Source organism: Mustela erminea, chromosome 1 (genome assembly GCF_009829155.1).
Source record: "Mustela erminea isolate mMusErm1 chromosome 1, mMusErm1.Pri, whole genome shotgun sequence".
In the NCBI taxonomy this organism is placed as follows: domain Eukaryota; kingdom Metazoa; phylum Chordata; class Mammalia; order Carnivora; family Mustelidae; genus Mustela; species Mustela erminea.
The window spans coordinates 95641584-95857916 of NC_045614.1; the positions used below are offsets into that span (position 1 = coordinate 95641584).

The window sequence follows — 216333 nt, forward strand, 5'->3', positions numbered from 1 at the left end:
TCAAGGTCAGCCATAGCTTCCATCTTGCTAATTCAGTGGCTGGTTCTCAGTTGTTTCGCATTTGATCTTGCAGCTTTGGCACAGATTTTCACTCCTTCTTTCTTGTTCAACTTTTTTCCATTGGCTTCTAGGATGCTGCCATCTCTTTGTTTTTCTCCTTCCTCCTGGTCACTCCCAAAAATCTTTTGCTTGTTCCTCCTCCTCTGTTGGAGCACTCCAGAGCTCAGTCCTTGGTTCTCTACCTGCCATATGATCCAGTAATTCCACTATTGGGTATTTATCTGAAGAAAACAAAACACTAATTCAAGAAGATGTATGCTCTCCTATTTTATTGCAGCATCATTCATGATAGCCAAGATATGGAAGCAACCCAAGTGTCCATCAACAGATGAATAAATAAGGAAAATCACACATACACATACACACGCACACAAATATTATGCAGCCATAAAAAAGGATGAGATTGGGACGCCTGGGTGGCTCAGTTGGTTGGACGACTGCCTTCGGCTCAGGTCATGATCCGGGAGTCTCGGGATCGAGTCCCGCATCGGGCTCCCAGCTCCATGGGGAGTCTGCTTCTCCCTCTGACCTTCTCCTTGCTCATGCTCTCTCTCACTGTCTCTCTCTCAAATAAATAAATAAAATCTTTTTAAAAAAAAAAAGGATGAGATCGTGCTATTTGAGACAACATGGATGACATTAGAGGGTATTATGCTAAGTGAACTAAGACAGAAAAAAAATCATATGATTCATCTCATAAGTAGTGGAATAAACAGCAAGTGAATAAATGAAAAAGCAGAATAAGACCCACAAATAGAGAACAAATTTTTGTTGCCAGAGGGAATGAGGATGGGGATTTGGGCCAAATAGGTGCAGGGTGAGGGCAATCCAGGCTTCCAGTTAGGGAATGAGCAAGTCATGGGAATAAAAGGCACAGAACAAGGAATAGAGTCAGTGATGCTATAATAATGAGGTAAGAGGACAGATGGTAGCTTACACCTATGGTGAACATAGTGTGATGTATAAACTTGTCCAATCACTAAGTTTTTACTTGAAATAATAAAACACTGTGTCAACTGTACTTAAATTTAAAAAAAAAAAATTCCTCCAGGTAATAAAAAAAGCCACCTAGCCCAGTGACCGTCTACACTTACTGTGGTGAGCATGGAGTAAGGTATAGAACTGTGGAGTCACTGTGCTGTACACCTAACATTGTACCTCAACTTTACTCCAATTAAACAAAGTCTCCGTGTCACAGGGGTTCCCAGCTCAATAGGGATGATGAACCATTCTGACCTGTGCATTAAGAGGAATCACTCCACCTGGGGGAGCTGAAAGGGGCTCTCATAAACTTAGCGCCCAGCAGATGAGGAGGTTGTTCGCTGACCAGATGAGATTTTCAGGTGCATATTGGGCCCACTCGTTCCATCACTTGTGAAGATTAAGGGTTGCATTGCCCAGGCTCCCAGGACTCTTTAAAATAAAGTCCACCTCTACCTCCGCTCATGTCTGAAGAGGCAGTGGATAAAAGTTGGCTGGTGTCAGTCATGTTGGCATCGGCATCACCCAGGAGCTTATTGAAAGCACAGACCTTGGGGTCCTGCCCTGACCTGCTCAGTCAGAATCCACATTTTAGCAGATCTGCAGGGGAGTCAGGTGTGCGGCGCAATAGAGTTTAGAACATCAGCCCGGCATCAGACTGCCATCTAGTCTTGCGCTCACTGAGCCCCAGGACCACGTCCAGCTGGAGGAAGCCTCCTTGGCATTCAACTTGGCAGTGACAGTTTGCTCCTCTGCCCATAGCAGCAGCAGATTCTGTCTAGCAAGGCAGTGTGCTCCCAAGGGTCCTCCCGGTCACCATGCAGTGCCCTTAATTATGAAGGAGTTCTACACAAACGGGAGTGAGATCCCAGTTAGCTTCTCAAGCACTCTAGTATTTGCCTGCAAGTGTGGGCAGTTGTGTTGAGTGTAAAGAACAAGAGAACTCCCAGTCTGGGCTAAGAACACCGGAAGGCTCTGGGTTCCTCAGGCACTCTGAAGGAGGAATATTCTGTGCAAGCTGGAAATACTTTTGTTCCCACAGGAACTTTACAAAGCTCCAACAGCATGTCAATAGCTCATTATCATGGTCATGTAAAAATGGAAGCATAAAGAAGAAAGCTGAGTTCACACAGAACCAAGCGCTGATGGATGCTTGCGGTAGAATGGATAGCCTCGCGATGATGCGATAAACCATGAACTCGGACTCGAACCCAGCTCCCTAGTCAGTCCGGCACCCACACCTGGGCTGATGAACAGAAGGAAAGTAATTGTGTAAGTGGTTCTGAAAGTGTAGGCCCCAGACCAGCAGCTTTCAGCAACACCTGGGAACTTACTAGAAATGTAGACGATCTGGCCCGGTCTCAGACCTACTGAGTCAGGAATTCTGAGGGAGTCCCCATAATTGTTTTAACAAGTCCCCCCTTGTTTTAACAAGCCCTCCAGGAGACTTTAGTGTTCTCTCAAGTTCGAAAACCTCTGTGTTAAAACATGTAAGTAAGAATAAAAACCCCCACCATGTGCAGGTAAATGGCAGCTTACTCTGTTCTCATTTGTAAGACAGTAGTGGGCAATCCGGGCAGAGCTGTCCAGGTCCTGCTCCCTCCTTCTGGCATCTGATTAATGAGGATCCTTCAAAGTCTGGAACCCAGGGACCCCAGCGCAGAGGTAGGAAACCTTGCCTCCCTGGGAGGACAATGGGGTCGCTGTCCCTCCCCTACCTTCCCCGAAAACATATATAAAATTATGCATATATGTGCATTCTTCTAGAGACTATCCTACTGTATCAGATTCTTAGCGTACCACTGTGCTTTATCCAACAGAAAACTGAAAGTTGAACCTCTTTTTTCTGACTTCAGGCCATTCTGGCAGTTTCACAGCCACTGAGAGCCGGAAGAGGAAATGAAAGAAGCAAAGATCCATTTTTCTAAGAAGCTCTGACAAAATTCTTCATATGGTTGACACATCCCTGAACCCGCCCCCACAACATCCTGAGGGAGGGGGATGGCCACCCTTCTCCCAGTTCCCCCACATGACTAAGTGTGTGACCCACACATGACTCACTCACCTCCCACCCCCACCGTGATTTGCACCACCTGCTTCTCGGGCCCCAATACCCTGGTCCAGAATTGGTGAAGTGGGGAGGGGATAATCAGGATGCTTGATAGCACTGGGACTGGCTTGCAGCCTGCTGCTGGGGTGGAAGGCTGGCTGGGAAAGGCGGGCAGAGGAAGGATGTGAGGCACGTTGCAAAGGACCTTGACGTCTGAGGTCCCTTCTCGAATTCATAACCACCTGGGCTGCAAAGTGCTGGGTGTTAGCATTAATATCACTTCTGGAGCTTAAGGGGGAAAAAAAAAACAGAGAATCTGGTGCAGTTTGCTTGGGTTCAGTCCCCACGTGATTCAGCTCCACAGTCAGGGCTGAGACCACTGGCTGGTTCCACTTTATTCTGGTCCCTTTTCAGTGAACATCGCTTAATAAAAGAAACAGCTGCCTGGACGTGCCGGTGTCTGAAGTTACCAAAGGACCCTGGTTTCCCAGCCCTTTGTAAACAAACAGTTGACCATAGGGACTCCTCTTTCCATGATGGCAGGTCCTCTTGGAGCCTGGCTTGCCTTGTTATTCATCTGGTCACAAACTACAAGCTCACATCATCCCTTCCATTTTTATATCCCCAGGTCCCAAGGGAAGCCTGCTAGTACAAAGTTGACACTTGATGTTTATTAAATGAATGAATAACTATCAGCTACCAGCAGGGGCCTCCATGCCTTAAGCCTAAGTCAGACTCGTCCCACAGCGTCCCAGCTCTGAAGTTCAGCCCCTGCCTCAGTTTCCACAAGGAAAGCTCGCTCTCAGCAACCATTCCTGAGCTCTGCTGAGGACTTGGGGGTCCCAAGGATGTCCCCTCCGCTGTCAGGGCTTCTCCCTTGTCATGGAAGACCCCCTCCCACCAACACCAGCCACCGAGTCAGCTAAGCAGCCACCCTTCAGACTTCCTCACCGTGCCTGGTTTACTTCCTTTTGCCACAATCCCATAATGCCTTCCAAGGCCGTAATACTATTCTGACAGTTACTAGGGTGACTAAAGTTTCCAGTCTGCTCAGGACTAAGGGTTTTCCTAGCACGTGGGCCTTTCAGGGCTAACAACACAACAATTGGTCACCCTACTAGTAAGAATCAAATTTTTCAGCTTGTTCTATAACAACAATACTAACAACTCTAAACTAGGCGGTGGTTCTCGAACAATTACCAGCCATCCTATGCACCTGGGAGGCTGGTTGAGACACAGGATTTCCCGATTCAGCAGGTCTGGGGCCCGAGGATCTCACAACTGCCCAGGGATGTGAGGTGGCTGGTCTTGTAGCACAGTCCGAGAACCCCGATTAGCTAACACGTATCGTGCCTTCAGTGGAGGGCTTGGCACGGGTACGTGCACGACGGGTCCTGGTGAGGGGAGAATGTTCGGTGAGGTGCTGACGGTAGGCCAGACACTGCTATTTGTATGTATCATCTCATGAATCCTCACAGGCCCTCTGTGAGGTAGGCGATACGATGCTTATTTTCCAGCAAGAGAAATCGAGGTCCGGGGACTGCCTGGTGATGGAGACTGATTTGCACCCGGTTCTCTCTGGCTAAGGCTGGCGTTCGGTTTATATGCCCACCCCCGCTACCCTGAAGACAAGCTGCTCCCAGCTAGCCGCACCACCCTTTTTAATTTTAACTTGTCGGAGGAAAGTCTTGCAGTGAATCTCCCACATCCCCGCCTTCTTTCAGTAAGCGAAATGCAGATCAACTTCCCGTGGGTGACTCAGCAGCAGCATTTTGAACCCAGATCACAGACATTTTCCAGAACTTCTGCACTGGACCTTCCCCCAGAGACAGTCTTTAGTCCTGTCCCTCCTGCCCCTTTCTCCAGCCTCCTCCAAGCCTGGCCAGCCCAGCCCAGCAGTTAGTAAAGTAGGATCCCAGAGGCTTCAAGTCTGGGGTCCTCCGTCCTCCAGCCCAGGGGAGCACCCCATAACTAGGGATCCCATGGGCCTCCACATTGGTCCTACTCCCCTGAAGGCTGCCTGGGGGAGCCCTTGATGCAGGGTCTTATAACTGCCTTTTCTGGGACGATCACAGATCTTCCCCACCACCAGATGAATCCAGACTTCTGTTCCCTATTTGTGGTTGTCAATGCTGAACTTGCCAGTATTACAGGTACCCAGAGGCTGTGTAAGTAGGGGGTAAGAGCACACTGCCCAGGTCTAACCTAGCTATGCTGCTGCTTGAGGATTTGGGGCAAGTTGCCTGACTACTCTGTGCCTTGATTTCCTCATTTGTCAGTTTGGGTGGATGATAATATCTCTACTTCCTAGGGCTATTGGGCTATTATTAGGTGTGAATTAGAAATGCACACTTAGAATAACGGCTGGCATGTAGAATCTGTATTTAAATGTTAGCCAATATCCCAGAATCCCATCAGTAAATGTTTCTGGAGTGCCTCCCAATAACTCCAGCCACCATTTATTGAACACTTTGCAAGCACCTGTCATTGTGCTTTGCGTGGGTCACCTCATGTAAGACTTGGAGGAGCTGGGTGACTTGCCCAAGCACACAACCCTAGTAAGTGAAGATCCCAGTCTAGACCAAGCTGCCCTGCATGGACCCCTCTGCCTCCCTTGCAGGGCAGGCCCTGGGCGGGCCATCAGTGGGAAGGCTCGGCCTCACCCCATTGCCCTCCTTCCCTTGGATGGCCATTCTGGAAGTCTCTGTACTGTTCCCCCATCCTCCAGCCACATCTCCTGCCCTCCTCCTCTCCCCAGCCTGTATCACTCCCCCTGCACCAATGCTCTTCTAAAAGTTGGCCTCCCCAGTCCACTCACTCTGCCTGTCATTGTCTCCTTTCCTGGTCCCAGGGCTACTCTGAACTCTGCTCTGACCAAGCTCCCCTTACCAATCAAAACAGATTTGGCCTTCACGAGAAGCAATTTGGCATCCTGCCCTCAGAGGCTTAAAATCCTCCATCCAAAAAAAGTCCTCTCCAGGGATCCTCTCCTAAAGAAATCATCAAAGATGCAAAGAATTATGAACAAAGATGATCTTTGAATTTATAAGCCAAAAAAATTGGAAATGATCTAAGTGAACAATAATTGGGGAATGATTAAATAAATAATGCTATATCCGCAGAATGGAGAATGACCCAGCTATTAAAGAGATGTGTGACTCAGTGTAAGAAATACATATTTCCTGTCCTTTCGCCTGCCCTGAGAGTTATCATCTTTGTCAAAATCTTTGCTTAGTGGAAACGTGAAGAAGATGGCATCCAATTTCTTTCATTTTCATTATTTTGACTACCAATAAGAATGGTTATTTTTTCAGATTTGTTAATTTTTATTCCTTATGAATTGCCTATTTATGCCCTTTCTTCAGTTTTCTTTGGATATTTCATTTTTCTTAATTTTTAGTTTCTATTAACTTTATTGACCACTTATATGTCATATTTATTGCAAATTTTCCCTAGCATGTAATTTCTTTTCATTTGTTTTTTTTTTACACTGTAGATATTTTACGTTTTATATGTTCAAAACTATCATTTTCTCTTTTATGGTTTTTGTCTTTGATGTGATGCTTACAGGATCTTTTCTCATCCAAATAGTATTTTCTTCTAATACCTTCATACTTAATACCTTTTTTTCCAGGTGATTTCCTGCTCATGAAATAATAAAATGGAAATGTCCATACCTCATACCCTTATAGTGAAGATTAAATGAGCTGATTCACAGCAAGTTCTAGAAACAGCAACTGGCTCATAGTGGTACTTCTGTCACTGTTAGCTATTATTAATTGCAACTAACTCACAGGAAATTTTTTCTGGAGGTAGGTGTGAAATAGGTTTTGGTTTTGTGTTGAGCCAGAGTTGTCCCAATGCTGTGTGTTTGATCATACATTTTGTCATCAAAAAGCCAGTGGCTGGAATGCAATCTTTGTGTTGACCCCAATTTCAGGGGGAATTCCCTTTACAGAGCTATGGGCTGGGGAGGAAGGCTGCTCCAAAGCTCCCTGCTCACCTTCTCATCCTGTACTCTCCCCCATTCCAAGGTCAAGGCCTGCGTCACAACAGGTTTCCTAAGTAGGGTGCAGACCCAGCACATGCTCAGCCTGCCATGTTCTTTCCCAGCTCACGTTCAGCACCACATGGCCTCAGTCTTTCTCCACTTTTCTCTCTCTTCTCTTTGTTCTCTGGGGCCAATGAGACTCAGGTTTTCTCCAGCCGCACTCCCACAGGTCACTGAGTCTCCTCAGCCGAGGTCCCCACAGCCCCTAACCCAGCTGGTGAGCCACATAGGAGCCAAGAAAGGACAGGCCCTTTGTCCCCAAAGGGTGGCAGTGAGGGGGGTGAGGGGGGTGCTCTATCCCCTGGGGGTCACCCAACCAGTCTTTCTGGCCACTGCCAATTCCTGGGTCCCCTAACAGCCAGCTTTCCTCTGTCTGAGGCTCAGTGTTAACCTTCCTTCTTATAATTCACCTCTGCAAGAAAGTGTACAAGTGACATATTTTCTCAGATAAGCATACTATCAAAAGTTGGGGAAGAAGGGTGCCTGGGTGGCTCAGTCGTTAACCATCTGCCTTTGGCCTCGGGTCATGGTCCCCGAGTCCTGGGATCAAGCCCCTTGTTGGACTCCCTGCTCAGCAGGAAGCCTACTTCTCCCTCTCCCACTCCCCTTGCTTGTATTCCTTCTCTTAGTGTCTCTCTGTCAAATAAATGAAAATCTTTTTAAAAAAGGAAAAAAAAAAAGGTTGGGGAAGGAGATGGGATTTTTTTGACAGAGAGGTCTTTATTGATCAGGCAGAGCTGAAATGCCGCTTTTAGAGGGCTCTCTGAGTCCTGGGTGCAACCAGTGGCGTCCTGGGGGAGGGGGTAGGGCACTGCCGACTGGGCATTTGTGTGAAGGGCGCCCTCTGACCTCCCCAGCAGTCCAGGCCTGCGGAGCGAGGGCTTCCACGCCGTCCCTTCCCCCAGGCCGCGGGAGGAAGATGTGGAACTCCTCTCGGGTGAGAAACCGGGCTGCGAAGATGTAAGTCCCGCGGTCCTGCCGCGACTCTGAGCGCGTCCTCCCTGCCAGCCCCTAACTGGGATCGTCCCTCTGACTTTGGCAAGCTATCTTAACTCTATGGGCACAGGTTCTATCGCCCGAAAAACGGAGCTCCCCTGAGAACTTGCTGCAGGGGGTGTCGAGGATTAAATGAGTTGATGCATTCAAAGGGCTTACAGTAGTGTGTGGCACACGCGTAGAAGGTTCTGATATGCGTAGTTGCTGTTTTCAGCATCACTAGCATTAGCCACGGCAGCAGCCGCGATGTTACCCCCATCCGAGGTGCCCCGGGGGCGGCAGCGCGGGAAGCCAGGCGGTGTCCCTCTCGTCCACCAGGGGGCGCCATCGTAGAGCGCATGGGCCGCTCCCCAGGCTCCTCGCAGCGCCGCTGGGCGGGGCCGCCTCCGTCCCAACAAACTTCAGAGCGCGCTAGCGTGGGTCCCTGCTGTCACGCCTGCCTCCGGATACCTGCCCTGCAGGGCTGCTTGAACCCAGACTAGCGTACACCCCAGGGACCCAGGCTCTGGCCTCTGGCCCTTCGTATGAGGTGCCGCGTGGGTCACGCAAGCCGAGAGGCCTGCTCAGGAACTGTTTGCTGATCCCCCGGACCTAAACACCCCCACCAGAGACCCGGCTAGCTCCTTCTGAACACCTGCGGACAGCCAAGTCTAAACCCTGCAGGACTGACCTCAAACACCTTCTAGAAATAGCTTCATCTGCTTCAAGGTTTCCAGGTGGGTACAAGGAAATTGGGGGATGGGGGGCAAAAGGAGTTTCAGGAAGGCTCTTCTTGCCTTGGTTCTCCCAGGGCTCCACACCCATTTATTGCCCTCCCAACCTGCCATCCACTTGGGAGATCCCGAGTCTCTGACCTTTGTCCTTTGGCAACCAGCATCTCACACTGTTGTATGAGGACCTCCTGCCTCAAATCACAGATGGAGCCTATTAACAGGACAGACTCCAAAGCTCCGTGTTGGGCGCGTGGTTCTCAGCGTGCGGTCCCAGGACAGCTGCTACCCGTCACGCTGGCGGGGGTGGGGGAGGGGCTCCAGACCCAGAACTGTGGGGGTGGGGTGAGCGACCCCTACCTTAACAAGCCCTCCAGGAGATTCTCCTGCAGTGGGAAGTTTGTAACTCCCAGGCCCGCACTCTCCTCTCTTCTGTGGCCGCAGGATTGCTCTCCACAAACGTCCCCAGATCTCCCTCCAGAGCCCTGGTGGGTTCTAATTCATCATTTCCAAGGGGCTGCAGGTTTTGTCGGTGGTGTGATTTTGGGGTTGTGAGGTGCGCCCGCGCCCCTGACATGGTTGTGATAGGTGTTAACCCGTTTGACAAGGCTCAAAGCTATTGTGGTTTTCATTTTCATCTTGATGAAAGTGTGTGGTGTTTTCAGTACAGTTGCTTGTGACAGTCAACTTGACAGATGATCAGAAATCGTGATTTGTCTTGTTTCCAACAGCTGTACTGTTTTTCTCCTCTAAGGCAAGGGGAGGTTGCCTGGAGACACTGTGGTGGCCATGTTCTGGAGTGAAAGGAGAGGAGGCACAGCCCTGCTCCCGCCCATCCCCTCCCCCATCCCCGCCACACCCCACCCCCGCTGAGGTGGAGAGCCCTGCCCTGGGGAAGTTCCAGACCTGGGATAGGAGCAGTGTGGTGCCTGGGGGAATACTGGGTACTGGCCCATTCTTTAGGAAGCACACAATCTCAAAGAGACAGATAACCTTTTGGCAGAAGTGTGAAAAATTCATTCCTTTCCCTCCCAGTGACCAGCAAGAGAGAACTCAGCACCACCATCCAAATCCCTCCAAAAACACGCAGTGAGAGAGAAAAGGTAGAATTATTTTCCATGAAAAAGGGGCTGTTGGCGTATGTAAACAAGGCTCTACTAATGATGCTAGAAGACTCCAGAAAATATTTTTATTCTAATTGTAAGTAAACTTGTTTCTCTGAAACTCTCAACACAGTTCTCATGATTTTTTTTTTTAAATAATTGTGTAAATAGAAGTATAGCAGATTGAATAGTGGTCCCTCAGAATATATGCCCAAGTCCTAACCTCCAGTACTTGTGATTGTGACTTTACTTGGAATTAGGGCCTTTGCAGATATAATTAAGTTAAAGATCTTTTGATGAGATTATCCTGAAATTAGAGGAAGTCCCAAAAATCCAATGTCTGTTGTCCTTGAAAGAGAAAGGAGATGAGATCAGGGAACACACAGATGTATAGGCCTTGTGAAGATGAAGACAGAGAGTGGAGGAATGTGTCTAGAAGTCAAGGAACACTCAGGATTGCTGACAGCCACCAAAACCCTGGAGGGAGATGTGGAACAGACTCTGGCTGAGAGCTTCCAGAACAAACTCGTCTTGTCAACACCTTGATTTCAGACTTCTGGCCTCTAAAATAAGGAGAGAAGAAATTTCTCTTGTTGTAAACCACCCAGTTTGTGGTCATCTGTTGCAGCAGCCCTAAGAAACTAACACAAGAACATATGTTTGGGAACCCTGGGTGGCCCAGTCCATTAAGTGTCTGCCTTTGGCTCAACTCATGATCGCAGGGTCCTGGGATTGAACCCATGGGTTTTCTGCTCAATAGGAAGTCTGCTCCTCTCTCTCCCTCTGCCCCTCCCCCTGCTCATGCTCTCTCTCTCTTTCTCTCTCAAATAAATAAATAGAATCTTAAAAAAAAAAAAAAAAGACTCAAGATGAGCAGCTGTAGTTGGAGCTGCCCTAGTCTGGTAGCAGATATAGGTGAGGGTTCACTTTAAGGAAGGCCTGCATTTCTAGCCTCCAACTGCAGCAAAGCCATGTGTGTATTTCCTATGAGTGAGGGGTGGGCCCCTGGAAGGAGGTGGTATTTAGTAGAGACTCCCTATCGTAGGCCAAAGGATAGCCAGAGGGTTAAGGGGAGAAATCCACACTGCCTATTGGAGGAGGCATTAACTGGGTCAAAGGCTCTAAGGAGAGGGAGCCACAGTTTGGCTGAGCCCCCCTCAGTAAGTGTCACACAGTTTGGCTGAGCCCCCTTTACTTACTTACTTGCACTTACTGAGCCCCCCTCAATAAGTGTCACTCAGTGGTGACACTCCAAAGTCACCAACACCAGGTGACAATGCACCAAACTAGCAAGACCTTTCTGTTGCTCATCTCTGCTCTCCTAGAAGGCCCCAATGATTGTTAGTTTTATTTGTCAAGCTGACTGGACCATGCGGTGCCCAGATAGTTGGTTAAATGATACTCTGGGTATGTCTCTTAGAATGTTTCTGGACGAGGTTAGCACTTGAATCTGTGTACTGAGTAAAGAGGGTTGCCCTCCCCAACGTGGATGGGCATCATCCAATCCGGGAGAGCTGAAGGAACAAAAAGGCAGAAGCAGAGAGAACACGCACTCTCTGCAGACTACATGAGCTGCGACAGCAGTTTTCTGCCCTCGGACTGAGACTTACTCCACTGGCGCTGCCGATTCTCAAGCCCTCAGACTTGGACTGAACTACACCCGGCTCTGCTGGGTCTCCCAACTTGCAGACCCATAAGATGGGACTCCTTATTTTGATGTAGCCCAATGGTTTCCACTATCAGTGAACCAATTCCTTATAAAATTGTTGTGGAGAGGCACCTTGTGACTCAGTCAGTTAAGCATCTGCCTTCAGCTCAGCTCATGATCCCCCAGGGGTCCTGGAATCAAGCCCCTCATGGGGCTCCCTGCTCATTGGGAAGTCTGCTTCTCCCTCTCCCTCTGCTCCTACTCCCCCTGCTTGTGCTCTCTCTCTCTGCCAAATAAATAAGTAAAATCTTTTTTAATAAAAGATGCAGATATAAAGACAGAAATATCTCTGAATACAGAGATACAGATATGGTTTTGTGTCTCTGAAGAGCCTGGACCAGTACTTCGGAAAGAGGTGGCATCCCTGTCCCCATGGCAGATGTTCCAGTCTGAGGCAGAGCTAAGGGAGAGGGCAATTTGAATTAGATAAAAGTTTCAAGCTTAAATATTGGATCCAATGGTATGACTAAAACAAAACCGTTCTTAGAGTAAAAATTATGGGAAAAGCTATGCAAGCTGCCCAAGATTTCATCCAGAGTGAGGGAGGGGTCACCTAGACTGTGGGCTTGAAGGACAGTGGGAGGAGGTTGCTTTTCCATTTGTACCTTGTTGCTGAGACATCTGTGCAATCAGCTGTTCCACCAGGTGTGCAAGTGTAGCTCAGGAGGAAGACAACTTAAACATCACATGGTCAAAGCTATGGATGCGGGGAAGACATTTGGTAAAATTCAGTACACATCCCAATAGAAAACACTCGATAAAATAGGAATAGAAAGAAACTCCCTAAAATTTTAGACTATGTGCCTGATACCAGTAACTAATATCCATTTTTTTTAAGATTTTCTTTATTTGAGAGAGAGAGAGAGAGAGCATGAGAGAGGAGAAGGTCAGAGGAAGAAGCAGACTCCCCATGGAGCTGGGAGGAGGATGTGGGACTCGATCCCACATGATCATGACCTGAGCTGGAGGTTGCTTAACCAACTGAGCCACCCAGGTGCCTCCATTTTTATTTTAATATTTCAGAAAAGCACAAAGGAAAACAAATCATTCATATTCCCATCACCTAGAACTTATAAGTGGGCAAATTTGCTTACCGTTTATTTTTAAGAATAATTATTCTGCTGTATAATACATGTTTGTAAAAAAGAATTCAAACAATACAGAAAAGTGCAATAATAAAAGTGCAACAACTAACCAAAAACAGTCATTATTAATATTAGGTAAACATCATTCCAGGTGTCTTGCAGAACACATTTACAGGTAGAAGGTTAGAGATAACGTACACATACACATGGAGGTCTACGGTTTAATTTCACTTACATTTGCATTCATGTTCATGGGAATATTGGTCTGTAGTACTCTTTTCCTGTAATGTCTTCATCTGGTTTTAATGTTAAGGTAATACTGGCCTTGTAAAATGAATTTGGAAATGTTCTATACTCCCCCACCATTTTTTTTTATTAAGCTCTACACCCAATGTGAGGCTTGAACTCATGACCCTAAGATCAAGTGTTGCATGCTCTACTGACTGAGCCAGCCAAGCACCCCCATATTTTCCTCTTTGTAAAAAAACTTTTATGTAGGATTGGTATTTTCTTTTTAAAATGTTTCGTAGGGGCACCTGGGTGGCTCAGTCAGTTAAGCAGCTGCCTTTGGCTCAGGTCATGGTCCCAGGGTCCTGGGATGGAGCCCCACATCGGGCTCCCTGCTCAGCGGGGATCCAGCTTCCCCCTCTTCCTCTGCAGCTCCCCCTGCTTGTGCTCTCTTTCACCACTCTCTCTCAGATAAATACATACATAAATACATAAATAAGTAAAATGTTTCATAAGCTCCATTAGTAAAAGGTGTGGAGTTCTTTTGTGGGAAGTTTTAAATTATAAATTTAATGTTTGAAATTATGATAAGACTATCCAAATTTTCTGTTTCTTCTTAGGCCAGTTTTGGCAGTTTTTGTCTTTGTTCATTTCATCAAGTTTGTTCAACTTACTGGAATAAAGTTTTTCATAATATTCCCTTATTATCCTTTTAATGTCTACAGAGACTATGGTGATGTCCTCTCTTTCATCCCTGATACTAATATTTTATTCCTTCTTTCTTTTTTCCTTGGGCAGTTTAGCTAAAACCTTATCAATCTTATTGGTATTTAATTTAGTTATTTTTGCTAATCACATTTATTTATTTGTTTATTTTATTGAAGTAAAAATAACGTGCAATGTTATACTAGTTTCATGTGTACAATATATTGATTCAACAATCTATACAATACTCAGTGCTCATCAAGACAAATGTAGTCATCATTCAACATTATTGCAATATTATTGACTACAGTTCCATGCTGTACTTTTCTAAAGATTTTATTTATTTATTTGACAGACAGAGATCACAGGTAGGCAGAGAGGGAGGCAGAGAGAGAGGAAGGGAAGCTGGCTCCCCGCCGAGCAGAGAGCCCAGTGCGGGGCTTGATCACAGGACCCTGGGATCTTGACCTGAGCCAAAGGCAGAAGCTTTAACCCACTGAGCCACCCAGGCGCCCCATGCTGTACTTTTCATCTCTGTGAACTATTTGTTTTATAATTAGAAGTTTGTGCCTCCTGATCCCCTTTATGTATTTCACCCATCCCCTCATCGGCCTCCCCTCTGACACCCACCAGTCTGTTCTCTGTATTTAAGAGTCTGTGTTTTTTGTTGTTGTTACTGTTCATTTATTTTTCAGATTCTGCATGTAAGTGAAACCATGTGGTATTTTTCTCTCTCTGCCTGACCTATGTCCTTATATCACTTAACATAACACCCTCAAGTCCATCCAGGCTGTCACAAATGGCAAAATGTCCTTCTTTTCTGTGGCTGAGTAATATTAAGTTGTGTGTATACTCCACATTTTCTTTATCCATTCATCAGTCCATGGCCACTTGGGCTGCTTCCATATTTGGTTATTGTAAATAATGCTGCAATAAATATAGAGGTGCATTAACCTTTTTTAATTACTGTTTTTTTTTCTTTAGGTAAATATCCAACAGTGGAATTACTGGATCATATCGTATTCCTATTTTTCTTCTTTTGAGGAAACTCCATATTGTTTCCACAGTGCTTGCACCAATATACATTCCTACCAACAGTGCACGAGTGTTCATTTTTCTCCACATCCTCACCAGCACTTGTGGGTTCTTGTTTTTTTGATACTAGCCGTTCTGACAGGTGAGAGCTGATATCTCATTTTGGTATTGATTTGCATTATCCTGATGATTAGTGATGTTGAGCACTTTTCCATATACCTGTTGGTCAACTGTATGTCTTCTTTACAAAATATCTCTTCAAAACCTCTGCCTATTTTTTAATCAGGTTGTTTGGCTTTTTGTTTGTTTTTGTTTGGGAGGGTAGTGTTGGGTTGTATAAATTCTTTATATATTTTGGATATTAACCCCTTATTGGGTATGTAGTTGGCAAATATCTTCTGTTCAGTAGGTTGCCTTTTCGTTTTGTTGATAGTTTCCTTCACTATGAAGCTTTTATTTTGATGTAGCCCAATGGTTTATTTTTGCTTTGGTTTCCCTTGCCTGAGGAGACATACCTAGAAAAATGTTGCTATAGCCAATGTCCAAGAGATTACTCACTCTATTTTCTTCCAAGAGTTTTATGGTTTTAGGTCTCACATTTAGTCTTTAATCCATTTTGAGTTTATCTTAGCGTATGATGTAGGAAAGTGATACAGTTTCATTCTTCTGCATGTTGCTATCCAGTTTTCCCGGTATCATTTATTGAAGAGACTGTCTTTTCCCCATTGTATATTTTTGCCACCTTTGTTGCAGATTAATTCACCATATAGGTATGGCTTGTTTCTGGGCTCTCTTACCTGTTCCATTGATTTTGTGCCAGTACCATACTATTTTGATTATTATAGCTTTGCAGTATAGTTTGAAAGCTGAGATTGTAATACCTCCAGCTTCGTTCTTCTTTCTCAAGATTGATATGGCTCTTAGGTCTTTGTGGTTCTAATAAATTTTAGGATTATCTGTTCTAGTCATGTGAAAAATGCTGTTGGTATTTTGATAGGGATTGCACTGAACCTGTAGACTGCTCTGGGTAGTGTGCACGTTTTAACAATGTTAATTATTCCAATCCATGAGTATGGAATGTCTTTCCATTTTTTTGTTTCATCTTCAGTTTCTTTCATCAGTGCCTTATAGTTTTCAGAGTACAGATCTTTCACTACCTTGGTTAAGTTTATTCCTATGTATTTTATTCTTTCTGGTGCAATTGTAAATGGAGTGATTTTTCTAATTTCTCTTTCGGCTACTTCATTATTAGTGTATAGAAATGCAATAGATTTTTCTGCATATTAATTTTGTATCCTGTCACTTTACTGAATTCATTTACCAGTTCTAATAGTTTTTGATGGTCTTTAGGGTTTTTATTTGTTTGTTTGTTTTTAAAAGATTTTATTTATTTATTTGAGAGAGAGCAAATGAATGGGAGGCAGAGACAGAGAGAGAGAGAGAAGCAGGCTCCCCACTGAGCAGAGAGCTCCATGTGGGTCCCCATCTCAGGACCCTGAGATTGTGACCTGAGCCTAAGGCAGATGCTTAACTGGCTGAGCTACCCAGGTGACCCTAGGGCTTTTTAAAAAATATATGTATAGTATCGTATCATCTACAAATATTGACAGCTTTACTTCTTCCTTACTAATTTGGAAACCTTTTATTTCTTTTCCTTATTTGATTGCTGCAACTAGAACTTCCATTACTATATTGAATAAAAGTAGTGAGGGTGGACATCCTTGTCTTTTTCACTGAGAGGAAAGCTGTAGGTTTCTCACCATTGTGTGAAGTTAGCTGTGGGTTTATCAGATATGGCCTTTATTATGTCGAGCTATGCTCCTTCTACACTCTCTTTGTTGAAATTTGTATCATGAACAGCTATTGTATTTTGTCAGATGCTCTTCTGTGTTGATTGAGATGATCATATGGTTTTTAACATTCCTCTTATTAATGTAAAGTATCAAATCAATTGATTTGCAAGTATTGAACTATCCTTGCTTCCTAAATAAATCCCATTTGACTGTGATGAATGGTCCTTTTAATGCATTGCTGAAGTTGGTTTGCTAATATTTTGTTAAGGATTTTTGCATCTGTGCTCAGCAGAGCTATTGGGCTCTAATTTTCTCTTTTTTTGGTAGTGTCTTTCTTTGGCTTTGGTATGAGGGTGATGGTGGCCTTGCAGAATGTATTTGGACGCTTTTATTCCTCTTTTTTTTTTTTTTTTTGAATAGTTTGAGAAAAATAGGTATTAACTCTTCTTTAAATGTTTGGTAGAATTCACCTATGAAGCCATCAGTACTGACTTTTGTTTTTTGGAAATTTTTCATTACTAATTCAATTTCATTGCTAGTAATTAGTCTGTTCAAATTTTCCATTTCTTCCTGAATCAGTCCTCTAATCCTGAAAGATTATATATTTCCAGGAGTTTATCCAGGTTGTCCAATTTGTTGGTATATAATTTTTCAAAATATTCTCTTATAATCCTTTGCATTTATCTGGTGTCAGTTGTTATTTCTCCTCTTTAATTTCTGGTTTTATTTGAGTCCCCTCTCTCAATTTCTTCCTTTATGTCTATTAATGTTTGCTTTTTTTTTTATTTAGGTGCTCCTGTGTTGTGTTCCTAGATATTTATAATTTGTATACAACTTTTGTTGGATATATCCCTTTATCATTTTTGCAATGCCCTTCTTTGCCTCTTGCTATAGTCTTTTTTTAAAAAATTTTATTTATTTATTTGACAGAGATCCCAAGTAGGCAGAGAGGCAGGCAGAGAGAGAGGAAGGGAAGCAGGATCCTTGCCAAGTAGAGAGCCCAATGCCGGGCTCGATCCCAGGACCCAGGGATCATGACCTGAGCCGAAAGCAGAGGCTTTAACTCACTGAGCCATCCAGGTGCCCCTTGCTATAGTCTTTTGTTTTAAAGTGTATTTTATCTGATATAAGTATTGCTACCCTAACTTTTTTATTTTGCTTACATTTGCATGGTAATTTTTAAAAAGATTTTATTTATTTATTTGAGATAGAGCAAGAGAGAGAGAGCACAAGTAGGGCAGAAGGAGAGGGAGAAGCAGGCTCCCTGCTTAGCAGGAAGACTGATGTGGGACTCCATCCCAGGACCCTGGGATCATGACCTGAGCGAAGGCAGATACTTAACTGACTGAGCCAACCAGGCACCCCATGCATGGTAATTTTTTCTATCTCTTTAACTTTTAGTCTGTATGTGACTTTAAGTCTGAAGTGAGTTTCTGTTGGTAGCATATAGATGGATCTCTTTTTTTTAGCCATTCAATCAACTCATGTCTTTTGATTAAAATTTACATTATATATATATATACACATATATATGTATATATATATTTCTTTTTTTTTAAGATTTTATTTATTTATTTGACAGACAGAACTCACAAGTAGGCAGAGAGGCAGGCAGAAAGAGAGGAAGGGAAGCAGGCTCCCCACTGAGCAGCGAGCCCGATGTGGGGCTTGATCCCAGGAACCTGGGATCATGACCCAAGCCAAAGGCAGAGGCTTTAACCCACTGAGCCACCCAAGCACCCCAATATGTATATGTATATTTCTATGTGTAATTATATATATTTGTACACATATATATATCTCACACTTTAAATATAAGAAAGATAAGCTGAAAGTAAAAGGATTGAGAGGGATATACAAGCAGTAAGTACAAGAAAGCTGAAGTGATTATATTCATATGAGACAAATAGACTTTAAGATAAGGACTGTCTGATACAAACAGAGATATTTTATAATAACAAAATGGTGAATTCGTTAGAAATACATAATTATAAATGTGTATATGCCTAATATTAGAGCTTCAAAGTACATGAAACAATATTTGACAGAACTAAAAGAAGAAATAGACAAACCAGCCATTGCAGTTGGAGATTTTAACCCTCCTCTCAGTAACTTATAGAATACCTAGACAAGAAATTAGTGAAGATATGGAAGTTCTTCACAATACCATCTATCTTTTTAGGATTTAATTAATTTATTTATATGAGAGAGAGGGAGAGTAACGAAGGCAGAAGGAGAGAATCTCAAGCAGATTCCATGCTGAGTGCAGAGCTGGACATGGGGCTTGATCTCACAACCCTGAGATCATGACCTGAGCCAAAATCAAGAGTTGGATGCTTAACCGACTGAGCCACCTAGATGCCCCTCAGTCTTCTTGATCTAAATGATATTTATAGAATATGATACCAAACAATTATAGAATATACTTTTTCAAGCATGCATAGAACCCAAATAGACTGTATGCTGGGCCATAAAATAAGACTCAAAACATTGGGCGCCTGGTGGCTCAGTGGGTTAAAGCCTCTGCCTTCAGCTCAGGTCATGATCCCAGCGTCCTGGGATAGAGCCCCGCATCGAGTCCTGCATCGGGCTCTCTGCTCAGCAGGGGGCCTGCTTCCTCCTCTCTCTCTCCCTGCCTTTCTGCCTATTTGTGATCTCTGTCTGTCAAATAAATAAATAAAAAGTCTTTTTTAAAAAAGAACCTCAAAACATTTCTGAGGGTTGAAATCATACAAAGTATATTTTCTAACCACAATGAATTTAAATTAGAAAATAATAACAAACCAACCCCCCCAGCAATTAAAAATTAAACAGGACTTCCAAAGAATCAATGGGTCAAAGAGGAAGTCACAACAGAAAATAGAATAATTTTTTTAACTAAATAAATCAAGAGATTATAATCTATTGAACGTAAACCTGATATAATAAATAAATGTTTGGGGCGCCTGGGTGGCTCAGTGGGTTAAGCCTCTGCCTTCGGCTCAGGTCATGATCTCAGGGTCCTGGGATCGAGTCCCGTGTTGGGCTCTCTGCTCAGCGGGGAGCCCGCTTCCCCCTCTCTCTCTGCCTGTCTCTCTGCCTACTTGTGATCTGTGTCTGTCAAATAAATAAATAAAAACCTTAAAAAAAATAAATAAATGTTTGAATAGTAGTTGATATTAATGAAATTATATCAATAATCAAGAACCTTCCCAGTGAGAATATTATTTCTTTGGTAAACTTTGCCAAACATCAAAAGAAGATAAAATACCAACCATATACAAACTCTTTCAAAGCACAGAGGAAAAAGAAAACTTCATAAATTACTTAAGAGACCAGCATAATCCTGATATCAGAAATTGACAAGAAAAGAAAATTATAAGAACAGAACATTTCAGAACCATATTTTTCATGAACATAGATGTAAAAATTCTAAACAAAATATTAGAAAATCAAATATACAAGTAAATTAAAAGGAGGAATACCTAACAACCAAATGGGTTTTATTCTAGGTATGTGGGGTCAATTATACAACTATAAGCCAATCATCATAATTCACTGCATCAACAGAATAAAGGGGAAAAAGTATATGATTATCACCACTGATTCAGAAAAAGCATTTAATCAAATTCAGGAAACTGATGTAAAAGGGGAAGTTCCTTATTCTGATAAAGAATATCTTTAAAAAGTTACAGCTAAATCATGTATAGTGATAAAAGATTGAACATTTCTCCTCTAAGATCAGGAATAAGACAAAGATTTGCTCTCACTCTTGTTTCATGTTATACCGGAGGTCTTAGCCATTCTAAAATGGTAATGAAAAGAAACAAAAAATATAAAAATCGAAAACAAAGAAGGGAAAAGTCTGTTTTCTGGCAGATAACATGATTATATTTTTTGAGCATTCAAAAGAATCTTCAAACTAATAAGTTAACTTAGTGAATACGAAGCCAATATAGAAAAACTAATTGTTGGCTGGTCTGAGTGCTGTAGTGTTCATCATTAATTGATCACAGCCAGTTACAGATTTCTTTTTTCCTTCTCTACTCCCACTGATTCCCTTGACTAGTCTTAAAAAGAAAAAAAGAAAGAAAAAGAAAAACCAGTTGTATTTCTATATGCTAGCCATAAAGTACTAGAAAATAAAATTTTAAAATCCACCATTTACCATAGCATCAAAAATATTGAAAACCTAAGAATAACTCTTAGAGAAGTTGTTCAAATCCTCTATTCTGAAAGCTACAAACATCCAAAAACAACCAAAAAGCAAAAATACCCCAAATCATAAACTATGGAACTCCTTAATACGTGAATGGATCTAACATGTTCGTGGGTTGGAAAACTCAATATTATTAAGATGTTTTTGTGGGCAAAATTCTAAGATGGCCCCATGATCTCTGCCCTGTGGTATTAAGTCATACTCTCTTGGAGTGTGGGGAGACCAGTGACTTGCTTTTGGTCAACAGAACATAACAAAAGTGATGGGCTGTCACACCTTGATTATTTTATGACATATATACAGGGAGTCCTCACTTTGCACATTAAATGGGACAAGCTGAAACTTAATCAATGGGAAAATGTATGATTGTTCCCAGATCTTTAAAAGTATTTGACAAAGGGGTGCCTAGGTGGCTTAGTTAGTTAAGCATCCAACTCTTAATTTTGGCTCAGGCTATGAACTCAAGGTTGTGAAATCAAGCCAGGCACAGGGCTGCACACTGGGTTAAGATTTTCTTTCTCCCTCTCCCTCTGCCTCTCCCCCACATTAAAAATAAGTGTTTGATGAAACATTAAAAACCCCCTTTGCAAATACCACTAAATTCTACCCCTGAAACTAAAAATACAGTACATATTAACGAAATTGAATTTTTAAAAAGAATTTATTAAAAAATGTTCTTACTGCCAATTATAAATAAACTGGGAAATTAGAGAAATAGTAAAATTAATATTTATATGATATAATCTAAAATATGAAAAGTACTTTCAATAGCTACTACAAGTAAAAATTCACATATCCTATGACAAAGCAAGCAATTCCACATAAGACCAAGAGAGCATAGGTCCACTTAACAATATATGTAAGAATTTTCTTATCAGCTTTATTCATAATAACCAAAAACTAGAAAGAAAATTAAATTTCCATCTTTAGGAGACTGGATCAACAAATTATAGGATATCCATGCAATGTAATATTACATGGCAATTTTAAAAATCTCATACTTGCCATAGCACAGATAAATATTAAAAACTCTAAATTGAGCAACAAGCCCAGATACAGAAATATACTGTTGAATTACTGTTGGATTTAATTCATATGAAGTTGAAGAACGGCACACTAAATCAATGATAACAGAACTCAGACAAGTGGTTACCTCTGGACATGGATGTTACCTGGAGAAGCATGAAGAAAATTTCTGGAGGGATAAAGATGTTCCATATCTGGATCTGGAGACTATACAGATGTATAATTGGTAGAAATTGGTCAAGTTGTACCTTTAAGGTTTGTGTGTTTTACTGTTTGTAAATTATATTTACTAAAAATAAATATATAAATAGAAAGAAAATGCATGTTAAGCTTTTAATACAGTGCTTTGTGCACAGTATGGCCTGAATAAATGCCAGGGTTTTGCTATTTTAAAAACCTGTAGAATGCAGCTATAGCTGTACTTAGAAATTTATAGTTCTAAGTGCATATATTATAAAAGAAAAGAAGTTCAAAAGTAACTATCTTTTTAAAAAGATTTTATTTATTGAGAGAGAGAGAGAGAGCACATGCACATGGGGGGAGGGGGAGAGGGAGAGAGAGAATCTTAAGCAGATGCCCCCCGAGTGCAAAGCCTGATGGGGTGGAGGTCTCACTTGATCCCATGACCCCAAGATTATGACTTGAGCCAAAACCAAGAGTCAGACACTCAACTGACTGAGCCACACACGTGCCCCCCTGCCAAAATTAATTATCTTAACTTCTATCTCAAGAAGTTAGCCAAAGAAAAAGAAATTGCAGCAAAGCAAACCCAAATAAAGTAGAAAAAGGAAATATAGAAGCACAATCATGGAATAAGTAGACATACAATAGAGAAAATAATTGAAGCCAAAAGTGGGTTATTTGAAAAGATTTATAAAGTTGATAAACCCTGGGGCACCTGCATGGCTCAGTCACACAGATGTCTGCCTTTGGCTTGGGTCATGATGCCAAGATTCTGGGATGGGGCCAGATCAGGCTCCCTGCTCAACAGAGAGCTTGCTTTTCCCTCTCCCTCTGCCCCTCCTGCTTCCTTGCTTGTGCTTTCTGTCCCATTCAAATTAATTAATTAATTAAATCATTTAAAAAAAATTGATAAACCCCTATGAAGACTGGTTAAGGAGACAAAAGGAAAAAATATAAAGTATCTATAACAAGAACTTAAGGGGGTGCCTGGGTGGCTCGATTGGTTAAGTGTCCAATTCTTGACCTTACCTCAGATCTTGATGTCAGGGTTGTGAATTCAAGCCCTGTTTAAAAAAGAATTTAAGAAGAAAAGAAGGACACCACTACAGATCCTACAGACTTTAAAAAAAAATAAAAATATTATAAACATCCATATGCCAACATGTTTCAAATTTTAGGCAAAATTGAAAATTTCTTTGAAAACAACTTCACAATTTGTTTCCAAAACACAACTGATCAAGAAAAGAAAGACAATCTTAACAATCTTAGAATTATTAAAACAATGTGATGGAAAATATAGAAGGGTTAGGTTGGAGCTGAAGGGCTGGAGGTAGAAATACTGCCAGCATGGAGATGTGCAATTGGACAGCCTGCTAGTTTTTCAGAAGGACAGTAAGGAAAGAGGACTGTCCATGTCTCACTTAGTCCTTGTCCCTAAAGGGCCAGGCTTGCACCTTGGTCAGCACCAGCATTGATTAGTCAGTGCTGATTGTATCAGGTGGGGTCGAGTTGCAGTGTCAGTGTGGCCTGCCTGAGAGACCTTCCACAGTGGGCATTTCTGTCACTCCTGCATCTGCCAGCTCCAAGAAGATCTGTGGGACACAATCCTGCAACCAAGGGGTCTCCCAGACCGTATCAGTGAAGAGCAATCTTCAGCTGGGTAAATGGATTGGAAGTGACAAAAGACCTCAGGCCAAAGGAAAGCAAACAATTGTGAAACAGTATCTAACATTAGTGTGAAAAGACTCTACATAGAGATCTCTACTGATAAGTAGGACTGCTGTTTGAGGTCAAATGATGGAGTTTACTTCCTTCTACTCATGGGAGGAAGAAGCTCAAGAATTATATCGGATCCCTAAAGAATAGAGTGGAATATGTTAGAAAAAAATATATGTATTAGCTAGCCAGCTAGGCTAGAAAAGCAAAACTAAAACATTAATTTCCCAAGGCAGTTTGTCTTTTTTTTTTTTTTAAGATTTTATTTATTTATTTATTTATTTATTTATTTATTTGACAGAGTCACAGAGAGAGAGGGAACACAAGCAGAGGGAGTGGGAGAGAGAGAAGCCAGCTTCCTGCCGAGCAGGGAGCCTGATGTGGGGCTTGATCTCAGGACCCTGGGATCATGACCTGAGCCAAAGACAGATGCTTAATGACTGAGCCACACAGGTGCCCAGTTTTATCTGTTTTATTCACTGTGACCATCTCCAGTGTTCTAAACAGTGCCTGGTGTGTAAAAGACGCTCCATGAATACTTGTTGAATAAATGAATGAAACAGCCAAAGACAAATGTGGAAATCTGGGAGGAGAATTAAACAGAAAATTGGAGGACATAGACTTCTTTTTTAACAAATAGAAGAATCATTTTTTTTTCCAGAGGATACAGGTAATGGAAAGGATATTGTGCAAAAGTCAAAATCAAATAATTATCAACAGTTTTAGATCTTATTTCCACACTAAAAATCTAATTATTCTAAGTGTGTATAGTCAGAATTTTAATTGCTGACAGATATAAAGCAATTATCCACCCCAACAGGTATAAAAAACTAACATTCCCAGTAACCTACTCTTCCCAATTAAGGAATGATAGTTGCAGTTTTCCTTCATAATACTATGACCTAAAAGAAAATCATCAACACATTTAAGGCTGATCTAATTATAGATTCTAAAATAAAACATTTTGTCTCTTTTCCCTTACAATATATATGTATATAGGCTTTTGGAAAGAAAAAACCATCATGCAAAGAGAAATAAGTCAGTTAGAAAGGGATAAATATTCCACTGATATGAGGTAGCTAAGAATAGTCAAATTCATAGAGGCAGAAAGTATAATAGTGGTTGCCAGTGGTTGGGAGAAGGAGAGTGGGGAGTTACTGTTCTGTGGGTACAGAGTTCCAGTTTGAGATGATGGAAAAGTTCTGGAGATGGATGGTGTGGTGGTTGGACAACAATGTGAACATATTTAATGCTACCGAACCATATACTTAAAATGGTTTAAAATATTACATTTTCTGTTAGTGTGTTTTACCACAGTAAAAAAAAAAAAAAAGACACCTTTGATTTCATTTATTTTTGGTAATCAAAGTACTAGTTTGTAGGTGTCAAGAATGGCAGGAATGGAAATGGAGCCAAAAAGTGGGGAAGTGGGGGAAGGGTGGGAAGATTACTATAGGACAGGGTGAGGCAACATCCCCAGACTTCAGCCTCTAGGACCTGTGTGAGGAGTTCTGGAACCACATCTGTGGGGTAGGAGGCCACAGACCCTGCCCACGGTGAGTGTCTGAGGGAGACCTGGCTGAGACCTTTAACAAAGTGGTCACCTCCATGGCTTTGTCCCCCTCCATGGCCGTGTCCCCCATACCAGGTTGGAGAAAGGGGGGAGCAATTAGAGCCTGACCTTCTGAGATGGCATCAATGGCCATGCTTCTGTGCCCTAATGCATGTGCCCAGGAACTCCATGTTGACCCAGAACAGCGAAGACCCACAGGGCCACTGTGTTCCTGTTTAGGACGTAAGAGCATGTGAGAAGTGAGGGGGCACAGGAAGCACAGACAGGCTGGAGCCGTCAGCGGTGGTCTTGGAGTGGCAGGCAGTGGTCAAATCATGAAGGACATTGCAGGGACATCTTCCACCCTCCCACCCCCAATGATGCCTTCCTGCTGCCACACTTCCTTCACCAGACAGACAGACACACACAACTCTACCACATTTTCGTGATGAAAGTTTGAAATAACTGACTTCTTGGGTATAGCTTGTGCACTTTCCCACCCCCAGCACCCCAAACAGTGCTCTGTAAATGTCAAATTTCAGTGGTTGTGCGGTTTTCAGGCCTGGCTTGGAAAGAGTCCAGGCTAAGGAGCTATGGATTTGCAGCTCCCTCTGTTGCTTTTTATCAGAGGATATGATTAAGAGCCATACTGTTCTTGGCTCAAACACATTCGGGTCTTCATTCTTGTGTGTTCCTTCGCACACATACAGCACCTAGTGCTGGGTACTAAGCTTGGGAACCCAGTGAGTTATCAAGACCCACTGAGAGAATTGACACCCGAGACCTCACAGATGCTCTGGTTAAACCCTTCACATTGGACACAAGGGGTTGCTAAGGTCCAGAGTGGGAATGACATTTGCTTATGGTCACATAGCAAATCATTGCTTAGCGTTCTTAATTTTTTCCAGCTTTATTAAGATATAACTGACACATAACATTGGGTAAGCTTAAGGTATACAATGTAATCATTTGACATATGCATATATTGTGATATGATCACCAAAATAAGGTTAACACATGTACCACCTTCCCTGGTTAGAATTGTGTGTGTGTGTGTGTTGAGAAATTTTAAGATCTATGCTCTTAGCGGCTTTCAAATTTGGAATACTGGGTTTAAAACTATGGTCACCATGGTTATACCTTATATCCCCAGAAGTGTTTCTGTGTTTTTTCAGTGATGATATATAAAGGACCAACAAGCATATGAAAAGGCACTGAGTATTACTAATCACTAGGGAAACGCAAGTCAGAACCACAATGAGATACCTCTATGCCCATTAGGATGATTACTATAAAAAAGAAATGACAACAATGGAAAATAACATGGGCTGGTGGAGAAAGTGGAGGCTTGTGCATTGTTGGTGGGGATGTGAAATGGTAAAACCTGTGGAAAACAGGATGGTGGTTTCTCACAAAATTAAACATAGAATTACCATATGATCCAGCAATTCCACTTCTGGGTTTACACCCCTCAAAATGGAAAGAGAGTCTCAAAGAGATATTTGTATTCCCCATGTTCACAGTGGCGACATGTGGAAGCAACCTAAGCACCAGATGAATGGGTAAGCAAGATGTGGTGTATACACACCATGGAATATCATTCAGCCTTTAAAAGGAAGGGAATTGGGGGCACCTGGGTGGCTCAGTGGGTTAAGCCTCTGCTTTCGGCTCAGGTCATGATCTCAGGGTCCTGGGATCAAGCCCTGCATCGGGCTCTCTGCTCAGCAGGGAGCCTGCTTCCCCCTCTCTCTCTGCCTGCCTCTCTGCCTACCTGTGATCTTTCTCTCTATCAAATAAATAAAAATCTTTAAAAATTTTTTTAAAATTTAAAAAAAAGGAAGGGAATTTTGCCCTATGCCTTTAATATGAATGAACCGGGGCACCTGGGTGGCTCAGTGGGTTAAAACCTCTGCCTTCAGCTCAGGTCATGATCCCAGGGTCCTGGGATCAAGCCCCACGTCGGGCTCTCTGCTCTGTGGGGGGCCTGCTTCTCTTTCTCTCTCTCTGCCTGTCTCTCTGCCTACTTGTGATCTCTCTGTCAAATAAATAAATAAATAAAATATTTAAAAAAATATGAATGAACCTTGAGGACATTATGCTAAGTGAAATAAGTCAGTCATAGAAAGACAATTCCATGTGATGTATATGACTTATATGAGATATCTAGGTTAGTCAAAATCATAGAGACAGAATGGTGGTTGCCAGGGGGAGGAAGGAGGGGACACGGGTTTCAGTTTTGTGAGATGAAGAGCTCTGGTGATGGATGGGGTGATGATTGCACAACATTACTCAATACCATCAAACTGTGCACTCAAAATGGTTAAGATAAAAAATCGTTATATGCATTTTCTCACAATAGAAAACTATAATTATACAGATAGTATTTAAGTACATCCTTGTTGTAAAAAGTCAAACAATATAGACCAAACTAAAGTCTTCCTTGATGGCCTCCCCATCAAAATATATAGCTTTGTACCCATGTGTCTTATTGAGTCCTCACACCCCCGTATGATTTAAGTATTACTGTGATCTCCATTTTCCAGACGAGGAAACAGAACCGCAGAGAATTTAGGGACCTTCCCCAGAGCCAGGAAGTGCTCGAGTCTAGATTTCAACTCAGGCACATGGAGGACAAAAGCCATGCTCTCACCAGAGTGTTCTTTCAGCCTCCTGCATGTCTAACTCTGCTGGACCTACAGGGCATCAGAGTTAGCCACTGCCCTCAAGGCAGTCCCAGTCCAACGGAGTAGGCAGACACAAAGAAAATTATCCTAGCCCCACATGAAAATGCAAAAGCAAAGCTAATGACATCTACACAGCAGAGGCTACTTATCTTTTTGTCCCAAAGGACAGGTGCTTTTATGAGATGTTAAGTTTTTAAAAAAAAAAAATGAAATCGTAGGTACCTCTTTAGCCTTCTTTTTTATTTCGGTCTCAACACAAATGTCTCCCTCTCAGCCCTTTCCAAATCACCCTGGCGAAAAGAGCCCCCCACCCTCCACCAGTCACCCTCACCCCCCTCACTGCATCATCTTCATAGTGTTTTTCCTTACCTGCTATTCTCCTGTTCTTTGTCTTCCTAGAATGTCAGCTCTGTAGGAGCAGGGATCCTGCCTATTCTGTTCACCCTGAGTCTCCTGCACCTAGAACAGTGCCTGGCACATAGCAGTTAGCAGTATTAGTTTCCAAGGGCTGCCATAACAACATACCACAAACTGGAGGGCATAATAGAGACATTTATTTTTTTCACTGTCCTGGAACTAGCAATCTGAAAGCACAGTGTTGGCAGAACCACACTCTCTCTAAAGGTTCTGGGGAAGACTCCTTCCTTGTTTCACCCTTGCTTCCTGGTTTATAGCTGCATCTTTTCAGTTTCTATTATTGTCATCACACGACCTGATTCCTCTGTGTCTGTTTCAAAATCTCTGGTTTACAAGGACCACATATAAATTTAAAGTCCACCCTGATCCAGTGTGATCTCATCTTAACATGATTACATCTACCAAGACCCCATTTGCAAATAAAATAACATTTATAGATACCAGGGATTACGGCTTCAACATATTTGTGGGGGTGGGGACACAATTTGGCCCACAAGAGTAGCTAATAAATATATTGAACAAATGATCTCCTGTTCTCCAAAAAAATGCTATAATATGATAAACTCTCAAATAAATTCAAGCAGAGGCTTTGGAAGGCATCATTCTGCCCAGGTTTTGTGATGATCAAACAGTACATAAAATGTCTTTTGCTGGGGTGCTTGGGTGGCTCAGTGGGTTAAAGCCTCTGCCTTTGGCTCAGGTCATGATCCCAGGGTCCTGGGATCGAGCCCTGCATGGGCGGGGTGGGGGGGTCTCTGAGGGGGGGGGGTCCCTGCTCAGCAGGGAGCCTGCTTCCCCCCCCACCCCCACCTGCCTCTCTGCCTACTTGTGATCTCTGTCTGTCAAATAAATAAAGTCTAAAAGGAAAAAAAATGTCTTTTGCTGACGATAGTAACTGGAGAGTCCAAATCAAGGGAAATAATGGCTTCAATGTTCTAGGCACAGATTCAACCTCAGGTGGGATATGAAGTTTCTAGGTGTCACAATATCAGTGTTCTTACATATTTAATCTATGAGAGCGATTTAAAGGCATTGTAAATAAAGTTTAGACAAGAAAATCAACCATCATCCCACTACCCTAACATATTCTGGGGAAAATTCAGGAGGGGAGCTTTCCAGGCAGTGGAAACACAAGTACAAAAGCCTTGAGGCATCCATGAGCTTGGTGTGTTCAAGGAGCAGAGAAAGCAGTGCAGCAGGGGTTAGCAGTGGTCCACAGGATGATCCGAGTCTCTTGCTGGACATCTCTGTGGGTGTCCATCAGCTCACAAACCAGCAACCTTCCATTATCTGAAGTCCTCCAAACACCTTAACTTCCACACCCCCTCTGCAAGGACACTAACCCACAAAAAGGATGTGGTGTGGACCTGTTGTGTGTGAAGAAGGGGGGATGATGGATACAGTTGGGTCCTCTCTGGGCATTTGGAATTGGGACAGGATAAGAGTCAAACAGTCTCTGGAAAGTTCTGTGACCCCGGAAGCTGTGGGAAAGGTGCTGTGTTCTCCACTTCAGCCAGAGACAAAGGAGGCGGGTCAGTAGGAAGAGCAGCAGGGATTCAGAGCTGAGTTAGTCAACAGTCAGCTTCCTGGTGCACCCATCTTGACAGCCAGCAGGATTCCTGCCTCAGGTTCCAGGGCACTTGCCAACATCCCTATCATACATTCTGAGTTCTTTAGCATGAGCTGATTTGGGTCAACCAAGAAGAGAAGAGTTTTGAGTAAAAGAATTCTGTGGTTTAAAAAAAAGCCTCAAGGCATCGTGGATGCCTTGGATAATTTTATTTAACATTGAGTTAAATAAAATTTATTTTTACTTTAAGATTCTATTTATTTATTTAAGAGAGTGTGAGAGAGAGGACATGAGCAGGGTGAAGGAACAGAGGGGGAGCCCAACACTGGGCTTGATCCCAGAACCCTGGGATCATGACCTGAGCCGAAGGCAGACACTTAACTGACAACGCCACCCAGGCATCCATGAGTTAATTAAAATTTAAAAGCTTTCTATCTGAAGGACTTCTCAGAGGCTTTAATAGGATTGTGTATATCCAAAAAGGAATTCTCAAAAAAAAAAAAAAAACCCAAAACCCAAAACAACAAAACAAAACAAACCCTCATATGAGATGCATTTCCTACATTGCTTTCCCAGGCTACACTGGGAAATAGCTTAGCAGTGTTAAGCTGGAAGGTTTTCAATTTCCATTTTGACTGAGTCCTGTAAGGTTGGGAATGATAGAGGAGAGCCCACCTGTTCCAACCACCTGGAACAAGCCTGTTATTGAAAACACTCATTGCAGGGAGTAATTTTATCCAGTAGGTAAAAAGGATAAGGCCAGAGTGAGAGAGGAATACCTGAAGGGACAGAGAGAAAGAGAATCAAGTGATCTGATTTTTGTCCATTGGGGCCAGGCTTTCAATGAAATTACTGAAAGCTTAGAATCATTTCAGTACATTTGTCAACTCCAAAATCACATTTCAGGAATGGATGTGCTCACTCATGCGACCCGCCTAAAATGTATGCCCCTCCACAAGACGGTTTACTGTCTGAATGTGGAGACTGAGACTCCCCTGCTCAGATAATTCAGAAAAGGATTAGGTAGAAACTATTGGCTTCACAACTGACCCCCAAGCTCCCCAGGGCTTGCCCTTCATCTCTCTTGTACCCACCTGTCACCTGCTGGGTCGGGCACCCCAGAGACTAGCAGGTTGGCCTGGCCACCCGGAAACGCCAGGTCTGATGATGCAGGGAATTAAGATCCAAACTGACACCCGACAGAGAATGGAGAATGCGGGACAGAGGTTGTTGCGGCGGACAAAAGAGACCCTGGGTCTGACTGACTAGGTTTTGCTGGGGGCCAGGTCTAAGCTTTATGAGATGCCAGAGGAGGGCAGCGATGCCGGGCTCTAGGGGCCAGTTGGAGGGCTCAGTCAGGCCCACGCTTGGGTGGGGAGGCCCGGCGAGCCGGTCCGTGGAGGGCCTCGAACACCCAGCTAACAGCCCATACTAGACTGCTTCTGGTAGACTGGGTGTAGGAAACAGGTTTTCTGTGATGTTTATCCATGACAAGCCATCTGTCCACACGCCTCGATGAGTCATACACCGCCTGCGGCGGCACCTAGTCCAACTAAGGCTCTACCGGGGCGCTGCAACTGGACCCTCCTCTGACCGCGGCGCGCGACGTCGCGGGTCTAAAGGCGCCCCTCAGAACCCAACAGCCGCCTTGCCCACGGCCTGACCCCGCCCCCTTCCCCGGGCCCGCCCCTGGGGGGCGGAGACGTCGGAGCTGTGAGCAGAGCCGAGAGAAGACCGCAGTGGCGCTCGGCGTCGGCACGCCCGGCCCTCGAGCGCGAGGAGCTCTGAGAGCTGAGCGCGAAGACTGCACAGGCGAGTTCCGCAGGGCTAGTGTAGCACGGTGCCCGGGTTCTCGCGTTTGGCCGAGCGATGTGCCCGGGTGTCAGGGCGCGGGAACCTGGGCTCAGGTGAAGCTCTGGGAAAGGACAGCGAGGCGGCGACGAGATGCAAGCGGAGGAGCCCTGCGCCCCCGGCGCTCCTGGTGACCGCGGTACCCAGAGAGACCAGCGCGCACCCAGCCCAGAGCCGCGCCTGTCTAGCCAGCTGCTACCGGAGCTGTACACCTTTGCGGCGCGAGTGCTTTTCTACCTGGCTCCCGTCTACCTAGCCGGCTACGTGGGGCTCAGCATAACCTGGCTGCTGCTCGGCGCTCTGCTGTGGATGTGGTGGCGCAGGAACCGCCGCGGGAAGCTTGGGCGTCTGGCGGCCGCCTTCGAATTCCTGGACAACGAACGCCAGTTCATTAGCCGCGAGCTGAGGGACCAGCACCTGCCGGCCTGGGTGAGCTGGGGGGAGCCGGGCGGAGGTCGGAGGTGCGGCGGATGCTCTTAGAGGTTTGGAAAGAACCTGCGCTCGGTCGGGGAGCTGGGTGGGGGCTGCAGCTGTGCGATCCGCACACCTGTTGCCCCACCAAGCCCGGAGCACAGACACCCTCGCCACGGCCGTCCCTCAGTCTCCTCTCCACCGCCGTTCCCAGAATGGCGGGTTGGGGGGAGATTGTCGTGGGTCGGGGGGAACCTAGGTTTCACTTAAGGGCCCAGAGCCTGGGAGAAAAGTCACGGGCGGGCCACACCCAGGGGGAAAAAAAAAAAGGGCGTCTGGGACTTCGCAAAGTTACTCGGGGCGGGGGAGCAGAAGGCGTTTCTTCCACACGCATGTTGATTCAAAAAAAAAAAAAGCTGGGTGCAAAACTGATCCGCAAATGCAGCAGTGACAAAACTGCAGACTAGCTGCCTCAACAGAGCTCCCAACAGACAGAGGAGGCTAGCCTAGAGATGGGATTGAAGGGATGGGGTGGGAGGCTGGATCACCAGCTTCCCTCCCTTCCTCTACATGGTAGGGATGCTCAGACGTGCCTAGACACATTCAACATTCACATTCCACACTACAGACCCATCTCCTAGTGTGGAATGGCCTGGACTAGGGTTTCTCAAATGCTTCCAGTTCTGAGAAGCACCTGGCCTGCTTAACAAAAACAAGTTCTGAGCCCCACCTCACAACTCCCAGGTGGAACTGAGGCACCTGGATGGATTTGGGAAACACTGGCAACAGGGGCATTGGGCCCAAGCTTTGGTCTGTGGCAAACTACGCTTCTGGGTGCTTCTCTGATTCTCCCAGATACTCTCGGGCCCACAGGAGGAGATGACCAGAAGCCACCAGACCCCACATGTCCTCCGGCCTGATGACCTTATTATAAAATTCAGCCCCACTGTGAGAGTAGCCAACAAAATGAGGTATGCCGAGAACATATTCGAAAGGCCTGTTTATCTTTAAAACGAGAGAAATTAAGCCTTACTACATTAGTTTGCTATGGTTGCTATAACAAAGTAGCACAGACACACAACAAAAATTCATCTAGATCGAGGCATCAGCACTCTTTGCTTCTTCTGAGGCTTCTTTTTGCTTTGTAGGTAGCTATCTCCCCCGTGTCTTCATAGGGTCTTCCCTCTGTACATATCCATGCCCAAATGTCCCCCTCTTACAAGGTCACCAGTCAGATTGGGTTAGGGCCCATCCTAATAATCTCCTTTTAAATTAATCACCTATTTAAAGACACTGTGTCTAAAAAGAGTCACATTCTGGGGTACTGGCAGTTAGGATTTCAACATAAGAATTTGGGGAATATGGCTCACTGCAAAACACTGATATTTAATACACGGACTGAGTACAGTTTTGTAAATTGGTTTACATATACCGAGGACGAGGGGGCCCAAACCTTCTATAAGGGTGCACAATAAAAAAGCACAATGACAACTTTCGTAGGAGAGCAGCCATGGGAATGGTATTTGGGGTCTGTCTCTTGATTATGCTGATTATTCTTTGGGGGGTTGTAATCCTGAAAGATCTGGATCCAGAGAGCAGGCCGGGACCTATCCACGTGCCTTGCTCATTGTTGAGGGAGTTTTGGATGCCTGTCATGTCTCTGTTTGGACCCCATGGTGGCTTCAGTCCATGAGGGTGGGCTCGTGAGGCCTCACCTAGTGACAGGCCTCCCTTTCTGCCCTTCCTTGGATTAGGGAACACCTCCAGACACTCGGTTGTGTACAAAAGGCAATGTTTCTGAAATTGAGGCAAGAATCACATCCTGTAGGGGCATTGATGTGCCCCCCCCCCCAGCGTGCCCCCATGCACATAAACACCAGATGCAACATGAAACTAGCCAATGGGGAGCTCAGCCTGATGTGTAAGGCAACACAAGAAGCTACCTAACCTCATAAACTATACCCCAGGCCTGACCCAGCTGGGCATAGGGACACACAGAGGAAGATAATGGCATCTCTCCTTCCAAGAGGGCAGTCTGGAGCAGGAAGTAGATGCAATATAGATAATTGCCATGGAGGTCTCAGAGAAGCCAGAGGTAGCCTGAATAGGGTCCAGCCAAGGGTTGAAAGCATGGAGTAAAGGACATCCCACTTGATTTCCATAGTAGATTGTCCCCAGACCATAGCCTCCCTCTTCTTTGGCAGAGTCCTGGGAGGGGCCTGACCTCAGTTTATGTTCTCTAGACTCTCCTGGCTGGTGGGCTGGGCCTGGATTGCCTTTTGGATTGAAGCAGTGGTGCTATGAAGGGGATTCCAAGCTGGGGGAAGCTTTCGAGCACAGCACAGAAGCACACCGTGGCCAGTGTATGAGAGAGTACTGTGTGGTTTGGTTTGGTTTGGTTTGGCTGAAGTGTGTAGTAGGGGCTGACAGACAGGGGCCCCACTGAGGTGGGCTTAATAGAGGTTGGGCCTGATTCTGAAGGTCACAAGGAGCCTGTGGAAGGCTTTGGAAAGGCCCTGTAAAAAGCAGCACAAAGGGAGGAATAAACCTGGAGAAGAGAGACCAGATGAGAAAGCCTTGGCTCTGGGTATGGCGGAGGCAGTGTGCTCCTTGCCCATGATTTTAGAGCATGGGAATCCTTATCCTATACATGGGCCTTTCAGTGTGCCGTTTCCGTTTGGAGAACTGATTGCCTTGCACGGAAGCAGGGTCGATGACTTACCACCTCCTTTGGTCTCAAGAAATATATATTTTTTTAAGATTTTATTTATTTATTTGACAGAGAGAAATCACAAGTAGATGGAGAGGCAGGCAGAGAGAGAGAGGGAAACAGGCTCCCTGCTGAGCAGAGAGCCCGATGCGGGACTCGATCCCAGGACCCTGAGATCATGACCTGAGCCGAAGGCAGCGGCTTAACCCACTGAGCAACCCAGGCGCCCCTCAAGAAATATTTTTACAAAACAACAGATGACAAGCCCATAGTTGGCAGGGAAGAGCAGGGGTTGATGAGGAGTGAAGGGTCTTGGCTATAGCACTCAGGCACAGCCCTGCGAGTCGTCCCCTGCATGGCATTTCCCAGTGAAGGGATGTGGGGAATCCAGCCCACCTGCTGCTTGGAAAGGGCATCTAGTTCTACTTTGCACCAAGACCCCGTGAGGGGGTGGAGGCCCGGGCCAGGCTGAGCTGGAACAAGACTCTCCTGCCAGGCCCTGGTGGCCATGACTAGTTCTCAGTGAAGTCAAGGCTCCTCCTCAACACGTTGCTCCAAGCTGTTGTCCCCAGGTGATCTTAGTGAGTCCTTTCCCTCCGTGAGCCTCAGTGTCCCCACCTGTGAAAGGGGTTGTTTCTCGGGTCAAACATCACACTGCCCTGCCCCTCCTCTGGTTCCATTCCATGGAAGAGCTAGCTGGAAGGAAGGATTCCTTCGCCTTCAAAGGGGCCACAGGTAAAGAAGCTGTGGATTCTTTTGTGGAGTGCATGTGGCTGGTCCCTTGGAGGGAGCTGCCCTCCACTGCTGGCGCTCTTTACGGAGGAGCAGCTGCCGCTCACTGTTCATGTGTGAGTGTTCTATGTGTCTCTGTGTGTGAATGGTCTGGGATAGATTTTTTTGTAGAGATCTGGCACAGTGTTTAGGTCTGTTTTTTGGGGAATGAAGAGCCTCTTGAGTGAGCCCACCCTGCTAGGGCTGGGGACTAGGGACAGCACAGAGTGGAAAGTGAAGCCCTTGCTGCTGCAGAGCTGGAGAAGGCCCAGCTCGGCCATCCCATCTTACCAAGGCCCTGGGAAGTCGGTTCTGCAGGTGACTGTGGCCTGGCCCGAGAGGCTGTCTGTGGAGAGGAGGCACCAGAGTGTGATCAGTGGGGGGCGGGGGAAGGGGATTCTCAGTCTCCCAGGCCTCCTATGGGACCTTTCCCTGGCCTGACACTCATCAGTGAGTGTGTCTCACCAGCAGACACTTCTATTTGTGATCCCTGCTCCAGCCGGGCCTGCTCTCTCCTGCCAGCTGATAGCAATCAGTTAGTTGGCAGTTTTGCTGGGGACAATTAACTCTGTATCTGCTGAGATGGGGGTGGGGCTGATGTGATGTGGTGGCAGGTACGGGCTCGGAGTCCGATGCTCATTCATGGGTGGGGGTGGGTGGGAAGCTTGAGAAGGCTCCCTGTGTTCTCGGGGTCCCTGATTCCCCTCTGAAAACGGCAAGGCTTTAGGAGATGCTCTGCAGAGTCTTCAGTGGTTGGAGTCTGCCCTCACGACTAAAAGCCCAATTGGCCTTTCTGTCCTGCCGCTGGCCCCCAGGACACTGTTCGGCAGCGTTTCTTGCCTACCCATCATCTAAATTGGTTCACACAAAGCAGGGTACACTCAAGGGCTCCCAGCAAGTGTCCCTGGGATGGTCTCCTCCAGGCTCCTGCCAGCATTCAGGCTGAGGACTAGAGCTGAGTGTGTTGCTTCCCTGGGGCTGAGCATGACATTCCTTCGGAGGGTGGGGCAGCCCTCTGCCCTGGCCCCATCTCTCAGGATCCCTCCTGGTACTGACACTCTGGTTAATTAGAGGAAATAAATGCAGTGGCAGCTCTGAGCTGGGCGGGCCACGCAGATTACTTCAATTCTCGGAGCCCATGCTTGGGGACCTGGTCTTAAACATCCGCTTGGAGCCAGGGGACTTCTTACTTGTGAGGTCCCTGCAGCCCTGCGAGGTCCTGAGTATGGCTGGGAGTCAGTCTTGTCCTTGGGAAGGAAGAGGCACGGCACATTTTAGTCATGACCCTTGGGTCTCTGCCCCACGTCTCTGTGATGCTTCATGGACTTCTCACATCTTGGGCCAGGGTTGGGCAAGAAGAGGGGTAGAATGTGGGCATCCACCCCTCCAGGCCCAACACAGGGATGTTAGGCATCCGCGTATTCATTCCTATATGCAGTCAGCAAGCATCTCTTGAGGACTTACAGTGTGTCAGGCCCATGATGATATGCGTGACACATGGCCCCCGCCTGCAAGGAATCCCTGGTCTGGGTGGGGATTCAGACCTGCTAGAACCGCCTTTCCTGATTTAGTGTGATTGGTCCTCAGAGGTGGCAGGGCAAGGCTCTGAGAAAGCCTCTGGGCAGGTTTGGTCACTTGAGCTCATAAGCTCCTTCTGAGGTGAGCAGATTCTGGGACAGCAATTTGTGATACCCAAACTCACATGGGACGTCCTATTGCTTTAGGTGTAAGGGGCTGAATTTTTCTGCAACAGAAGTGTCCACAGCAACCTTTTCTCCGACCAAGTATCTGAGGACCTTGGTAATGGGAGAGATCATGATGCAGATAAGGCTCAGGGGCAAGGCAGGGGACAGCCATTGTCCTGCTCTTCTGTTGTGGCCCCCTGTCTGGTGGGCAGAAAGTGTGAAGAGCTGGTCACCAGCTTCCTTCGGCCTCCTAGCCTGGTCTTGACAGCAGGTTGAGCTGGTACTTCAGTGGGAATGGCCCCAGTCACTCTGAGGGCACTTCTGGCAGCTGTGTGCTGTCCCCTGGAGGCCACAACCCAGCTACGCAAATGAGCAGGGGACAGGGACCTAGGCTTCCCTGCCCCCTTCGTGACCCTCCCATCCCTCCATTCAGAGTTTCTCCCCCCCGGAGAGTTCCAGGGGTTTTTAATTGAGGGAAACCTGGAGTTTACAGCCCGGACATGTTCACACGTGCTTGAGGAAAGTGCTTTCTCTCTTCCTCCTTCTTTACCGCAAATAGAGAAGAAGAATGAAAATGTTTTCTGTCCCAGTGGGAACTAGTAAAAGGGAAAGCCCCATTCTCTTTCCCCTGCCCTTCAAGCCAAGGGAACGAGAGTTCACCCCCTCAGACCACACGGGGAGTCGGGGCTGGAGCTGGAGTGGCCGCTCCTGCCCTAGAAGCCCCATCCCAGTGTACCAGGAGTCTCCCAGACACTCAGAGTAGAGGGCCAGGGACTTTTCAGGGACACAGGATGTCTCAACCCCAGAGTCACCTACTCCATTCTTTTGCCTGGGTTGTGTTTAGTTTTTTAGTTTACATTGGTTATAAGTTGGTAAAAAATCTGGTTTTTCTGGTTATAAAAGTGAAAGTAGTCCCATTGTAGAACATTTGGAAATGGCCCAAGAGAATTAGGACAAGTGGTTACAGTCCCTCCACCCAGAAACACACCGTTCTATTTGCGTGTACTTCTTTTGTATGGAAGGTGTATAAAACAGTTCTTTAAAAAACTTGTGCCTTTTTTCTTTTTCCTATATTTTTATGTTTGTAATATTATATTACCAACATTCTCCCAAAAAACCTGTTTAAGGATTATGCTATCCTTCACATGAATGTACCCTGCGCTGCTGAACCATTTCACTAGCATTGATGATCTGTTATTTCCCAGCGTGTCCTCCTCTTGTGGGTAGCCGAGGCAGGCAGCTTCTCCTAGATCTGTCTGGATTTTCTCCCCCTGATCTGCCAGTCTGGCTCCCTTGACTTTTCCTTCAAGTCCAAGCTCAGGCCCCCCCACTCTCAGATCCTACTCCTCGGGGCCCCAACAGCATCCGGAGCCTTTCTGCACTTGCACCTGATTTTTGTGTCTGACTTTTCCTCCAGACTGAATGCTCTTCTAGGACAAAGGTGTGTTTCCTGCTCACGTCTGTTTCCTCAGTTCCTTGCTTGGTGCCCAGTACACAGTAGGTGCTCAGGAGAAGTCTGTCCCTCGGGCCCTACAGGGTAGGAATCTTAGTCCATGTTTCCCAAGTTCCTTACCATGGATTCCCACATGTTAAACTCACGTCAATGATTAGGAACACCTGGGATCCCGGGTGGCTCAGTCGGTTAAGCATCTGCCTTTGGCTCAGGATATGATCTCGGGGTCCAGGAAACCTGCTTCTCCCTCTTCCTCTCCCCCTCTCCATGCTCATGCTTGTGCTCTCTCTTTCTCCCAAATAAATAAATAAAATCTTTTTTAAAAAATGCCTAGGAATACCTTAACGATTCTCATTCCCTCTTCACTGTGGCCTCATCAGCATCAGGGATTATACTTTTTGGTATTCTAAGGCATACATCATTTTATTATACTTTGCAGATAATTGCATTTTTTTTTTTTTAACAAATTGAAGGTTTGTGGCAACCCCGCATCAAGCAAGTCTATCAACACACTTTTCCAACAGCATTTGCTCACTTTATGTCCCTGTGTCACATGTTGGTAATCCTTGCAGTATTTCAGAGTTTTTCATCATCATTATATTTGGTGATCTGTGATTAGTGAGTATGACTCCCTGAAAGCTCAGGGGATGGATAGCATTTATAGGAATAAAGTATTTTTTAAATTAAGGTATGTACATTTTTTAACGTAATACTATTGTACACGTAATAGACTACAGTATAGTGTAAACACAGCTTTTATATGGGAAACTGAAAAATTCATTTGACTTATTTTATTGTAATAGTCACTTCACCCCAATGATCTAGAACCAAACCTGCAGTATCTCTGAGGAATGCCTATACTAGTCGATAAGCAAAAAGATACATTTTTTTTTTTTTAACCTTTGGGCATTACCAAACCCAACTGTCTGAGGGAACTCTCTGGTCACCCACAATTACTCTCAGGTCTCCTTGAAGAAAACGCCTCTTTGGATGGCTAAGGGCAGCCCCTCTGTGCAGCAAGCCCTCCTTCCTTAGCAAAGGGGACAGGCTCTTGTCTCCAGGATTCTTGTCTCCAGTGGCTGCCTTTGCAGTCTTACCCACGCGGTGTCCTCCTCCTGGGTCCAGGTGACTCAGGCCGGTCTGCGGGCCAGGTGTGTTGTTAAAGAGCCTGTGGATTTTAGAACAGCATTAGGCAGTATTTCAAGTTGGCAAAAATTTTTCCTTTAAAGCACTTTTAGCCAGGAGATTTAAAGTAGAACAGTGGACATATTTAGAAGCCATTTGTTGTTTTGTTTTTTTTAAAGAATTTATTTATTTATTTGACAGAGATCACAAGCAGGCAGAGAGGCAGGCAGAGAGAGAGATGGAGAAGCAGGCTCCCTGCTGAGCAGAGAGCCTGATGTGGGGCTCGATCCCAGGACCCTGGGATCACGACATGAGCCGAAGGCAGAGGCTTTAATCCACTGAGCCACCCAGGTGCCCTAGAAGCCGTTTTTATGGTTAAATGTTTATCCCTCAAGAACAGAGGGAAAATGGGTCAAAGGCTGTGCTTCACCAGGAAAAAAGTGTGTGAAATAAGGGACCATTTTCCAGCAGAGGCGGAACCACCAAATAGGAACAACGGGGCGGGAGCCTGTCTGGGAAGACCAGAGCCACAGGGCCTCCCTGTGTCGGACTTCCCTGGGGGATACTTGGAGTGAGGGGGCTCCTCTCCTCTCTGAGTGTGGGAGGGAGTTGGCCGCATCAGTTTGAGTCTGCGGCGTGTGAGCGTAACAATATGCCCACTGGTGCAGAGAAGAACTGTGAGGCTTTTGTCCAAGCAAAGAGGTTGTGTCCTTGTGTGTACGTGTGATTCTGTGGCTGTGTCTGTATCATTCTGAGGGCGCGTGTCTCAAGTTTTTGAGGTACAAGGAGACCCACAGGCCTTCTCTGTACCTCTCTACATCTGTGGGTCGGTCCAAGGTTGCTCGCATGGGAGGAGTTACCATCCCTGTGACAGGGAGGGAGCCAGATTGGCCTGGTGACAGGCAGGCCCTTTAAGTGCCGCTGTCCTACACCCCCTGCCTCCTGAGAGGGTCTGGTGACCCAAAGCTGCTGCCTGGGCCTCCCAGCCCGGCTGTGAGTCCTGCCTGGGCTCCTGCTCTGATGGCTGCAGGCATCCCTCTGGCTCATTGCCTCACTGCAGTGGGATCATTTTTCCTAAAGGGTTTACGAGATAAAGCACACGACCACCTGGAGATGAAGCATTGATGTGCAGGGCCCTTGTCTTGGCCTCTGCGAGCCTGGAATTCTGTTTTGGACTTGACTTTGCTTTAGTCTCTCTGTTCTGAGCTCTCGTTACCTCCATTGCCTAAAAACTGCTGTCATCAAAACATGAGCCATGCTGCCTGGGAGGCTTTGGCCTATGCACACTAACAGCAGATGTGAGTCAGCATTAGGGAGACCTCAGGGGCTGGGGGAGCCCCCCCCCCACCTTTCTAAGGTTCTCTGAGAGGCACTGGAGGGGGAAGGGCAGGCAGCCAGGGTCCTGGTGACTTGACCACAGGCCAGAGCAACTTTGAGATTTTCCAGGCCTGCTTTGGGGAAGTGCTCACACCTGTAGTACATCAGTCAGGGTAGTGTTCATGGTCTGGGGTATGAACGGTGCTAGAGTTCTGAGTGTGTCTCCATTGTGGGGGATTCGCATTCATCATCTCCTGGTTGTAGACCTGGGGAGCAGAGGCATGGCAGCCTCACTTCCCTCAATCAGGAGAAACCTGAGGCTGCAGAGAAGGGGTCAGGACCAGACCCTGCTCCTCAGGGACCCCCCGGCAGTACTTCTTACTCCTGGAGTCTGGCTAGAGAAAGCAGCTGGGGAGTGGGAGTGGCTCACACTTTAGGGGTGGGGGCAGCACCCAAAAATGCCAGGCAGACTAATGGTATTTTTTATCTGCTAGCTCTTGCCTCCCCTTGCTCATTGTGGCACAAAAGATACTCCCTTTGTAAAAGAATCAAGGTCCATAAGCTGCTGGTAAGAATTTGATGACAAAGCAGTATTCTCCCAAGAATGACAGCTGGAGACACAGATTGTGACTTTGGAGCCCTAGTCAGGTGCCGCAGAGAGTGGAGGAACCACTTTCTTTCAGGGCCTGAGCAGGTCCTCCAGCAAGCCCTGAGCACTCACTGTCCCACACTCTCCACCACCTCAATCAGAACAACCAGGGAGCTGGTTAAAGATAAAGTTTCCGGGCCCCTGCCCAAAGGCTTCAGGTTCCTGGATCAGAATCTCTGAGCGCCCTCACCAAGAATCCACGTTTTAAGGGACTCTCCAGGTGGAGGTCTTGTACACACAAAAGGTTGGAACCCCCTGCCTGAGTCTGGCCCTTTGCAATGCCAGGAGCTGTGGGTGTCTCCCAGCCAGCTGGTCTCAGGGATCCCCAGCCTTGTGAGGTATTGGAACAAAAGTTCAGTGATTTCAGGACTCAGCCTGAGCACAGGCCTCCAGTCTTTTTCTGCCTTCCCTTCCTTTGTTTAGGGAGGAAAAACACACAGAGAGGCTCTGAACGGGTCCCTCTGCCACACATCACTGTGGAGCCCTCCCCACACTGGGCAGTTTCATGCAGGTGCCTCCTGGGCATTGGACCCAGGCTGTCTGCAGCGTACCTCTCAGCCAATCAGCAGAGGCTAAGAAAACTATCCTCAACTGCCTTCCTTCTCTGGCCTCAGGCACCTTCACTGTGTTCTCTCATTTTCTCTTCTCCCTTCTATGTGGGTTCCCAAAGCGCTGAGCCACAGGCATCTGGAGATCCCATAGACAATTTACCAGACTTTGGATCAGACAGAGCTGGACACATAGCCCAGGAGACATTGTTCTTGTCATGTACCCGAGGACAGAGGTAGCTGAGTGCCTGCATCTCGGGCAACTGACAACTGCCAACAACGGTCACCACTTCTGGAACATTTGTACTGAGCCAGGGAGGGGACTGAGCACCACACATGCATTGTCTTATTTACTCATCTCAGGGACTCTGTGAAACTGGCAGCATTGTACCCATCTTGTGGATGAGAAAACTGAGGCTGTCAGAGGTGAAATTTTAAATGCACAAGGAATACTTCTACACTAAGATGTGGACCTCACATGCTGACACTTCAGGTGCAGCAGGCGGGGAGAAAAAGTTTGTAGGCTGGGCTCAAATTGTATGCAGGTGAAATGTGAGTTCCGGTCACCTGGGTGATCTGGGCGGGTACCAACTGGTCTCTGAGCCTCTCCTCATCTGTAAAATGGGGATGATTGTGCCTTTGCTGTGCACCTTATGGAGTATTAGGAAGGTGAAATGAAAGTATCTATAGAATGTCCTTTGTAAACTATAAAGCATGGTGTACCAGTGAAGACTCGGGTACCATGAGGGCAATCGTCTGCTAAATTAGACTTTCTGTAAAAGAGGAAAACATAGTCGTCCATAAGGTCTTCTTAAGAGGAGTGAGAGCAGCCAGGTGCCGAAGTACAGAATTGGTGGTAAGATGGACCTGGGTCTGTGTCTCAGCTCTGGACTCCATAGCTGGTGACTATGAGCAACCCTTCTGAGCCTTACTTTCCTCATCAGTACAATGGGGCTGATAAGGAATTAAGGTGAGTTTTAAGTGACATGAGATAACATGAACCAAGAAAGTTTGAAAATAGGGTGGAAAAAGATACAACTGGGCAAATCTGAAACAAAAGTAAGGGAGAATGGCAATTTTCATATTAGACAAAATAGAATGTAACTTGGGTACATCCTAAAGACCAGGATGTTATAGCATATAGCATGAAAAAGGTAACACAGCAATCATGGACATGTATGTGCTGCATAAAATAAACCTGAAATGTAAACCAACAGCCCAAGAGAACTGCACAGAGAAGTAGATAAATCCATAGCTGGGCTTGGCAGTTCTAACACATTCCTCTCTGAAAATGATACATCAAGTAGACAAAGAGGAAACAAGGATAAAGAATATTGGGAGGGCATGATTTTTTTTTTTTTACAAAGGACATGGTTAATAACTTGATCATATATGGAGTAGCCACAGGAATTAATCATTACTAGGCCACAAAGGAATTATCAATATATTCCAGTGGATTGCTATCCTACAGACTGTGCAGACCATAAAGAAAAGGAATCAGAAAACAATAAATAGCCTTAGAAATCTCATATGTCTACATATTTAAAAATACCATTATTTAAAAATCATTGTTTGAAAAGTAATTGTAATAGAAATTATGAAAAGACAGGAAGCTAAATAATGATAAAATACAATGGCAAAAATCATAGGGGAATTTATAAGTTTGAATTTGAATAAACCAAAAACTGAAATAAATTCTTCAACTCTAAGAACATAAAAGAGCAACAGATTTAGATCAAAGGAATAGAGAAAGAATTAATACATATAATTGTGAAAATGAACAAAAATTTTGATTATAAATGTAAAGGAGAAAGAATGACAACTGAAGTTAGTTCTATGAAAAGATTAGTGCAATGAGCAAAATCTTAGTCGAGCTTGATCTATTAATAGAAAAAGATGAAAATAAAATCTGGAATGAAAACACAGAAGTAACTACAGATAAAGCAGATTAAAAATAATAAAATATAAAAAATATATATATCAATACATTTGAAAACCTAGTTGAACTAGATACATTTCTAGAAATGCCCAGATTACCACAATAAGAGATAAGGAGACCTTGAATACACCATTAACCACTGAAGAGAGAAAATGTAATTTCCCACTCCAAGAGCCTCAGGCTATGATGGCTTTATAGGTAAGAAACACTAAAGTTCACTGATTGGGTAATTCCTATTATTTACAGGTTGTTTCAGAAAACAGGATATGGAAAAGCTTTATCACTAGTGTTATAATTTATTGTAAAATCTTTATACCAAAGCTAGGTATGGATTGTACAAAAACAAAAATTGTAGATATCACTTTGAATCGTGAATGTATAAAACCTAAATGTGATATCAGGCTAACTAAATGTACTGCTTCAAATGGGGCTTATCCCAAGAACTAGAGATGGTTTTGTTTTATTAAGAAATCACTTAAGTTGGCCACCTTAATGGGCGAAAGGGAAAAATAACACAATTATCCCAATAGATTTGAGAAAGCGTTGAATGTAGTTCAATACCCATTTCTTTTCTTTTTTTTTTTTTTTAAAGAATTTATTTATTTGACAGAGAGTGAGAGGAGAGAGAGCACAAGCAGGGGGAGCAGCAGAGGGAGAGGGGGAAGGCTCCCTGCTCAGCAGGGAGCCCGATGCGGGACTCGATCCCAGGACCTTGAGATCATGACCTGAGCTGAAGGCAGAGGTTTAACCCACTGAGCCACCCAGGTGTCCCTCAATACCCATTTCTAACGAAAGCTCTTGAAAATTTAGCTATCGAAAAGAACATCCTCAATCTGATAGCTTTCCTCTAAAAATCTACAGCAAAAAGCACGCTTCATGGAAAAACTTCTGTTTGATGTCAGGAACAAGATAGAGCTGCTTGCTGTCACCACCACTGTCTGGTGTGGTACCAGAGCGTTTGGCCAATGAAGACAAACTTAACAAAAATAAGAAGGATAAAGATAAGAAAAAAAAAAAAAGGTTATTGGAGATTATATATAAATAACATATGAGAATTAATGAATTAGAACCAACAACAAATTTCAACAAAGTTGCACAGAAAACGAAATACCATTTTTAATAACCATAAAACCTCCTAAGTAATCTAAGAAAAAAACGGGATTTTTATAAAGAAAGACTTATGATCTTAAATGTGAATACAATCAGATGTAAATTAATAAGGGGAAATATTCTGTTCGTGGATGCAAAACTTAATATCGTAAAGCTATCTGTTCTCCCACAAATATATAAAATCCCAGGAGGATTATTGGAGGGAAGATGGACAAGATTCTAAAATTCATTTTGGAAGCATAAATACTATTAGCTCAGTTGGTTTGAATAAGAAAAGCAAACAGGAGCCCCCCTACCCTGGGTCATGCTGCAAAGCTACAGTGATTAGTATGGTGTGGTGCTGGCAGGAAACAGGCACTCAGACCATGGAGTTCCTTGCCAAGTCCAGAAACACACCAGAGTACACATGAGAAGCTGACATATGAGAAAAGTCACTTCACAAATCAGGAGGAAAGATGGAATTATTATTATTTTTTTTTTTAGATATGTGTTATTTAAAAATTGTCTTAGTGAGAGTTTGGAGAGAAATGAAATTCTATACCTATCCTACCTGCTATAAAACTTTCAGACAGACTGAAGACCTAAGTACAGAGCTAAAATATAAAGTCAACAGATTAAAAACATGAAATAATTTCGAGAATTTGAAGTAGGGAAAGAGTGTTTTAAAAGACCAATTATAATGGAAAAAAAGACTCCTTGGTCTCCAGGGAGAATTGGTGCTGAGTAGTTGTTCAGTAAGTGTCTGCCTCTCTGATGTCATTCCCTGGCCCAGGACTTACTCTGCAGCAGTCACAGAGAAGATGGCCTGGCTCAGGATTTGGCTCACTGGGGAGTCCTGACGGGTGCTGAGATTCAGGCAGAGAGGAGCCAGCCGGGTGCCTGAGGCAGAAGAGGCTGACTTGATGATCCCTTATTTTCTTGGCCTGAATTGCTCTCATCAGGGCATTCAGACTTGTTCTCTAGAGGAGTGTCTTAGCAAGGAGCCTCAAACACTAGTGTGGCTGGCCAAGAGAACATGAAAACAGTGCGGGCCCCGGGCACTCCGCTGCTGCCCACACAGTCAGTGTGAGTGTGGGCCACTCTAATGCAAGGGCTGGGCTAGTCATTGATATTTCACAACCAACTCTGCCGGATCTCCAGAATCATGCCAGGAGCTGGTTAAAAATAAATTGCAAGGCCCCACCTGGAAACACTCTGATTCAGTAGGTGTGAAAGGCAGCTCAGGAATCTGAGTCTGGGAGTCTGACTGGCTCCCAAATGTGGCCAGGATAGGACCTGCCAGGCTGGATCACTTTTCCAGGGTGCAGGAGATCAGAACTAGCTCCCAGTGGTGCAGAACCTCCCCCTAGGTCCTCCCCTGGAGAGGTGTGATAGGAGGTGGAGGGGATATACATATCAGGTGTGCCCAGGGGCAGGATGGGAGTACAGTGGTCAGGATGGAAAGAGGAGAGGGAGGGGTCCAGCCAGCTGGCTTGGGCAGAAGAGGCATGAGGGTACCAGAGAAAGTCCACCTTTCTCCTCTGTGAGGGTCCCACTCCCTGCACCTTGGTATGATCCTGTACTGGAATGGTTAATTGCCTGCTTCCTTTACTAGCCTGGGAGCTGTTGGAAGGCAAGAAGCTTGCATTCATTTATGTGTTCATTCATTCCACAAATATTTATTAAGATAGTCACATGCTGGGGTCAGGCACTAATAGGTCAGCCCACTAGAGCTTACAGGCTAGTAAGGAGGCAGGCAGTAAGACCCAGCAGCTCTAAAGAGGTCTATTAAAAGCCGCAATGCAGAACTGGCAGATACCTAGTAGGGACACCTGTCTCTGACTTGAGAGATCAGGAAAGGCTTCCTGGAAGAAGTGAAGTTGAAAATGGTGATGAATGGAGCAACCAAAGAGATGGGGATGTCAGTTTCAGCCCCACATGGAGTTGTTTTATCAGTGCTGGGAGGAGTGATACAGAGCAATGAAAGGCCTCAGCTCCCTTTGCCTCTTAGGGGCTTGGAACTTAACCCAGGGCGGCAGCAGCAGGGAGTGTCTGGTGAATAGGCTGCTGCTCCCCAGTGAGCTGGATGGGCCAGCCGTAGTTCCTGCCCACTTCCCCCAGATCCCTTTCCCCTCTTTCCCTTCTGTTCCTATGGACTGGGCCAGCTCCTCCTCTGGGAACCAGGCAGTGATTTTCCTTTAGCACCTGGGAATATTAGATGTTTCTTCAAGTTAATATGTATCATTGTCCAGAACTGGGGAAACTGAGGCTGGAAGAAGGGCTGGATGTTCTGGGAGTCCCAGAAGCACTGGGCTTCTCTGACTTCTCAAGGCTGTTAAAAACTGCTCCTAAGGGGCGCCTGGGTGGCTCAGTGGGTTAAAGCCTCTGCCTTCAGCTTGGGTCATGCTCCCAGGGTCCTGGGATTGAGCCCCACATCTGGCTCTTTGCTCAGCAGGGAGCCTGCTTCCTCCTCTCTCTCTCTCTCTTTCTCTCTCTCTGCCTGCCTCTCTGCCTACTTGTGATCTCTGTCAAATAAATAAAGAAAATCTTAAAAACAAAAAACAAAAAACAAAAAAAACTGCTCCTAAGAGGCATCTGGGTAGCTCAGTCAGTTAAGTCACCCACCCTTGATATCGGCTCGGGTCATGATCTCAGGATCGTGACATCTAGCTCTGCACTGGGTTCCACACTCAGCAGGGAGTCTGCTTAGGATTCTCTCTTTCTTCCTCTCTCCCTCAGCACCTTCTCCCCACTCCAAATCTTTTTTTAAAAAGTCAGATTCCTAAAGGAATTAAATTACTCTATACTCCTGGGCATAGTGTTCTATGCCAGAGTCTATGTTTGGGCCTTCAGGGCACCCCCAGAGCTACCCCAAGGCCTGGTGTGCACTAGGTATGTGAACTGAATGGACATGTTTCCTTTCCTGACCTTGGGAGGTCCTCTGCCCACCATGAATGTGATCCTGAGTTGGTCTGTGCTCTGAGGACTTGGCAACAGAAATGGCCATTGCTGCCATTTTACTGATCACGTTTTGTGTCAGGCACCAGTGGTCTTGCCCATTTGTCCTTGAAAACCTTGGGGCTGGGCTGGGGTGTCTATGAGAAGCTCAGCAGATACTGGTGGAGATTGAGCCTCTGGCAGGGAAGGGATTCAGAATTGTCAGAATCAGGTCGTGCAAAGGTTAGCTGATAGGATCCTCACCTCCTCACCCCCTCAACCCTCCGCCCAGCCCCGGGCAGCCCGCCCCCCTGCCAGGCAACCCAGGGATGTGGCTGGGGGCTGTGACTTGAAGGAAGCTCCCTGTGTGAGAACAGGATCTGGCCTGCTGGGTAGGGGTGCTCCCCATTCCCCTGTTGCCTAGGCAAACAGCATGATCCCCTTTCCAAGCCCTTCAGTTTGGCATTTGTTACTTTAGGAATCACCACCATCCTACCTGCTGCTAACTGAAAAAAAGCAGAAAACCAAACACTGACCTCAATTTCTGTGAAAACTACATATGCTTATTTCTATAAGAGGCTGGAAGGAGACACTTGTTAATGGTGGTTGTCACTCAGCACTCTCCGATAAAAATGTCTTGGGGGGGAGCACCTGGGTGGCTCAAGTGGGTTAAGCCGCTGCCTGCTGCTCGGGTCATGATCTCGGGGTCCTGGGATCGAGTCCCGCATCGGGCTCTCTGCTCAGCAGGGAGCCTGCTTCCTCCTCTCTCTCTCTCTCTCTGCCTGCCTCTCTGCCTACTTGTGGTCTCTCTCTGTCAAATAAATAAATAAAATCTTGAAAAAAAAAATGTCTTTGGGGTCCCTGGGTGGCTCAGTGGGTTAAATCCTCTGCCTTTGGCTGGGGTCTCGATCCCGGAGTCCTTGGATCGAGCCCCGCTTCAGGCTCTCTGCTCGGCGGGACTAACTCTGCCTGGATCTCTGCCTACTTATGATCTCTGTCAAATAAATATGTGAAATCTTTAAAAAAAAAAGAAAAGAAAAGAAAAAAGTCTTTCCTTCTGCTCACCTACAGTTTTCTAATTTTTCTCCAGAGGCCACGATTACTTGTGTCATTAAAAGACTATGGAGGACGGAAGTGGCAATTAATTATATCATTAAAAGACTAAGCAGGACGGAAATGGCGAGGAGCCGAGCTGGGTGGGGATTCCACATTTCCCCCCCCCAGAAGGCGGGGCTTATTTGCATAAGCAAACAGGGGGTTCCGGCCCCGCCCTTCCAGCCTCCTGGCTGCTGGGCGCGGTCTGCCCAGAACCGCCTACCTGCGAGCCTTGGGGCATCGTTGGTGCGGTCTGGCCGCTTGTCGCCTGCCCCACCGGACAGTGTGCCCCAGGGCAGGGCTGGCCAAGTCTCCTGGTCGGTGCCTGGCGAGTGCTGAGCGGGGGTGGGGAGGCAGAGCAGAGGCAAACGTGGGGTGGGAGCGGGAACCGCTGGCTTCGAGGCAGGGTCTGGGGGATAGGGGGAGGCACGGGCTGAGTCTGACTTACCCTAGCGCCTTCTGTTCCCTAGATCCACTTCCCGGATGTGGAGCGGGTCGAGTGGGCCAACAAGGTAAGGCTGAGGTGGGCCTGCCGGGGCCGGCCTCCTGGGCCTGGTCCCCTTGGTGCCCCTGGGCTCAGTGACCCCACCCTGGATGGGAGCTGTGCCACAAAGGCCTGCTGGCAGTAACACTCAGGGTTCTTCTCCTTGCCAGTGACTCTCTTTAAAAAACAAACACCTTTCTTTAGCGTGAAATTAATGCACAGGCAGAGCAGAAATGTTAGAAAACACCAGGAAGTATAGAGAAAAATGCAGCCCGGATCAGGAGATCCGGCCAGGAGGCCAGGATCAGGGCCTCCCAGGAGAGGAGGGTGGTATCTCACCCCAGCTGCCCTTTGCCTGTGGCCAGCCGAGATCTGCCTCCAATGACTAGGTACCCTCCCACAGGGTGCCTAGCCTTTCAGAGCCGGTCCCTCATCTGTGCGTGGGGATAATTATGGTCCCTGCCTTGGGAGGTTGTGAGGATCCCTCAGGTAATGAAAGCGCCACAGGGCCCAGAGGTCAGGAACACCGCCATCATCAGTATGACCACTGTTGTTGGATCCTGCTGGTCACACCCTTGGGCCCTGCTGCGGGAAGCCCTGGGAGGGCCTGGCTCTGAGACTCCTGGTCTGGCCTTTTCTTACAGATGAGGAAACAGAGTCTGCCCCTGCCTGATGAGTCCAAAACTGTCTCCTAGATGTGGAGACTCCAGTACCTTCCCACCCCCTCAGGTATCCTGATTCAGGACTTTTTCTATAGAGACCTTGCCTCTGTTCGGTTGGAAAAGTCCATAGCAGGAATGACTTGAGTTTAGGTATAAAAAAGGACTTTCTGATGGTTTTTGAGCCAAGGCTGATAGTCTCGTGTTACCAGATATGTCATTGCCGTGTGGGTCAGAAACTGCTCCCAGCTGGCAGACAGAAGTTGGAGGAAGTGCGGGCTCCTTTCAGATGAGTCACCTGGTTTCTGTGGACTAATGCAGGGCCCAGGGCCCCTGGGACAGACCTTGTTCTTCCTGCCTGCATGTCCACCAGTTCACGGGTGCACTTGTATGCTCTGTCCTTTCTTGCATTGACAGTGAGTCGCACACAAGGTGCTGGGGACTTGTGACTGGTTGGACCAGGCTCCTGCCCTCTGCTCAGAGCATGGATGGGGATACAGTTGTGTAGACGGACCCTACACAGGGGTACCGCTTGTGTCCCAAAGAACTTTGTGCTCAAGATGCACTCGGCAGACCACAAAGCAGGGAGTCAGGAAGATGGGACCAGCCCTAAGGGGGCTCTTAATAGAGATGGAAGTGGTAAAGCCCTGAAACATCACTGCCTCAGGCTCCTCTCATGATGGGTCTGGGGAATGCAAGGTGCATCTTGTGAACTATGACCCAGGTCCAGGAGAAGGAAAGGGAGAAGACTTTGCCCCAGACAGAACTGCTGCTGCTGCTCCCTTCGTACCCCTCACCGGCACCCCCCTTCCCCACGTCTCTTCCCCACCCCCCCATGGCACCTGCTACTTGTTGATTACACCACAGTGTTGCCTTTGATAGCTTCTGTTTTAGCACAGAAGGAGAAGTTTCATAATACTATGTTTAGTGACTATTTCACAGTGCTCTGCAAAAGAGCACCAAATCTTGGGTTCCCACTGCCTGGGCAGGTGTGAGAAGCACTGCTGGAGTTATGCGATGTCTGATGGACAGATAGACGGATAGGTGGGTCAGTGGGTGGGCAGGCAGGCCTGTGGGTGCTGCAGCGTAAGGGCCACGGGACCCCCACGCCTGGGTCAGGTTGTCCTGGGCAGGCCTGGGTCTTGTTGGGGAAACAGACCTGACCCCCAAGAGCCTCCTCTTGGCACAGATCATCTCTCAGACCTGGCCCTACCTGAGCATGATCATGGAAAACAAGTTCCGGGAGAAACTCGAGCCCAAGATCCGGGAGAAGAGCATCCACTTAAGAACCTTCACCTTCACCAAGCTCTACTTCGGACAAAAGGTGGGTGATGTCTCAGGAGGGGGAGCCTGGATCTGCCAAGCAGTCTTTTCCCTGTCCCAGACCCTGCCTGCCTGAAAATACCCCAGGGGACCTCCCCGTGTGCACTTTTCAGCCTCTGGGCCCAAGTGTAGACCCCACACCCCCAAGTCCCAGCACCGCCATCCTTGCAGGTGCAAAGGAAGCCTGGGTTAGAACAAAAAGGAAAGGTGGGAAACGAGTCCACTTTTCTTGAGCCAAATTTGGAAAACATGCTGTGCAGTAGAAGCCAGCCAGATAAGAACATGTCCAAGTACGGCTTGCTGGGGCATCAGCGAGGAAGAACAGATTTCCACAGGGGGAGACAGTGCCCCAAGGTAGGGGAGAGTTCTCTACCAGGTGATCGGTTCTGTTAGTTAGCATCACAAGCCCGGCACTAGTTCTATGAAGCTAATGGGCGACCCAGGATAAAAGAAGTTTGCTTTTGACATACCCAACATCATGTCTCTCCCTATTGTTGACAGCTTCCTACTCCACCCTTTTGCCCCACTTCTGCTGCCCCATTGGTGTGTCTTATTTTTGTCATTTGGCTCAGTCAGTAGAGCATGTGCCTCTTGATCTCGGGGTTGTGAATTTGAGCTCCACATTGGGCATTGGGTTTACCTAAGAAGAGCTGCCTCCCACAGGCAGAGAACTGCCTGATGTCCACCCCTTGGTAAACCAGGTGCACTGGCATCTGTCCTGCTGGAGGACAGGCAGGTGTCAGGGTGCAGGCCAGCCTGCCCCACTGGCTGCCTGAGTGGGGAGCGCAGCAGGCATGCCTGGCCCCTGGAGATTCTAGTCTGTGCCTCTCAGACTTGGCCAGGACTGGTCTGTCTCAGCATCTATGAGTTCCTTTATTCATTCTCTGCTTCATTCATGTCCGCATACGGAGCATGGCTATGTGCAAGGACCCGTAGGCAGAAATGGGTGTGACTTATGCCCCTGCCTTTGGGAAGGTCAGTGTTCTGTTATAGAGACAGACACCCAAACTGGTGGGCCACCCCATGGCATTGTACTCACCATGCTGGAGGAATGCATGAACTCGGGAGTGGAGGGGTGCAGGGGTTGTGGTCATCTGGGAGCACTGCTGGGAGGGATCCTGCATTTGGACTCAGCAGGCTAGGAGCTAAGCAGTGGGTGGACCGCTGTAGAGCAGAGCCGGATGCCTGTGGGAGGTGGTGCTGCTGGGAAGCCATCCCTCACCACAGCAGAAGCAGGCCCCACAGTGGCCCCAGGCTGCGGGTGGTCCCATACAGCGCCCCAGCCTCCTCCCCAGGCTGCTGCTGGCTTTTCTGGGTCTTTACCATCTAGGCCTTGGTAGGTCTTGGAGGCCAGGGTACAGCCAGGTGCCATGCGGCCTGAAGCTCCTGTGATTGGGGGACCCTCTGAAAGAAAAAGAACATAAAATTAAAAATGTAAAACCAGGGCAAAAGTGAATATTAAATAAATATGAGAAAGAATGGGAAAATACGGGGTGCCTGGGTGGCTCAGTGGGTTAGGGCCTCTGCCTTTGGCGCAGGTCATGATCCCAGGGTCTTGGGATCGAGCCCCGTGTCGGGCTCTCTGCTCAGTGGGGAGCCTGCTTCCTCCTTTCTCTCTGCCTGCCTCTCTGCCTCCTTGTGATTTCTGTCTGTCAAATGAATGGATAAATCTTTAAAAAAAAAAAAAAAGAAAGAAAGAAAGAATGGGAAAATAAACCACAGAAAATTAAACACTTAAAAAAGCTGACATACCACACATATCACAAGTTCAGGAAAAACCACATGATGATTTTAATTAACTGCTCAAGTTGTCCCTGTACTACTTTTTTCCCCTGAATCTGTGGTCTCTGTACTTTTTGATAAGCTTTTCATGTGACAATGCATTTGTAAATGTCATTTTTTTTTAAGACTTTATTTGTTTACTTGAGAGAGAAAGCGGGAGAGAGCTCGTGCACACAGAAGGAAAGGGAAAGGGAGAGGGAGAAGCAGGCTCCCTGCTGAGCGGGGAGCCTAATGTGAGGCTTGATCCCAGGACCCTGGAATCATGACCTGAGGCCAAAGGCAGACACTTAACTGACTGAGCCACCCAGATGCCCTGTCAATGTCACTTTCTAAGGAGAGAATAGAAAGATAATGGAATCTTCTCTAGTATGATTGATTGAATTATTTTTCTCCAACATTTCATTGTGAAAAATCTCAAACCTGCAGAAGATGTGCCAGTATTACGCCGTGGACCATTTGGATTGTATAGCCACTAACCTTTTGCTATATTTGCTTTAGCACATATCCACACATCTATTTTTCCTCCTCATCTTTTTTTTAATGTATTTTAAACTAGATTGCAAACATTAGTGGCCTCCACCCCTAATTACTTCAGCATGCATGTAACTCAAATTCAAATGATACTTCTCTTTTATTCTTGGTAAATACTAACCAGAGCCCATTCCAGTGCCCACTAGCCTCCTGATGGGAGGCAAAGAGAGAAGTGAGGTGGGGGAGATCACCTAGGAGCTCAGCGCTCGGCCCTGGTGTGGGATACTTTAATTTCTAGGGTCAGCTCCCCTGAGCTAGGGACCCTGCCTTCTTCTCTTGCCCTTGGGGGGCCAACTCCTACTCATAGGCCAGAACTATTTAAGTGCCACCTCTTCCAAAAATCTTCTCTAACCTTGGCCTGCCACAAGGAAGGTGCTCCTGAAGTCCCCCGACCCCTATGTGACAGCAGGGACTGCGCCTCCTCATGCCCTCCCCCACCATTGTCTCCTCTGCTGGGCTTCCAACCCATGAGGGGAAGCTTTAGCCTGTCTTGCTCCTTACCTTGTCCTTGGTCCAGTGCCTGGCACAGAGCGGGTACTCTGTAAATATCTGTGGTAGGAGAGAGAGAGAAGGAAGGGTACACATTCTAGGGAGGGAGGTATCATAGGTCTGAGGACAGACGGGCCACAGTGTGAATTTCTCTTTTTGTGCCCCATCCCAGAATTGTGGTGGTCATGTTGTTGCAACCAAAGCCCAGTGCCGGGCAGGGGCCAGCAGCCACCCCTTGCTGTGAGATCCCTGCTCACCCATCCCTCTGGCATCTCTTCCAGTGCCCCCGGGTCAACGGCGTCAAGGCACACACTAACCAGCGCAACCGGAGACGGGTAGTCCTGGACCTGCAGATATGGTGAGCCATTTTGCCCACGCGGGCCAGGTGCAGGGTACGGGGTATGCCGTGTGAGAACAGCCAGCTTGAAGATGGAGTAGTGTAGTTTATGTTCTGATTTGGGGTGGGAAAGCATCTCACAGCGCGCGTGTACGCGTGTGCACACACACACACACACACACACACACACACACACAAACACACACACACACCCCACCCTGGGCAGGAGCACAGGGTCCCTGCTTGGGACAGGAAAGAGTATCAGGAGAATGGACAGTCCCAGGGAAGCCACTGCTGGTTGACCCCTCAGCCCAGGCCCAGATTCTCCCATAAGAATTGGCACCAGGTAGGCTCTTGGATACCAAGGCCCAGGCAGCAGAGCTTTCTTGGAGGTCACAGCTCATTACCTGGATGCTCAGACCAGCTGCCTTAAAGAGGATGTGGAAAGAGGGAGCAAGTACAACAACATGATGTGGGGACTTGTGGTAAGGCCCAGGGAGCTCTGAGCACAGGCTATGAGATCCGTGGGAGAACTGGACTCTGATGCGTCAGGAAAACAAGGATGCAAAGATACATCCTTGTGTCTAGTTCAGTAGGTTGGGCAAAGGTACCTCTTCTGAATGATGTTTGTAGCAAGCTGGAGTCTGAGAGAAGGGACATTCAATCCAGGTAGTCTTCCTGGAGGTGGTAAGGTTTTAATTGTGCTTTAAAGGAGCAAGGATTAGGGGTTCGTGGGTGGCTCAGTCAGATGAGAGTCCGGCTCTGTTTTGGCTTAAGTTATGATTTCAACGGTGGTGGGGTCCAGCTCTGTGCTCAGTGAGGACTCTGCTTGAAGATTCTCTCCCTCTGCCCTTCCCCCATGTACTCACTTGTTCTCTCTCTAAAATAAATCAGTTTAATAAATAAATAAATAAATAAATAAATAAATAAATAAATAAAGGACCAATGATTAACTCTGAAAGTTCCAGAATGTTGCATTCCTCTCCAGTGTCTTATTTTCATAGCCCAGAGGCTGGCACTGAGAGCATATCGGGTGGATAGGAGTCAGCTCTGGGAATACCTGTCCCCATCTGGGGGATGTGTGAAGATGATGGTTATTGGGCATGCCTGGCTCCAAGGCTCTGCCACCAGATCCACCAGGGTCCTCTGGCACACATGTAGCTTCTCAGCCAGCTCAGGCTTTGGGGGAGGCCATAGCCTGGTGATGCTGGGCTCAGGGTTGGTGACTGGATGCCTGAGCTTGGGCTCTATGGCCCGGGGCAAGTTTCCTGGTCTCTCTGACTGGTGGACCTGCCTTTCCTTTCGGCCTTCCTTCTCCCTCCCCACTTTCAGCTACATCGGGGACTGTGAGATCAGTGCAGAGCTGCAGAAGATACAGGCTGGTGTGAATGGGATTCAGGTATGTGGAACCTGGTGGCACTGCCCACCCCCTTGCCCCCGCTTCCTGCCCCTGGGGTGGGAGGCCGGGCAGGGGGAAGCAGGCTCACACTGGAGCAGGCAGCAGGGAAGGGGAGGACACCACACAGGGGCTGATCATCCCAAGACTCCAGGCCTGAGGTCACACGGCTGGAAAGAGGCGACTGGGCTTTACCAACCTTCTGCTTGGCCCTGTGGCCCCACACCTGCCTCTGTAAGAGTCCCCCTCGGGGGGCAGGAAGGGAGACATTCTATTTATGGAGTGATGCCGAGCCAGTGCTTAGAAACTAGGTGGACGGAGGAGGGGGAAAGAGCTTATGGCAGAGGTGGCGTACTGGCACCAGGGCCTGCCTGGCTGGGCTGGCTGGAGATTGGGGCAGGGCTGCAGGCCCCTCAGGCTGGAGCACTAGCAGATGGCAGGGGCAGCTAGCTCATGGCCCTTGGTAGCCGGCAGAGGGGTGGCAGCCGTGTGCAGGTTTCTGTCCCCTGAGGTGGCCCTGACATTTGGGGGTGGCATGGGCATGAGCAAGACAGGTGGCCTCGGCTGAGTACAGGTGCAGGGAGAGGCTGAGGTCCTGCATGCGTCCTCTGTGCCCATCCAGTTGCAGGGCACGCTGCGGGTCATCTTGGAGCCCCTCCTGGTGGACAAGCCCTTCGTGGGAGCTGTGACCGTGTTCTTCCTTCAAAAGCCGGTGGGTGCCAAGGAGAGTCCTAGGCCTGTTTTGGGGAGTAAGCACTCGCCTGCCGGGCCCCAGGTGCTAATGTGAACCCAAGAATAGAACTGCCTACACCAACCTAGACCCAGGTACCCCACACTCCTCATGTCCTGTCATCTTAGGCAGCCTGAGGTGTTCCACTCTGCTCTACACCCAAAAGCAAGAAATAGCTCGCAAGAGTGGCTTGCCCAGGTCACACAGAGGGTCCAAGGTGGAGAGGAGTGTGTCTCTGAGACCTCTCAGTCCGGGCCGGCCTGTGGCCCTGTGCACAGCCCCACTCCTGTGTGGTCCCAGCAGGGAGGCGGCATACTGAGGCCTGCGTAAGACTAAGAGGTGCCCTCATTTGCCTGACACCCCCCCTGGAAGTGCCCCCCCACAGCGGCTGTGTTCTACCTGCTGGTGGGCTCCAGGGGCTTGGCCAAGGGACTCAGCCTTGGGCTTCTGGCTTCTTCCAGTCTAACAGCCTCCCTCTGCCCCTGCAGCATCTGCAGATCAACTGGACAGGCCTGACCAACCTACTGGATGCACCAGGAATCAAGTAAGTGTGCTGTGGGAACGGCGGGCAGACCCCTGGAGTGGGGCCCTCAGCAGTGGGCAGCCAGTGACTGGAGCTGCCCAGCGGCGGTGCCCTCCTTCCCGGCCCCTGCATGTAGACTGGGGCTGGCACCAAGCTGGCCCTGCTCCGGAGGGAGGAGGGGTGGTGTGTTTGGAGGGGGAGCAGGAGGCCGGCAGTGCTGCCCCCAGAACATGCAAGCACACATTCAAATGCATGGGCACACGCTGGCCCCTGGGGCCTACCGAGAGCACAGGCTCTGTAACCAGCCCCGGCCAGACCAGGCTCCTGGCTCGGTCACTCAGCACTGTGTGATTTCAGACAATTTTCCTGTGCCCCTCTGGGCTCTTCCTCCCTGAAAGGGGAGCCTGCTTCTTCTGTGTCATGGTTTTGGGAGAACACTCAGGTGTGTGCGGTGGCACATTGGGCAGGAACACGCATGACGTCCTCCTTGCAGCTGCACTCCCCTCCCCCAGCCAAGTGGGTGGTGAGAAGCCCACAAGGCCTCCCCCAACCATGGTCACAGGGAGCTGCTGTCACAGCAGAGGCTAGTGAAGAGAAGCCGGTCTGGGAGATTTCACATTCCGGGGACTGGATCTAGGGGCTGCTGCACGCAGGGCCTCGGGCCCCCAGGTAGGAGCAGAGGAGGGCTCTGACCCCACATGGACCCATGTCCCCATGAGGGAAGGATGGTTGGACTGACCAGGGCAAGCTGGGGCTTTCCAAGGTCAGGCACCTCCCCTGCCTGCAGGAGGGACCCCGGGCTCCCTCACTGAGGATGTTCTCCCCCATCTTGGCCCCCTGGATTCAGAGAATCCACTTGTACGTGGTGTCGTTCAACAGATGTTTACTGAGTATCTAGTGTGTGCTAGTCCTGTTCTCGGCACTATCCCTGCTGCTCTACTGGGGAGAGAGGCAGTAAACAGAATTTTGATGGGATGTCAGGGAGTAGGAGGGCCACGGGAGCAAACACTTAGGTAGCACTTACTGTGCACCTGGCACCATTCTTGCACTTTCCGTGTTTTAACTCCTTGTAACAACCCTAGGAGGTAGTGTTAATATCCTCAGTTTAGAGATGAGGAAACTGGTCCAGAGAAGTCAGCAACTTACCCAAGGCCTCACAGCTCATGGGCGATGGAGCCAAGATTGGCACACAGGCTCCAGGTCACCCCTCTTAGCTACCCCACCATGATGCCTCAGAGAACAAAGCAAGATGGGGAAAAGGGGTGGTTGGGTGCTGTCAAATGTAAGCCCACCTCCCCTCCAAGCCAGGCAGGCTGGAGTCAGGGCTGGTCTCTCCCGGGCAGGGCCCAGCCCACCAACTCTGCTCCTGGTTCCAGTTCTGGGGCTGGGTGGCGGGGCAGGTAACCTGGGGGAAGGCAATGCCACCCCTCTACAGCTGGCCATGCCCATGTCCCCAGTGAGGTGTCAGACAGCCTGCTGGAGGAACTCATTGCTGCCCACCTGGTGCTGCCCAATCGTGTAACTGTGCCTGTGAAGAAGGGGCTGGACGTGACCAACCTGCTCTTCCCTCTGCCCTGTGTGAGTACCAGCACCAGCCACGGAGCACGGGGCCTGGGACTGAGGGATGGATGGGCCTGCAGAGGGAATGCGTTCTCAGATGACAATTGTCTCTGTCCTGTGAGAGCATGGCTTCCTTATTCTATTGGAGGAAGACTGAATCTTGAGAAGGTTGACTGGTTTGCCCAAAGCCACCCATCTAGGGAGAGGCAGAGCCCAGGTGGCATTCCTTCCTGGATCCTGGTCCCAGCTGCAGCCTGGGTTGGGGACTGTGGGTAGTTACCCCCGTCCTGAGGAAACTCCAGGAGGCTCCCATCCTCTCTTCCATGAGGCTCCCTGACTCCCATCATTTGGGGGTGGAAAGAATCCCCAGGAGAAAATATTGAGTCAGCACAGGATGGGGGGCTTTATTGTGTGCTCAGCCCCACTGCCCCCTCTATCCTGGGCCCCGATTGGGAGGCCTCTGAGGACAGACACATGGCCTCCCTACAGGAGGTGCCCTTCAGGACTGGCAGTTAGGGCTCAGGAGAGGGGGATGTGCCCATTTCACCATCAGCGCAATGTCGGAGGCATCGGTCTGCTGCAGTGGCACACAGGGGAGGCCTGGGCTGTCCAGGAAGACAGAGTACAGGCGTCCTCACAGCCTTGCCATAGTGATGCGGGCTTTAGCCTGCACTGCGTGGGGCAATCTTAGAATACAGTTCAATACCATCACCTGCATCACCATTACTGAAAACAGTCTGTCCTTGGGGTAGATTCCCAAGATGTCCTGGGAAGCTGCTATGATTTAAATTCACTTAGGATAGTTTTGTGTATTTGTGACAACTGGCCATGAATATTTACACTGACAGGTTTCATTCTGTTTTCTATTTTTAGGGCTTAATTTTGACCATAACTTCCTTTTACCACCATGTAAAATATTTGCAAGCTTCTAAAATCTAATATAGAAAACAAATTCTGTTTCAAGGAGTCTGACTTCTGTCCCTTGTTGCCTCCACCTAACCTCCACCCTCCTCCTATAAGTAACGGTTTATCCCCCGACTGTTCCTTTTCTAATATGAGCAGTTGTGTGCATATCTAATTACATTCCCATTCCCCTTCTCTGATGGATGGCAATGAACTACAGTTTTCTCCACCTTGCTTTTATCACTCCATACGTCACGGGCACCACTCAGTGACAGCGTGGACAGGGCCCTTCTCCTCACAGCCGCACTGTACTCCACGGCGTGAGTGTGCCGTGTTACTTAGCTAGTTCTGATGGACAGCGAGTTGTGTCAGTCTTTGACTATTACCAATAGTGCTGTCATGAGTAGCCTTGTATGTGTCTTTTTATATTTTTACCAGTATCCTTTGAGAGCTAGCAGTGGGATTGCTGGGTCAGAGGATAAATGGAAATATATCTCCTAGTATTTTTTTCTTTTACTTTAATTCCAGTATAGTTAACATAGAGTGTTAGATTAGTTTCAGATGTATAGTAAAGTGATTCAGCAGTTCAGCAATTCCTCAGTGCTTATCATAAGTGTACACATATCTACTGATATTTAAAAAAAAAAACAAAAGAAGAAGAAGAAAAACGGTTCCAGGCAGGAGCCCTTATTGGCCCCATGAATTGTATTTCCTAAGTCTTGTGGTTTGTTCTGCCTCAGGACAAAGCTGAATGTGGGGATGGAGTGGGAGTCAGTGCGGGGCCTTTATGAGCACAGGGACCCACTGCCCACAGCAGGCAGTCCCCACAGGGGAGAGTACCCCTGGGTGTCAGAAAAAAAATGACTTCAACTTGGTCTACATGCACGTTATTGGGAGGGGTGGGGAGGGTGAGGAGTATAGGAGGAAACCTCCTCAGATGGTGGTTGTTGGCACAGGAGGAAATGGCTGCAGTTAAACAAGCCAGTCACATGGCAGGTTGGAGCCAAGTGAGGTCAGGAAGGCCAGGAAGGGGGGCCGGGCATCATGATGCAATGGACAGAGCCCTGGGCCCTGATATCACTTGCTGTATGGCGAGGAGATTGCCAGATCTGGCTTCTGTTTTTCATCTAAACCTGGAGCAAGTGAGATGGGACTGGGATGATGTCTCATGGCTTTGGCCCCAGTGCTGTGGGCCTTGAGGGCTGGCACAGCTCAGGAAGCAGCTGTGAGCCCTGGGCTGGGGCATTTTCCAGGGAGTGATCAGAGTCCATTTGCTGGAGGCCGAGATGCTGGCTCAGAAGGACAGCTTCCTAGGGATCCGAGGCAAGTCAGACCCCTACGCCAAGGTGAGCATTGGCCTACAGCATTTCCGGAGTAGGACCATCTACAAGAACCTGAACCCCACCTGGAATGAGGTATTTGAGGTGAGGGTCTCCTGGCTACTTTTGATGCCCTCCAGGCTTCATGCTGGGTCATGCTGGGTCCGAATGAGGGAGGGCCTCACGTACCCATGGGCAACAGTAGGCCAGAGGAGTGGGCCGATTTCCCACATCCACCAGGCTTCCAGAGGGGGGCTGCTGTGGCCCTGCTGGAGGGAATTCCCACCTCCCTTCCCTACCAGACAGCTTGAAATTTTTCAAACCAGAGGAAAAGACAGAATCTGTTCTGCCCAGATCCTCTCAACCTTCCCTGCCAGAGCCTGACACCAGGAGCTTAATGTTCTCCCTTAAATTCACCCACAATTGCTACTACTTGAAAGGCAGTACACACAGCCTGTTTAGTGCTCCAGAAGCTGCGAGTCCCATGCAGAACACACAGCAGCCACCATCCCGAGCACCCACCCAAATCCTCCCCATCCTGCAAGAGGACATTATTCCATTCTTAGAGGTGGCATTCTTCAAAAGCACTGGAAGGCAAGAATACACCCAGGGCTCTGCACTGGCAGGTGGCAGAGCTGGAATTTGGTTCTCCTTGGGTCATGCTTGAGGTCTGCTTCATCAGCCATTGCGGGCTGCCGACCAAGTCACCTGTCTTTCCTTACAGTTTATAGTGTATGAAGTCCCTGGGCAGGACCTGGAGGTGGACCTGTATGATGAAGATCCCGACAGGGATGACTTCCTGGGCAGGTGAGGAGGAGGGCTGAGCTGGGCCTGGGAGCACTGGGCTGGCCCTTGGGACACAACACCCCTGCTTCCACCTCAGTGACCTGCAATCCTGGCTTGGTTACACTGACACAGTGACTGTGTTAGGCAGCCAGCTTCATTGTTTCATGGTTCTACCGCTAACCTCCTTCCTAGAGGTCTGAGTGCCAGCCCTAAGCTGGGCCATGGGGATACTTCAGACCCCAAGGTCTGTGTACCATGGGCTCTGCTTCCTGCACTCCTAATGATGTAGAAGTCCCCATTTGGAACAGTCGTAGGGGCAAGGCTGGCGTGGTGGGCAGGTCCTCTGTGCCAAGGAGCCCTGGCCACTTGCTCTGGGGAAGAACCCAAACTCAGGGCTGTGGGAGAACTGAAATGGCTAAGCTGGGGCTGGCTGTAGAAACTCCAAATTTATATGTCTTTTGGCCCATTAGCCCCACTTCCAGGAATCTCCTGTAAAGTAAAAGCATTATACCTGAAATGCTCTACAATGAGCAAAACTGTGGTGGCAAAACAAAAAAGGCTGGAAACATGAATAGTACAGAGCCTACCAGCCTCAGAGGACACTGGTTGAAAATGTTTGAATAAATTTGCCATTGCCAAACTACAGGATAGTCTGCCGCTTTTTTTTTTTTTTTTTTTTAAGATTTTATTTATTTGACAGGCAGAGATCACAAGTAGGCAGAGAGGCAGGCAGATAGAGAGAGAGGTGAAAGCAGGCTCCCTGCTGAGCAGAGAGCCCCATGCTGGGCTCGATCTCAGGACCTTGGGATCATGACCTGAGCCAAAGGCAGAGGCTTTAACCCTGAGCCACCCAGGCGCCCCTATTCTGCAGCTTTAAAAAAAATGATGAGTAGAAGGATCTGTGTGTATTGACCTGGACAATGCCAGTATAGGGGTGGGGGAAGCAGTTGGAAGTGACCTGTGCAGTTTGATTCATTTCTGCAGGGAGGACTCTTGAGTATGGGTCTGTGTGAGCAGAGAAGAGCATGGAAGCCACAGAGCAGACTGTTCACACTGTTCATTCCAGGAGGTTGGGATTGGGAGGCAGAAAAGAGAGTTTTAACCAAATTTTCGCACTGCTGTATTGTTTAGCTTATTTCCATGAACAAGTTATTTTAAAAGCAGAAACAAAGCAAAGTGTGAGGGACATGATCTGACAGCCTAAGAAACAGCTTACCACCAGATATTATTTTTCTTTTCATCTTAATGGAAAAAGCTGCAGGTTTTGTATTGTTGCAGATTAGAAGTGTGGCTTGTTGTTGATGTTATAACTGATTTCAAGTGTGTTCTGAGCTCAAGCACATTTCTAACACCTACACAGTCTCCCCACTGGCTATCGGGATCATCTATTTGGGCTTGGGTTGGGTAGGTGGAGGCACACTGTGAGTATGGCCGGTACCTCCTCTCACACCCATGCCAACTATACTTACCCCTTGGAGGGCATCTGGAGAGGTGCTGGAGGGGCATTTGTGGTTGTTACAATGACTGTAGAAGGTGGTACCACTGGCATTAGAGGGCACAGGACAGGGAAGCTAAATTCCTGCAATGCATGGGCAGTTTTGCACAATGAAGAACCGTGCCATTCAAAACACCAATAGTACCATCACAGAAATCCAGGGCCAGTGTGTCCAGTGTCTGGTCATTCTCCTCTGGGGATCGGAGCCAATTGCCTGCCCAGGCAGTAGCCCTGATGATCAGACAGGCCTTCATTTGTTTGAGCTGCAAGTGGTCTCCCATTGGTTCCTTGAGATGGATAAGCTCCTGTCTTGAGGACTGCACTCACATCTGCTTCTTGCCTCCTTGGAGCTGAACTGACTTCCTGTGTATTCCAGCTTGCAGATCTGCCTTGGGGATGTCATGACGAACAGAGTGGTGGATGAGGTAGAGTTGGTGCCTATAACCCCCTCCCTGTGGACATCCTGGTTTCCATCTGTCCATAGGAGGACAGAAGCAATTCTATGACCACCTCTCCAGTCCCTCAAGCCAGAGCCCATCCCCTCTGGGCTGGGTCACCTTTTCCCTAAAGCCACCTAATAAAGTCCCTGAACTGAACTGCTTGAAGAGGGTCTGTAGCACCTCAGTGGCCCTTTCCCTGAGCTTTCCTCTCCCTTCTCACTCCCCACCTTACAGTGGTTTGTCCTGAATGACACAACCAGTGGGCGGCTGCACCTGCGGCTGGAGTGGCTTTCACTGATTGCCAACCCAGAAGCTCTGATTGAAGTGAGTGTGGGGTGTCAGTGCTCCCTAAAGGAAAGGTGTGTGGGTGTGGTGGCACAGGGGTGGGACTTCTGGCACAGCCGGTCCATGTGTGAGCTGTGGAAGGGGGCGAGATGAAGCCTCCATATCTCACTCACAGAATCCTCCAGCCAGCCCCTACCTTCTGCTGAACCTGTCCCTTAGCCTCATCTCCACACAGGGCAGCTCCTGATCTCTCAGCAGAGGCTGTCTGCCCAGGGAAGATGGGATCTTTAAAGGATGCTGGTGCTGGTCAGCCCGGTTCATGGGGAAGTCCACCCGTGTTTGACTTGAATCTGTCCTGCTGCAGATGTAAACACAGTCTCAACAAAAAGCTAGGTTGTGGGGAATCTTAGGGCTTGTCCAGAGTGCAAGTGCTGGCTGGCTTCCTTCTGCCATGAATGGGCTTCTCCAAAGCCAGTCTGTCTCCTGATGCTACAGCACTTACTGAGGGTCTATGTCTGTTTGTAGGACCAAGGTGGCCTTTCAACTGCCATCCTTGTGGTCTTCTTGGAGAGTGCCTGCAACCTGCCGGTGAGTGACGACATGACCAATGTCACACCCTGCCTTGTGCCCATAACTTGCAAATGTCCAAGAGTCATTCATTTATTCTCTTCTTCATAGAGAAACCCTTTTGACTACCTGAATGGTGAATATCGAGCCAAAAAACTCTCCAGGTTCACCAAGGTAAGTGAAAGCAAGTCATGGCTCCTTTTCCCCAGAGTAGCCATAGCCTGTCTTCTGGGTGATCATCTGTGCACCCACAGCCTATGGATGACAACAGTGCCATTCATTAAGTCTGCTGTGTGCCAGGCACTGGGCTTTACAACTTGTCCCCCACATTTATTATGCCGGAGTCCCATGATGAGTGTGTCTGTTTTTGCCATTTTACAAGTAGCACCCAGAAGGTTAAGCACCTGAGTCACAAGCTAAAGAGCCAGAACTTGACCATTTCCATAGCCCCAGGGAACAAGAGCCTATGCCGGAACCAGGCCTAGCTCCCGGGTTCCTGTCATGAACTTGGAACCTCTCCTCCGGTTAGCCCTATCCTGGTCCTTGCACAGCTTTGGCAGCCCAGGGCCCTGGAAGCATCATAGTAGCCTTCTTCTGAAGGGAAGCAGCTGGTTGGCCCCAGGTCCCACCGAAGATCTGGGAGCTGGGAGGTACACTGGGGTGGTGTCTCAAGCCAGTGGTGCCACTTCCATTGCTGTGGATTTGCCCCTCACAGAACAAAGTCAGCAGAGACCCTTCTTCCTATGTCAAGCTATCTGTAGGCAAGAAGACACACATGAGCAAGGTAAGACAGCTTGGTGTGTAGCCATGGGACAAAGAACTGGGGGCTCCACGCCTTTTCAAGGAGAGAAGAAAAGGTAAGGGAATTAGAGAACTGAATGCTTCGTGGGTGCCAGGTTACAACTGGGGCACTTTGTCTTCAGAACAGCCTCACTAAACAGTTCTATGCTTTAAGAATCTGAGGGTCAGAGATGACTGACTTGCCCAAGGGCACCTGCTAGAAAGCAGCAGAAATCCTGTTGGTCTCCTCTCCTGGAAGTGAGCTCTAATGCTGCTGCTATGCTTTTCAGCTCCTGCAAAACTTGCTGGGAAAGCTCTCCTTGCCTTGAGTCTGGCTGCCCTGTCTCATGCGTCCCCTAAATGGCAGTGTGTCAGGCTCCGACCCCTGGGCAGAGGCTAAGAAGGCTCCCACTGGGTGGCCAGCTGAAAGCAGAGGGTGCCAATATCCTGCTCTGCCCCTCCTGACCCTTCAATGATCTTTCTCTCTTCTGTCCCCAGACCTGTCCCCACAGCAAGGACCCAGTGTGGAGCCAGGTGTTTTCCTTCTTTGTGTCCAACGTGGCAGCTGAGGAGCTGCATCTGAAGGTTTGAAAGCTGGGCTCTTGGAACAAAGCTAATCAGTATCTAAGCCATGAGGGTGGGGAGCTTGATAATGCACCTTGAACAGGTTCTCCCAGCAGTAAAGTCAGCCCCTTTTCTGTGGGAGAGGGTGCAGAGGTCCCTCATCTTCATGAGCCTGGTGCCTAAGGACCGTGGGTAAGAGCTTGGAAGGACAAACCCTCAAGTCCCTTGGCTCTCCCTGCAAGAATCTTTCCAGTTGTTACCCAGCACCTAGAGTGGCCTAGGTTGGGATCCTCCCAGGATCTTAGTGATGATGTACTTCTTTAAACAATAATTTAGCCTTCAAAAAGATCTGTGGAAAAGAGTTTCTTTATTTTACACACAAGCAAACAGAGGTACAAACAGTGACTTAGTCAAGAAATCTTAACAAAAAGGCAGATCTGGGATCTTTTCAGGCCGTTAGCCCATCAGTCCCTAAAGCCCCTGAGGCCCTGGGCATTTGCCTCATAGAGATCCAGCTGCCAGGTTTTCAGAACAGGACCAGAGGCCAATAGAAGCACAGTACTCACTTACTGAAGTGAACGTAGACTTGAATGGGGCCCAGAGAGTGGTGCTGGTGGGTGTGGGTCTTGGTTCTCCTGTTTTGTGACTGGCCCACTGCCCAGGTTCTTGATGATGACCAAGAGTATGCTCTGGGAGTGCTGGAGATCCCCCTGTGCCAGATTCTACCCTATACAGATCTCACCCTCGAGCAGCGCTTTCAGTTGGACCACTCAGGCCTGGACAGCCTCATCTCCATGAGGCTGGTGCTTCGGGTAACTATCTCCTCTTGTTCCCCATGTTCCATGGCTCTGGCCATGGCATGGACAAGGCGGACTATCTCAGAACTAAGTACCTGCTCTTTGCTGAAAAGCTGGGAAATAGAACTATATTTTTCATCAACTTTGGAATATTGTCAGCCATTATCTCTTCAGATATTGGCTCTCCATTCTTTTAATCTTTAATTCTAGAACTCCTGCACTGGACCTTCTTCCCATCTCTTCTGTCTCCACCTGACCTTACTGTCTCTTGGTGCTACATTCTGATTTTCTCAGATCTGTCTTCTAGACCACTAATTCTTTTAACTATTCAGTTTTTATTTCAAAGGCTATTTTTTATTTCTATCTTTTCCAAATTCATTGTCTTTTTTCACTGTATTTTATTATCATGTTTATTATCATGTTTATATTCTGTCTTTAACCATCTGAAAATATCTAGGCTATAATGTATACCTATAATGTGAGTTCTATTATCTGAAGATCTTGAGAGTTGAGATTTTGACATTTGTTGTATCTGTTGATGCTTTTTCAGGGTGACTCATTTCTATGTTTGGTGACTTAGGCTGCAAACATATGTTGTATTCTTTTGTGACCTAGATTGAGTTTGCTTGCTTCCAAGGAGATTCTGTTTTGCTATAACCATGTACCTTGAGAGCCTTACAAACTAGGGTCCACTCTTATGGTAATTTTTAAATTTTTAGGTTTCATGATTCCACAGATATGACTATGAACCAAAAATTCATATAAGACAGTCCTATAAAGTACCATATCCTCAGGAAAGTCTTCAGTACGCCCAGCAGAGTACAAGCAAGATGGACATAGTTCTTTGCAGTCTTTCCTTGAGCAGGGTGGAAATGTTTATCCTAGACTACTTTTTTCCCTAAAGAGACCCCACCTTCGTGGTTCCTACTTCAACTCAGCCTCACATTGACCTGAGGCCTCTTCTCCCCACCCCTTGGATTCTTCAAGGTTGATAAATGACCCTAGGAAAGCTTAGCCTTTTTCAGTAACCCTAGGGGTTTTCCTTACTTTCTTGTAAATTTGGCTATGCATAAAAAAACAAAAAACAAAAAAACAAAAAAACATTTTATTTGACAGACAGCCAGAGACGGAACACAAGCAGGGAGAGTAGGAGAGGGAGAAGCAGGCTTTCTGCCGATCAGGGAGCCCCATGTGGGCCTCGATCCCAGGATCCTGGGATCATGACCCGAGCAGAAGACAGCCGCTTAATGACTGAACCACCCAAGTGCCCCTTGACTGTGCATTTAAAAAGGATGTTTGTTTCATTTTATTAGTCATTCCTTCTGAGGTTTTTCAGAATAGAATATTTTGACCATTATAGTGTTAGAAATGTAAGTTCCTAGAAATGGTCTTGATGACTGAGGGGGAAGGAGAAACACAATGGCTGAGGTTTGAAACTTTGTAGGAGCACAGGGATATGTGTGGACAGGAAACATATTTTAGGGAAAACAATGGTGAATAGGGTGACAGCTGGAAAAGAGCCAATCCAGAAGGCAGGGTGTGATATCTGTGAAGATGAAGGAGGTGTAGATTCTGAGAGTCCTTTGCAGAGAGGGACAGTACATGCTCTAAGAATGAGCCAGGTCTCTGCCAGCCAGTGAGTGGGGGCAGGACTGAGTGCTCATGAAGACTCACTATTGAGGCAGGAATAAGGGAAAAAGAGAAAAAATGGTTATAGGGACCCAGGGGCAGAGAGAGGTTAAGGAAGATATGGGCGGGGTAGGGGGGGAGAAATCCACTGTGTTGGGTAGTCAGGAAGGAACCGCTTCCCAGAAATTAACATGAGAGCAGAGGAGGAGAAAGTGGATGTGGGGGGCCCAGCCCATAATCCTGTCATCTGCTTGCAGTTCCTGCGTGTGGAAGAACGAGAGATGGGGAGCCCATACACAGGACCTGAAGCCTTAAAGAAAGGTCCTCTGTTCATTAAGAAGGTGGACACCAACCAGGAACCTAAAGCCCCATCCCAGGGAGAATGCCCTGCAAATTTGCCATGCCCCCCAGATCCTGCTTCTGATACCAAAGAAACCTCCAAGAGCTCCATGTCAGCCACCAGTGCCACTATTGTTACCACTGAGCCCATGCCCCAAGAGACAGGCTCAGAGCCCAGAGGCAAGGACCATGCCAAAGGGTTCTGTGAGTCCTTGGGGAAGAAGAAGAGTTCGGGCACCATCTTCCTGACTGTCCCAGGCCCCCACTCTCCAGGGCCCATCAAGTCACCCAGACCTCTGAAATGCCCTGCCTCCCCACTCGCATGGCCGCCCAAGAGGGTGGCTCCCAGCATGTCCTCGCTCAACTCCTTGGCCTCCTCCTGCTTTGACCTGACAGATATCAGCTTCAACATTGAGTATGCACCTCTCTGCTTCATATTGTCTAAAACGACCTGTGTGAAAAATACATTCCTGAATGGAGAAGTAGATACAAACTCACGTTTCTCTGCAAGTTCTGATCTTTTACAAAGTGGCTTCATGAGAGGCAGCATGGAATATGCTAGAAACCCAGGGCAAGGGGGAGAGCGAGCAAGTGCATTCCCACTGTAAAACAGGTGCTGGGCTTTGGTTGTTATGGTTCCTTACCACAGAAACACTTCCTACATTCCCAAGTGTGGGATGCTATGGAAAACTTAGAATGTGGAAATAGATCCTCAATGGCTGCCATTTATTGTTAACTACGAACTTAGCATGCTATTTAATTCCATCTTTACAATTACCCTACGAGATAGAAGTTAATATCATAAAGGTTAAATAACCAACAGTCTCACAGGAAATCATGGTATAAAAGCAGATCCCACTCCCGGGTTCATGTTCTTCCTACTGTGAAGTAGGACAGTCACATGTGAATGGATAGAACTGACTTATGCCTGAAAGGAACCTCACTGAATTATTAACCCACATGGCTCTATGCTCCTAAAGCAGGACATGCTTCTGTCTCAGGGGTTGGGGGAGAGGCCAACACCTTTAATGGCAACAGAAGTTAACAAACCTTTCTTTACAGAGGTGGGGATCTCAGGCAGTGGAGGCTGGGTGAGATTCAGCTCACTGTGCGTTATGTGTGTCTGCGGCGCTGCCTCAGTGTGCTCATCAATGGCTGCAGGTAATGGGGTGCTGGGGCAGGGCAACGGCCTCAGGTGAATGAAAGGGTGGAGATGCTTAAAGTTATAGTGGGGGTGGGCATCCTTGAGGAAGACAAGTAATACACGAGGAAGAAGCGAGGTTTGAAGGCTGCAAGCTGTGAATGACAAGGTCTTCAGTGATGCTGATGGGCAGGCTCCACAGCCACGGACTTTGTTTAAATAAAACTGCTGCAAAAACCGTCTGGGGTGACTTGGAGCCAGTACCTTTTCTCAAGTGTGAATCTCCAATTTCCTTTAGAAGGGAAGTACTTGCTCTACTCCTGACTTTAAAAAACACGTGTTTTCAAAATCCTGCTTCCGTTGTTTTATCCTCCAAATTCTGCAGACTTTTGTTTTTTGGTCATCAACAGGGCATTTTTATCCACAAGCCATAGTATAGCCTCTCCAATGGAGTCCTTTCAGGGTTTGAAAACTTACTTTCTAATGTCTTTGAAACCAAATCAGAAACCTGACACCCTGTACCAGCAGTGGAGCTGATCCCTATGTCCGTGTCTACTTGTTACCAGAAAGGAGGTGGGCAAGTCGTAAGAAGACCGCAGTAAAACGGAAGACCCTGGAGCCCCTGTTTGATGAGACGTAAGTGAACCAAGCTCCCCTGCCTATGGAGTGTCTTCTTATCCCTTCAAGTATTTGCTGAGTGCCTGGCAAACCTGCCAGACGCTGTGAAGGGCTAGATCTGTGGGCCTCAGAATAACATGTTCTACGCCTTCATGAAATTTCTATACATTAATGGGAGAAAAGGACTGCCAAGGCAGTTTAGCAAAACAACTACCAACTTTTCTTGCTCATAGAGGCTAAAATGTTCCTGATTATGAACTGTTCCACACTTTTTCTCTTTAAATGAAGCCTCTTTAGTGGTAAAAGGATTTAAATCTGGCCAAATATGTTTTCTTTAACTCTGTTTTAAAGTAGCAGTTAAAAACAAAACATATCTTAAAAACATATCTTAAACCCAGAGACCTAAAATTTCCTCTAAAGCTCCAAGCTCTGGAAGCTCTGTCTTCCCTTCTGCAACAAAGCATAGGCAGCAAGTTGAAACAGATGTCCTTCCTGACTTGTCCACCCAGTGTCCTTAGGTGCATGACTGATAGAGTCTAATCACATTTCTTGCTTTTGATGGGTCACGTATGGCAAGTTTTATGTGAAATATTCTGTACCTTGAGGTCAACTTGAAGTCAAGAAGTCAAAATCTCATTATTGCTTCCTTCTGCTTCAGAATCCTAACAAAAGATATCTGGGGAGATAATACACCTGTTAATTTTTATTTCCTCTTATCAGTAATTACTCATTTTAAAAGAGCTGCACTGGATGCTCTTTGGGCCTTGTCTAAGAACTAATACATTCCCTTTAAGAGCTTCACTTGGAGTTGATATCAAGAAAGGGTTTGGGAGAGAGAGAATCTATTATTTATTGAACACCTTATGCCAGGCACCATCCTATATTCTAGAGCCACACAAGTAAAAGACTTTGCACTCAAAGAGAGCTATGACACAATTATAAAAGGATTTCACAATTGCTATGTGAGAACACAAGAGGGAGAGGTTTGACATTTGGCTTTTGTGACAAACCTGATCTGTTAGTAAATCTCCCTCAATATTGTAACAATAAGATATGGCCAGGTTATCTGGAGGGCAGACTTGGCAACCTCCACCCTAACAGTAAACCTAGAAGTAAGGAGCCTGGACATCTCTTGTGAGTGCATGACCCATACTAAGACACATTATAATTAAAATGTCAAAAGTTAACGGTAAAGGGAGAATCTTAAAAACAACAAGAGAAAAACTTGTTACATATAAGGGAACCCCTTTAGATAACCAGAAGATTTTTCAGCAGAAACTTTGCAGGCCAGAAGGGAGTGGCCCAATATAGTCAAAGTGCCAAAAGAAAAAACTCCCAACCAAGAATACTCTACCTGGCAAAGCTGTCATTAAGAATTGGAGAGACAGAAGTTATTATCACTGGACTGCCCTTAAGGGACTTTGTAAGCAGAAAAGAAAAACTGCTAATTAGTAACAAGAACACATATAAAGGTATAAATCCCACTGGTAAAGGCAAATATATAGTAAAGGTAGTGGATTAATCACGTATAAAGCCAGTATGAAGGTTAAAAAACAAAAGTACTAAAAATAACTACCACTATAGTGATATAGGGATATAATAAGCTATAAAATGTGGCAGGGCTAGGTAGAAGCTTTAGAATCTTTTTAAAAAATATTCATTTATTTATTTATTTATTTTTAAAAGATTTTATTTATTTGACAGACAGAGATCACAAGTAGGCAGAGAGGCAAGCAGAGAGAGAGGAGAAAGCAGGCTCCCTGCTGAGCAGAGAGTCCAATGTGGGGCTCGATTCCAGGACCCTGAGACCATGACCTGAGCCAAAGGCAGAGGCTTAACCCACTTAGCCACCCAGGTGCCCCTAGAATCCTTTCACACTGAAGATATTATCAACTTAAAGAAGAGCATTCTATGTAAGCCTCAGTGTAACCACAAAGCACTAACCTACAGTAGGTACACAAAACATAAAAAGAAAGTAATCTAAGCGTACCACTAAAGAAAGTCCTAAAACTACAATGGAAGAGAGCAAAAGAAGGAATAGAAAGGGACTACAAAACTGCCAGAAAAGCACAATATGGCATTGAGTACTATTAATATAAACTATCAATAGTTACTTTAAATATAAAACTCTCCAATCTAAAGACACAGAGTGGCTGAAAGGATAAAAAAACAAGACCCATCTATGTACAATCTGTAAGATACTCATTTCACACACAAACTAATAGTAAAGGGATGGGAAAAGATATTCTAAGGAAATAGAAACTAAAAGAAAACTGGGGTAGCTATACTTCTCTCAGACAAAATAGACTAGAAAACAAACACTGTAGGGGTGCCTGGGTGGCTCAGTCGCTAAGCATCATCTGCCTTCAGCCCAGGTCATGATCCCAGGGTCCTGGGATTGAGCCCTGCATCAGGCTCTCTGTGTGGCAGGAAGCCTGCTTCTCCCCCTCCCACCCCCTCTGCTTGTGTTCCCTCTCTCACAAATAAATAAATAATAATCTTAAAAAAAAGAAAAAAACCAAACACTATAATAAGAGATGAAACAGGCATTACATAATGATAAAGAAGTCAATCCCATAAGAGGATCTAACATTCACAGATATTTATGCTCCAACGTAGGAGCAGCTAAATACATAAATATTAATAGACTTAAAGGAAGAGATAGCAATACAATACTAGTAGGGGACTTTAATACCCCACTTATATCAATGGTAGATCATCCAGACAGTCAATAAGGACATAGCAGCCTTATATGACATTTTAGAGCACTGGGATTTAACAAATAGATACAGAATATTTCATCCATTCATACAGAATATATGTTCTTTCCAAGTGTACATGGGACAATCTCTAAGATCATATGTAGGTCACAAATTAGTTTTCTTAAATTTATTAAGACTTGTCATTTTTATCAAGCATCTTCTCTGACCACAAAGGTATAAAACTAGAAATGACGAACAATAAATAAACCAGAAAATTCACAGTTTGTTACAATTAAACCCCATGCTATTGAACAACCAACAGGTCAAAGAAGAAATAAAAAATATCTTCAGACAAATGGAAAATACAACTTGCCAAATTTGTGGAATGCAGCAAAAGAAGTTCTAAGAGGAAAGTTCATAGTAATAAATGCCTACATCAGTAAACAATAAAAATCTCAAACAACCTCCATTTATATCTCAAGTAACTATAAAGAATGAAGAAAGCCCAAATTTAGCAAAAGAAAGGAAATAAAAATCAGAACAGAAATAAACTATAGAAATAGAGACCAAGGGACGCCTGGGTGGCTCAGTTGGTTAAGCAGCTGCCTTCGGCTCAGGTCATGATCCCAGCGTCCTGTGATCGAGTCCCACATCGGGCCCCTTGCTTGGCGGGGAGCCTGCTTCTCCCTCTGCCTCTGCTGCCACTCCGCCTGCCTGTGCTCGCTCACTCGCTCTCTCTCTGGCAAATAAATAAATAAAATCTTAAAAAAAAAAAAAGAAATGGAGACCAAGAAAATAAAAAAGATTAATGAAACTAAAATTTGGTTCTCTGGAAAGATAAAACTTTCTTTAGTTTTCCGTCATTAAGACTCATCAAGAAAAAACACAAAATCAGAAATGAAAGAGACATAACTAATACCACAGGAGTCTAAAGGATCATGAGACCACTCTGAACAAAATTATATGCTAACAAGTTTAACAAGCTAGAAGAAATGGGTAAATTCTTAGAAACATACAACCAAGACTGAATAATGAATAGAAAATCTGAACAGACCAATTAGTAATAAGGAGACTGAATCAGTAATCAAAAATCTCCAAACAGAGGCACCTGGGTGGCTTAGTCATTAAGTGTCTGCCTTCAGCTCAGATCATGATCCCAGGGTCCTGAGATCAAGCCCTGCATCAGGCTCACCACTCCCAGGAAGGCTGCTTCTCACTCTCCCATTCCCCCTGCTTGTGTTCCTTCTCTTGCTGTGTCTCTGTCAAATAAATAAATAAAATCTTAAAAAAAATAAAAATCTCCCAACAAACAAAAGTCCAGGACTCAGTGGCTTCACTGGTGAATTCTACCAAACACTCAAACAATACCAATCCTTTTCAAATTCTTCAAAAACAAAAACAACAGCAGCAACAAAAAACAAATAAAAAAACAGAAGAGAGAACACTTCCAAACTCATTTCACAAGGCATTATCCTGATATCAAAACCAAACAAGGATATAAGAAAAAATTACCCTCTATGAACATAGATGCAAAAATCTTCAACAAAATATTAGAAAGCTGAATTCTATAATAAAAGGATCATACATCATGATCAAGTGGGGATCCCAGGATGCAAGGATGATTCAGTATCCATCTGCAAGTCACTATAAAACATCAAATTAACAAATCATATGTTCATCTCAATGGATGCAGATAAAACATCTGACAAAATTCTACATCCATTTATGATAAAACCGTCAACAAAGTGGGTATAGGGGGAACATATGTCGACATAATAAAGGCCACAGGGGACAAGTCCACAATTAACATGATAATCTGGGGTGAAAACCTGAAAGCTTTTCCTCTAAGATCAGAAACAAGACAAGGATGCCTATTCTTGCCAGCTTTTTAGTTTTGGAAGTCCTTGTCAGAGCATATAAGCAAGAAAAACAAAAGGCATCCAGATTGAAAAGGAAGAAGTAAAAGTATCACTGTACACAGATAACATAGCATTATAGAAAACCCTAAAGATTCCACCAAAAAACCATTAGAACTAATCAACAAATTCAGTAAAGCTGCAAGATATAAAATATATAAAAATCTGTTGTATTCTAAACACTAAAAATGAATTACCAGAGAAATTAGAATACAATTCCATTTATAGTTGCATCAAAAAGAATACCTACATATAAATTTAACCAAGGAGATGAAAGATCTGTACATTGAAAGCTGTAAGACACTAGTGAAAAAAACTGAAGACAACACAAATAAATGGAAGGATAGTTACTGCTCATAGAATGGAAGAATTAATATTAAAATATCCATACTACCCAAAGCAATCTACAGACTTAATGTAATCTCTTTCAAAATTCCAATGGCATTTTTCACAGAACAAATCCTAAAATTGGTGTGGAACAACAAAAACCCCAAAGTAATCTTGAGAAAAAAGCTCAAGGAATTACACTACTTGATATAAAACTCTGTTAAAAAGCTATAGCAATCAAAGCAGTACGGTTTTGGCATAAAAACAGACACAAAGATCAATGGAAGAAAACAGCTTAGAAATAAACTGGCACATACATGGTCAATTAATTTTTGACAACAGTCAATTAATATGACAACTTATACAATGGGGAAAGGACTGTTTCTTCAATAAATGGTGCTGGGAAAACTGAACAGCCACATTTAAATGAGTGAATGAAACTGGACCACAATCTAACATTATACACAAAAAATAAACTCAATCTGGATTAAAGACTTGAATGTAAGATCAGACCATAAAACCCCTAAAAGAAGATATAGACAATAAGCTCCTCGACACTGAACTTGATGATTTTTTTTAACTTTAACAAAAGCAAAAATAAGTGAAACTACCTCAAACTAAAAAGTTTCTGCACAGGCAAAGAAAACTTAACAAAATGAAGAGGGATCCTACTGAATGGGAGAAAATATCTGCAAACCATTTATCTGGTAAGGGGTTAATATTCAAAATATCCAAAGAACTTACACAATTCAAAAGAAAAAAAAAATCTGATTTAAAGACAGAGAACTGAAAGACATGTTTCCAAAGAAGACGTACAGATGGCCAATAGACACATGAAAAGGTGCTCAATCTCACTAATCATCAGAGAAATGCAAATCAAAACCACAGTGATCTATCACCTCCTATCTATTAGAATGACTATTACCAAGTGTTGGTGAAAATGTGGAGACAGAAAACCTTGTGCACTGATCGTGGGAATGTAAATTGGCACTATGGAAAACAGTGTGGAGATGCATCCAAAAATTAAAAATAGAACTACCATATGATCCACTAATTCCACTTCTGGATATTTATCCAAAGAAAATGAAAACACGAATTCAAAAGCACATACATACACCCATGCTTGCTATGACAGTATTTACAACAGCCAAGACATGGAAGATGCTTAAGTGTCCACTGATGGATGAATGGATAAAGAAAATGTGGCATATACACAGTGGAATATTATTTGGCCATAAAAAATCTTGCCATTTGCAGAAACACAGGTGGACCTTTAGGGTATTATACTAAGTGAAATAAGTCAGACAGAAAAAAAATTCTTACTGTATGATCTCACTTGTATGTGGAAATCTAAAAGAAACAAAAAACCCATAAAAGAGAAAACAAAAGATGCCAAGCTCCTGAATATAAAGAACAGATTGGTAGTTGGTGTGTGGCAGGAGGGAGAAGAGGGGCAGAGATAAGGGGGTCAGGTCAAATGGAACAAATTTCCATTTATAAAATGATGTAATGAGGAAATAATGTACAGCATGGTGATCCTATTTAATAATATATTACATATTTGAAAGTAGCTAGGAGAGTGTATCTTAAAAGTTCTCATCACAAGAAAAAAAATTTTTTAACTATGTATAGTGATTGATGTTGACTTACAGTGATCATTTTGCAATATATACAAATGTCAAGTCATTGTTAAACACCTGAAACTAATGTTCCCTTACCTCAAAAACAAAAAACCAAAAACTACCTATAAGAATTCCAGTGGCCTCTTCTGAGTTCATGACAAAGCTTGTACCCTAAGATTCCTCGGCCTTACTCCCCAGGCAGAAAGGGGAAGGTCCACTGTTTTCTATGAAGCTCCAATACACCTGACTATTCAGCATCCTAGTCCTTAGCTGGTCAGAAAAAACAAAAGAGATAGGGATTGAGGTGGTCCTATGAGTATGCACTGTTGAAGGGGCAGCTGAAGGAAAGGCAACCAGGGTAGGCTCAGAGAAAAAAACCCCAAAACATAGTAGTTCAAACAGTCCAAGGCCTTCACAGAGAGGCAAACAGCCTCTTGATACTTCTAGAGCTTGTGATTAGCATAGGACAGTGATTACCTGTAATAATGATCCACTGAATATCTGCTATGAGCCAACACTATTCTAAATGGTCCCCAGAATATATTTTCTGTTTTGAAAGTAGGAAAATGGATCAAACACTTCAGATTTTCAAAATGATTAAAATATGTAAATCTAAAAAAGAAGAGTAAATCTCACTTTGACTTTTTGCATCTTTAAGATTTGAATTTTTTGTACCCATGGAAGAAGTAAAGAAGAGGTCACTAGATGTTGCAGTGAAAAACAGTAGGCCACTTGGCTCACACAGAAGGAAGGAGCTAGGAAAAGTAAGTACAAGAGGGACTCTTGGTACTCTGCCTCCCCCAGCACTCTACCTGGAGTTCACTGGTGGAACACCTTGCAGAAATTCTGATGGTATCATCTGGCTGTTACCAGAACTGGCTTCAAGGAGGTTAGAGCCTTATTGGGAGGTTTTGGGGGTGGAGGGTATTTTAACATTGCTAAAAGTAAAACAGGTGGGTCAATTAATATGATAAATACTATTTTACCAAGTTTGAGAATCTATCCAAACTCATCATTGCACAAGTATTTGAACATCTACTAAGTTTGTTTTAATAAATACAGCACTATGTGAAGCTTGGGTCTCATTATGTCCAAGATTTTTGTGGAGATGGGATTTTACTTGAAGTAGAGAATATATAATCTTCAGGAAGATGCCAAGTACAGACAAAAAGAATATTTATACAATACTTTGCAGTTGTAGTTTAATAACACCTTCTTATAATCATCTTTTTAAGATCCCACTTCTGTGATGTAGGTGAAGTTATCCTTATTTTTAGAGTTGAGGCAACCATGGTGTCTTGCTTAAAATTACAATTCAGTTCATGAGTAAAGGCAAGTTGTTCTCTCAGGAATATCGATAAATTCTGAGGTTTAACTCCAAAGAGCAGTTCACCTTTTCCTGGTACACTGAGGCCAGTGCCTGTATTGCACTTCTGGAGAGGTTCCATGTTGAGAGCTAAAAGAAAAAGAGTCCCTGCTCAAAACTGAAACCCAAGGAGCCCCTTTTTAGATTAATTCCATTTGTCCCAATATGTTTCCATTTAATGCAGTTTTTTTGGAAGGAAACTGATTATTTGTGTTTGTTTAGGTACTGATTGACTTATCAAAAGAGGATCTGATTAAGGGCTTCTCACGATGGTAAGTGAGCTCTTTCATTTTATCACATTAATCTGGTACTTAAGACATTGTCTCCAGCAGTTGCACATGATCTTTTTCCAAAATTCTTCCTTTTTCAGTACATGTCAGCTTCTTTGCTTATCAAGGAAGGAGACACATTATCACCTATACTTAAGGATTTTCTGCCTATAGTTCTCACTTACTTAACAGACCTCTCTCTATAAGCCCTAGTCTTAATCCCAGCTGGTCGACTTACAGAGGGATGGGTTCCCCCAGTCCCAGATGGACCTAGGCTAGCTAGACAAGGCTGCTTGTCCTGATGCTGCCACCACAACACACCTGTGATACTAACACAAGTCCAAACCCAACTGTTTTACAGGTACGAGCTGACTCCAGATGGGCAGCCCAGAAGTTGATGAGCACCCCTACCACCTTTATATTAAAATGTGTACATATGTATATTTTGTACTTTAAATCAGAACAGCCATTTGAAAATATATACATACATTTTTGTGTGAAATTTAAGTACATGACTGGATAATATTAGGAAGAGGTAAACATATATAAAAGTACTACTCTCGGTTGGATTTAGTTGTTGAAATCCAGAAAGAAATGTGGTGTTCATACCTAATAAATTATCAGAACCTCACTGGTGATTTTTTTTGTAGGTAATTATATACCATATAACTTGGGATTTGCCCAAATGTATGTGTCAAAAGTGTCCTGTCTCAGACATTAGGGATGAAGGAGATCTGTCCCTGGAACAGCTGCCAATGACTGACCAAGGGAAGACGCTTCTTTTATGGGAATAAAAAGTGACCCACACCAAAAGTGCCAAAAGCCAACACTACCTAAGCCCTTCTGGTCCTTCTGCCACCTCTGGTACTTTACTGCCTGGAAATTTGTTCCTTTATCTACTGTAGAACTAAAGTGTACTTTTCCAATGGCAACAATGTTATAGTGATATACCTAAATACTCTGAGTTAAATACTCCAATGTGGGATGGCCTGGCCCCAAACTCTAGCATGTGGCCTCACTTTCATAGGAAAAAGCAAACCAAACCCCGAGTCCAGGTCTGTATCTCCACTACCACAGCAGAGCTCTAGAGACTGCTGCAGAGTGTTGGTGCCAGAAGAAAGGAGCTTCTGTCTCTCTCTCTCTCTCAGATGGTTTGGCAATTCTATTCTACCTTTCTAAGATGGCTGTTTAAGTAACATTCAAAAGAAAAATATGTAAATTGCACAAACAAGTTCCTCTTTTACATTTCAAAACTTTATAACACCAAATATTCTCATCCTCTCTGATGTTATTCTAGAGCTACTGTTGAATTTACGTCCTTTTCTCTTCACTCAGGCAACAGCTCCTGCCATCAGTTTCCTATTCCCCTCCCCTCACTGCCTTCACTGCTGCTTTTCTGAAGAATGGTAACATCTTAAAGTTTCTGTTATGTTATTCTCACTTATATCCATCATTTCCTGTTTTCTACAAGAATAAAACCCACGTGGGGCACCTGGGTGGCTCAGTGGGTTACAGTCTGCCTTCGGCTCAGGTCATGATCCCAGGGTCCTGGGATCGAGCCCCGCATCGGGCTCTCTGCTCAGCAGGGAGCCTGCTTCCTCCTCTCTCTCTCTCTGTCTGCCTCTGCTTACTTGTGATTTCTCTGTCATATAAATAAATGAAATCTTAAAAAAAAAAAAGAATAAAACCCATTTAATTTTGTCCTTTGGCCCTAACAATCTAGTCCCTAGTGTTTTGCTACTTTATTTATGTGCAGATGCTCTATTCCAGACTAGTCTATATATATCATATCCTACCTACTCAAATCCTATCCTCTTCAAAAGCCTTGTCTCAAAACCCACCTCTTCTATGCCAGTCCACACTGAAATGGGCTCCCTCATCTCCTACAGCATTTACTGTCAAGACTGTATATTTTTAATAATTCCCTGCCTTGTAACATTTAATTTTTAAAAAGGCTTATTAGAGGAGAGGGAAGAGACAAGATGGCGGAGAAGTAGCAAGCTGAGACTGTTATCAGGTAGCAGGAGATCACCTAGATAGCTTATCAAACCACTGCAAACACCTACAAATCCAACGGGAGATTGAAGAGAAGAAGAATAGCAATTCTAAAAACAGAAAACCGACCACTTTCTGAAAGGTAGGACCAGCGGAGGAGTGAATCCAAAGCAACGGGAAGATAGACCACGGGGGGGAGGAGCCAGCTCCTGGCAAGTGGCGGAGGAACGAAGCACAAAATCAGGACTTTTAAAAGTCTGCTCCACTGAGGGACATCGCTCCAGAGGCTAAACCGGGGTGAAGCCCACGCGGGGCTAGCGTGGCCCCAGGTCCCACACGGCCATAGAAGGATTGGGGGTGTCTGAGTGTCACACAGCTCGCAAGTATTAGACCAGGGAAGCTGGCTACAGAGACAGAGCCGAGGAGTGAGCTCTCAGCTCGGGGTTACCTTGAACCAGTCGCAGACTGGGTGAGCTCGGAGCGCGGCCAGAGGCCAGGGAGACGGGAGTGATTGGGCTCTTTTCTCTGAGGGTGCACTGAGGAGTGGGGGCCCGAGCTCTCGGCTCCTCCAGGCCAGAGATTGGGAGGCTGCCATTTTCATTCCTGTCCTCCAGAGCTCTAGGGAAAGCATTCAGGGAAAAAAATCTCCCTAGAGTGAACCCCAAGTAGATTACTTAGCCCAGCCCCTGGCAGGGCAATGTATTCCACCTCGGGCAAAGACGTTTGAGAATCACTACAACAGGGTCCTCCCCAAGAAGATCAGCAAGAACATCCATCCAAGGGACGCCTGGGTGGCTCAGTTGGTTAAGCAGCTGCCTTCGGCTCGGGTCATGATCCCAGCGTCCTGGGATCGAGTCCCACGTCGGGCTCCTTGCTCAGCAGGGAGCCTGCTTCTCCCTCTGCCTCTGCCTGCCACTCCGTCTGCCTGTGCTTACTCTCTCCCCACCTCTCTCTCTGATAAATAAATAAAATCTTAAAAAAAAAAAAAAAAAAGAACATCCATCCAAGACCAAACTCACTGATCAATGATAAAAGCAAAAAAAGGCATGGAAGATATTAGAGAAACCCTCTCTGGAGAGATAAAAGCCCTTTCTGGAGAAATAAAAGAACTAAAATCTAACCAAGTTGAAATCAAAAAGGCTATTAATGAGGTGCAATAAAAAATGGAGCCTCTTACTGCTAGGATAAATGAGGCAGAAGAAAGAATTAGTGATATAGAAGACCAAATGACAGCGAATAAAGAAGCTGAGCAAAAGAGGGACAAACAGCTACTGGACCATGAGGGGAGAATTCGAGAGATAAGTGACACCATAAGACAAAACAACATTAGAATAATTGGGATTCCAGAAGAAGAAAGAGAGAGGGGAGCAGAAGCTATATTGGAGAGGATTATTGTAGAGAATTTCCCTAATATGGCAAAGGGAACAAGCATCAAAATCCAGGAGGTGCAGAGAACCACCCCCCAAAATCAACAAGAATATGTCCACACCCCATCACCTAATAGTAAAATTTACAAGTCTTAGCGACAAAGAGAAAATCCTGAAAGCAGCCCGGGAAAAGAAGTCTGTAACATACAATGGTAAAATATTAGATTGGCAGCGGACTTATCCACAGAGACCTGGCAGGCCAGAAAGAGCTGGCATGATATATTCAGAGCACTAAACGAGAAAAACATGCAGCCAAGAATACTATATCCATCTAGGCTATCATTGAAAATAGAAGGAGAGATAAAAAGCTTCCAGGACAAACAAAAACTGAAAGAATTTGCAAACACCAAACCAGCTCTACAGGAAATATTGAAAGGGGTCCTCTAAGCAAAGAGAGAGCCTTAAAGTAGTAGATCAGAAAGGAACAGAGACAATATACAGTAACAGTCACCTTACAGGCAATACAATGGCACTAAATTCATATCTCTTAATAGTTCCCCTGAATGTTAATGGGCTAAATGCCCCAATCAAAAGACACAGGGTATCAGAATGGATAAAAAAACAAAACCCACCAATATGTTGCCTACAAGAAACTCATTTTAGACCCAAAGACACCTCCAGATTTAAAGTGAGGGGGTAGAAAACAATTTACCATGCTAATGGACATCAGAAGAAAGTTGGGGTGCCAATCCTTATATCAGATCAATTATATTTTAAGCCAAAGACTATAATAAGAGATGAGGAAGGACACTATATCATACTCAAAGGGTCTGTCCAACAAGAAGATCTAACAATTTTAAATATCTATGCCCCCAACGTGGGAGCAGCCAACTATATAAACCAATTAATAGCAAAATCAAAGAAACACATCAACAATAATACAATTATAGTAGGGGACTTTAACACTCCCCTCACTGAAATGGATAAATCATCCAAGCAAAAGATAAACAAGGAAATAAAGGCCTTAAATGACACACTGGACCAGATGGACATCACGGATATATTCAGAACATTTCATCCCAAAGCAACAGAATACACATTCTTCTCTAGTGCACATGGAACATTCTCCAGAATAGATCACATCCTCGGTCCTAAATCAGGCCTCAACCGGCATCAAAAGATTGGGATCATTCCCTGCATATTTTTAGACCACAATTCTCTGAAGCTAGAACTCAACCACAAGAGGAAGTCTGGAAAGAACCCAAATACATGGAGACTAAACAGCATCCTTCTAAAGAATGAATGGGTCAACCAGGAAATTAAAGAAGAACTGAAAAAATTAATGGAAACAAATGATAATGAAAACACAACGGTTCAAAATCTGTGGGAGTCCTGAAAGGAAAATATATAGCAGTACAAGCCTTTCTCAAGAAACAAGAAAGGTCTCAAATACACAACCTAACGCTACACCTCAAGGAGCTGGAGAAAGAACAACAAAAAAAGCCTAAACCCAGCAGGAGAACAGAAATCATAAAGATCAGAGCAGAAATCAATGAAATAGAAACCAAATAAAACAACAGAACAAATCAATGAAACTAGGAGCTGGTTCTCTAAAAGAATTAATAAGATTGATAAACCCCTGGCCAGACTTATCAAAAAGAAAAGAGAAAGGACCCAAATAAATAAAATCATGAGTGAAAGAGGAGAGATCACAACTAACACCAAAGAAATACAAACAATTATAAGAACATACTATGAGCAACACTACGCCAACAAATTTGACAATCTGGAAGAAATGGATGCATTCCTAGAAACATATAAACTACCACAACTGAACCAGGAAGAAATAGAAAGCCTGAACAGACCCATAACCAGTAAGGAGATTGAAACAGTCATTAAAAATCTCCAAACAAACAAAATCCCAGGGCCAGACGGCTTCCCAGGGGAATTCCACCAAACATTTAAAGAAGAACTAATTCCTATTCTCCTGAAATTGTTCCAAAAAACAGAAATGGAAGGAAAACTTCCAAACTCATTTTATGAGGCCAGCATCACCTTGATCCCAAAACCAGACAAGGATCCTATCAAAAAGAGAATTACAGACCAACATCCTTCATGAACACAGATGCGAAAATTCTCACCAAAATACTAGCCAATAGGATTCAACAGTACATTAAAAGGATTATTCACCACGACTAAGTGGGATTTATTCCAGGGCTGCAAGGTTGGTTTGACATCCACAAATCAATCAATGTGATACAACACATCAATAAAAGAAAGAGCAAGAACCATATGATACTCTCAATAGATGCTGAAAAAGCATTTGACAAAGTACAGCATCCCTTCCTGATCAAGACTCTTCAAAGTGTAGGGATAGAGGGCACATATCTCAATATTATCAAAGCCATCTATGAAAAACCCACCGCAAATATTCTCAATGGAGAAAAACTGAAAGCTTTTCCGCTAAGGTCAGGAACACGGCAGGGATGTCCATTATCACCACTGCTATTCAACATAGTATTAGAAGTCCTAGCCTCAGCAATCAGACAACAGAAGGAAATTAAAGGCATCCAAATTGGCAAAGAAGAAGTCAAACTATCACTCTTCGCAGATGATATGGTACTATATGTGGAAAACCCAAAAGACTCCACTCCAAAACTGCTAGAACTTGTACAGGAATTTAGTAAAGTGTCCGGATATAAAATCAATGCACAGAAATCCATTACATTTCTCTACACCAACAACAAGACAGAAGAAAGAGAAATTAGGGAGTCAATCCCATTTACAATTGCACCCAAAACCATAAGATACCTAGGAATAAACCTAACCAAAGAGGCTAAGAATCTATACTCAGAAAACTATAAAGTACTCATGAAAAGAAACTGAGGAAGACACAAAGAAATGGAAAAATGTTCCATGCTCCTGGATTGGAAGAACAAATATTGTGAAAATGTCTATGCTACCTAAAACAATCTACACATTTAATGCAATCCCTATCAAAATCCCACATATTTTTTTCAAAGAAATGGAACAAATAATCCTAAAATTTATATGGACCCAGAAAAGACCTTGAATAGCCAAAGGAATATTGGGGGGAAAAAAGCAAAAGTTGGCGGCATCACAATTCCGGACTTCAAGCTCTATTACAAAGCTGTCATCATCAAGACAGCATGGTACTGGCACAAAAACAGACACATAGATCAATGGAACAGAATAGAGAGCCCAGAAATAGACCCTCAACTCTATGGTCAACTAATCTTTGACAAAGCAGGAAAGAATGTCCAATGGAAAAAAGACAACCTCTTCAATAAATGGTGTTGGGAAAATTGGACAGCCACATGCAGAAAAATGAAATTGGACCATTTCCTTACACCACACATGAAAACAGACTCAAAATGGATGAAGGACCTCAATATGAGAAAGGAATCCATCAAAATCCTTGAGGAGAACACAGGCAGCAACCTCTTCGACCTCAGCCGCAGCAACGTCTTCCTAGGAACATCGCCAAAGGCAAGGGAAGCAAGGGCAAAAATGAACTATTGGGATTTCATCAAGATCAAAAGCTTTTGCACAGCAAAGGAAACAGTTAACAAAACCAAAAGACAACTGACAGAATGGGAGAAGATATTTGCAAACGACATATCAGATAAAGGACTAGTGTCCAAAATCTATAAAGAACTTAGCAAACTCAACACCCAAAGAACAAATAATCCAATCAAGAAATGGACAGAGGACATGAACAGACATTTCTGCAAAGAATACATCCAGATGGCCAAGAGACACATGAAAAATTGCTCCACATCACTCGGCATCAGGGAAATACAAAGCAAAACCACAATGAGATACCACCTCACACCAGTCAGAATGGCTAAAATTAGCAATTCAGGAAATGACAGATGCTGACAAGGATGCGGAGAAAGGGGAACCCTCCTACACCGTTGGTGGGTATTCAAGCTGGTGCAACCACTCTGGAAAACAGCATGGAGGTTCATCAAAAAGTTGAAAATAGAACTACCCTACAGCCCAGCAATTGCACTACTGGGTATTTACCCTAAAGATACAAACGTAGTGATCCAAAGGGGCACGTGCACCCGAATGTTAATAGCAGTAATGTCTACAATAGCCAAACTATGGAAAGAACCTAGATTCATCAACAGATGAATGGATAAAGAAGATATGATACACACACACACACACACACACACACACACACACACACAGGAATACTATGCAGCCATCAAAAGAAATGAAATCTTGCCATTTGTGATGATGTGGATGGAACTAGAGGGTATCATGCTTGGTGAAATAAGTCAATTGGAGAAAGACAACTATCCTATGATCTCCCTGATATGAGGAAGTGGAGATGCAACGTGGGGGGTTAGGAGAGTAGGAGAAGAATAAATGAAACAAGATGGGATCAGGAGGGAGACAAACCATAAGTGACTCTTAATCTCACAAAACAAACTGATGGTTGCTGGGGGGAGGGGGGTCGGGAGAGCGGGGTGAGGTTATGGACATTGGGGAGGGTAAATGCTATGGTGAGTGCAGTGAAGTATGTAGACCTGGCAATTCACAGACCTGTACCCCTGGGGATAAAAATACATGTTTATAAAAAATTTTAAAAAATAAAAAAGAAGGCTTATTAGATTATCTATGAAGGTCACACACTAAGAACTACTCATATTTGAATTTCAATGTTTCTGTTTACTGTCCTTCCAGCTGAACTAAGTTATTGTAACTGACTTTTCAACCCCCATCATCCAAGACTATCCTAAGTACATGGAAGATGTGTAATAAAATTTGTTTCTGCTAAGATTTCTATTTTGAGTGACAAATTTTCATAACAAAATCAAGCAACTGATGCCTGTCCTGTCTACTTCACAATGGCCTTGCAATGTTCACTAAGTACATGTGCCTTGAAAATGGTAAAGCATCAGAGATGTATAAAGGAATACATCATGTATCACATCCTGAATATTAGCAACCCAAAAATAACTTCTGGTTAAGATGGCCAACAAGCGAAAACCTATCGTTCCTCTTCCAAACACAGAGAAAAACCTACTTAAACCATGAACAGCATTTATTTTAAACAGGGCTGATGAAGAAGTAACACAGGTAAATTTCCTGGTGATGGTCCAAAGAGGAAATTTAAGGGTTGATAAGAAGCAGAATTTTAGCATACACTGACAGAAGCAAGGCTTGTGTAAGGGACAAGAAGCCTGAAAGTTTTTAACAGAAAACACCTTGGCTGCCAATGAGGACAAGGAGCTGGCTGTCAACAATGGGTGGAAGCAGTCAACTCATCTGTCTTACAGGAACACGGGGTCTGAGGTTACACCCAATTGACTTGGTATAGAAACCCCAAACCTTGTAACTTATGTGAAAACTGGTACAGAATCTACAATCACGAGAAGCCCTGACACAGGCAACCACAAAACTGGCTGTCAGGGTTGCCATGCCCATCCAGGGTACATGTGAGACCCCTGCAGCAGGTAATTCCCATTAGAAGAAGCTCACAGGCAAAATTATAAAATAAAATTGGAATTTAAAAAATATGAAACACATGAGAATATCAAACTGAAAAATGGTCTTGAGATGTATTTCGGTAAGAAAGAAAGTATAATATTCAGAAGTGGCACATGGGAAACAATGGGGACCAAAGAAATCCACAAAATGTTAACCTAAGTCTTGACTGCTTAGAAAATATAACAAGCAACCAAAAATTTTTGGAAAAACTGGTTTCAAAAACACAGTGGCACTAAAATGCTAGTATTAACATTTAAAAAGGAATAGAGGCTGGTGCAGTGGAAAGTTAAAGTGTTCAAGTCCTTATCTTATTTAGGCATCTAAATATAGTTTTATATTTTAAAAATAAATTATAGATAGATTTGGGTCAGATACTACCTTATCACCTTTCAGCTCCAAATCAACCTATCTTTGTCCTGCTTTGATTCAGGGCACACCAGACTTGTGTCTTTGTCAGGGGGCTTGATGCTTTCCCAGTAGAAGGCATTGGAGAGACACTGCAAGGCCAGAGGAGAAAGAAAAAGGGGCTTTTCTTTTTTCTTTTGTTGTGCTGTTTTCCATGGCAGCCAGCTGGTTGTTGTGTGGAGGCTGTTCTCCGTTACTGAAGCACCCCTTACAGTTTACTTTTGGCTCCTGTCCTTGGGCTCTGCCACATAACCATGGCCTTCATGGTTCAACACCAGTAAGCAAGTTGGGTTGTTTTGCTCTTTTTTTTGCCACAAGGAGGCTTCTTCCTATGGCCACTAAAACTCTCCTCAGTTTTCAATCTCAACCTAGTTGGAAGGCATTCTTCCAAATTTCACAATTTCTTTCTCACTCTCCTTTATCCCTGAGGGTAGTATATGCTTTCTGCAGCTGCTATTCTGTACTTCTTAGAGTCCTCTTTTACCCCCTTTTATAGTAGTTAACTACCTTTTGCTAGTTAGCAATTCTTGTTTTAAATTTTCCTGTTTGCTAACTATGCAACGTGGTTTGTCTGCTAATTGGACCCTAAATATATATTTAAAATTTTAAGATAATTACAGAGTAACAACAGAAAAATCAGCAGAGCTGAACTATAAAACTTCTAAATCAATAATGGAGAAGAAAAAGTAATAGAGAAAAAAATCAAAAAAGAAAAAAAGCACACAAAAAAATGATAATTAGGAAAAAACTAAAGAAGATGGTCAAAAGATCTCTAAATACATTTACCTTCACTATAAACCCACTACTAAAGCCTAGAATGCCAAATGATGCTGGGAAAACTGGACAGCTATAGGCAAAAGAATGAAACGACCACTTTCTTACATGATACACAAAAATAAACTCAAAATGGACCTAAATGTGAGACCTGAAATCATAAAAGTCCTGGAAGAAAATACAGGCAGTAATCTTTTTGTTACTGGACTTAGCAACATTACTCTGGATATGTCTCTTCAGACACAGGAAACAAAAGCAGTTAAACTCCTGGGAGTACATCAAAATTTAAAGCTTTTCGTCTCTTTATTTCTGCTCAGGTGATGATCTCAGGGTTGTGAGATGGAGCTCTGCGTTGGGCTCTGCATTCAGCAAGGAGTCTGCTTAAGACTCCCCCTCTCTGTCTCTTTCTTCTCCCCCTGCAAGTTCATTCTTTCTCTCTCTCAAAATAAATAAATATTTTTAAAAAATGAAAATAAAAAATAAAAAAGCTTTTGCACAGCAAAGGAAACCATGAACAAAACAAAAAATAGCAACCTACCAAATGAGAGAACATATTTCCAAATTATATATTTGGTAAGGGGTTAATATCCAAATTATCTAAAGAACCTATACAACTTAACACCAAACAACAAATAATCTGATTAAAAAATGGGCAGAGGACCTGAACAGACATTTTTCTGAGGAACACAAGAAGAGGGCTGACAGACACATGAAAAGATGCTCAAAATCAAGGGTATCTGGATGGCTCAGTCAGTACAGCATGTGACTGTTGATCTCAGGGTCATGCATTGGAGCCCCATGTTGGGCAAAGGTTACTTAAAAAAAAAAAAAAGATGCTCAATGTTATTGATCATCAGGTAAGTGCAAATCAAAACTCTAAGGAGATACTACCTTGTAGCTATCAGAATGGCTAGTATGAAAAAGAAAAGAAGTAACAAGTGTTGGCAAGGATGTGGACAAAAGGGAATATTTGTCCACTGCTGATGGGAATGTAAGTTGGTACAGTCACTGAGGTTCCTCAAAAAATTAAAAGTAGAGGGGCACCTGGGTGGCTCAGTGGGTTAAGCCTCTGCCTTTGGCTCAGGTCATGATCTCAGGGTCCTGGGATTGAGCCCCGCATGGGCTCTCTGCTCAGCCGGGAGCCTGCTTTCTCCTCTCTCTCTGCCTGCTTCTCTGCCTACTTGTGATCTTCATCTGTCAAATAAATAAATAAAATAAGAAATAAAAAAATCTTTAAAAAAAATTAAAAGTAGAAATACCATATGATCCAGTAAATCCACTACTGAGTATTCACTCAAAGAAAATGAAAAGACTAATTTGAAAAGACATATGTACCTTTATGTTTACTGTAGCATTATTTACAATCATTAAAAGCAAAATTTTTAAAAAAAGCAATCCAAGTGCCCATTGATAAATGGTATATAGACACAATATAATATTACTTGGCCATAAAAACAAATGAGATTGTGCCATTTGAGATAACAAAGATGAACCAATAGATTATTAAGGTAAGTGAAACGACTGAGGCAGAGGAAAGATAAAACCATATGACTTCACCTCTATGTGAAATCTAAAAAACAAAACAAAGGAACAGACAAAAAAAAAAGCAGAAAGAGATCCGTAAGTCGAGAGCAGGTAGTTGCCAGAGTGCAGAGGTGTTGGGGGGATGGGCAAAATGGGTGGAGGAGAGTAGGAAGTACAGGCTTCTAGTTAGGGAATGTGTATGTCACAGGGATAAAAGGTGCAGTATGGGAAATATAATTAATGGTACTGTAATAACACTATATAGTGACACATGGCACCTACACTTATGGTGAGCATATTATAATGCCTAGAGTTGTTGTATCCCTATGTTGTACACCCGAAACCAATGTAACACTGTATGCCAACTATACTTTCATTTAAAAAAACAAAACAAAACTGACTCCAGGTGATTAGATTCAATGTGATAAGGCAAAACTGTACAACTCTAAGATAATATAGGAGAATAACTTTACAACTGTGACTAGAGAAAGATTTCATAAGACAGAGAGCACTAAACTATAAAGACCATACATCTCTATACTAAAATTGGGTTCTTCAGTTCACAAAAAGAAACTACAGTTGACCCTTGAACAACATGGGTTGGAATTGCATGGGTCTACCTATATGTGGATTTTTTTTTTATAAATACTGTACAATACTATAAATGTATTTTCTCTTCCTTATGATTTTAACATTTTTTCTTTTTCTTTTTAAGATTTTATTTATTTATTTGACAGAGAGAGAGATCACAAGTAGGTAGAGAGGCAGGCAGAGAGAGAAAGGGAAGCAGGCTCCCTGCTGAGTTAGAAAGCCCAATGCAGGGCTTGAGATCATGACCACTCTGAGATCATGACCCAAGCCAAAGTCAGAGGCTTAACCCACTGAGCCACCCAGGAGCCCCATGATTTTCTTAACATTTTTTTCTCTATGTTACTTTCTTATAAGAGTACAGTACAGAATATATAGAACATATTAAATATGTGTTAACTGACTGCTTACATTATCAGTAAAGGCTTCTTTCTGGTCAACAGTAGGCTAGTAGTAGTTATGTTTTTGAGGAATCAAAACTTCTACACAGATTTTTGACCACATGGGGGCAGGGTGGCACCCCCAAACCCCATGTTGTTCAACAGTCAACTATATAGGAAAATGGAAAGAGGACACAGAATTGCAAAAACCATTTGCTATACATTTAACAGTCAAATGGCTCATGTCCAAAATACATAACTCTTACAAATCAATATAAAAAGACAGTCCAACAGAAAAATGAACAAAGGACATTACCTAAGCACTTCAAAAAAGAAATACAAATGGCCAACAAAGGAAAAGATGCTTAACTTCATTAGCAATCACAGAAATAAACATTACAACCATAATAATAACTCTATATACTACAATGGAAAAATTAAAAATGTGACTTACCAACAATTTGGTCAGGATGTGGAAAAAATTTATACTTCCACCACCACACTGATGGTGGAAGTATAAATTGGTACAATCACTTTGGAAAATAGTTTGGCATTTTCTTAAGTTGAAGGTAAGCATTCCCTATCAAAACTGCTACAATGTACAACCCCCAAGGTACCATAGCCTCTGTGGCAGTATACATTAAGTGTCTTCCCCTAGGGCCCAGCAATTATACTTCTTGGATATTGATTCCAGAAGACTTGCGCACAAGTGTACAAGGATGCATATACATAACAGAGCAGCTCACAACAGACGGGAACAAGAAACAACCCAAATATCAATTGCCAGCAGAACAGACAAACAGACTGTGTAATATTCATAGAGGAATACTAGACACCAGTGAAAATAACCTGGCCCAACAGACAAAACATAGATCAATAGTATAAAAATAATATTGAACCAAAGAACAAACACTAAAAAGAACATGATTCACTGTTTTTATACAGTTCAAAAGCATGTAAAACTCAACTATCCTGGTATAGGCATACACAAAAATGGCAAAGCTATTTATATATTAAAAAAAAAAAAAAAAGGAAGAGACTAAACATAAGTCAAGCTAATAGTTACCCTTTGGAGGAAGGGACATGGTGGTTGTATTTTGGAGTGCTGGTGATGTTCTATATTTTTGATTGTTGCATGGGTACTCACGTATAATCATTCATCATACTTGACATTTGTGGTTTATACCATTTTTAGCATGTGTTATGTTTTACAATTAAAAAATTAATAAATAAATAAATAAGGAAAATAAATATCCAACAGCTATTAATTAAAAGGATAATCCTGCATTCAAAGTGAAATGCTTGAGGAGCAAGAGTTATTGAGAAGATATTATCAACTATGAATTTATATGTATATGTAAATATGTTTGAAATACATAAAACAAATTTGACAAATCCAGAGAAATTTCAGTATCTCCGATAAACTAACAAATCAAGAAGACAAAAAAACTGACAGAAATGAAGTAGATTTAAACAATTTACTGGCAGTATATATCAAATAGAGATGAGGCTTTTTTTTTTTTAAAGATTTTATTTATTAATTTGACAGAGAGAAATCACAAGTAGACGGAGAGGCAGCCAGAGAGAGAGAGAGAGGGAAGCAGGCTCTCCGCTGAGCAGAGAGCCCGATGCGGGACTCGATCCCAGGACTCTGAGATCATGACCTGAGCCGAAGGCAGCGGCTTAACCCACTGAGCCACCCAGGCGCCCATGAGGCTTTTTTTTTTAAAGCAACATGTATAATATGTATAAATTTCATGACATAGAAAATTACAAAGAAACTCTCAGCACATTCCAAAGACTTGATGCAAAAAAACAAAACAAACAAAAAACCCCAAACCAAAACTCTGACTACGGAGCCATAAAATTAGAAAAAAATAATGAAGAGACAACCCAAGAAACTTTATATATTTTCAGACTTAATATTTCCAAACTCACTCCCAGGATGTAGTAAAAGAAACCAAATTTACCCTTCTACCTCTACCAACCAGAACCCAAACAAAACAAAGAACAAAGTATATGAAACAGTTTTCAAGACACTGGATATCAGGTATATGTCCATACAAAGATCTGAACAACATGAATCTTTATGGCGGTTTTACCTGTAGTAGTAAAAAACTCAAAATACCTAAAATTTCCATCAGTAAGTGAATGGATAGACAAACTGTGGTAGACTCATACAATGGACTACTATACAATAAAAAGAAATGAACTGTTAATAAATACAACAACATGCAAAAATCCCAAAATAATTATGCTGAGGGAAAGAGGCCAGACCAAAAAAAGAAAAAAGCTTTTTAAAATCAATTGTATAAGGAGCGCCTGGGTGGCTCAGTGGGTTAAACCTCTGCCTTCGGCTCAGGTCATGATCCCAGTGTCCTGGGATCGAATCCCACATCGGGCTCTCTGCTCAGCAGGGAGCCTGCTTCCTCCTCTCTCTGCCTACCTCTCTGCCTACTTGTGATCTCTGTCAAATAAATAAATAAAATCTTTTAAAAATAAATAAATTAAATAAATAAAATTAATTGTATGATTCCATTTACATGAAATCCCATAAAATGCAAATGAGTCTATAGTGACGGAGAGCAGATCAGTTGTTGCTTATGAGTAGGAGGGTGCTGGGTTGGATTACCAAGGGCAAAGAGATAACTTTTGGAGAGATAGGTATGTTTAGTATTTTGATTGTGGTGATGGTTTCACAGGTATATATGTGTGTGTATTAGAATTTATTAAATAGTATAGTTTAAATACATAGAGCTTATTAGTCAATTATGTATCAATTAAAATGTTTAAAAAGGAGCTAAACAATAACTGCAGTACTTATATTTTCAATAATTAAAACTAGATAAAAGTAGATCTAACAGAGAGAATCTGCAGTTCTTCCTCCAGTGACCCTCCAAAAAAACTCTGAGGCCTGAGAAAGAGTCTGAAAACCTGTTTTAAACTAAGAGCTAACCAGAGGCTCTTAAACTAGCTAACAGAATTTAAATTAACATAATTTTTAAATTACATTTCTTCCTTTCATATAATGTTAGATTTACCAACTGCCTCATAGCAATTTCTTGGAGTAATCTAATCAACTCAGAGTATTTACATTATTGAGTACCCAATTACTTTTTCTACTTAACCCTCAAAGACACAGATTCTTTCACAAATTCTGGGCTAGAGTTTAGAAATATAACTGCAGCCTAGCAAAACAATTTAAAGAATTTTAAATCTAGAAAGAGCCTAGGCCTGCTACTTATAAAAGAATGGGGGGGGGGTTAGTAACATTGGTCCCTTAAAAAATCAGACTGAATATTGAGAACAGAGAAGCAGCAGAAGGCAGCAAGGAAAGTATTCTCACATAAAATAAAATGCAGCAAGGCTCAGCCTTGTAAGAAAATATGATTCATTATTTGTGCATAATATAAATAAGTCACTGAGGACACTTATATTTGGAAATTCTTCACAAAAACTTTATTTAAGATTTCATGTCCTTATAAAAAGTATATTACATCAAGATTGTAAAAAGATATTTTAAATGAGAGACTACTATCTGCTCATTTATATTACCTCATAATTCATTTCCTATCCTAACACAATGATAAAACATTTTTTCCTTCATCCTTTTCTTCCTCCTGCTTTGAAAAGGCAGTGCCCTGAGGGTTATCTTAACAGAATGTGCCATTTCCTTGCCAGGAAGCAGAAGGTTCTTATTGGCTGAATTCAAGAGAGCCACAGGGAATCCTTGTTCCCAGAATCAAAAAGGTCACTAAAACCTCAACCTAAATACAACCTTTTTATTATCTGCAATCTGAGTTTCTGTTTTACTCATACACTACACTTTAAAACAGTCTTAAACTTTAAGCACTGAAGAAATGCTTACCACTTTAGCTTACAATGTTTTCTATATAAGAATCTCAAAGTTAATGAAAATATAGATGGGAAGGACCCAATACTAAGAAGGGGATGAATTCTGAGAGTAAATACATTTATAACCTTTATCTCAAAGCAAGATCCTACAAAATACTCAGAATGTTAAGAATGCAATTTACACAGTAAAAATGATTTGATTTGTTTTCAGTATGAAAGTATTTTTAATTTCTTTACTGCAGGTACAATGGCATCCAAGTCATCAATTTCTGTAACAGAAAAACAAGAATAAGAAAAGAGTAGCTTTATCTAGTGATAGGCTCAGATGAAATGAGAATTTCTAAGCAAAGCAAATCTCAAATGCAAAGGCAACACTAGCACTTTAATGCATGTGAAATTTTTCTCTAATAGTGATGATAAGAGTGTCACTGATTCAGACACAGATGCTTCACAGGGCATCTGTTTGTAAAGCTACCATATACCTTCAAGTATCCTCTGACTCTGATATTAATCTCATCAGCAGTGTGCTCTTATTAAGCAATCCTACTGGTCACGTCTGTGATGTTATTGCCGCTTTAAATCTATGTAATTACATGGGTGAGCCCACGTGGTGAAATCCTGGGTAAAAGCTGTCTCTTTTCTGGGTCCTATCTGAGCACTTAATGATTTCTTCTCACAGAAGGTAGTCCTCTTCTTAATTCTACTGGAAAAATTTCTCATTAGCAGGATCATTCATAGGTCTACCTTTTTAGGATGAAACACATTTACCTAGTAAAAAGTGTGAGGCAAAGTACAAATCTCAGATGCAACATGTTGTAGAGCTTAGGCTGGTCCAGCTTACGAGATCAACTAGTTCAGGTTCTTCTCTGCTAGATTATTTGTGAATTTGATTTCTCTTTCTGAAACTGTCTTCTTACACTCAGCCTGTTAAATTCACTGTCTGTAAGCTTTTGGACGCTGAATAAACAAGGTCCTTTTCTCTCATTATCTAGGCTCCAACCCTACAAGTGACAGCGGCAAGTTCTCTAGATTCTTACCATTGTTTTCTACCTTATTCTGATAGGCCACAGTTTATAAACTCATTTTCCTCTATATAAAACATGCTTCCTCAGATTCCACCTCTCTTCTTCCATGTTTAGCTGAATTTTGGTTGCTTTTTTTAACCTAAACGTATAGCCCATGCTACTCAAGCTCCTGACTTCAGTCAGAATACTTATCTAGATCCACTTACAAAGTGTCAAGATATCAGAAAAAAATATAAGCAAATCTACAACAGAAAATTTGATTCACACCTTGCATCATAATAAGATCAAGTTAATCCCTGAACCCCATTCTGAAATCGCACCTGTATTCTCACTAAATGAGGTATCTGCCTTATAAATGAAACTTGAAAAGGATCTGAGCTAATATGAGAATATTCTCAGCTAATCACACCCCTTATATGAGAACAACAAAGTCCTTCTCCACATCTAGTATTCAGTTCAACATTCTGTACTTGATGCTTAAAATGACATTTAGTAATAATAAACATAGTTATGTTTGCCAGATTTAACTTTCCCAATGTTAAGTGTTATTTTTAATTCCAGAATTTCAACTGTGACATAAATACAGAGCTCATATGCAGGGAGACATGGCTTCTTGAAGTAAATGATCCCCCATGAACCATGCTGAGTGTCATAATATCTGAGAGGAAGTTTCTGTAGAAGGATTCTAATACAAGTGTTACCTGTGCACCTATTAAAATGTTTACTAATGAGAAGAACCTCCCTGTTTAACTGCTACCCCAAAGCATGTAAAATCACATTATTTTATGAAATGAGGGTCTTGGGGATATGAGGCAACACATTTCTACAATTCCATGTCTCATTTTAAGTTTAGCTTTCAAATGACATTTCCCCTTGCTATGTTCTTTTCAAATATATGCACATGCCTAATGCACAGTCACTGTCCCCCTTGCTTCCACAGTCTACATAAAACTGGCCACAAAACTTCCTTTATGTTTACCAGGGCAGGTATTCTAGTCAGATGCTTCTTTTCATTTATTCGTCTTCTTACCAAATTTTAATTTACTCATTCCCTTATCTTCTACTAAACCTCATTTCCTCTTCTAATTTAATTTTATTATTATTTTTATGTAAGCTCTCTGCCCAACGTGGGGTTTGAACTCACAACCCCAAGATCAAGAGCTGCACGCTCTTCCCACTGAGCCAGCCAGGCACCCCTCCTCTTCTAATTTAATTTCCTATGTCAACAAAACATTCTTTAAAAAAAAAAAAAAAAATCTTTCAATTGAATTATATAGAAAAAAAATTCATCAGTGAATAAATCACTTTAAACCTTAAAGTGTTCTTAATAGTAAGATAAATTACTTTTATAGCCATATATAATCACACTTAAAATAAGAGCCTTGGGTCACTATTTTGCCTATGATTCCTAAGCAAATTACATTTTTTCCCCTTTAAAAGAGAATACTAATAATAGAACCCTCAATCTGACTGAGAATACAAATGTATCTTCTCCCTTATACAGATTTATTAATTTCTTTTTTCTACAGATGTTTACCTTAGATTACTTCTTATCACCTAAGAAATTTAATTTGTATATTTAAAAAAACACAGTAGGTAAGTTCTATCTTTAAAAAAAAGGAAGAAAAAAAAACAAACTAAACACCTTCAAAATCATAAATCCTACAGAGATTTCTCATTAGGCCATGCCAGAGTCAGGGTTAACTGGGCCTAGCCAGAGTAATACCATTTCTCATTTTACAGTTTCAAAATAAAGGCAGCCCTTAGCTCTTTCAAGGCTATGTGCTTCTCTTTTTTATAGACCAACCCCAACCAACTCTAATTACAAGTTAGCAGTATACTTCCAGAACTTTTAGTGTTTTTTAGACACCTTCTACCAAAACACTCTAAGTAAAAGCACTAATACAGCGACTAAGGAACACTCATCTCTCAAACCCATTGACATCTTAAGACTCGAAATTTAACCACTACCAACAAAGATCTTACCTAAGATTTCAAGTAGATCATTAGTAAATGCCTGAAATGCTGGGAAAAATTCCTCGTGTTCTTCCAGTTTGTTGATAATGCTTTTAAAGAAAAATGCATAGTTCACACTGAATTTCCAACTTAAGGTTCTTACATCTGATTGAAATAAAACATTTTCAAAATGGAAAGAAATTTCCTAACTTCAATATAAATTTAATAATCATGTACTGCAATCCTTCCTTTTAAAAAGGTCTTTTTTCATCTAATACCACTTTTCTAAAAAAAAAAAAAAAAATTCTTATTATCAGTGTAAACATGTGTTCCAAAGTTATATTTATTTAACATTCCTAATGTGGAAAGCTTGAGAATTTTTAAGAGACCTTCCTTTTTTTTTTTTTTTAAATATTTTTATTTATTTATTTGACAGGGAGATAGAGAGAGAGCACATGTAGACAGAGCAGCAGGCAGAGGGAGAGGAAGAAGCAGGCTCTCTGCTGAGCAGGGAGCCCAATGTGGGGCTCGATCCCAGGACCCTGGGATCATGACCTGAGCGGAAGGCAGACACTTAACTGACTGAGCCACCCACACGTCCCAAGAGACCTTGCTTTTTAACATTTTCTAAAAATTGTTTTTCATATCCTGTATCTTATTAAACATTAAGCATCAGTCATCAGTGTAAATGTGGGAAAGGGAAAAAGACCAATAGTGAGATATATGTTCCTTTTAAAAGCATCAAGTATCAGAAAACTCAAGTGCCGGAAATTCTTAGAAAACCTGCGGAATATGTGGAATAGGTGGTATATGTATATATGTTACAATATAAAATTGAGGGGGGGGTGGAAGAGTTGCTTTAGGTATAACTATGTTTCCTTTTTTTTAAAAAAATCACGTTTTATTTTAGAGATGACTAGCTTTAAAAAAAAACTCCTTAACATTTATCTTCTAATCAAATAATACATTGTTAGCAATTACTAAATGATCTATGGTAGTATACTAAAAATAGGACTTGTTCACATATTCCGAACACTAACATGAAATTGCTAACAAGGTATGACTTTCTCCATATATACTTTCCCTTGGGAACATGCTTATAGCAATAATGCTGGAGTCCTGACTCACCCTATATAAACTTACAGGCCCTACAATCCCTTTTTATCTTGAAAATGCTTGGCATTCTCTCCATCAATAAGGTGTGAGACTATTTTAGATTGTCAAATTATTTAAAAGACGCTAACCCAAACAGGAAAGGTAAATAACTTATGAAGTTCTGAAAGTCTTTAATTTCACCAATCCAAGCACTATGGAAGATACTTTTTAAAATAAATACCTTTGGAGGTCTTCAGGTCCCAATACCTGCATAACCTGTTCATTCACATTCTCATTAATCAGTTTACACAATTTTCCAACTGTGTTCACCAACACACACAATGAGGATGAACTATCTGAAAGAGAGAAAGAAAAGGATATTTTAATTTTTTAAGATTTTATTTATTGTGACGCCTGGGTGGCTCAGTGGGTTAAAGCCTCTGCCTTCTGCTCAGGTCATGACCCCAGGGTCTTGGGATCGAGCCCTATATTGGGCTCTCTGCTCCTTGGAGAGCCTGCTTCCTCCTCTCTCTGCCTACTTGTGATCTCTGTCAAATAAATAAATAAAATCTTTAAAAAAAAAAAAAGATTTTATTTATTTATTTGAAGAGAGACAGAGACACAGTAAGAGAGGGAATACAAACAGGGGGAGAGGGAGAAGCAAGCTTCCCACCAAACAGGGAAGATGCTGGGATCATGACCTGAGTCAAGGGCAGATGCTTAATGACTAAAGCACCCAGGTGTCCCTAAAAGGATATTTTAAAAGAGAATTTCATCATCATTAAATCAAATATTTTATGCTTTAGTTATCCTGTTTTTTCTTTTCAATTTTTTAACCTACTTTTTGTTTATTAGGAATAATTCTTTTTTAAAAAAAATATTTATTTTATTTATTTATTTGACAGACAGAGATCACAAGTAGGCAGAGAGGCGGCAGATCCCAGGACGCTGGGATCATGACCTGAGCCAAAGGCAGAGGCTTTAACCCACTGAGCCACCCAGGCGCTGCAGGAATTTCTTCTTTTTTTTTTCTTTAATTTTATTTATTTATTTAACAGATCACAAGTAGGCAGAGAGGCAGGCAGGGGGGATGGGGAGCAGGCTCCCTGCTGATCAGAGAGCCCAATGCAGGTCTTGATCCCAGGACCCTGGGATCATGACCTGAGCTGAAGGCAGAGGCTGTAACCCACTGAGCCACCCAGGCGCCTCTAGGAATAATTCTTAAACAGGGGCCAGAAAGGACAAAAGTCATCACCTAATTCTAAGAGTTCTTGGAGGTTTCTCACAGCATTGTTCATTTCTCCAAGCCTAGTATAAACTTCATTCATTCGAGGATAGACTCCATTTAAAGAAGGCACATCAAATAGCTTTTGGAAGTGAGAAACAATAGCTTGCAAAGTTTTTAAGTTTGGCACATTGCTGTCCTGTCCAAAAGAGAGGGAGAAACCATTCACATATTAAAATAATCCCAAGACTTTAATAAAAACTTTAAAAAGAGAAAAAGAATCTTAGTAGAATAAAATCAGTATCTGTTTCACTATCAGTTTTTAAGATAAGATTACATTAAAATTTTAGTAAACATTTACATAAGTATTAATCATTACCTTTTCCTTATTTTCAACTTCTTCTAACATGGTATCTACTATAAACAACAGATCTTCAATTCTGATACCTTCATTTTCATCCTGCTTTTTAAAATTATGCCAAGGTACCAGTTCTGCAGATAGTATTTTCAAGGACTTATACAAATCCTTTATAACAAAAGAAAAAACATGGTATTATTGACCTTAAAAAAGTTTCTGTAACAATGCTAATAAAATATAATTATTCAGGCAGGTTTAATATATATGAACTATCATCAGTATTTTTTTGACTACCATTGCCAGTTTAGAAAGAGTCTATTAAATTTGTTTTCTCCAGGTAAATACAGGGCTTCAAAAAGACATGATATATTGATTATCTCAAATCTGGATATTTAAAGTAATGATATTATGTATTAGTAGTTTATGTTATTTAAGTAATTATTTTTGCACTGTTGATGGATAAAAAATAAGCTTATCCTTTATATTTTGGCCTTAAATAATTCTATTAACAGATTTACTGAGATATAATTCACATAAAATTCATTCTCTATAAGTGTACAATTCAGTAACTTTATTCAGTTTACAGAGAGATGTACAACCATCACTATTATCTAATTTCAGAACATTTTCATCACCACAAAAAGAAATCCCATATACATTTACTGCCATTCCCCATTCTTTCCTATCCCCAGCATCTAGGTCACTACTAACATACTTTCTGTTTCTATGGATTTGCCTATTCTAGGCTTTTCACATAAGGTGGAATTATACAGTAAGTGGCCTTTTGTAACTGGCTTTCCTTCACTTAGGATAATGTTTTCAATATTCATCCATTATAGCATTTATTTCTAAGTAGGTTTTAATTTGAAAAAATAGTTAAAAAGATTCTAAATTAAATTAATTTTACTTAATCTTTGTTGACAGCCTACTTAATCCTTTTGACCTAGACAGGTTCTCCTAATTTTTTTTAACCTGTGCACAAAGGACAAAGCTACTGGAAGTTTAAAACTGGTCAACTGATAAACATTTACTGAGCATCTGCTATGTGCATGAACAGTGCTTGGCCCTTTAGAACACTGCTGTCCAAAAGAAATGTAAGTCAGAGTAATTCTATTTACTTGTGTTTTTTTAATACTATAGTTGACACACAATGTTACATTAGTTTCAGATATATGACTTAGTGATTTGACAAGTTTATACATTTTGCTATGTTCATCACAAGTATAGCTACCATCTGTCCCATTACATTGCTTATTAAAGGACCACTATAGTCATGGTAATTTTAAATTGTTGAGTACCCACACTTAAAGCAAAAAGAAATAGGTAGCATTAATTTTAATAATATATTTGGTTTAATCCACTATATCCAAATATTATCATTTTAATACATAATCAATATTTTATTTTTTTCTACTAAGTCTTTTAAATCTGGTAGATATTTTAAATTTACGGTACATCTCAATTGAGACTAGTGTATTTTAGGTGATCAAAAGCTAAATGTGGCTAGTGGTTACTGTATTAGTGCAATCCTAAAATACAGAAAGAAGCACAGGAAATTCTTTTTCCAACTCCTTATTTTTGTCCTCAACTTATTTATCATTCTCCAGTGACTGCCTGGACCTTACATACTGTTATCTGTTACCTCTCATTTGTTAAGAAGGCAATTACTATTTCAGCAATTCTAGGCAATACATCAGTATCAAATGAATGTTTTAAACAGTAAGTGCCATTAGAATTTGAAAAAGTCAGGAAGTTGCAGCATAAATACTTTAATTGACCAATGCACCATCAACAAGGTATAATTATAAAGAAATGGTCTTCAGTAAAAAGCACACCAAATATAAATTTTGCTTGGGAATAAAGTATTAGATAGTTAAGATAAAGAACTGTTCTGGTCTACTTGGCAGTGACAGGATGGTTGTAGCATAGTCCACCAAGCCCTGAAAAATCTAAAAAAGGGTCTCCTTTGTTCTCCACATTGCTCAGCTGTGGAGATGTAGATGTAGAACCAATGTCCTGTCTTTATACAGCAGGCCTCTAGAGCACTGGGGAATGGGAAAGCCACAAGGTACAACAGCATACTGGGCTGGGAAAGCAATGTCTAGCTCAACTTCCCTGAGAAGACAGAAGGAAGAAAGCAGACAGCTCTTTCTGCCTTTCCCATCCTTCTCTTTTAAGCCAAATCTATCCTAAGAAAAAAACTAATCTGGGCTGTCCTAGCCTAACTAATGGCTGTCCCAACCTTAAAGGCTACTACAATATAGAAAACCTTCCATATGAGGCCTCAAAGAACTTAACATAGTTTCTCAATTTGGATCCTGATTGTGCAGTAATAAATATCTGAATCACCGCCTAAAATTGATGAGTTACTTCAGTGGCAGAGCCACTAAATTCCTCTCAGGGGTCCTCAGAATATTCTAATTACAGAGTTTACTCTTTGTCGTCTTCTAGTGTCTTGCTACTATACAGTAGCAAGAACTTACCACCACTAGCAAAGCTTTTCTTGGGGGGATTTCCTCGTCCAGAATGTGGAGCACAAGTCATCTACCTCATTCACTTGGCACTTCATCATGGGCCAGTTTTTTTTGTTTTTAAGAGTTTATTTATTTGAGAGTGAGAGAGCACAAGCAGGGGTATGGGCAAAGGAGAGGGAGAAGCAGGCTCTCTGCTGAGCAAGGAGCGAGATGGGGGGCTCAATTCCAGGACCCTGGGATCATGACCTAAGCCAAAGGTAGACACCTAACAGACTGGGCCACCCAGGTGCCCCCTTTCGTGGGCTGTTTTTATAGCATTCATTTCTTCTAATGAGATCTTAAATGATTAAATTTTATCTTGTATTTTTTAGTAAGTTTTATCTCTCCAATTAGTCTGAATCTTGTGTTCCTTTTTTAAAAAGACTTCATTTATTTGACAGAGAGAGTATGAGCAGGGGTAGAACCAGAGGGAGAGGGAGAGAGAATGTGAAGCAGACTCCATGCTGAGTGCAGAGCCCAATGAGCGACTTGATCCCACAACAACGAGATCATGACCTGAGCCAAACCAGGAGCTGGATGCTTAACTGATTAAGCCAACCAGGTGCCCCATGCTCATCTTTTCTGATTACCTCCCCAATGCCTTGAACATAGTAAATCATCAGTAACTATCTATTCATCTGATTCTTTCTTTTGTCTCCTTTCTCTTCTAGTTTTTAACCTTCTCTTGGGAAGGCTGGGCATGTTCTAGCCCATCTTCCTTGAGAGGAATTGAAGTGGGATTAGCATGATGGGGCACCTGGGTGGCTCAGTCAGTTAGGTGCGTGACTCTCAGTTTTGGCTCAGGTTATGATTTAATGGGTAATGGGGATCAAGCCCCACACTGGGCTCCCTGTTCAGCAGGGAGTCTGCTCCAGGATTGTTTTCCTCTATTCCTCCCCCAATTTGCTCACTTGCACTTTCTAAAATAAATAAATAAATCTTTTTAAAGTGGGGTTAGCACCATTTCCTTCTACTGGGAGAACCCCCTAGCAAGCGGTGACTGGATTTACATAATTAACCATGGTTTACATAATTAACTACTAATTATTTACCTTCTGCTAAGATATAAACTGAAGAGACTCAGGTCTATACGATAGGTATATTAATCTAACACTATCACTCAATTAAAATGTTTTCTATTTTATAGCTCTATCTGATCCCTATATAAAAAGGGAAGAAGAAATTAGGTGAATGAGAAGATTCTCTCATCAATTACAGGTATGTTTTTATTATTTTTTTTAAATTCAATATCATCATCTTCATTTTGCTGTCTTGGAATTTGTTATTTTGCTTCTTTCTTTTGACAAATTTTGAGCACACATTATGTATTAGGAAGTTCCTTGGGACATATGAGAGTATTAAAAAAGGTACAATTCATAAACCTTATATATTCTTACAGATATCTTCTCTATCATTTATACTTCATGCAATATATATTCTTATAGATATCTACTGTATAATTTATACTTCATGCAATAAGGCAATATATTCTTACAGATATCTTCTGTATCATTTATACTTCATGCAATTATACTTAATTGACAAATACTGTTACTGAATCACATCTTCATGAACATGACAGAATACATCATGAACATGATATATATATTAGTTACTGAAAAAAATCTAAAGATCAGGGGTGCCAGGGTGGCTCAGTCGGTTAAGTATCTGAATTTTGATTTCAGCTTAGGTCATGATTCCAGGGTCATGAGATTGAGCCCTGTGTCAGGCTCTGTGCCTCCATGGAGTCTGCTTAGGATTCTTTCTCTCCCTCTCCCCCATGCCCCTCCGCTCTTTCTCTAGAAAGAAAGGAAGAAAGAAAAAAGAAAGGAAGGAAGGAAGATTAAAGGGAACAGAAACAAAAATTTTTTTTAATTTTTAATTTTTTATAAACATATAATATATCTTTATCCCCAGGGGTACAGGTCTGTGAATCACCAGGTTTACACACTTCACAGCACTCACCAAAGAACATACCCTCCCCAATGTCCATAACCCCACCCTCCTTCTCCCAACCCCCCCACCCTCTTACAACCCTCAGTTTGTTTTGTGAGATTGAGAGTCACTTATGGTTTGTCTCCCTCCCAATCCCATCTTGTTTCATTTATTCTTCTCCTACCCCCTTAAGCCCCCATGTTGCATCACCACTTCCTCATTAAAGGGAGATCATAGGATAGTTGTCTTTCTCCGCTTGGCTTATCTCACTAAGCATGATACACTCTAGTCCCATCCACGTCGTCGCAAATGGCAAGATTTCATTTCTTTTGAGGGCTGCATAGTATTCCATAGTGTATATATGCCACATCTTCTTTATCCATTCATTTGTTGATGGACATTTAGGTTCTTTCCATAGTTTGGCTATTGTGGACATTGCTGCTATAAACATTCGGGTGCACGTACCCCTTCAGATCACGATATTTGTGTCTTTAGGGTAAAATACCCAGTAGTGCAATTGCTGAGTCATAGGGCAGTTCTATTTTCAACATTTTGAGGAACCTCCATGTTGTTTTCCAGAGTGGTTGCACCAGCTTGCACTCCCAGCAACAGTGTAGAAGGGTTCCCCTTTACCGCATCCTCGCCAGCATCTGTCATCTCCTGACTTGTTAATTTTAGCTATTCTGACTGGTGTGAGGTAGTATCTCATTGTGGTTTTGACTTGTATTTCCCTGATGCCAAGTGATATGGAGCACTTTTTCATGTGTCTGTTGGCCATCTGCATATCTTCTTTGCAGAAATGTCTGTTCATGTCCTCGGCCCATTTCTTGATTGAATTATTTGTTCGTTGGGTGTTGTTTGCAAAGTTCTTTATAGATTTTGGACACTGTTGTTTGCAAATATCTTCTCCCATTCTGTCAGTTGTCTTTTGGTTTTGTTAACTGTTTCCTTTGCTGTGCAAAAGCTTTTGATCTTGATGAAATCCCAATAGTTCATTTTTGCCCTTCCTTCCCTTGCCTTTAGCGATGTTCCTAGGAAGACGTTGCTGCGGCTGAGGTCGAAGAGGTTGCTGCCTGTGTTCTCCTCAAGGATTTTGATGGATTCCTTTCTCATATTGAGGTCCTTCTTCCATTTTGAGTCTGTTTTCATGTGTGGTGTAAGGAAATGGTCCAATTTCATTTTTCTGCATGTGGCCGTCCAATTTTCCCAACACCATTTATTGAAGAGGCTGTCTTTTTTCCATTGGACATTCTTTCCTGCTTTGTCAAAGATTAGTTGACCATAGAGTTGAGGGTCTATTTCTGGGCTCTCTATTCTGTTCCATTGATCTATGTGTCTGTTTTTGTGCCAGTACCATGCTGTCTTGATGATGACAGCTTTGTAATAGAGCTTGAAGTCCGGAATTGTGATGCCGCCAACTTTTGCTTTTTTCCCCCCAATATTCCTTTGGCTATTCAAGGTCTTTTCTGGGTCCATATAAATTTTAGGATTATTTGTTCCATTTCTTTGAAAAAAATATGTGGGATTTTGATAGGGATTGCATTAAATGTGTAGATTGTTTTAGGTAGCATAGACATTTTCACAATATTTGTTCTTCCAATCCAGGAGCATGGAACATTTTTCCATTTCTTTGTGTCTTCCTCAGTTTCTTTTCATGAGTACTTTATAGTTTTCTGAGTATAGATTCTTAGCCTCTTTGGTTAGGTTTATTCCTAGGTATCTTATGGTTTTGGGTGCAATTGTAAATGGGATTGACTCCCTAATTTCTCTTTCTTCTGTCTTGTTGTTGGTGTAGAGAAATGTAATGGATTTCTGTGCATTGATTTTATATCCGGACACTTTACTAAATTCCTGTACAAGTTCTAGCAGTTTTGGAGTGGAGTCTTTTGGGTTTTCCACATATAGTACCATATCATCTGCGAAGAGTGATAGTTTGACTTCTTCTTTGCCAATTTGGATGCCTTTAATTTCCTTCTGTTGTCTGATTGCTGAGGCTAGGACTTCTAATACTATGTTGAATAGCAGTGGTGATAATGGACATCCCTGCCGTGTTCCTGACCTTAGCGGAAAAGCTTTCAGTTTTTCTCCATTGAGAATGATATTTGCGGTGGGTTTTTCATAGATGGCTTTGATGATATTGAGGTATGTGCCCTCTATCCCTACACTTTGAAGAGTTTTGATCAGGAAGGGATGCTGTACTTTGTCAAATGCTTTTTCAGCATCTATTGAGAGTATCATATGGTTCTTGCTCTTTCTTTTATTGGTGTGTTGTATCACATTGATTGATTTGTGGATGTCGAACCAATCTTGCAGCCCTGAAATAAATCCCACTTGATCGTGGTGAATAATCCTTTTAATGTACTGTTGAATCCTATTGGCTAGTATTTTGGTGAGAATTTTCACATCTGTGTTCATCAAGGATATTGGTCTATAGCTCTCTTTTTTGATGGGATCCTTGTCTGGTTTGGGGATCAAGGTGATGCTGGCCTCATAAAATGAGTTTGGAGGTTTTCCTTCCATTTCTATTTTTTGGAACAGTTTCAGAAGAATAGGAATTAGTTCTTCTTTAAATGTTTGGTAGAATTCCCCCGGGAAGCTGTCCGGCCCTGGGATTTTGTTTGTTTGGAGATTTTTAATGACTGTTTCAATCTCCTTACTGGTTATGGGTCTGTTCAGGCTTTCTATTTCTTCCTGGTTCAGTTGTGGTAGTTTATATGTTTCTAGGAATGCATCCATTTCTTCCAGATTGTCAAATTTGTTGGCGTAGTGTTGCTCATAGTATGTTCTTATAATTGTTTGTATTTCTTTGGTGTTAGTTGTGATCTCTCCTCTTTCACTCATGATTTTATTTATTTGGGTCATTTCTCTTTTCTTCTTGATAAGTCTGGCCACGGGTTTATCAATTTTATTAATTCTTTCAAAGAACCAGATCCTAGTTTGTTGATTTGTTCTATTGTTTTTTTGGTTTCTATTTCATTGATTTCTGCTCTGATCTTTATGATTTCTCTTCTCCTGCTGGGTTTAGGATTTCTTTCTTGTTCTTTCTCCAGCTCCTTTAGGTGTAGGGTTAGGTTGGGTACCTGAGACCTTTCTTGTTTCTTGAGAAAGGCTTGTATTGCTATATATTTTCCTCTCAGGACTCCCTTTGCTGTGTCCCACAGATTTTGAACCGTTGTGTTTTCATTATCATTTGTTTCCATTAATTTTTTCAATTCTTCTTTAATTTCCTGGTTGACCCATTCATTCTTTAGAAGGATGATGTTTACTCTCCATGTATTTGGGTTCTTTCCAGACTTCCTCTTGTGGTTGAGTTCTAGATTCAGAGAATTGTGGTCTGAAAATATGCAGGGAATGATCCCAATCTTTTGATACCGGTTGAGGCCTGATTTAGGACCGAGGATGTGATCTACTCTGGAAAATGTTCCATGTGCACTAGAGAAGAATGTGTATTCTGTTGCTTTGGGATGAAATGTTCTGAATATATCCGTGATGTCCATCTGGTCCAGTGTGTCACTTAAGGCATTTATTTCCTTGTTTATCTTTTGCTTGGATGATTTATCCATTTCAGTGAGGGGAGTGTTAAAGTCCCCTACTATCATTGTATTATTGTTGATGTGTTTCTTTGATTTTGTTATTAATTGGTTTATATAGTTGGCTGCTCCCACGTTGGGGGCATAGACATTTAAAATTGTTAGATCTTCTTGTTGGACAGACCCTTTGAGTATGATATAGTGTCCTTCCTCATCTCTTATTATAGTCTTTGGCTTAAAATCTAAATGATCTGATATAAGGATTGCCAGTCATGCTTTCTTCTGATGTCCATTAGAATGGTAAATTCTTTTCCACCCCCTCACTTTAAATCTGGTGTCGTCTTCGGGCTAAAATGAGTTTCTTGGAGGCAACATATAGATGGGTTTTGTTTTTTTATCCATTCTGGTACCCTGTGTCTTTTGATTGGGGCATTTAGCCCATTAACATTCAGGGTAACTATTGAGAGATATGAATTTAGTGCCATTGTACTGCCTGTAAGGTGACTGTTACTGTATATTGTCTCTGTTCCTTTCTGATCTACCACTTTAGGCTCTCTCTTTCCTTAGAGGACCCCTTTCAATATTTCCTGTAGAGCTGGTCTGGTGTTTGCAAATTCTTTCAGTTTTTGTTTGTCCTTGAAGCTTTTTATCTCTCCTTCTATTTTCAATGATAGCCTAGCTGGATATAGTATTCTTGGCTGCATGTTTTTCTCATTTAGTGCTCTGAATATATCATGCCAGCTCTTTCTGGCCTGCCAGGTCTCTGTGGATAAGTCTGCTGCCAATCTAATATTTTTACCATTGTATGTTACAGACTTCTTTTCCTGGGCTGCTTTCAGGATTTTCTCTTTGTCACTAAGGCTTGTAAATTTTACTATTAGGTGACGGGGTGTGGACATATCTTATTGATTTTGAGGGGCGTTCTCTGCACCTCCTGGATTTCGATGCTTGTTACCTTTGCCATATTGGGGAAATTCTCCTCAATAATTCTCTCCAGTATACCTTCTGCTCCCCTCTCTCTCTCTTCTTCTTCTGGAATCCCAATAATTCTAATGTTGTTTTGTCTTACAGTGTCACTTATCTCTCGAATTCTCCCCTCATAGTCCAGTATCTGTTAGTCCCTATTTTGCTCAGCTTCTTTATTCTCTGTCATTTGGTCTTCTATATCACTAATTCTTTCTTCTGCCTCATTATCCTAGCAGTGAGAGCCTCCATTTTTTATTGCACCTCATTAATAGCTTTTTTGTTTTCAACTTGGTTAGATTTTAGTTCTTTTATTTCTCCAGAAAGGGCTTTTATATCTCCTGAGAGGTTTCTCTAATATCTTCCATGCCTTTTTCGAGCCCAGCTAGAACCTTGAGAATTGTCATTCTGAACTCTAGATCTGACATATTACCAATGTCTGTATTGATTAGGTCCCTAGGTCTAGCCTTCGGTACTACCTCTTGTTTTTTTTTTTTGTGGTGAATTTTTCCGCCGTATCATTTTGTCCATATAAGAGTATATGAAGGAGCAAGTAAAGTACTAAAGGGTGGCAACAACCCCAGGAAAATATGCTTTAAGCAAATCAGAAGAGATCCCAAATCGTGAGGGGTTTGAAAGGGGATAAAAAGAGGTTCAGAAAGAAAGAAAAGAATTAAAAAAGAAAACGAATAAAGAAAAGTATAAAAAAGAAAAATACATATATATATTAGATAAACTTGTTAAAAAACGTTAAAAAGGAAAAGGGTAAAAGTTAAAAAAATTTTAGAAGAAGAAGAGAAAAAAAAATTAAATTAACTGCAAGACTAAAGAGTCATAGGGAGAAAGCCATGAGTTCCGTGCCTTGCTTTCTCCTCCTCTGGAATTCTGCTGCTCTCCTTGGTATTGAAACTGCACTCCTTGGGGCGCCTGGGTGGCTCAGTGGGTTGAGCCTCTGCCTTCTGCTCAGGTCATGATCTCAGAGTCCTGGGATCGAGTCCCACATCGGGCTCTCTGCTCAGCAGGGAGCCTGCTTCCCTCTCTCTCTCTCTGCCTGCCTCTCTACCTACCTCTGATCTCTCTCTGTCAAATAAATAAATAAAATCTTTAAAAAAAAAAACAAAACTGCACTCCTTGGTAGGTGAACTTGGTCTTGGCTGGATTTCTTGTTGATCTTCTGGGGTGGGGCCTGTTGTAGTGATTCTCAAGTGTCTTTGCCCCAGGTGGAATTGCACCGCCCTTACCAGGGGCTGGGCTGAATAATCCGCTCGGGTTTGCTTTCAGGAGCTTTTGTTCTCTGAGCACTTTCCATAGAGTTCTGGAGGACGGGAATACAAATGGCGGCCTCCTGGTCTCTGGCCCGGAGGAGCCGAGAGCCTGGGGCCCCACTCCTCAGTGCACCCTCAGAGAACAGCGCCCAGTAACTCCCGTCTGCCTGACCTCCGGCCGCGCTCTGAGCTCACCGAGCCTGCGACCCGTTCAAGGTAACCCCGAGCTGTGAGCTCACTGTCGGCTCTGTCTCTGTAGCCGGCTTCCTCGTTCTAATACCTGCAAGCTCTGTGACACTCAGACACCCCCGATCCTTCTGTGACCCTGTGGGACCTGAGGCCACGCTGACCCCATGTGGGCTTCACCCCAGTTTAGCCTCTGGAGTGATGTCCCTCAGCGGAACAGACTTTTAAAAGTCCTGATTTTGTGCTCCGTTGCTCCGCCGCTTGCCAGGAGCCGGCCCCTCCCCCCGGGGTCTATCTTCCTGTCGCTATGGATTCACTTCTCCGCCAGTCCTACCTTTCAGAAAGTGGTTGTTTTTCTGTTTCTAGAATTGCTGTTCTTCTCTTCGATCTGCCGATGGATTTGTAGGTGTTTGCAATCTTGAGATAAGCTATCTAGCTGATCTCCTGCTAACTGAAGTAGTCTCAGCCTGCTACTTCTCCGCCATCTTGACTCCTCTCCCCAGAAACTAAATATTAATGACTTCAGCAATTCACCTTTCAGTGTACTACTCAAAAAAAACTGAAAAACCTGTAGATGCATGATAAGAAATGCACAATAACTCTACAAAGTAAAGAAATTTTTTTCTTCTATTGACAGAGAGAATAAGTAAAAGTAGTATGGCTGCTACTGAACTATTCACTTCTTTACAGAATAGACAGATGTGGACAGTTTTGAGAGAAGGAAAATGATTTCAAATATGAAGAGGAAAAAAAAATCCCCAATTAAAATGGAATGAAAGATAAAACATCACATCTCAAGAGGAATAAGGGCCAGGAAAATCTGAAGCATGGAAATACCAAAAAGAGGAAGATGAACGTAGAACAGGGAAGGACCCGGAGGTGTGAAACAGAACCACTACAGATTTTCAACATGGCAGCAGGCCTGAGTCTTTGGTAGAACTTTATAGGAGGTAAAGCTTATAGTAATGACAATATCAAATAGGTCATACTTAAAACTGATACGGTAAGTAGCAAGTTTTAAGTTTTAAGTAAGCTAAGCTTTACAGCTAAAACAAACAAAAAAATGGAGCCTAGTCCTATTAATAAAGCCCAGAGACTCCAATAGATTTTCAAAGCATGTAAAAAATATTCAACCCCTTACCTTTAAGGAAGTCAGTTGATCTGCCCACATTTCTATTATAGGAATAAGATGCTCAAATCCACAATCCTGAACAAGATCTTTATTAAAATGTTGGGTTCCTCCTTTGCTCTGTTTATAAATTATTACTGGAGCTCTTGGATTATGAACAATTGAATTGATGCTATTCAGAACCTAAAAAAAAAAAAAAAAGACCATGGTTTTAGGTTGAAATGTTTATCATAGTCTTATCAAAGTGATTTAGGTTAAGGGAGTGCTTTATATGTCAATGTATCATCATTTTCAGAATTAACTTTAGGCATTAAGAGGTTCTTTAATAAGAATGATACTTGTAATGTTTTGGAAATATGGCAGTTTTATCAACAAAATTAAACATATAAGTTCTAATGAGAACGAGAAACTTCCAAGAAAAGCTAAAATGCATTTTCAAATTATTTTGACTTTAAAGTAGATTATGCATGACCTATTATAATCCACACAGGGAAAAATAATCATCAGTACATCCTTAGCTAGAGTCTCACATTTCTCTAATTCTATCTCCTCATATTTAAGCTAAATCAGATGGTGAAAGGGGGCATTTCCTATTGTTTCATAACCTCAGTTAAAGTTCAAGGGCAGGGCGCCTGGGTGGCTCAGTGGGTTAAGCCGCTGCCTTCGGCTCAGGTCATGATCTCAGGGTCCTGGGATCGAGTCCCGCATCGGGCTCTCTGCTCAGCGGGGAGCCTGCTTCCTTCTCTCTCTCTCTCTGCCTGCCTCTCAGTGTACTTGTAATTTCTCTCTGTCAAATAAATAAATAAAATCTTAAAAAAAAAAAGAAAAGTTCAAGGGCAATGAAAAATAAAGTCCAACACATTATATACAGAAATCCTGGAAATATCATGCAATTCTTGAAACCCCAGACCCAATTCAGAGAACTAATCCATAAAACGCTGTTCCTCTACAACCACTCTCAGTATCAAAATCTGTATTATTAAGGTTCTACAGAGAAGCAGGAGCAATGTGTATGTATATAAATACATCTAAAAAGATTTATTATAAGGAATTAGCTCACACAATTATGGAAGCAGGTAAGTCCCAATGTCTGCAACAGGCAAGCTGGAGACCTAAACGAGCCAATGGAGCAGTTCTAGCCTGAATGCCCACAGGCTTGAGATGCAGAAAGAGTCCGTGCTTCAGCTCAACAATGAAGGCAGAAAAAAACTGATGTCCCAGGTCAAAGGAAGTCAGTCAGGCAAGTGGAGCTCCCTCTTACTCATCCTGTTTTAGTCAGGTCTTCAAATGATTGAATGAGAATCATTCACATCAGGGAAGGCAATCTGCTTTACCTAGTCTGCCAAATCAAATGTTAATCTCATCCATAAATACCCTTCACAGACATATTCAGAATAATGTTTGACCAAGTACCTGGGCACCCTGTAGCCTAGTCAAGATGATACATAAAATGAACCATCATAAATACCCACATAATCTCTACCTAGATTTAACAATTGTTAACATTTTCCCATATTTGCTCACTTAGCTCAACCTTCTAAAGAAAAGACATGATAAAACTTTATCCTCAAAAACTTAAGTATGCACTTCTTAAAAGTAAGCATATTCTCCTACAAAATCCTAAAACCATTATTATACATAAGAAATTTAACAGTAATTAGGGGTTCCTGGGTGGCTCACTCAATTAAGCATCTGCCTTTGGCTCAGGTCATGATCCCAGGGCTCTGGGATCAAGCCCTGCATGGGACTCCCAGCTCAACGGGGAGCCCACTTCTCCCTCTCCCTCTGTCGCTCCCCCTGCTTGTGCTCTCTCACTTTCTCTCTCAAATAAATAAAATCTTAAAAAAAAAAAGAAAAGAAATTTAACAGTAATTCCCTAATACCATCAATGCCTGGAGTAAAACTTAAGTGTCTTAATATGTTTAATATGTGACTATAACCCCTCTGCCAAAAGCTAAGAGTTCTACTAAGGAGAGGAAACAAACACCCCAAAACAGCAAGTATAAACAAAGAAGAGTAATTTCCTTATTTACCACCATCAAACCCAGACCATTTAATAAACAGCTATTTAAGTATAAAAACAAGACACTATATTGATCTCAAATCTTTGTCCCTACTCATACTTCAAGCTATAACTCACAGGTTTCCTGGTACTAAGATATCAGATGTTTACTGAGGAGCTTGTTTTGAGTTTAAAAGAATATTTCAACATTTTCTTCTCTTGTACTTAAACATATTTTAATGGAAAAATCAATTCTCCTCCACAGAATTATTAATGACAGCAGAGCATATTCTTTTTTTTTTTTTTTAAGATTTTATTTATCTGACAGAGATCACAAGTAGGCAGAGAGGGAGGCAGAGAGAGAGGGAGGAGGAAGCAGGCTCCCTGTTGAGCAGAGAGCCCGATGCGGGGCTCGATCCCAGAACCCTGGGATCATGACCTGAACAGAAGGCAGAGGCTTTAATCCACTGAGCCACCCAGGCGCCCCCAGCAGAGCATATTCTAATGACTTGACCACAATCAGATGACTGGCAGCAAAATATATATTAACAGTGAGCAAACAGTAAAATGACAATTACAAGAGAGATGGGAATTTTTAAAAAAACAACTCAAAAATAGGTCTTATCTATTCAGGAACAGTTTGTAGATACTGATAAACTCTTGCTATGGATAAAAACTGTATCTTAAGAGTAATTATTTGACAAGTAGAAAAGAATTAAGATGACAAATGTCCTAAGTACTTGAAGAGAAAAAAAGACAAATCTCAACCTAGCAAATGCCAAGTAAAGAACAGAACCAAAAACCATATATAGAAAACAGAAAAATGTCAGGAATAAAAGCAGATATATGAGTTGGTCTCAATATCCATGAATGGTTTAATTGCCTTGTTAAAGGTTAAAGCCTCCCAAATTTAATCTAAGAAACAAAATGAAATAAAAGAAATTCAGTTATATGCTAGGTACAAGAGAGTTATCAAAACAAAACAAAAAATTAGTTTACAGAAAAGTGCCTGGAAATAAAATCAACTCAGATATACATGAAGAACCAGCGACAATTAGTTAGAAAATGTAATGGAAAAAAATGATGCTATTCTCAATAGAAATAAAAATTATACAATACCTAGGAAATAAACCTAACAAAAATACTCAAGAGCTAAACTTAAGAATATATAAAACTTTACTAAGCTACATAAAGGAAGGGCCACATAAAATTAGGGACATATTTCTGAGTGAGATGATTCAAAACTACAAAGGTGTCACCTTTCCAAATATTAATCTAAAAAATCAATCCAATTATAGTTCATCTCAATAGGATCTGGTTTTGATATTGACAAATTGTTCATCCAGAAGAATAAATAGCAAAGGAAAAATATTTACAAGAACAATGACAAGATTCTTACCCTAAAGGGTATCAAAACCTACTACAAAATGACAAAGTTAAAAGAATATGGAAATAGTATAAAAAATGGAACAGACCAGAGTCTAGACACAAACATATGTATATGAGTAGAAATGACAGAAGCTTCATTTCAATAAAGTAGAGAAAGAATGGTCTATGAGAAACTGTAAACTCAAATGCCTCTAGATACAAGATAAGACCATTACTGAAGCAAGGATGATGGCCAGGGGCTTTAGCTAACTGAAGAATACAGGCCTCTATGTGACAGGGGAGAGGCATAATTCTGCCCTGATAACGACTATGCAGGATTTGTTGTCAGATTCTGTGGCTTTTTAAGAGAAGCTTAGAAATAAGCTTAGAATTAAGAACTTAATAAAAATGTTAATTTTTTTCAATATTTTTTTTTTTTTAATTTGACAGACAGAGATCACAAGTAGGCAGAGAGGCAGGCAGAGAGAAAGAGGGGGAAGCAGGCTCCCCACTGAGCATACAGCCCAATGTGGGGCTCAATCCCAGGACCCTGAGATCATGACCCGAGCCAAAGGCAGAGGCTTAACCCACTGAGCCACCCAGGTGCCCCCCAAAATCTTAATTTTTAAAATATTGATAATTAACTCAAAGTAAAAAAAGCCCTGTGTGGGTCCAATAAAATATGAGCATAGGTCTAGTTCAGTCAGTAAACAGCCAGGCTTAATCACTCATCTATCCAATAAATGGTCTATAAAACCAGTGAGGTTAGATCTCTACAACATGCCATATAGAAAATTAAAGTTCAGATGGACTAAATATCTAAATAAAAACAAACCATGGGGCACCTGGGTGGCTCAGTGGGTTAAAGCCTCTGCCTTCAGCTCAGGTTGTGATCCCAGGTTCCTGGGATCAAGCCCCGCATGGGGCTCTCTGCTCAGCAGAAACAAGAAAACAAAGGCTTTGAATGATACACTGGACCAGATGGACAAAATATTCCATTCTGAAACAGCAGAATACATTCTTTTCAAGTGCACATGAACATTCTCCAGAATAAATCACATATTAGGTCACAAAACGGGCCTTAACAAACACAAAAAGACTAAAATCATACCATGCACCTTTTCTGACTACAAATTAATGAAACCAGAAGTCAACCACAAGGAAAAATCTGGGAAGAGCACAAATACATAGAGGTTAAACATACTACTAAACAATGAATGAGTTAAACATACTACTAAATATATTACTAAACCAGGAAATAAAGAAGAGATTTTTAAAAATACATGGAAACAAATGAAAATGAAAACCCAATGGTCCAAAATCTTTCGGATGGAGCAAAAGCAATGAGGTAAGTATATAGCAATACAGGCCTAGCTCAAGAAGCAAGAAAAATCTCAAACACTTTACATGTAAAGGAGCTATAAAAAGAACAAATGAACCCTGAAGCCTGGAAAAGGAAGGAAATAATGAAGATTAGAGCAGAAATAAATGATACAGAAACTAAATAAACAATAGCACAGATCAATGAAACTAGCACAGATAATGAAACCAGGAGCTGGTTCTTTGAAAAGAACAACAAAATTGGTAAACCTCTCATCAGGCTTATCAAAAAGAAAAGAGAAAGGACCCAAATAAATAAAATCACAAATGAGAGAGAAGTAACAACCAACACCACAGAAACACAATTATAAGAGAATATTATGAAAAACTATAAGCCAATAAATTAGACAACCTAGAAGAAATGGATTCCCAAAAACATTACCAAAACTGAAACAAGAAGAAATAGAAAACTTGAGCAGATTGATAGTCAGCAAATAAAATGAATTAGTAATCAAAAACTCCCCAAAACCCAAAGTCTAAGACCAGGTGGCTTCATAGGTGAATGCTACCAAACATTCAAAGAAGAGTTAATACATGTTTTTCCTCAAACTTTTCCAAAAAATAGAAAAGGACGGGAAATTTCCAAATTCATTCTATGAGGCCAGCATTACCCTGAGAGCAAAACCAGATAAAGACACCACACGAAAAAAGAGAATAGACCAGTATCTCTGACGAACATAGATGCAAAAATTCTCAAAAAAATACTAGCATACAGAATCCAATGATACAATTTAAAAATCATTCACCACAATCAAGTGGGATTTATTCCTAGGTTGCAAGGGTGGTTCATTATTTGCAAATCAATCAACATGATACATCCCATTAATAAGAAGAAAGGATAAGAACCATATGATCATTTCAACAGAGGCAGAAAAAACATTTGACAAAGTACAACATCCATCCATGATAAAAAGCCCCAACAAAGTAGGTTTAGAGGGAAAATATCACAACACAGTAAAGGCTATATATCAAAATCCCACAGCTAATACCTAAGTGGGGAAAAACTGAGAGCTTTTCCTCTATAGGCACGAACAAGAGAGAGATGTTCACTCTTACCACTTTTATTTAACATAGTACTGGAAGTCCTAGCCATAGCAGTCAGATAACAAAAGAAAGAAAAGCCATTCAAATCAGCAAGGAAGAAGTGAAATTTTCACTATTTGCAGACGGCATGATCCCATACATAGAAAACCCGGGAGAATCCTCCAAAAAACTGCTGGAACTAATAAATGAATTCAGTAGAGTCTCAGGATACAAAATCAACATGCAGAAATCTATTACATTTCTGTATACTAACAACAAAGCAGCCCTGAAGGAGAAATTAAGAAAACAATCCCATTTGCAGGGGCACCTTAGGCAGCTCATTCGGTTACGTGGCTGTCTTCAGCTCAGGTCATGATCTCAGGGTCCTGGAATTGAGTCCAACATAGGACTCCCTGATCAGCGGGGTGTCTACTCCCTCTGTCCTTCTTCCCTGCTCGTGCTCTCTCTCTCAAATAAATAAAAACTTTTTTCAAAAAAAAAAAAAGGGGAGGGAGGGAAGGAAGGAAGGAAAGGATGGAGTGAGGGAGGGATAATCCCATTTAAAACTGCACCAAAACAATTAAGATACCTAGGAATGAACCTATCCAAAGAGGTTTAAGACCCATACTCTGAAAACTATAAAATACTGATGAAAGAAACTGAAGATGACACCAAGAAATAGAAAGACATTCCATACTAACAGATTGTTAGAACAAATACTGTTATGCAATACACAAAAGTAAATTCCCAAAATGGATTAAAGACCTAAATGTGAGACCTGAAACCATAAAAATCCTAGAAAAGAATATAGGCAATAACTTTTCTGACATTAGCTATAGCAACTTCTTCCTAGATACATCTCCTGAGGTAAGAGAAACAAAAGCAAAAATAAACTATTGGGACTACATCAAAATATAAAGCTTCTGCACAGTGAAGGAAACAATCAACAAAACTAAAAGGCAACTTAAAGAATGGGAGAAGAGGGGCGCCTGGGTGGCTCAGTGGGTTAAGCCGCTGCCTTCAGCTCAGGTCATGATCTCAGGGTCCTGGGATCGAGTCCCACATCGGGCTCTCTGCTCAGCAGGGGGCCTGCTTCCCTTCCTCTCTCTCTGTGATCTCTTCCCTTCCTCTTTCCTACTGTGATCTCTCTCTGTCAAATAAATAAATTAAATCTTTAAAAAAAAAAAAAAAAAAAAAGAATGGGAGAAGATATTTGCAAATGACAGATCTGATAAAGGGACATATCCAAAATACATAAAGACCTTATACAACTCAACACCCAAAAAACAACCTAATTAAAAAGTGGGCAGGATGTGGGGGCAATCTGGCTGTGACATCTGTCACCCCACTGATCACTGGGGTTGATTCAGCTGATCTGGCTGGCTAGGCAAGTGTCCCCTTCCTCCCTCACCACACCACTCCTTGTGCATCCCTCCTGAAGCTGCAGGTTCAGTCAAAGAGGGCAACCTGCCCCAGTAGAGGAGGACTATTCTTCAGGCAAGGGTATACAAGTAGCTGTGTTCCCCTACTAGAACCTCCAAACAAGCTCTCAAAGTCCATTTGTAGGCAAATATAAGGTAGTAAAGCTTTCAAGACTCTAGACCACATCCAGATGTAGCCCTGCATGTGGCAGTCTGCCTTTCTTTAAAAAAAAATAGTGGGGGGAGGGGGCGGTGCAGAAGACATGAATAGACATTTTTCCAAAGAAGACATACAGATAGCTAACATACCCATGAAAAGATGCTCAACGTCACTTACCATCAGGGAAATGGAAGTCAAAACTACAAGGAGGTATCACCTCACACCTGTCAGAATGGCTAAAAGCAACCACACAAGAAACGGAAGGTATAGGCAAGGATGTGGAGAAAAAGAAACTCTCGTGCACTGTTGGTGGGAATGCAAACTGGTATAGCCACTCTGGAAGACAGTATGGAGATTGCCCAAGAAGTTAAAAATAGAAGTACCCTATGATCCAATAATTGCGCTACTGGGTATTTACCCAAAAAATACAAAAATACTAATTCAAAGGGATACATGCATCTTGATGTTTATAGCAGCATTACTTACAATAGCCAGATTACAGAAACAGCCTACGAATGGATAAAGATGTGGTATGTATGTATATACACATATACATGTGTACACACACACACACACAAACACACACACACTGGAATATTACTCAACCATAAAAAAGAACAAAATTTTGTCATTTGCAGTGATACAAATGGAGCTAGAAAGTATTATGCTAAGTGAACTAAGTCAGAGAAAGACAAACACCACCTGATTTCACTCATATGTGAAATTTAAGAAACAAAACAGGGGCACGTGGCTGTTTCAGTCAGTGGAGCATGTGACTGTTGATCTCAGGGTAGCAAGTCAAGATGACTTAAAAATGTAAAAAAAAAATTTTTTTTTAATTAAAGAAAAAGAAAACAGGGGCACCTGGATGGATCAGTGGGTTAAAGCCTCTGCCTTCAGCTCAGGTCATGATCCCAAGGTCCTGGGATCATGCCCCGCATCAGGCTCTCTGCTCATTGGGGAGCCTGCTTCCCCCTCTCTCTCTCTGCCTGCCTCTGTCTACTTGTGATCTCTGTCAAATAAACAAAATCTTTTAAAATAATAATAAAGAAAAAGAAAACAAAAGAGGGGAAAAAAACTACGAAAGAACAAATTGATGGTTACCAGAAGGGAGGTGGGGGGGAATGGGTGAAATAGGTGATGGGGATTAAGGAGTGCACTTATTATCATGGGCACCAGGTGTTGATTGCATGGAAGTATTGAATCACTATAATGTACACCTGAAACTAATACTACACTGTATGTTAACTCACTGGAATTTAAATAAAAAGTTAAAGAAAGAAACTAACTAAAGTTCACTACAAATAACTAGTCTCTGTCAGTTGTTCAATACCTGAAAGTATCTCTGGTCAATTAGGGCCTGCTGCGGGTTATCTTTGCTGGGTTCATCCGGTTTTTCTGGCTCCTCTGCCTTTTTTTGACTGATAAGATCCTGTAATCTAAAGGGGAAAAAAATAAACCAAGACAATATAAAATACTTTCCTAGACACTGGATTAAGACAACAATGAGTCAATGATTGAGCTACCCTCCATCTTTAATTTTTTAAAGATTTATTTGAGAGAAAGAGTGCACATGAGCAGGGGGTAGGGTAAGGAAATGGGCAGGATAGCGGGTGGAGAAAATCTCAAGCAGACTTCCCCAATAAAGGCAGAGCTGACACAGAACTTGATCCCATGACCCCAAGATCATGACCCAAGCCAAAATCAAGAGTCAGACGCTCAACTCACTGAGCCACCCAGGTACCCCAACCCTCCAAAAGTTTTGTGTAATTTTACATATATATTTATGTGTACATACACACACTCACATTTTTTTAAATTTAATTCTGTAAGTCATATGGTCACTGGAAAACAAGAATATCCTCTCAATAGACCACAATTTAGAAGAAATCACTGAAAACAAAAGGGATCAGAGTGAAGAAGTAAGTTCTAACCACTCCCTAACACTTGTAAAAAAGCAGAACAGGAAAGAACTACAGCAAAAGATGAAAGAAACTTCCAAGGTACTGAGATTGGAGGCTATAGATAAAGGGAGCAAGGAGCAATGGTCAGGGCAATTTTTTGTTCACTGTAGCAGCAACAATTAGACAGTATGGTCCTTCCTTCTTCATACTCCATTTGTACCAAAGATCAAACAACAGTGATGCCTCGGCTAGTCAAGAGGGCATGGAAACCCAAGAGACCACTGTTCCAGGTGCCTAACAGAAATCTGAGGGAGTTTCCTTGCCTAGAAACCTATGTACGAGTGTATCTACCTAGTAGCAAACCTTTTCCCTTCACCAAATATCTCTTAAGTCAGGCTGTACTAAACATTTTCCTCCCACCCACCATGCCTTTGGGAAAAAGTAGTCTTTTATTTTTTTATTTTTTATTTTTTTTAGATTTTATTTATTTATCAGAGAGAGAGAGGGGAGAGAGAGAGCACAGGCAGACAGAATGGCAGGCAGAGGCAGAGGGAGAAGCAGGCTCCCCGCCGAGCAAGGAGCCCGATGTGGGACTCAATCCCAGGACACTGGGATCATGACCCGAGCCGAAGGCAGCTGCTTAACCAACTGAGCCACCCATGCATCCCAGTAGTCTTTTATTAAAACCTACTTCAAGTTAACCATATAAAATTTGAATATGCCTATCAGTTTCCTGCAGAACCCAGACCCATTAAATCCATTCCATGACTCATTAATGAGTTTGACCTGCTGTTTCTAAAACAGAATAGCAATATTCCAGGGCACTTGTGGCTCAGTCAGTTAAGTGTCAAACTCTTGATCTCAGCTTAGGTCTTGATCTCAGGGTTGTGAGTTTAAGCCTTGAGCTGGGCTCCACACTCCTCATAGAGCCGTCTTAAAAAAAAAAAAAAAAAAAGCAATAGTCCATCATGTCCTTTGCCTGCTAAAAAACAAATCAATGGCGGGGCACCTGAGTGGCTCAGTTGCTTAAGCGTTGGACTCTTGGTTTCGGCTCAGGTCTTGATCTCAGGGTCTTGAGATCAATCCCTGCATGGGCTCTGTGCCCGGCGGGGAGTCTGCTTCTCTCCCTCTCCCTGTTTCTCTCTCAAATAAATAAATCTTAAAAAAAAAAAAAAAAAAAAACCCACAATCAATAGCTTCCCACTGCACTGAAAACAATCTAATCTCCTTAGGTCAGCATTTGAACAACTCAGGGCCAGTAGCTGTTACCTAATATTCCTCCTGACTCCCTTCTTACTTCATCTCTTACTATTACCCTACAATTATCTACACCAGTCATATGTATTACCCTTAATCTTCATTCTATTGCTTTTCTCTGCTCTCTGATGAGTGTATGTCAAAAACAAATTATTATTAGTAAGTGGAATTAGTTCTAGGTAAAAAGTCAATCTCCTTCACCCAGTAGATAAAAAGACCTCACAATCCATTTTCCTTTTTTCTTTTTTTAATATTTATTTATTTGACAGACAGAGAGCATGCGAGAGGGAACACAACCAAGGGGAGCTGCAGAGGTAGTGGCAAAAGCAGGCTCCCCGCTCAGTGGGAGCCCAACGGGGGGCTTGATCCCTGGACCCTGGGATCATGACCTTAGCCAAAGGCAGTTGCTTAACCAACTGAGCCACCCAGGTGTCCCTCACAATCCATTTTCCACCTCACTTCCCATCTCTTTACCAAATTCATATACTTTACAGTTTGGATGATGGCAGTGCCAGGAGCATATTATCTAAAATACAAACAGGAGATAGAAAAGCCAATATGCTCTCTAATGGGAATACAAGTAAACTGATATACCTGAACTTAAGTGTTAGTTAACCTTTCAGTCAGGTTAACTGATCATTGAACTGTTTGCAGATCTGATTAATACATATTATGCTATTGATATACAACATTTAGCTATAAGTATAGTAACCTAAATATAAAATTGCATGTAAAACTTACAGTCACTCTGGGAAATGATATGTGATTCAATTAACTAGATGAATAAAGACATACCCTCATTTAATAATGACAATAATCAACTTATATTAGGAAACTGATGATGAAGATAATTGTATTTATTGAGAACATTCTCTATGAAGAACTCTTTTAAGCACTTCATACTGTAAAAGAAGATTTCAAAATGGAGTGAGCAAACCGAGCTAAGAGTCTCTTAAAATAAGGTAAGGAGGCCATTCAGGAGGAGGATTTTATGCATATTCTCATAGGAAGAAACTAAATTTTTAAAAAATTTCAGCCTCAACTGACAGAATGGAAGAAGATATTTGCAAATGACATATCAGATAAATGGCTAGTATCCAAAATCTATAAAGAACTTGTCAAACTCAACACCCAAAGAACAAGTTATCTAATCAAGAGATGGGCAGAGGACATGAACAGACATTTCTGCAAAGAAGACATCCAGATGGCCAAGAGACACATGAAAAAGTGCTCCACATCACTCAGCATCAGGGAAATACCAATCAAAACCACAATGAGATACCACCTCATTCCAGTCAGAATGGCTGAAATTAACAAGTCAGGAAACGACAGATGCTGGCGAGGATGCGGAAAAAGGGGAACCCTCCTATATTCTTGGTGGGAATGCAAGTTGATGCAGCCACTCTGGAAAACAGCATGGAGGTTCCTCAAAAAGTTGAAAATAGAGTTACCCTATGACCCAGCAATCACACTACTGGGTATTTACCCTAAAGATACAATGTAGTGATCTGAAGGGGCACGTGCACCTGAATGTTTGTTTATAGCAGCACGGTGCACAATAGCCAAACTATGGAAAGAACCTAGATGTCTATCAACAGATGAATGGATAAAGAAGATGTGGTATTATATATACCATGGAATACTATGCAGCCATCAAAAGAAATGAAATCTTGCCATTTGCAATGACGTGGATGGAACTAGAGGGTATTATGCTGAGCGAAGTAAGTCAATCAGAGGAAGACAATTATCATATGATCTCTCTGATACAAGGAATTTGAGAGGTAGAGTAGGGGGTTTGGGGGATAGTAGAGGAAAAAATGAAACAAGATGGGATCGGGAGGGAGACAAACCATAAGAGACTCTTAATCTCACAAAACAAACTGAGGGTTGCTGGGGGGTGGAGGTATGAAGAGGGTGGTTGGGTTATGGACATTGGGGAGGGTATGTGTCATGGTGAGTGCTGTGAAGTACGTAAGCCTGACGATTCACAGACCTATACCCCTGGGGCAAATAATACATTATATTAATAAAATAAAATAATTAGAAAAAAAATTTTTTCAGCCAGCTGTTTCTGGATCTAACTTCCTCCTCACCAGGACACCTAAACTGTTCACATTCTATACTTCAAAAGGAACCAATGAGATTTGTATTTTGGCAAGTTTCAATACTTCATATGCATATTAAATTAACTCAAGCCAGTTAACCTAGTTTCAATCAGTTCTGCACAGAGGACCTAAATGAGAATGGCACTCATTAGCTTTTACCTTTATAATTCTGCCTCCTCTCTGTCTCCCTCAAAACACAATTCAGGTTTCTACCTGAATCTGTCTCCCAAGATCCAATTCTAATTGCCCAGATTAGTATCTGTTTGTTTAAATTTTCAGTCAATTCCTTCTTGGTTGACAACATGTATACATTTAATCTCATTGTTTTTCTAAGTTAACAGAAGATGAGGATTAGTGAAAGCTAGGGACTCATGGGATATTGACCTTTGGTTTGCCTGTTCTCACAATAAATATCAGCCAAAGCCCAATATTCCTGAAAACTTTGTATTCTGCAAAACCACACAGATAAAAATAACAGAGCTCAAGAGAAAAGCAGTGTTAGAAACCAGTCTACATAAAATTGGTGCAGCTTGTAACCAGAGAACAACCACCAGGCAGTCCCTCAGAAGGTAAGTTAGATAGCCCTAGTAGGTCTATAGGTTGCCTCAGGGGATATTAAAAATGCAGAGACCACAGAGCAGAAATATTGGCTTGAGAATGTCAAGACTATGAAGATGGAAATGAATCCAACTCCAGGCTGAAGAAGCTGAGGTTAAAACAGGTAAGGGAAGAAGGGTAACTTGCCTCCAGCCTGGAGTCTAATGGTGAGAGTCAAGGAGGGACCCTAGGGTGCAGCCTCTCATTTTAAACTTCCTTAAAATAGGGGTGCCTGGGTGGCTCAGTGGGTTAAGCCACTGCCTTCAGCTCGGGTCATGGTCTCAGGGTCATGGGATCGAGTCCCGCGTCGGGCTCTCTGCTCGGCAGGGAGCCTGCTTCCCTCTCTTTCTCTCTCTCTGCCTGCCTCTCCATCTACTGTCAAATAAATAAATAAAATCTTTAAAAAAAAAAAAATAAACTTCCTTAAAATAGAACTGAAAAGGCAGTTGCCTATGCACTAACAAAGCTTTTCCCCTTGCTGAACGCTGTAATACTACTGCTATTCTAATTCCTTGTACCTAGGAAAAAAATTGTGAACAATGTAATGTCTATTTTACATTACTAATCATTCCCTAATTTCTCAATTGCATATGATTTCATTGATGTTTTGGAAATGTATTTTAGCAGTATAGGCTGTATTCAGAAATATGTTAGGGTTGTTCTGTTGTCTCCAGAGCAGTAAGCTAAAGGTTTAAAAGCCATAAAAATCCCCTAAGAGTAGGGGCGCCTGGGTGGCTCAGTGGGTTAAAGCCTCTGCCTTTGGCTCAGGTCATGATCCCAGAACCCTGGGATCAAGCCCTGCATTGGGCTCTCTGCCCAGTGGGGAGCCTGCTTCTTCTCTCTCTGCCTGCCTCTCTGCCTGCTTGTGATCTCTCTCTGTCAAATAAATAAATAAAATCTTAAAAAAAAAAATCCCCTAAGAGTAGCTAAAGGATTCTTTACATACTTAATGGATATTTATTCCATGTAGCCAGGAGCAATAGCTGTGTTTCTCTGTGAAGTCTGGGAGACTCAACAAATTGTACTTTCAGCTTAAAATACACTGTGCAGTCTCCTGTTTTCTTTTCTTTTCTTTTTTTTTTTTTTTAAAGATTTTATTCGTTTATTTGACAAACAGAGATCAATAGTAGGCAGAGAGGCAGGCAGAGAGAGAGAAAGGAGGAAGCAGGCTCCCCGCAGAGCAGAGAGCCTGATGTGGGGCTTGATCCCAAGACCAAAGGCAGAGGCTTTAACCCACTGAGCCACCCAGGCGCCCCAGTCTCCTGTTTTCTATAGACAATTCCATAAGATATTTCTATGTGCAGATATTTTATAGCTTTTAACTGTGTCTGATGAAGGCTTTCCATGATTCATGATGATTCCATTCTGGAGATGAGAAACAAATTGAAAGATGGAATGCCAATTTTGTTTTTAAAAATCCTGCTAGGAGCGCCTGGGTGGCTCAGTGGGTTAAGCCTCTGCCTTCGGCTCAGGTCATGATCTCAGGGTCCTGGGATAGAGCCCCGCATGGGGTTCTCTGCTTGGCAGGGAGCCTGCGTCCCCCTACCTCTTCTGCCTGCCTCTCTGCCTACTTGTTATCTCTGTCAAATAAATAAATAAAATCTTTTATAAAAAAAAGTCCTGCTTATTGGGGCACCTGGGTGGCTCGGTTGGCTAAGTGTCTGCCTTCAGCTCAGGTCATAATCCCAGGGTCCTGGGGTCAGGTCCCACATTGCCCACATAAGTCTCCTTACTCAGTGGGAAGCCTGCTTCTCTCTCTCCCTCTGCTGCCTCCCAATGCTTGTGCTCTCTTGCTCTCTCTGCCAAATAAATAAAAAATCTTTAAAAAACACCACTTACTTTGTTTTGTCACAATGATACAAAACACATATATATCCACCAATGTGAGCCTCTCAAAGTTGTATATTCCTTGAATCTTTTTCTCCACATTCCTAGGACTTTTTATATGTATGATTAGGATGAAAAGAAGGGTGGTTCCCTTCAATCTATCAACTCCAATGCTACAACTCTAAAGGTTACTGTTTCTTTAGAAAAGTAGTCTAGCTCCAGGCCAAAATCCCACACTGTACCTTTCAGGCCCAAACCAGATGATTAGAAAGGCTTTGCCTAGAAAGCCTCATGGGGGAAAGTTGCTTTCCTACATCAGTCTTGGAATTCAGTCTATGCACTGCACTCTCTGGAGGGAGTTGCTGTCAAGAACTCAGCCCCCCTTATCCCTCCCTTTCCTTGCAACACCCAGGCCAGCATTACTAGTCCAGGTGCCTCCATCCTGAGGCCTCTTTATTGGGGTGACCCTGACTGAGGGACTTGCCACTTCTCCTTATGGGGTGGGGGCAGTCTTAACTAACCTACTTTTCTCCACTCTGAGGAAGTATTTTCCACTCCCAGGCCTGCACTAGGTCCATGAAACAGCAGGAGTCTTTTGTGTAGGGCTCCTAGGCAGTGAGATGTTTCCTCCTACCAGTGCTGCATGTCATTCACTGACCCTTCCCTTGTGCCATTCCACAGAGAAAAATCGAATACTAAAAATGGAATACTTTTTGGCTGCTTATACTGTTGTAGTAAGTGAATAAAGCCATGATTGTTTATTTCAGTTTGGTTCACTGTCCTAACCACCTTACCATACATCAACTCAACACTAGAGTGACAGGATTATGATTCTGTTTTTGCCTACCAAATATAAATATCACTGAAATTAAATGAGATTAGTGTAGTACCTTTTTTTTTTTAACTGGCAGACCTATTTGATCACCTCCTAATAATCAACCCGTTTTTATATTAATTCAAACAAGAAAGTTCATTTTTTCCATGTCAAATAGACTCATTTGATAGTGAAGGTGGTTGGTGGAAAGGCAACCAATCTAAAGAAAAAAAATTGAATTCTCTCGGGTTCTAAATGGGAGAGAGAGAGCCTTTTCCCTCCTCTTCTTGTAGCATTTTCTTTGGAAAACTTGCAGTTGTAAATCTTTCTCTATGTCTTTGAGAAGTATATAAATCTTTCTAAGATTTAAATAAGCCTCTTGCCAAGTTACATCCCAGGAATGTCTTTCTTTGTAGGAGCCTTTGAACCACATTTTGAAATGTAGGTATCTCTCTGCGGCAGTTTAGTCTAGGCTCCTGGCTCTAGGCTGTACCTTGCTGCTTATCATAAAAAAACATGGGAAGCTTTACTTTTCCTTAGGATAAAGACAAAATTCATGTACAATATATGTAATCAATTGTACATGCCTGGCTATATAAAAGAATGAGATTTCTTTCTGGCTTTGTAATCGCTTCAGCAGACTGCCTATAATGTACATCACAGTCTGGCTGGATGTTAATCAGTAATAAAACTTTTTTTCTATATATATGGAGAGGATTCACTGGACTGACAGGATATTTTTAGTTATTTGCCCAACATTTAGTTCTTGAATTCTCTAACATTTACGTTCTTTAAAGAGAACACAGTAGTTCTTTAAAAATTATTTTGTCTCTGCCATTGCAGAAAATAAAAATTTGAGAAATTTTACCTTAAAAAAATGTTTTTCATCAGGTGTTTTGTTGGTTCTAATTAGTATGATGACTAAGAGTTTGAGCTTTGGAGTCAGAATGACTGGGTACAGATCTAATTTCTTTCCAAGTTCTTCCACATACCATCTGTGTGATGTAGGCAATTTATCTAACATTCCTAATTCCCTGTTTCACATCTAGATTCTACAAAACTTCCAAACCTAAAAAAAAAAAATTATTAATTTTTTAAATTCCAAATTTAAATTTCTAAAGCACAATTAATTTCTTCAAAATTCAATAGAAAAATGCAGCAGGGATTAATCCTAAATCATAATTTTAAAGGCTAATCATGAAAAGTCAATCTAAAGACAACCCAAAATGAACAACAAAGACATATACAGTCAATTCTTGTTATTTGTGGTAGTTATGTTCTATAAAGTCACCATAATCACTGAATTAGCAAAGACTGAGCCATTGCTCCCAGGGTTAATACCGAGTTGGCTTCCTACATGCAGCTGGTGACACTTCCCTCAACTGATCAATATATAAACTTGTTTTATGTGTGTCCATGTTTAAAAACACCTTATTTGATATTGTTATTCATTAACATTGAACTCAAAACTAATAGCACTAAAACTCATGCCTATATGGCATTTATCTAGCACATGTATTTTCTCTATAAGCCATATCACAGCCTTCTTCCCACCCAGGAAAGGACACTAGACTATGCTTAGTGGCCATAATGAAGAAATCACCAAAAAAAGTGCAAAAATACAAAGAAACAAGCAAAAAAGTGGTACTATGAAAACAACAAGGATGCTTGTTCAGAGTTAAAAGAACTGAAACAAGAGGACAGAGCATCACCTTGTTCAACAGCAGGAAATGTGTATTGGGGCATGTCCTCTCATGATCATGAAAGTGCTACAACAACTGATTTGAGGGTTAAAAATAAATTTTAGCAGGTAGGCAAGTTCACAAATATGAAATCTATGAATAAAGAAGACTGACTACCTATCTCTATGTATACATAGGTGTACATACGTAAGTGTGTGTGTGTGTCTTCGCTAATATATTTGCCTTCAGGTGAGTAAAATTCCTTTGAAGAGGATCAGGACATGTCACTCCACAATATGTCATTTGACATATGAAATGTTTTAAGTCAAAGGACTTTGAGACATGGCAGGTACAGGAGAGACTCTCTGACCTCCTCCTCTCCTAAGCAGATCTTAAGACCCTCATGTAATAGGGGCCCTCCAATACAGCTAAAGGAGCATTTTTATCTCTGCAGACAGAGGAACTCCAAGAAAGAATCTGAGTTCCCCCCAGTATACTTAGCTCATGCCCTTTTGTCCTATCATGTTTTTCTACAACTTCCCACTCTTCAACAGAAGTACTTTAAGAAGGTGGTTCAGGCTTAACTAGGCTTAACTGTTTATTTAGGCCTTCATTTCCTTATGAATACCTTCATATAGTCACATATAACATCTATCATCTATCCACACCTCCTCTTCTTACCTCCCTACATCCTCCTTTTCCCAATTGCTTCTCAATCAATTTTCCTATCTCATTTAGACATGAAGAACTATCTAGTTATTCAGGCTTAAAACATAGAGGAATCTTGATTTTACCCCCCTGAGCTGCTATATCCAATCCATCACCAAGTCCCATCAGCTCTACCTCCAATATTCCAAAGACTTCTCACCTCTGCCACTACTGCCCCTTGTGACCATGTCACCTCTTGTCCAAACTCACACAATAGCAACTCTCATACTATTTCACACTTAGTACTTACACTACATCAGAATGGTCTTATTTATTTTTTTCATTGTCCTTCTCCCCTCATGTAATCTCTATGAGGGCAGGGACCATTTCTATTTGGCTAATCACGCAATTTCAGTACCCAAAGTGCCAAGCAAATAGTAGGAAGTACTAAAGATACCCAAAATATTAAGGAAAAAGTAGGAAGGGAAAAAAATTAAGTGAACTAATGAATGCAACCTTTCCAAACCTTCCATTTTTCTTTTCTTTTTTAGTTCTCTTTCTATACTATCTTAATTTAACTCAGTATGTTAAACCTTGGATGTCCAGAATATTTGCCTTTCACTGTGGCATGTGTTGCCATGGGAAGGAAGAAACATAGTTGTCAATGAAAATTGAAATAACTTAGGCTAATACAACTGACTTAATACAGCTAATGCATATATTAACTAATACAGTTTTCAAAATATCTCCTCCCAGTGCTCCCTACACTACCTCTTCTGGTCCCACTCCCTTCAATGAAAGAGAACACCTGGATAATCTTCAGAAAATACTACCACTATTTAGGACCAACTTTTTCAAACTCCTCTGAGACTGTGCCTTTCAAAATCAAGAAAAGCACAAATAAGTACTTTTATGTGAATGTGAATGGCTGTGAATGGTTCACTGCATTCATTCTAATACTTTTAAAGTGTGATGAGGCTGTGTATTATTCAGGTCACAACTAGCACCAAGAAAAATTGGGGGCTTGTCATGTCTAATTTCAATGATTCACTTGCAATTCCGCTATGGTTTCCAAAGACAATTTTCTAGTTAAAATCTTTGCCCTTATTACATCAGATAAATGCCCTTTTTTGTTCTTAAGATAAATATATAGACGAATCCAACACAGTAGAAACTGTTTTTAAACTCTAGAACCAGAAATACCTTTTATGTCATTTCCCCCACTTCAGTCTGGTAATTTCAAACAAAGGCCACTATGAGGAAAGCATGAAGTAAACTTACAGGTAATAAAAATAATAAGATACTAAACTATAATGAATCTGTAACTTTGGTAAAATATAATTACTTGATGTTTTTCTTAAGGGCTTTCTCCAGTTTCTTCACCTGTTGTTTATAAAGTCTTAATTCATGCTGTGTGGGCCTGTAGAAAATAAATCACATTAAGCACATTCAGTTTATTGAATAAAACCATAAATATATTTCATCATGTTATTTGTCACAAATGCTTATTAAAAATCTTAAAATATTCCATGACTGCCAGTGAGGTGTTTATTGGCCACTGAATTTCTCCTTCCATGTATTTCCTGTTCAAAACTTTTTACCCATTTGGTTTGTTGTCAATCTGTTACTTGTTTTTATGGTGAAATATTTCAAATGTACAGACAAGAAGAGAGAATAGTAAAATAAATAATGGTGTACCCACTACTCAGCTTCACCAAAGTTAAATATTGACAGATTTGTTTCAAATTTTAACTGAAACATTATACATATAGTTAAAACTCCACGTGTGTCCTGTTTAGTTAACCACTATCCCAAATTCACTGCTCATTATTCCCATGCATGGTTTAAAATTTTTACTACGTATTTATATAGACATAAACTTACACATTATGTGGTAGGTTTTTAAAAAATTTATATAAGTGGCTTCTACTTTAGGTATCAGTTTCCTCTCCATTTAAATATAATCCTTATGAGAACAAGTTATTTATTTTGGTCATTATATTATAACCGAGCATAGGACAGTATCTAACTTGTAAGAGGTATTCAACAAACACTTGTCAAATGAAGAAAATCTTAACAATGTTCATCCCTTGTTATTCCCTGCCAACATGCAGAACATCATCCTTTTGTGGTGGCATGCTATATATATATATATGTATATATGTATATATACATATATACATATATATATATACATATATATATATATATATATATATATACTCCTTTTTGTATGACATTTAAACTTTTTAGTTTTCTTTTCCTCTCATGACACAGAGGTAAGATATTAAGACATTCTAAAGAAGTTTGGGAATAGGAAACCTGCTGATATAAATCTGAATCTATTCTGCATTCCTACCCAGTTTTATCTTTTCCATGTGGGCTCCTATGTTCTCACTTCCCTTGCCTACCTACATGCGTTTTTGTTCCTTCCATCATATGAAATACAACTAACTAAAATGAGTGTAAAAAAGTATGACATTTCTAAGATTAGTTTCATGGTAAAGGAGCTGGAAAGATTCATTTAACACCCCAAATTCCAGTATGTGTTTACTTTCCAAAAGTTAAACAGAAATTACTTAAGTTTCTCTGACCTGGTTTCTAAATCTTTTTGGAGATTCAGCTTTTCACTTAAAAGTGCATCAATCTTGGATTTCGATTCCTTGAGTTGATTCTGTAATGACTTCAACACATTTCATAGAAAAATAGTTAACTTTCCTAGATTATTGTTTTACTTTATACAAAAAAGTAATTATTAGTCAAGTAGTCCCCATACCATTAGAAGGCCTTTATAAGTTGGTGAGGCATCCAAACTTCTATAGTCCTTTTCTTCTTCTGACAGACTTTCATTTTCTTTATATTGCCTGTGAAAAGATATGCAATGTGTACTTATGAAAAACCTATCTTCAAAGGAAAAAATACAGCTAACAAAAATCAACCCAATAAGTGTTTGATAACCTAAACATGAATTAAATTTAAGCCAAATTTCTTACTTGTTCTCAGAGAGAACGGTATTAGAACATACTACTACCCAGTATTACAGGACATTTCACAGTACAGTACAGTTCACTATCACCTTTAATTAAAACATAAGATCCATGTGGACTAAAACTTTATTTTGTTTACCATTGCATCTCACTGTCTAGAAGAGTATGGGGTAAAAAGGGGGTGAAAAAAACACTTCTTGAATGAATAAAGAAACAAAGCATACTGTTTTTACTTTCTAGTACTTTTAGGTCACCAAAAAACCTATACAAAAAAAAAATATATATATATAGAGAGAGAGTATGAGTGGATGAGACAACAGATTTAATAGTCCAGTTCAAGACTTGACACCATTAACCTGATGCTATTTGAATAGGTCAATCTCTCTGAATTTGTCTTCTGTCAGAGAAGTATCTATCACATCTACCTCACAGGACCAGTGTTAAAAGTAAATAAAAGATATTAAAGCACTTATGTCTAGGAAGTCAGAAGTGAACTTCAAAAATCACCTGCTTCCATTATCCAAGATCATTTTTAAAATTTCTAAAGAGAAAGATGGAATTAAACAAGGGAGCTTCACCTAACTACTAATTCACTGCAGAACCATTTTCCCTGTGTTAATTTTTCAAGTGTCTCTGACATCTCAGAAGAAAATGTGAGCCTAATAGGTTTCATTCCTATGTTACTTTCCTTGGCTCTTCAATCATATCCACCAAGTCAGGGAAATACTAACAGAAATAACTAGCAATATATTTCATGTAATCTATATTGATGTAGTAACACTGGGTAAAAAAAAAATAATAATAAATTACATAGCTGAAAACCCATCATATGAAAAGGTACTTTCCCTCTTTTTCAGAGATTATAGCACATTTGCAGTTTTCTAAGACTTCCAATTGGTTAACCCATGTATTCACATTTCTAATGCCTTGATTGCTGCTTCCTTTCCTTTCCGAGTTTGCTCATGTGTAAGGACAGAAAGTAATACCGGTTTGTAGTATGCAGAAACTCCCTTCACAAGTCCCTCTGGAAGTTTCCCCAAACCTGTGCCCTCAAATAGAGCCCCCAAATAGTGTACCATAGGTGTGCTGTGCAAAATAGCTATGGCAAGATATTCATCCTCCTCAGGCCTCAGGACAACTGGGCAGGGCTTAGGGTGGGCAGAGTTCTTGAACGAGGTGCTTCCAATTACAGTTCTGTATATACCCCCAATGAGGTATACAAACAGCAATATTTGTGTTTCATAGTGAGAAAAACGTCAGACAACACTGTGCTTGATAAATAAATGTTAAGCAGGGGCTTTTGCCCCATCTGTCTTCTTCCCTTGGTCTTGTTCCCCTAGCTCTACAGATACATACCTCCTTCTCCTGTGTTTCCTGTGAATCCTAAGTAGGCAAATCCCTCATTTTCTCTGTTTCAGCTCTTTTATTTCTCAACTGTTTCATCTCCTTTTCTTCAGTAATGTAATACTTAACAATTATGTCTTCTTTTTACACTACTCCCGCTCCTTCAGGTGATAATAATACCCTATTTATAGATCTCAAAATCCACCTTGAAGTTGCTACAATCGATCAAGTTCATACTCTTAGAAAGGAGACTACTGGAGTCTACAAGGTCAGTGAACCCTGAAAAACCCTCTCCTTTGGAGAATTTTCATTGCAGCAAAGTATAAATGACTTCTAATTTTTTCCATCTGTAGGATTATTTATACTGCAGCTCCAATTTTCTTCCTATCTCCTTCTCCCTTAATGAGAGACTTTCAAGCCAAATATCTGGTCTGAGCAAGGTTTTTATAAGCCAAACTATCCCACTTCAGCTCAGTGATGACAGGATTGCTAAGTGAAAAGGGAATTCCTTTCCACCAAGCTTCTCATTACTCAACCCTGGATTTTTTTTTTTTAAGATTTTATTTATTTATTTGATAGAGATCACAAGCAGGCAGAGAGGCAGGCAGAAGGAGGAAGGGAAGCAGGCTACCCACTGAGCAGAGAGCCTGATGTGAGGCTTGATCCCAGGACCCTGGGATCATGACCTGAGCAGAAGGCAGAGGCTTTAACCCACTGAGCCACCCAGGTGCCCCTCAACCCTGGATTTTTACTACAAATTCTTGATAACCAAATTCAACACTCCCCAAAATGGACTTAATCCTTCTATCATTTCCAGTCAGAGAACCCCAGTTTGCACCTCAGAAGCAACTTCTCATACTATATCCCACATGACAGATTTTAAATGATGGCTATGCTAACTCTTCTCTTACTAAAAATCCCAAACTCTCATCATGTATCAAGTCAGCAATCAGCAAGCTGCTGCCTGTGGGCTACATGCAGGCTGTGGATTTTTGTAATTAGATTTTTACAGAATACAGCCCTGCCAATTCATTTACTTATCATCTGTGGCTGGCTTTGTGCTACAAGAGTAAGGCTGAAGAGTTGTGAGACTATACAGCCTAAAATGTCTATAATATTCACTGTCTGGCCCATTACAGAATAGTTTGCAAACACCTAAATCTAGATTAGAATCTACTACAGACATGGCCCAAAGGTTGCAACTGATATTCAGTTTGGACCATATAATATTTTTGCTTTTTTTTTTTTTTTAAATTTTAATGACTACAGTTGACAATACAGTGTCATATTAGTTTCAGGTGTATAACACAGTGATTCAGCTTCTCTGTAAATTTATGCTCACAGTGTAGCTACCGTCTATCATCATACACTATTACAATGTCATTGACTATATTCCCTACACCTTCCCTATTATTTACATGACTTACTCATTCCATAACTGGAAGTCTCCTCTCCCTCTCTCCTTACCCATTATGGCCATCTCCCACTCCCCTTCTCTCTGACAACCAACAGTTTATTCCCTGTGGACCATACAATATTTTTAAAATCACTAAGTTAATTGTGAATATTAAAAATCTTATTTATAAATCTCGAAAAACAAGCAAATCTAGCCACACTGAATTCACATTCTTACAAGGTATCGACTGGCTAGAATGTGTAATGGACCAGTTCAGACAGATGGTATACAGCTGTCCAATTTGCCACAGTCCTCACCTAGCCTGCTTCACTCACTTTCATTATTTTCTTGATTATGTAAGCTTAAGTTTGCAACCTCTCAAGCCATTAAATTCTTCATTTTCCTTCTCTTTACTCTTACACACTATGACTATCCGTTTTAGTGTCAAGTTGGCGAGGCTATGGTGCCTAGCTGTTCAAACGCCAGTCTAATTATTGCTATAAGGTATTTTTTAGACATGATTAACATTTAAATCAACAGACTTTAAGTAAAGGAGAACCTCTCCTAATGTGAGTAGGCCTCATGCAATTAAAGGCCTTAAGAACAAACACTGAGACCCACAAAAAGGAACTCTTCCCTGGTTCTCTAGCCTGCAGGCCTACCTCACAATCACATGAACCAATTCCTTTATATTAAATGTTTTCCTCTCTATAGAAATGTATATCCTATTGGTTCTGTTTCTCTTAAGAATGCTGACTAATCTATATATCTATAACCTCATCACCCAATTTTTCTGTATTAAAGGAAAAAGTGCCTTCTTCTTTCCAAGGCAAATGATTGCCTTCTCATTCATTTACAGCCTATTTGGTCAAGTATATGAAAGACTGCTCTCTATAGATTACATCTACCTATAACATACCAACAAATCCCCTGAACTCCAGCCAAACTGGTTTAATCACAGTGCCATAAAAAAATTCTATGCTTTTATATCTATGAACTTTTGCTCAAAATGACTACCTTTTTTGCCTTCCTACTTTTTCAAATTTTACTTACCTTTCAAGCTCAAGCAAACCCTCATCTGCTTTGTAAAGGCTTCTCTGTTCATTCCATCCAAACTGTTTGTTCTTGTTCTAAACTCCTACCTATACTGTCTGCACAATTTTTAATAATTACACTATAATGACATTATGTGTATTAGTGTTTTTAATCTATTATTTTTCTTAATTATTAATGTGTTTACATTTTACCTCCCTTACTAAATTGTAAAGTCTTAGAAGGGAAGAACCACATCCAAAACTTTGTCTTATCTCTATAGAATCTAACACCATGCCTATCATCTAAAAGACACAGTTTCATTTGGAATCAGGAGGTCTCTGAAGTTGCTTGATAGAATGCTACTTTCTGAACAGAATGAAACAAGGAATTGCTCTATCAGTAGTTGTTCTCTTCTTGTCTTCCTTTCTCCCTTTTTCACTTCCTTCTCCCCAACATTCTGACTTTTTGTTGGTTGGTTGGTTGTTTTTTTTGTTTGGTTTTGTTTTGTTTTTAGAGTCCCCAGGGTGCTACAAGGGATCAGCAACCGGCACAGCTCTGCCACTGGTCCTGCTGTGTTTCTGGAAAGTCATTATTCTAGGGGAGAGAATACAAGAATGTACACCTGACAAAAATGGGGAATTTATCTGCATTGTTTATTATGGTATCCTAAGTACCTAAGACAACATGGCATGAGGTAGGTGCTCAAAAATATTTGTTAAAAGAATTATCCCATCTAGGGGCGCCTGGGTGGCTCAGTGGGTTAAAGCCTCTGCCTTCGGCTAGGTCGTAATCCCAGGGTCCTGGGATCGAGCCCCACATCGGGCTCTCTGCTCGACAGGGAGCCTGCTTCCCTTTCTCTCTCTTTCTGCCTGCCTCTCTGCCTAACTTGTGATCTGTCAAATAAATAAATAAATCTTTAAAAAAAAAAAATTATCCCATCTATAAACAATGAAACAAAATAGCTGTTTTAATGACCTGAAAGTAGTTGAGATTATTTGGCCTTAGATATCCCTCAGTTATTTTAGATTAGTCAAAGACCATTATCTTTAATTATTTGCACTTCGGTAGGCAGCTAGTATAATCCTATGCACTCTGTGGATATACTTAGTAACTGTCCAGTAGCTAAATGACAACAGTAGAACAAATTATAATGCTGTGACAAATATTTTAAAATAAATGCAATACATTTTGTTATTAAATATAAATATTTTAAAATAAATGCAACAATACATTTAAACATAAAAAGTAAAACAGTCTTCAAAATCGTTACAAAAATAAAAAAATTCATAGTTATGTATTAGGTAGATTTCCAAAGCATAGTTAAAGTTTCAGAGGACTATAAAAACTTTTGGTGTGATTCATGACTGGGTAATTAACTTTAAAAATTGTAAACAGGATTAGTCTTACCTTTGTTTATGCAATTTCCTTATTTTACATTCATAGTAATCAATTAGGCAAAGCAACCTAGAAAACAGAAGATAAACTAAATATTTAAAATGTGATATTGGATCATTTACTATACCATTCTCTTTACATAATTTCAAATTACAGCAATAAAGGATAAATGTTATTTAGTAAGTTTATAAAAAAATTTAAGTGATTTTTGTCAGAAGTATTCTACTAAGCCATATATTTTTAAATTTTGATGTATAGATTTTAAAATAATCACTAACATTTTATCAATATATTAAATGAATATCTCCTTTGTCCTAGCAGTTCTATCTCTAGCAACTGCTTCCACAGAAATATTTTCTCAAACTTGTAACTCAAAATGAACAAAGTTGTTCACTGCACCATTATTTACAAGAGTGAAAACCCAGAAACATTCTAAAAGTTATTCAATAAGAGTAAAGTAAAATAAATAATGACACATCCACTCTCTGGAAATGACACAATAAGAGAAAAGTAAAATAAATACTGACACATCCACTCAAATAATGTACGTAAATTTGTACGTCCTAATAAAAATTATAAGGAAGAAAAGTAATGTTGCATAGCCAAATGTAGAGTATTACTCCATTTTTTTTTTTAAGACTTTATGTATTTGACAGAGTAGGTGAGCACAAGCAGGGGGACCTGCAGAGAGAGAGAGAGAAGCAGGTTCCCTGGGGCTCAACGTGGGGCTCGAGCCTAAGGCCCTGGGATCCCAACCCAAGCCAAAGGCAATTGCTTAACCAACTGAGCCACCCAGGTGCCTCTCCACTTTTGTTTTGAAAAGAAATAATTGTATGTGAAGTTGTATTTGTATTGAATAAAAACTCTGTGAATTCCTAACTGGGGAACAGTAACATAACTTAAGGGAAAATCTTAGTTGTCACATTGACTGGTTGGGGAGGGTGCAAGATGTTAAAAATTTGTCAAAAAACTGACACAATGAACCATCCCGCCCAAAATGCCAATGGCACTCCTGTTGTTAAACACTAGGAAAGATACAAACCAAACTATTAAAAGTGATTATCTCTGGAATATGGAAATCAGGAGGGGTAAGCAGATAAATTTTACTTAACACACTTTTGTACTGTTTGAACTTTTATAAACAGGTACTGCTTTTGTAATTTTAAAAAATCCTCAAAGGAAAAAATAACACTATGTTTTCATATATTATTCTTTTTTTTTTTTAAAGATTTTATTTATTTATTTGACAGACAGAGATCACAAGTAGGCAGAGAAGCAGGCAAAGAGAGGGGGGTAAGCAGTCTCCCCACTGAGCAGAGAGCCAGATGCGGGGGCTCTATCCCAGGACCCTGAGATCATGACCTGAGCCAAAGGCAGAGGCTTTAACCCACTGAGCCACCCAGGCGCCCCACATGTTATTCTTCTTAAAGCAAGATTTTATACTATTTCCCCATCTTGGGAAACTTAATTATTTTTTTCAGAGCTAATTCAACCAATTGTGCTTGAAATATATCAACTTTCTGGATTATTCTTTCTTCATCTCAACACATATAAGCTCCCATATTATCCTGTAAAAATGCTTTAATTTCCTTTATATTAAATTAAAATCCTTTAATTTCCTTTATATCCTTCACAAACCCTCCCCCCCCCCTTACTCCCCACCGCCTTACACTACCATTTCATCTCTATCTTTTCCTTCACAGCAAACTTCATTCATTCTGTTACTGGATACCTTCAATAAACTTTTAGAGATGACATAATTGTGTGTCACACTGGGAATTCTGAGCAAGACAGTGAGAAGGCAAACACTGATGAGGAAGCATGTAACACTTCTTATCACCTCCTTCCTGAAATACTTTTGTTCCTCAGTTATCCTGGACGTTAACTCCTCTTCTGCCTACTTTCTTCCTTTATCTGAAATTTTGGAAGTTCTCTGGAGTTTGGCCCTTCTAACTGCTGGCCTGGTATCTCTACATGGCTGACAAAGGTACCTAAGCACATGTCCATAAATGAATTAATCATCTTCCAACCCTCTTCCCCAAACCTAGCTTGAAATATGGCTATCTTTGACTTCTGTCCTTCTTTCAGGATCTACAGCCAGTTAGTCTCGACAATTCCTGTCTATCTTTCCAGTAGCTCTCCTTTCTTTTGGCCCTACTTAATGCAGGCCTTTGCAATCTCCAATCTTGGCTATTACAAGTGATTATTAACTTGTCTTTCTGTCTCTGGGTTTTTTTCTTTGATCAGAAATTGCCTGGGTGGGGCGCCTGGGTGGCTCCGTGGGTTAAGCCTCTGCCTTCAGCTCAGGTCATGATCTCAGGGTCCTGGGATAGAGCCCCCGCATCTGGCTCTCTGCTCAGTGGGGAGACTGCTTACCCCCCTCTCTCTGCCTGCTTCTCTGCCTACTTGTGATCCTCTCTCTCTGTCAAATAAATAAATAAAATATTTTTTAAAAAAAGAAAAAGCAAAAGAAATTGCCTGGGTGGCTCAGTGGGTTAGGCCTCTGCCTTCCGCTCGGGTTATGATCTCGGGGTCCTGGGACTGAATCCCAAGTTGGGCTCGCTGCTCAGCAGGGAGACTGCTTCCTACCCCACCCCACCCCGCCTGCCTCTCTGCCTACTTGTGATCTTTCTCTGTGTGTCAAATACATAAATAAAATCTTTATTTTTTTTTTTAATTTTTATTTATTTGACAGAGAGAGATCACAAGTAGGCAGAGAGGCAGGCAGAGAGAGAGAGAGGAGGAAGCAGGCTCCCTGCCGAGCAGAGAGCCCGATGCGGGACTCGATCCCAGGACCCTGAGATCATGACCTGAGCCGAAGGCAGCGGCTTAACCCACTGAGCCACCCAGGCGCCCCATAAATAAAATCTTAAAAAAAAAAAAAAAAAAAGAAGAAGAAATTCAGTGGCGGGGGGGGGGGGGGGGGCGGGGCTGGTATATAGTAAGCAGAACCCAAACTCTTCAGCCTGTAGGTTAAGCCCTTCAAAGTCCCAGCACACCTTTCTTTCCATATCGTCTCCTAAAATCTCCTAAAACACTTACCATCATCATCATGTGCACCCTATGTTCCAAAACTCTTTTTTACTACTTAGACTATTCTCAAATATATTCAGTTTTCCTGTCACTATATTACTCTAACTAAAATACCTTTCCCTCACCTCTGCCTATTAAAATTCTATAGTTCCTAATAATCTAGTTTATAAGTTATCTCCTTCATGAAGACTTTTTGGTCATCTCCATATCCCTCAAAGTAAATGAATCTCCCCTTCTGTCATGCCCACTTATTATCCTATTTGCCCCATTATTATAGCACATACCACTATCTGCCTTGTATTTTACTTGCCTCAGTGTGTGTCTATCTACCCAGTTAGACTATCAGATCCATATATGGCAGGAAACATGGTTTTACTCAACCGTGTATGTTTTATATTGTTCTTCCCAGTGCCTTTGTAACTTTTAACAATAGCTGCAGTGGTTACAACTCATGTATTTCTAATAATGTTAATTCACAATTTTTAAGTTCTGTGTCTCAAACTGAAAATTAGCTATATTAAAAGTCAAATAGAGAGGGGCACCTGGGTGGCTCAGTGGGTTAAGGCCTCTGCCTTCGGCTCAGGTCATGATCCCGGGATCCTGGTATTGAGCCCTGCATTGGGCTCTCTGCTCAGTGGGGAGCCTGCTCCCCACCCCCCGCCCCACTCTGCCTGCCTCTCTGCCTACTTGTGATCTCCCTCTGTCAAATAAATAAATAAACTATTAAAAAAAAATCAAATAGAGAATCTCTAGGTCATCAGACGAATTCACATCTAAATTAGCTTGACTTCATATGGTACATAAGTTCTCTCAATGCTTCTCTTTTACGGACTGTCTGACTCACTCAGATTGGCTGGTTTTTATACCTGTTTTCATTCCCCTTCCTCCATCTCTCTTACTCTCTTATTTATCCCACTGTAACTGTCTCTCCTTTTTCTTCTTTTTGTTCTTCTTTACTCTTATATTTTCCCCTCTGCTTCTCTTTTTGAAATTTATTCACATCTATCTCTATTTTTATGGTATTTTAATTGTAATTTTTAGATTTTTGTCCTTGTTCTTTCCTTCAAAAAGATGAAAATTGGGGTGCCTGGGTGGCTCAGTGAGTTGGGCCTCTGCCTGCGGCTCAGGTCACGGTCTCAGGGTCCTGGGATAGAGCCCCGCCTTGGGCTCTCTGCTTAGCAGGAGCCTGCTTCCTTTCCTCTCTCTCTCTACCTGCCTCTCTGCCTAGTTGTGATCTCTGACAAATAAATAAACAAAATCTTTAAAAAAAAAAAAAGATGAAAATTACATGTGTGTATTCTTTCTTAAATAATTATCAAAATCTATAATCTTGTTTTTAGTTCCTATGAGACCTCATTTATTTTTATAATAAAACAGAAATACCTAGTTAGTAAAGATCCCCACTCCTACTATGTAAATACTTAGTTAGAATGTAATTAGCTTATACTATTAAGTGAAAAAAACATGGTGCTACTTTTTATACAAAAAGGGAAAATATGAATATAATATCCATACTGCTTGTATTTGATAAAAATAAAACTAAACATTTAAAATTACCTGTAATGGAAGGTAAGGAATAGAGCCAAGGGGACAGAAATGAAAACACAACTTTTCTGAATATAAATAATTAGTTTTGACTTTGGAATTGTATCAATGTCTTACATACTCAAAAATAAATGGAAAATAAAAAAGCAATCCCTAAATATTGAAAACAAATAGAAACCAACTTAACTGAACATTAATTTGGTGACACAAACATACAAAGGAATATTTCAAGATATTTTAGAAAACTGTATCTGCATTCTAGAAAATACTATTAATGTCAAAGATAACTGCAAAGAGATTTAAATTTCATAAAGTAGACTTATTGTTAGCAGTAATTCTGGTCAACTATTTTTATATGTTATATAATAAAGCAAATAAATAGTTACAGGATATTGTTCTTAGGAGTAAGGATTTCTAGTATAAACAGAAAGTTACAAATGTAGAATCAGAGTTTAAACAAAAATCCTGTAATGTTAACTTCAGCTGGAAAAAAATTAATGATTTGTTTCTTCCCAGAAATATACATAATTCCTTGTACTCTTCTAAAAAGTCCTAAATCAATGACAAAATAATAAACATTATATGCATGACAAGCAACCCCAATACCAAACTGTGGTCTCTAAAAACCACTCCTGACTTAAAAAAAAAAAAATCTAATTAATTAATCTTATATTTAATTTAGTTAATTTTAATTCTAAATGTTTAGTGTTAGCTTTAACAAATATCTGAATTCATCCCCCAAAAGAGCTCTGGGACAGAAAAAGAAAAAAAAAAAAGAAAGAAAAAGCACAGAATGTGCCTTCTGTCTAAAAGAAATCTAGTATCAATGAGGTTGGGTCAAAAGTGTATAATACTAGCATGAAGAAGAAGAATACTAGCATGAAGAAGTTCCAGGAGTTAATAACAACATCTGAAAAAAGAGAGGATAGTCACAAACAAACAAAAAATCGTATTGCTTATCAGTGGAAATCATAAGGGCATCAACTCCTTACTCCAAAGTGGGAATTAAAATGAAAAAACTGAGCAGTAATTCTACCTTCCCTGTAACAAACCACACAATGCAACCAAATAGCCCCTAGTCAATAGGAAAGGTTCTTTTTACAGAAGAATTCCATGGGGGAATGGGGGAAACAAAAGAATTGAAAAATCACCATCTTGCAAAATCATAGAAGGAACGATGGGGAATTCTATAGTGGAAGGATCAAGGATCAAGGATTTAACCCCCTGAACAATTTTAGCATCCTTAAGAGTAAGTCAACTGGACAATATGTGCCTCTTGACATGTTACAATTAGAAGCCTACATTACCACATATGAAATATTTTGCCAAAAATATTTTTTCTGAATTTAGTCCTAACTTCCAGTTTAGACACATAGAGGAGACAAAAGAATAAACTAAATGACAAAATAAGGAAGCAAAATATAGCATGAACTTCTCCAGGCCAAATGACCAGTTTCTTCCTTGGTGGAGCATGGAGGTGGGAAAGCAGAGAAGAGGGGGAGGAAGAAGACTCATCCAGTTTATAAGAGATATAACCATTCCCAAGAAAAAAATCTGTTTTAAAAACTGATAATAAATCTACATATCAATTTATGTAGGAAACATTACTGTCGATCCAAGATGGTATGAGGAACTCTTTTGCAGAGATAAGCAAACACTCTGTTTTGAGTGACAATCCGTTCTTCCTCCTCCTTTGTTAATCTATAAATATCCTTTTGCAAAGAAGCAATAGTCTCTTGTTGTTCCATTCGTTTTTTCTTATAGTGTTGACATTTTGCCTGTAAGAAAGTTTTCAAAAAAATATAATTATGATATGTACATCTAGGACATGGTGTCCTAACAATATTGTATAAAAAGCTGTCTTCACAGTTTCTATTGGGATGCTTCAGTTAAGAACTTCAAGAACTGTTTTTATTTTCTTTTATTTATTTATTTCTTGATTTTTTATTTTTTATAAACATATATTTTTATCCCCAGGGGTACAGGTCTGTGAATCGCCAGGTTTACACACTTCACAGCACTCACCAAAGCACATACCCTCCCCAATGTCCATAACCCCACCCCCCTTCTCCCAACCCCTTCTCCCCCCAGCAACCCTCAGTTTGTTTTGTGAGATTGAGAGTCACTTATGGTTTGTCTCCCTCCTAATCCCATTTTGTTTCATTGATTCTTCTCCTACCCACTTAAGCCCCCATGTTGCATCACCACTTCCTCACATCAGGGAGATCATATGATAGTTGTCTTTCTCCGCTTGACTTATTTCGCTAAGCATGATATGCTCTAGTTCTATCCATGTTGTCGCAAATGGCAAGATTTCATTTCTTTTGATGGCTGCATAGCATTCCATGGTGTATATATACCACATCTTCTTTATCCATTCATCTGTTGATGGACATCTAGGTTCTTTCCATAGTTTGGCTATTGTGGACATTGCTGCTATAAACATTCGGGTGCACGTGCCCCTTCGGATCACTACGTTTGTATCTTTAGGGTAAATACCCAGTAGTGCAATTGCTGGGTCATAGGGCAGTTCTATTTTCATATTTATTTATTTTTTTAAAGATTTTATTTATTTGACAGACAGAGATCATAAGCAGGCAGAGAGGCAGGCACAGAGAGAGGAGGAAGCAGGCTCCCTGTGTAGTGGGGCCTGATCCCAGGACCCTGAGATCATGACCCGAGCCGAAGGCAGAGGCTTTAACCCACTGAGCCACCCAGGTGCCCCAAGAACTGTTTTTAAATGGGTGCAAGCTCCAAGAACATTAATAAGCCATGAACACAAAAAATACAATGTAAAATAGGAAAAATTAGTTTATAATTAATCACATGCATTCAAGTTTTTATAATAAGTAAAGGAACTCCCTAAAACTGATATAATTTCGTGTATAGGTTTAGATGAAAATAATAATCAGGAAGGGATTTTAAGAATGTTAAAAAGAAACAAGATTAGAAACAAACTAAGGGTTTCAGAGGGGGGAGGGGTTGGGGAATGGGGAAGCCAGATGATGGGCATTAAGAAGGGACCATGTGATGATGAGCACTGGGTGTTATATGCAACTAATTAATCGTGGAACAGTACATCAAAAACTAATGATGTACTATATGCTGGCTAATGGAACATAATTTAAAAAAAAAAAGAAGTATAACATAAAAGAGAAGAAAAAAGAAATCTGATTTAAAATTCAGATTCTTTTTTTTTTTTTAAGATTTTATTTATTTATTTGAGAGAGAGAGAGAGACAGCAAGAGAAGAAGAGAAGTAACACAAGCAGGGGGAGTGGGAGAAGGAAAAGGAGACTTCTGGCCAAGCAGGGAGCCCACTGCGGAGCTCAATCCCAGAACCCTGGGATCATGACCTGAGCCAAAGGCAGAGGCTTTAACCCACTGAGCCACCCAGGCGCCCCTAAAATTCAGATTCTTAAGTGATCAATGATAATTCGGATTTCAGATGGCTTGATCAACTTAGGCAATCATGTAATATGGAAGACAGTAAACTCAGAGTAACTCCCTAATGAGGATTTATTATTAAGAAATAATATATACCCCAAGATTTATAAGGAATAAATAAATTATATATTATATTCTAAATATATATTTACATATAAATTTACATATAAATTATATATTCCTTATATTAGTATAAGGAATATAAATCTTGGACACTCTCTGGTCTTCAATGAAATATCACTGGCCTGGTGTTTCCTTTATTCCCTAGCTTCAATCCTTCAATGTCCCTTGAAAGCTCATTATCAAGAGCACCATCATTGTTGTTGTTGTTGTTGTTGTTGTTTTAAAGATTTTTATTTATTTATTTTACAGAGAGAGATCACAAGTAGGCAGAGAGGCAGGCAGAGAGAGAGGACAGGAAGCAGGCTCCCTGCCAAGCAGAGAGCCCAATGCGGGGCTCGATCCCAGGACCCCGGGATCATGACCTGAGCCAAAGGAGAGGTTTAACCCACTGAGCCACCCAGGCACCCCCATCATTGTTGTTTTTGATACACTTTTTATTAAGTTCAGTGAGAAACCCCATCCCCATCTAATCTCCATATAACTAAGACATATTATACTAAGTTATACTCCATATAACTAAGACATATTTTTAGAAGAGAATGCCTTGTCTAAGCACATGTTCACCTGCCCATAGTGACAAGTTACTGAGACTTAGATAACCACAAGGGGGAAAGGGGACTCGGCTTCTGATATCATAACAATTCCCAGTAACCAGTGATCATCTGCCTCAGCCCCAACTTGGAAGCCAGGTATTTGCTGTATAGCCAAGTGATGTGGGTCCCTATTACACCTGTAACTATACATTAGCCATAAAACCAGAATAATTTAGTTTTTCAAGGTTGCAGGAATAAGAGCAATATACAAGAATCTGTATCTCTCCTAAATTATTCTATGAAGCCAACATTACCCTGATACCAAGCCAGACATCACAATACAAAAGAACCACAAAACAATATCCCTTATAAACTCTAACGCAGATAATCCCTAACAAAATACTAGCAAACCAAATCCAGCAGCATATTAAAAGGACTGTACACCAGGACCAAGTGAGATTTATTCTTGGAATGCAAGAATGACTCAACATATGAAAAACAGGGGTGCCTGGGTGGCTCAGATGGTTAAACGTTTGCCTCTGGCTCAAGTCATGATTTCTAGGTCCTGGGATTAATCCTCATGTCAGGCTCCCAGCTCAGCTGGAGTCTGCTTCTCCCTCTCCTTCTTCCCCTGCTCATTCTCTCTTTCAAATGAATAAATAAAATCTTTTTTTAAAAAAAACTAAGAAAAATCTGTGTAGTACGCATTAACAAAATGAAGAAAAAGCACATGATCATCTCAATTGATACAGAAAAAGCATGTGACAACATCCAATACCTTTCATGAAAAAATGCTCAACAAACTAGGAATAAAAGGAAACAATCTAAACATAATAAAAGCCATTTACAAACACAGTGAACCTCATACTCAGTAGAGAAAGACTGAAAGCTTTTTCTCTAAGATCAGAAACAAGGTAAAGATGCTTGCACTTGCTATTCCACATAGTACTGAAGTCCTAGTCAGACTAATCAGCCAAGAAAAAGAACTAAAAAGCATCCATTTCGGAAGGAAGTAAAATTATGTTTGCAGATGATATGGTCTTATATGCAGAAAATCTAAAATGTCCACAAACAAAAAACAAAGCAAAATAAAAAACGAAAACAAAAAACATCAACCAAAAAAGTGTGAGAACTAATGAATGAATTCAGCAAAGTAGCAGTATATGAAACCAACACAGAAAAATGAATTGCATTTCTATACACTAACAATGAACAATCCAAAAGTGAAATTAAGAAAACAATTCCAGGGATGCCTGGGTGGCTCAAGCAGTTAAATGTCCAACTCTTGATTTCAGCTCAGGTCATGACCTCAGGGTTATAGGATCAAACCCCATGTTGGGCTCCATGCTCAACAAAAGTCTGCTTGAGATTCTCTCTCTCCCTCAGCCCCTACCCCCTTCACTCTCTATCTCTCTCAAAATAAGTAAATAAATATTTTTTAAGTGCATTTACAAAGCATCAAAAAGAATAAAATAGAAATAAACCAAGAAGTCAAGACACTTATACACTGAAAATTATAAAAGGCTGCTGAAGGAAAGTAAATAAGTCACAAATGAATGGAAAGACTCTCTGTTCACAGGAAGGAAGACTTAATATTGTTAAGAGGTCAATATTACCCAAAGTGATCTACAGATTCAATGAGACTCCTACCAAAATCCTAATGACTTTTTTTTTGCAGACACAGAAAAATCTGTCCTAAAAACAATCTTGAAAAGGAACAAAGTTAAAGCTCTCACACTTCTGATTTCAAAGCTTACGACAGAACTACAGTAATCAAAACAGTGTGATACTGAAATAGACAGATGTATATACTAATGGAGTAGAATAGAGAGCCCCAAAATAATCCTGTGGATATATGATCACACTATTTTCATCAAGGATACGAAGACCATTCAATAGGAAAAGAACAGGCTTTGTTCAACAAATAATGTTGGAAAACCGGGTATCTACATGCAAAAGAATTAAGGTGGACCCTTATCTAACACCATATTACAAAAAATTAATTTAAAATAGATCAAAGAGGGGCGCCTGGGTGGCTCAGCGGGTTAAGCCTCTGCCTTCAGCTCAGGTCATGATCCCAGGGTCCTGAGATCGAGCCCCACATCGGGCTCTCTGCTCCATGGGGAGCCTGCTTCCTCCTCTTTCTCTCTGCCTGCTTTTCTCCTTACTTGTGATTTCTGTCTGTCAAATAAATAAATAAAATCTTTAAAAAAATAAAATAAAATGGATCAAAGATCTAAATATATGAAATAAAACTTGAAAATTCTTAGAAGAAAGCATAAGACAACAGCTTCAGGACACTGGATTTAGCAATCATTTCTTGGATAGGACAAAAAAAGCACAAGCAAGAGAAAAAAAAAATAGACAAACTGGACTTCATCCAAATTTAAAACATTTGTGCATCAAAGGACACAATCAACAGAGTAAAAGGACAACCCACGGTAAGAGAGAAACTATTTTCAAATAATATATATGATAAGGGGTCAATATCCAGAGTAAATAACTCTGAAACAAAATCCAATTGAAAAACAAAATCCAATTGAAAAACAAGGAAAGGGGGGTGCCTGGGTGGCTCAGTGGGTTAAAGCCTCTGCCTTCGGCTCGCGTCATGATCTCAGGGTCCTGGGATCGAGCCCCACATCAGGCTCTCTGCTCAGCAGGGAGCCTGCTTCCTCCCTCTCTCTGCCTGCCTCTCTGCCTGCTTGTGATCTCTGTCTGCCAAATAAATAAATAAATAATTCTTTAAAAACAAACAAACAAACAAACAAGGAAAGGACTTGCATAGACATTTCTCTAAAGAACATACACAAATGACCAATAAGCACCTGAAAAGAATGCTCAACATCACTATCAGAAAGATGCAAATCAAAACCAGAATGAGGGGTGCCTGGGCGGCTCAGTGGGTTAAAGCCTCTGCCTCCCGTTCAGGTCATGATTCCAGGGTCCTGGGATTGGGCCCTGCATCCGGCTCTCAGCTCAGCAGGGAACCTGCTTCCTCCTCTCTCTTTGCCTGCCTCTCTGCCTACCTGTGATCTCCGTCTGTCAAATAAATAAATAAATAAAATCTTCAAAAAAAAAACCACACCAGAATGAAATAACTCTTCACACCCATTAGGACTATTACTACTGAAAACACAACAAAATAAAAAATAACAAGTGTTGGTAAGGATGTGGAGAAACTGAAACTTTAGTACATTGCTAGTGGAAATGTCAAATGGTGCAGCAACTCCAGAGAATATACTGCAGTTCCTCAAAAAAAAAATTAAACATAAAATTACCATATGACCAACAAATTCCACTTCGGATATACCAAAAGAACTGAAACCAGGGACTTGAATAGCCATTTGTATACACATGTTCATAGCAGTTCTATTCACAATAGCCAAAGGTGAAAACAATCTAAGCGTCTATTGATGGATGAATGGATAAACGAGATGTGGTATATGTACACAAAATAATGTTATTTGGCTTTAAAAAGAAAGGAAATTCCAACACATGCTACAACATGGATAAATATTGAAGACATTTTGCTAAAATGAAATAAGTCAGTCACAGGAGGACAAATATTGTATGATTCCACTTATATGAGACAAGGTATCTACAATAGTCAAATAACAAGACAGAAAGTAGAATGGTAGTTGCCAAGAGTTGCAGAGAGCAAAGAATGAAGAGTTACTGTTTAAAGAGGATGGAGTTTCAGTTTGGGAAGATGAAAAAAGTTCTGTTGATGGATGGTAAAGACAGATGCACAACATGAATGCACTTAATGCCACTGAAGAGTATACTTTTAAATGGTAAAGTTTATGTTAAGTATAATTTACAATAGAAAAAGGGGGAAATTCAATTTCTCTGTATATACTAGCAATGAACAGTAAGAAATTAAACAAAATTAAAGTATCTGGCTTCAGGTGAAAGAGCGTGTGACTCGATCTAGGGGTCATGAGTTTGAACCCCACAGTGAGTGTAGCAATTAATTAAAAATAAAATCTTTGGGGCGCCTGAGTGGCTCAGTGGATTAAGCCACTGCCTTCGGCTCAGGTCATGATTTCAGGGTCCTGGGATCGAGCCCCGCATTGGGCTCTCTGCTCCATGGGGAGCCTGCTTCCCCCTCTCTCTCTGCCTGCCTCTCTGCCTACTTGTGATCTCTCTGTCAAATAAATAAATAAAATCTTAAAAAGAAAAATCTTTAGGGTGCCTGGGTGGCTCAGTCGGTTAAGTGTCTACCTTCAGCTCAGGTCATGACCCCAGGATCCAGGTTCCGAATCCTGCATCCGGCTCCCAGTTACTGGGGAGTCTGCTTCTCCCTCGACCCCTCCCCACTGCTCATGATCTCTGTCTCAAATAAAATCTTTAAAAAATTAACTAACTAAAATAAACTAAAAATCTTTAGAGGCACCTAAGTGGTTCTGTCAGTTAAGCATCTGCCTTCAGCTCAAGTCATGATCCCAAGGTCCTGGGATTAAGCCCCATTTGGGGTCCCTGCAGGGGAGTCTGCCTCTCCCTCTCCCTCTGCCACTCCCCTTGCTTATGCTCTCTCGCTCTCCCTCTCTCTCAAATAAATATTTGAAAAAAATCTTAAAAAATTAAATAGAAAGTACAATCATTTACAATACTATTAAAATACTGAATACTTAGAGATAAATCTGTTAAAGCATGTGAAAGACCAGCGTACTCCAAATTACAAAACACTACTAAGAGGGGGCACCTGGGTGGCTCAGTCTGTTAAGCATCTGACTCTTGATCTCAGCCCAGGTCTTGATCTCAGGGTCCTAAGGTTAAACCCTGTGTAAGGCTTAAAACAACAACAATAAAACTAACAAACAAAAAACACTGCTGAGAGAAATTAAAGGCCTAAACAAATAGAAATATCATGCTCATGGATCACAACATTCAATACTGTTAAAATGCCATTCTCCCAAATGGGTCTATGTACTCAATAAAATCCAAGCAGGCTTTTTTTGTAGAAATCAACAAGCTAATTAGAAAATTCACACAGAAACGTAAAAGACATAAAATAGCCAAAACAACATTGACAAAGAAAAATGTAAAAGACTTACAGTGCCTGCTTACAAGGTTAACAGTAATCAAAACAGTGTGGTACTTCCATAAAGACAGATACATTTATCAGTGAAACAGAACCGCGTCCAGAAATAGACCCACACATACAAAAACTGATTTTCACCGAAAGTACAAAGCAATCTGGTAGAGAAAGGATACTCTTTTTAACAAATGGTGATAGGACAACTTTTTTGTATCTAAAAAAGTGGTGAACCATGATCTATTAAAAAAAAACTGATAGACTGAACTTTATCAAATTTAAGAACTTAAGCTCCTTGAAGAATACTGAAAAACTGAAGACAAGTCACACGCAGTTTCTTAAAAAGTTAAATATATATTTATCATACATTCAGCAATTACAGCCTTAGGTATCTACTGAGGAGAAATGAAAGCATATGTTCACGGAAAGAGTAGAATACAGATGTTAATAAGTTTTATATGTAATAGTCAAAAACTGGAAACAACTCAAAAGTACACTAAGAGGTAAATATACTATGGTATATCAGTACAATGGAATACTTACCAGTAATAAAACAGTATTAACCAACGATACATCCAGCAATATGAATGAATCTTGAAATAATTATACTGAGTGAAAGAGGACTAGATACTGATTTTGACAGAGCAGGCAGTTAGCTAGGTAAGAGCTGGAGGCAAGGATGGTGGTGAGCAATAGTTAAATAGCTGCCCACCTCCCAGGGCTATCAGATCAAGAATAGCAGGCGCAGAGCATGTGTTCTCCTTTCCAGCCTGTGTCCTACAATAACCTACATCATCTTCATTATATTTACACTGTGGTTTCGACTCCTCCCTTCCTGTGGGGAAAGATGGCCATGACAGTTCTGGCCAGAACGTTGTGAGACCAAGAACTCCCCCTCTCTACCAGCAGGAGTCCCTTAGATGACTGGAAACAACCTCAGAGACCACTGTAGCGATGATCGACCCATAACCTATGCAAACATAAAAAGAAAAGACATCCCTAACTCCAGCGTAGATGCATCTCTGGGCCTGCCCACTCACCCATCTTGAGAGTGTACTGTCCTTAATAAACTGCTTTGTACTTGATACTTTCCTCTTTTATTGGAGTGTGGTTTCTCATATAAATCTTTCACGGGGAATTTAAGAACCAAGACCTCCATTCACACAATACAGAATCTCCCACCAGTAACAACAGCCTGTGCCAAATAAATTGTCCTTTTCCTTCCCGTATCTCTCTTTTCTCCCTACTTTCAGTACTTATGAGGCAGTCATATATTCTGAATGTCTTGCTGACTTTAAAAAATTTTAGGTTTATTTTTTCATTTGGCCCCAAGAAACACTGTCTTAAGGTTTGGTGTATTATTTCAGAAAGCTAATCTGAATAGAAAGCTAATAATACCAAAAGTCATTTATGACACATGGAACTACTTGATGGAAAAATACAAGTCCTCCCTTACCAATGAACCTTCAAGTATCAGTTCTTTGCAGTGCCTGTCACACTGGTAAATTCATACATCTTATGTTTCAATAATTTAACTTTGTAATTATTTATATATCAACCTCCTTGAAGAGATAAATAGATATCTTCCTAGAAAAATAGCACTTGTATCCTCCACCTCAACTCCCTCTGTCAACCAAGGACCTAGCACCTTTACAGCTCCTGATGGCTGCCTTCTCACATCAATAAGTTGATGTGTTAAATGGTCTTGGATTTCCACATGCCCTCTATCTAAGAGAAAGGTCAAAATAAAATTCATATATAAATATTTCCAAAATATTTCCCCCCTCCTTTAGATAGACTTTATAATTGTATAATGTTCCACTGATGAGGAAAACTACCTAACAAAGCCAACCTAAAAACACAGTATCTTAATGGTTGAGGATTTTGTTTACTGATAAGTAATAAAAACAGATTTGGCTGTCTTTTCTAGAGTTATGATCAACAACAGCAGCTCTAGCACCGTGTACCCCAAGCTGGCAGCCTAAATGAGGGTAGAACAGCAACTGCCTCTGTCCTCATACCAGCACTCCCTGTGGTCTCTGACTGATTCTCTCTGACCCCGGGACATGATATTACTCATCTGATCCTTTCAATGTTGCCAGCATAAACTGAACAGACATCTAGACCTGGCCTGATGACTACTGGCTCCTTTTAGGTAGCCTAACTCCCTGTGTGCTGTAGGTAAATACACTGTTGTGCCAACAAAACAGCTTTAAGGATTTGATGTTCATTAATATATAATATTTTTAAGGATCTGTAATAACTCATACAACTAAACATTCATTATCACTACAAAACATTTATTTTCTTCTAATTATAACAAATTCCCATGTCGTAAAATAAGTTTTTTAAAATTAGAAAACAAAGCATTTAGTGTTACCATATTGATATTTATATAAAAAGAAAAGTAGCCAAACAACTTATAATTACAAAGGATATTCCATAAAAATGTTATGTAAATTTAATTCAATAACCCAAATATTTGAGCATTGACTATTGATAATAAAACAGGCTCTCTTAGCCTAAACAAGATAGACAAAAATATTTGCCTTCATGGAGCTTACATTCTAACAAGGGAGATACATAAACAAAACAAATAAAGGATACAGTATGTTAGGATGTTGGATGATGGTAAGAACTATAGGTAAAATTTAAATCGGGGAAGGCATGATGATGTGTGGGGGATGGAACTGGTAACGCTAAGTAAAGTACTCAAGAAAGCAATCCCTGAGAGATGGTGACATCCAAGAAAGGAGAGAACAAGTCATGTAGTTAAGTAGGAAAAAGCATGCAGTGCAAAGGAAAAAGAAAGAACAAAATGTACAAAGGCCCTGAGATGAGAATTCTGTTCAAGGGTAATATTCAAGGATGAGCAAGAACATGAGGCAACTGGGTGGCTTAGTGGGTTAAGTGACAGACTCCTGATTTCAGCTCAGGTCATAATCTCAAGGTTGTGAGAATGAGCCCTGCATTGGGCTCCATACCGAGCATGGAGCATGGAGCCTGCTTAAGATTCTCTCACTCCCCGACCCCTCTCACAACTGCTCACACCCATGCACACATGCGCTCTCTCTTTAAAAAAAAAAAAAAAAAAAAAGAGCAAGAATGTCAGTGTGACTGGAGTAGAATAAGCAAGGAGTAAACTAGATGAAATTAGAAGGTAACAGGAAGCCAAATCATGTAGGACGTTAGAGGCCATGGTAAGACTTTTTGATTTTTGTCTAAAGAGGAAGGAAAGACACTAGAGGTTTCTGAGCTACTATGTTTTCAGCTTAGCAAAAAAGGCAAGGATGGAAACAGGGAGACCAACACATAGGTAGGAGAGAAATGAAGGTGACCTGGACTGGAGTGAAGACTAAAAAAATAAGTTTGGCCAAGAAATTCAGGAACCCCATTTTACATGTAAAGTTCAGGATACCCATTAGACATTCAGTAGAGATATTAAATAGGTGCAAGTTATCAATCTGGAATTAGGGAAGATGCCTGGACTACAGATTAAAAATTATGAATGAATTTATGTTATGCATTAGACTGAATATCATCAAGAGAGTCAGAATATATAAGAAAGAGAAAAGTCTAAGGAATGAGTACTGGGGAATCCCAGCACTAGCTGGATAGGAAGATAAGAAGAACCAGCAAAGGAATTAAAGAATGACCAGTGGGGTTAGAGGAAAACCAGAAGAGAGGATATTCTGGAAACAAAGAATTTTAAGAAGGCAACACTGATAGGTCAATAAGATGAAGACGACTGAATTAAGCAACACAGAAGTCACCTGTGACCTTAATAAGCTGCTTTAGTACTATCATCTATGAAAACACTTAAATCAATACCTGTAAAGCTCTACACTCCTTTTGAAGATCATCTATTATATTCTGTTGCTGGCAAACCCTATTTAGGGATTCATCCTCCAGTTCATCAATTTTGGACTTCACACTCTCCATAATTTGTTCCAAGTCATTAGCTCGTTGTTCATGATCGGCTGCTCGGCTTTGTTCTAACTGAAGTTCATTTCTAATAACAGACACACAAATGCTTCCCTTAATAATAAAAATAAATCACATCAACAAACACACCCATCTAACAACATTGAATTTCTAAAATTTCTTTGCATTCTTAAAATTTCCATCATATAGCACAAAACAACAGGAGAAATATAGGGCACCATTACATATCTAACCTAAGCTATTACTATAAGATTTACCTAGTAAAAATATTTTTAAACTTAATATTTAATTAAAATAGAAAAATTTTTAAAATTTTTTAAAATTAAGATAAAAAAATCAAAAATTATTTTCAAGGCAATTATTCTAGAATGCATACTACTTATACAAAAGCAATTCAAAAGAGAATTCTTTCTATTTTCTTACTTAAGCTGCTGATTAGTTTCTATGAGTTCCTGGATCATGTTCTGTTGGCGTGTTGTTTCTTCCACCAATGTTTTCAAATTCTGCCTCATCCTTTGTGATGACTGTTTGTCAAAAACGATGAGATCTATATTTTTGGAATATAACACAGATGGTAAAAATAAAAGGCAAAAAATATTTAAGATTAAAAAGCTTTAATGAAATCTTGCCATTTACAACATGGATGGAACTAGAGGGTATTAGGCTAAGCAAAGTAAGTCAATCAGAGAAAGACAATTCATATGACCTCTCTGATGTGAGGAATTTGAGAGGCAGGGCAGAGGTTCATAGGGGAAGGGAGGGAAAAATTAAACAAGATGGGACCAAGGAGGAAGACAAACCACTAGAGACTCTTAAACTCGGGAAACAAACTGAGGGTTACTGGGGAATGGAGGAGAGGGATAGGGTGGCTGGGTGATGGACACTAGGGAGGGTTTGTGCTATGGTGAGCACTGTGAATTGTGTCAGACTGATGAATCAGACCTGTACCCCTGGGGCAAATACATTATATGTTAATTTAAAAAAAGAAAAGATAAAAAGTTTTAAAAGGAAAACGAGATTTTTTACCATAATTAGAAAGAATAGGCTCTAGTGAGAATAGGAATATCAAGAATAGGATCTGGTTACCTTTAAGATCAGTTCCTTTGACTAGAGATAAAGGTGCTAAGCCATGCCTCATCAACAGCATATTTATACTTTCCCATTCTGCTTCTTCCCGCTGTAATTATAAGGAGCAAGAAAAGGATTAACTTTAACATGTAAAGAGAAGAAACACCCTCTTGAATATAATTTCATTGTTTTCAGAATGGAAAAATTTCCCCAAAGTTTTGTAATATGAATTTTTATGCACATATAATTATTAAAATTAAAACAAATTTCTAACAAAATTAGCAGTCCAAAAGAATGCAAATAAGCACAAATAATTGTATTACGTAATTCCATACTCATACATACATATGGTCTTAATGGATAAATTAAAACAAAAACACCAATCAAAAACAAACAAAACAAAACACCAATCAAAAACCAATCAGTGAACCAAACAGACCTTAGTTTTTCTTTTTTTAACTGAATCACACCAAGCCCTACTCAAAAGAAATAGCTGCAGGGTGCCTGGGTGGCTCAGTCAGTTAAGCATCCGACTTCATATCAGGTCATGATCTCAGAATCATGGGATAGAGCTCCACGCAGAGCTTCTCCCTTTCCCTCTAACCCTATTCCTGTGTGTACTCTCATTTTCTCTCTGAAATAAGTAAGATCTTAAAAAAAGTTTGACCAAGGTTTAAAAAAAGAAAGAGAGAAAGAAACACCTGCATATTAGGTCATATTAACTGAACAGTCAATAAATGCAAGTCACTCAAAAACAAGTATCACTTAATGAGCAGGGTCACCAAAAAAAAAAAAAAAAAAAAAAAAAAGATCAAAACATCTGAATGGTCAAAACCAATGATGCAGACAAGGTCCAACTATAAAAAGGAGTCTGTCCATCTAGGTAACTGATTCTAATAGAATCCCTCTGAGAGACTCTCCCAAGTTTTGCATCTCTGATTCTAAATAAGTACTTATACCATAAACCTGAGAGGGGAATCCTAACTCTCTAGATTAAGTAAATAAAAACATAATAATAGGAAGAAAAAGATAAACACAATATTATACATAAATACCGATGAGAATAAAAATAGAGATGGTTTTTTAAAATTAGACATTTAGGGCACCTGGGTGGCTCAGTTGGTTGAGCAACTGCCTTCAGCTCAGGTCATGATCCCGGAATCCCAGAATCAAATCCTGCATCAGGCTCCCACCTCCATAGGGAGTCTGCATCTCCCTCTGACCTTCTCCTCGCTCATGCTCTCTCTTACTGTCTCTCTCTCAAACAAATAAATAAAATCTTCAAAAAATAAATAAATAAAATAAAATAAGACATTTAAATCCATGATAATAGTTTATAAGTCGTTTAATGATCAATTTGAAATCACTGTGTGAAGTGACTTACTTTTTAAGTTATTAAAGTATATTTGAAAAGGTAATTTGAGTGAATTTTCAAAGTGCTTGAAAAATAAAATTTACACAATAGTTTTCACTAGTGATCTATAGTATTAAATACTGTAATACCTTTAAGATTAATAATTTAGGTAACAAAGTACATATAAAAGTGTTACAAAGTACATATGAAAGTATTACTCTCCACACCCAAATGCCCCTAAACATCAAAGAATCTCTCAAGACAAGAAAGAAACAAATTACCCTTATCACAGCACTATTACTAACAGCGCCAAATCTTTCCTTTTGACTGCTGAGTTCCTTCACCTTCTTTATCCTTTCCACACTTCTCCTCCCTCCTACACTCTTTGCCCTTATTTATGTTGTAGGTCTTCTGGTCACAAAGATTCATGACTCAGAATTAAAATTATTGAAGATAACTGGTTTTGGAGCCAAATGTGTGGACATCTCAATGTTAGTCTACTATGACTCATAAAAACCAAGTACTCTGTAAATAATGCTACATATTCTGAATGATCAAATGATATAAATATATATTGTTCTCTAATAACTCTCTTAAGAATAATGTAACTGTTTGAAAATTCTGAAAAGCCAATAACGGTCTTTTCTAAAGTATGTGTTACAGAACACTAATTAAATGTTCATGAGACTAATGTTAAATAAACAGGAAATACTGTATGCTAAAACCTATTTGTGAAGTCTGAGAATGATGAAATCATTAGATAATCTTTAACCCAAGATTTCCCAAAAATTATTTTACTAAAGAATCCTTTAAGATTTTTCATATATGTAGATATAATATTCTTTGGCACATACTTTAAGAAATACTGGCTTCAAATATTTTACATTTACCTGTTTTTCCGTCATGAGTGTGTTTGATGATTTACTGGACTCCTAGGCTTTAGGGGCTGCTGGAGATAATAGTATCTTTTGTAAAATTGGAAGAACTAGCTTGGCAAGAAAAAATATTCACGTTGCCTAAATGAAAAAAGAAAAAGTGCAATAGGTGTTAAGGGAAATTATATTTAAAGGAACCTGTAACTAGGGGCACCTGGGTGGCTCAGTTGTTAAAAGAACCTATTAGCTATTTGGCAATTTAAGCCATTCCTGTGTCTCCTGTGCCAAAACTTGTATGACTTCTTAGCTGATTTTTAAGAATGATTAGAATAAACTCTATCTTAGTTCTCCTCTACAAATAAAACATTATGGGTTTTACACACACACACACACACACACACACACAGGGAGGGAGAGAGAGAGAGAGAGAGAGAGAGAGAGAGAGAGAACTATTTGTTTGACTAGATAATGATCTTCTCAGGATTAGTAAGAAAAGTAGGCGGCCTCCTGGCTGCCAGGTCAGTGTTTCTTCCAAAGCATCCTTCTCCCTCTTATGCTTCAGATAGCAAAATCCAACTAAACAATTTACTATTCACCCTTAAGTCTGGCCTACGGGATGTAGTCTTTCCACTTTATTTTCAGATAAACCTAATAACATGTTACAAAGTCTCAAATTCTGCCACTTTTGTACTTGATATCATACTGTCTCTCCTTTAAGCTTTGGTCTCTTTCAACAACTCAGTCACACACAATGTTAATCCCTCCTGCTTTTACAACTCTTTCAGCTAGTTTTAACTTTTCATTAGAGAAATTTTCAGAAATACACAAAAATAGAGAAAGAATACAATAAACCCATGAATACAGCTCCAACATTCTTTCATTCTTATTTCTTCTTCATTTCTAATTTCTAATGTATACTGTATATTTTATGCTAACTTCTCTTTATAATAATTTCTAATGTATACTGTATAATTTCAAATACAAATTCTTTTTCAACACAGTTTAATACCATTATCACATCAAATAAAACCAATAATTTCTTACTACCACTTATTACCTAGCCCAAGTTCTATTCCCCACCAAATGTTCTAAAAATGTCTTTTTATTTTTTTTCCAAATCAGGATCCAGAAGTCCACATGTGGCACTCTAAAATTTCTTCTAATCTATAGCAGTGCCACTCCCTCTTTTTTGGTTGAAAAAATAGGTCAGTCTCGCAAAACTCCCCTTATTTCATATTTGGCTTACTGTATCCTTGTCTTTTAACCTATTTCACCATCCCCTATATTTCTTGTAAACTGGTTACATCTAGAGGCTTTATTAGATTCAGATTCAGTATTTTCTGGCAAAAATACTTCAGAGGTGGTGCTGTGTTCATTTTATTTTAACACCATCAAAAGTCAGCCATAATTTTAAAGATTTTTTGTTTTGTTTAGTTTTGTTAGAGAGAGAGGTAGGCAGAGGGAGAAGCAAGCTCTCTGTTGAGCCAGGAGCCTGTTGTTGGATTCAATCCAAGGATCCTGGGATGCTGACCTTAGACAAAGGCAGACGCTTAACCAACTGAGCCACCCAGGTGTCCCAAGAGTCAGCCAGAATTTTAAAGTGGGAAGAATACATCCTTGTAGACCAGACATAATGGTGGTTGATATCCCCAAAGAGTGTGGAGCCACATAATCTGACAATCTCCCTAACTACCACAATGGATCTCTTTCAAATCATCAAAATGTCATCTTTCCAGATTCAAGGCCTGGCCACTCTTATCCTATTCTTCACTTAGTTAACTCATACTTGACCTTAAGATCCTGACTCAGATTTCTTTCTTCAGGAAAAACGTCCCTAATCCCATGACCAGATCAGGTCCTCGTGTTATATGTTCTTGTAGCACTATAAAGAATAAAGTATAGAGGTTTAGCATTCAGTGTCAGATGGCCAGAGTGACTAACAGCTTAACTATGTAACTAGATGACATTGACAAACTCATTAACCTCTTTGAGCATTGATTTTTTCATCTGTAAAGAAGGAACACAGTAATACGTATATCTCATGGGTTAAATTAAGTCATACAACATACAGAAAGTCCTTAGAATGAGATACCTGGCATATAGAAACTTATAGATAAGTGGCAGTTGCTATATAAAAAGTATGCTAAACAAAATGGATCTTATCTTAATCATACAATCATATATTAGCTTAGATGCTTTCTACAAATTAATCAGACAATCACCTCATACATCTGTTTTACATAAACATGTCTAGGTAAGACTAAATTCTATGAAATGGTAATGGTGGAGTAAGCAGCTCTGTCTCCAAAGGCAACTAAGAAAGCTGAATAAAGTACATTAAATTCAGGGAGCTTGGTGGCTCACGCAGTAGTGCATGCAGCTCTTTATCTCAGGGTCATGAGTTAGAGCCCTCTCTTGGGGGCAGAGGTTACTTTCAAAAACAAACAAAAAACATTAAACTATTTTTCTTACAAGCATTAAAGAACTAACACAATACTGAGGAAGTACCAGGCAAAAAAATTGAGGAGATAGGAACCCATTTTTTCCCTAAAGGCATTTGGCAATCCAAAGAAAGAGCTATGAAAATGCCATCCCCCAAACATTTAAAATTGTTAACTGTAAAGACTACAATGTTCAGGATAAGAGTTAACTAGAAGTAAACTGTCCATACCATGAACTGAAACTGGTTCCTCTCCTGAGTCATTTCAGTATCTCAAGAAGATACCAAATTAAAAACTATTTCAGGGGAGCCTGGGTGGCTCAGTGGGTTAAGCCTCTGCCTTAGGCTCAGGTCATGATCTGAGAGTCCTGGGATCGAGCCCCACATCAGGCTCTCTGCTCAGCAGGGAGCCTGCTTCCCTCTCTCTGCCTGCCTCTCTGCCTACTTGTGATCTCTCTATCAAATAAATAAAATCTTAAAAAAAAAATGCTTTCATGGGGCACCTGGTTCCTCATTTGGTTAGCATCTGCCTTCAGCTCAGGTTGTGACCTCAGGGTCCTGGGATCAAACCCCACTTTGGGCTCCCTGCTCAATAGGGAGTCTGCTTCTCCCTCTCTCTGCCCCCCCACCCCTGCTCATGCTTGCTCTCTAAAACATAAAATTTTTTTTAAGTTTTTTTTTTTTTTTTACTTTTTATAAACATATATTTTTATCCCGAGGGGTATAGGTCTGTGAATCGCCAGGTTTACACACTTCACAGCACTCACCAAAGCACATACCCTCCCCAATGTCCATAACCAAACATAAAATCTTTTAAAAAAAAAATTTTTTTTAAAGATTTTTTATTTATTTATTTGACAGACAGAGATCACAAGTAGGCAGAGAGGCAGGCAGAGAGTGAGAGAGGAGGAAGCAGGCTCCCCGCGGAGCAGAGAGCCCGACGCGGGGCTCGATCCCAGGACCCTGGGATCATGACCTGAGCCGAAGGCAGAGGCTTTAACCCACTAAGCCACCCAGGCGCCCCATCTTTTTTAAAAAAAATTTTAAAGAAAAATAGTGCTTCCATGTACCTGGCAGAAGCAAATGAAATCTTCTCTGGAAAAGGGCCTTAAAATAACCCCACCAGAAAATGTTTCAAATACAACATCCAGCAAATAGTCAAAGATAACCAAGGCATACAGGAAATAAGACATAAAGAGACAGAAACAACAGTCGAAAGAAACCAACTAAGAAAGAAGGACTTCTGATACTGCAGTTATTAGGCAGAGACAATAAAACAATTATGCTGACAATGTTCCAAGAAATAAAAATCAAAGCTTGAAACTTTACTAGAGAACTGTAAACTGAAAAAGAAACAGAACAGGGCACCTGGGTGGCTCAGCTGGTTAAAAGACTGCCTTCGGCTCAGGTCATGATCCCGGAGTCCCAGGACCAAGTCCCACATCAGGCTCACAGCTCTGCAGGGGAGTCTGCTTCTCCCTCTGACCTTCTCCCCTCTCATGCTCTCTCTCTCTTTCAAATAAAGTAAATAAAATCTAAAAAAGAAAAGAAAAGAAAAGAAAAGAAACAAAAAGATTTGAAAAAGAATAAAAATTTAGAACAAAAATTACAATAGCTGAAAGTAGGATCTCAAATCACAGGCTTAAAGTAGATAAGAAAGCAGAAGAGAAAATTAAACAAATAAATGAAAGGAACGTAGAACAGACTCCATCTTTTTAGTTCTCTATGCTACATTCAGGAAAACACAGCAGACATTCTACTTCAAATGGAGAGGATACATAAATAATTGCCATCCAAGAAATAGAGAAAAAATGAAGAAGCAGGATTTGAAGATATAATGGCAAAGAAATTTTGAGAGCCAGTGAAAGACATAAATCCACCAATTATAGAAGCCCAGCAAACTGCAAACAAAACAGAGAAAAAAAAATCACACCTAGGCACATAATATTAAAGTACAGAAAAACAAAGACAGAAAAGCTCAAAAGGAATTACAGAAAAAAAAATCATCTTCAAGGAGTGACAACTGAAATGTCAGCTAAATTCTTAGCAGTAGTAATGCAAACTAATAGTAAACTAATATATTCGATATGCTGAAAGAAAATAATTGCCAATCTAAAATTCTAAATCTAGTGAAAATATCCACTAATAATAAGGACATAGGACATTTTCAAGCAAACAAAACAAATCTGACAGAACTAGTCTATAAAAAATTCTAAAGGAGATGCTTCATGCAAAAGATTGCTTGATTAAAAAGACAAAAATGCAGAAAGGAATAAAGAGCAAAGAAATGAATATTGCAAAGAAACACTGACTACATAAAATAAGCTCTTATGAAGATTTAAAAATATACCTAAGGGGCACCTGGGTGGCTCAGTCAGTTAAGCATCTGTCTTCAACTCGGGTCATGATCCCAGGATTCTGGGATTGAGTCCCACATCAGACTCCCTACGTGACAGGGAGTCTGCTTCTCTCTCTCCCTCGGCCCCTCCTCCCTCTTGTGCTCCCTCCTCTCTCTCTCACCCTCTCTCAAATAAATAAAAACCTTTAAAAAATAAATAAAAGTAAAACATAGCTAAAATGAACAATAATAAAATGTATTAGCTGGGAGTAGGGCAAATAGAATACCAGTGTTCCAATTTTGTTTATAATTCAGGAGGAAGATAAAGGCATCTTTTAATATCAGTATTTTGCAAATTAAGGATGCTTAAGAATTTATGAAACAGCCAATGAAGAACAGAACTCGAATGTATAATACAAAGGGGGAAAAAAAAAAGGAACCATGAGGATGAATGAAAATAAATCTAAAGGAAAGAAACAGAGAACAAATGGAACAAAAATACAGATTTAAACTCACGTCTGTAATCATATTAAATGTAAATAGATTAAATGCTCCAGTTAAAAGAGAAAAACTATCAAGCTGGATTAAAAAAAAAAAAAGTCATGGGGTGCCTGGGTGGCTCAGTGGGTTAAGGCCTCTGCCTTCGGCTCAGGTCATGGTCCCAGGGTCCTGGGATCGAGCCCCACATCGGGCTCTCTGCTCAGCAGGGAGCCTGCTTCCTCCTCTCTCTCTGCCTGCCTCTCTGCCTGCTTGTGATCTCTGTCTGTCAAATAAATAAATAAAATCTTAAAAAAAAAAAAAAGTCGAACTATATGATTTTGAAGGAAAAAAGACAACTAAAATATTTAAAAGCCATATACAATATGAACATACAAAATGGTAAAGATAAAGAATAAAGAAAGGATTGATGACATGGTAATAGCAAAGTTTTTAAAATCTCTGAATCCTTGTATTAAAACAAAACAACTAGGTATCAAAGAAAAAAACCCCAAAAACAGTATTTGTATCAAAACATAGTGACATAAATTGTCCCCCACAAACATTAAAATAGAAGTGGGTGGACACAAATCACTAAGGCTGCAAGAACTACAAGGTGTCAGCATCTGTGTAAGAAAACAAGAAAAAGCAACAGGCAGTATTTAACAGTCATAAAAACAGGAGGATTCCCAAATCATTAGTATTCACTAATATTCACTATTGCACTAATATGAAAACAGGTGAATCTGGAAGGGGTTTTGCACTTGTGCCATAAGGACTATAGTTGTTAGAGTCCTATGAAGGCTCAAAATTGACATGTAAGAACTCCATGACAGGGCCCACAGTTAGAAGACACTTCTGGGAATGGAACCAAAATTGAGCAAGACAGGAACAAGAGAGAGGAAGGGGAAAATTGAGACCAAAGTGGGTTGGGTAACAGACCCAAGAAATCTCAGAAAACAAACTGCCATATTTTTTAATACTACACAGAAGCAGCAGAAGAGGAAGTCTGAGAAATCAGAATGGCTTTCCTGAATTCTGTCCCACTGTAAAAGTCCAAGAAGAGAGAATTCTGGGAAGACTACAGAGTAAAGAGTACCAGGAATTTGTCTCTGCACCTAGACACCAATTGTACTGGCAGAATCTATCTCAAGTAAGTATTTTAGAACTCTGTGGAGTCTACTGAGGTTTGCAAATTCCAGGGAAAACTAGAATGACAATTTGTGGTTAATTACAATTTTAGCTCTGAGCACAGTAATACCCATTCCCCACCCCCATTCCCACAACTGGCAGCTGTTCACAGCATACCAGGAGCAGCTTGCCCCCAGGTCATGTAGGGTAAACAAGAAGAACCCTTTGCTCCAAATATCAGGGTTCTGTGATCTGATCAGTGATTATTACTTCTAACTTCAGAGAAGAAAAGAAGCTAAGTGACTTCCAGGAAATTTAAAGGGCCATTGTCCTTTTCTTTTCCTCTTCATTGTTCTGTCTTCACCCTTTTTGGGAGTCAGACACTGAAGACTACACATTTAAAGGCAAAGGCACATTTGGGAAACTATAAAGTCACGGCACATGCTAAGGGAAGGGTACAGGCTGAAAATAACCTGAGAAAACCTTAAGTTTACACCTCAGGTTGATCCTTGGCACAGATTTATTGACTACAACAATCAAAAAACAAAAACAAAATCCAGCAAACACTGGTGAAGGAGAAGAATCTGATTTTCAGAAATTACCACATTATTAAATTCAAATGTCCAGTTTCCAACAAAAAAGTAACAAACATGAATAGCATCAGGAAATTATGGCCCATTTAAAGGAAAAAAAAATTAACAGAAACTATCCATGGGGAAGAAAGGGTGGGGGGAGACTTGATGGCAGATCTACTAGACAAAGACTTTAAAACAACCATCTTAAAAAAACTAAAGGAAGATGTGAAAACGAACAATATATGAACAAAATGGAAATCTCAATAAAGATAAGAAAAACCTAAAAAAAAATAAAAAAGAAGGGCACCTAGCCAGCTCAGTCAGTTGAGCATCCAGTTCTCAGTTTTGGCTCATGATCTCATGGGCCAGGGGACTGAGCCCTGTGTCAAACTCCCCACTCAGTGGAGTGTCTGTTTACAAGATTCTCTTCCTCTGCCCCTCCCCCGACTCTTACACTCTCTCTCTCTAAAATAAATAAATAAAAGTCTTTTTCAAAAAATAAGGGAAGGAAAGGAAAAATAAAGTAAGATAAAAACAGAGAGGGAGGAAAACCATAGGAGATTCTTAACTATAGGAAGCAAACTGAGCGTTCCTGGATGGGAGGTGGGTAGGGGGATGGAGTAACTGGGTGATGCCCATGAAGGAGGGCACTTGATGTAATGAGCACAACTTGATGCAACATAACTGATGAATCATTAAATTCTCCCCTAAAACTAGTAATACACTGTATGTTAACTAAGTTGAATTTAAATTTTAAAAAAATTTTTAAAGGAAAATATTGTTTTAAAGGAAAAGAGGAGCACCTGGGTGGCTCAGTGGTTTGAAGCCTCTGCCTTCGGCTCAGGTCATGATCCCAAGGTCCTGGGATCGAGCCCCGCATCGGGCTCTCTGCTCAGAAGGAAATCTGCTTCTCCCCTCAACCTCTTCCTACCTCTCTGCCTACTTATAATCTCTGTCAAATAAACAAAATCTTAAAAAAAAAAAATTATTGGTTTATGTTTTGGGACACACGTGTATAAACATATAATCATGTGACAAAAACTGAAAGAGGTGGGGCTGTAACTATATAAAGAACAGAGTTTTTGCATGCTATTGAAAAACAATAACATGCTAAGTGGGTTAAAGCCTCTGCCTTCCGCTCAGGTCATGATCTCAGGGTCCTGAGATCGAGTCCTGCATTGGGTTCTCTGCTCAGCAGAGAGCCTGCTTCCTTCTCTCTCTCTCTCTCTCTCAGCCTACTTGTGATCTCTGTCTGTCAAATAAATAAAATCTTTAAAAAAAATGTATACACTTGGGCGCCTGGGTGGCTCAGTGGGTTAAACCGCTGCCTTCGGCTCAGGTCATGATCTCAGGGTCCTGGGATCGAATCCCACATCGGGCTCTCTGCTTAGCAGGGAGTCTGCTTCCCTCTCCTTCTCTCTCTCTGCCTGCCTTTCTAACTACTTGTGATCTTTGTCAAATAAATAAATAAATAAATAAAACCTTTTAAAAAAATGTATACACTTAATAACACGATCAAGGCACATTCAACAAAAATTGACAGAACTGAGGGAAGAAATCATTCTATAATAATAGTTTAAATAGACTTTAATACCAATAACAGAACTCTCAATAACAGAACACTAGGCACTGGAGCACCTGGGTGGCTCAGTGGGTTAAAGCCTCAGCCTTCGGCTCGGGTCGTGGTCCTGGGGTCCTGGGATGGAGCCCTGCATCAGGCTCTCTGCTCATGTTATTCTCTCTGCCTGCCTCTCTGCCTACTTGTGATCTCTGTCAAATAAATAAATAAAATCTTAAAAAAAAAAAAAAAAAAAAAAAAAACAGAAAACCAGGCAGAAGATAAGTAATGAAACAGGAATTAAACATAATAAACCAGAGCGAAGAGATTTATAAAGGACACTATACTCAACAAAAACACAATACATCACCTGCTCAAGTATACATGAGACTTCTTCCAGGATAGACTATATATGGTAGGCCACAAATTAAGTCACAACAGATTTTAAAAGGTAGATCATAGAAAGTACATTCTCAGACCACAATGGGATAAAGTTAGAAATCAACAACAGAAAGAAAATGGAAAACTCAGAAATTTGCGATAATTAAGCAATATACTCAACCAAACAATAGATCAAAGAAGAAATCACAAGATAAATCACAAGATAAATTAGAAAATACTTAGAGGGGAACCTGGGTGGCTCAGTCAGTTAAGTGTCTGTTTTTGGCTTAGGTCATGATCTAAGGGTCCTGGGACGGAGCCCCAAGTTGGGCTCTCCGCTCAGTGGAGAGTCTGCTTCTCCCTCTACCGCCACACCCTGCTCATGCTTGCACTCTCTCTCTCAAATAAAGAAGATTTTTAAAAAAAAACAAAAGATATGGGATGCCTAGGTGGCTCAGTGGGTTAAGCCTCTGCCTTTGGCTTGGGTCATGATCCCAGGGTCCTGGGATCAAGCCCCGCATCGGGCTCTCTGCTCAGCAAGGAGCCTGCTTTCTCTACTCTGTGCCTGCCTCTCTGCCTACTTGTGATCTCTGTCTGTCAAATAAATAAAATCTTAAAAAAAAAAAAAAGATGAAAGAAAGAAAAAAATACTTAAAGATGAAGAAAAACAAAAATAGGGGCATCTGGCTGGCTCAGATCAGACTCTTGATCTCTCATGGTCATGAGTTTGAGCCCCACCTTGTGTGTAGAGATTACTTAAATAAAACTTAAAAACAAAAACAAAATAAAAAATACAAATACCAAACCTATGGGACTCAGTAAAAGCAGTGATGGGGGAAATTTGTAGCTATAAACATTTACATTAATAACTGAGGCTCTTACTGCTAGGATAAATGAGGCAGAAGAGAGAATTAGTGATACAGAAGAACAAATGATAGAAAATAAAGAAAGCTGAGAAAAGAGAGATAAATAATTACTAGATCATGAGGGGAGAATTCAAGAGGTAAGTGATACCATAAGACAAAACAATATTAGAATAATTGGGATGGGGCACCAGTTGTTAAGCATCTACCTTTGGTTCAGGTCATGATCCCAGGGTCCTGGGATTGAGCCCCACATCAGGCTCCCTGCTTTTCCCTCTCCCACTCCCCCTGCTTTTCCCTCTCCCACTCCCCCTGCTTGTGCTTCCTCTCTCACTGTCTCACTCTCCAATAAATAAATAAATAAAATCTTATAAAAACAATAATTAGGATCCCAAAAGAAGAAGAAAGAGTAAGATAAAGCTTTCATCATCAAGACAGTATGGTATTGGCACAAAAACAGACACATAGATCAATGGAACAGAACAGAGAGCCCAGAAATGGACCCTCAACGCTATGGTCAACTAATCTTTGACAAAGCAGCAAAGAATGTCCAATGGAAAAAAGACATTCTCTGCAACAAATGGTGTTGGGAAAATTGGACAGTCACATGCAGAAGAATGAAACTGGACCATTTCCTTACAGCACACATGAAAATAGACTCAAAATGGATGAAAAACTTCAATGTGAGATAGGAATCCATCAAAATCCTTGAGGAGAACACAGGCAGCAACCTCTTCGACATCAGCTGCAGCAACTTCTTCCTAGAAACATCGCCAAAGGCAAGGGAAGCCAGGGCAGAAATGAACTATTGGGAATTCATCAAGATAAAAAAGCTTTTGCACAGTAAAGGAAACAGTCAACAAAACCAAAAGACAACCAACAGAATAGGAGAAGATATTTGTTAATGACATATCACATAAACGGCTAGTATCCAAATCTATAAAGAACTATCAAACTCAACACCCAAAGAACAAGTCATCCAATCAAGAAATGGGCAGAAGACATGAACAGACATTTCTCCAAAGAAGGCATCCAGATGGCCAACAGACGCAAGAAAAAGTGCTCAGCCTCCCTCGGCATCAGGGAAATACAAATCAAAACCACAATGAGATACCACCTCACACCAGTAAGAATGGCTAATATTAACCAGGAAATGACAGGTGTTGGCCAGGATCCGGAGAAGGGGGAACCCTCCTACACTGTAGGTGAGAATGCAAGCTGGTGCAGCCACTCTGAAAAACAGTATGGAGGTTCCTCAAAAAGTTGAAAATAGAGCTACCCTTCGATCCAGCAATCGCACTACCTGGTATTTACCCTAAAGATACAAATGTAGTGATTGGAAGGGACACGTGCACCCCAATGTTTATAGCAGCAATGTCCACAATAGCCAAACTATGGAAAGAGCCTAGATGTGCATCAGATGAATGGATAAAGAAGATGTATATACATGTATATATACACACAATGAAATACTATGCAGCCATCAAAAAAGCCTCAAATCTTGCCATTTACAATGACATGGATGGAACTAGGGGGTATTAAGCTAAGGGAAATAAGTCAGAGAAAGACAATTGTCCTATGATCTTACTGATATGAGGAATTTGAAAAACAAGACAGAGGGTCATAGAGGAAAGGGGGGAAAAATGAAACAAGCTGAAACCAGAGAGGGAGACAAACCATAAGACACTCATAATCACAGGAAACAAATGGAGGGTTGTTGGAGGGGAGGCAGGTGAGAGATATGGGGTGGCTGGGTGATGGACACTGTGGAGGGTATGTGCTATGCTGAGTGCTGTAAATTGCGTAAGACTGATGAATTATAGACCTGTACCCCTGAAACAATACATTTATGTTAATAAACAAACAAACAAACAAAAAAAATATAGTTCAACATATGAAAGCAACGTAATGGACTACATTAATGCAATGAGGGACAAAAAGAACACATGATCATCTTAATTGATACAGAAAGAGCATTTGACCAAACTGAACACCCTTTCATAAGAAAAAAAAACACTGAACAGACTAGGAAAAGAACAAATCTAGCTTGGGGCACCTGGGTGTCTCAGCCAGTTGAGCATTCAACTCTTGGTTTTGGTTCAGATCATGATCTCAGGATTGTGAGACTAAGCCCCATGTCAAGACTCCATGCTCAGTGAGCAGTCTGCTTGAGATTCTCTCCTTCTCTCTCCCTCTGTCCCCCCTCTACACTTGCACACACACACACACTCTGTCTAAAATAAATAAAATCTTTACAAAGAAAAAAAAATCTACTTCAACATAATAAAAGCCACATATGAAAACCTACAGTGAACATCATATTTAATGGTCAAAGACTGAAAGTTTTTCCTCTAAGATCAGAAACAAAGCAAGGATTTCCACATTCACCACTTCTATTCCATATATTTCTGGGAGGTCTAGCCAAAGCAATTAATCTAGAAAGGGAAATCTAGAAAAAGATGACCAAATTGAAAACGAAGAAGTAAAATTACCTGTTTGAGGGTGATATAGTCTTGTATGTAGAACACCCTAAAGAGTCCACCAAAAAAACCAAAAACCTTTTAGAATAAATGAATTCAACAAAAATACTAGGATGTAGGGTCAACACACAAAAATCAGCTACGTGTATATACACCAACACTAAACAATTCAAAAGGTAACTTAAGAACACAATTCCACTTACAATAGCATTAAAAGAAATAAAATAAATATAATCAAAGAGGTCAAAGACCTGTACAATCAAGACTGCAAAAACACTGATCAAAGAAATTAAAAAACCAAACAAATGGAAAAACATCCTATGCTCATGGATTGGAAGACTTAGTATTAAGATGTCCATAATGCCCAAAGCAGTCTACACAACCAATGCAATCCCTACCAAAATCCCAATGACTTTTTTGTTGTTATTGCAGAAATAAAAATCATTCTAAATACACAGGGACTCTCAAGGGACCACAAATGGCCAAGACAGTCTTGAAAAAGAACAAATCTGGAGGACCTATACTTCCTGATTTCCAAACTCACTGTAAAGATACAGAAATTAAAAGTGTGGTACTAGGGGACGCCTGGGTGGCTCAGTTGGTTAAGCAGCTGCCTTCGGCTCAGATCATGATCCCAGCGTCCTGGGATTGAGTCCCACATCGGGCTCCTTGCTCAGCGGAGAGCCTGCTTCTCCCTCTGCCTCTGCTGCCACTCTGCCTGCCTGTGCTCTCTCGCTCTCTCTCTCTGGCAAATAAATAAATAAAATCTTTAAAAAAAAAAAAAAAGTGTGGTACTGGCATAAAGACGAACATAGAAACCAATGGAGTAGAACAGATAAGCCAGAAATAATCCCTATCACCTATATTATCAAAAGATTTTTTTTTTCAGATTTATTTCTTTATTTTAGAGAGAAAAAGTGAGAGCGAGTATGGGGCGTGGCAAAGGGAGAGAATCCTGAAGCAGATGCCCTGCTGAGCAAGAAGCCCAGCACAGGGCTGGATCTCAGAACACAGGAGATCATGACCCAAGAGATCATAAACAGCACTGAAACCAAGAGCTGGAGGCTTAACCTACTGAGCCACTTAGGAACCTTGAAAAGATTTTCAACAAGAATGCCAAAATTGTTCATGGAGGAAGTACGGTGTCTTCAACAAATGGTTCTGGGAAAACTGGACATGCACATGCAAAAGAATGAAGCTGAACCCTTATCCAACACCATATACAAATATTAACTAAAAATAGATAAAAGACCTAAACATAAGAGTCAAAATAATAAAACTCTTAAAAGAAATTATAGGGTAAAATTCCGTAACACTGGATTTGGTTGTGATTTCTTGGATTGACACAAGAGGCACAGGAAACAAAAGAAAAAACAAATTGGACTTCACAAAAATTAAACCTTTAGTGCATCAGGGTACCTGGGTGGCTCAATCTTTAAGCACCTGCATTTGGCTTGGGTTGTGATCCCAGGGTCCTGGGATAGAGCCCAACCTCAGGCTCCCTGCTCAGTGGGAGGCCTACTTCTCCCACTCCCTCTACCTGTGTTCCCTCTCGCACTGTGTCTCTCTCTGTCACATAAATAATTTAAAAACTTTAGTGCATCAAAAGATACTATCAACATAGTAAAAAGGCAACCCATTGAATGGGAAAAAATATTTCCAAATCATATATGTGATAAGGAATCAATATCCAGAATAGAGAACTTCTAATACTGAATAATAAAAAAAAAAATCTGAATAAAAAATGGACATATAAGGGCCTACTTAGCCAGAGTGATTCCATCTTGAATTAAACAATCATTTTGTTGTTTATGCAGTAAAACTTAAACTGACCCTGCTCCCCCCAGGGGACTTACTTAAAAGCAAATCAGGGAAACCAGTCCCAGGTGACAAAGCCCAAATACAAGGATGGATCAGGCCAGGTGGAGGTATCCAATCAGTGGGGGTTCATACTGTCTCCCTATCTACCAAGGAGTGTGGGTTCTGCCTTTTGGGTGCCAATTCTGACCAAGGTGATAGGCTAGTTCAAATATCTACTAGGGTAAATCATAATTCAATTGGTCACTTATGTGTGACCTAGCATGACTGTGCAGCTTTTTCTGTGTGTTACAATTTCATTGGCCACCTGTGCGTGGGCAGGCCCAACCACATGGCCTTTGCCCTTAAAAGCTAGTCTGTAAAGCAGAGAGGGGTTGCCCTCTCTGTAAGAGGCATGACCCTGGCCATTTGGTTTGATTCTTGATGCTTGGCGCGAAATAAAGCTTTGCTTGACCATCGCTTTGTATCAGTCTCGCTCCTTTAATCACGGACTCATTATTGGGGGACCTTTCAGACAAAGAACTTGACATGTAAATGGCCAATAAAAACTTGAAAAGATATTCAACTTCAATACCTATTAGATAAATGCAAATCAAAATGCTATGGCAAAAAAAAAAGATAAATGTAAATCAAAACTACAATGAGCTACCACCTCACATCCATTAGGCTACTGTCAGGAAAACAAAAAGTACCAAGTATTGCCAAGAATATGGAAAAACTGGGGGGTAAGAAAAGAATAAATGAAACAAGATGGGATCGGGAGGGAGACAAACCATAAGAGACTCTAATCTCACAAAAAAAAACTGAGGGTTGCTGGGGGAAGGTGGGGGAGGGACAGGGTGGTGGGGTTAAGGATATTGGGGAGGGTATGTGCTATGGTAAGTGCTGTGAAGTGCGTAAACCTGGCGATTCATAGACCTGTACCCCTGGGGCTAATAATACATTATATGTTTATAAAAAAATTAAAAATTAAAAAAAAAAAGGAATGTGGAAAAACTGAAATCCTTGTGCACTACTGTGAAAAACAGTACGGTAGTTCTTCAAAAAAAATCAAACAGAATCATCATATGATCCAGCAATTCTACTTCTGGGTATATACTCAAAAGAATTTAAAACATGGTCTCAAAAAGATAACTGTATTTCCATGTTCATAGCAGCATTATTCACAACACCAAATATGTGTAAGAAACCCAAGCATTAATCAACAGATGAATGGATAAGCAAAATATGACATATCCTTACTACGGAATATTATTCAGCTTTAAACAGGAAGGAAATTTTGACATATATTGCAGCATGAGTGAACCATGAGGATATTAGTCACAAAAAGACTAATTCTATATGATTCCATTTACATGACGTAGAGCAATCAAAATCATAGCAACTGAAAGTAGAATGGCAGTTACCAGGCAGGGCTTTGAGGGATGGGAGACTTAATGTCTAATGGGTATAGAGTTTCAGTTTCACAAGATGAAAAGAGTTCTGGGTGCTTGGCTGGCACAGTTGGAAAAGCATGGGACTCCTGATCTTGGGATTATAAGTATAAGCCCCACCATTAGGTGTAGAGACTGCTTAAAATAAATAAATAAACCTTAAAAAAAAAAAAAAGTTCTGTAGATGGATGGGGGTGAGGGTAGCACATTATGAATACATGTAATATCACTGAACTAAATGTACATTTAAACAATGGTTAACATGGTTATAGTTTAAGTTCTAGCAGTTTTCTTTTTTGTAATGCAAGTGCCTGACTTAAGCTTTGATTGTGAAGGGATCCATTTCAAAGACAGCTCTCTCCAATAAACATAGGGCCAACCACAAGACTAAAGAGCTAGGCCACTTCCCACAACTGAGGCACTATTGTTTTAGTGACCTTGGTTAATTTTGATTAACTGGACATTTGAGCCACTTGTTTTTCTTCCCCCCTTTCACACTTTAAATTCCCTCTCTTATGTTTTAAATGCACCAATAAAGAGTGAGACTGCAGACCCATGCCTTGGAAGTGTAAGGGAAAATGGTAGAGTAGGAGGATCCTGAGTTCACCTTGTCCCACAGACACACTGAGGCAACAACTACAGCTATGCAATTAACTTTGAAAATGATCTGAAGACTGAAAGAACAGATCTTCCACAGCTAATTATAGAGAGAAAGCCACACAGAAAAGGGTAGAATGGGCAGAGATGCAGATGGGAACCAACCCCATGGTAAACTAACCACAAACAGGAGGGACATCAAAGCATGAAAAGCAAGAGGATCAGACCCCACACCAGGTAAACCCCTAGAACTGGGAACACTAGGAAGACAAATCAGCTTAACATCGGGCTTTGAGGGCCACCGAGGTGACTCAGTCGGTTAAGTGTCTGCCTTCAGCTCAGGTCATTATCCCAGAGTCCTGGGATTGAGCCCTGCATCTGGTTCTGTGCTTAGCATGAAGTCTGTTTGTCCCTCTCCCTCAGAATCCTGCTCATGCTCATTCTCTCTCTCTTCCTCAAATAAATAAATAAATCTTAAAAAAACAAAAAACAAAAAACTGACTTTGAAGACCACTAGGGATTAACTCCAGGAACTTTAAAAATCAACAGGCTTAACTCCAGGAGAGCTAGAGGGTGACAGAAAACCGAATCCCGGGTGCCTGGGTGACTCAGTGGGTTAAAGCCTCTGCCTTCAGCTCAGGTCATGATCCCGGGATCCTAGGATCGAGCCCCGAATCGGGCTCTCTGCTCAGCAGGGAGCCTGCCTCTCCCCACCCCCCCCACCCCCACCTGTCTCTCTGCCTACTTGTGATCTCTGTCTGTCAAATAAATAATTAATTAATTTTTTTTTTAAAAAAGACAAAAAAGAAAACCGAATCCCTACCCTTAAAGAGCCAACATACTAAGTAACTCAGAGACATAGCACAGAAGCAGCAGCTTGAAAAGCACCTGGAGGTATTCATGAAAGATTTATTGACTAATCTGAGAATATGTACTAGAGGGGTCAAAAATTTCTCCGGCAACAAAAGCGATGGCAGGTGCCATTTTTCCTTGCCTCCTGCAGCCTAGATAGCAAGATGCTTCTGGGAGCCAGTTCTAACACTCTCCATCCGCCTTACTACCACTGAGTGCCACACCCCCATATTCTCATGCAGACCACCCCACCCAACCTGCCCACTTTGGCAGCCATCCCTCTGGAAGGCAACTCTGCCAACAGTGTACACTCCAAAGTAACTCCTGCCCCAGCATGCACACCAGTGTGCCCACGGTTCCTACCTGAGCCTCTAAGCTGGCTGTACAGAGTATAAGTCCTGCCCTTCACTATGCCTGCAGGCATGGCAGATACTAACTGTAGATAGCTAGCTAGGCTAAGTGCCAACCCTACCTACCAGTGAACACATAGGTAGCATGTGGGCCTCTCAACATTGCAGGGAGCAAACTGTGCCCAGTACACCCACATAAGCAAAATCAAGTCACTTTAGCCAGTCAAGCTGGAAGTGAGCCCCTCCCACCAGCACACCCGCAATAGCAGCTCAGTCACAACAGAAGGGTGTGCTAAGCCTACAAAGGGGACACAGCTGGAGTGCCTGGTTCTGGTGACCAGGGCAGACTGCACTATACGGCACCACAGAATCTCTTCTACACAAGGCCACTACTTTTTTTTTTTTAGGTTTACATTTTTTTTAATTTTTTATTTTTTTAATTTCTTTTCAGTGTACCAGAGTTCATTGTTTATGCACCAAACCCAGTGCTCCATGCAATATGTGCCCTCCATAATACCCACCACCGGGCTCACCCAACTTCCCACCCCCTGCCCCTTCAAAACCCTCAGATTGTTTTTCAGAGTCCATAGTCTCTCACGGTTCATCTCCCCCTCCAATTTCCCTCAACTCACTTTCAAACCAGGACATGTAGCTGACCTACCTAACACTTAGAAACAAATAGAGAGGGGTGCCTGGGTGGCTCAGTGGGTTAAGCCTCAGCCTTCGGCTCAGGTCATGATCACAGGGTCCTGGGATCGAGCCCTGCGTCAGGCTCTCTGCACAGTGAGGAGCCTGCTTCTCCTCTCTCTCTGCCTGCCTTTCTGCCTACTTGTGATCTCTGTCTGTTGAATAAATAAATAAAAATCTTTAAAAAAAAAAAAAAAAGAAACAAATAGAGACAAAATGAGGAAACAGAGAAATATGACCCAAATGAAAGAACAAGACAAAATCACAGTAAAAAAGATAAATAAAAGAGAGATAAGCAATATGCCTAATAAAGATTTCAAAAGTGATAGTCATGAAGTTAATTACTAGACTGAGACAAGAGTGAATGAACTCAGTGAGAATGCCAACAGAGACACTAAATATAAAATATATACATAAACATTTTATTAAAAATATATATGTAAATAAAATAACCAGTAAGAGCTCAAGAATTCCCTCTCTCACTGTCTCTCTCTGTCAAATAAATAAAAATAAAAATCTTAAAAAAAAAGACAGAAATGAAAAATATATTGGAGGTAAATCAGTAGCAGATTAAAAGACCCAGAAGAAGAGATTAGCAATCTGGAAGAGAGATTAATGCAAAGCAACCAAACTGCACAACAACAACAACAACAACAACAAAGAATAATAAAATAGGAGAACAGAGGAAGGGAACTCTGCAACATAATCAAGCATAACATTCACATAATAGAGATCCCAGAAGGAGGAGAGAGAAGGGGGCAGAAAACTTATTTGAAGAAATAATAGCTGAAAACCTCCCCAGTTTGGGGCAGGAAACAGACATCCTGATCCGGGAAGGACAGAAAGGCCCTAATGAAGTTAACCCAAGAAGTTCCACCATCAAACACGTAACAGGGCAAATAGCAAAAAGTAATGATAAAAAAAGACTCTTAAAAACACCAACAAGAAACGTTAGTAGTTACAAGGGAAACCCCATAAAGCTATCAGCTAATTTTTCAACAAGAACATCACAGGTGCCAATACTCACTTGCATACACCAGCCCACCTCCCCATTGCACACTTGTTTACACCAACCCCATCTCCCCATACCACACTTGCTTACCCCAGCCCCACCTCCCCATACCACACTTGTTTATGCCAGCCCCATCTCCCCATACCACATTTCAGTGGATCCAACCTTCCCCATCATGCTTGCCTTTGTACCAGTCTTACAGGCCTCCTCCTGAGAACACCAACCCAAACCTCACCAACACCACATCTCCTAATCCACAGGTTTTGTAGGACCTATAGGACCTCAGCTGCAGCAGCAGCAGCAGGACTCATTTCACAGACTGACTACAACACACTTGTTAAAACACATCCTACTCAGCAGGGGACCAAATACTTCCCACAACAAGCAAAGAGAACCTCCGCAGACAACTGGACTCAAGGAAAAAGCAACCAGGACTCAACAGCAGGCCATAAGCAACACACATAGGAGATACTTCCTGAAGCACCATGTCCTAAGAAACAGGGGACACTGTACTGCAGGGAACCATGGGGCCTTGTCTTCAAAAAACTATTACCATCAAAGGCAAGAGACATAACTGACACTAAACACAAAAACAGACACAAAGTTAGGCAAAATGAGAGAACAGAAAATATGTCCCAAGTGAAAGAACAGGACCAAACACCAACAAAAGACCTACGTGAAATGGATATAAGCAATATGCCTGATAGAGAATTTAAAGTAATGAAAATATTCACTGGACTTGAGAAGAGAGTGGAGGACATTAGTGAGGATCTTAACAAAAAGATAAAAAAAACAACCAACCACAGATGAAGAACACAATAAATCAAATTAGAAATATATTACATGGAATAAATAGCAGGATAGAGAAAGCAGACCTGGAAGACAGAATAATGGAAAGTAAGGTCAGAGAAAAACTACAAAAACAACCATGAAACAAGATAGAAGATAGAATAATGGAAAGTAACCAAGCTGAACAAACAGAGGAAACAAAATATGGAAACTGAGAATACATTCAGGGAACTCAGCGACTCCCATCCAGCATAATAACATTTGCATTATAGGAATCCCAAAAGAAGAAAGAGAAAAGGGGGCAGATATTTATTTGAAAAAATAATAGCTGAAATCTTCCCTAATCTGAGGAAGAAACAGATATCTAGATTCAGAAGGCACAGATTTCCAAAAAAATTCAATCCAAGGAGATCCACATCAAGACACATAGTAATTAAAATGGCAAGTAGTAGTAATATGGAAAAAAATTTTTAAAGCAACAAAAGAAAAGAAGACACCTACATATAAGTATAAGGCTATCAGCAAGTTTTTTAGCAGAAGCTATGCAGGCCAGAAGAGAGTGGCATGATATATTCCAAGTGCTAGAAGGGAAAAATCTACAGCCAAGAAAATCCAGCAAGGCTATCATTCACAAAAGAAGAAATAAAGACTTTCTCAAACAAAAAAACTAAATGAATTCATGACCATTAAACAAGCCCTACAAGAAATATTAAGTGGGACTCTGAGTAGAAAGGACCATAAGTGAGAAAATGAAGAGTAAAAAATACAAAAGCAGTAAAAATAAGTATTTCTGTAAAAATCACTCAAGGGAGTCATAAAATAGAAAGATGTAAAATATAACACCATATACCTAAAAATGGCTTCAAACTTAAGTGACTGCAAACCTAACCATAGATCACTAGACATAGAAGACGTTATATACAAACCTAACAGTAACCACAAATCAGAAACCAGTAATAAGTATGCAAAGGATAACGAGAAAGAAAGCCAACTGTATCACTAAAGAAAGTCAACAAACTGTGAAAGAGAACAAGAAAAGGTCAGAGAAAAACTACAAAAACAACCATGAAACAAGTAACAAACTGGCAATTAATATATATCAATAAATATTTTTAATGCAAATGGACTAAATGCTCAAATCAAAACACATACAGTGACAGAATAGATTTTTAAAAAAAGAAAAAGAAAAAGAAAAAAATAAGACCTATCTGTATGCTCATTTCAGATGTAAAGACACCTGCAGACTGAAAGTGAGGGCATGGGGAAACATTTATAATTCAAATGAATGTCAAAATAAGGCTGAGTAGCAATACTTCTACTGGACAAAATAGATTTTAACACCTTTTTAAAAATTTTTTTTTATTTATTTATTTGAGAGAGAGAGCATGAGCGGGGTGAGGAGCAGAGGGAGACTCACAGCCAAGCAGGGAGCCCAATACAGGGCTTGATCTGGGGACTCTGGGATCACAACCTGAGCTGAAAGCAGACACTTAACTGACTGAGCCATCCCGGTGCCCCCGGGCAAAACAGACTTTAAAACAACTGTAACAAGAGACAATGGATGATATAATAATAAAGGGGACAATACAATAAGAGGACATAACAATTATAAATATTTATGCATCTAACATGGGAGCACCCAAATATATAAGACAGTTAATAACAAACATAAAGGAAGTAACTGATAGTAATACAATAATAGTAGGGGACTTAAACACCTCCACTTACATCAATGGACAGATCATCCAAACTGAAAATCAACAATGAAACACTGCATTTGAATGACACACTGAACTAGATGGATCTAACTAACAGATATATTAAGAACATCCCATCCACAAACAGCAGACTATACATTCTTTTCAAGTGCACATGGAACATGATGCAGAATCACATATTAAGCCACAAAGCAAGTCTCAACAAATTCAAGAAGATCAAAGTCATATTATCCATCTTCTCTGACCACAACACTATAAAACTACAAATCAACTATAAGAAAAAATCTGGAAAGAGCAAAAATATATGGAGATTGAATGAAATGCTCCTAATCAGTGAATGGGTCAACCAAGAAATCAAAGAAATAAAAATTACACAGAAACAAATGAAAAATGAAAACACAATGGTCTGAAATCTTTGGGATGAGGCAAAAGCATCTCTTCTAAGAGACTTCATAGCAATACAGGCCTATCTCAAGAAACGAGAAAAATCTCAAACAACCTAACCTTACATTTAAAGAGCTAGAAAAAAACACTCCCAATGAACAAACAAAAAAACTCCCAACAAACTAAAGTGCGGAACCAGACAGTTTCATTGAGGAATTCTACCAAACATTTAAAGAAGAGTTAATACCTATTCTTCTCAAACTTTTCCAAAGAATAGAATAGAAAAGTAAGCTTCCAAATTCATTCTATGAGGCCAGCTTTACCCTGATACCAAAACCAAATAAAGACACTGCAAAAAAAGAGAGCTACAGGCCAATATCGCCAGTGAACATATATGCAAAAATCCTCAACAATATCAGTAAACCGAATCTAACAATAAATTTTAAAGAATCATTCACCAAAATCAAGTGGGATTTATTCCTGGGATGCAAGAGTAGTTGAATATTCATAAATATTGTGATAGAAGGGTAGTTCAATATTCACAAATCAGTCAATGTGACACATCACATCAACCATATGATCATCTCAATGGATGAGTTTAAAGCATTTGACAAAGTACAACATCCATTCATGATAAAAACCCTCAATAAAGTAGGTTGTGTTTTTTTTAAGATTTTATTTATTTATTTGAAAGAGAGGCAGTGAGAGAGAGCATGAGCAAGGAGAAGGTCAGAGGGAGAAGCAGACTCCCCGTGGAGCTGGGAGCCCAATGAGGAACTCGATCCCAGGACTCCGGGATCATGACCTGAGCCAAAAGCAGTCGTCCAACCAACAGAGCCACCCAGGCGTTCCAATAAAGTAGGTTTAGAGGAAAAATACCTCAAATAATAAAGGCTGTATATGAAAAATCCATAGCTAACATCATACTCAATGGGAAAAACTGGGAGGTTTTCCTCTAAGGTCAGGAAGAAGACAAGGATATCCACCCTCACCACTTTTATTCAATCCAGTACAGGAAGTCCCAGTCACAGCAATCAGACAACAAAAAGAAACTAAAAGTACCCAAAAAGGTAAGGAAGAAGTAAAACTTTGGCCATCTGTAGGTGACATGATACTATCTAAAGAAAACCCTAAAGACTCAACCAAAAAACTACTAGAACTGATAAATTAATTCAGTAGCTGCAGGATACAAAATCACTGTAGAGAAATCTGTTGTACTTCTACACACTAATAATGAAGCAGCAGAAAAAAGAAATTAAGGAAATAATCTCAGGGTGCCTGGGTGGCTCAGTCAGTTAAGGATCCAACTCTTGATTTCACCTCAAGTCATGATCTCAGGATCATGAGATGGAGCCCTGCATCCAGCTCTGCTCGGCTGGGAGTCTGCTTGGGATTCTCTCTCTCTCTCTCTTGCTCTCCCCCTCCCCACATCATGTGCTCTCTCTCACTCACACACTCTATCTCTCAAATAAATAAATCTTTAAAAAGAAACAATCCCATTTATAATTGCACCAAAAATATTAAAATACCTAGAAATAAACAACCATAAGGTGAAAGACCTCTACTTTGAAAATAAAACGCTAATGAAAGAAATTAAGATAACACAAAGAAATAGAAAGACATTCCACCTGCTCATGGAAGAGCAGGTGGAGAGTACAGGCAGTCATTTCTCTGACACTGATGGCAGCAATATCTTTCTAGATAGGTCTCCTGAGGCATGGGAAATAAAAGCAAAAATTAACTATTGGGACTACCTCAAAATAAAAAGCTTCTGCACAGCAAAGAAAATCACCATCCAAACTAAAAGGCAACCTACAGAATAGGAGAAGATATTTGCAAATGACATATCTGATAAAGGATTAGTATTCAAAACATATGAACTTGGGGCACCCGGGTGGCTCAGTGGGTTAGGCCTCTGCCTTCGGCTCAGGTCATGATCCTGGGGTCCTGGGATCGAGCCCCGCATCGGGCTCCCTGCTCAGCGGGGAGCCTGCCTCCCTCTCTCTCTCTGCCTGCTTCTCTGCCTACTTGTGATCTCTATCAAATAAATAAAATCTTTAAAAAAAAAAAAAACAACATATGAACTTATACAACCCAATACTGAAAAAAAATCCAATTAAAAATGGGCAGAGGAGGGATGTCTGGGTGGCTCAGTTGGTTGGGCCACTGCCGTCGGCTCGGGTCATGGTCCCGGGGTCCTGGGATCGAGTCCCACGTCGGACTCCTTGTCCAGCGGGGAGCCTGCTTCTCTCTCCGCCTTTGCCTGCCACTCTGCCTGCTTGTGCTCTCTGACAACTAAATAAATAAAATTTTTTTTTAAAAAAGGGCAGAGGACAATAAACAGACATTTCTCCAAAGATGATATACAGATGGCCAACACGCACATGAAAACAAGCTCCATATCACTCATCATCAGGGAAATGCAAACCAAAACCACAATGAGATATTATCTCATACCTCTCAGAATGGCTAAAATCAAAAATTCAAACAAGTACTGGCTAGGATGTAGAGAAAAAGGAACTCTTGTGCTCTGCTGGTGAGAATGCAAACTGGTACAGCCACCATGTGAGATGGTATGGAAGTTCTTAAAAAAATTAAAAACAGAACTACCCTATGATCCAATAATGATGCTACTGGATATTTACCCAAAAAATATGAGAACACTAATTCAAAAGAATACATGCACCCCATGCTTATAGCAGTATTATTTGCAAGAGCCAAACCACGGAAGCAGCCCAAGTGTTCACTGACAGATGAATGGAAAAAGAAGATGCAATATATATATCCAATGAAATATTATTCAGCTATAAAACAACATGAATGAACCTAGTAGGTATAACGCTAAGTGAAGTATCAGAGAAACACAAATACCATATGACTTCACTCATGTAAAATTTAAGAAACAAAATAGGGCAAAGGGAAAAAAAAGACAAACCAAAAAAACAGACTCTTAACATGAAGGAACAGGAACTCGGATACACTGCTGATGGTCATGTAAAATAGGACAATCACTTTGAAAAACACTTTGGCAATTTTTTAAAAGGTTAACTATATACCTAAGATCCAGCTATTCCATTCCTAGGTATTTACCCAAAAGAAATGAAAGCATACAGCCAACCACACAAAGAATTGTACATGAAAGTTCTCTAGAGATTTATTTGTAATAGCCAGGAACTGGAAACAACTCAAAAGTCCATCAAAGCTGAATGGATACACAAACTAGTATATGTACACAATGGAGTATCTCTCAGCAATAAAAAGGAATAAACCTTCAAAAAGAAGGAATAAACTATTGATATATGCAACAATACATATGAACCAGAAAACACTTATTGCTGAGTAAAAGAAGCTGAAGATTTATATACTGTATAACTCCATTTATATAAAATTCTAGAAAACAGGCGACCGGGTGGCTCAGTTGGTTAAGTGTCTGCCTTCGACTCAGGCCATAATCCTGGAGTCCTGGGATTGAGTCCCACATTGGGCTCCCTACTCAGTGGAGAGGCTGCTTCTCCCCGCTTGTGCTCTCTCCCTCTCTCTCCCTCTCGCTCTATCTCAAATAAATAAATAAAATCTTTTAAAAATAAAATAAAATAAATTTTAGAAAACAAAATTAACCTAATCTAAGTAGATCAGTGGTGGCTAGGGGAATGAGAGGCTGGGAAGATGGACCACAAAGGGGAACAAAGGATTTTTGGGGTGATGGATATATGCACAATCTTGATTATGTGATGGTTTCACAGGTGCCTATGTATGTCAAAACCTTATCAAATAGTATACTTTAAATATGTGCAGCTTATTTTTTATCACATATATCTCAATAAATCTGTTAAAAAAATAAAACTTTCCTGAAATGAAAAAATATGTACATTTGAAATTACATATGGAAAGAACGTATCACATACTCGAGAACACTGACCCATCTTAATAAAATTACTAGACTTCAAAGAAAAAAAATTCTTTGGTCATCTAGAAAAAAAGAACAATACTTATAAGGGGGAAAAAATTAGATTATCATCTGGCTTTCATACCAATACTTTATACCAGAAGAAAGACTTTAATATATTTAAGAAATTCAAGGAAAAGAAGTGTGAACCAAAGATTTTATATCAGCAAAACTGCCTTTCAAGTATAAAGAAGACAAACTTTTATCCACATACAAGAACTCAGGGACTATTCCTTCCTAAGGAACCTAATAAAGGAGCACTGGGTAACCAAAATGATACATAGGGGCTCCTGAATGGTTCAATCCATTAAGCATCTGCCTTCAGCTCAGGTCATGATCCCAAGCCCTGGGATCCAGCCCCTCAGGGGGAGCCTGCTTTTCCCTCCTCCACTCCCCCTGCTTGTTCTCTCTCTGCCGAACAATAACAAATTTTTAAAAAAGAAAAGAAAAATAGGGTTATAGATATAATAGAGAAATTCAATTAAAGCTCTATAATCTCAGTTTGTATTGGAAGTATTTGTATGAACTCATAAGATACTTAATCTTTAATGTGTGTGCCTCTATTTTATAAATAGACAGATGTAGGAATTCTAGCTCTGCCTACAGAAAAACCTCCAACAATAACTATGGATCCCTAGCATACAGATATAACCTTGAAATGCAATTTCCCTCTTGAAAAAACAAAAACAAAAAGTTTTAAGGGATGATGTCAGATTGTCAGATTTGGGATAGAACATTCAAGCTATCAGATAACAAGCAACAGACTAGTAAGGGTCATTATCAAAAAAATAGGCTTAAATCTCCCCCCCAGGGCAAAGATGAGATAACATAAGCTTCAATAATGATAATGACTGCAATGAACTAAATATGTTTAAGTTCATGACCTTATATTGACATTAGATTTTTTTTTAAAAATCTTTAAAGATTCTTTTAAAAAGAATCTTTATCAAAAAATAAGGAACTAATTCATTATCTTGAAAATTGGTAAATAAATGGAAAGAATCAAGCATTTATGCTGCCTTTCCTAAAGGAATCATATAGCTGTGTATCCAGATGCTATATAAGGGACTAGTATGCCAATTAATAAGAAAAAAAAAAAAACAGGATAGAAAATACCACTGTTTTGCAACCTTAAATGAATAGATATAGGTATGAAGTTTCAAGAGTTGCTGAGATCACAAAGAGAGGCACAGGCACCTCCAATGGACTTGACAAACACTGCTTAGAGAATTGCCAAAGGACTTGAATCTGAGTCTGATCCAGTCCTGGATCCAGCTATAAGTGTGCAGGAATTATCCAGGGCAGAACATACTGAATTGTATATGAATTTATAATCAGCAAAATCCAGTCTACAGTATATATAGGTCAAACCCAGATTCTAGATCTGATAAATTATAAGGGAAAAGGAGGAACAGAAAGAAAAACCTACAGATTTTTAAAAATATATTTATTTATTTATCAGAGAGAGCCTCAAGTAAAATCCAGGCTGAGTATGGAGCCGAACGCGGGCCTCAATTTCGTGACCCTGAGATCACGACCTGAGTCGAAACCAAGAGCCAGATGCTCAACTAACTGTGTCACCCAGGCACCCTGCAAACCTACAGATATTTTAAAGAGTTTTTAAGGGGCAACTGTGTAGCCCAGTGGGTTTAGTGTCTGACTCGTGATTTTAGCTCAGGTCATAATCTCAGGGTCATGAGATGGAGCCCTGTATGAGGCTCCACACTCAGTGGGGAGTCTGCTCAAGATTCTTTCCCTTTCCCTCCCTCTCTGCCCCTCTCCCTGCTTGTTCTAAAATAATTTTTTTTTAAAAGTTCTTAAGTAATTTTTAACTGGTAAGGCTACACTATAGTGTCTAGAAATATACATTTATGGAAAAAACTCAAACATAAGGAAATAATTACTATAGAAATCTGAAGAATGGCTACTAATTGGAGTACAGAAGTAACTGAGACTGGCACTGAGCAATGGAGGGGCTCTGGCATGGTGAGCACGATTCTACACCCTGATCTGAGGGGTATCATCTTATTTTAATAATTTATTAATACCAAAAACACTAACCAAAAGAAAGCTGGTATAGCTCTGTAGCCAGGCTGCCTGGATTTGAATTGTGGATTCTGCCACACAGCCAGGAAATTACTAATGACTCTACGCCTTGATCTCACTATCATAAAATGAGGAGAGTAAAAAATACGGAGCCCATAGGGGTGTTATGGAAATTAGGAGTTAATATAGAAAGAAAATAAAACAGTGCCTCACTCATAGCTGACAGAGCTGGTGATCAGAGTTGGTGACCACCAGCTACGTGAACTAGTGTAGTTACTTAACCTCTCTGGGCTCCAGTTTCCTCAGCTAGTTTAAAATATCTACCTAATTCAATTATCAAGAGATCAGAAGTAAATATATACAATGTATCTATTACAGTACTCAACAAATAACAGGTCTTTTTCTAGGCCTCCCAACATCCAGAGAGTTATCAGTCACATTAGACATACCTCAGTCATAGCACATTCCTCTTGCACTTTTCACCTAGTCATTCAAGTTGATCTCAATGAAATGATCACCCAGTGAGTCTCACGTCTGAAACTGGATCTTCATCTAGATTTCAAAAGATAAACCAAAAATCTTAAAGTGTTCAACTTCTAGTGAAAATGGTCTTGTGTTATTCCCAGAGCAGGCATCTATGGCACTGGTAACCACTGAACTGAAGTGGAACAACTGAAGTAACCACTGATGGACTCAACACTCATCATCTTGTGTTTTCTTCCTTCTCTTCATTCCTCTCCCTGCTTTTTGAAACATTTAGCTGGGAGTCCAAATCTATCATAAACTATTATCTGTAAGAACAGATAATTCTGACCACAAAGGTAGATTATTCTCATTTGCAAGGGTACTAAAATGAAATGCTCTCACACAAATACCACTAAACACAAACGGCAAAGGCAGGAATAAAAACTATCTTCTCAATTCCACCTGTGACTAAATAAATAATTGTTTTAAAAAGTTCTTAAGTAATTTTTAATTACTTTCCAGAAGTCCATGTTGTGAAATTAATGTGCTGATAGTATGCACCAGCCTTTCCCCCCCCCATAAGCTGTGACAGGACACAGATCTGGAACTGAGTCACAGGTAAAGACCAAATGTTTTCCAAGGCCAAAGAAGACGCTATACCTTTAATCAGTGCCACAACACACCTAAAGTAAGATTGTGGGAATAGGGGTTGCAGGAGACAAGTTGTTTGCACATAACATAAAAAGCCAAATGCAGAGAGAAGTAAAGCATGTTGTATCTTCTGGCACTGTCCAGGTTTCCAAGAGTCCTCTGGTAACTTCCCCTTCACAGGTCTGAAGCCCAGTTAACAAGCAGGATCCAATAAAATGTGTATTTTTCAACACTTTCTTGGGGAAAAGCTGGAGATAACAAACCATGGCATGTGGTGATACTTTCTCCATGGAGACTCATCAAAATTTGTCATTAGCTATCTCAAAAGCATATATCTCACATTACTGCAATAAATGGAACACGCAATGCTTTCAAAGTCTCTACTGTCAATTAAATACAAAAGCTCGGGGCGCCTGGGTGGTTCAGTGGGTTAAGCCGCTGCCTTCGGCTCAGATCATGATCTCAGGGTCCTGGGATTGAGTCCCATATCGGGCTCTCTGCTCAGCAGGGAGCCTGCTTCCCTCTCTCTGTCTCTCTGGCTGCCTCTCCATCTACTTGTGATTTCTCTCTGTCAAATTAATAAATAAAATCTTTAAAAAAATAAATAAATAAATACAAAAGCTCTACTCCCAAAACACAGGAGCATGCTGCTCAATTTTCTTATTAGTGAATCTACTGAAAATAAGGAAATGGGAGTTGGGATTGGATGTCATCTCCACCCAGTAACTGGGCCCCAGGAGAGGGTACACAAAGGGCCAGACCCGCCTCTCCCCGTTTGAGGGAGAAGCTGCGGGCCAAACCCCAGTTAGCCACCTGTTCAAGGTGTGGCGGGGCAGGCAGGAGTCCACCTGGCAATAAAGAAAGTAAAAACAAACTCCTGCAGAGGACTGGAACCAACGCAGGTGATGCCTGCACAATGCTTAATATTATTATGATTAGAAGATAAATGGTAGCAGAAACCCTTCCTGTGCGGTCTCTAGGGGCCGGATCCCAGCCTTCTGACATTGCCACCTCACAGACTCAGACTCCGCCGAAAGCCAGCCGTCCTCCGAGCCTGGAATGAGCCTCGTGAGTAGTTGGAAGGGCAACTCGCCTACTCCCCCGGGTACCCACCCTTTCGCTCCGAGTCTCCTCTAGACAGCAAACTTCTCAGACACCCTAACCCTGAAAAGCGAAGCGGGTCCGCTCTGGTCGGCTCTTGCACACGGAGGACTGCCCTAGGACTCGGCCACAGTGCGGTCTGCGCCCGCTGTCATTCTAAGCCTCACACGACTGCCTCTTCAACCTTCTCAACCAGCCCTCAGCGCAAGAATTACCAGCTGTGTGCTGCGAATGAAGAAACGGAGGCGCTGTGGCCTGCGGTGAGCAGCCCGAGGTGCCCAAGGCCAGGCAGTCACGACTCCAGCCACCCTTACATTAGTCAGGGACCGCCGCCTTACACTAGGATTATAACTGGCGCGCTCCCTGGGCGCCCGACAAGAGTCGGTGTGACCATTCTCCCAGACCGGCCCAGGCCGGTCCCCGGGATGCGCGGGGGAGGAAGAACACCGACGCCACTCACCTTCCTCCGCCGCGGCCTTCCCCAGCAGCACGCCCGGCCCGGCCCAACTCAGCCCCCTCTGGCTCCGCCCCCGCGACCGTTACCGCGCCGCGGGAGGCCGGCCAATCGAGCTGGAGCGCGGCGAGAAGCCCCACCTCCGCTCCGCCTCAGAGCGCGGGCCTTGTTTCTTCCCACAGCCCGGGGAAATGGGGGGGCGGGGCGGAAGCGTCTAGGTCGGCCCCGCGTCGAGTTGCCCTCGCTCTTGGGGGCGGGACTTACAGTCACTCAGAGGAGAGTGCGCCGCGCTTACGGTCTGCGCCTGCGCACTGCCGTCGCACTGTCAACAAGCGGTGGTTCTGCAGGCGCTGTTAGCAGACACTTGGAAACTCATTTGCCCGGACCACAGAAATACATAATTGAGGCCGTTGGTGGAAATGAGGCCCCGGCAACGTAACCAACGCGTTCTGCCCTCCACACACATTCAAGCTGTAACTGTGAGCCCTTGTACAGGACTAGTCAGCTTGTTTTCTAAGTTCCAGACCTTGCTGAGCGCGGCAGCACCTAGCATTTGGAGGACCCCAGTATGTGTTCATAAATGACATTTTACCCTTACGTTCAGCATTTTCAAATCTCCAAGAAGTGTCCGACCCTACATGAGGCTCCAGGAATGCAGAGGTGGCTGACGGGAAATGCTCAGTCTAGTTAGGGACTGAATATATGCTCTGAAATTAAGATACAGTGTGATAGGCATAATCAAAGAAGTTTGCGCAGGGTACAGAAGGAAAAGAGAAGAATTACCTAAATGGGTCACTTTAGTCTTCCTAAACCTGTGAGTCTCAACCCTGACTGCATATTAGAATCACCCCAGGAGCTGTGAAAATTTGGTAATCAATCCCCAGACTACTTAAATCAGAATCTCCAGGGTAGGCCTCAGGTGTTAATAGTTTGTCAATAACGTCTCTTCCCCATCCTCCCCTCCCCAGGTGATTCTAATTGCCTCCAAGCTCAAGAACTGCAAATTTAGAGAAATACTTGAATGATTCTGAATGGTAGGAGTTCCCCAGCAATACAGGGAGGAAAGATAATTATAGAGAACTTCTTGAGCAAATTAAATAGTTTCAAAGCACATTATTATAATGCCTAAATCACAAGTAATCAGTAAACCTTATTATTTTTTGTCATTAAACCTGGGCCCCTTTGGTATGACTCATATCTGTCCTCCCCTAAAACCTAACTCCAAAAGCCTTTACAAATATAATGGAACCTACTGAGGGCTCCCTGATGAAACTGAGTAATATGTTGCATCCCTGGAAAGGCAGAATGGGAAGGCTTTAGGAGGTGTGCTAAAGACCTGGGACTTTATCCAGGGGGTAATGGGAAACCATAGACAAGTTTTCAAAGGAAGTAATAAAATGGGAATATTTCTTGTTGGGGTGACTTCAAGCCTAATTTTAATGCATCTTGACAATACAGATAAAAACTGTAAAAACATCTCCACCATGTACAAATATGATCATTGCTTTTTCCCCCTCACAAAAAGAAGTCACCTCAATATTTTATTTCTCAGATTAATAAAGTCAGAAACTACAAATAGGGTCCCTGCCCACCATTTTCAAAAACTCATAAGAGGTTAAGTGATCAAAAAATTCCTAGCAGAGGGCGCCTGGGTGGCTCAATGGGTTAAGCCGCTGCCTTCGGCTCAGGTCATGATCTCGGGGTCCTGGGATCCAGTCCCGCATCGGGCTCTCTGCTCAGCAGGGAGCCTGCTTCACTCTCTCTCTCTCTCTCTGCCTGCCTCTCCATCTACTTGTGATTTCTCTCTGTCAATAAATTAAAAAAAAAAAAAATCTTAAAAAAAAAAAAAATTCCTAGCAGAAAATACAACTTCCACACACCTGAAGAGAAGTCTCATTGGCCCACTATTGTTCTTGCATCTTACAGCCACATAGTGTCGCTGTTGGACGACCGGTATTTTCCAGATCTGTGGTGGTGCAGGTCCCATAAGGGCTGACGATCTCCAACAGAGGGCATCAATCATTCTGGGTCTCACAAGAAATCTCAGGGTCACAGCTTTTAGGGTAAATACTTTCAGGCCCATATTTGGCTTTCTTCCCAGGCAGCTGGGGCCACAGTGAGTTTGATCTCTGTGTCTGCGCCATGCAAAGATGTTCTCAACGCTGTCCCCAATCCCTTTCCTTACCTAGCTATTCACACTAGCAGTAGTTTATATTTAAACAGACTTTCATTTTCTTTTTTATTTAAGGTTTTTTTTTAATTTATTTATTTGAGAGAGAGAGAGGGGGATCACAAGTAGGTAGAGCAGCAATCAGAGGGAGAGGGAGAAGCAGACTCCCCCAACAAGGATCCTGATGCAGGGCTCAATGCCAGGACCCTGGGATCATGACCTGAGCTGAAGGCAGAAGCTTAACCAACTGAACCATTCAGATGCCCCAGTAGATTTTCATTTTCAACCCTAGAAACACAGAGTCCAACTGCTTGCCTTTTCCAAGACAATAGGGTGACTTGCCCACTCTTCTGATTATAGCTGCACTAATTGAGCCAGAAGGTCAAATATCACATGTCAGTTGGAACCATTTTGGCTGCAAATAGAAAACCTGATTCAAACTGTCTTCTTAAGCAATAAGTAAATTTATTATCTCACACAACAGGAAGTCTACCGGCAAAACACTTTTAGGTTGGTGAATTCAATGGCTCAACAAGTTATCAAGGACCTCATCTATTAGTCTCTCTGCTCTCCTACAAACATGGTAGGTTTCAAATTCATACTAAAGTGATTTTCCAGAGGTCTACCAGGAGCAATCAGGACCACATACTTTCTTTTCCATCTACAATCTTTCCTTCTGTTTTTGTTTTTTTTGTGGGTTGTTTTTTTGTTGTTGTTGTTGTTGGGTTTTTCTGACCAATTAGGTCACATAGGCACATACTCTGCCTCCCAATCAGTAACTGAGTAGCAAATGTAAAGAAGACTTAACCTTGAGTTCCAGAAGGGAAAAGAGGTTACCATAATTGGAATTGGCAATGGGGTGGGTGCTCCTTGAATCACATAAGTTGCAAGGGAGAGATATGGCTACTTGAGTAAAGCTAAGGGCCAAGAGGACCATGGATGTTAGATGTAGGATCACCAGTATTCTTTACAGTGTTCAAAGCACAGGAAGGCTGATTATCTTCTATTTCCTAAGAAGAGAGCCTCCTCCTCATCACTCCTGGATTTTGTGTGTATCAAGTGGAGGAGAGGAAGTTCTACAGCACTCTACAGTCCTCCAAAGGAATTCCATTCTCATGGACCATCAAGGCCTTTCCAGCCCCTCTCTTTGCTAGAGAAGTAAAAGACTGTACACAAGTTCAGTCTTTGACTCAGCACACTGCTGCATGGGTCTTGAGTTTTCTTTTCCTTTCTTTTTTAAAATTTTATTTTTAATTAATCTCTATACCCAGTGTGGGGCTCAAACTCACAACCCCAAGATTCAGAGTCACATGCTCCACTGACTGAGCCAGCCAGGAACCCAGAGTTTTCTATGGGTCTTCAATGACTCAGCAGGGTGCCAATGGTTCTAAACACTCATTTAACATTTATTTACAAAAATGTATTAAGTACCTGTTACCTAAGTTCCAGGGATCAAACTAAATACTGTGTATAAACACAGTATACTCACAGTGGTGAGTAAACCAGATGAGATTCCTGCCCTCACAGTGGTTGTGAAAAAAACCACAAATAAGTATTAATTATGATAAGTGCTATGAAGAGAAGGAAGAGAACAGGGGCACATGGAGGAGGCTCTCTCAGGTAGTGACATTTAAGCTGAGATCCAAAGCCTGTCTTCATTTCAGTTTACTGCTTTCCTCTGTGCTTTGTCTTCCCAGTATAAATTACAGCCTTTCCTAGCAATTAAAACAGATCTTTTCATTTCTAAACTTCTAAACTAATTCTCAAATTTTCTCCTAGGCATAGACCTATCAAGTTTTTCCTCATAACGAGGAGTTTACCAAACTCAAATGGCATTTGGTGATAAATTCTTGAAGATTCTTCAACTCACAAGTCTTTTAGACTTAGAATCCTTAATTAATCCTTAATTACATTAATAACCCTTGTGTCTGCCTCCCATCTGAGAATCTGAACTCTGGGGATATGGATCATATCTTACTTTTTCCAGGACCGAGCATTATCCCCGGCACATAGGTGTGCAATACAGTGTGGAGTGGCCCTGCTAATTTTGGGTCAGATTTAGACAGAGGCATTCACCTTCAGTAGCCATTTTCCAGTATAAACAAGCACAGGCAAATAGCTCAAACAAATAGATTGATAACATAGGGCGCCTTGGTGGCTCAGCTGGTTAAGCCGCTGCCTTCAGCTCAGGTCATTGTCCCAGGATTCTGGGATTAAGCCCCACGTCTTGGGCTCCCTGCTCAGTGGGGAGTCTCCTCTCCTCCCCTCAACTCATGCTCTCTCTCAAATAAATAAATAAATAAATCTTAAAAAACAGATTAATAACAAATTTTCAAGAATCAATACAGATTAACAACAGCTATATTAATTGGACCTTTAAAATGTGTCAATCTCTGGGCTACACACTTTTTTCTAACTTCTTGACTCTTCAGAACAACCTTCACGTAAGTACTGTTATTATCTTCATCCTACAAATGATCAAATTAGAAAACAGAAGTTTAAAAAAAAATGTGTGCCTGGGTGGTTCAGTTAAGCATCTGCCTTCAGTTCAGGTCATGATCTCAAGTTCCTGGGATAGAGTTTTGCATCAGCTCTCTGCTCAGCAGGGAGTCTGCTTCTCCCTTTCCTGTGCTTGCTCTCTTTTTCAAAAATAAACTAAGGGGCACCTGGGTGAACTTAGTGGGTTAAAGCTTCTGCCTTCAGCTCAGGTCATGATCTCAGGGTCCTGGGATCGAGCCCTACATTGGGCTCTCTGCTCAGCAGGGGGCCTGCTTCCTCCTCTCTCTCTCTCTGCCTGCCTCTCTGCCTACTTGTGATCTCTGTCTGTCAAATAAATAAGTAAAATCTTTAATATTAATTAATTAGTAAGTTAATTAATTTAAAATCTTAAAAAAAAAAAAAAGACTTGCTAAGATCACACAGCCAGTATGTGGCAGAGCCAGGATCTGAAACCAGCACTCAGGCTCCAAAGTCTACTTCGTTAACCATCTGATCATATCACTTCTCTTGATGAGCAACTGCTCTACCATAAGATTGGTATAGGCATTTATTCCAATTTGCAGTTATTTCATCTGTCTGTGTATTAGTCATCTACTGATACATAACAAATTATTCCTAAAATTGGAACATTTAACATCTTGACATGTCCGTGGATCAGTAATACAGGACTGGCTTAGCTGGATGGTCTGGACAGAACCCTTCATGAGGTTGCAGTCAACCTGTTTAGCCACAGTCAGTCATTTCAGGGTTCAACTGGGGCTGACGGATTCACTTCCAAACTCACTCAAGTGGTTATTGGCAGGGCTCAGTTTGTTTCTTAGCAAGCAGGCCTCTCTACAGGCTGCCTGAGTAGCACCCACAACATGATAGCTTCCCACAGAGGAAGTGATCCAAGAAAAGGTGTGAGGGCCTAAGAAATAAGCAGAAGTCTTTTTTAGAACCTCCTCTGGGTAGTGACATCTCATCACTTCTGCTATATGATATTAATCACACAGACCAACTATGGTAAAATATAATAGAGGACTACACAAGGATGTTGATACCAGGAAGTGGGGATGCTTGGGAGCCATTTTGTAAGCAACTAATCAGTCGGCTTGCTCATTTTTTGTGCCTCCTCCACTAGAATGTAAACTTCATGAGTGGGGAAAAACATCAGTGATGTTCATTGTAATATTCTCTCCACAGGACTTGCCATAGAACAGATGGTCAATAAATACTGAATAAATGTAATGATGATAATGATATGAATTCCAAAGATTGAGCTCCCTACAACAATCCTGTCTTACTCTCACACAGATTTCCAGTTGCCTTTCATGGCAGCATTCAAATATTTGTTTATTTAAGACTTCATTTTTAAGTAATCTCTACACCCAACATGCAGCTCGAACTCACAACCCTGAGATCAAGAGTTGCATGCTCCACTGACTGAGCCAGCCAGACACAGCTCAAATAATTTTTTTAAAGCAAGCCTCTAGGGGCACCTGGGTGGCTCAGTGGGTTGGGCCTCTGCCTTTGGCTCAGGTCATGATCTCAGGGTCCTGGGATCGAGTCCTGTATCAGGTTCTCTGCTCAGTGGGGAGCCTGCTTTCCCCTCCCTCTCTGCCTGCCTCTCTGCCTACTTGTGATCTCTGTCAAATAAATTTAAAAAATAAATAAAAGCAAGATTCTATTATGCCCAAGAACTTTTATTCATAATTTCTTTTTTTGCTAAAGAAACCCATAATTTTTATTTCACTGTCAGTTTTTCAGGAAGTGAATTCTCAAAGGAGATGAAAAAAATTTTTGAGCTGGACCCAAAGCTATGGGGGGTACAAATTTAGAGAGGAGTGTTAACCATTAGTAAATGCCTACTCAGCACAATTAGGAGGGCTGGCAGAGCTAGGAGCAAGCTAGGGGAACTGAGTCCAAGATTATTGCATTGGATAGGACCCTGGAAGCATGTAAAAGTGATTCCAGGTGACTGGAATTCAGTGACTTCCCCTAGCTCCCAGATACAATTATTTCAAAATAAATTTTTTTTAAAAAGCACCAGTAGACTGGGGCACGTGGATGGCTCAGTCAGTTAAGCAGCCGATTCTTGATTTTGGCTCGGGTAATGATCTCAGGGTCATGGGATCAAGCCCCAACTGGGGCTTTGCTCTCAGCAGGGAGTCTGCTTGAGGATTCTCTCTCTCCCTCTGCCACTTCCCCGACTCATGCTCTCTATCAGTCTCTAAAATAAATAAATCTTTTTTAAAAATCCCCAAAGACCTACATTAAAAGAAGTTCTAAGTATGTACGTTAGAAAGAAGTGATCAAAGAAGACAAGTATGAGATGCAAGGGTTGCTGAGAAAAAATGATAAACATGCAGATAAATATAAACAAACATTGTATAATTCAGTATAACGATCACAAAGGCAAATGTGTGGGCTGGAAAAAGGACAGACTCAATGAAACTTGATTACACAGTGAAAGGGGCAGGCATTGGAGTTAGAGTATTCCACGATACCTGTATTGTCTAAAAGGAGAAGCGGGGTGGGTAGGCTCTCTTAAGTGTGCAATGTAAAATTTTAAGGGTAGCCTCTCTATGTGGGCTGGAAAAAGGACAGACTCAAATGAAACTTGATTACACGGTGAAAGGGGCAGGCATTGGAGTTAGAGTATTCCAAGATACCTGTATTGTGTAAAAGGAGAAGCGGAGTGGTTAGGCTCTCTTAAGTGTGCAATGTAAAATTTTAAGGGTAGCCTCTCTAAGAACAGGAATAGAGTCAATGAATTCCAAACCAGGGGATGGAAAAAGTGGAATATGAAAACAAAAATTCAGGCTACTTTTAAGAACGAAAGAAAGGAGAACAAAAGGCAGATCAGGGACGCCTGGGTGGCTCAGTTGGTTGGACGACTGCCTTCGGCTCAGGTCATGATCCCGGAGTCCCGGGATCGAGTCCCGCATCGGGCTCCCAGCTCCGTGGGGAGTCTGCTTCTCCCTCTGACCTTCTCCTCGCTCATGCTCTCTCTCACTGTCTCTCTCTCTCAAATAAATAAAATCTTTAAAAAAAAAAAAAAAGGCAGATCAAAGGTGGGACAAATAACAAAAGGTAAGATAGTAGAGGCAAGCTAAATACAGTGGGATAGTGCAAAACACCTTTCTTCATTATTATTATTTTTTAAATTTATATCCCCTCCACCCATTTCTCCCCCCTCAACCTCTAATGATCACCAATCTCTAATGATCACCAATCTTTTGGTTTTGTTTTTAGATCCCACCCACATGAGACATATACAGTAATTGTCATTTTTTACTTATTTCACTTAGAATAGTGTCCTTAAGTTCCATCCATGTTGTCACAAACAGCAGAATTTCCTTCTTTTTTATGGCTTAATAATAGTATTCATGTCTCTGTGTGTGTGTGTGAGAGAGAGAGAGAGAGAGAAACAGAGAGAGAGAGAGAAATATCTAAAAGTAAAATTGCTGGATATGGTAGTTTCATTTTTAATTTTTTTCTAGAGGGGCAGGGTAGGGCAGAGGGAGATAAAGAATCTCAAGCAGGCTCCATGCACAGTGAGGAGCCTGTGGCAGGCTCTATCTCACAACCCTGAGATCATAACCTGAGTCAAGATCAAGAGTAGGACACTTAATGGACTGAACCACCAGGGCACTCTTATTTTTACTATTTTTGAGGAACCTCCACACTGTTTTCCATAGTAGCAGCACCAAATTACATTCCTACCAACAGTGCACAAGTGTTGCCTTTTCTCCATATCCTTGCCAACACTTGTTATTTATTTTTGATAACAGCCATTCTAACAGGTATGAGCTATTCATGTATATAGTTTCTATGTAACTATAGAAAATAGACTCAGAAAAAAACATCAAATTCATGTTCATACTGGCCTTGGGGGAAGACAAGCAAGTAATAGTGCTGGACTTGCAAATCCAATAGTGTTTTATCTGCAATGTTTTCTTCCATTGAGATTTTTCAATGAGCCAATATTTAATGATGGTCAGTTGATTCTAGGTAGCAGGAATATGGGTATTAATTTCTATACTTTTCTATGTTTTTAAAATTTCTCTAAATAAACACAATACAAATTTTTACAAAGTCTTAACCAACTGGAACATGAGTCTGTACTGCCTTCCTTTGGCTCTTGGCTCTAATTAAGGGTGTATCTATAGTCCCCACGCTCCACATGACTTAAACCAAAGCCTACATTCTCCTAAAATTGTCAAGTTTCTCTTGTTTGATGTTCTGCAAAATCACCTTGTTTCACCGCTTCCCCACTTACTGTGTTTGTGTAGGTAGAACCACAGCGTCCTCAGGCTGAGGGGAAGATGTCTAAGCAGCAGCAGCCCAGCCAGCAGCAGGAGACTGTGGGTACTGGCTTTGGCTCTGACACACAATCCTCTGAGGCCAGAATTCTGAGCCCAGGGCTTGTTTCTAAAGCCCCGATTCTTCTTCCTTTAAACGTATCGCCAGTCATCAGGCTGAACCAATACTGGAAGGGCATGTGGAGAACTTTAAGTCTTGTTGTTATCAGACTATGTAACTTTTCCCTTTTATTTTAATCTCCATTCACGTTCTTTAAAAAGTAAGTTCAGAAAACCAGTCAATGCATTAACAATTCCTTTTTCAAAAGGAGGCAGAATGAAAGCATGGAGAATGGTGAATGAAAACATTTTGTTACTCTCTTAAACTATGCCACTGATGGTCTGGCTGGTTCAGTCAGTAGAGGATGTGACTCTTGATCTCAGGGTTCTAAGTTCAAGCCCCACGTTGGGTGTAGAGATTACTTAAAAATAAAATCTTTTAAAAAGTCGTCCATCAATCAGTCAGTCACTGATGTCAAAGGGCAAACTGGTGAGAGGCAGTTTAAGAGGTTAAGAACAGCATTTAGGTACCCTGGGAAACAAGGAAATAATCTGCGAATGAGAATAAAGTCAAAAGCATGGGTCACCTGGCTGGCTCCATGAGGAAAGCATGTGACTCCTGATCTTGTGGTTGTGAGTTTGAGTTCCATATTGGGCACAGAGATAACCTTGAGGTGTGTGGGGGGGTATGTCAAGTCAAAAGCAGGATCAGCTAGACTGAACACATTTTATACTCAAGTTCACTACCTTTCACAGTATTTTCTTCAGACTTTCTTTTCGTAACAGTTTTGTCTAGTAACAAGTGACTAATGCTACCATCAGTGTCCTGGTCCCCGGGAATGAGTAGGTGGAAAATGTAGCCCAAACTGATATGTTCCTCAATTCAGGTATCCCAGGAATTATACCAAAGAGAAAACAGTGACACAGAACAAGCCACCTGAGGAATCAGATTGCACTGACTATTCTTGGTGCAAACATGAATGCACCTCAGTGCTCTGTGGGCAAAGGAGCTTCTCAGGCCTCTAAGGAAGGGCCCACTGGCTCTACATGCTGGCCCTGTAACTTCTGAAGGGCTTTGGGCCTCTGTAATGTAAGTACTGGGCTGTTGTGAAAAATACAGGCAACAATATATAAGGACATAGCAAGCATCCAATAAATGACATCTTACTGGTCTTATAAAGGATATCCAGACGCCTGAAGTTTTACAAGATAATCTGATCCTTCATTAAACAGTATCACTGAGCTGCTCCCCAACCAGGGTTTCCTGATGCTAGCCCAACTAAGAAACAACTCAGCATTGTTTCTTAGAAGAAATAAGGACTAGAAAAAAGTAATTAGGAATATCATTCAGCTAGCCTTATCCCATCACTGGAAATTTCCACTCTGGGGCCTTTTACCCTTTCCCCAATACCTCACTCTTTCAACAATTATTTATTGAAAACTCTGCTCAAGACACTGGTTTAGAAGAAAATACAAATATGAAAAGTCTTTGTTTTCCAGAAGCTTTCAGTACAGGGTGGCAAACAAAAAATCCGTGCTCACAAAGCAGAATCTGTATGATATAATTTGCTTAAGCATTCAGTCATTATTACTTTGCAGACTGATTAATAGGTTGTTTCTTTTTGTGTCTCTATCCCCCTTCTCTCACATACTTGCTCAGCATTTAGAAATGACTTCAACTCTACCAACCCTAAAGATAAAACGATCCTTTATATTAACCTCAAGCGGGAGGAAGAAATTACACAATAGAGCATGGATGCCTCCATGCCCCTCCAAACTTCTGGGCCATCAGAGTCCTCACCAGAATACTGTCAAATGTCTGTATATTATTGTCCCCGGGGCCACTCACTGGCCTCCTCAAATGGTCCACTCAACAACTCTCCTCCCTCTCTGCTGGTTGCGAAAATGGATACCACCTGAAACTTACCCAGGCATGCTCTACATTCATTCCTTAAACAAGTATTTATCAGAGCCTACTATGAGCCTGCACTGTGAAGATGTGTGAGATACACGAGTGAAAGCCAAGCAGCCACACCCCCTGCCTTCAAGAACCTCAGTCCACGACTAAGTTACCCATTAAGCAAAAATTACAGAAATAACTGCACACCCTGCCAAGGGCTAAGGAGAATTCAAGGGTTCAGGGCTTGGATAATTTTCCTTAAAAAATTATATGTCCTGCAGCAAGCTCAACAACCAAGTGTTGGATAACTAAGGGAAGAGGCAGGGAGGAGCTCCCAGCAGAGGGAAGAGCATCTGCAGAGGCCCGTGGAGAGAAAAAGCTTGCATCATTCGAGAACTACATGGGGCCTCACGCGTGCTTTAAGGAGCTTGGGTCTTTACAGAAGTAACCAGAAAAGATTTCAAGGGGCGAAAGCCATAATCAGATTTACCTGCCCAGTGGCTTCAGAGCAGACACAGGGTCTCTTTTTGCCACCAGTTTATCCCCAGCGTCCGGCCCCGCGCCTTCTATCAGCGGGTCCCACCAGCCAGGGCTTAAGGTTTGGGGTTTGGGATGAGGCAGGGCTCCTGCAGAGAGCGCCAAGCCCTCCGCTGAGGCAGCGGGCGGGGGTTGCGTCCGCGGCGCTCGGCGCTTGGAGGCGGGTGGCGGCCAGCGCTGGGCACCTCAGGGGACCTGAAGCGCCACAGAGTCGGCGCGCTCGCAACTGGCGGCGGCCGAGCTTTCAGCTTCCGAGGAGGAGGCGCCCGGTTCTCGGCGAGGGGAGCAAGGCCACGCGACCCGGGTGGCGGAGCCGGAACCCGCGCGCTCCGTGGCACAGAACCTGCCGTGGTGCCCGGCGGCCAGGTAAGCCCCGCGGCGCAGGTCGGGAGGCCCCGGGTCGGGCCCCAGAAGCCCCTGCGCCCAGCCCCGGCGTCCCCGCTGCAGCGCGGCGGCGGCCATCTCCCGGCGGCGGCGGCGGCGGCGGCGGCGGCGGGCGCCGCAAGCGGTGGGCGGTGTCTACGCGGACCGTGAGCCGGGAGGGTGAGGCACCGGGGTGTTCGGGAGTTTTCTGTCTGCCGGGCCCAGGACGGAGGCAGAGGCGGGAACTGTGGGGGCGGGAGCAGCCTGCGGGTCTCTCCTTCCTGGCCAGGCCTTGCGACCTGAAGGTAATACTATTCCAGCCGTTTTTTCCTGGACGCCTCAGCGGAGTCAAGGTCGTGAGGTGCTGTAACTCGGCTCCTTTACCTAAGCGTGCGGCTCGCGCAGCTCCCCGTGGCTTCACGTGTTTTTGTGCGACCTTTGGGCCTCCCTGGGCTGCGCTCGTGTGCGCCAGGTTGAGCGCAGCGTCCCTCCGCAGGGCCTAGCCCAGGCTGGCCGTGCAGTGTCTTAGTGACCGCACTGCGACTGACTTGGTGGATTCCCTCCCTGCTGGTGAACGTGGTTTGCAATGGGTAGCCAATACGGAAAGCAATTCCTTGAGCACTGTTATGTCTGGTGTGTTGAGCATGATTTGTTTAGAGTGGATCTGTTGTAAGGCTTGTGGTTTACGGGGTAAAAATGCTCCTCAGAAAAGTTACCGGTTTTTTGTTGTTTTTTTCTTTTTTAAGATTTTATTTATTTGACAGATCACAAGTAGGCAGAGAGAGAGGAAGGGAAGCAGGCTCCCTGCTGAGTAGGGAGCCTGATGTGGGACTCGATCCCAGGACCCTGACATCATGACTTGAGCCGAAGGCAGGGGCCCAACCCACTGAGCCACCCAGGTGCCCAAGTTACTGGTTCTTGTACCTCCGGTAGCCTTTGGGGACACCTGGCTCCTGAAGCTTCCTGACGCACTTTGCTGGAGGTCCCAATGCTTCCCATGGGTCTGGACGCAGAGTCAACACCTATTTGTTGAAGACTGACTTTGTGGCTGGCCTTACCTAGAGCTTCTGCTGAAATGGGAACTATGAATATCTTAGTAATATTTAAAACGGACTTGGGTTTAGCTTGGACAGACCGTAAACAGCCCCAAGGACGGTTAAACCCAAGTTAAGGGCAAGATGGTTTCGATGAAGAGTAGAAACGTCTTAATAGTTAGGTCTTACTCTGAAACTGACCGTTGAACTGCTAGGGAAGAGATTTTTAAAAAGATAATGCTGATGCCTAGTTACTCAAAAAGCTTTCTTCCAAGACATGTAAAAAAGTTTCAAGTGAGTGACATCATCCTCATCAGTGGAAATAAATGGAATTTGTTTTTCCATCCTTTCCACTTACATTTTTGTTTTAAAATTCATTTTATTTAAAAAAAATAAAATAGAATTCATTTTATTTTTATTTTATTGTTATTTTTAAAGTAGTTTTCATGCCCAGCATGGAGTCCAAAGCAGGACTTGGACTCACCACCCTGAGATCAAGGCCTGAGCTGAGATCAAGAGTTGGATGCTTGGGGTGCCTGGGTGGCTCAGTGGGTTAAAGCCTCCGCCTTTGGCTCAGTTCATGATCCCAGGATCCTGGGATCCAGCCCAACATAGGGCTCTCTGCTCGGCAGGGAGCCTGCTTCCCTTCCTCTCTGCCTGCCTTTCTGCCTACTTGTGAAGTCTGTCTGTCAAATAAATAAAATAAAAGTCTTAAAAAAATAAAAGTTGGATGCTTAATTGACTGAGCCACCCAGACACCCCTTCATTTACATTTTTAAAATTTTGTGCTAAAATAGAGGGAGTTTTCTTTATAATGATCATTTTTCAATTTGGTCACTTGATCCTGAAAATTAAGTATATGTGTAAGAGTTTAAGAATGACAGTGGAGGAGCACCTGGATGGCTCAGTGGTGTAAAGCCTCTGCCTTCGGCTCAGGTCATGATCCCAGGGTTCTGGGATCTGCTCAGCAGGGGGCCTGCTTCCTCTTCTCTCTCTGCCTGCCTCTCTCTGTCAAATAAATAAATAAAATCTTTTTTTAAAAAAAATGACAGTGGATTAATTCCTTTCTCTCAAGTTTTAAACCAGAGTCTTCTCTGGCCTTCCCACCTATTTGGTAGGGCTGGGATCCTTTCTCTGGGGGTCCATTCTGTCCTTTACTTCTTCCCATTACAAGGACTGTCCCATGGCTGTGTCATAATCATCTTTTGGTCTCTACGGCCTCTCACTAAGCTTAGTGTCCAATTCAGTGCCTGGCACGTAAGTGACTGTTAACATGGTGAATGAATTTAGAGTATGACATGTGTTTATTAAGTCCAGTTTGTAACTTGAAGATGTGTGACAGGTATTTCTCATTTTTCAGATGAGTGAGGTAGATATTGCAGACAAGGACAGTTGTGATCATCTTTTGGTTATAGATAATGGTCGCATTCCAAGAAACACTACCAGCAGGGCACTTGGGTCTTTCCTTTTTTTAAACAACTTTGTTGAGGTGTAGTTCACATACATACAATTCACCCATTTAAAGTATATAATTCAATGTCTTTTTGTATATTACAATATTATTTTTTTTAAGTTGTGAAATACATATCACATAAAATTTGCCATTTTAACTGTCTTTAAGTGTACAGTTCAGTGGGATTAAGTACATCCACAATTTTGTGTAACCATCACTATTTCTAAAACTTTTCAGCACTTTAGATAGATACTCCATAAATAAATGAATATATGAATGAATGTTGATGATTTAGGGAAAATTTTCAAGAAATAAATGTGATCTTGATTTCTCACTTCCCTTCTAATTTGTGGTGTTGTCTTTTATATTATATATGAAAAGTTATTATAATTAAGATGATACCATGCCTTATTGTAGTATGATAATATTGAAGTTCATTATAATGGAAAACTGAGCAATTCTTTCAAGTTTGAATAGTGAATTACTAAACTTTCTAGGGTCTCTAAAAGTTATAAAGCAAAATATGAAGATACCCCTAAACCCACTCTGATTTGCAAAAGATGGCTTATCCAAATTTATATTATGCTATTTGGCTTCCTTTGTTGCTGCGTATTCTCTTTGCTTTTATAGTTGCAGGATACCCTCCACTTTCACAGGAGATACCCTAGGGCTTCCTAAGATTAGAAAAATTCACAAATTTGTAAAGTGCTCTCAAAACAGGGATTTATTTTAGGTACAAAGTATTTGAGTTTTTAATTTTTATTCTAAAATTTTCATCTTTTCTGTGCTGCTGGATTGCTTTTATCAATGTTAAATCCCTTCTTTAACATCTTTTAAAAAACAGTTTGTGGCTTCTGGCTGTTTCCAGCTAAAGAAGTCTGGCAATCTCCCATTTTTTACAAGGAGAGCGCACACTTGGACATCTATAGGGAGAAGGCCAGGCCAGAGTAGATCCGGAGAGCAAAAAATAGTTGAAGTTATTTTTCAGTAGGTTTGGCAAGGATACAGCTGTTAATCCCAAATCTCCAAACATGGAGGGTTTCCTATGCATGTGTGAATGAATATATGTGTGCTTCTGATTTTAGTAAAATTTAATTAATATTACACCCCAGTTAATTCTGAGGTAATTGCATGGGAGTACTGGGCTTTAGTCTGGCTCAGGCCCTACTACTGACCTGAGCAAACCACATAATTTTGTGGATTCATTATTGGCACTAGTAAAGTAAGTGGGCTTAGGTAAATGGGTAAATTAAGTTTGCTGTTCGAAAGTGATCTAGCATATCCTTGGTGGCTTCCTGCAAACCAGTAATTTCTTTGAAGGTATCTACAATTTTTTTTTAATTTTTTACTTGTTTTTTTAGTTAAGTAAGCTCTACCCCCAACATAGGGATTGAACTCACAACACCGATATCAAGAGTCATGTGCTCTACAACTGAGCCAGACAGGTGCTTCTAAAATATTTTTTAAATTATATATTCTACCATAATATATAGCATTCTAAAACTGAATATTAGGATTGCATTTTAAATTTTTTACCACCGTGTAACATCAATGCTTCCCGAAGATGTATACTGTTTATCCTGGAGTTTTATGTATTCCCTGACCCACTGCCTCATACCCTTGAGGCTTCTTATACCTCACTTTGAGAAGCGTGGGACCCAGAGGACTGGGTCTCTAGGTCTCTTGCAGCTCTGATGTGGTTATCACATTTGAAATAAACTCTAGGTCTCTTGCAGCTCTGATGTGGTATCATATTTGAAATAAACTAGAGTCTGTTCTCTAGTTTTAGGAAGTTATAAATTTATAACAGGGAAAAATATGATTGGCCAATTTGCATGACTTAATTTCTTTTCCTGACAACTGGAGATTGCAATTCTATTGTATGTATAAGCTGTTTCATCAGAAACTGCATGCAATTTGAGAAATGGATTGCAAACTTAGGAAAAAACCCTTTGCAGATATCCTCTTTGTTGCTCTCAGTCTTTCTTTGCTGCAATTCTGCTTTTTTCTTTCCTGCCTGCTAATTGGATTAAAGACTATTTTGCCATCCATGGCATCTGGAGATGACAGTCCTATCTTTGAAGATGATGAAAGGTAAATGTCTTGCGTGGCAATAAAATTAGCTCTTCAAACTTTCAGGATTGTTTTAATCACTCAGGTATTATTTATCCAGTCTACTTTGTTAAGGACACATTTTTTAAACTTGCAGATTGCAAGATGGTTTTGCTTTTCTGTGACTAAGAGCAGGGTAGTAAACATCTGGAATGGAGGTGGCCGCTAATGGCACACATCTTTTCCCATGGGGCCTGGATGTAAGGTCTCCAAATCTGTGTTAGCCCCAAGTTCTCAGCAATCACTTCAAAATGATGTAAAATCCACTTACCATTTCTGATGTAGAGTACACAAACAATATTAGAGTGAATAAAGAGTAAGATGTAGTTAAGAGAGCAGGCTCAAATATAGTCTGTATATAGGTATTACGTAATATATATATGTACTCATGCTGGGCACAGACATAAATATTATATATTTTATATTAATATCAAAAGTATGTATTTAAGTTGTGCCAGATAAAGTATTATGGCAAAAATCCTTTATTTTCTAAATAAGATTATGGTAGTAAAGACAAGAATTACCATTTTCCATACATTTTTATTTCTTTTGTGATAGGACATTTCTTCTATGACTTCTCTTCTCAGTATAATAAATTAGAACTGTTTTTGTTCAAATGAATCCTAACGGGTTTAAGTATGAAAGGTTTGGGGAGTTCCTGCTTTGGAGTGAATGGATCTGAAAAAGAAATACCAGAATTAAATACTGTGCTTTTTAAATGGGGATGTAGGGAAGAAGTAGAGACTTTTTATTGACCTTTCCAAGCACTCTTCTGTAGCCCAGCTTAGAATGCTATCCTGGATAGGTTCTTAATCCTATTAATATTAAGGTGACTTTGTTTAGAATTATCCGACTATATATCCATATATAGTAGTTTCATCTTAAAGAAAGAGTAAGAGGGAGAAGGAGAAGATAGTTATATGTACTGTGAGTAGAAATTCTTAGGTACTGTCACTTTAATATCTTGTAATTTTAGGGCTTTAAAAAAATCCGGTATTTTCATCTTGGAAAGATTTATTTGTTATATTCTTACTGCTTTTGGCCTATTGTAATTGCTTTATTTTATTCCCTTAGCCCTCCTTATAGCCTGGAAAAAATGACAGATCTCGTAGCCGTTTGGGATGTCGCTTTAAGTGATGGAGTCCATAAGATCGAGTTTGAACATGGAACCACATCGGGCAAACGAGTGGTATATGTAGATGGGAAGGTAGGAAAACATGGATTACTTTGTAGATTATGGCATACATAGAAGCTTGAATTTGTTAACATAGATTCTTCATATGTAATTCAAGGCTTTTCTCTTACATTGATTATCTTTATATTTGGGCCTGGATCATGTTACTGGACAAAGAAAACTAGTAAGAGTTATAGAGTTCATAGAGTGTAACATTTAAACTTCAGGTGCTTTTATTTTCTAAAATATTTGAATCATGAAGTAATAAAATTACATCTAAATAACATTGCTATTTACTCACTTTAATTACAGCATTTCTAAAGCTAAATATTAAGTTTTCTTCCATTTGTGTGTTTTTAACTTTCATATTTTGTTGCTTAGGAAGAGATAAGAAAAGAATGGATGTTCAAACTAGTGGGCAAAGAAACCTTCTGTGTTGGAGCTGCAAAGACAAAAGCAACCATAAATATAGATGCTGTCAGTGGATTTGCATATGAATATACTCTGGAAATAAATGGGAAAAGTCTCAAGAAGTATATGGAGAACAGGTCAAAAACCACCAATACTTGGGTATTACGTTTGGATGGTGAGGACTTTCGAGTTGTGTTGGGTAAGTGAGCGCTATTTCTGCAGAATTTATTGGCTTTTTATGGTGGTTGTTTATTAGTTCCCCCAACTATCCAGACCCTTTATAGGAGCTTTGTGTAGAGAGAGTGTAAGTATGTGTAGGTGTATTTCTGATGTACCATATGAACGAAGTATTCATTTAAATGACTGATTTATATGAGAGCCAGATTTTGTAGTGATAGATTTGAGGATTATAAACAGGTTTAAAAAAAGAAATAATGATGTATTATTATTTATTATTTATATTTATATTATTGTCATTATTGATACTTCTCTTTAAAATGATGTTTAGAGACAGTAGAAATTGAAGATTGATCAGTAACAAAGGAATTTTTCTCTAGGTTGCAAACAGTTTAGTACTGTAACACCTCAAAGTTGTCAAAGTCCAGATAAAGTAGATTACAAAATAAAGAGTAATAAGCCATTGATCTTTAAGCTAAGCTCTGTTGTTACAGATCGCTATCTATGTTGTTTCTACTGGGCCTATAAAATAAATATTTACAAGTTGCTATCTTTTCTCTCTTCTGGTACTCCCGTATTTCCTGCTTCTCATATCACTAAAGTTAAGACCATTTGGATTATCTCAGTAATTCACTGATTCATTTATTTAGATAATATTGTGTACCTGCTAAATACCAGTTAGCATACTGTAGTATGCAGTAGAAAAAGAGATGTTGTCCATGCCTTAAGGAGTCTACAGTCTATTCAAATGCTACCATGTTCTTTTAAAAAAATTTTTTTGAGAATGAAAAATGTGGGGGCATCTAGGTAGTTCAGTTGGTTAAGCCTCTGACTCTTGGTTTCAGCTCAGGTCATGATCTCACCATTGGTCAGGATCAAGCCCCGTGTTGCGCTCTGTGCTCATTGCAGAGTCTGCTTCAGATTCTTTATCCCTCTGTCTCCTGCTCAGTTTCCTCTCTCTCTCTCTCAAATAAATAAATAAATAAATATTTTCTTTAAATAGTGAAAAATGTTTGGGTTACTGGCTGGCTCAGTTGGTGGAGCACATGACTCTTAATCTCAGGGTCATGAGTTCAAGTCCCACACTGGGTATAAAAATCACTTAAATAAACTTAAAAAAAAATGTTTATTCAGTAATTAAATGCACATAGTTGGAAAAAAAAAAAAACCCCAGAAACTCCTATATAGCTTATTTATTGAAGGAACTAGATCAATTTGTCTTGAAGAGTTTCCTGTGGTCTGGATTTTGTTGATAGCACTTCTGTGATGTTTCTCTTTCTTTTTCTTTTTCTTTTTTTTTTTTTTAAATATGTATCATTTATAGTTTTTATTTTTAAGTAATTTCTGCACCCAAAGTGGGATTTGAACTTACAACCCGAGGTCAAGAGTCACATGCTCTATCAACTGAGCCAGCCAGGCAGTCCCTCTTCTCTGTTTCCCATACATTGGTAGTTGACTGAAGAATTGGTCAAATTTAGGTTTAATTTTTTTTTTTTTTTTACAAGACTATAGTTTTATTATATCAAGAGGCACATGATGTTTGTCAAACATTGTCCCTCCTGGTGTTTTTACTGTTTTGTGCTCCCAGTACCCATTTCTTCACAGGTTCTCCAGCTGAGCATGTTGTCAGATCTTAAATTTTTTTTAATATTCTGCTACATGAAAAATGATATTTCAGAGTTGTTTTTATTTGCCTTTTTCAAAATTAAGTGAAGTTGAACATCTTTTCACATTTGAGGTCCTTTTGTTTTTCTTTCCTGATAATGCATCTTCATGTCCTTTGACCTACTTTCTTTTGGGTTGTTGGTATTTTTCTTGTTGATTACTCAGAGTCTCTATGTTAGTAAGATTAAACTTTTGTCTGTGCTGTGAGCTTTGCTTATTTTTTTCCACTTTGTCATTTATTGTATGACTTTGCTTATGCACGTATGTGTTTTCTTAAATGATGTAGGAATATTTTTTACTTTTACATAGTTAAATGTATTGCAATTTTCTCTTTTGTCTTCTGGGTTAGATTTCCTCAGAGGCACATTAATAATAGCTTTATAGAAGGTCAGAGTTCAGTATAAATTCCATTCTTCACCACCATCATGGTTTACTTCAGCAGTGTATCCTCTGCTCAGGTGTTGGGACAAGCTCAGTTTCCCTACAGCTGCTGCCCTTTATATGCGCCCCTGCCCCCGCACCCCAGGCTGCCACTAGGGCAACCATGGCCCACATCTCCTGGGCCCCTCGGTCTCTCTCCCCTTTAGCCCCGCTCAAAGGCCTATCTCTGTTCTCTGAGGCTCCCTTCTCAAGGTGTGAGGAGAAAAGAGTCCCTACTAGACTGTGTTCCTGGAATAGATAGGCTGTTAGAATGAAGCCCCTGCCTGGCACCTCAACTGTGACCCGCAGGCAAGTTTTTGACCCCCAGGCTTCTCACATGCACACAGGTCCCGATTCTAGGCTTCTTATAATGCCCACAGCTCATCTTGTGGCTGCTTGATGAGTACAATCTTCTCCCCCGCCACCCACCAGAACACTGATATTTACACTTGGATCTGGGGGTCCTCCCCCAAAATGCACACATGTCCTTGCACACTTGCATACATACATATGCCTCCCAAAGCGAGCCCTGACACCTAAACTAATGCTCAGGTGGCTCATGGTAGCAGTTTGCTCCACAGAGTCTGCACAGTCCAGCAGGGATGCCTGTGTTTTTCCTTATGATCCAAAAATTTTCCCCCAAATGAAATCATCGCAAAAATGAATAGAGATTATTGGGCCCTCCAATAGGAAATTTAAGGTTAGATTTCTAAGCCTGTATGCTGTCCATTCTACATGAACCCTGTCGCAGCCTTTCTCGGTGACCTCTTTGCGCCATCATCCACTGGGCTCTTTGTGCAAGGCATTGGGGGATTATCTGGTCACTGACAACAGTCTGTGGTGAGGGCCCTCCTCATACTCATTTCTGTGCATCCTTAATCCTGAAGTGTGTGTTGCAGTGTTTATTTTGTTCAACAGGGCTTCACCCATTTGTACCGAGGCCCTGATCATTTCTTAAAAGATTATTTTGTTTCATTTTTATTTTGTGAACCAAGAGTAAACAGTTTCTTCAAATTTAGAAAAATTGGAAAGCCATGAAAAGTTAATAGAGTTTTAGAAGTCCAGTATATCAAACTTCTTTTAAAATAATAGAGTTAATTTTATGTCTGAATCATAGATTATAACTTTTGTTGTTGTTACTTTTACAGAAAAAGACACTATGGATGTATGGTGCAATGGTAAAAGAATGGAGACAGCAGTAAGTTGACCCTTTGATTACTCTTAGTGCTACGGGTAAGGGTTGCTGCTGAAATGTTGCTGCGTTTCCTAATGATGGAGATTGCTAATTAACCAAGGTCCTCTAGGTTAAGAACAAGAAAGAGATGAAGTACTCCTGACTCCAAATTCTGGAGACCTTTCCAGGAGAGCACCTGGGGCAGGGAGGGGTTGGAAACACCTTCTGTTGAGAGCTGACCCCAGCTCACATGCTGCCTTTCCTCTCCTGCACCAGGCTCTGTCCTAAAAGGAATTCACACATCCATCAAAAACTGCCCCACAGAGGTTGGCGTCCTCCTGTGTTTGTCCAAGTTAAGGTTGGGCTTCATTCCACAGCTCCTCAAACCTACATGTGTAGGAATCATGTGGGATGGGATCTTGTTAAAATACAAATTCTAACATTTCCCCTGGTACCACTGCTATATGTTGCCCCACGGGTCATGCTTGAAATAGGAAGGCTTTACACCATACCCTCAAAGCAGATAGGACTTTTCTAAAAGTGGAGTTTTTTAAAAAGGAGGAATATACACATGTCAGATGACACAAAGGCAGATAGGAAAGGGCCCTGTCACCAACCCCAGAAGACAGGTGGAATATAGACCAGCAGTGCCCAGAGGCTACCCCACTCATTGTGGCCAAGCATGATGACATCCACATCTAGCCCCACAGTGTCTGGCCTTTGCTGGCAGCTGCTTGCACCACTATGGCCATGGGTGGGATGACTATTGGAGTGATTTCAGCAAGAATGAAATAGCGGTGTGCATAGCACAGGGAGCAAGCGGAAGCAGAGGAGACCATCAAGGGAAGCATGGAGTGTGGGACTGGGAGCTGCAGTACCTGGGTGGAAATTTGCCAGGGCCGGGGAGTCTGCTGGCAAGCCAGAGGTACTCTCCTCTGTCCCCACCTTTCATGCTGGCTTCCAGCATGAACACCAGGCCTAGAGATAATGGGACCCACTCTGCTCTAGTCAGGTTTAGCTAGTTGTCCATGGTGAGTGCTGCCCTGTCTCCTTCATCTGGGATAGGTGCAGGAAGGTGAGGAGCAGTGCTCGGAGGGCAGGAGGTCTGGGATGAGTTTGTTCAGCTGCTATCTAGGACCTGCCTGCTGGGTCTTGTGGCTGTCTGCTTCTGAGGAAGTGCCTATGCCAGAAACCAAATGCTACAAAAATAGATGCTTCTCTCTTTCTTAATCCTGGTTTGAATTCTTGAAGGGTTATTGAATCAGGGTTCACTCAGAATCCATCACCAGAGCTTGAGCAGGGTTAGATCTACTGATTTAAATCTAGAGCCCTCTGGGTTCAATCTACTGATCCAGACTTCTTTTATGCAGAGAGGTTTGGAGAGCTCTTCAGTGTTTTATGGCCCCTATGGAATAGCTTCGTTATCGTTAGCATGGATCAGGCACCTACTGGTCCTTCCTGTCCTTTCCTTCCTTCCCTGGAATTCTCTAGATGCCAAATTGGCAGTTTTGAATCCTGTTCCCTCCCCGTCAAGGAATTCTCCAGTGCAAGTGTAAAGAGATGTTTTATGATATTAAGAATATGGTTGTAAATAAGTAAGAAGTTCAAAGTCATGTTCTTACACAATGTCTTTGTTCCTCAGTAATTAGCAGGAAACCACAGGTGTTTGGACAATAGCACTTTACAACCGAGTTGCCTCCTCACTATAACTCAAACTGAATTTGCAGAGTAGTTTCTGCAGCTCCGCATGTGGGCAGCCTTCCCCAGTAGGTGCTCCCCTGCTCTTGCTGCCTGTGAGCTACAGTTTATCCCCTCCTTTTTCTTTCCATCTCAAAGCATCATGACCAAGATTATGTATCTGGCAAATTCTGCACCCACAGGGTCTTGTGGTGGTGTCAGTACTCCTCTGGTAAAGAGCTATGGGCTAGGTTCTCCCCACAGCTCAGAAAAGGCTCTTCCTCGTGCGGCCTGTGCTCTCTCAGGCTGGGTAATGGCTGTGGGGCCTCCCTGGGTCGGGTCCAGCTGCCAGGAAGCTCGTGGCCAAGTTTTAACCCTGGTTGTGCTTTCTTTGTTTTCTGGCATATTCTACTTTCATCCTCAAACCCTCCTGTTCTTCCTTTCTTCTCTGCACTACCTGGCAGAGAAGAAAGGAAGTTAATTTAGAGTAAAAAATATCTTTTTACTCTAAATTAACTCCTGTTCAGTAAAAATATAATATGAGCCATAGATATATATCCAAAATATTATAATTTAACATCAATATTAAAAGTTTTTAGAGTTATTTTACATTCCTGTTTCATTCTAAGTCTTCCACACTCCGTGTCTGTTTTTCACTGAAGCAGCACATGGTATTTCAGACTCAGCACATTTCAAGTGCTTGACTGCCACACACGGCTGGTAGCTGCTGTGGCAGACAGAACAGGGCAAGCTTAGGTAGTGCTTGGTCTTGTTATCTGTGTGTTTTACTGTAAGTCACCTTGCATTCTGAGGAATTGGGTTTTCAGAGTGGGCTGAGAGCATTCTATCCCTTCCTGATGGTTGTTTTGCTACTCCGTGCCTCGATGCCCTGGTCTGTACAGTGAGGAGAGTAATAATGCTGCTGTTAGGTTATGGAGAAGGTTCAGTGAAGTAATGCTTGCACACTGTTCTTGATACAGAGCAAGTGACTCAGTACAAAATAAGTGCTGGCAATCATGCTTCCCATTTGTACTTTAGTAGTCAGTGTTGTCTCATAGTGCATGTTATAGACACACAGCCATAAGACATAAGGGCTTTTTTTTCCCTCTGAAACTCAAGATTGTTCAAGATAGTAAGCGGGTACAAATAAGAAATGTTCAGTTCACAGCAGACATGGAAAAGCATTTAGCAATACAAGCTTCTGACTTTAATTTTCCTAAGTCTAACATTTAGCTAATAGGTACTTCATTATACCACCTTTTTTAGATGGTGTTGATACTCTAGACAAAGATAAATGTTTCTGGAACACTAATTCCTCCTTCTTTTGTTGGCCTAGGGTGAGTTTGTAGATGACGGGACTGAAACTCACTTCAGTGTTGGGAACCATGACTGTTACATAAAGGCTGTCAGTAGTGGGAAGCGGAAAGAAGGGATAATCCATAGTCTCATTGTGGATAATAGAGAAATTCCAGAGATTCTTGAATGACTTCATGATAATGAATTTTAATCTTAAGATGTAAAGATCAAGACTTTTAAATTACTGTGGTAATTAAGTATGTTCAATATGTACTTTTCAGTACACTTAGTCTGCCAGGTGTTTATTTTTTAGTTACTTGAAACTGTAATATTCCAAGGGTCAAAAAAATTATGTACAATCAATTGTAAAAATTGCAATTTATTTTGTAAATAATGTAAAATGTTTTAAAGCCAAATGGAAAATAAGATATGGACCAAAATCACTCGTGTTTTACAAGAGGAATTTTTACTATAATAAATGCTATAAAATAAAATTGGTGCTGCTTGATCTGTATTTCTGAAAATGGATATCTTTTTTTTTTTTTTTTTAAAGATTTTATTTATTCATTTGACACAGAGAGATCACAAGTAGGCAGAGAGGCAGGCAGAGAGAGAGAGAGGAGGAAGCAGGCTCCCCGCGGAGCAGAGAACCCGATGCGGGACTCGATCCCAGGACCCTGAGATCATGACCTGAGCCGAAGGCAGTGGCTTAACCCACTGAGCCACCCAGGCACCCTGAAAATGGATATCTTCATTGAAAAAAAAAAAAATTTTATTTTAGAGAGAGAGCACATGAACCAGGGGAGGGGGCAGAGAGAGAGAGAATCTCAAGCAGAATCTGTGCGAAGCACAGAGCCTGATGCATGCAAAGCACAGAGCCTGATTTCATGACCCAAAGATCATCAACTGAGACAAAATCAAGAGTTAGACACTTAACCGACTGTACCACGAGGGGCCCCTATCTTCATATATTTTTAATCCATACAGGTAGATTGTCTCTTTAGTTTAAAGCATTTGGTACATAATGATATGATTAGTGTACCTGGAAAAAATGAGAAACATTTTCTGTCTGACAACTTAAAGAAATACCAAATAGTGTCATGTAAGTATTTAATTAAAAATGGGTTTCTGAAAATGTAGTCATTTTGTTTAATCAGCACAGTGAGGACAAAAGAACAAGAGGAAGAAGGAAACTTCTTTACACCAGGCTGCCTCAGTTGCATCCTCAGGCAGTGCTGGAAAAGTGGAGTTGCATCTGGTGTTGGGAGGTGACAGCAGCGTGAGGCAGGCCAGGCCTCCTCAGGAAGGTGAGTGCCTGAGATTATGCACTCAGTGCTCTGCTTAGACGGTCTTTCAGGAAAGGATATCGC

General features: G+C 41.4%; 3 protein-coding genes and 1 long non-coding RNA gene across 30 annotated transcripts; 2 read left to right on the plus strand and 2 right to left on the minus strand.

Moving 5' to 3' along the window:
- Positions 1 to 8435: 8435 nt before the first annotated feature.
- On the plus strand, positions 8436 to 79917 carry ESYT3 (extended synaptotagmin 3). Of its 17 annotated transcripts, none has more exons than XM_032334316.1 (24): positions 8436 to 8854; positions 49902 to 49943; positions 50560 to 50644; positions 51764 to 51898; positions 54981 to 55057; positions 56369 to 56435; positions 57055 to 57144; positions 57651 to 57706; positions 59143 to 59263; positions 61402 to 61572; positions 62192 to 62274; positions 64125 to 64173; positions 64423 to 64512; positions 64999 to 65061; positions 65152 to 65214; positions 65756 to 65824; positions 66319 to 66405; positions 67047 to 67196; positions 69068 to 69564; positions 70212 to 70310; positions 70795 to 70926; positions 78134 to 78239; positions 79064 to 79113; positions 79472 to 79917. In XM_032334316.1, the coding sequence occupies exons 3-24, from the start codon at positions 50588 to 50590 to the stop codon at positions 79506 to 79508; spliced, it is 2349 nt and encodes a 782-aa protein (XP_032190207.1). In that variant the 5' UTR covers positions 8436 to 8854; positions 49902 to 49943; positions 50560 to 50587; the 3' UTR covers positions 79509 to 79917. The 17 variants fall into 17 exon arrangements, 14 of the variants coding, with proteins under 14 accessions (XP_032190207.1, XP_032190225.1, XP_032190157.1 ...); XM_032334305.1 differs by lacking the exon at positions 8436 to 8854 and adding an exon at positions 32081 to 32131; XM_032334327.1 differs by lacking the exon at positions 8436 to 8854 and adding an exon at positions 49395 to 49748.
- LOC116585150 lies at positions 9981 to 28657 on the minus strand. Its single transcript, XR_004283482.1, has 5 exons — positions 28234 to 28657; positions 22942 to 22976; positions 21876 to 21936; positions 12213 to 12356; positions 9981 to 10514 (listed from the first exon to the last, which is right to left on the minus strand). It is a non-coding gene; the product is annotated as an uncharacterized LOC116585150 (long non-coding RNA).
- CEP70 (centrosomal protein 70) lies at positions 78659 to 202049 on the minus strand. 5 transcript variants are annotated; one of them, XM_032334396.1, is made up of 19 exons: positions 201961 to 202049; positions 188334 to 188436; positions 161801 to 161891; positions 160025 to 160150; positions 157799 to 157889; positions 157136 to 157259; positions 156599 to 156779; positions 145236 to 145405; positions 139062 to 139118; positions 133669 to 133756; positions 133487 to 133575; positions 132238 to 132312; positions 121392 to 121497; positions 112717 to 112887; positions 101205 to 101351; positions 100856 to 101024; positions 99842 to 99956; positions 98536 to 98615; positions 78659 to 78931 (listed from the first exon to the last, which is right to left on the minus strand). In XM_032334396.1, exons 4-19 carry the CDS (start codon positions 160037 to 160039, stop codon positions 78678 to 78680), a joined length of 1932 nt encoding a protein of 643 aa, XP_032190287.1. In that variant the 5' UTR covers positions 160040 to 160150; positions 161801 to 161891; positions 188334 to 188436; positions 201961 to 202049; the 3' UTR covers positions 78659 to 78677. The 5 variants fall into 5 exon arrangements, with proteins under 5 accessions (XP_032190287.1, XP_032190268.1, XP_032190278.1 ...); XM_032334377.1 differs by lacking the exon at positions 201961 to 202049 and adding an exon at positions 190562 to 190759; XM_032334402.1 differs by lacking the exons at positions 78659 to 78931; positions 201961 to 202049 and adding exons at positions 94909 to 95793; positions 190562 to 190749.
- A 158-nt stretch (positions 202050 to 202207) lies between these two features.
- FAIM (Fas apoptotic inhibitory molecule) lies at positions 202208 to 215457 on the plus strand. Of its 7 annotated transcripts, none has more exons than XM_032334419.1 (6): positions 202208 to 202373; positions 206893 to 206951; positions 208044 to 208176; positions 208525 to 208753; positions 211965 to 212014; positions 215004 to 215457. In XM_032334419.1, the coding sequence occupies exons 2-6, from the start codon at positions 206908 to 206910 to the stop codon at positions 215151 to 215153; spliced, it is 606 nt and encodes a 201-aa protein (XP_032190310.1). In that variant the 5' UTR covers positions 202208 to 202373; positions 206893 to 206907; the 3' UTR covers positions 215154 to 215457. The 7 variants fall into 7 exon arrangements, with proteins under 7 accessions (XP_032190310.1, XP_032190330.1, XP_032190321.1 ...); XM_032334430.1 differs by lacking the exon at positions 202208 to 202373 and adding an exon at positions 202459 to 202550; XM_032334439.1 differs by lacking the exon at positions 206893 to 206951 and having other exon boundaries at positions 202213 to 202373.
- The last annotated feature ends 876 nt before the right edge of the window (positions 215458 to 216333 follow it).

Bases quoted from the DNA above. Each gene is read 5' to 3' on its own strand.
- ESYT3 (XM_032334241.1), top strand. From the start codon at position 31,796: ATGCAAGCGGAGGAGCCCTGCGCCCCCGGCGCTCCTGGTGACCGCGGT. The intron at 56,436-57,054 runs GTATGTGGAACC...GTGCCCATCCAG, and splicing joins CTGGTGTGAATGGGATTCAG to TTGCAGGGCACGCTGCGGGT. The intron at 69,565-70,211 runs GTATGCACCTCT...CTTTCTTTACAG, and splicing joins GATATCAGCTTCAACATTGA to AGGTGGGGATCTCAGGCAGT.
- CEP70 (XM_032334396.1), bottom strand. The intron at 139,119-145,235 runs GTAATGTTTCCT...TCTGTTTTCTAG, and splicing joins CATACCATCTTGGATCGACA to GTTGCTTTGCCTAATTGATT. The intron at 112,888-121,391 runs GTATTGAACAAC...TTTTTTTTTTAG, and splicing joins TTGACCAGAGATACTTTCAG to GTTCTGAATAGCATCAATTC.
- FAIM (XM_032334419.1), top strand. From the start codon at position 206,908: ATGGCATCTGGAGATGACAGTCCTATCTTTGAAGATGATGAAAG. The intron at 206,952-208,043 runs GTAAATGTCTTG...TTATTCCCTTAG, and splicing joins ATCTTTGAAGATGATGAAAG to CCCTCCTTATAGCCTGGAAA. The intron at 208,177-208,524 runs GTAGGAAAACAT...TTTGTTGCTTAG, and splicing joins TGGTATATGTAGATGGGAAG to GAAGAGATAAGAAAAGAATG.